The sequence below is a fragment of the Neodiprion fabricii genome, chromosome 1, assembly GCF_021155785.1.
Source record: "Neodiprion fabricii isolate iyNeoFabr1 chromosome 1, iyNeoFabr1.1, whole genome shotgun sequence".
NCBI lineage: Eukaryota > Metazoa > Arthropoda > Insecta > Hymenoptera > Diprionidae > Neodiprion > Neodiprion fabricii.
In genome coordinates, this window is record NC_060239.1 from 31494691 (window position 1) to 31779952 (window position 285262).

A 285262-nucleotide genomic window follows, 5' to 3' on the forward strand; every position below is an offset into this window, starting at 1 on the left:
CTCGGACGACGCGCGTCTGACGGATGCCCGGGCTGTCAATTTAAAAATAAAAGAAACAAAGAACGAAGAAGATGACGAAGGGGGATCGGGGGGATTTGGATGTAAAAAAATCACGAAGTAGACGGAGACAAAAGGATGGACAAAAAACTTGCCTGAGCCACCGTGGACATCCCGCTGCGTAAAATTGTCTTTTGCCTCCGCCAATCGCAAACGCTTTTATACTTCAGCACACAGAAGAAGTTTGCCTGTAACGCCGGCCGAGAGTCCGGGTCCGCGTGCAGTGATTATACTAGGGGAACCATCATTTATCTAGGCTGGGCCCAGTTTGGGTCAGCTCGGGTCAGGTTAGGTCCAGCCACTGCAATCATGTCGCGGGACCCCCTCATTTTTTTGCCTTGACAAAAATAATAATTAAATACACAAGCCCGGTGCTTATTTCGCGCCGCCCCCTCCGCCCCTCTGTCTTTTGTTCGGCCGATAGCTGAGCAGCCGAGCCGCACCCTGATCCTTGTCGTCGTCGTACGTACATTACGGTAGGTGTATACTTGTAATAGCCGAGACATCGACGTTGCGACATTTTTCGCGATTCGGGAGAGCGGCGTTCGGTTCGATCGCGTCGGTTCCTGGAGCAAGGAGCCGCGGTTAAACGAGGAGCGTCTTGTCTTGTCTCCAGTTTCGGGTGCTCCGCCCCTCGGAATCCTTCGGGCCCGTCGGCGGGGGGTCCCGATACGGGCAGCCCGGAGGGACCGCCGAACCACATTCTGTATCGAATTTGACGACCGTATACCTTGGTCGAATACCGGGACTAGGAAATTTGTGGTTTTCTACCGGGGTACTCGGCGCGCTACCCTACAAATTATTAATCGTCTCCTCCGAGGACGACGAGCGTCGGAGGCTGCGGAGCGGCGCTCCTCCTCAGGTAGCGCGCGATCCTTTGACCTCGGCTCGGTTTTCTCCCCCTTTCTCTCTCTCGCTCTCGGTTCGACCGTGATCCGCCTGTCCGCCCTACTGTCTCACCGAAAATTCCTGGGGCCGAAAATACCGGGGCCCGCGGTTCAGCCCCCGAGTTGCTATTCATTTCGGTATTTCGGTCGGGCATAACGCGGGCCGACCGAGAGCTTGGGGAATTAATAAGTGACAACTTGAAAAGGCATATGTTGCGCCCGGCATGGGTGCTCGTCGGAGGCGCAAGGTGTGTAAGCTTTGTCAAGAGCCGGCCGAAAGGGAACCGCGCGTGAACCCGGGGTTAGCCGCTGACCGTTTCGTCCGGCGGATACTTTTGTTGAGACTCCGAGATGGTGCGACCGGTGTAGACTACCGTTCTCGACGGCGAACAGCGCTTTGCGGTCGGTTCGTATTTTAAGGTCTTAACCCTTGACCGCGACGCCGCTCCGTCAACGAATCAACGACCGAGTTCAAGCTCTTCGATCTGGGTCAGTCGCGAGTCCGCCGCGTGCCTGCCGCGAGCTTGGTAGGTAAGAAAATTGTTGGAAAAGTGGTTGCAGGATCGACTCGCGATCGCTTACATGACACGCAAAATATCTCGTAGCCGAGATGAGGTATCGGGCGAGTGGTAGCGGGATAATCGGACGGTGGCCGTGCTGGTCGAAGGTGATTATCGTCCGAACGAATCAGGAGCGCGAAGCTCGGAGGGAGCGAAGCAACGCCGGAACGCGCGGGGCCTGTCAATTGATACGTACCCACCTTCGTCGATGGTGGTGTGGAAAAAGACGGAAGACGAAACAAGGGGGGGAATTAAAGGGAAGGGCGCGCATCGCCGGAATCGCTTCTTCATCGGCGGCATCCTGGGTGGCGGGGTTATAATTACTACAAGCCTGGAGCCGATGATTGGCCGGAGCGTCGCGGACTTCTGACGAGCAGCCACTCATGGCGTCTTCATTATAAATCATGAGAATCAGGCAAATTGATAACGGCGTCGAAGCGTGCTGCTGCGCGGAGCCGAGGATCCTCGGAGGGTCACGGTGGACCCGAATCAGGGTCCTGGAAGGGGTTCACCTCCACCCTCGGCCCAGCGGGGGTCGCGCCGAGTCGAGGGTGGAGGAGGAAAAAAGGATGGTTAAAAATCACAACTATAATAAGAAGCAAAAAAAAAAATAAAAAAACAAAAAAACGTAAACAAAAAATACCGAGAGAAAAAAGAGCCGCGGAGGCTTTTCGTACGAGGAGTGGCGCTCGGGGGCCGCCGCTGCAGCACGGTACCGGAGATTCATAAATTATTTCAGGAAAAAAGGAGGAAAAGTATTTCCAATTACAGTTTTTTGTGAAGAGCTGCCGCAGGCGACACAGCAGGGGGTCTGCTTAATGGCAACCCGTACCCGTCGCTCCTCTCCGCCGACGCCGACGCCGAGAGCCCTCTACGAACCCTTCGAGCCCCCGAAGCCCTCCGAAAACCTCTGAACTCCGATAAGCCCGACGCGTTGACCTCGGTAGCAGATCGCGATCCGTTGCAACGGTCATTTCGCGACTGGATCGGCGACACATGCCGTAAGATCGTCTCCGATCCCCCGTTGCGTGACGTTGCGTTGATTTCACAAAATCCGTGCCGTTTTAATGAGAAATTTCTGCAGAGGTACGAGTGCGGCGAACGAGTCGCGGAACGCCGGTTATCACGGCTTACGAACTGGCGAATTAGTAGCCAATATCCCGGAGGCGGGAGCGTAAGGAGCTCGATCGTTTCCCACCGTGTGTCAACCGCTGATTGCCCATTCTTCAATTTCCTCCCGGGGCCGTCTGTCAGGCAAGCTAAAGTATATATATATATGCCGAGGTGGTTATACGGAGGAGTCCTCCTTCGGCCCACCGCGAGATCGCGGCTCTAATACGTCTACCAATACACGTAACCCAATATCGGGCCGGTGATAAACTGCGGGAACTTATCCACATTAAATTTAATGTAAGCCTGTCCGTGGAGTTGAATTTACAAAGAATTAACAAGACACAAACGGACTTTTAAACGATAGACATTCGGTATAAAGCGGCGAGGAATTTGTCACGTTGGAATGATCAAATACGCGTTTCTTCCGCGAGAGATTCTTGCCCCCAGCAGTTTACACGGAACTACTTCCCACCTATAACGGGCATTCAAGCTCAATATCGCTGGATTCGTTCACCGTAGTGTAATTTTTCAAACCTTCAACAAGGAAGTCGATACTGTATCACACGCGGAAGTTTTGCAGGTTAAATCAAGCACTGCGGCGTAATACGGCTCGATTTGCGACAGTACGGATACTCGACTCTTTACTCTCTTACGACCGACTCGAGTACGAGGTCAGCTAATTGACGGACTGGGATTTGAAACAATTCATCTCGAGCATCATCGGTGTTGGCGAAAGCCTCGGTATCCTCGCGGTGCAAGCGATCGTGATTAAGGTAATAGTCGGACTGGTAACGATGGGTCAGCAATCCGCAGGTGACCGTGTCGAGATATTCGTTGGCCGGAGTCAAACGCGATCCGATATTCCGACAATGTGTCTTGTCGGGCATGTGGAAGTGGTCACGCGAAGCATTCAAACATCGCGTTGTGTATAAATATTATTAACCTTTTTGGGCAAGACCGGGCGTGTACCGCCGCGAGGAAGTTATACCCAAACATATTTCCAAGGTATTCCAACATATTCATAACTAATAGATCGGCGAGCGGTGGGTGACAGAGCAATACGTCCCGTGCCTCAATGTTCAAACGGTTCTCCGGACCGAGACCGTCATACATACCCGTGCATACTTACACCACGGCAGAAGGAGGATCCAAGGGGTCCGAGACCTCGTCGACCTGTCCAGCCGCTTAAGACCGTCTTATACGGCTCCGCACGAGTTACACCCCGCTTCCTGCACCCACGGTAAATATCCTACGTCCCCGTCGTCCCGAACGAGCCTCCATATCACGTACACAGGTATCCCCGAGCCCGGTAATCCGGGGCCTAATTATCGAGCGCGAGGTAAAACCGTGCGTCTTCTCGGCAGCGGGCACCTCGAAGTATAACTTTGGAGGAGGTAACGGCAGCTCGCGCATACCGTGACGGGGGCCACTTAACGAGAACTCGCCGGACGTATCGACGGAGCCATATTCCTGTGACTAATATTGCCATTTCGATAGATGCGTAGGGAACGTGCGCACTAATTAAGAAAACTAACCAACCAACCGACCAGCCAGCCAGCCGACTATACATATACATACGACCCGTGCGATGACCGGCCGTAATATCTCTCCCTCGATCTGTGATCCTCCCACGCGAGCTGATATTTCGTCGTCGGTTTATCTACACCGGACGGGATTAAAGAGGATGTAGGTACGAAGGAGTGGAAGCGAGAGACGCTGTTTGACCCGATGATTTGATCCCGTTAAATGACCGCTCGAGACAGGCTTTATACGGAGTAAGGAGAACAGTGCAGTCGCGCTCCGCGCCATCGGAGAGATGGGAACCCTGCGACACCGCAGCGGGTGTCCGCGCTGCACGGTTGACCTCCGACCCCGGGTCCTCCCGCGACAGGGTGCGGCCCTGTACCGCGTTTACGAAGGCGCTCCGTTTCCACCGGGGGGTTTGCAGGGGGAGAGGCGGGGGCCTAGCTCCACGACAATGGGCCCAGTCATACGATAATAATGATCAATTATCGATCTGTCATTCAACGGGCTCGCTCCAGGAATGCACGACGAATCGAACTCCTTCGTCTTCTCCTCCTTCGTCTTCCTCGGGTCTGCCTCCTGCAGTCCTACCTGCACAATCTTATCCTCACTCTCCTCCGTTCCTCGTGCGCATACCTAGGTACGTGTAATTTCGTTTTCGTCCAAGGATCACGGACTCGGTTTTGCAGCACGAAAAGTTGCTCCAATTTCCTACTGCCATTTCGACAGACGAGATTTTACGGCGGTTAAATTATTATAGGATACGCGCGTTTCTTCAAAACGAACGGCCCCTCGAGTGTGATATACGACCGAGATGTTTTCCCGTTCGGAATTAGCACCCACCCTACGGCGTCCGTTTCTCTGTTTTAATAAAACGAGCAAAAAACGGAAATGAAGAAAAAAGAACAGGAACAACCGAAAAATGCCGAAGATATTCAAATTGAGATTTGACGGTCAACAGTCGCTTCGTGAGCAGCCGGCGGTCCCTCGCGTTGGCGCAAGCTGATCGGAGTCCAAAGCAGCAACCATGCGACCGCGGCCAATGACAAGGCACATTCACCACCGGCGCTCTTACAGCGCACGACACGTGGGTCTGTAGGTTGCACCCGATATACCCGTGTAACGTACAACACATACGCCGGGCGTCACGTGTACCTGTAACAGGTATGCAAGTGCACGCAGGCGGTACCTCACACAGGTCAGGTTTGTCTCGTTAGCGCGGCGATGGTACGCGCAACAGCGTTATTACACGTCGAAAGGCCGGGTGGTATCAACGATAAACGATAGACGATAGATCGCAACGAATCTCACTTTCTCCATCACCTTATCGGCTGTTCATTCACTCGCGGCATTAAACCGGGACCGAAGCGTCCATCGACGAGACAACCGTGCAGCTATGCGTATCTGCATATCTATAACGTATACGTATAAAATGTACGTATATATATATGTGTGTGTGTGTGTGTGTGTGCGTAGTACACGTATAGTATACACCGATACGTACAAACTCTTGTGCCCCGTGAAATCCGTGACGGCAAAAGGTGCGACTCGAGGAGTTGCGGTACGACCGGCAATTGTTTTCTGACGATGAAGAAGAAGCGGAAGAAGTCATCGTCGAGGCAATTCGCCTTCTATACACAGGCGTACGATACGTACGTACGCGCGTATACAAGCAGCTCGGTGCCCGGGGCGAAAAACGTTATCCGCTGCATGCATAAACGCCTTGTACATACCGGAGCAAAGTGCGGAGTATTTCTGCAGCATTTCGCTCTCCCGGGTCGCTTCCAGGTTTCTCACAGCAGTAAAATCTGGGAATAACTACCGGCCGGGATGGTAATATAAAAACAAAAGCACGGCTGAAATTAATAGCAATAATAATGATAACAACAATGACAATGACATTAATGATACTGGTAATGATGATAATGACGACAACGACGAGGCATACAAGCGGGTCTCGAAGAGTAGACGTATAGAACGGTGGTAAGCGGTGTTGCTAACTGGAGCCACCCGGGGCCACGGCGTCATCGGGTACCGCGCCACGTTGCTGACGGTCGAACGAAGGGCCGGAGAGCCGGGAGTCGGGAGTCGGGCGAAAGAGGAGCTGCGAAGGAGGGTGGGAGGGAGAGAGAGAGAGCGAGCGAGGGAGCGAGGAGGGGGAGAAAAACACCCCCCGTCGCGACGCTGCCGCCTAATCATTCTTTAAACGCGCATAAACAAGGCTCCGGCCCACCGCCGGCATCACCGGGAGAACCAGAACCGACGGTGGTTGTGGAGCCGCCGGCACCATCACCGTCATCACCGTTGGCACCGCGGCGAGCCGCGGGGATACCGGAACGGTGAACCGGCATCAGCGAGCTGGGAATGCGATATGAATAATGTCATTCCTCGGCCCGTCCACCCCCGTCCCCGTCCCCGTCCCCTCGGAAAACGAGAAATTGAAGGAGCGCGAGGGGAGGAGACGCCCCGGACGCCCGAAGACGCCTTGAGACGGGGCCGCGGCAGCCGAAATCTAAAATGCAAATATACTCCACAAATCACTATCGGTGACAGGCGTCCTTACTTTAAAAAGAGGAAGGAGAACCCGGTGGGACCCCCCGCCAGGCTTCTGCCTCTTAAAGATCGGTTTATACTTCTTTTTGCCCCGTCCTCTCGGTTCGCCCGCTTGTGTTATATTCACGGCTTCCATTCCCTCCCCCCCCCCCCCCCTTTCCCCCACCGGCGATTGCTGCGGTGACACCTTCGCCGTCATCCGTTTCCGATCGCCTTCCAGCGATTTACGACCGTAAACACGGAAACCGCCACTGCGGCGCACCTCGCCACCCTGATCTTCTCGATAACGTCGCTTTCCCCGACGCCCGTCGTTAAGTACCGCGCCACCTTTATTTACTGCGGTTGGCCAAATTCGCTCGGGAGGATTTATTTATACCACCGTCGACGTCGCTTGAAATTTTTACTACCCCAACCGCCGAGAGCGTTGTTTTTTCGGCGAAGCAGCTGATTGGAAAATTTTTGCAATCAATCGCGGACTCGATAAAGGTATTTTTAATTTCCTGCTCTTTTTTTTTCGAAAAAATGGCTGTGCCTGTAACGAATTTTTTAACCGACGAACCAGAGCCGATTTGAAATTTCCAAAAATTGAGAACGTTACGAGCACTCGAGTGAAACAATTTACGACCTCTGGGTGTGTGCCTTGATAGATTTATTGGCTTCAAAGCTAGAAAGATCAGCCTGTAAGGAAGCTGCAAATGCTGCAAATCGCTGATCAACGTTTAGAAAGCTTCCCATTCCAGATAATACAGAAATTAGCGTGAAAATCAAGGTCGAAACTTGACTCGCATTATCACTAAATGCTTTTATCTCGACACCACATTTTTCAACATGGTTGACATAACATCTCGCGTTCTAACCAACCGATTGACTTGAAATTTGGTACGAATCTTCAGTATACATCCCTCTATAGCCCCTAACACGGGGATTGTGAAATTATTATTACGACTATTTAAAAAAATTGAAAAACATCGCAAAAAAAAATAGAAAAAAGAATTCATTTTTCCTTCAAAAAGTTGCTATTTTTTCGTATTTTCGTTTTTTTCTCTACTTGGTACGGGCTATAGTGACATTCTTAATAATGAAGGAAGTTCGTTGTTTTTCTGTTACGGATGAACGGGGGCAATGGAATCGTGTCAAGCACGTCAACCGGTTTTTTTTTTTTGCCATAGTCGTATTTAGAGGCAGGTAACTTTTTCAATTTCCATTTACATTTCAGAAAAATTTTACTGAAAGTTCTTTAAACGTTAATAAAAATTTTGTTAAGAAAAGGAATGATGAAAATGTTTTCATTTTTTTTTCTATCAAGCGTGAATAACGCCCGAAATCCAGACCTCTGGACCAGAACACTCCCTTTAATCTGACTAAATTGTGTATTTCATCGGTTGTATATTTTTCGACTTGTTTAAATAACAAAAAAAATTAAACTTAATTCGTTAATGTTTTATGGGCTCGAAACGCATCCGAACGGGATGTTCGTAGGCTGGTCTCGTTAAGATCAGCCAAATTACGTACTTGTTTCCAACAAACCTACGGCATAATTTGACAATTTCTTTCATGTTGTTAAACAAACATGTCAAAGCATTGCAGTTGCTAATATGCCTGCAGATCAAAAATAAAGTTATACGACCAAGAATACCGTGATTTGTGCAACGAATTGACATTGCCTCTAAAAACGGAATTTTTTATCGTCATTAGAACAGATCGTGACTAATCAGTTACAAGGCGGCAGGTTAATAGCAGGGACTCACGCGCCATTTATCAATGTCCAGAAGTCAGAATGGCTCTCTGGATTCTTCCAAGAATTATTTGCAATGTTACAGCATAGACCAATGTTCTCCTACGTACGCTGGTTTTAGCTGTCTAAAACGCCTCGGGAATAAACTAAAAGACGATACGTTAGGTGTGTTTCATTGTTGTAATTTTTCATTTTATTTTGTTTTTTTACATTCGCCCATCAAGACGGTATGCGAACCTTGAAGTGATATTGATTTTTTGTGGGAATACAAAAGATTTAGATTAATCTGTTTGCTTCCTGAAGGCGAGGCCCAAGGCGAGGATTCGGTATATATTATTTTTGACACGGTTTCCACGCGCACCATTATCATACAGCCTTGCAGCAGATTTTGTCCGAGCGTAATTAATTCTGAAACTGTAATTAATTACCCGTAAAGTAAATGATCAATTGCCTCTTTCCTCGCGCAGTTGTAACGCCGCAGCCGGGCTCTCTCCCATTTGTTACAGGCACTCGATAGTCAATTTTCCCGATAAACAATTCGCTGAATTTATCACTCGATCCTAGTAGACACCTTACGACCGGATCTTGGAAATTATCGGTTATCATTTCGGTGTTGATTATCCTTACTGGTTGTTGCGTATTCTGGCACATCGTTTTACGCTTATACCTACAGTTGAATATAGCTATGTACAAGTCTATACATATACTGCATATTATATGTATATATATATATATATATATCCGAACAAAAAATTCAACCGGAACATGACCTCAGGTTAGTTGTATTCTCCGAGTTGCCGTTATGCCTGCAGTTGAGCCAGGCAAAACAGCTCTGCGCTCCAAGTAAGACATCAGAATTTTTTCTCAGCAAATCTACCGAGTCGGCGAAGCTCCGCAATTATACTGCATTAGCAGAAAATAATGTGAAAGCTTGCAACGAATACGGAAACAAATTACCCCGTGTAACTGAAAATAATATCAATTGCCCTATAGGTATGTTGAAAGGATTCCTGCCGTGGGATTGAATTTGACAAGAATCAGGATCAGTCATAGACGTCGTTTGTGCAATACAAGATTTGGTTGCGGTGTGAATAATTGAGCAGCTTTTTGCGGTATCGGACCAAATGTAAACGAATCTTCACCCCGGTTTTGCAGCGATGACGCGGGAATCGTGAGTAATTGACTAATGGAATGACGCGTCGCCTCCCGGTGGAAGCAGATTTTTACCGAAAGGATGAACACCCAGCCGAGGATATCAGGGCTGGTCCACAACAGGACCGTCATCATCCCGGAGGACTCGCAAGAGGAGGGTCATGCATTATTAATATAAAGACCCCCGTTCCGTCCCAGTTTCACGGAGCTCCAAGCAGCAGTGCTGAAAGTATCACATTTATATTGTGCCTGCACGAGTTAGCCGTTAGACTATGACGATCGGAAAGGTCGCCCTAAAAACAGTGGGAATAGTGTCGGCTGAAAAAAAAGGGCCCATATTTTATCGAAGAATAAAAGTATACAAGGGTTCATCGTGCAGGCAGCGGGCCCGGGAGTTCGTCCACCCAAATTCACCGGCTCTCTTTGTCTTTTGAAACACTTTTTCTGGTCGGTAACATAAGGAGATAAACTAAGCGCAGGCGATGGAAGCTGAAAGGAAAAGGCGTCGTGAGTTATTTTGTCAGGGGTTAGGCACAGCGGTGTTAAAATAGTGCTGATTTTTCAGAAGAGAAGTGGAATTATTATTGTCTTTCAAACGACGGCAACTATTGATAAAACATTTTCGAAATACTTGTAACAGGCATTACAGGTTTAGTAGAGAAATTTTAACCCCCTGCTTCGACAATTTAAATCTGGAAATAGTGTAAGATTGAGATTTCCGAGAAGATTTAGGAATTGGGTATATGGGAAGAGTTACGCGCGAGGCGGTTTTTATCGATTGAAAATTACACTGCACAGACTATGTAAAAATTTCCGACGTCCAATATTACCGCAGATGCAGCATATCAATGAAGTGGACGGAAAGAGAAGGAGGTACGCTATTGATTTCAAATCTATGAGGATCGATTCGTGCCGGATGATCGGGGGTTATAAATGGTCGGAGGAATCGGGAATCGGGGTTGAAACAAATAATGGTGCAAAAATGGAGAAAAATATGGCGAAAAAGAATTCACGGGACTTGACGGGACATGGAAAAGAAATGGAGAAAAAAGAATTCACGGGACTTTATGGGGCTCGACGGGACGTATGTCCCTCACTCCCTCCGTCTCGCTCTCTCTCTCTCACATTCTCTCTCTGTCCTTTCGTCCCACCGTCCCGTCGTCCCTCCGACTTCTCCGTCCATCCCTTTCCCTCTCACTCTCTCTGTCTCTCTCTCTCCTTGTTTCTGAGTGTTATAACTAATAATACTTTGACTTGGTCTTAACAGGTGCTGAGTATCTCGCGGAGGGTGCATAATACACTTTGGCAGTTAAAATCTAATAAAGAACTTCTACCAACTCGCTTGCGCTCCTCGTTGGTAAACTCGCTAATTTTACATCTTTTCGACTATTGTGCATTAGTTTACCGCGATCTAACAGTTGGTCTGGAGCTCAAGCTAAAGCGTGGCCTCGATTCTTGCGTGAGATTCATATTAGATGTGCATAAATCCGAGCACATCATCCCACACTACCGTATGCTTGGATGGCTTGCTTTGGCTGATAGGCACAAATACATGTTGGGAACTTTTCTGTACAATACTTTGTGTTTCGGATCACCCAGCTATCTCTCTGATGAGTTGGCAAATGACTTGTCGGCAATACGTCACCGAGTCACTAGAGGTGACCCAAAGGGTCTATTTATTCCTCTACACCGATCCAGAGATCATTTCTTGTATCTGCTTGTATCCTCTGGAACTCTGCCTACCTCAATTCTGGAATCATCTTCCTTAAATATCTTTGAGATAAAACTTAGGAAATATTTGGCCAGCAGCACTGTCTATTTTTAACTTATACTTTAATAAGCATAGATTTAATTTAAATATTATATACATTTTTATGTTTTTTTCTTATCTTCTCTTTTCATCGAGAACTGCACACGGTCAGCACATTTTTGCTGTTCTTAGGGGGCACATTGCTCCAGAAAATTTCTGAATAAACGCTTTTCTCCCTCTCTCTCTCTCCCTCTCTGACCCGCCGTCCCTCCGTTCTTCTTCCTCTCACTCTCTCTCTCTCTCTCTCTTTCTCTCTCCCTCAGATGAAGCAGCAACAGCAGCGGCAGCAGCCGGGGGGAAGGGAGGGGGCGAAGAGGAGGCAATGTGAGAACCCGCGGGGGGCGATCGCTCGCCCTTTGCGGCTCCGGCGTCAGGCAAGCCTGGATCTCGTACACACCTAGCCTTCGTTCGTATAACGCGTTGTAATGGGATTAACCGGGCGCGCGTCATTTGTTATCGGGCTCGTTGTAATCTAACACGTCACTGAACACTCAGCGGTCGGCAGTCGTGTACCATAATATACGTTGTACGTATACACGGTGAAACGAAGTGCGAATACCTACACCAGCCATGGTACCACGCTTTGCCCTGTATTTCATGATTTTAGGGGCGGGGGGGATTTTATCATTTTTCAATATATCAGCTAGACGACGGTGACGAACGTTGCCTGAGTTCTGTTGCCGAGGTCGCCGTTTTGTAATTCCCTGCTTTTTATCATCAACGTGTAATTTGCGTCGTTTTAGGAAATGAAGATAGTGTTTGTATTGAAAAAACGCCGAAGGTTGTTAGGTATTATACAACTGTCGTTGTTCGGTTTTCAAACATACGAGTACAACGCAGGTGAAATCGGGGGAGCGCGTAAATTTTGACACATGCGTAAGTACATGTAGGCTCATACCTGGAGGAAGGCTCGAGATGATAGAAGCGACGATTGAATTACCTCTGAGATTGCTTAGTGTAATTGGACGAATCAATCTCGCTATCGCTGACCCCGGGGGTCCCAGTATTCGGCGGGTCTGATCATTCTTCTCTGGTTGTATTTATCACCCACACGTAAGTTCGTAGGTATAAAAAACCGTTCACCGCGTGTCTCGTAGATGCCTCGTAGATGCCTCGTAGATGCGCGGCCGACCGCCCTTGCGCTCGATTCAGAGGCGAGGACGCTTCTAGGCGGATGTTAGTAGCGACCTAATTATCTACGCGGCGTGACGTCCCCGTGCAGGGGTTCTTATTGTCTATAGCGGTAATCTACCACTCTCCGAAACCCACGCCTCATCCTCATCCAAGCAATCGCAATTTTTCCCGTCCAACTTCCAATGCTGTTTGTGAATATTCCGGTTTATCAAAATTTTTTGGATATAAGGTAACCGCGTAAAGTTAGCTTAAGCTTTACATAATTTAAAAAATTTTCTTATTGTGATAATTTTTGATCCTGTAATTACTTTGTCACTTCATTAACGTCGGAAATGTTCTCCAGTCATGCATGCAGTAGCCGAAACAATCCAGTCCCGATAACCAGCGCAGAGAAGAGTCGAGAGATTGTACAGATTTTTTTCGCTCGAATGAGGCAGTAAACAGTAGGATTGAATTATTTCCCTCACCACGCTCACGCCGGCTGCGTTAACGGGAGTAAGGTTCAAGGGCATCGGGTACGTTTCGAAAAAACGTGAAATCGCAAAGATAAGGTCAGCCTTTTACACCGATGATCGGTCTACGAATCGCCGAGTGTAATTACCGCGCGAGTGTAAGGATGAAACGAGTTTTGCAGCTTCTCGTAGAGAGTGAAAATCTTTCGCACACGCGCGTATTATACGTAATCTATATACCTGTTTATTCCGTAGGTATAAATTTAGCTTTCTCAGTTCCAGATCGGTAATTTCCTTCGTCCGCGCCTTGACCACGGGCCAAATTCACCGATTTATCTGTCGATAATAAAGACTTTAAACCGAATATCAAATAAGCCGCACGCCTTCCCTCAGACGGGATTAACACCGCAAAATCCTGACACGATTGCCTACGTCCACGCTAAACGCCAGTCCAAACGTCGTCTGGGTCGCGATGATCAGCGTCTTCTCCGGCGCTTCATATGCATTGGCGTACATCCCGCCGGAATAAATTTGTCCTCACAAATATATTGACTTCTTGACTTCACCCCGTTTCAGTTATAGACTTATTTTATCGTCTTATCCTTATCTGTCCTGCACACACAGTTGACAGGTGTACGGCTTTTTGGAACAGAGCGATAACCGCAGGTACGTATAACCAACATGCTTGCAGCTGAGATAAGAAAAATCGGTGCAAAAGTTTACCCGAAATGCGGAGAGCTGATTGAATACATTGTACCTACTCTAGAAATGGGTAGAAAAATTGATAACGTTTTACCGATGATCACATTGGAGATTTCATTTGGAAAATTGACCACTTGTCACTTTGTTTTTCTTGACATTTTTTATTTACAAATTTCACCGTTTAAAGTCTGCGTTACGATCGAACCTAATAAAAATTGCATTCTGCAAAAAAGAATAAAATCTGTCGGATTTACATGCGCGAAGGTATAAAAATATTATACGCGGACATAATTATTGTAACAGAACTTGAAAAGATTGCAATGAAAATTACCTATTCGTATGTCGATGTTCTTTGAACTTGTCAAATACCCCAATCAAAGTATAATTACCGTCACGCATGTAAGTCCGACAGATTCTGTTTCCGTGTGGCTAAAATTTCCGACAGATGTTTCACGAACTGTATTCCTACACGACGTGTCAATGAAAAGATTCAAGTATTAACCAATTGAGTCGTTCACCAATTCAGTAACCTTTCAGAGGCATTTAAATTTCAGAAATGTGGGAGATTATTTTCGATAGCCCAAGATTACTCTTCAGTAAGACTTCCACCACAACGATTTATCTGTGAAAGATTTCTCTGAAGAGTAAAAAAAGAAAAAATATATACATAGGAATGAAATTGTAATTTCGTCGAGATTAAGCCTGTCTTCGTGAGACGTGCGTCGTGTCAATGTAGATTGAAAACGACTTGAGGAGATGAAAAAGGAATAGTACCGCGTACGCATTATTATGTAGCACAAGATTGAGAAGAAGTAGGGAACGGGTACAGACTTGATACCTTATACCACGGACTACTCGAGTATACTTGTATCCATAAATTTGTAGGCGCGTAACAAGAGAATCCCTTGAAATAGTGAAAGTTGGTCGGCGCGACGCGCGTCCGTCTGTCTGACGGTGTTTTACCGATATCACAATATCGATGCAGAGATTAGGCTGGAGCCCGTCTCCCGATGTACAATGTCGATGGTACGCATACCTGTAACCGAGTAGAAGCGCGTATCCGGTGGACATGTTTACGGTAAACACATTCGGATTGCGACAGCTGAGCGTGCAGCGAGGAGGCCCAGCTGCCGGCACAAAGGTGGCTGCGGTTACGTAGGTACGTACGTAAGTACCCGCAACATATCCGCGTACGTACTCCGGGTTCCGAAGGACGGAGGGTCGGATAGACGGACGTAGGTTCGAAGCCGGCCGCCTGTCCCGGCATAAATCGTTCCCCCACACTCGCGGGGCCCCGGCAACCGGCCCCAGTCAGTGGGTGATTAAGCGCGCAGAAGAGGAACGAGAAGGAACCGTCCCCGGTGACGGTCAGCGAGCGCAAGCGTGACCCTTGACCCTCGGCGGTCTCGCTCGCACCCGCGGCTATCTCAAAGCGCGTCGCACTCAGCGACGGTGAGCGCCGTGCGCCGTGCGCCGTTCAGGCGGCGTGGGCGAGTCGCGGGAGGGACGCGCTTTGGCCCGCGGGCGTCTTGGACCGTGAGAACACCAACTATAATATTATTTAGTCTGACCGAGGCCTGGCCGGGCAGCGTTGCCGAAGAGGAGAGGAGTCGAGAGGAAAGAGAAAGAGGGAGAGAGAGAGAGAGAGAGAGAGAGGGGCCTCTCTCCCGTACCTGCGCATCGCGTTGCACCCTCATTCTCCGCGCTCTCTCTTTCTCCCTCGTCGGAGAAGCCGGGACGAGACGAAACCTTACCGTACAGAACGTAGGTACCAACCCGGTGTACTCTAGCGCATTAATTGCCGTCGTAAATTGTTGCGGCTTTGCGAAGGAGTTTAAGTTTAAAACCGCGAGGACTGGAGAACGCGCGGACGCGACCGAGCGAAGCGAGTCTTCATCCGCGACTCGAGGCTTCGGGGTAAATCCTGACCGTTCTCGTTTCATTCTCCGAGTTCTTGTTACTTCAAGGATCGGGGTGAAAGGGGGACGGAACGTCGTGTAGTTTGCGGTTTCTCCGATTCGCCCGCGGGGCGGAAAACGTTTCGCTTTCGGGTCGTAGGTACAAGGTATAGTAGTGGGTGCATCAGACAGAGCGAGAAGCTTCAATTACAGTGCCCCGTAAATCAGACGGCACCCGGACGATACCCGCAAGTGTATGCGCGAATAACGAACGGCGGTCCATCGATATATTCGTGGGGCCTTACCGCTGTGGCGGAGATCGGACGCGACGAGGAAGGAAGACCCCGTGCCTGTGCACCGGCGAAGACTGCACGCGCGTGCATCGAGGCTCGCGTGACAGCGACCGCTTATGAATACGCCGGTTGGGTCTCCCCCGCGCGGTGCGTAGGTACATGCGGCCTGCCTCGATGCGGTGCGCCCTGCGCATCCTTAGGATACACCACCGCCGCCGCCGCCACCACGAGAGAAGCGGAGAAGCAGGCGGGCGCGTGTTGCCAGGCCGTGAAACGGGAGAGGGCCCGGATCGCGCTCCGCAGCAGCTGTCGGGTCGCAGGGGGCCCCGACCGCGGGCATCCAGCCATCCAGCATCCCGATTAGGTCCCGGAGCGCATCGGCGGCGGCAATGGGCCCATGCGGCCCAAGACGAGGTAAGATACCTGCCACCAGGTGGCTCCACCAGCACCGCCCATGCGAGCGATGCCCGAGCAGTCGCCCGAGCGCCGCTGCCCGGCGAGCATCTCCGTTTGTTTGTATTCCGAGGACTTTCGTAAACCCGCGCCTTTTCAAATGTGTTGACAGTGTGTGTCACCCGGCTAGTGATAACGATAAACCCGCCGGAGAGAGATAACGCGGGGCTCCGTTTTCACCGTTCCGCGAGACCTCGAGATTTATGTGATCGCCCGCCTCTCCTCGCCTCGCCTCGCCTTCCTCTAATCCGACCGCACACGCGGCGTCGCGGGCCGATTTTTTTCACCGGCAGGATGCAGCAGCAGCAGCAACAACAGCAACATTCCGATCCCGAGAATATATCCTCGGCGGAAGTGCAGGAACTCACTCCCCTTCCGGATGTCGTTGACGACGAGATGTCCTCCAACGGGATCACCAATCTCACCCTCCAGAGCGTCGCCCTTGGCCTCCAGGGCGCCCTGCTCGCCGCTCTTCAACGCGCGGCTCTCCTGCCGCCGGGACACGCGGCGGCCGCAGCTCTCAATCTCCAGGCCCTCGAGACGTACCTGACTCTGCATCGTCTCCACGCGAGCAGCAACGCCTCGGCGAACGTCTCCTCGACGACGACCTCCGTCTCCACCTCCACCTCCACCTCCTCCTCCGCCAGCAGCAACAACAACAACAACAGCATCAACAACAACAACAACAATACCTCCGCGAGGAGTTCCTCGTTCCTCCAGAGCAACTGCACCTCCCCCGCCTCCTCAACCGCAACAAAGACTGATCATCGTCAACTCGGCGATGTTTTGCCCGGCTCTACCACCCTCGACGAGGACGACGTCTCGCATCTGGACTTCGTCACCGATCCCGAGGAGGACCTCGCCCTGCTCGAGGAGGAGGAAGTCCTCATGCGGGACAACAACTCGTCGGGAGGTTCCTCGACCCACAACCACGACGCTCTCCTCCAGAGAATAGCCGCTGACGAAACACCGGCCCCGGCGATAACTCCCGACGCTAACCTGCTCCAGGCCGCCTCTCTGCTCCCATCGACGACGGCGACCTCCACCTCCGTCGAGGCCGTCCTAGCCCGGCCCTGCAGAGCCTCGAGACCTAAGAAACAGTTCATCTGCAAGTTCTGCAACAGACAGTTCACCAAGAGCTACAACCTACTGATACACGAGAGGACTCACACCGACGAACGTCCCTACAGCTGTGATATTTGCGGGAAGGCGTTCAGGAGGCAGGATCACCTCCGAGATCACAGGTAAGAATTCCCGCCTATTCCTAACTTCGATAACTCGGAGACGTGTTACTTGAACGCCGGCTCGAGGACCGCGCGAACAGACACCGAAAGAATTTCTTCACTGACGCTTCGCTGTTTTTCTTCTCACATCCTCAGGTACATCCACAGCAAAGAAAAACCGTTCAAGTGCGCGGAGTGCGGCAAGGGCTTCTGCCAGAGTCGGACGTTGGCCGTTCACAAAATTCTCCACATGGAGGAATCGCCCCACAAATGCCCCGTATGCGCGCGTAGCTTCAACCAGCGGAGCAACCTCAAGACTCATCTTCTAACTCACACGGACATAAAGCCTTACCACTGCTCCTCGTGCGGCAAGGTATTCCGCAGGAACTGCGACCTCAGGAGGCACTCGCTCACCCACAATTTGGGGGTCGCCTCCTCGCCCCCGCCCCCCAGCCTTCCTGGACCCGGGACGAGCACCGCCGTGCTCCAGGAAACCTCCTAGCCCCTCTGTCGACTCGAACGGTGTAATAATTACGCGAGAATTAAGCTAAGCCCATGCTCATTAGATCTGTAATTATGTCTATAATACTGATTGTATGTACTGAAATTATAAATCTGACTATATAGAGTTTTCTCTAGTATTTTTTGCGGCATGTGTAAAATAAATTTTTATTATTATTTTTTACTAATCATTTGTCTGTTTCTTTCGTTCTTTTTTTCTTTCTGTCTTTCTTTCTATCCGCATTCCTTCCGTTTGCCCAGAATTACATCAGCTTAAGATATTTCTCCTGTTCACGGTAACTAGAAGCTTATTACAGTCCGAGTTCATAAATTCGTTTGCGATTACCGGGAAATAACAATCTTGAACCTAAGTTTCAATACCGTTTTTATATTCATATGATAATCTGATAAGATTCAGTCAAATTTCATTGCTAGTTTACACGATCTTCATTAGTGGTAATAATTTTTTTCCACTCGAAATTGGAGCAACGACTCGAGATTGGGTATTATAATTTTGCTACAAACTGAATGGAAACGTTAATTATCGACGCTGCAGGCCAGAGAAGCATTCTCTAGTGAAGTAACAAAGAAGTCATCCGTTAACCCGTGAGCGTTGAAATATTAACGATTTTGAAACTCCGAAGCTCCGTTGTACGTTCGTCCGTGCAATCGCTTGTGCAAAGGTTATTTCGTCACCGAGGCATTGAGAGTTGACTAACGATGATATTTGCGAACTCGAGACTCTCGAATACTTGTCGGCGAATCTCGACGGCAAGTTGCGTGAATTATTTACTCCTATTTTCTCGCTTTTGTTCGGCGACAGCGCGCCTCCTGCTTTCGCTTCGCGCCCAACTGTGGCATTCAAATTCACCTGCAGGGCAAACCTCTGGACTCTCTTTTACACATCGCGTCTGTAGGATAGTAATTTTTTCGGGGCGACACTAAGCGTTAAGAGTCACGGTCTAAAATAAAAAGCCTCGACAACTGCTCTCGAGGGAAACGCTGAAAAATATAAAAATAAGAAGGAGGAGCAAAGCATACTGAGAATAGAAATAAAAGTAAGGAAAAGAAAAAAGACAAAATTGAGGGGGGGGGGGAAGAGTGAAGAAAATTCAAAGGCGCTTATCGGAGGGACGAAACCTTCGGCCCGACACCCGTGAACAATAACGCAGGTAATCTTGCGGCTGGTTAATTAATTAGGCTCTCTTCTATCCGCGCTCTCGGTTATAAATAACCGAATAAAAAATCTGGATCGTGTTACAAAGACGCACCCGCCGGAGTTGCGCCAGGTGCGTGCGTGACATCACGTCTTGATACGTCTAGGGTTACTTGTCTTTCTCGGCTGCTCAAACACCCGACCAAACGCCGAATCACTGGAGCATCAGCTGAACCTTTCGCCTGGGCCGTTCCCGCAGGCTCGCATGCCCTGCAACACCTCGTCCCTTTGCCCTCGACGGGGTGCCGTCAGCGCGAGGAAAGTCGGAGCTTCCTTTTCTCAAAATTCCGCTTCACTTTCCGGTCCCGGAGTTCTGGGTGAAAAAGAGGAGAGAAACGGAGGCTCGTCGAAGGTGGAAGAATTGCTTGAAATATTCTGGTAATCCGGTGTAACATCACCTGCGTCGATTCACTTGGTCGCACACGTCGAAAGCTTGCGATTAACCGGTTGGTCCTCGGGAGATTTGATAGAAATGAATTTTTGCATCGCGTTGATACATAATGTATACATTTGTTGACGTGTTTAGAATTTAAAGTTTCAATTTTAACCTGTGCCGCGTGATACAGTCAAACCGGTGCTTAATCATACGTTTCGGTAAGGTGTGTATAAATTTACCTGGCGATACAAGTGTGGTAGATTTTTTTTCTACAACTGTATATAACTCAGATTATTATACCCGCAACGGGTCTTCTTGCCGATTCCGAGACATTTATTATCCCATGCCTCCGCATCTCGCGGGATATTAAGGCGATACTCGGGTATATTGCAATTTTACGAACTGTTGACTTTTATTGGCGGAAAAACGTTTGCGTTTATAATATGCATGCAGCAGTGAGGCAGCTATTTATGCGAGAACCGGCGTGTAGGGTTTCAGCTGTGAAAATGTAAACTCTACGATGTAATCTTGAAAGGAAGCGTTTGAAAAATGTGGCTTTACCGTTGGAAAAAAAATTGTTGCTCTCCAACTGAACGAAAATATTGTCCTGAATTTCGTATTCTTCTTAAAAAATTTTCATTTTTTTCCTCTCTCTCTCTCTCTCTCTCTCTCGCTCTCTTGGGCAGGTTTACCGCGATATTCGGATTAGCAGACGAGTACAAGATGCACGGAACCGGAACGAGTGAAATTCACACCGCAGTGTCAATCGAAAAAACAGATGAAAAGCGCGATGGAATAAGGCTAAAAAATGTGTGAAAAAAATAGGAAAAGGTAAGTTTAAGGCGAAGAAGCGGGATTCCAAGCGGCGCCCCGCGTCGCGAATCACGGACCGAGCGTTCCCATTACCAGGAATAGTTTTCGAGTTTCGGGTCTCCTTCGAGGCGCTGCGACGCACCGACATAAAAATACGCACGGTGTGTATGCCTAGCCGTATGTTAGTGGAATGCACGTGTGTAGCGTGGGGCGCACTAGGAGAGAGCGAAGCGTCGAAGGTGGCGGGTGGAACGATGGGACAGGAGGGCGGACAAAGAGGACACGGAGGACCACACGTACGTACCGCCCACAGATACGCTATCACTGCGGAGCCGGGTATGAGGACGACGTGATCTGCATGCGCACGTCCTGTTTCACTCCGACCGAATAAAACAATGACCGAACGAAAATAAGAGGGGAATAAAAATCCCTACGGATACGGATGTACGTCGGTGTGCGTCGCGGACGCCTGCAGCGGACTCCTTTACCTATACCTACGGTGTGTATACCGGAGGACAACCGGCGCTGATTTAGGGGGTTGATGGGTGGCTGTTGGCGCGTACGCGATACCGCCGCCGCTTTTATCCGCCTCTCTCTGATCCTCCAACCACCCGTGTTATACCGGCTCTACAGCGATATTCAGGACCCCGTTACTTCCGTGGTGGTTAACTGTTTCACGGGGAAATTGACCGAGTCGTTGTAGAGGATGCGTCTTGGAGTCGAAGCGTCCAGCGTGGTACAATTACGCGGATAGCGAACGTGTCGGACGGACGAAAGAGGAGAGGAACGGAAGAACATTCGTACAAAATCGGACCGATTCGTGGCACTCGATTAACTACCGAGGATGATTCGAGTTCGATACTAATTGCGTCGTGATCCTCCCGTTGCTTCTCACTCTGACGGACAGTCCTTTTCCTCCCGTCTGTCGAAAGCTCGAGTAGAATGAGCAAGCCAGCTTCGACGATTCCAGCATTTCGCCCCGGGTGCACCAATACGGCAACGGTCAGTCTCCGAGCCGATGGATGCCCCGGTAGGACTGTCAGTCGGACAGTTGGTGTATGATTGATACGTTCCCCGGCGGTAGACGTCGTAAAAACTCCAGGTACCTCCACGAAGTTGAGAAATACTCGGTCTGATCGGTACGCCTACTACTCGAATATAGGGAAGCACCCGAGTTGTAGGTATATATATGTACCTTCCGTTCGCGAAACAGTCCTTCTCCTTCGCCGTCGTCGTTCACTTTGGATTGATCGGGTGATGCGAGATTTCTGAAATTCATTTTCAGCGCGTGAGATGAAATTCGAGAAAGTCAACTTCCACCGGTTGGGTATAATGAGAATGAAATGTTTTAATCTAAAAACGAATAAAACTCGTGTTTGATCACGATAATTAAAGACGCGGTATATATTATAATTGAGGTGAGAAAGTATGAGGATTGACGGTATAATTTTACAGCCCCGCTTCCGAGCGTTGACGCAATATGCCGCAGCGGCAACGTCTTCATGCGCGGATTTAATCGGAGTCGTACGTTTATTGAGGCGTTTGGAATGTATCCTCGTCCTACGCCTAAAAGAAGAGAGATGAAGAAAAAAAGAAAGACCAAGAAGTAGAATAAGAAGAGAAAGAACCGCCTAGCGTATATGGAGAAATGATTCTACGAATTTATGATTATCAGGGCATCGGCGGGTTAACAGTCATATTTTTCCAGCCACTCATTTACATATCGATGTTATTAAATTCGATCGGACAGATTTTCGTGGGTCGACGGAAGCGCTGCCGGGCCATGTTATGGAGGGGTCGCCTAATCGCGGCGTTTGACGACTCCGCGGGCCGAGAAATGTATTTTGGAAAAGAAGTCAACGGCCTCGCGTACGTCCGTTCCCTCCTTCCCGACGAGACAACGACTTTCCATTTCGCCCGGGACGGGTCTTAAATCGTTCAACTGTACCTGATGGAATAAACGCCCGGGACTTAATTCGCTCTCGACCGCCCGTTACGTTCTCCGTAAAAAATGAACCCAATCCAGAGATGTCCGTGATCCGTTTGACCGCGCGTATTTATACATGCACGCCCTCCTTCGTTTTTCCTCGAGAAAGTGAATAATCCCAGGCTAACGTACAACGCGTACGGTGTTCTAGCCACCTTCTCGACTCCGGATATTTAGTCCATTCGAAATTTAACAACCAAATAATTTCAAGAGGAGACACCACGCGAGCGCCATATAATTGTACATTTCTCGATATGTTAATCACGCGAGTCCTTTTACGGCTTGTGGATTGCCGATGACATGTATAATACATTCGGTTCGTGCCATGTGCAGGTGCCATAAAAAATCTTGTAAAAACGTAACAACGCTTTTAATTTTACAGTTGCACAGAACATATCGCATCCGACGAACGATTTATCTTCGGAAAAACTTTCCATGCGTTAACCACAAAACACACATACACGCGCAGGTTTTTGCGTAATTTAGTTTCAAATATGTTATAAAAATATGATGCTAAATGCGTACAAATCTTGCGTCATTGTACGCGGAAGTTGAATATCTTGTACGACTAATGTTTTTTTTAATTTTCTTTCAGTTTTGTGCCAACGTCCCGATTGCGTTTGTATTTCGTTTCGAAGGTGAACGAAGAATGACTGAGAAACACGCGAAGATGAGGAGCTGAATACCGAAAAAAGAAGGAGAGGGCAAAGTGGCTCTACCCCCTTTAGAGAGGGTCGAACGGAGCTCTCGAGCCAGAGGGCGGCTCGACTCTCGTCCCGAGTCGCTGACTCCGTCGTCTTTGGTCCGGCGGGTCTCTCGCCTGGCGAGGCGCGTACGGTATGACTACGAAATAGGAACAGGCGGACAGGATGACGAACGGCAGGATGCCGCGGGCACCGAAGTGGTGACTCGTGCGACACGTACCTACACTCGCCCACGCAGGACTGGAGCGGACCCTCGGAGCGGGCGGCCGGGCCTCGGGGGCCCCAAGGCCCCCAACACGCTAAAATATCGGTGGGCCCTACCGCGAAAGAGGCAAATTTTATTTATAGGGTTGTCTCTTCACTTCTTGCGGCGGCCTGCCACAGACGATCCGTGGAAGGAAGGCGCGCTCTGTAAGCCAGAGCCGCTCATATATGCCTACCTATATCTCCGTATCGCCCCGAGGCGCATCGGGAAGAGGCTGCAACGAAAGCCGCAAGAGATACCCGCGCACATACGTTAAGAGCTGCGGTTTTCCCGAGCACCTCCCTGTTCGTTATATTACGTTTTCTTCGAGGCGTTCGAAAGTGGTCGAATAACGCTTTTGTACATCGTACTTTACTCTGAACTCTCTAGGAATTTTGCCGAGTCAAGATCGAGTTTCGACGCGTACGGTACCGTCACTCAGTGTCGAACATCTCACTGCGGTACGAAAACCGCTGTCCTTACCGATCCTCGCCATGACCGAAGCAAACCATTCGGGTATACTCGATACACTTGGAACGTGAATCCGCGACGCTCATACGCCGCTTCATAAGCTTCTGCTCTAACTCATTTGCAAAATAAGTTGGCCTCGTTTGACGGGGTGTAAACATTTTCTAACAATTTCACCAGCGCGTCAAACTTTCCGTTTCAGTAGGTTGACATTTTGCTGGTTTTAGTGCACTTGTCTCTAGTCTTCGGTGACCGTTCGACCAGTCGATATTTAGAGAATGCGTATAATGCCTGGGCATCGGCTCACATACCTGTATATAGATAATTATAGGTACGTGCGCGCATACCAATATTGGCCGCCATACCAAACGGGGCCTTTTACTTCCCCTTGGGGCTCGATTAATGGGGATTAGGAGGTCAAGGGTCGAATGCTGATCGCAACCCGGCCCTTGTGTAGCGGCTTGTTCGCGCATCCAGCGGACGTGCGGGGGAAATTATTCGGTCATAAATCCAGTGTGCATTGGGGAAAATTCTCTTCACACACCGCAGTGAGTTTCAAATATATAGCCTGACTCTGCTGAAGGAGGAATTGTCTAACGCTGCAGAGACTAGGCGCCCTATTTTCACATGATAATGATTTCTCGACGTCGACAAGTTAGTTAATAATTATTTCCTTAGTGCGAAGTACTCTCGATAATCTTCGACTTTCGTTACAACTTTTTTGAGATCGATTTAACGAGCGCAGGTGAATAGCCTGTTCTAGAATATTATCTAGAATATATTTCCGAGACACTTTCTACTTGGCTGATCATCATCCAAATGGCCAATGGACCATTCGGTTTGATACTGAAGAATCAATGAAACCTCACCTCCGAGTGAGCAATCTTTCCTCCGCCGTCTACTTACTCTGCCCGGAATATATCTCGTCGTAACTCTCCTCTTTCCCCATTTACACAGCTTTCTGCCCCTTGTAGTTATGTAAGAAATCTCCATACGGCTGCAGTGGAGAGATCTAAACGTTGCGGTGCGCGCATAGTTGGCCACAGGATGAAACGCGCTATAGTTGTTTTGTAAATAGTTGAAATCCTCGTTGACAGGTGGACTCTTTGAGGCACGCGAGGCATCCGGCGGGTTCTCCAAGTCGCGTCGACGGAAAACTCCCGAGGGACGAGAAATGGAGGGACCCGTGAACCGCGGAAGAGCGAACAACTATATTAATGCGGGAATGTGGGCATTCCTGAGCCAGGACGAGGGCCTCATCCATTTTATTGCGCTCGTGCCCTCTGCCCTTATAACGGGTGACTTTCGGTGGCTCCGAGCGGCTCGTGTCCGATTTCACGCGTCGTTGCGGACCGATTATACTGTCCAGGTGAATCCGGAGCGATTGTCTTCTTCCATGGCCAAAATTCTAAAATCAAGCCGATTCCTCAAACGCTGCGTCTCGGAGGTGTAAAATTCGTTCGTGGGATCCAATTGTCACGTATTTCAGGTTGATCACCCCGTACCGGTAACGGCGACGTCGCACGGGGCCCGAGGGTCCCAATCTGGGCCTGACTACCTCCTGCTTTACGAAGTGACCAGATAACGCAATCTAATGTATGAATGCTCAGAGAGCGTAGAAACGGAGACGTTACCTGCGCTCAATAAGGATGAGATAGTGGCCCCCCGATAATCTACGATGGTCAGGGTCCTCCGACCTACGGACAGGGTGATTCATGCCGTATCGTTCTGGAATTCCAAAATTAATTAAATGCGAGTAATATATGCTTCGTTTTAATTGCGTCATTGTCCGATTTCATGCCAGCCGCAACTGTCCTGCTGCACGTGCGCGACCGTGCGGCCGCTATATTTATTGCTCGGAAAAAAAAATTCCGGAACGACCCCGAAACGGTGCTCAAGAAGGCCCGGCCTGCGGGCAATACCCGACGTCTAAGTGACAGCTGACCATCCGGGAAGACGGTGTGCGAGCGGATGAAGCGCCGATGGAACAATCAGGGATAGTATGTATTTGAAGAGTAAGTCGTGGAAGAAAAAAATGTCGAAGCGCAAATCCGGATTGGGTATATAGAGACGTCGTCAATTATTGACGATCCCAACGGTGCGGCGAAACTCAGCGGGTGGAATACGACCCGTTGCACCCGCGAGGAGGACGGAGGACGGAGGGCTTAATATTCCATAAAGAAAACCGTGAACGAAAGAAGATGTCCCCACATGCCGCCCACTCGAGTTGGTAACAGCAAAATTTTATATTCACTTTGTGGTGGATTAGTGAAATTAATAAACGTAAACCTTTTAACCTAACGCTCGTAAGATGCAGATAAATTTCTATTTATACTGTAATCACCGTTGATCCTCCACTCGAGACGGACTCCGAGTGCAGGCGAGGGACCAACCGAGGGAATCTTACACAGGGCCACGAGCCACCTCGGTTAGGATAGGTGTTTCTCTCCGTCGTCACTTCGTAAACCTGTTGAATAAATTTTCCCACACATACATACGAGCCTTGCTCACTCCCCTGTAGCTAAGGCTACACTATCGTAGGTACGGTCCTCTCGTTATACCCGCAACACCGCGCGCGCCCGGTTTCGAAACTTGCTCGCAACGGGCGAAAGCGGGGTTAGTTTACCATCTCGAGCTTTCGATTCTTACCATTTTTCTGTATTCTTGTTTCATTTTTAGCGTGAACATTTTTCACTCTACCTGAGGAAATTAAGTCCTCAATATTTATCTCGGTATGATGGACGTTTAATAAATGGCGTATCACGTCTCAAGACATGGTAGTAGCTTTCGGTCGGTTCAATTGACAAATATTCCATTGGCCGAGAAAATTCATGATTCTAATACAGGCTGAGCACACATCGATCGTCATTTTGGAAGACCCCTGCAGAATTGACCAGATTACATCGGTTAGCCAAGGTGCCCCGTGTAACCGTTTCATAAAACAATTGTTATCACTTTCCGAACATCGTTAATAACATCATGGATCCACTCAACGACTTGTGTAATCTGCTTGCTCACTTTTATCCTTCGGCAAATCTAACAATAAATCAATGTAGGCCGGGACTAATGAAACTACCACTTATAAGATTACCATTGTTCATTCCGGAAAGCTGACAACTATTCGCGCGATGTACGATGTAAGTTTTCTTCCGAACGACGGATGGATTTCTCTAGATCACGAAGTTTGGCATTGCGCCAATAACGGTGCCTCCATCAATTTCCAAAAAGGGTTCGAGAGTCGAGGGCGCGGTAGGAGAATCAAACTAACGGACCTTGGTTTGGGGAATCGAGTCCAGTTCCCTGGGCCGAGAGTAGGTCCCCGGGATTCGTGTTGTGACGACGGAGCCCGCACCAATATGGTAATAATGTGACATGGTTGTCGGTGGCGCGTCGTCGGCTCTCACCAGGAGGCCTTATCTTATGGTGCAGCTTGCTCCGAGGCCCCCTGTGACGAGGCGAAGGGCCTCGGGTCTGGCACGCGGCACACCCCCAGTTCCATGCCTCGGACATACCCGCAAGATTCCTCCGGAGCCGAGAGATGACAAGTCACCAGTCATACCTCGAGTTCAAATAGATACGATCCTCGGTCGCAGAGTCCCCGCGTTCTCCCGGGACGTTTTCGGCCTCTATTCGGACCCGGGGCCCGTGCAGGCTGCGGGAGAACGAGCCGACGGCCAACCGCCATTAACAGCCGTTCGGGACATTTTTCATCCGCGCAATCATCGCGTTTTCGGTTTTCTTTCTGGTTCGTCGTAAAAACGAGTACTCGACATCCCCTGTCGCGGGTTAATTATGTTATTTAGAGTCGTCGAGTTCTGCGACTTCCGCGTTGGGAAGTGAAAAGTTTTTCAGATTCTCGAACTTGCAGGTGTGCAGTCCGGGAAGTATCGTATGAGAACGCAGGGTGCAGAGGGAGATAAGGAGAGAAAAAGTGGCCGCGGACCAAAGTTGTATAAAAACATGCGCAAGGCGGACATAACACAAGTGGGACTCGAAGCGACAGGTATAATACCTATAAGAGAAAAGTCGGGGGTGGAAAGAGGCGAGATAAGGAAACGGGAGAGAGCTGGAAGAGGAGATGCGGTGCGGTGGAAGCGACGCGGGCGGCCGGCGTGGCAATCACATCGATGATCTGTGACATTTAAACAAACCCCATAAGAGGGGACCTGTTCCAGATAAGGCCCGACACCTTCCTTAGGTATACAAGGTTATTTTAACCGTCAGCGTGCGAGGGTCCGATGCGCATGCACGGAGAGACGGAGACCCGGCAAGGTGGCCGATACCGTGCGGTATAGCATGCGGCAACCGCTGCCCTCGGCCGGGTAAGGACCGGCACGTAGATAGAGACACGGGGCCCCGAATGGCCCAATGCTGTACGCCGGAGACGAATCCATTAGCCGAGAGCGCGGATTGAGCAATAAACCAACTGGGAGGTAAGTTTCTCTCCCGATGCCCGCCGTTCCCGAAGAGGAGATTCTCCGCTGCAGGGTTATTCCTTTGGGTCTTATTCCTGTCGGGCCCGCATTCCCGTACAAGATGTCGCGCCGATAAAAACTCCACCTCGGCCTCCCCCCTCCGTTTCGGAACCCCCTCCCGAGCAATTCATTTAAACATTCCCAGAGGTGGTCGCGCGACAAATTACTCCCCAAACCCCCGGTGCCGGCCAAAAACTCTCGGCTTCGCCGGCTCCTAGAGGGCCCTGCATACTCTCACCCGCGCACACATACCTGCGTCCAGGCCCCGTCCGTATCTCCATTGAGAGATCTCCCGTCCCTGTGTCGGGGGCCTCCTCATAAGACCCGGTGACACTTCTCACCCTTCTTAAGAGGCCACTCGCTTCGATCTTTGCCAGGCTGCAGCCGAGGGCTAGGCGCGGACGATGTCGCTCCGCACAGCGAGAGCCGAAGGCCAGGAATCCCGGGCTCGAGGCGCACAGATCCGCCGATACACCGTCCGCGTGTGTGTGGGAGACAGACAGCTTCCGGAAGCATACCTAACTACCCCTCACAGATACCTAGGAGGAGATTATTGCACGAGGCGTCAACTGTTTTCGGTCGGGACTCGCCTTTATACCTAAGCCAGCCAGCTAAGAACCTGACACGCTTGACTGTATAGGGCCGGGCTTAAAATATTGCCCCAGTTCCGAACAAGGGACGGCGACACATTTCCCAACCCAATTAATTACTCTCAATACGATTTCAGGGTGAGCGTCTTCGGGTGGTCCGCGCAGCCTGCCGCCGAGGCTTTCTTCGCAAGCGGTGAAACGGAAATCATTCGAGATTCACTTTTACTCTCGCAGCGGAGTAGATAAGCAAGTATGCCGCATCTGGGTACAAAAAGTCCAAGATTGGAGTAAAGGAGGGGATTGAGGCTTGTTCAGAAGTAGGCTGCAGGTAAGAAGAATCGTTTCGCGTTCTCCATAAATCCTGCAGCTGTAGCCTTTCCTCCACCCTTATTCGTCCTCCGAGGTGCGGAGCGCAGGACGGATATATTCGTTTCTGAAAATATCCAACGTCGTCGGACATCTTATCGCGGCCGGGTCTAAGGGTTTCAAATTTCACGGTCAATTGACGCGGCTGCGGAGCGTTCAATTATTTGTCATTCGTTTCCCTTGAGAGAACCCCGCGCCACATCGGCCGTACGAACCGCGGTGTACGAAGTATAAGAAGAAAGGCTGGCCGGAGGCTGCGAACAACTTCCACAAGCCCTGATCCGGTAAAACTTTTTACACCCCACGCAACGCAATTGCAGAGATGCACCGATCGAGTCGATGGCGATTAAACGCGGTTCGCGAGCCATTAACTTGTAAAGCGGATTTGCAACGCGGAGAGAAAAAGAGAGAAAAAAAGGTCCGACCAATTCATCCTCGCCGATCGTCGTCTGCCCGTCTGTCTGTATCTGCAGCCGTTTAGAAAAGTGTCACCGACACGATCTCGCTTCGCATGCAATATTCCGCACATTTGGTTCGCCGACGTAGCGAATACAACGCAAGCTGCAAGGTAGGGGCACGCGGACTTTCCGACGGACGGATGGAGGTACGCGCCGCAATTAATTACAGGGGGACCGAGAGGGCGTCCCCCTCAGAAAGAGGAACTGCGGAGATCCGCCTCCCGCGGCACGAGTTTGTCGTCGTGTCGCGATGCCGGACCCCTCCACCTCGGCTTTATACGTATGACGTGCCCGTCCGACGCTCCCAGCCTCGGCTGTGTTACGTGCAGGGCGTCCACTTCTCAAGCGAGAAAAAAAAAAAAAGAAAAGTTGACGAGAGGGGTTACACCGCGTAAGTATTTGGACAATCACGCTGATTGTTGCCACTTTGATGAATTTTTCTTTTTTATTGTAGGTATTACCTGAACGGGACGGTGAAATGTGTTAGCTATGATCCGACTACTGAGTAAGGTAACGGTCGATTTTACGACAGTAGTTCAGTTGACAGTCAACAGTGAACTGCCGATCGGAGGGTCTCGCTGTATCCTGCAGATTTCGGTACTGATCGTTTAGCAACAAAGAAAGCTAACGGCGACAGCCGATCAGAAATCCGAGAAAACGAGAACTGCAGGAGGTTCGATTCGCTCGAACCTGTGCATGCAGATCAGAGGGGCGATCGACGAGACGTGATAGCCGGAGAGATTATTCCCTCGAGGAAGAAGAAGCAGAAGAAGAAGAACAAGAAAAGAAATAAGAATACGAAGAAGAGTGGAAGGAGGAGGAGGAAGAGAAGAGCAGCTCGCCCACGCACGCGTAGGATAATTGCACGCGCGATTCTTGCTCGTCCGCGTATGTTCGCAGTCTGGTATCTGCAACGGGCGTACAAGATAGGGGGGAGAGAGTGAGAGAGGGAGGTAGGGAGGTAGGGAGGTAGGGAGGGATAGGGAGAGCGAACGGAAGAGTGGGGCGGCGGGCGGCGGAGAGACGACGAGGTCAGAGGTCAGACGGGACGCCCACCGAGCGACACCCACGCAGCAGCGGCTCCGCGCGTCCGGAGGTTCGTTCTCCGTGCGGCCGCGGGTTTTTGCCTCGGCATCGAACGCCTCCTCCGCGGTTCGCGTGGGTCCAGGGGACGAGAGACACCGGCCGCACCCTCGAGGGGCTCGAGAGGACGATCTTCGTCGTCTTCGTCTTCGTCTTCGTCCTCGATAATGATTCCCTTGGACGCGCAGCGTGGGCGCTACGCCACGCGATCTATTACTATGATATTATCAGCGCGGACGGTGCTTTCTCGGGTTTTCGGCCCAGCTGCACGCCGTTCGTTGGCTGCTGCACGCATCTGGCTGCGGGCTTCTCGGATATAGGTAATCATTCTCGAATCATCGGATACTCCTTTACCGAGCCGCGCCGCTCGATCGCCTTTCGATCCGTTTATCTTTAACGGAACACGCGCAAAGTTCTCCTCTCGATTATGTAAGAGGGTAGCAGCGGCAGCTCGGATTCGTTGCGGGGCGTCCTTTGCCGTAAAACAGTCGAGCGGTCGGGGGCCTCGGGCCCAACCGAGGTTCAACCTCCGCCACGACGCGTGCTACGCACCAAACGCAATTATAACCATTAGGGGCAACAAAAAACGGGCCCTTACTTTTTTTCTACCCGTAGGTAACCAACCAGATACCCACACGCTGATTCAATATTTTTTACCAAAGTACTCTTGAGCAATTTACCCCAAACTCAGGTTACGGTATAGGAACTGCCGACATCGTTATGCCTGTCATCGCGAAAATCGTTGAGAGCTTGGGACAGTTTTCGGACAACTCAATGACTTTGCATTTCTGTTTCTTATCGACGTTTTCGTGACCTACTAATTCACGCTTCTTCAACCTTGACGTCTTTCGGAAAATTCATACAGATAAAATGACATGTTGAATTTGATGTTCGGTAACTTTTGTAACAACTAATTTGGTAAAAATAGCTATATATAACGACATAATGAGAGATTCGAACGCGTTTCCATTGCTTATCCGAAGCCTGAACTCCGAACAATTTACAGCTGGACATTCACGCGCTATTAAATTATACTGCGCGAAGAATATATCTCATTATAGGTATAATTTCAGATAAACAGATAAAAAAATATGAGATCTGAGAGATGGGAAGCCAAAAAAGCGACCGGTCGGCTGCCGCGTTTGGTATCCGACGGTACACCGCGTCAAGGAGCGGTTCGAACGGTCGCAACTTTGTCGCGAGGTATGACTATAACACAGCAGTTTGTAATTATACAACCTGTGCATGCGCGCATTATATTATACCTACCATTACTGCGTATATTGGGCAGAAGTGTGCGAGTATATACGACACGTGGATGGTCGGCGGCGAGCATTACTACACGTTTACAACGCGAGAGAAGTCGTAGGTACTGCTGCACCTACCCATACCTACCAGACGTAGAACGTAGAAGTGAGCGAAGGTGCTGCTGCGGGTTTATGAGCAGCATGACCCCGAGATCGCGTCACCGGGCGGCCATGCAACCGTCCGAGGATCAAGTTACCAAAATTCTAAAGACTTCGCCGCCGACGCGAGGCGAGGCGAGACGAGACGAGTCTCTCTCTCTCTCTCTGTCCGAGAGCGGAGAAAAGAAGAGAAGAGAAGCGAAGGAGAGTGAACTTAGGTACCGAACAACCAACCACTGGCATCTAGGCCTCCGGAGATCGGCGGGTCACCGATAGCAAAAGCTTGTCACCGCCGGGTCATCTTTCATTTAGTATCTTACATACGGTCTAATGGCACATTTACACATGAACTTTGTACTCGGGCGCCATCTTGGACCCTTCGTTTCACCGCGGTATGACTCAATTTCACTGTTGGAATTGAGATTAAGAGAAATCTTCATTTCAACAATCGTTTTGACGTTTGAAACATTCGTTTGCGCTTGTAATTCAACCGTAATTGTAGCTCATCAAGCTTCGACGAACAATCAGATGTCGGGAACAAATGGGTATCACCTTGAAACCTCACCTTTAAACGTGCAGTTGTACAAAATGTAAGGTCAAATTTGCAAATGGGTTATTTTTTTCGTTCCTACCCTTCTGCAAGTTGCACATCTAGGCCAGCGGCATGGAAAGTATGTTTCGACACGTGATCCAATACGAGACCGTTGATAACGCGTGAAAATTTCCATATGGTGAGCAATTTGTTTGCCTCCTATATCGGCGAACGTAATACACAAGGTAGTACACGGGGGTAACGGGAGATAATAAAGAGGCTCGGTCTCGTCATTGTGCGAACATTAGGTTAAGTGGCGCGCGTTAAGGGCGCGACAACGCATGACCGACGTGTGACAGGTCGGCGTTGCCCGCGACACGGCGCAACGTAATTACACGTTCGGAGGTGTGTAATATAATTCGTGTAAAGACTTCGTGCGTGTAACAAGGTGACTATAATCGTATATTTATAGAATGAGAACGAATTGAGAATCGGGAATTGAGAGAGAAAAAATGTAATATACATAATGCGAACAAGGTGGTTATACGGACACGTAGATGTGTACATATATATTATACACGAGGGCCACATTACGAGGGGATTACACCGGTAAGCCGGGGCTAACTGGCAGCGTGTGACGTCGTAATCTGGGGAAATATTCGGGTGTCCGTCTCCCCAGCGATTATAGATCGTAGCCAAAGTTAACGGAGCCGGACTTGTAGAGATCTGGGGGCGATTCTGGATGCTTGAGCAGATCCTCCGTGGCGATCACCAAGATTTTCGAATCGATCAATTAGCGCCGTGTGGGAACCCTCGCCCGTCCCCGTTGGGTATAAGGTCTGGTATAACACAACACAGCGATGGACGTCCGTCCGATCGTCGCGGAGCCGTTCGAGCGATGGGCCGCACCGACATCCGATCGGCCGCGCCGCGCCGCGGAGCCAAAAGAATCCCATACCGATCTTCTCTCCGCAAACCTGTAATCCTCACCGCACCGTCAACGTCTCCGTCTCCCTCGCACTCCTCGCATCGGTCCCCGTCGACTCCCGAAAGAGCGGGATATAGTCGGCTAACACGCGCGAGAAGAACGCCGCGATCAGAGCGAGGAATTCCCACCGAGTGTCAACCGCTCCCCGTTCCCTGTTCTCCGCTCCAGCAGCTGGACCAGTTCGTCAAATTTTCGAACCGATCAACCGAATTTTAATGAAACGTTAATGACGCATCGACAGAGGCATCGCGGTGGTCGCTACATGTTCGCCTCCTACCCTCCCCCCCTTCCACCTTGTAAAAAGGTACTAACATCTCGTGGGGCCCCCACGACTGAATACGCGCGCATAAGGCCCGAGACCGGCGGGGCATCACACGCTTGGCTGCGAGATATCGAGCCCCGACTCTTTCCGAGCGACGCTGTGTGGTCCGGCGTGCTGCAGGCCGACGTGAATCTAGCGCTTGTCACGGAGATACTCGAGTCGCCGCCGCCGCCGCCGTCGTCTCGTTCGCGGTTCCTTATCACCGATGTGTGAAGGTGACTGAAGAATTAAGTGGCTGTTCGCTCGCATACCCAAGCAATTCGAATAACACGGGAAAACCTGCTCTCGTCGAGACGAAAAAACTTCGCTACGGCGATTCTGTTATACAGGAAATTAGAATACTCTTATTACGATCGTAAAAGTGATGGAAAATTTACTGCGTTATCATTGATCTAATGATTTTATTCTACACGATCGTTGTTAAATTGTGTGCTTTCGTTCCAAGGGTCCAAAACATTGTTATACGTATACATCGGAGTGATGTTAAATATTTGGAAAACTGTCCGCAAGTCGAGAGAATATTTCTTCCAACAAACGTTAAGACTTCACTGTGTGAGGATAGATGACATTCAATGATGATTAACAATGATAAATTGTCTAGAGAAAAGTAAGTTAAAAATATGAGTAAAACTGATCCAGGTAAAAACGTATAATATTCATTCCCGAGGTGATAATTCCTGATTACCGAGAGTACCTACCTAAAGCCACATACGTTTTTTCCCTTACGTACGATGAGCATGGTTGTAGATCTCCGTTATACCCAAGCATTAGTAGAATAGACCGTAAAAGCATATATATTCAGCCACGATTAGTCAGAGTGAAAACGAACCTTAGATAATTGATTCAATTAACTTCCCAATTTCGTAGATCAACCCTTCGTGGGTCGCGTGTCAAATTGAGTGACGTACGCGGTTAAGGTGAGATGGGTTGGCGCATCCAAAGGCGTAGTGCAACGCGCACCACGCGGCAGGTATACATACATATGGATAAAGCCGAAGAACCGTAAAGCTCCGTCAATCGATGACGTAGCGAAGCGCAAGCAGAGAAGACCGTCCGGTACTACAATTGACCGATGAGAACTGGAATCGCGAGAGTTTTTGCCGCGGTTTAAGGGAACCGCGATGGTCCGGGTGGTCGCCCGTCAATCTCGTGCTCACGCCGCTTTCGGCGCAAATATCGCCGAGGAGGCGCGGTTGCCCGCTACGCTTCTTTGTGTTTCGTTTTCTCTTCTCTTTCCCCGGCGACGTGCGGAGAGGCTTGTTACTCTCTTTTGGCACTCGGCGCACGTAGCAGCCCGGGACTGCGAGAACGGGACGCGTTCCCGGCGCAGCTGAGAGATTGCACGGAACCCTGAATCCCGAGAGGGGTTGTCGCGGTGGCGCGAGGACGGCCGGGGGGAGGCATGGAAGCATGGAGGAAGGAAGGAGAGAAGACCTCGTAAACCAGGAGATTAGGATCTGAGTCGGCGGCCACCCACTCGGAAACCTCGGCAACCAGGTTCGGGGAGCCCGAGTCCCGGTGTCCCCGGCTTCGAGGCTCCCTGAGCCCTCGAGAGGCGACAATTAACCGCCACTCGTCGCTCCTCTGCTTTCAATCATTGCGGAATCTCCCGTGTGATTCGCTGCGTCAATTCTTGCGTTAAATCGCCAACCTCCGTCTCGGAACAATCTCTCAGCTCTTACAACAAAGCCAAGGATTCACCGTGGAAATAACGTACCCGTAACATCTGACCAGCCCTCATTTTGCTTCGTTCGAATAGTGAAACTAGGGATCAATAATCCTTTGCGGAAAATACGAAAATAATTTTTCAGTGTTTCTGAGAGTCGCGTTTATGAACTCGAACGACGAGCAAAGCGGTCGAATTTCTTATTGTCCTTTCAGTCGTTTCATGACTTGCAATCGCCGCTAGGACACGGATATCTGTAACTTTCACTGGTGGAAGACGAACATGCATTGAACACGCTCGGCAACACCTCCAACCCGAAAAATTCTATTCACCGCAGGCATGATTTAACAAGACGACAATGAAACGATAATTGTAAAAAGATACGGGGCGTTAAAAATCGAAGCAGGACTTCCATCGATGCTGTGATTCGGAATAGGGGAAAATGCTGCGGTGTACTCGGCGCATTTCAGAGTGTGGAAAATAACGGAGGTTGTTGCATTTGGCCGCTGGGAATATTATCGAACCATCGGTTCGCATCGCGAAGATGTCAGAGATGCGACCGAAAGATAAGCAAAATATTTTTGGATCCAATCGATCATGTAGTTTCGGCCTCGTCTCAATTAGCGGTGAGCCTCCTCGGTCCGCAGGCGAGGCTCTTTTGTAAAACGGCGACCGCGCCGAAGTCGGCTGCAGGAGGGACGTGCCAATCACACTCGAAGCAACGAAACGACCCCGGCGATCCAAGATGGCAGGACGGCGTGCGAAATCGAGCGGAGCGCCTCGAGCGGAAATATTGCAGCAGGGTCAGAAAGCGACGAGTCAGAGCCATGCGCGAAGTGCGGCCGCGAGCCGGCGACACAGCCGCAACATCCCTCCGAGACATGGTTAGTGGTTAGTGGTTAGTGGTCGGTGGTTAGTGCTTAATAAAGCATTATAAATATAGGCACGCAGGCACAACAAACGCTGGCAACACAAGGGACGCGTGCTTCGCATAGCTTCGTGCATTGTGGTCTCAGCACGAGTCCCCCCCCATGGCTTACAGTATCCGAAGTGCGGCCCTCCCCCGGGCGCACAACCTACGGGACAACAATCACATTCATCGAGATACTCACAATGCTAATCATAAAGACGCCGCCCGTTTCACGGGGACGGGAACGACGACGTGCAAGTTCTATCCAAGTTTCTCTTTCTGTCAACAGCCCCGTCACCCGAACGAACGTGAACGTCCCAGCGATCCTTCCATACGAGCGAGGAGACTTGCCGGTGCACACTTCGATTCACATCTCATCTAATCAATGGAGGGCGTGTTTCTTCTCGCATGCCTTTTCACCGCAGCAACAATAAGAATAGAGAAAAAAAAGAAGTACCCACCCAATACCAGAGGGGCAGATGAGGGGCGAAACCAGCAGGATTACACGACGAACGATATTCCCGTGTGCAAAAACTGATCCTTGCGATATTTTTTTACGGCCACGTAGTTGACTCGGCTTCCGAAATTTGACACGGGTCTTGGCTCTCGCCTGATGGCCTTGGTGCGTCTTTGTTTATCCCATTGGTCGAGCCTTTGTGGCGAGCCTTGTTCTGTCGTGAGTGTCCTTTGGAACCGAGAGACCCCCTGGGGCCTCGACCGCACGGTAGCCTCAGCGACTGTCTCCGCCCTGAGACCACCGTGACATTTCTCGGCAAGATTTATCCTTTTTAAAGGAGAAAAGATGAGGGAAAGAAAAGAAGGAAAAAATATATATTCCCGCAGCACACAAGAGTAAAGTAGTTGGCACTCGCGCATTGTCGGTTACATTGTCCCACGTGCTCAGGTAGGCGTTCGATTGTTGCGCGGAAGGCCGCAGACACCAATACCGTCCAAAGACACGGTGGCGCATTGTCGCCGCGCGAGCAGCGCTTCAAAAGGGGCAGCCCTGCCACGTGCAACAGGTTTCCCAAAGCTACACCCTGTGAAAAACAGACTTGTACCTGGGCTCATCGTTTTCAAGTGGTCCCATTGTCATTTCGACGTATCGAGTGTTCGCGTGGTCAACCGTTATTAACCGGTGCTTGAGCTCGCTGTGTCGAGGATATCCATAATGTAAGGTTATACCGAAGCATGATTCGGTCGGAAGATCGAGAATTTACTTGACTTTCTCAGCCGCGGCTATCCGATGTGATCGGTGAGAGCGGAAGCGAGGAATCTCGTCTCAGAATACTCCGTTAAACTGGCATCGCGTATAGTTTTAAATGTTCCCGGGGTGAGTTTGAGATGGATTTGTGGGAGAGATCAGAGCTGTCACTCACCTCAACGATGTCTAGCTACCCTCATATTAAGCCTCTTCTCTTTTTAATTGCTAAATTGAAGGCAATTTTGAACCTGGAATTCGACTATATCCCATGAACCATCAAGCAGGGATTATGTAGGATTTATAGACGTGTTATGTCCGATGCGTCCGAGTGGTTCGGGATAAAGAAAGAAAGAAAGAAAGAAAGAACGAAAATTCGACGAAAGAATTTAGAGAGAAATAATAATAATCCGTTGTAGGTAAGGGAATTCCTCGATCTTCGATCCATAGTACGGTCGATATCTCGTGAACGCTTCATTTCGTTCGGGCGCATATTTCTTACTCGTCTTATCTTTCGGCGGGTTCGAATTATTTTTTCCCCTTCCCCGCTGGTCCCTGGGCTCGAAAATCAGCCGCATCTCCCGCAAGCAGACCCAGCAGAGCTGATCCGGGAATAATATTTCACGAATGCCGTGAACACTGCTCACCGCCGAGGTTATCATTAAGGCCGAACTCTCGACAATGGGAGGATACCGTGGTCCATGAAGCGGTCAACTGTCGAGGTACGCCTTGGGACCAAAGAATATCGCTGAGATTCAGGGGGCCGGGTGGGATCCGGAGAACTCTTCGAGAGACTCGCAGCTTCTGCGGCAACCGAGGACCGATTCCGAAAATGACCCGGTCATAACTGGCGCCCTGGTCTTTACGACCCGACGGAAGCACACGCTTGAGAGGCAGGTATATGCCGCAACAATGACCATAACTATCGACCCAGCCAGCGTAAATACATTCAACTTTTCGGTATCCTCCCCTTTCCCTCCCCGCGATTCTCCCACGATGCACACGATTTTCGAGTACTGTATCGGGCCCCGAGTTACGGGCATCACTTCGCCGATTGTGATCCTATTCAGAGAAGAGAATGTCCCGCGAGTGAAAGAAAATCGTTATTCTCCAACGAGGTGTAAACAGTGAGACGGTTCGGCTTGTAAAGCTTGGCCATATATCACTTTGCAATGGGGGGGGGGGTGAACAAGGGGTGCTAAGAGATACGTTTCGGAGATTCTTGTTATACACTGCAGGTATCGATGCGGGGTGGATGAGGATTCGAATTTCGTACAAAGGGAGTTTGGGGTAGTTGCGTTGTTTCGGTGCTGTAAAATGTGACGTATAAAGAAGATAAAGGATGAAAAAAAATGCGTGGTCCGTCCAGCCTCTATCGATAAAGGTACTAGGCGGAATAGCGTCGGGGAGCAGACGAAACGCCTAAAAGATATATCCGTGAGAGTCGTAATTTGTGGACAAGCCTCCAGAGCACACGTAACGTAGAAACGGGCCTCGCGGAGCGGGTAATTGGACCTTCCCACTTTTAATTGGCTTGCGCCAACCCAAACTTTGCCTCGGTTGTTAGAAGTTATATTGCAACGTGTTGTAAACGCTTCAACTGGAAGTTCGAGTGAATCTAGCGAGTCTCGCTGCCGGTGGAACGTTTATGGCGAGAGGATTGGCCCGGCGTCAATTATACGCGTCAAAGGCCTGTGATTCCGAAAATTGGGCCCCGCGGCCCAGTTTTTGTGGGAGTTTTCCCGATTACGGGTCCCACCGGAGTTGGCCGGTCCCCCTCGCCGCGCCGGGTCGTAGGAGCGAAAGCCTACCATATAATTGTTATGTTATTAAATACCGCTTAAGCTTGGTTACAACCGACCCGCCGCCACCGCCGCCGCATCGAGAAGACGCGGGTCCGGGTTATATAGTCTCCTCGGGCCCGTTGGAAATTCTTGGTGGCACCGCCGCCAGCATGGCCCACTGTTTTCTGGGCCTTAATTACCGAATGGGATTACAAAGTCCTCGCTGGCAGGGAGCATTAACGAAATATTACTTGAAATTAACTCTTAAGGGGGTCTCGTCCCCATAACTTAGAAGGGCCGGGATTTTTCAACAACCGTTGTATCCGTAAACCATCATTTTTAGCACCGCAGTTTTACTACATCAGTCCGCTCGTGTTACAGTTTTTTTCCGGATATTATAAACAAGTCAACGTCAAGCATCTTATTTATTAAATTTTCGTTGAATCTCTGTCTTTCGTGATTTGTCAGTTGTAAAAATTGTTTGATACAAATACAATTATTCCACCATCGCCTTTTCACTCCTCCGAAATTCCCAAATTTTTTAAACAAGAATTCATTTGAAGCTTAAAAGAACTATGATACGTTATTACAAAATCGTGACCTATTCGTGATGGCGAATCACAGGATAGCTGTCGGTTAATGCGTTGAAGATTGATTAATTGCGGATGATTATAATTCATCGAGGCGCAACATTTTTCAAGAAAACGCCAATTTTAGCGACAGTCGCAGTGCAGTACATACGCGGCGAAAAATGATATGCAACTCCAGCGACGATTTTTGTGCAACGTTCATTTCTCACTCGACGATGCGTGTGGGCAAAAAACAGATATTTCTCGTATCTTCTTCGCCTGCAGCGAGAGGAAATTGAGAATCGATCGACGCGACGTCATCGTTCAACGGGTCCGTTTCGTAAATTATTTATAAATAATGAGTGATAGTTTCTCCTTTAACACAACGAAGGTCAGCCGTCCATTACGTTTCTCTGACACGTTTCTTCTACTCGGGTGTCCGTAACGGCGCGATTTTTATCCTGAAACAATGATTTTTCGACATGGCGAACAACGCCGCATAATATAATATGCGGGGGCCACGGCACTCGGCCATCGTCTGCGGCGGGAGCGCGCGTCTGTATAATCAGCATCTCAATCTCCGCAACAAAATGAAAATAAAATCCGTGTGCGAGATTGAAAAAAACAAAAAAAAAAAAATGTATCCGCTTTCGAGTTACACCACGACGAATTAATTCCGTCGGGTTGAGCCCGTATTTTCAATTACATTTTTTGTCCAACATTCCATACGTTGCGCTCACGGTGACACTGTATGGCTTTCTCGATTTTGCTTATTTCCGTGATACGCATTTCCCGAATATTCTCGATACATTGTCAGCGTATTGTTTATCGGATGCGAGTGTCAGCGGCTTCTTCGCGCAACTTGCGGCCCGTATCGTCCGAAAATTGAATACCGTAGAAGCCATGCGCGAAACGCATCTTTAAAAACACATAAATTAGCCGCAAACGGGCAAGCCGGCGAGCTCTGACTGGTAAATTATGGGCCGCTGACGCTGCTGCGCTCGTCTGTCCCTCTGCCTTCTCCCCTTTTTATCTCGGACTTGAAATGATTTTTTCGACCACCGTCACACCTCCCTCTTGTACCCTCTTAGACTCTGCTCGTCAGCACTCGCTGCAGCCTAATGCAGCTTTCGCTTTCTCCTCTCGCGATCCTTTTATTCGACTATTTAGGAGGACGACGGAAGAAAAAATCCCGATTCGGGAAGCTTTCAATTTTTTTTTCCACAAATAAAACAGACCTTCTTGACTATTATCATTAATCAAAATTAGATGGTAAAGGGTTTATTTCTTAACGAACCAGAAATTCTGACAACTGAAACGGTCAGTTTAAAACATAATTATGACAACCTGTAGCCGCTTTGGCGGAGAACGATAATTTGTTAATTTTGCATAAACATGTTGTCGGTTGCAGATGACGAATGATCTGAAAGGTGTTTCGGCAAGTATGAAACATGATCCGTATGCAGAATTATTTTACGATAGTTTGAAAAATAGTTCTTCTCGTGAATAATTACTGCAACATGACTGACGATGAGTGTGTATTTTTCCCGTTTGTCAGAGTTGATCGATAACGGTCAGGTACTTTAAAATCATAAAAGCAAAATTTTCGTTACGTGACACGCGATAATCGTCCTTACGCTATTAAACGTATACTATAATATAATTGCATACGATGAATATTGTTGACCAAAAATTTACAAAGGTATTACGGTGCGTGATCGGACATACATCTACATGGACACTATCAATTTAATCGGAGTCCGGAGAAAAGCTTATACTTCGGAAGATATATCTCTAATAGATGATAATTTCCGGTTTCAAACTGGGGGATAATCCATTCGTGGTAATTTATGCGCTGTTAAAAGTTTATTAGTATGTCCTTCTGCGTACAAGCACGAGAGGCTTGAATTAACCAGAAAACGATTGATCTTTCTCGACTGGGAGTCTAGTCGCCGGGAATAACGCGTATAACGCGCGTGTGTTATAGGCAGGTATCGGGGCTCCCCGGGTGCATGGGAGGCAATGAAACCCGTACTCGCAGACAGCTGGACGAACGCTTTTGATAAAACGTTGCCGAGGTCCGGCCCAGCTATCCTGAATGAATAAAGCATGAACAAAGTTGTGAATATTCAAGTGATTAGTCACACGATTCCCGCCCGGTGTCTCTCGGGATCGATATTATAGGCTACAGAAGTATATAGATATTAATAGATTCTGATGTAACCTCGAATAAAGGATCGTCCGGCGTTATACGCGACTTGTCTCAGCCAGTCCGGTCAAATCCTTTCGACTTTAAGTCACAGATTCAAGATTAACCGGCGATATATCCTACGCCGACTATTACTTTCGACACGATCGCGCGTATTATAAGTTTCCAGAGATTTATCTCTTTGCGACAGATAAACTGGCACATTAGCTTGAATATATAAAGCAAAACACGCATCGTTGGACAGTGATCAAACGATAATCAGCTCCCAACCGTAACCCTCTTCCGATGTTTATTGGTCACAAATTATTTATTACAGCAATACCCGCACTCGCGAACAGTGCGATAAAATTCGTTTCACCTTTTTATTTATTTACAACTCTGCGCGTGTTGCGAGAGAAAAAACAGTCGTCATCGGTCTGCGGCCTCTGAACCCGCGCTAAGAAGATGAAGATCTTGGAAGACGAGTTCTGGGCCGTAAATTGATTGAACGATTTACAGTTAGAGGTTCGATTCGAGTCTCCGGAGCCCGAGGCACCCACGTACCTACAAAATTTTAATATATTCATAGCTCATTGTCAGCGCCAATTGACTTACCATGTCCGTCGATGCAGATAGCGTATAATCTGAGATACCGGATTTTTCCAACGCACGGACCGACGGGAAAGTAATCAGCTGATCGTTCTAACAGTAAGCCGTCCCAAAACTTTTCCACCAGTCGACACGGTGTGAAAGCAGCTAATCTGAGAATTGAACGCAACGATTCTCTTCGACAAGTGTACACGCTTCAATCCCAACGTCATATCTCAATCAAACGTGTTCTCGTGAATTTAGAATTGCGCTGCCAGATGAGAATGATGCAAATAATGCGATTGCACTCGTAGGTTTAGCGGGAAGAGCCGGAGTCCCTCGCAAGCAGTTTTACAACTCCGCAGCCTGCCACGGCTACCAAGTGGCACAGGAATGAGACAAGACGCGAGCGACCACACGCGTCGACGAGCAGATAAACTGATTGAAATACGACCTGCATTTTCTACGTTGTCGCGCGAACCGGCCCCCGGTGACATACCGACCACGCTCCAGCTTTTGGCCTTACAATGAAACCCGGGCAGGCTGCACCGATTAACTTTCGGTTCCGCGCACGAGGTTTCACTTTTTAAAACCTTATAGCTGCAATTCGGGAGGTCGGTGACGCCGGTTCCGAAATCCAGTTCATCGCGGCAAGCCGAAAACTGTTTGGTACGGGTAATATCCGATGCGAGAAGGACAGCGGCGCGAGGACAAGTCGAAGACCTTGCGGTGAGAATTTCCCTCAGTTAGGTACAAGCTCGGTCGGAGAGCGTGGTAATAGGACGTGTCGTAGAGTCACGAAAGAAGCGTGGCTCGCGTACGGGATTTGATCGCAGTCCACCCTTGGCTGCCGCGATGGTTGCACATAAATTTGGTTCGGTATACGCTCGCTCGATGGACACGCGACCCGCATGCTTAAACTACGCAGCGTTCGCTGCATGCCACTTTGGTTAACAAAATAGAGCCGATTCGATCCGATTCGATCTGCGGTGCGGTGTACAAGTAAGTACGCCTTATAACCAGCGGTATCTTCATCGCGGCGCGGCAGCTCGATCCTTCGGTAGCCTTTAAATTACCCGTATTTTTCTCAAACCTTAGTAAACGCCGCTCATTCGAAGCTGTAGGTACCTACACACGTCGAGAATAACGCTAGAGGCTTATTATCAGCTGCATCATCGGATGGAGGGGGATTTCGTGAATTCAAACGAGCGAACGAAACGAACATCCCGAGCAATTCGTCATCGTGTGTGGAATTCCATGACTCCGTGTGCAACGTTTCGAGGATCGAAACTTCCTACTTTACCGTGCTCCGAACCGTTTCCAGGATTACGTCGACAGGGCCGATTCCTCGCCCTTGACAAGTCGATTTGCCTCGCTGTCGAAATTGTCGAAACTAACTCTGCAGATATTCCGGGGAGTTGAGACGATTTATAACCGAGGTTTCTTTCGAATTTGAATTTCAATTCCCACGATCTTCAGAATTCGCCGCGATTGTTCTGAAAATGAGAACACTGAGTATGATCGAAGGAGCAGTTCGACGTACACACGCAAGCGATCCGCAGGATTAATTTGTAAGTCGTAACGCGAAGCGATTACAAGTTTATAATCGAAATTGAAAATGACAAGGCGTTAGACCGATTCGTCGGTGACGAGGAGGGTCGTTTTGCTTGTTGGAAGCGAGTCCTCGGAGCGACGTCGAAGAACAATGAAAAGGTCCGCGGCTACAACGTTACAAGTGTCAGTCGATCCGTGAATGGAATGAATATAATTCCCGGGCCGCGATCACCGCGTCGTTCGCGACTTGGAAAGTCCATTGGAAGAAGGAACGACGCCGGCCGTTCTCATAACAGGATGTCCGGGGTCATGCCACCGCGAGCGCGAATCTGTAGATTCGGTGATTCAGACTCGCGGTGCTCGATCGCCCGAGTCGAGACGGACGTACAGGTCCTCAGACACCACGGGTCTTATACTCGAGCCTGGCCGATCCGCCCCCGTGGATGTTGCCCGATGTACATGGTAGGTACGCCAATTCGTCGTTGGCTGTCCGCCGAGCTTCTCAATCATCCCACACGCTCGCACCTTGTAATTCAGAGAGAAAACCACTCGGGGAACAAATTACGGCTGCCGCGGGGCAGGGCGGATCGCTCTTATTCCGTTCCCTTCAGCACCGCGACTCGGAGGTGTAGGTGTACCGGCGCGGTGATACCTAAAAATCCGCGTGTTATATACACCCCGCAAATGAGGCTCACGCCTCGCGTAAACAAGGGTGTATGACAGTTCGCCGTCTCCGCTTTTCTCGAGCCGTTCGCGAAAGGCTGGCAGGCGGGCAACGAAGCAGGTAAGCAGGCGTGGAACCGCAGAAGAGGCAGCGAGATAAAAGAAACGAAAAGGATGGGAATGAAAAGAAAATAAGGGAGTTATTTACGAGGCAGCGCCGCGCTATAACGAGCGTCCCGACTACTCCACCGGCCGACCGAACTTCTTTCGGAGGTTACCGAGCTTACCGGGCCTTATGCGGCCTTACCGTGGCCCGGAACGAAGGCACCGCGATCAGCTCTTTTCGAGGAGTCGTCAAATCCCCGAGCGAGCCTCGATACCGCGTGCGTTCGGTATCTCGAAGGTCCCGGATCAGTATCGAACAGAGTCCTGGAACGATCTTGCGGGCAGAGTTGATAATTTTTACAGAAGTGAGAACAAATACAAAAGGGGTTAAAGGCTGCGATACCCGTTTTTATTCAACGCTGAAAGCATCTTCACGCAGCCTTGATCGGCCGTCTCCAGCTGCGTTATGCGTAATGTATTCCTAATGGAAGGTTTCCTGTCCACCAGATATGCATATTATGTGATCCCGGGTCCTGCAGGTATAACTTAACAAGCTTACGTCAAAGGGAATGGTTTTCCTTAATCGGTTGACTCACTCGGGAGCCGATCTCGTAGTCCCGGGTTGTCGGTTCGGTGCGGGAGGCGGGTTAAAATTGTAGAACTTGGTTTTAACCCCGTGGCGAAGAGAGGAATATAATCGGGTAAATATTATCACTGGGAAACATGATATCCCCGTCTCACCGCTGCGCTGCGGAGCCCTCCAGATATACACTTTCGGTCGTAACTCGGTCTGGTAGCTCGTAAATTTAATCATTCCCGCGAAACGAACACAACACGCCGGCATCATCACACCTGAACATCTGCATAAAGAGAGTCTGTTACACGCGCAGTCCAACCTGCGCGACTTGCCTCCGGAGGAAATTGAAAATCCTTCCCACAACCGATCGCCCGGTGATCCGAAATCGCACGACTTTAATAGCCGCAATCGATATACCTACGAGTCGGCGAATTCCCAGACGCCGTGACACAGTGGTAATAATAGATTACACGGTGAGAAAGAACCGGCGCGAAAGAGGAGGTCGGACCCGATCAGGCCCGTAACGGATCGTAGGATGCATATCTAGGCTAGGAAGGAAACCTCTGGAAGGCATAATATCGGAGCCCCCGTCGACTTGCGGTTGTCTCTCGAGTGGTAGGTATTCGTCGGCGATGAATCATGAATTGGCGATCGGTACGCCATGCGATGCCATTTGAATAGGCCGGTTCCCGGACACCCCGCGATGCCCGTACGACCGACGACGCGACATAACAAATGGCTGTTTTACGTCGGGAGAAAATGAAGGGAGCATGACGCGTTCATTTCGGCCCTCGGGCCGTCGACTGCAGGGACACTCCTACGGGTGCTTCGGCCGACGGAGACGAAGACGAAAACGAAGACTCGGGGACGCGCGGAAGATCACCGGCAGGATAGGTGTTAGTTGTCAGTACCCGCGCCGCGAGACCGGTATTACTGCAGCTCGCTACGGGACCCGGAGCAGTGACAGCCATGGGCAGGAATTAGCATGGGATAATGGGACCTGGTGCCGAGTACCCCCGTCGGGCTCCTTAGCCCGAATCGGACCCGTGGCACAAATTATGCCCAGCTGAGTCATATATTTTCCTGAGCTATAGATCCCGGGTGCAGAACCATAACCGTCACGTTGTATTTCAGACATGGGATCAAAATTTCCCCATCGATATAGAGACCGGGCTGTCAAGAAGTTCCCGATTCCATAACCCGTACGGCAGGGATGGCCAACCGGTTGATCGTCGCTGTTGGGCCAGTCCGTCGCGACAAGGCAAAAAAAAAAAAAATCCACGACTGTGTCAAAAAATATTTCATTTAATTCTGTGGTGAAGACTTGAGATTGGCAGATCGCACAGAGTGTGGGCATTAAACGGTAGATCTTGGGACCACTCAAGTTTGCCATCCCTGCTACATATACAATGCTTGGACTCGGTACTTTAATTTCGAACTCCTTTGAACGTCGAAACGCATCTGGGCCCGATATATCAACGAGTCATTGGCTCGCGAAGGTTCTCTTATTCGTTTTGAATATTTTGTCGGTTTTCACATTCTCCGCCTCTGCACCTTCTTCGAAGCCTAATAATCATAAACATGTTTTTCATGACACAGCGATTACCGGAGTGACTAGCAGCCTGCTGCAACATTTCACAGCGCCTCGATGCCCGATCACCCTCTCCCGCAAGGGTCACACCGCCTTGGAGACGGGACGTGAACGGATTCGCATCGAGAATTATTCGCAATTTGATATTTCATCGGGACTCTGTTTTACGCCAGGTCTCCATTCTTCCCGTCGGGACATAAGACACACGGTATAACCGTGCGTGGACCATGACCGGACACTGCACAATACCTTGAGAGCTAGGGGACGGAGACGATCTGTGGTAATCATCACCAATCATAACCAATCACGACCAATCATCCCAGCCCTCGAGCTGCAGGAGGCGGAGGGCTGCGGGCTCGGGTTATGGCCGCGGCGATGATATCGCCTCGTGTCTTGGCCGACTGTGACGCGTGCTGTGACACTCAGTGACACCCAGTGACACCTGGCCGGCGACGCCCCTTGACACCTTAGCGAAGACCACTCGCGGGACGAACACTCCCATAACATTCCCGGATGACGGGGCCCAGATCGTTCCTTTCGATAAATGGCCTCAGCCTGCAGAGCTCCGCGCGCTGCGGGCTGTACGAGGTCTCTATAGGTAGGTACCTCGCACCAACGATAACACCCAGCAATCCTACGGCTGTGACATTTCGTCGAACGCTATCCGAACGATCACCTTTCTACGGATCTATACCCTCGCTCTTCAATGCCGATCAAAACTGACCCGGCCGCTTCAATCAGCCTCAGTCAACGAGCACCTTACGCTCTTCGATGCGCTGCGGTGTACGACCATCCGATGGAGAATGACAACGGAGAACGTGGCTGTATCATTGGATTGAAAGAAGTGGCCAACGTCTGTGTGAAATAACGCCTCGAATGAGTGACGTCGTAAGGTAACGGCACGGATAAGTAAACGTCGGGAGTATTTGAATTACAACTTGGCAAAAGCCTTCGTTATCGTACGATATGCAGAGTCTTTGACTACTTTGGTGAATACGGATCGATTTGGCTGTTCGGATCGAGATATCTCGGACGTAAACGATTTCCCTAAACGAGTGAAACGTTCAAGAGAATCCGGAGGTGATCGCAAGTCCGGCGATGAGTCTCGTGGCGAGAAGAGAGGGCAGTGCCCCGTTGAACCGAGGGGCCTGCGAGAGCTTCCGCGTACAATTTCTAGCAAGCGATGACGAGCCCGAAGCGCGTTCCTAAATAGACCGAGTAGTGTATACATAAGGAAGCATCTTCGGCCAAGCTCCCGAAATATAATAATATTTCACGGTGAGACGGGATTAAGCCTGCAGAGAATTACGGGCACGCGAACACGCGATCTCGAATACGTGTGTATCAGACCTATAACCCAAGTGTAGTATACCTAGGTATAATCGAAAAGAGAATACCCACGCGATATACGACCCAGTGTTGAATACACGGGGCATTCGGCTAATTTGTGCCGCACAGGGAGAGAGAGGTATCCGCATTCACGCTCGGCGATATATATCAAGCAGCTTCCGGGAGATTAAGAGATCTCCGTAGCTCGACGTGCAATTTGATTATATACGTGTGTGTAAGCGCGTTGACACGGTAATCGCGATTGAAATCTTGTCCGCTAATTACAAGATTAATTAACACGGCCCCCGTCCGTCGTCCTCGTCGTCCTCGTCGTTATTCGCCACGTACCGCGCGCGTAGCCATCTAGTGTATGTTAAAAGCGATGGCGCGGATAGGTAGTGTGCACATTAACGCTCGAAACAATCGTACCTATCCATCATCCGGTCCGGGGCTGTCCTGCCGCCATGCCGGCGTGTCAAACGGCCTATCGTACAATTTATACAGCCGCTCAGTCCGTGAAACTCCAGGGGCAATTATTACACGCATGCTTTAATCCCATCATGCAGCGGGATCGTTATAATTGATCGCGGTAAGGCGAAGGCGCGGAGACATTCGCACGCGCGATCGTCGACGTTGGCTTCCAACCGGGGACCGTTCCGCCGTCCTCGGATGAGCCATCCGCGGTTAAATGTCAGCGGCGATGATCTCCGCGGGCGCGTAAATAATTATACTCGCCGTTGGAGAGGAGTAGAGGTGAAGCCACCGGCATCGCGGCAGCGAGCCGAGAACCTCGCGGGTTCAGGTGAGTCAGAGAGTTTCGCGGAGGCGGAGACACCTCCGTTGATAATTTATAGATCGGTTCGCGAATCGCCGGCGAATATACCCTCGCGTCGTATAACGCGTTAAGGCTTATCTGCCCGCACCCAAGAACCTACACGAGGACTTGAGATAGGCGGCGATCACGCAGCCGGCCTCGTAGGCAACTCGCGCTTCATCATCGCGCGGTCGTATTACCGTTCGAAAGTTTCGGTCCGTACCGTACCTGCAGCTTCTTCATCATTATATATGGAATTATGAAACGGCGATGATATTGTACCAACGACGACGGGAAACTCGACACCGCGGGACAGCTCACGCGCCTGTAACCCGTCGACACCGGCGAGGTGCAGTTAACTGTGATAAGCATCGGCGTCGTCGCCGGACGAGGAGGCGTATCGATGATTAGAAATTGAGGAATATCCGTTAAAGTGGGCATGCGTTGGGTATATTGAGAAACTAACGATAAGGAATATTAGCCGACTTTGATGACGCAACTTGCAAGAGCGCGATGACGAACTTGCAGAAAGTCACGCAACGACGATCCTCCCGCTTAATCAAGTAACCCACTTTATACTCGTCGAGTCGATGGGGGGGGGGGGGGAGCGATGGGATACGTATCAAAAGGTCTTCAATTTGTTAAGCCTGCACAGTAGGTCGATACGTACGCGAGATAGAGCGAGACGATCGTAGAGGTAACCGAAGCCCGGGGTCCTGTAACAGAAGTTGATGGGAACCAAGAGGACTCGATCTTCACATATTGTGCCAACAATTAGGTGAAAGGCACCGAGTCCTACCTTCCTCCTCGAGCGTGGCATATACGCGGCCCGAGTCTGGATCATTTAGCTAACCGTGCCGCAGAGGCCGATCTGGGCATGATCACCGCGGCGTGGATGATGGCATGGTAGGCGTGCGTATTATGCGGTATGTATATACGTTTTTAGTTATACAGTTGCCTCATACGCGGCGTTGAATTGTGGGTGAGGACGCAGTCCAGTTGTTGGGCAAAAAACGGCCCGGTGGCCGTAGGGGATTCCCCCGCAATCCCGGGTACGCGGAGAACGACGCGAGTTGACGCGGATGATGATGGTACGGTAGTAACCTTTAACGAACCGCTTGGTAGTTCTTTGAATAAAATTATACGGCTGTCTATACTCGAGCGGCGCGGCTTGTGCCTACGCCGCGAGTAGCGATTTCGTCAATAAATAAAAGAAGTAAAAATAAAGAGAGGAAGAAACGAAAGAAACACACCGCGCGTTATACGACTTTACCTATAATTGCGTAACTTTATTGCCTCGAGATCTGTCAGATTCGATTTTTGTTTTTTTTTTTTTTTTTTTTTTTCTTTATTATTATTATCTTCTTTCCTCTTTTCATTATACAGCACACGGCGCGGTGTGGTCATAATATGCATGTTATCCATATGTATGGCAAATTGAATTTACATCTTCTCCTCTGCCGTGATCATCAGCCCACAGGGTACGAACGGAGGCCGCGCATTATTAAAGCATGATAAGCGCTGCTGCACAGCTACTTTACAGGCACGACACGCTCCCAGATTTTTTCCCGCTCATTCACCTACTTAGAGTTTTTACTTCCCTCCTCCTTGTATACCCCCCCCCCCTCCCTCCTGCTCCTCCTCCCTCCTCCTCACCCCCACCCCACCAAGCGACGCAGTGAAAGCCTTCGAGTAATTTACCGGGGCTATTAGTATCATTACCAGCAATTGGCGCTACTTTTCCGCGACCTTTGACCCCCGCGCGATCGCACCCACGTTAGAGTGCAGCCTGCAGGTTTTTAACCTATGCCTGCGTCGAGCCAAGCAAGCCTCCGAAGGAGAGAGTCTAGCTCGCGGTTTTATGACGTCCGTATTATACACGCAGCGTAGCGGTGATACCTGAGTATGCTCTGATCGAGAGATCATGGGAAGCCGGGACGCATCAGTCAACGTTTGCCTCGGGATTCCGCGCCGCTACCGCATGCAGCATGCAACACAGCCGCATCTAACGAGTCGTCGTAGAGGATTTTATAGAAAGCTATGAAGCTCGATACTTGTACGCGTCTCTCGAAGTTTGCCTTAGGTTTGACTTAGGTACGCGCGTGTGTGTTGATGGAAGCTATCAGCACTGCCAGGCCGCTTACGAAACCGTTCGATATATATTTGCCACGGTATGTACCCAAGCCTAAGTCGCGCAATGCAACACGATACCTCGGAAAAGGTCAGCCGCGTTTTTCACTCGAGTGGGCATATTTTAGTGGGTTTAGTGTATACTTGCAGGTATCGTACGCGGCGTAATGCCACCTTGGTTTAAATCACAAGATTAAATTTAACGCTCTCGTTGGTATAGTTATACAGGATGTATATAACTCGAAGCGAAGTGTTTCAGACGTATTTCCCAATTCGTGTCAAAGTTTGCCAAGATCAGCAACCAGAAAACGACGCCGCGTCGGCCAAGACGCAGATATTTTTAGTGAGACTTGTAGAATCGATTCAGCTAAAGCGGGTCAGTAAATACAGTAATAAAAGTTTTTGATAAAATTCACGTACAAAAAGTGTCATCAAGTTTTACGGTGCATCGTCGGTATCGTAAACTACCAGATTATTATTGTGAGATTCGCAAAAAATGTAGGAAATTAGCTTCTTTCGAAGTGATGAAACGTCTGAGATTAAATTCCACATACATCTTCATATTTAAGGTATTTAAACCAGCTTGAATTCAGAACAATCGCAATGTCGTTGAAAGTTTCTAAATTCCTCCTGCGAAATCGAACCGCATCGCTGAGGCAAAACAATATGAAAAAGTGAAAAAAAAAAAAATAACAAAAAAAAATATGGCAATGACAAGGCAACTTCCGACCACAGATCTCACGGCTATTCGACTTGTAACTTACGAGGCTTGTACAGTTTGTGGCTCAACTTTGCCCGAGCGATATAGGCAGGCCGCGTTATAACGTTCACGGGCAGTGGCAGCCCACTCACGACATTTGCCCCGGGAGGTGAGAGCAGCTTCTTCTTCTTCTTCTTCTTCTTCTTCTTCTTCTTCATCTTCTTCTCCTTCTTGTTTTTCGCTCTTCTTCGGAGAATGGTCGACGTTTCACGATACAGCGATACAGACTCGTTCGTCCATCCTCACGTACGCTGGCGCGGATGACTTTTACTTTCAGCGCGCGAAGTTCGCCCCATGCCGTGCATGCTTCAGGCTTCTCGTGACATGTTCCTTTTTCGCGTAGACGTAGTCACGGACACGCACGCGATACTGTAACGGGTTGTCGAGTGCACCGTGTCGCAGACTTTTCTACGTTGCTGCGGCACTACACTGTATGTAAGCTATAAGGCGCTTCGATTTTCGCGTCTGAATGGACGTAATTAATGGAAGTCTCAGACATACCGCGCCTGTACGTAAGCCACTCGATTAATTCGGCTGCGGATGGCTCATTCGATTGCCTTTGTCTAAGATTTCCATCTCTTTATTTCTTTTCGGTTTAAAATTAATTGCCATAGTAAGACGCAATAACGTTCGGAAAACGGAGACGTCGGTCAGTCTTGTTACTCACGGCGTCCTATAAGCAAGACGTATAATATGCGTATACATAGGACAATCCTGTCGTCGAATAAATAATTGTATTTATATACCTATCTATAAATATTTCGATTCATTTGTTATGTTCGCCACGGGCTGACTATAATATGTATATATGTCTGAACAAGTTGTTTTCTTTGAGAAAAAAGATAGAGAGAAGAGGAACGTACCTATACGAGAAAAAACACAAGCATGAAAAAAGAAAAATAACCAATTCACGGCAAAGACAACTTCCTATCGCGCAGTATATCTTTCGACATACAGATACATTGATGTGTATACATACACATATTAACGAGAATTATTTCTCAGGCGTGTTTTTCATCTCAACCTTGACCCTGCGTAATGAAACAATCACTGTAGTATGTGGAAGGTTTGTAGGTTGCGTATGGATGAAATTGAAGTGTTTGTATACATATTGCAGGCAACGAAATGCGATTCGAGCGTGGCCATAGAACGAGAGAATTGAAATTATTCATAAATTCATAACCCTCTTCCCCCCGACAGGTTGGACACTGTGCAGAGATGTTATAATATCTGTATTACAGATCAACGCCTTCCTACTCCCGACTCCAATTCACACTCTATCCGAGCTGCCGGAGGCTTTCTTTATGCCTCTAACGTAAGTCGGGCTTGTCCCGAGTTGTAAGACAGCGTGTACCACTTAGTATTTGCATTTGCATTCCCACTTGGCTGCGCGCATGCGTACGTAACATACGCGCGAGAAACACGCAATCACACAGTCGCACAAAGACGGGCGCTTCGTGAAACGAGTAGGTGTGGGTATGCGTAGAGGGTACGTACGTACCTTGGCTGTGGGACGAGGAGCATCCGCAGGCTGCGGAGAGGTTCGTCGTGTTCCGGCGTTGAGGCGGTCGCGCGGATTCTTCAACGTCGAACGTCTGTTGTAACGGCGACATCGATATTGCATAACACCTACAGCCACAACTTGTTTGAAACCGGTGCCGATCACCCCGCTCGTTGATAAACGCTCGGCGCGGCTGCCACGAGGAGACTGACCTTTTAAATACAATTATCGTTCGATTCGTCTCTTGAATAACGCGACGTACACAAACCGGCGCGCTGCCCTCCCTGTCCTACGGCTTCCAGGCTCGTCGGCCATGCCGTGCGTACATTATACCTGTGCCTGTCGGTGAAATGACCGATGGATGAATGCAGGCGTTTGCCCGTGACCGCTATCTTCGTCAACATACCTATGCGTATTTATTGTATACAATATAGCTGCGGCATGTGAAATTTATTCATTCCGAATTACAAGAGCCGAGCGTTTCTCCGCGAGTTGATTATCTGCGGTTCAACGGGTATGCGGGTAAACTATTTTTAACATTTTCGGAAAGGAATAAGATTATACCATGTGCGTATAGCGTGTGTGTGTATATATATATATATATATATATATATATATATATATATATATATCGATATTTCGTGTCTGCAGAGTGTGAGAAAAAAAGTTGTTGAGTAAATAAAAGGACCAAAGATGAGAGGGAAGTAAAAAAGATTGTGGAAAAAAAAAGAAAACAAAACAAACACTTAACACGAACGCTGAAGCAGAGATGCTCGCTGCAGGTAACAGGTGGAGATGGTATGGGGAGATTGTGCGAGAACCGAAAATGCAGGGTATTCGAAATAAAGAAGCAAGATGTTTGACAAGTTGGCGAATTTATTGGTATAGGCCGATAGTGGATTTCCCCACGGTACATTGCGATATCCCCCATTATTGCCAAGACACGCTATACACAAGGACATTATTTTCTTTTCTTATACTTTCTGTCCTTCTTTCGTTATCCTTTTGCTGTTGTTTCGTTGCTGCCCGGCCCGTGAAAATTAAACACGCATCGGGTCGGTAATGCCGTGCCGTAGCATTCATAGTCGTATCGTTATTGTCGTAACGAGGTGACAAAATAATCATCGGTGTCATCGTATCACTCGAATATAATATATAGTACTAGGTACAACTGGGTATGCCGCCGTAGGTATAATATATCGGGGCCTATAATCCGAGCTCTATATAGTGACTAAAATCTATATAATTCAATAATATTTATAAGATAATATAATCAGGATATCATCATATTATTTATATAATAATAATATTAAAAACACAGTATAATATTATATTAAGCTATTTACAAAGTGCACCTGCAGTCTCATATTGTTTTAGTTTTTTCTATTTACCTCAACTTTCGTTCGTTTAATTTCATTACTTTTTTTTTTTTTTCTTTCTACTTCTTCCTTGTTTGTTTCTAGAAATTTTTGGAGGTTAGAGAAATTTCTGTACAATATTTATTATAATTGGCAAACCGTGACAGTGGATAATAAAGATTTTTGTAAATCATCAAATGAAAACAAGAATAATAAAAACCAAAAATGTCATATACATTTACACGTTTGAAAAATTCACCTGGGTTTGTCGTTGCGTATTACAGGTAAGAGTGTTATATTATTACACGCTATTGTATCGTCGGGTCAGTGTAAAACGTTTTTAAAAGCTGGCGTAAAAGCTAGTCTCGAGTCGGTCGAGACGCTGTAGCTGCTTCGTTTACTAGGTTTTATACATAAACTCGACACCGAAATCCACGACTGCACGCCGTCCCGCGCATCCTGCCGATCCCCTGTTCGTCTCGTGCATGTTGTTGCAAAATCACCACCGTGCAGGATCCATCGTCGTTAGTCGCAGCACGGCGAAATCCAGAGGCTTCGACGCGCCGACTCTTCCCCAAGGAACGGAAGTAATCGAGAGCGCCGTCTGCCCGATTTGACGGACGGCTACCGCAGGTGTTTCCGCACAAGCCGCGTGCTCAGCCTCGAGGCGTTCCAGACTGATTTCGGGCTTGAGCCAAACGGTTGGTGGATATATGGTAGCCGTTCTGCTCCACAGACGGTTTGGTTCCCGATGTCGCCCGAGGGCTGGGCGTGGCCGACGGAAGCCGCGCTTTGAAATACCCCGTCGTCTCTCGGAGCCGCGGCTGCGGAAGACGAACGAACCGCCGGCTCTCGGCGTGCCGCGTCCAGGAAGGCCCGATTCGAGGTGGCCCCCGGTCTTCCGCGCATCCGCGACTGGGCCCTCCTCGAGTCTGGACCTCGTCCCTCTCGTCCCTCCTCTCTCGATCCGCGATCCCGTTTCGCGGAGGAATAATCCGTCGGGAAGACGTAGTGCCGGAATTGACGAGGAGGAATTTAGCGGGGAGGTATGACGAGTATGCAGAGGACGGAGGATCGAGGGTGGAGATGGTGCGACGCGGAAGGGGTGACTGAGGTGTGGTGTTTGCGTCAGCAACGCGCTAGGGAGGGCGGTGGCTTCTAATACCTAGAGTAGCCATTCGAATAGCCATTTGAGTAGCCGTTGGAGCCCTTGTGAGGGACGGAGTGAATGCTCCTGGAACAGAGACGGCAGAAATCGGACCATAAGGAGGGTTGGTTCTTCGATGTCGAATGGGATGACCGTGCGAGGGTTAGTAAACCGAATCGGGGGCACATGCCGCGGGTTTAATTCGTTTTCGGGATGATGCAGGTGCGGGCGAAGGTGAAGAAGAAGGTGTCTGGTAGTGAGGCCGCAGGCGGGCGAAAGGGCTGCGGAGAGCAGCCGGTGCACGCTGCGCGGGATGCGGGATAGAACGAATTACCATTGTCGGGATATTGCTGGGGACGGGTAGCGGTTAAGGGGGTGTTAAGAAGAGTAACGAGTACGAGAGAATACAAGTAACAAGATTCGATCGGACGTATAGAAGGAGCCGGTCGAGTGGAGGTCAGAGCGAGGCCGGAAGGGAAAGTGGAAAGTGGAAGTGGAAATAGTGCGTTTTTTTGTCAAGGCAGGAGACTCAGAGCTCCCGCTCACCGCCACCCACATCTACAACAGAAGAGAACAAGACCACCTCCGTTACACTGCAAAGGCATACCGGCTATCATACAACCTATATACAAGATATTATTATATGATACAGCCGGGGCGCTATTTAGGTTTGTAGGTATCAGTTATCCATTAGCATCACCACCGTCGAAGATTTATTTTATTGCCAATGCCCTGACGCTATGCGTATACCTGTATACTTGTATTATAGGTATTACATCTATACCTGTACACCTATATACCTGTATTGTACATTCTATGCCCGATGCAACACACACTGGTTATTCTCCTGATTTACGGGTTATGCGTCGCTTCCAACCGCTGTACATCAGGCTGCATGCTCGCTATACGTGCTACCCATCTTCTATATCCTACACAAATCTACGTACGGGTATACGTGTACGTACGATATACGCATGGGGAAAAATATCGAGAAATCAGAACCAGTTTTACTATGTAGGAACACACGCGGCTATTATAGCGATCCAAACGCCAACTCTACACTTATATAGCCGATGCTGCTGCTGCTTTTGCAGTTCGCTTATCATTTGCATTCGTTAAACGATTAACGTTTCACTGCCCCCCTCCCGTGTTATAACCTCTTCATACGATGCCTACGCATTAAGTCCGACCTATTTGACAATACAGTGTAATGACGTCACACCGACTTATACTCGTCATGTACTGCAATATTATTTTGGTAATGTGCAATCGTATAATAATTGATATTTTAGCTTTACTTGCAGGAGAATCGCGACTCTGATTTGAATTTTATACTACACGAGTAGCCGCTGGATTTGAATCTGACGTATCGAGTCATTTGAAGAGAAAAAATATCCACGAAGTTATGTTTTTCCGGTGCGATGAACTCTCTTACTTACGTTCATTCAATTTTTCAGTTTCTTCGCGACAAAATTAGACACACGACGGCGAATAAATTGTTTCACTGATAATGGACAATCTATGTACAAGTAATCGCATGCGGTAGGGTTTGGGTTCGATAAACGAACGATTAATTTTATGTATATGATACAAAATGCGTGTATATATTGCAGCGGAAAGAGAGAGGTGTGAAATTGAATTTTATTCGATAGGCTGACAGCTGAAAATTTTCATCCTCGCAACTGTATTCATTGATGCCGCGGTAAAGACCTGCCTATATAATGAAAAGTCTAATAAAATGTTAATGATATGCGGAATCAAATTATAGAGAAACACCGTTTAAAAATATCTATCCCGAACAAATTGCTGCGCGCCTCACGTGTACGTGTATGACACATCATCCACAATATATACGATATTCACGTTGAGACATCTACACATATAGTAGATGATTCAACGAATATACGTTTGATACAATTTAGTATACGTAACCTATGGTAATAACTGATTATATCGAAAGATATATTAAAGATACTGGGTTAAATTTCCATGCCAAAACATTCCAGAAGAATCGTTATTTTTGCACTAAAAGGATGCATAATCATTGTGCATTATAATATATGTATATCGTGCAGATGCAATTACGCGTTTTCGAGTGCGGGAGATGTATAATATTGTTAAAGGTTTATCGGTATATATACTATACAACCAGCACACAATCCGAATATCAATAAGTATAATAGTCTCTTCCTTACTTTCGATGTGATGAAAATCGATAAATATTATTGGAAACTTTCAAAGAAACAATCAAACAAAACTCGAAATTCAAAAAAGGTCAGTTTCGTTCGGCTATCCAAAAACCATCGAAGCGATTCAACCACTATAATATCTGTCACTTTTCCACTTGCCCGGCTGTCATTTCGCGGATCCCGAAACCCGCTTCTTACACAAATCAGATATAAGCTATACGCGTGCAAACCGGTGAATATAAATGTAAATTACTTTGGATATCGTGATTTCGAATATCGATGATTTGATACTTTTTCGGACACGAAAAGAATTTTCGTCAACGTACCGATAAAGTCTTTGACGTACGAATTATGCAAGAGCTATCTTGAAATTGAATGAACATACCGAAAACACGTATAACCGTACAATGCTACGTAACTCGAGAAAGGTGACGGAGAGAAACGCAAGAACAAAAAAAAAAAACAAAAAAAAAACAAAAAACAATGAAATATAAAACGATAGCAAGGGCTGGTAAAAGACAACAAAAAAAAATATAAAAAAAAAATCAAGAATACTCGCGAACGGCTCAACAGGTAGACGCTGTGTGGAACGGATCGATACGCGGTATACGTATAATTAATAATTTACCTGTGCTGCTTAAGGTTGTCCTGCCGTTTGAAGGACTTGCCGCATACCTCGCAGGTGAAGGTAACGTCGTCCTTGTGACTGCGTTCGTGAATCATTAGGTTGTAGGGTTTGGTGAAGCGACGCTGGCAGTACTTGCACACGAACTCGACGCTGCACTTGGCGCGCATCTTCTGTCGCCGCGCGAATTCCCTGCCGTGCCCCTCCGTTTCCATGGGCATTATCGCGAACATCCTTATAAATTCCCACCGCCGGGCTGGTTCGTGGCTACCACTCTATCTATCTCTATCGCCAAACGAGTATCGCCTCCCCACCTCGAGAGGACCTCAAAGTGTGCGCGCGTAGGTGCGTGCCGGTTTAGGCCTGTGTGCGAAGGAGGACTGCCCCGCTCTCGGTCTTCCCTCTTTGGACCCGGCGTCGTCCTTGTCTCCTTGTCTCCTTGTCTCCTTGTCTCCTTGTCTCCTCTTGTCGCCCCTGCACCGAGTGAGATCACTGCGCCTCGCCCTGGTGACGACGTCGTGGCCGGACGAAGCTTCTTCCTCGGCTTCTCTCTCCTTCGCTTCTTATATACTTCTCCTTCGTCCTCTTTTACCTGCGAACAAGCGAATAGCTACGTCTGGTCACGTGACGCCCCTGATGGTACACATTCGACGACATCACCCCCCCTCCCCCTCCCCGCTGACATGACAGATCTATCAAATCGCGACTCTACCGGTATCGTTGTCCAACGACTCCCTACCTCCCGACCTCCCTCTTGCCGCGAGAACGCATGCCATGGTTTGTTATCCCTGAGAAACGCGGAACACAGTCTACTCATGTCGAAAAAGGTGCGAGCGGTCTGGGCGTAGCCCTCGAGCTGGTTAAAGACGGCTTCAAAGGTGGCTGAAGGCGGTGAGCTCTAATTGGGCTACCGTGTTACGCGCCGCGCCGCGCCGTGCGCCTTTTTTCTTCCTCCTCCTCCTCCTCCTCCTCTTACTCCTACTCCTACTCGTTCTCCTTCTCCTCGCCCTCTCCGCCACCTCTCTCACCCCCTCCTCGATCGCTCATTCCTTCTCTCTCGCTCTCTCTCTCTCTCCTCTCGCAGCCCCCTCCACTCGCCCCCGTCTAAAGAGGACCTCGTCCACCCTCTTTCCGCGCCTCGCCGTCCCTTCCCCCACTTTGCCCACCTATCGTCTCCCACCCGCACTCTAGGCGAGCCGTTCTTATTATACACGAAGATCGTGAGACGTGTGTGTACACAATGACACCGTCAGCCGAGAAGATTATATTGCGGGGGGCAATGATAAATCTGCACTGGGCTGAAGAACCCAAATTCAAAGTCTCACCCGCAATCTCTTACAATTTCGCGAATTTCAGAAAATCAAGATATCAAAGCCCTTTTCGCAGCTCATCGGCGCTGCGACTTGTGCGACAATTCTTTCGTCGATGGATCGCGCGGGAACAAAGCGGAGACCGTCGTTTGACTCGAGACCGATACTCTCCATCGGCTGCGGAACCGTCAACGCCGATTCGGGACTGATTCCTCTCGTGAGGAGGTGAAGTTTAAACGCGGCGTCGAGTGTACACGAGCGGCGGCGGCGGTGCCGTTGAAACGCGGAGAGCGAGGAGCACGGAAGAGGAGAGCCAACCAAAGCTCTCCGTTTGGCTACCGTGCGCCGCCCTTCGCCCAGGACTTTGGCGGCTGGCTACCGGTTTTTAACCAGTAGCTCTTTAGACCCCGGGACCACACCCTCCGCAGGGAACCACGTGCGATCATCGCAACGCCACGAGACCAGTAGCCGGTGTCTGGATGGAGAGCCCTTCCATTTGATATCGAAAGAAAAATGGTGGCGGCGCGGGGCAATTTTCTTGCCGATTATGCGATCCCGGTGAAAAATTTATATCAAACGCGCGGTTCGAGTTTTCGTCGCTTTTCTACGGGGTCACCGATCGCGAAAGACAAGCTTTTATATCGTTTAGAACATCGATATCAATATACGGAGTCATATTTTGAACGAACGCTACGACGCGGTCTTTACACGATTTCACAATATGTATATAGGTTCGAGACAACGTGTACGAGCTGTGTAAACATCGTGTTGCCACACTGACAAAGGCCAGCAGCACGTGATTCACTACTCGACGACTTACGTGTAGGATTATAGGTATACTCGTTTACGGACATCGAGACACCGGTCATTTCATACGATCCCTGCAGACGGTATATAAACATTGCCGATGTCGATGGGTATTCGATTACATACGGCGGTGTTTATCCACCGTAATAATTGTCATGACCCTAGCGGTCGTCGTGAATCGAGAGTTGAAAACGGCAAGATGCGCAACCGTATATATATATATATATATATGTGCGATATAATCGTATACGCACATTCGGATAAAACTGTCGATTTTGAAATACGTTCGATATTTTAAAACGCGGATGAATGAAAAATTATACCCACAATTATACCGGTTCCTCTGCTTCTTGAAGGTTTCGAACTATTTACAAGACAATTTGTATGATTACGAGAATGGGCTCGAATTATAGGTGGTGAAGAAACAAACCGAATGTATACAAAGCAGATTGTTGCGATAACCATGGCAGTGGTAAAGGCGGCGTTCAGTTTCTATGAATGAAATCGCGTACTGTTTACATTCCTGTTCTCGTAGAACGATAACTATAACTCATTACGGCAGGATAGAATGTATTACGTTAAGTCGAGTTGAAGTGCGGGGAATAACAATTTGATAAATGAAATATGCACAAATAATTGAATATAAAAACGAATTATGCGTAACTTACCGACAACGGAAAGGAGAACGTTGATCTTGAGCTCTGCAGCGATATTCTGCGTACGAAAGAAGTTCCTTCGTATCTGGTTTACAGCGACGCGGCGAAAGAACCGCGGTCCAACGTTGGATCGACCGGCTTAAAAATCAGGATGATACAGGTACGACCTCTGAGTGTAACCTCTGAGTCGTCTCGGATCACTGTTCTTCGGATGCAGGCAATCACGTGGATCACATACGAGAAGACGGTCGTCGGTACATGTATCGAGAGACTCGAAGAGCGGGCCTCGCGCGCGATCCTTGCAGAAACTGGTAGGTGTGTACAGGTGCAGACGAAACGAATACGGTGGTAGAGTACTCCCGGTACAAGCGGCGTCGTATCGTACGACGAGGGTGATGCGTATAACGCTCGATACGTTCTGGATACACGAAGTTGGGGCTAAGCCGTGCAGAAAGACAGGTCTGAACCGTTTGGGTGCGCGGCGCGGACTGAACTGAACCGATGGTGCGTGGTCTGCCAACCGATAGTCCACCCGAGGTGGTACCTACTCCTGGTAGCTGGTAGCCCCAATAGTAGACCCGTAAGACGGTAGGTCTCGGTGGTGTAGTAAGGCAAGGGTCTCTCTCGGTGCTGGCTCTTCTTCTGGTTGGAGGACCCGTACCTCCCTACTGAACTAACCCGGTCCCCGCTCGTATAAGAGGATCGCGTATAAGCCGGGCTGCGGAAGCGGCGTGGTATGGTATAAGTGCGATGCTGCGGGAGGAACCGACGGCTGCAGTGGCGCGCGGTGAGGCAGTAGTGGAAGTGGGTAGTAAAGACGTGGTAGCACTTTTTATCCCTGCAGGTCCGTTCGGAAGGACGGGACTATAGCCCCGTCTCCCTTTCGCCGGTCGCCGAATAGCGGCTCGGTTGCTCACAAATCCTTCGGGTTCCCGGCTCCTTGCTGCTGCCGCTAGGGCCACGTCGCTTCCCCTAGGACCCCGTCAACCCTCTCGTCCATCCCTTCCCGGAGGCCGGAGCTAGGCCCGCCCCTGACTCCTCTCTCCCTCTCGCTCCCTCTTTCTCTCTCTCTCTCTCTCTCTCTCGCTCTCTCTCTCTCTCTCTCCCGCGTCGCAGCATCCCCCGCGTGCCGCGAGGAGGTCAGGTTAGGACGCCGGCCGTCTGCCCCCCGCGGACCCACCGCCCCCGCGGGGAGTCAAAGCGATTGCATCCTGCGCGGCTACGGAGGTAGCACTCGACGGACCCGCGCCCCCGGGTCCCTGGGAGCCGCGACCGTCGCCGGCGTCTCTTTCTCGGGCATCGCGGCGAACGAGCGAGAGGACACGGCTCGAGAGCGAGAGCGAGAGCGAGAAGGGGCGAGATTGCGGGGGCCGCCGGACCGCCGCAAGGGTTCCCAGGGCACGTGGGAAATGCACAGTAGTCGCTGTCAACCCCCCACCCGGTGAGCGCCGCCGGTCCATTCCGCCCCCACTACAGCATCCGCGAGCCATCGCCAGGAGTCGGGCCCCGCCTCCCCGGGATCCGGCCGTATCACCGCATTGGGCCGCTCGCCGCCTCCCCCGCCGCCTCCGACGCGCGGACCCTACGAATCGAGCGGGAGTCTCCGAACGACAACCGCGACATCCTCCTTCGCCACCGACGCTGCCGGACGATCGAACGCGCGATGCTCTTGATCCTAGTCGCGTTATAAGTAAAATACTGTAATAACAAGGGCCCGGACATCCAGCTCCTTCTTTACCGAAGAGCCGGTCCGCCGACCAAAATTACAAGAGGGCGAGCACCGAGGCCAAGAGGGTTCTCCTTGCGCAATGCGACCGCCATTGCTCCGCCGGGCGACTTGCCGCCCCCGCGGCCCCCGAGCCGACCGCGATATATCGCGTAATGAACCTTTCCTGGATACGATGAACGTTCTATGCACGTTGCGCTTTGCACGGCTGCATGGTGGGAATCACTCCGCAGGCCTCGCGAGATGCAACGGATAGGTATCTACTCGAATATGCTCCGCCGAGTAAAAGATTGCGAGTGAGACGTGGGAGTCCGACGTGTCCGTCAGCAACCCGACAGACATCGGCACGAGGGTCAAAGTGCTCATCCGCTTCTCCTGCCGTATCGCGTTCGCCTGACACGTACATATTGCACTGATTTTGACAAGAGCTGGGAATATTGACGACCATTATTTTATCTACAGGTAAAATAGCGCCACGATTCCTACTCTGCTTTAAAAATCTATACCATATATATGTATTGTCGTTGCGGGCATTGAAATCTCCGGCAAGCGAATCTACTCGCCTTCGGTGCACCCGACAGCTCATGCAGTCTTCGGGGCTGCAGCATTGACGATAAAATAAACTGCAACCTCTTTCGCCATTCGTGTCAATACGCGTATATATAAGTAAATTTTTCCATATTCTCAGTACCGACATTACGGGTTGTGAAAAGCTTCGATGCGTCTCGAAAATCCTGTCATCCTTGAAATATTTCAATACCAGCATGCATTTTTATTTGGATCATTCCGAACGGAATTGGGCGGAAATGGTTATTCGGTTTTATGGTTTTAGTCATTCGGTTGTCACATGTAGGTATACTTAAGCCGGCGCAGTTCGAGAAGCCCATCGGCTAAAAATCGGTATTGTCGTAATCTAGGGAAATAAACTCATTACAACCTCTTCGTAATTATAACGAACCCCAATTCGGCCTTAGGTTTTACTGTCCTTTTAATCTTAAAAATTTCATCTATCTCTTCATGCCAGCGCTGATTAAGCAGCGTATACCTAAATATACGTAAGACTCGTTCACCAATAATTCAGGTGGTATGCGTTAATTTTATCAGTAGGTGCTTTCGTCAGAGCAAAATCGAGCGTGCACGAGTATCCCATAGCGTGTATCGTTTTTTTTTTTTTTTTATTTATTTTTTTTATTGCTGTAGATCATCCGAATGAAAAATTCTCCGAATTGTTTAGTTTTCTGTGAGATATAAACTCGGAGGGTAAAGCGCAGATAGACTCATACACAAATATATATATATATATATATATACATATATATATGTATGTATACTTCATTCCTATGTGCATAAAAATTACCTCCTCCAAAGATCTAGGCGGGCTTTTGTTGCTCCGGACCGCGAACGTCCTGCATACACCACAGGTTATATACACTTGTCGGCGAAATACAGAGAAGATAAAAGGTGCTCAGTTTATGTAGTATCTCCGAGGTGTGATGTTAAAAATAAAAGAATTAGAAGTATGTATATACGAGAAATAAAACACTGACAAGTTAATATATGACGTGCCGGAGCTGGAGTAGAATGAACATTTCTTTTTTCTTTCATTCCTCTTTATTTTCTCTTTCGGTTTGTTTTCCTTCTTTTTTTCCCCCCAAAGCTTTAAGGGGTGTCAAGGCGATTCCTATTCAGCGTTACATAATGGATAAAGTCACGCATGTATAGTTGAGCTGTCGTTGAATGCAAGTTATTCAAACATCTATACCTACATATATATACATACTCGTGAAGTTATGCTTGTAATATTCCGAGCCCATTTAACCGTGCCCATAAGCGTTACTAACTCAGGACATTTCTTCTTAAGCTGCGATGACATCTGATACAGTTGATCCACTTTATACACCTTCGCATAATGCCTCACACATGTCGTCACCTTCATAGGCATCGAGACGCATCCATGCACTCATAACCCAGCTATTGATATTCAACGAACGGCGGGAGCTGCAGTTGAAAACAAACTCGATGTAAGTATTACGTGTCTACGTCTGTAGTGGTAGCGCGATCAGAACTCAACCAATACACCAGCTGCCGCGGACCAATAACAAACGGGTTAATTGTTGTAATTGATCGTTTTGCAACTAAGCTTTTATCGGGTACCGAAGGATCCGATTCATCGTTGCGCTGCGATGTTAATTATCGATGAAAACGGCTGATTCGGTAATTATGCATATAACGTGTACGATAGTGAATAAAATCGTAACAAAGGTCAAAGATCACACATTTCTCTGGGCACTGACGGGGAATAATCGAAATATACCGATGCGGCTGGTACCTACAACGACAACTATCATATTTTATTATAGATTCTGGATTTTGATTGCGATGAAGAAAATATTTCTGCTCAAACAGACAGGAGGTACCTCGAGCTCTTGGAAGAGAACCACATCCCAGGCAAACTATCATAGCTGTATGCACGAATACTGTGATGAAAGAATACCGCAAAGGTGGCGTATCGTTGGAATAGAAAATTACCGCTGTAATTCGAAGGATCGAGAGACACATTCCGAGATCGTCGGCTGTATGGAGATCTCCCTGCAGCCGTACGCGCGGATTCGGAGATCTGATCAGAGGTGCCGCCATGTTTGCCGGGCGGCGATAACACAGGAAACGGAAACTAGCGGAAACAAAGCCTCGACAAACAGGCTGTGGTACCTCCAAGGAATATTACAAGGGTAAACAGACTGTAGCTATCGCTGCGAGGCGTTCGCCTCGCGTCAAATATTGTCACATCCACCCGGGCAATAGTCTCGTGGAGTACGAACGGGCGAACGCTGCAGGCTAAGAGCCCTGACACAGGGACCGCACCCAGATAACGAACCCGATCGAGGGGGTGGCGAATTACCAGGTAGGACCGTCGGACGACAGCGCAGATTTCGAGATAACGCGACATGCCCGAGGAGGGAAAACAATACAAATAGGCTCCGGGGAGCACGGCACTGTATATCCGGCGAGCCCCATCAGGCCCCTTCATCTATAAGTCCCCGTTGCCCGCAGGCGTCACCTCGAAACCACCAAAATAGCTTTCCCTCGTTAAAGTCATTTCATTTTCTTTTCGCTCCAATGCCACGCCCAAAAACCTTGCACTGACAAAGTGGTCACGATCCTCGACTTCTAAGCCTATATCATACCTTGTACCTATATCTTATGGAAAGGTATATGCCGGTTAATTTACCGGTAATAAATACATTGTACAGCAATCGGTGAAATTACACGATTTACCCCCTAAGAATGAGGTGTCCTATTTACTGGTAGAACATAATGACTGCTATTGGACACTTTCTTAGTCATAAAAACCTGTCCCGTCGATATTATTTCAATAGTAAGGCGCCGTGCAGCTTAGGCACTGTTAATTGCTTTCCTGAAAACAATATTGCAACGTACGACTTTACCCTACTAAGAAGTTTCAGGTAAAGTAAGACGTGCCGCGTTTATAGATTTCATCCGTCGGAACGAGGTCACACTTTATAACCTACCCTTACTTTACAACCTGAAGACAAAAGTTTGGAACTTCGTCGCAGATATTGAATATGTGTATAACACACTCGACTCGATCAGCTTCGGTGTGAACCCTCGTCCTGAAATGCATATAGACATCAGGAACACCGTACCGAGTGGCATTTCGAACGAAAGCTTCTGTTAAGTCCGATGATGGACGTGACTAATTATCGAGTTCGACTCCCGGACTAAATACTGGGTAGGTATACCTGAGGATGAATGAATGGCGCACGGAAGGAAATTGAGACACGATATAACACAGGCGTAGCTTGAAGGTTATTAACGGCGATAGTATTTTTTTCATTAATTATTGTTAGTTATTAGTTCCTAAATTAACGAGCTTGAGTATTAGTTCCTAATTGAACGTGCCTGAGTATACACATTAGCCAACAATTTAAGACAGTAACTAATAACTTGAAGCCGTTGAACCTCACGCGGCATGGACAAACATACCATGGATTATTGGGTGCTTTCGTAAAAATCAAGGTAGGATTTTGAGGGCGATACTCATGATCTCCTGATACGAGTCATTGCGCATAATGGGAAGTGAGGACAAACTTTCTATCAATACATGTAACCCATAATAATAAGTATAATAGCGTTTTAATTTTATGTTACCAACGTTTACGTACATATTTTCTATGTCTGACGATTGGTGAAAAAATAGTAGACCAAAACAACAGATTTCGCGTATTCCAGGGATATAAATCTCACTATTATGCCTACAGAGCTCGCTCCAATCTTGTAACATGTCAAGGATTGGAGAGGCTTCGATCAATGGTAAACACACATACGAGGGCGCCAAACTCGTGTGGCTCCGACACTCGAAGAGGAGGATTCGGGTATCTTTCGGGCGCGGCCGCCATCGGGGATAGATTTGTCACCGGGTTCGCTTCTCGGTCCGCGGGTATCACGCGTGCAAACGAACGCGGGGACCGGCCTCGACGGGAGGGCCTCCGGGGCCGGAGGAGGGCCAAAGTAGGAGGACTGGAGGAAGGAGCTTGGTCTCTACGTATACGCTATACGATGATAATATCTGTCCCCCGCGACGGCGGCGACATCAAAGCGCGGTCCTATCCCCCCACCCCTTTAGCCAAGTCCTCCTCCCCCTCCCCTTCGAACCCCTCCTCCCTGCTTCTCGCCCTCTCCGTCAGCATGTGATGCTCACTGGAATAGCAGTCACGAGCCACGGGCATTGTGTTCACACATTTCTGTAATGGGTACACGTATGTAACATGGGCTCATTATGCGGCATAAACCGACACTTGGATGATGGTGTATACTGCGGTACAGTGCCTGGATGGATTCAAGAATCAAGGGACGTACCCAGTGGAAGGCCATGCGGCTCACGCAACGAAATCCAAATCTACAAAGACAACCAGCAATTAGGTAGTGCGAAAAGGTATAAAAGTATTCGGAAAAACCGATACGTTTCGATTGGAACCGATGCATGGATTTGACGATCAAGTTGAGAATATCTCCTTCAGTCGCGCTAAGGTTAAACGTAGTATTATTATACCTACTAGAATTATACTAGTATTAAGATTTGTCTACTAGCTGTGTTCACCCATTCGGTAGTCTCTTACGCCTATCTGCAGAGTGCGCATGAATATAGAAAGATACTTGCTGTGATTTTTAATCGCGGTCACAGTAAACACTTTAGAGTTTGGTTAGGAAAATACGGAATTTCGAGTAAGGAAAGTGAGGACGCTTTACTGCGGAGAATCCGAAGCGCGTGCCAACACATGCCTAATACTTTCACTTTAATTCTGCACTACAGAGTATAAAAAAATATTATTTGTAAATTGCGGCCGAATTGCCGACGTTATTTGTGTAATAACCTAATATGTACAGCTACTTTTAAGTTACACCTACGCCTGAAAAATTGAATAACTTTGTTGGCAGGTTGGTATAATGAATATACATATACGTAGTTTCACTTTTATGACCCTCTGATTGATTTTACGGATCATCCCAAATTTTTGCAATTTCACTCGAGATGTATCCTCAGTATTTCACCACCGTCTGCTGGCCTACAGGCGGTTCTACTAACAGCTATACCTTGTATGGTATGGCATAATATTGCACTGGACCGTATTATGGCACACCATAGTAGCCTGGTTTACCGCAGTCTACTCAAGATGATCACTTCGGAGAACTCGTTCCTCCTTTAGCTAGTACCTACGTAATAACTTCATCACGACGGGACTCCAGAGCGTACAAATTTGCAGCTGCAGAAGAAGAACTCTTTAGTCTGCAAAAGCAGTTGCCACATTGCCAGATTTGGAGTAACCAAACGATGAATTCAATCGATTTCGACTAAAACTACGGTTTATAATTTACGTAACGTAATTTATTTTTACAATTTTTAATTAGCGCACGATATAAAATCCCATCTGCGGCACCTCTAATCATCAGATCGCCAAGTAATTACGCCAAGTGCAAACAGTATATGGAAATACGATGGCTTAAAATGCGTCGCCTTTAATTGGCAGTGACGTAACTCATCATTCCGAGGCAGAGCAATAAAACGCGAAAATAAAACCCGTGATGATCCGCATCGGATTCCGCCAAATGAAAACTCATCAGAACAATATTACCCGCGCGTAATTTGTGTTAATCCTATTTTTATTGCGGTTCAGCAAGTACGTAATCAACATTTTATACACGTATACACCTACCCTCGATATTTTTTTATTACCCATCGCTAGGACGTCGTCGGCGCTCGTACTCTTTCGTCCTATCGCATCCTTGAACATTGCATTACCGAAATATTAAAATCCATAAATAATTTTAAACCACAGTCGTGAACAAAGCCTTAATAACGCAAGGCACGCCCGACTGACGATGAGTTTGTTCGCATTTATAAGTATAGGATATGAGGCGCGTTGAAGCCGCACCTTTGCCTTAATGTACCGTCCGATCCGCCCGCTCGGTACCCACACTGCAACTCTCAAATAAACGCACTCCTCGAGACTTTATAAAAGTGCAGCGCGTCTGACATGCCTGCAAAGAAAATTGGTAAAGAATCTCGAAAAGAGGACTCGATCCTCGAGCGTACTTGACTAGTAGACAATCAAGCCTTCCCCACCGAAAATAGTATATTGTGCAACAAGGAGGCAAACTCGGTCATTTCGCGATGAGCCTAAGTTTGCAACACGAATCGAAGGTGATCCAAAGACGAATATTGCAAATAGCGGAGGCGAAAAGACCGCTTTATATGAGTTAAGAGGAGTTAAAAGTTGTCTTTTCAGTATTCCGCGCACGCGCATTCGCAGACTCACTGTACCGTCGTAGAAACGAGTACTTTGCGTACGGAAACCACGCGTGTAAAAACGCGTAAAACATGCTCGCGTTACATAAACGTTGTCTTCTTTTCGCCTGCGGAGTAACGCGTGGGGTCGCCTTTCGACCCTGGTTTCAAGGTGCGTGCACAGAGAGCGGATGTGGCGCTGGGCTGGACAAAGTAAATATTTGACCCGGTTGACACCTCGGGTGTTTTTCTGGCCGCACTTCCCGAGGTGGAGCGCTTCCTTTGTCTTAGGACGACAGCATCTCGTCCGTATTGGCAAATAAAGAAACATCGCGCGTCCCTTATCTCGCTTCCAAATCCCGCGGCCGTTAGAGGGGGTAAATTTGCATACCGGTATTTCGGACGCGGTGCAGATATGTTGACTCGTGCGCAAATAACCTCGCAACCACCCGAAATCCGGTGCAGCCGTGGAGCTCGGTCAACCGGGTTTTGCCTTCACCTTTGGGGGAAAATAATTGCAGGTACGAAACTCGCCGGCTTCTCCGGCAGGTACTGTTTCAGCCTCCGTAAAACCGAGGATCCGGACTCTAGGCCGTAAGGGTACCCCTGCCTCCCTGCGGGCCTCCTCTAGACATTTTTCACTCTCTCTCTCTCTCTCTCGCTCTCTCTCTCGTCTGCGTTGCAGCGTCACTTAACGGATTCGCAGCCAACCTGCAGCCGAGGCGCGACGCAACGCTTCCCATTCATACAACCGACCACTTTTAACCTCCATTCAAAATTTGCTCAGCTGTCTAATTCCGGCCATTGAACACTGCGCGCCGCGAGGAGGGCTTTGGTCCGTGTTTCAGCTCGCGAAGTTATACAAATTGATTTTCCTCGCTCGGTCGGACGCCCCCAGAAACTTGGACTTTACGAGACGGAGAGTCTATGGCAGCCTTCTCTTCTTTTCCTAAATTGCCCATTTAACCTTACACAAAGCCTCATTCACTATCCGTATACCGAACGCTCAAATTTTCATCATTTCTTTCAGTCCAAACATATAACAGACTTGCGGGAGACTCGGGAAAAGCGGGTTACAGGTACCGACTCAGGGTACAGCCCCTTACTCGTGTTACAATTCTAACGGAAAATACCAATCAACCACAAAATATCCACTTGAGGATTTGAAGAAGCGAGAATATTTTCATATTATTTATACCTAATACAGCTATACGTGTACGCAACTTAAATATGATTGCTGCCGAGAAGAGAGAGAATACTTTTACGAAATAAAACCTAACATTTCCGAGTATCCATCTAAACATACGCCGTATAAAGTTCCGGTACATTTTACGATTGCCTCATTGATCCCGGAATATTTTTGCAGCTGATTCGGCAGTCAAATGCCGCCGGGCGTAATGACGTACAAAAAAAGTACACAACCATTCGTACCGCAATATAGATCTGCGTGGATGTCTCGTTGCACGATAACGTGGAACGAGACATCGACGCAAGTGACGCAATTTTAGGATAAAAATTGAAATAATGAATCACGCGGGCAGAGAGTCAAATTTCCATTCCTATTTCCCACATCTTCAAATAGACGCAACGCAACGCGAGTCGCACTCCGAGACCCGGAGGGTAGGAAATTCGTCGTTACAAGAAAAGTTCGAGGAGCAGGTGTACCCACTCACCATTCTCAGTGTTTACACACAACCTGTCCCTTCGCGCAATGTAAGAGGAAGGACGCGTACGCGCGGTGCGACCGCGGTAATAAAGAGGCGTTAAAGCTGTTAAGTTATTAGTTGTAGGTACCGCGAGACGTCGGAGCGTGGCTGCGATATGAGAGACGCACGACGATGCGTGCAGCAGAGGTAAAGACAGGTATACCGGGTCGTCTAAGCACCTTCGGTTCGGCGAATAGGTAGGTGAGCGAAGGACAAGGGGTAAGGGAATGAGGAACGTGTCATGCGGCTGGAACGCGGCCATGTTTGACTTGGCCTTTGAGTTACTTCGAATTTTTTTCGACGATGCCGAGCCGGCTCTTCGCAGCTCCGCAGTTATCGCCGTCCCGGCCGACGCTCCGCGCAACGCATCGCGTGTCATCCGTCCGACGGAGGAGAGGAATAAGGAGCCACAGAGCCGCACCGCCTCGGAACTTGGGATGTGTTTGACGATTTTCACTCGCTATTACCTTAACGGAGCAATAAAAATCGCCTGGTTGGCGCGGCTTATATTTGCGGAACCGCGGTGTAAGCTCCGCTTGTAAAACCCGAGGCCGACGCTAACAACCGACTATATTATTCGCCGTACCGAACGACTAATCCCCGATACCGTTTTACTTTCGACGATTCACGTTATTTATACACGCCGCAAGCCGTTCGACTTAAGTTGCACCGTGTAACACGGTGTGCCGCGTCGTTACCCATGTATTGTACGGGTAATATACGACTCGGTGTCTGTAATATTGCCTTACAGGCTGTTTGTGCAGCAGTGGCGAGGGGATTTTTTTACTTCTCAAATCTTGACAGTACGTAATTCGGGTTGGAATAGAATTTTAAGCGAAAGGCCTAGATATGGATTATATGCGATATCCTGCATCTTATTACAACAGGAACATCTTAACAGCTGAATAATGATCTTTGGTTAAAAATGTAATTCGTCAAATTCGTGATGGTAGAGGAGGAATTAGTCCACCTTTTGCTTGATTATAATCGGAAAATAAGCTTCTTATCGATTAGTCTTCGTTCTCGCAGGTATGAGGTCTGAATCGCGTTGAAATCCGTTACTGCAGGGTAAGAATATCACGTCTTATGCGTGCTGAATTTAAAAATTACAAACCCGACGTGCAGTGCCATTTACTTTTGTAATATGTGTCACTATACGGAACACGCGGATAGTAAAATAACAGTCACGTATTTTATATGCTGCGTACGTTTCAGAGTCGAAAAGGTGAAGCAGGTACCGTCAACCCACTTTCTTATATCCTTGCAGACCATACTTCAAACAATTATGCGTCTTGTACACGGAACTTACTTTCGTCTGTATACAGTAATAATGCTAAACCTGCACCAAAAACATGGAATCTTGAACAATTTTTTGCCTCACTCTCTCGGGTGTTCTAACTAGATCTGTTTCAGCATAAAAAAACAATATTTTCTTACGAATATTTAAACTGAGAAATTTGTTCCAGTCAATCGCGTGTCGATAGTATGCGAAGAATATTTGGTCTCAAAATTTTTATGCGTCAAATTTCTCGTAATTATGCAGGACGAAACATATTTCCATATAAATTTCACGACACGAGACAAAGTAGGCGAATCTGCCGACCTGTATAACGCGTTGATTGAATCCGGCCGTACGTATATAACGTTACAGGTATACTACGGCTTCGGGAGAATTTATCATTTAGTAGAAAGAAATGTTTTCCTCGATTAAACAGCCTCGCCTCCGTCGTCGTAAAACTTGTCTAGTTAAGAGTTTGATTGGTGATCAAGCGAAACGAACAGTTCTTGTAATTTCGTTGTAATTAGCAGCACGTCGCGCGTGTCCGTGTTTCCTTTTTCGCGCTGAACCACGTGTCGATGGTTTTTATATTTATTCATTGATATATTGATCGCCCATCAATGAAGGAAATATAAGCAGAGGTGATGATCACGCGGCCTGCACTATGTGAGATAAATCTCGCTGGTATACGTATACATTATAGTAGGTACATCAAACCACCTGCACGAGAATGATAGATGAGGCGGACGAAATCGAGTCCTATCATTTAGTACCTATGATTCGACGGCATATCGTGGTCGTGATCGGCGTTTTTCCTCTACATCATTTCCTCGGACTTATCTCGTCGTACGCATTACTATACCTACGAGATTAGTTTGCGTAATCGATTTGTAACAGAAAAGAAGAGACTGGTTGTTTCACATATTTGTATAATTAAAGTCAAAGGCAATGCGAGCTGCTTCCTGCAGATACAAGTCGACGTCCCGTAAGTGAAACACGTGTATAGAAGCCGATAAAAAAAGGCTAACCAGGCAGCCAGCTCGGTTATACTAATCGTTTGTAATAGAATTTTGACAATCTCAGAGGAACGCCGAGTGATGGCTTGTACTATGCTACAGGTACGTATAGAGGTCGATCGTATGCAAAGTGAGAGATAAATTCCTGTCGCCTACGTGTGTAAATTTTTATATATATGTATATATATATATGTATATATATAAAAATTTACACACGTATATATATATATATACATATGTACCCGCGTACAGGTATTGTGAGAGAGACGGATTTACCTGTAACAGGAAAAACAAAATGTCTCAATAAAATGGTGGGTTTTTGGAAAACGGGTCTTGTACCTCCGGTGCGACGGTTGCGGCCGAGTTGTACGGATATCGGGCGGCTAAATAACGACTCGAGACTCGATCGGACATCGCGAGGGCAACGCGAGGATATGTTGGAGCCGTGGAAGAGGACCTCCGGGGACGAGCTACGTGGAGGATTAGCATACGAACACCGTCTTCGAGGAGGTGGTGCACTCGGCGTGAGTGATCGCCCACGCACCAAGGGAGATACCCGCGCTTATGCGTAAATCGAAGGGACGTCGTCGTGTCTATAAACTGCATACGTGCCTCGCGGTTAACCCTGGCCCAGCGCACATATAGGTGTATCGTATTATACCTGTACGAACACGCGGCGATACATGCGTTTCGGGCAGACCTCCGCGCGCGATAATATTCTACAATCTGCGGTACAGAACACGCGTGTAGACCATGCACATCGCACCAATCACCGCTGATCCGGCATCCTTGGGTACTCTACGGCCGTTCGGATGGGTCCGTGCAAAACGTTGGGCAACATCTGTGCATGCGGAGCTACAGGCATGCTGTTTTTCTCACTCTCGGCGTAGTCCATTTACACTGCTCGTAGGTAGGTGTATCTTATACGGGGTGTTCGGTCGGTGTGAGTAAATTGTACGAAATGCTTTAACGCGGGCCGATCTAGGAATATTGCAAAACCTGATCATATGGGAAAAGTCGGACGATTTCGCTCGTCCTTCTCCTTCTCATTCGCACGAGAACGCAATTCAAATATAAGATAATACGATTATCTTCTCATTTTTTCAGCTCGTTATTGTAACGGCGAATTTTACAAGTATGTGGGACGGCCCAAAAAATGAAAAACTTGAAATTTTGGCGGATTATAACGTATTACTTGATATCGGAGAAAGGAACGCAATGAAATAATGAACAGGTTTTTATATGTTTTATGTGTTAGCTATATGAAACGCGTGTAATATTGTTGTACAAATATTTACCTTGAGCAGTGGTCACCCAGTATTTGGAGTAAGAAAAACGGTGCGACTTAAAAGCATAATACCGCCGCCGCGCCGCCGCGGTTGGACTTCGATAAAACCTTTATATCTTTGCTCGGCTCGTAAAAATCTCTTTACCGCGCGGGTGTAAAACTTGGTATAGGCAACGTCGAGGACATCTTGACTCAAAAGCCAGTATTTATGTATCAGAGCTGTAAAGTTTTACCTATATTGTTCATGCATTGCGTGATAATCCCTAATCTTTAGTGCCGATGATCTACTTTTGCAGTATTTTCAGCGCAGCGCTGGAACTCTGTTAAACGACGTGATCGAAATTTGATACTCAATTTTGATCACAAAAATTAAACTCTACAAAAAATGATTTGTGGCGTCGTATAAAGAGCCTAGTGCTGCTACACCATTGCTTATGTAGATATAAATTTATGGAGAAAATTGTATGCATTCGTGCTTCATTTGCGAGATGCTTCAAGGTGGTCGCGTTATGTAAATGGCAAAAAAAACTGGTACAGAAAGCATTGAGTACAAATTGGTAAAAGATCGCCGTGTAGAAAAACATTTATACAACTGTAAGCGTCCCTGAGCACGAATATGACTCAGATTGTCAATCTTAGCTACGAATAAATTCATGGAAGTCTTCCATGCAAAATGTAAATGCTACAACACCTAGGCAGGCACTGGTTGTCAAATTTTCCTGAAGATGGTCGGCGAGGCCCGGCCGAAACGTCGTAAATCATTAAACAGTATCCCACTTTGACCAGCATCGACGAATTATCTCCCTATCTATTTCCCTGGTCACGAATTCATCACAAAAACCTTCAGCTATCAAAATTTCATTTCAAAAACCGATTTAAACATCGTGACCTTGTTCATAAACCCATAAACTCCATAAACCTTGTTCAGGCAAATCATCGTACCGATAAATCCTATATATTTTGTGAAACGTATTAGCTCGATCCTACTTCACAAGTAACTCAGGTCGTGGTCAGATGGTAATTGAGTGACGACCGTCACGCGCAAGCACCTTTACTATCGACAGCGGTCGGTAAAAAAGTATTCGCGATCAAGCAATCACTACCACTGGTATTTGTATGTTTGAAAAATAAATTACCTGGTGAGCAAATACTGCAATACGGAATTACTGCTGCACTTGCTATTTTCCTTGTTTTCTGTTCATAAAATACAACGTGCTTCTTACGTGAGCGGAAATATAGAACTAATAACCGGACCCTCTCGTCTAATCGCAAAAATTTGAGGTTTCTCTCTGCACGAAATAGATTTTCCATACGAAATTTCGACATATCCAGGACGGTAAATACAGGTCTGTTACCGACTCGTAGTCTACCGTACTGAGCATCACAAAAGCACTAGATAATACGAGTGGACAATAAACAACATGAATAGATAATTTGCAAACTATATGTATATGCTCCAAATTCCCAGTCCCAGGGAAATAAGCGTAACCCAAACTCATGCGAACTCACCGACATTGTCGAATAATGGAGGAATTACTTGGATATCTCTGCTCAATTCTGGGGAAAAACAATGAAACTCAAATTAATTTTAAAAATTCAGTTTTAAATGTACTGTATTGAATTATTGAATAATTATTAAAATATGGATTCTTACCTCCTCCAGGCTACTTCATACTTGGATTGCAGCAGTCCTCGTTGCACTGTCCAGATCAAATGAAATCACGCACTTCTAAACTATAATCAGAAAATGACAACATATTACTCATGCTGTATATACGGGTTGGACGTCATATCACTAAAGACTGTCTGTTTAAGAAAAAAAAAATTAATACCCCGCAATATACCAATTCATTTGCAATTGCATTTATGTCGCTGAAACTAACGGCCGGACGTGACGGCTGCGCGCGGCCACCCGTCAAGCAGTAAACGCTAGCACAGAAATTCAAAACACACCAACCTATGCATTTTTTCTTCATGTACGCCTCTATATTGATAATCGTTGTCTGAGATATTATGATAATAGTTGACACATTTTTTTTCGATTGCAAAACGGGTACGGTTAAGGTCGACGCTTATTTTCGTATAGTCCTATGAAACTCGTGACGGCATGCGACTTGGAAGTTGAAAATTTTACAGAATATTCTTCAGACTTACAGAAACTCAAATCAAGTCGAGTTTGCCTGGGGACGGCGTTTTTTGAGTTTAAAAAAGTTGTAATCTATCATCCGCGTAGTCAAAATTTAACGATTTAAAAATAGACTCATATGCTAATTTAAGAAATAAAAGATTGAGGATACGCGACGTCCGGCTGCCAGTTTCAGCGACATATTTCATTTTGCGAACGTGTATCCCTACGAAAGACGCGATTCGAAATCTTCAATTTAAACACGGTCTAAATCATCTAAATTCCAGACCGTCGGCGAGCGTGGTTTAGCCTCAAATTTCGTTCCAATTGCTTGAAGCAATCGACGCCGCGCGGTGTGCGGAAGGAAGTCTTGATTGGTTGGAAGAGCCAGGCGAGCTGGGCGCAGCGTAATCAAATAACCTTTAAATTGCCGAAACACGCAGCGTCAGGCGTAAATTTGAATTTTCTGACGATTTTCAGCCGAACATAATATACGTAATACGTAATATGAAAATCTTGTATTAATTTAGGTTTAAGTTGGAAAATATATTAATAATTGACAAAAAGTTGTCGCAACCAAAGTTGTAGAGAATCAAATTTCCTGCAAGTTTGGTTATCACTATTTGTACTAAAAAGATGAAAATATATGAGTCGCTTGACAAAAACATATTCTATCTTACATTCAAGATGGCGGCCGAAGTTCCTGTACAATCTGGTTGAAACTGTGGAGTTAGACTCCCAATATCCCCCGCCGCCAATTATTGGAGAAATAAAATTGACTGTTTAATGAACGCAGTTTCAATATTACGGGTGATCTAACGCGAAACCAAGGCGTCCACAAGGGATGTTCGAACCGTTCGGCAAGAGGGTTAATACCGATATTTTGTTCTGCCAATTAAAACATACACTCGAAACTGTTGCCATGGTAACGTTCACACAGCACGTTTGAGTTAATCTGCGACCCTTTTAAGTTCCGAACAAATAATAATTGTGATCACTAGCTTTATGCAATTTCTGGGTGATCTGCCTCCCTCCCATACCGCTATGCGCTATCAGAGATAATCCTTATTAATGAAACTTACACATGCCTCCCTTCGCATTCTCACAAAAAATTGGCCTCGAAAAAATAGTCACTGAATAATGTCTCCCAGCTCTCTTGCTATGGCTACGTGAAAACATAATTGAACATGGAGTGGGAAATCGTGCAATGTATGTACAATACATACCTTATACCTGCATAGTTCATTGCAGCGTTCGAATAATCACTTCTCATCCTCGAAACAATCGCGACAAAACAAAAATGGAACATTCTACAGCGAACGGCGTACACAACACATGATTTTTCTACAAATATACAGAAAATATTTAAGAATTTAGTTTCTCGTGAAAAGTACGTAACGGTCGAAGTGCGGTCGTCTTTTGTTAAACTTTGAAAAAATCATTCGCAGCCATACCACGTAAAACGAAGCTCTGGGTAGCTTTAAACTGTTTATTTGAGGATTACTGAGTAAGGGCAGCTACCAGAGACCGGGTTAGCAATAAAACACCGTTAAACTAAACAAAAGTACGTGCAAATTCGGGACGCAGACTCGAGTTATGTTCATACTCGTCGGCATCCCAGAATTCCGTGAGTACCCTGAAGGTAGCGCAGGAGCAGCAACACTACGCGGCAAAATTTGAAAATGTGGTGAGCTACGTACAAGCGTTGACTGAAGATATACATAAGTACATGATAGATCATTTTTTGTCAAACGTTTTCCAGCAAATTTTGAACTTACAAAATTTTTTCACAACGTAATTTCTACTTTGACTTATAAATGACTATAATGAAAAGCGTTGTGAAAAGCTTCCTACTTGATTATTATTTTTCATTTTAAATTTACCATTTTGCTCACTGAACACACTCAAAGGTACGATTCAGGTCCGGCAGGGGGCGCAGCGGTCACTTTATGTGACTTAATACCGGTTTGAAGTTTCTGCTAATTACACGTGTAGATACCGTGAATACTGAGCTGGACAGTAAAGAGGTTAGTTGAGCTTGGTTTCCTTATTTCACATTTAAAAAATATCCCACCGGTATTTCGTCAGAAAATTATTCAAATGCCTTTCACATACGTTTGCTTATCATATTCGTGAGCGTAATTTAACGTTCATGCCGTCGCAACTGTAATATAATATGGTTAACGTTTCACATATTGTACGTTAGATTGTACGGCTTATTACAGTTTTCTAGTCAGGTGGGTAACACACACCTTTATTATGCTACACATACATTTGTGTGTATATTGCATCAGATCCGCACTATTTGACAGCTGTGCACGTGCAGTTCGCGCACGCGCGAGTAATTGATAAATTTCTAGGAAGAAACGATGAATTTGGATTTTCCCATAGAATTCCCCCTCGTTAAGCTTTGCTCATTATATTAATCACTGCACGACAGTAGTCAGAAGGTATCTAACCCTGATACAGACTCCATATGGGTTTTAGAGGCTGGCTATTTTATTCTTACTGTCAAAAAAAAAAGAAAGTTGCATAATAGATTTTTCTGTCCTACCTTAGGAATAAACTTGTAACACTGTTGCAATCATTAATTTTATATTCAATAATAGTCGCGATACCTCAATTTTATCCCTACGTATCCCATTTGGAAGTACTTGTAAGTATTTAAGATATAATTGTATCCTACCAGGCATTCCATATACTGAAAATTAAATACTTGTGCTTTCGTCTAGTTAACCAGTAACAAATACCTCTGTTTCAGAACTAGTTATTACCACTTCTTTGAAATGAGTGGATTGACGTGGGAAAAAAAGCATCACCTGATCACCAGGAATTTATCCGAATGGTTGGGTGATGAGAAGCTAAAAACAATCTTAAAGCAAAGAGACCTTAAGGTATACTGGGGCACTGCAACTACCGGCAGACCACATGTTGGATATTTTACACCCATGTCAAAGATTGCTGACTTTCTACGTGCTGGAGTTGAAGTTACAATATTATTTGCCGATCTGCATGCTTATCTCGACAACATGAAAGCTCCTTGGGATCTCCTAGCTTTGAGAGTTCAGTATTACGAAGCTGTGATCAAAGCCATGCTGAAATCCATCGGGGTTCCACTCGACAAGCTAAAGTTCGTCAAGGGATCTGATTATCAATTATCTAAGTAAGATATTTTTTATTTTATGACATAGACACGACACTGAAAATGGAAATTGATGTGTAATCTTATTTTTGAAAGTGAATTCTATTGCAATTCTTTTCAACTGATGATATGTTGTTCTTAGTTACGTTTTCTCGTTATCACTCAAATACTCCAGTATCGGAAAAATAGTCATATGACATGATAATGAATGATGCATGCATGCATATTTGCAGAGAGTACACCTTGGATGTATATCGATTAAGCTCTCTGGTAACTGAGCATGATGCAAAGAAAGCTGGAGCTGAAGTTGTAAAGCAAGTTGCAAATGCATTGCTTTCTGGTTTGCTCTATCCTGGTTTGCAGGCATTAGATGAAGAGTACCTTAAGGTTGATGCACAATTTGGAGGTGTAGATCAACGCAAGATTTTTACTTTCTCTGAGAAATATCTTCCCATGCTCGGCTATGAAAAACGCGTACATCTGATGAATCCTATGAGTAAGGCCTTGTGTAGTGTTTGTGTTTCTGAACTTCTTTTGTTTGGTAATTGAATATCCATATAGTTCGGATTCTGTGTTTGCAGTTCCAGGATTGACTGGAGCTAAAATGTCATCATCCGAGGAAGATACAAAGATTGACCTCCTAGATAGTGCTGCAGCTGTAAAAAAGAAGCTCAAGAAAGCATTTTGTGAGCCTGGTAATATTACTGAGAATGGAATCCTTGCATTTTCAAAGCATGTTGTATTTCCACTGATGAAAGGTGGTGAAAAATATGTTGTTAAACGTAGTGAAGAATTTGGTAAGTAATTATTAGCTTCAAATTTATACTCCGTTTCAATTGCATGTCTGTAGAATATTTTATACTAAGCATTATTGAAATGACTGTTAAATTTCCAGGAGGTGATATTGAATTTGACAAATATGAAGATCTCGAAACAGCATTTGCTGAACAAGTGATTCATCCTGGTGATTTGAAGGGCGCAGTTGAAATTTATGTCAATAGGCTTTTGGACCCAATTCGTAAAGAATTTGAGCAAGACCCTAAGCTAAAAGGGCTCAACAGTAAAGCATATCCTCCCCCACAGAAAGAGAGTAAGTAATTTGTGCTCGCTCATCTTACCAATCGCTTACTGTTAGAGTATTGGTTTTCATAACTATAAAGAGCAAAGAATTATTTTACAGAGCAAATCGAGGAAATTATACCATCTCGGCTTGATATCAGAGTGGGCAAGGTTGTTGAAGTGCAAAAGCACCCTGATGCTGATGCTTTGTATGTTGAGAAAATTGATTTGGGAGATTCGAGTGGTCCTCGTACCATTGTAAGCGGATTGGCAAATTATGTGCCCCTCAAAGAAATGCAGGACAGATTGGTCGTAGTCTTGGCTAATCTGAAGCCTGCAAATCTTAGAGGAATTCAGTCTCATGGAATGGTCTTATGCGCTTCTGTGTAAGTTCAAAAAATTCGAATACAATCAAGTAAGCAATTGGGATCAATGATTTGTCAAAAATTCAATCTTTATCACGTTGTTGAAAACAGGGAGGAGCCTACGAAAAAAGTAGAGCCCCTACAACCACCATCTGACAGTGCTGCTGGAGATAAAGTTCTGGTGGAGGGTTATGAAAATGGGTCACCTGATGAAGTTTTAAACCCAAAGAAGAAAGTCTGGGACAAACTTCAGGTAATTATTTGTATCATTTTCATTTTACTGTACATCAAATTCCCATTCGATCTTTGCAATAATGGAATTATCTTTTAGGCTGATCTTGCTGTAAACGGTAGTGGAGAAGCTGCATGGAGTGGCAATCTGCTGTTGACAAAGAACGGGGGCAAGATTACGTCTAGTACCTTGAAAAATGTCCCCATCAAATAACGTATTCAGATGTAGCTTAGATTTTATGACCAGCATTCATCAATGAATTACCTCATGCGATAATCGGGCTCCGTTTTATTTTATACATATACTGCAACTGTACTCCATGGATTTCAGTATTACTCCATTTTGGCTGTATACTGTTCTAAAATGTAGATTTTTTTCTTGTCTGAATTGTTTCGTCACCAGCCGTGCTTTATTGTAAACAGTTTTTTTTTTTATATACATCCATTTACATTTTAAAGAAATAATATATTTTTATTTCAAAATACAGTTCCTGAAACGCTATAATGACAGTCACCAATTATTAATGTGTGTTGGGAATACTCTTGATTGTAGATTTTAAGACAGGGAGGATAGAATAACTGAAGTGGTTGTAAATGAATTATTACGTTATTTTTCAACATTTTTATAAGAAAAGCGGTATAATATAAATGATTAACTTAAGAAATGTGAATTTCATCTAGAGTTGAACAGAAATTAAAAATGTGTTTTAATGATCTATTATAATAAGTTCATCGATGCCCCAGTCTTCATAACTATTGTCAGGTAAGTAGCGGCGGATAACTATTGGAATTTTTCGCTGTTTCAATTCTTTCATGGCTATTTGGAGTGGGTCAGTTTCTCCCTCAAGTTCGACCATTACAGGGGCGCACATTGCTATTTGCAACGCTCGTGTTCCTAATACTCTTGCTCTTTCGTACCTGTTGAAAGAAAGTCCAGTTTTAAAAATAAACTTCCGACAAAGTTTAAACAGTACTAAATATTGCAAGTATGAGTAATATATTAATTACTTTGTCATATATCTGGTTGTGATTCTTTTTGACTTTTGAACACTGCCTTGAGTATCGCCTGCCGCTAAGAGTTCTATATTTTCACCATCTTCCTCTTGCTGCTCCAATTCGATGTTGTCGTCATCGTCTACATCATCAAAGTCGTCTACCACTCTGTAACAAGTCAATAAATTGAGAAATAACTATAAAAATTTTCAGAAACAAAGGGCTCTGGGATTCCAAGTAACTCTGAGCAATTATATTCTTGTCGAGTTAACGACGGGCGCGATGTTTGTGATACACGTGAAAACGTTCTGCAGCGAACATAACCTTTTGACATGTGCTTATTGATCTTGGGGAAAATCCATAAACACAAAGAGGCATAGTAATTCAAAAAGCATATTTACTCGTCTCCGTCGAACTCGTCGTCGGCCATCCTGACTACGAAAAACGCTGTGTAAGAAAGAAACAAACGACACTCGATATTTAATTCCAAGCACGCACGACAGCGGATGTGATGGGATATTGGGGGCGTGACGTTTCGATGTTGGTAGCAATCAAAGGCGACACCACACGACCAAATTGGTTGGTATATCTGATTTCAGCGTTCGCGTCACTAGTTTGTACTTGGTTTGCGCTGTTGTCAGCAGACAGATCGAGAAGGAGACGGACTTACGGACGCACTTCTAAGCATATTACGGACGTATTCGCTTTGTTTATAATATTTTAGGTGACCGGTAAGATAAAAAAAAACCGCTCAAAATGTGTGCGAAAATGGCTTTTCAACACCAGGCGGGGACGGCGATGGAGTGCCTGAGCGTGAGTATCGAGTCTTCCAACTTGCCTGTCGTATAATCAGGATGTTTTTTGCACATTCAAAACTCTTCCTGTTTCAAAAAAATATTCATACGACCGCGAGTCCGTTTTACTTATTCTGCTAAATTTCGAACGCGCCCAATGCTGTCTCTATTCGAAATTAAAGTAAAGTAAATATCGGATTGTTCATGATTTTGGGCTCTAAGGCACTTTGAGGTGTGTCTAGAACTGACCGGTCGAGTTCTGTTGACAGCTCATCGCCCACAGTTAATTGCTTCTAAGGACAAGCATGTAGCCTATCGGTTATCACCAAACGGAATTTTTTTAATGCTATGCACTTAGCTTCTCAGTACTTGATAACTGCTGATATCAGTAGCTGAAATTACCGGCATTATAAACACTTGTACATTTCTGCTGTTCACTTTACACCAGAGAATAACATTCTATACCTTTTTTCGTAACAAGAATAAACTCCTCCAACCAACTTGTACGTATCGAATAAATATTCCATTCTCCATTCCAGATCCCTATCACGCTTCACAAAGAAGCAGAAATTGATGCCAACGGAGAAGAGGTGATGAAATGTGGATTGAAAATAGGTGGAGGTATCGATCAGGATTTTAGAAAAAGTCCACAAGGCTACACGGACAATGTATGATAATTTACCCACCTTATCTACCTTAGTCTATTGTATTATAAATTACAACTCGGCATATTTTAAACATGACAATCTTTTATCGTGATGTATGTGCAGTCATCGATTGAATTTTAATCTCTGGTGTCAGAACAAAATGCAAATGCAGTTCATTGTTATCCTTCAGCTAATTATCAGTCTGACTACTTGGACCTGATTATCTGAGTTTTCATACGCCCTTAGTTTTCTGAGTTTCTGAATTATCTGGAATTTGAACGTATTTGTTATACTTATTCTTCATTTATTTCACTATCGAATAAATTTTTACCAGGGGATCTATGTAACGGAAGTCCACGAAGGTTCGCCAGCAGCAAAGTCAGGATTAAGAATGCATGATAAAATCCTCCAGTGTAACGGTTACGATTTTACAATGGTAACCCATAAAAAGGCTGTTGGATACATTAGAAAGCATCCTGTACTAAATTTACTTGTGGCACGAAAAGGGGTCACCAGCACCTAAAGTGTGCTAGCGTAATGATTATTGATTAAAATTAACTACCTGTTCAAGAGATTGATATTTTATTTTGTTCAATAAGGTGTTAGCAATGCCAATTTGCATCGAGGATGTAGCGTTGAGAGGAAGAATTATCTCGAACAGAATTAAAGACTTTACAGCTCAGTATTCACACTCTACAGACAATCTAAACATTCGGCAATCAATGATCGTAATCTGAGTAGCTATTAGATTTTAAACATGGTCATAATGGTTTATTATTTCTATTAAGCGAGGACTCAAGTGCGTAAGATGACTCGTCCCAGTTAAAGTATTCTCGAGCGTCTTTTTATTCAGAGCAATTTTTTAAAATTCATCGAAAGATTATTGTCCATCGAATCGCGGTTGATACAAAGCTGTACCTGCTGGCAAGGTCAATTTGAATAACTTTGTGAATTAGACGAGATTTTGTTTCTACTTAAGTTTTAAGATTTTATCATTAAATGAATATCGGATAGAATTAAAGCAAATACTTGGTATTGCTAACTTAAAACGTAAAGGATATACATATACACTAATTTTGAAGCAGGTGGCAAATGATACATAAACATCCTACCTCCCTTCGTGTCATACACATAACACCCAATTAGATACTAAGTAGGATAAGCAGGTTCGACGGGACCTTTGATTTAAATACATGTAGTTATCATACGTACCTGCTTGTAAAAATATTAGGATATATTATATGATTACTAGATTTTCGTTATTTATTATTGACATAACGACAATGCTATTGAAGTTAAAATACAGAGACAAAATTCATTGATATTGATTGATAAAATACCATTTGAGTCGCCCTGAAAGAAAATTTGAATGCATTACTACTGCAGTTGTTAGGAAAAAGTTTATATCTATTGTTTTGTAGTAGGATTTGCGGAAATTCCAGTTGCATGTGTTATGTTCACAACAACTTGGTTCGAAATCAATGTTAGGTTGAAATTGGGTACATACCACATTTAAATTTGTATATTGTATAATAAGAATTATGATTCTGGTTACTCAGTTCAGATATGATGTTTGTTTTACATCATATTACCAAAGAAACTTACCTGCTATAATTTTTATAAAAAACAATTTTCGTTCGACATCAAGTTGAAGGAAACAAAGTATTTTGAAACAGATACAAAACATTGAATATTGTGTATAATAATTCCAGTGTGGTACTTTAAATGAAGTTTTATGATTTTAACACATTATTAACAACGTTTTTGGTATTTCGTTTTTGTAATTATAATTTTTTGAAACAGGTTGGAAAAGATACGAATTCCTAGTTCGACTTGATTTAACGATAAGAAATAAATTTTGTATTAAGTTTCACTGAACAGCTCATGTCGAGAGTGAATGGTATAAAATTTAATTTTTCTGAAATCCCAAGCAAGTCATCTATTTTCAGATATAATCGAAGAACACATCTTAATTTTGCATATAAACAGGGCCTCTGCCGTTTACAAGGTCCAATAAAATTCAATCTACCGACCATTTTTCAATGATTGTTGAACCGATAATATTGTCAGCAATGATTTACCAAACGCTATAAATGAAAATATATTTGCGTCTAGTATATAAAATTTCATAAATTATGTAAGAGACAACAAAATATCATCTCTTCTATAATTCTTATGTAAATTTCAATTTAAATGATTAGCATTTGTGATAAGCATTTATTGATTTCGCACAATCTTTGGTATTTACAAGGTTTATATATAAAATAAATATATGTGATAAATATAATTAACTGATAAATTACTTTATACTCATAAATAATTTTGTTTCAGTTTGTCAATCCACGTCAAAGAGAAAAAAGTATGTGCAGGTACATTAATAATACCCGAATAATTTAAAGATCGTAATACAAACATGTGTTTTTTTTTTTTTTTTTTGCAATACGCTTTGTCGGAGAAAGTTCCTTGATCAATGTAGAAGAAAAAATTCACTTTCGGAATGATAGGATTTTATTGCATTTTTTCATGTTGTATAGAGAGTACTGTACTGAAATAGCACAAAAGTAACGAAACCATTAATTAATTCGATACTAGCACCATACGCTCAAACTGTAAGATGTAAACGCACAAAGCATGGTATTTTTATTTCAGTTTCAGAAATATAAGTACCGACTTTACTGCCTGTACCTATGTTCAGATTTACACAGTCAGATGAAGCCGTGAGATTAATGAGTTGTTAGGTACAGAGAGTAATATCAGTATTACGTAAAAAATATATAGTTTCAATAACTTATAATACAAACTTATTAAAATAATGTTTTGCAAAAAAAGCTGTATTAAGCAAGAAATGAATATGAATCTTTATTGCCTTAAAGACATCATATTTATACCAATTCTCTAGTTAATTTTTCTATTTTCAATGGTAAAAGATTAACAAAGTCTTTGCAGACACTCAATTCCACGCTCATCAATTCTGCAGCTTTTTCATCCTTCTCACAGTAGCCAATCAGCGCTTTGTAGGCATTCAAACTATTTCGAAGATTTTCTAGCTGTGCATGTTTGTCAGGTGTTATGATTTTATAATACAATCTTCCCAAAAAAAAGTAAGCAAATAAGGCGGGTCTAACTAAATCTTCGGAAAATTTGTCTGGGAAATTGTGAGTGGCTGGATCCACCAGAGAATCTAAAAAATTCTGAAAGTTTCCAATCGCACTCCTGGCAAGGTTATTGATTTTAGTTAGTGCCTGGGCGGTCGGTCTTTCGTTTGACGCTTGCAGACGTTCAAGCTTAATGTCTAAAATATCGCAGTAAACTTCGCCCAGTTCAATCCATAGTTGCCTGCACACAGTTTGGTAATACTGTGGATTTAACTCTGTAACAATCTTTTCTAAGGCGTCGACCCGCCGCTTGTGCATTTTAGATTGGCGATCCTCATCCTCTTCAAAGAATGACAAGAATTTAAAGAGCTGCGAAACGTCTTGTATCACTTGCACGTGATCCGACGCATGACTCTCCAATGTGTAATACTTTTTTGCCTCATCAAGCCATTGTTGGGAGTTCAGAAATATCGTCCTGGCATCGTTGAAGTCCAAAGCATATTTGTCTGTCAGTTGATTTGCAATAGTTTCAATTTCTTTCTCTATCTTTGTGAATCTTAAATTCTCGATACATTCTTCAGTGACCCCCGAGTTCTCATCCAACTGCATCCTACTTATCTCCGAGCACATTTCGCTCGTTTCATCATCGGCATGATGCATCAGCCTTTCTTTGGATGTACTCAACAGCAGGATCCCATATTTTGCCCAGCACCTGGCGACGTCTGCGCTTCTATGTCTGAACGTTTCCCATTTTGCTGCCACCACTTCCTCCGTATCGTCCAAACTTCTCAACTCATCCTCGTACTTTTGCAGAATATATGAAGCTGCAGCCAAGTGATGTTTGGCCTGCCTAAACCCTCCCTTTTCCATAAAATATTGGGACAAAGTCGCAGCATTCAAGGCCCAGTCTACACAATCCAGATCTTCGTGGTTCAACTGACGTTTCAGAGTCATGTGGCAGTAGACTGCGGATTTGAGGTGATCCTTTAAGGTTCCATAGATTTGCGCCAAGTAGTAGAGAGTCAGAGTGTGGAGTCGTTCGACTATTTCCTCAGCGTCTGTGTCATCGTCATCATCCTTCAGATTGAACAATGCGGCCATAAGTACGGGTTTGGTACTATCGCTTTTTTCAATCGCAGTAAAATCCTTGTATATTTTTTCAGCTTTTTCTAAATATTTCTGGGATGTTTTTGGATTGTCTCGCTGGGCCCAGAGTATTCCCAGCTGATTCAGAGCACTAAGTATAACTAATATTGCCTCTGGTCTCAGTTCTCGGTCAATCAAAAGGTCCACGCAGTTGGTCAGTTGCTCTTCACCGGCTGCCAATTCCTCCGTGTCGACCGAAATTATCCCCATATTGAGCCAGATAACAGCAAGCATTGCTGTCACAATATTTCTGTCGTGTTCTGTTATATTGTCGTCTAATATTTTCACAAGTTTAATCTGCATTTCCTTGAGTATATCGGCTGCCGCATATTTACTTTTGTACGGCTCACTCTCCGGGTCCAATTTACTGTGCTCGTCCAGCAGCTTTCGAACCTTGACGTATTTCTCCTCGAGGTCCACTAGAATCTCCTTATTCACACTATCGAGCTCCATTTCAACGACACTTTCGGACAATATACTGAAGTGATTGAAATTCAAGCTGCAACGACGACTGATTTATTTGATCCGCGTTTGAGGTTAAGTACCGGTTTTCCTGTTTTCTTTTCGTCGTCTACGCGGTGCGCAGACCGTTTTGCGTTTTTCGTCTCAAGCAGACGCTGTGAGCAGACGATATAGTGCGATCCGTAGTCTCAATTAATCCTGAAAACTTGTGCAAAGTACCGAGGAATTCAGAATTTGCGTAAAATATGGCTGGGCTTTTGAAAAAGGTAAATGTCTAACATAGTTGAATTGTTGGTATTTCTTAGAAATGGGCTTGCAAATTTTTCTTTATGGCGAATAACGTCAGGTGTTACACAACATAACCTGTATATCATATTAATCACTTCTCGAATACGCGTTGAGAAACGGTATTTTTCAAGAATTGGAGCATTTTAAACGTATTTTTTTATTGCTGCGCCAGTAACTATAAAGGTCATCGATCCTTTCGAGACTCACTTATGCAAAATTCACTACCAGTTAGACATTGTGTCTGGTGGATGGATGTAGTCAAAGAAAGGTAACTGCTCGTGGCTGCTTATATTTGATTGTGAGATATAATAAAATCGCTAACTGCTCAAGTTGTATTACCATGCTTCTGTTTTTTTAAATTGATAACTAAAGTACTTTGCAGAATATCACAGAAGTCCTCCCATTGTTTGATGGAAGGATTCTTTACGACTAATTAACAACTATAAGATTCATGACTGAGACATTTGATTCGTATGTTTATATTCCAAAAGAGCTGTGACTTTTTAAAGCCTTTTTAAGTATATTCAATGCTTTTTAAATGTTCAATATCAAGTATTCTCTTTTTTAGTCAACAAATTTAGCCAGGGTGCCCGTTGCCCCGAATCCACATCATACTTTGGGAGTGTTGTACAGTAAAATTCTTAGAGCCGTCGATAAAATGCCCAAGGATTATCCCTACAGAATCAATACGGAGAAAATTGTTAAGGAACGAGCTGCTCATGTGAAAAATGTAACTATTATTACACAATTTATTTATTAATAGTTATTCTTGGAAGATTATTAAATTATAAACTGATCAAGAATGATGTCGCGTAAAGTCGAAAATCGTGATTTTCATTAAGGTTTATTGAAAAGATATGCTTGTTACCTTGGTAAGAAAAAAGATATTGACAAATTGTAGGATTTAAATCGTTTCAGAATCTAAAAGTGCCAGACCTTGAAAAAGCCATAAACTGTGGCCAAGCTGAAGAATTAATCCTACAAGCTGAAAACGAATTACACTTGGCGAGAAAGTTCTTAGGTTGGAAGCCATGGGAACCGTTGATCCAAGAAGCACCTGCTAACCAATGGACTTGGCCACCGCACAAATAATATGTGAATCGATTACGCATATTTAAAATGTTTATAATCATTGCATACGCAAAGTAGACAATATTAATTGTATATACGTCTGTCTCCGATTATAAAATAGCAGTTTTGGAAGAAATTACTTGTTCCTGAAAATAGATATCATTAAAGAAATGAAAATATGCATGGACTAATCAAATGAAACTATGTCATCTTAATTAACGTGCTTCTGCATTGAAAAACAGGTCAAGATTTTTATTTAAAATATTCAAGAGCAATATTTCTTCGTTTTTCTGACCAAATCACGTAATGACCTTCATATGTGCCAGAAAGGAAGATGTAATTAGTAACGGTCTAATTACGTCTCAAGTTAAGTTAGCATTAATGAAAAATTAAAAATCTGCAGATCTACCAAGACTTTGCAGCCAAAATCCCTGTGACGAATTTATTCACAAGCTTACATTTACACTTTAAATATTGAAATTTTATTATAGATAAAAAATAGTCTAAATAAACCGACGAGTTGGAGATTAACAGATTTGTAGTATTTCCGGATTTCCGGACCACAAAAAATTATAATAGCGACACCAGAAAGATATGTATAACATACTCTCTTTGTACTAATTTGAAACTCAAGCCATAGTTAAAGATCTGCTCTACGCTATACAATATCATCCATTAGTGCAACTAATATTTCTTACGAAGTATTTGATATCCCATCTGGATGTTGTTTATCAAAATTTCCTGACTGTCCCTATTTGGATTCTGATTGCGTAACCACATTTCTATGTTTGCATACTTCCCTAAATGTTAGACCAAAAATTGCCATAACAAACTAAGTTTCGATGCAACATTTATTTATTTACATACTTTAGAATTGCTCGCTCTGTTATTGTTATTCCAAGTCATTGTATTCTCTTCACTGATTTTTGAGCTGGAGGGCTCAGAAGTCTCTGTAAAAGATATTGATGATTAGAAATTACTTGAATATGTTCGTCATGGATTTTTTTACCCGTACAAAGCATTATTCGAGCTTAAACATCTGCATTACAAAGACTGCTTCTGGTAGAAGGAGTAAGGAACAGATAAACCAGTCCCAACAAATTACGGTATATAATTTACCTGGAATTGATTTCTCCTCGATGCTCCCAATAGTGACACAAAATTCTGCCCGACTTTTGTGTAATGTTGTCGGTGACGCTAAATCGTCATCATTGAATTGAATTGTTTGCGGCTTGGATGTAAGCAAATAGTTCTGATCAGAACTTGCATGCCGGTCTGAAGTTGCATGAATCACCTATAAATCATTGAAGTTCAATTTCAGACAATGTTTGACTAAACTATGCATATTCATGTCCCCGCGTGTAAAGGCATGTTGAAAACTAACTGTCAATTGGTTAAAATCTGCTGGTGGGATATTGCAGTTCAACAAATCATTACGAACATCTCGATTTTCAGCATGATTTTTCAAGTAAGTTTCAATGTTCTTGAGTGTGTGATTGACGGCCCAACTTAGCTTAGACAATTCTGGACGGTGGACATTCCAGAATGAATTTCTGTGCCTAATATTGGCCTCTTCTTGCGTATCTTCTGCGTTTTGTTCCTTCACGGAAATGGCAGCCAGTCCAGCATTCATCAGTTCCAAATCCACATGCAACTCTTCCCCGTCAAAGCAGGGCATTACGAAAGGGATTTTGTTGGATTCATTTAGCTAGTAAGAGGAGAGTTTAATGTTGTGGCTAAGTTTACAAAAACTATGTAAAATTCATTGCAATATTTGAATGCATTCACAAATGAACCGGATACGATGTAAACTGAATTTTGAAATGAGAAAAGTACCGAAAATATACCAATAGTAGTTTGATAAGCCTTTTTTACGGAAGTGCGCAAAAGAAAAAAAAAATTAATAATAATAACGATGAAAATAATTTCTGCTTTGAGAAACTGGGAAGAGCCGCAGAAATTTATTTTGGTAATTAAAACGAAATTATTTGAGGCTAGCGATATATTTTGACCTGAAAACATGTAAAATCGTGATCTTCACGAAATTATACTTACTGTCATGGAGAGCGGCATAATGTGAAAGCATAATTTATAACATTATCGTAAATATTTTCTGTTGCACGAAGCGGTAGCAGCCATATTTCCAAAATTCGTTTTTTTTTTCAATCCGGATTCAAAAACCGTACCCAACGAATTGAAATGCCTGTTATTCACCGCACGCTTGTTAGATCCACTCGATTCTTGAACCCTCGAATACTATGTCCTTTTTTTTTGATAATCAATAACCAGATCGGCTTGAAGTGTGTTATACGATTTCCCGATTAGATCTATTGTTTCCAACACAAAATGCTTGGAAAGTGAGATTTTCGAAGCCTGTGGAGCGTGCATAAAATACCTCATACCTGAACAGTGCGGTAAAACAACGCTGGCGCAGGTGCTCAACTGAAATTCTCAATTTTACACACTAGGGCATTCTCGGGGCATGCCCACTTTTCAATAGCTTAACTTTACACACGGACACTAACTGAAGTTTGCATTGCCTTTGATCCACTTATTTCAAATTATTATATTACATTCGTTCGCTTCTCGAATTAACCTTTCCTTCACAGGTGTTTGAAACAGTAGCGCGTGTCACACGTGGGGATCGGCGATATCTGACTCTTGTGACTACAACACTGATCGGAAATCGCCCACTTTCCGCACTCGTAACACAACGAGCTATTTTTCTTACTCATATACATCCGTATTTCAATGAGATATCTGCTCCAATCCAATATGGCAAATATCGTAATTGTTATATAAATTGCTTTTTTCGTTTTCTCAATTTCGCACGTCTAATTTAATTCGCCTTTCTCATTACTTTTTTCGCGTTACCGTTACAGCATATGTACAATGTACATACATACATACAATCGTTTGATCGAAGTGTTTTGTATACATATAATAAGCACGGCGTGTTATTAAGGAACCGAAGCCGCGGCACAAACAGCCGAGGAATCGGCGAAAGCTAGAGCAATTAATCGCGCTAGGTTTACTGCCTCCGTTCCTCGTCGTGATTCTTCTTCTTTCGCCCGTCCATTAAAATGCCTCCTGATAAGGCGTCCAGAGTGGGTAGAATAAAAAAATCTCTCGGAATTTACCGTAGAAGCCATAAGGATCGACGCTCGCGCGGACCTTTCCCCGGCATATTTTGATCCTCGTCGGTTGCCGCCTCGCTGCTGCTGCTGCTGCTGCTTACCGGGGGAAAAGGAGTTGTTGACTGCCGTCTTACGTCTAGGGCCGCACTTGCCGCTCAGGCTTTGAGCGTCACACACGTGTCGTCGCGCGTGCTTTATTTTCCTTCGTCGTCGAATGTAAACACAGATTCACGCGGCATTACACGCCCCTCGAGATAAACCCACGCTACGCGTTACCTCTGCGTAATATTACGCGAGGTGGTTTTTTTTTTAATCACGATCCGGTTGTACTAGTCCGGGAGGTAATTACCGGGCGGTAAATTGCAACGACTGTTAATTGTGACCGGCGTGTCTGTGCGTCGAAACGCCCGTAGATCGACCTTTGAGTAAACGCGTCTGTTCTCAGACGGATGATTGCGTTGATATTGCATATTTAGTACGCGGAAAAGTGTCGAAATTATTGAGGTGCGTCGAGTGGATCCTACAGGTGTGTTAAATCGTGGTGATTTGTATTGGATTGAACACAAGTCGCGTCGTCGCGGGATATATACATAAGTGTCTGCAATATAGCTGGTGAGCATTATGAGGTTAAATGAAAACTGTTCCATCCTTCTTTTCATTTCGCATGCTTGATATTTACCTTTTTTCATCATCATCGTCGTCGTCGTCGTCGTCAACTATGCTACATGTTTAATGTTGTACGAGGTAAACCTCGTAACTCCCTGTTCCAATGCCAGTAAATTGTGGAAATTTATAGGCGATTAAGTATATGGTATATTATTATTTTTATTTACTTATTTCTTCTCTTCTACTTCTTTTTATTCTCTCCACCTTGAACTCCGGCGCGTTTTGAGGTGAAGTAGCGGTTAATTAATTTACTGAACGACGAGAAAACGATTTACGGCACATCTACATATGCGATACCTTAAATATCCGTAATAAACTAGCACACGCCGGTTTTTCGAGGCAAATGATTATGACGAAACCGGCGGCCGCAGGTGTCCGACTATTAATTACTCGCATATCCATCCATCCGTATTATACCTGCACGCCTCTGAATAGGCTTTGTGACTACGGCATCGTTAACAAGGTCTCACTCTCGTAGTTTTCGTTATTTCTTCAGATTTGGCATTGAGACGTTCGTTCAGCCCTCGTTGATCAGGTCGACCTGGTAGTACCTACAATACCAGATCACGTTTCCTCCAACATAATAGCTCTTCCACAAACCGACCCTGAGAATTTTGCAACAATTGAAAAGTTTCCCCGCTGGTTAGGATTTTATCGTAAAAACCTCCGCCTATAATCCGCATCATCGATTCGCTACGTTTATAAATCGCACACAGGCGGGTACACGGAACGCGGTTCAATCGAGGATTTCGTCTAACCTTTCGACCTGCGTTGAACAAAATTTAACACACGATCTCGAACAAGAGGAATCTTGATTACCTCTCTCCCTCTCTCTCTCTCTCTCTCTCTGTTTCCGGTTCCTTCTTCGCCACGCGTCTCCGTTATCTTTGATTAATCGTTCCGTCTCGCCGAATTGCGATTTCTCGACATTTCCGACACGATGTCAACTCCTTCAAGAATTTCTCTCGACTTTGAAATCGGTGCGCGTAAGGCCTGCAGCTACTCAACCGCGTTGCTCTCGCGTCTTATCCACGTATGGGATCGACTCGATTTCTCGACATCTTTTTGCGCCTTTTAGAGAAACCTCCGACGGTCGGTCTCCGTTCATTCGTGATCCATTCCGTTTGCTCGCCCGCGATCTCCGAGTATCTCCGAGCATCGGCCAAGTCGCTCCGTCTACGTTATTATAGAAGTTTCTTCCCTAGGCCCGAGGACCAGTTTTTGACCGGTAAACCGTGCGATTCTAAACACTGATTTTAAAAACGCCGCGCGTGTCAAGTTGGGTGTAGAATTTCGCTTTTAGGACGAGAGTGAACAGGTGCGTTCGCAGTGCGGTTGACGATTCGTTTATTTTACAAAAATGAACACCGTCTGGAATTATCAACGGTCCTATACGAACTTTGTGTACATACGCACAAATCTCGAGAGAAAAAGCTTGCACAGATGTATTCGAGTTTTATCTGTACACACGGCTATAGTTTTCTTCTTATTCTACCCGCAAAACTAAATAACGCCGAGTAAAGGTTGAATAGTAAATCTATGGGGCAACGTTAATTTCGTCCTTTCCGTCTCTGCTGCAGCTCTCAGTCATTATACACGCATGCTCGTACGGTGTACCTATACGCACGCGTATCGGCCTGTATAATGCATATAGACGAAAGTCTGAACGTTTTTTCTACACAACTTCTCAAACAAGCCAAGAGATCCCGCGAGTTGTGTACACTCGGTTACGTCATACAATCGCTATAAGAAGAAGGAGTGTTTCGTGTTCCGGAATTTCTATTGTACCGCTTGTGTATTACAATACGTGTAACAGACTGCGACGAGAAGAAATTAGAATACAGCCTATTCGATCATGCATCATCGATCGGAATTTCAAACGACGCGTCGGAAAATTTGTGTAATAATTAGGACGGTTCGTTAACGATGTAACAACAGCGGAGAATCCTTTATTCACCGTTTTCATGGCTGCCACACGTATCAACCTAAGACCTGTAATACGCAGGTATCTCCTTATTTTACTTGGAAAAATTTGTAGAAAAATATTCGGATTTGGAACTCAAAAATTTTTTTTATTACGTTCCAATTCATACAACAGATTTAGCGAACGAACATTTTGTGTAATAAGTATAATGTAATTTTTAACGATTGACGTATGAATAAAAGACCAAAAAACAAGTATCCGCATGACAGAAAAATAACGTAACGTGGAGAAATGTGGAAATTATCGGTAACCCTGATCAGTTTTAACTTTGTCACTCGACTGTAAATTTCCTTATTCCTGACAATAAGCGAGCGGTTCCCGCGCGTTTCTGTTCGCGGCGGAATGTCCGATATTCCGTGAGCTACGCGCATCGACCATGTAATACAGGTCCGTAATAATCAACACCTGTACTCGGCAGCTGTAAATAAAAGATCGAGTCTCCCGGCGTGTAAGAGAGGGTCTTCTTAGAGGTATGGTAACGCGCCATGACGCAGCCCCGTTAGGCACTTGTGGCATCTCGAATCGTGGATAGAGTTTTGTTTACTCGGCGCCTCGACGCCGAAAGAAGTACAAGGGCCCCCGATTATAACGTTGGTGGGCGAAAATTTCTCACCGTCCCGCCGCTCTTGACGATCCTCGTGCCTCTAACGGCTTTGTTTCACGGTCCTTCCTTCCCCATTCATGGCTAAAAGATCCGTTGGCTGAGAGAGCGAATGCCGCACGTCCAGAGTTTACAACCGATCTGTATCAGCGCGCGTAGGTACGATACGTGACATAAGTATATTAACGCAGCTTTACCTCCACCGGGTGAAAAATCTTACACGCTTCTCACGACCGATCGATATTCTTTAATTTTTTAGGCGGTACTGTTGAATCGTTTGTTAGAAACGCATCGGGCAAAACTGCGTTACAGAGAAGCTGCAAATCCGCTCGTGAAGCAACGTAACAGCTGCTTACCTCATCAACATTTCTGGACATAATTGTTGACGCGTGATGTTTTTCATTCTCTTCCTTTTTATTCATGTAAAACCTGTACGCCTAGATGTAATAATTGTCAGTCGCTTTGGCATTGGAGTTGAATTAACGCGCTTTAAAAGATCCGGCGATGATCTATCCTGATGTGGAATTCGGCAGAAAATATTCAATATTTATGAGTTCGAGAAGCGTGAGTAGGCGTATTTTAAGTAAGAGGATCGACGTCGTCGCGAAGATTAAGTAAATCAACAGATGGTTCTTCGTCGTCTTCGGGATCAAGAGATTCTCCGGTTTTTTTCGCGTGCTCGTTGTTGTTGCTGCTACGACCCGAACCTTGAAAATTTACCGTGCTGCTCATTGTCAGTAGCTATAGCTGATATTAATATAGTCCTCCCTCGAAGCCTGACAAATTACTGCAGCAGGAGGGCCCGAGACGATCTTGAATTACATATTATATCCAAGGTGTCCTGCGTGCAATACTCTGCAGGCTTCTTCTTCTTCTGATTATCATTATCATTATTATTATTATTATTGTTAAAGGCTCGAACGTCTCACGTTCTCTCCTAAAAATATTAAAACACCCGGCGGCCGTTGTCTCCTATTATTAATTATACCGAATAAATAATTTTCAGTGTCTAATTGTAAATTCATTCTTCGGGTTGAAATAAAAATTTTTTTGTCACAGATATTTCGGATCGTGCGTTCAGTGCTAGAAACGAGGCTGTGAGTTCGGTAGGAAATATTGTTATACGTACGATAGCTCCAGTTTATGGTCAAAAAAATCCCAGCTGTTATAAGAGGCTGTTGACGCGCATTGCATGCGAGCGAGAGAAAAAAAATGAGAAATAATAAACGACACGCACATACAGATTGCGTCTGCCTGTGTAGCTGGTACATACAGGCAATGTAACACATACACCTATGCCTCCGAGTACATGATGGATCTTTGCATACTCGGAGTATCGGAGGCATAACTCGCGGTATGTTAAACCATACCTACGCATAATCCTATAACTATTTAATATACGCGCGCGTTGGCACAAACAGTTTTCCAGCTGCAAATTCCTCATAAATTACGCATATACGAGTATACGTTATTACACACGCGAGATGCACGAACACGTTTGCACTACCGGTCAACTGGACGTCTGCAGCGGACTCTCCTTGGAGTGCAAATTGCAGAGAAAATTTACATGCATAAAGGTGCGGCACGGTATGCGTAACTACTATCGGAGGCACGATATACATGCGCATACACACGCACGGTACTCCATCGATAATGATCGGTAGTTGAAATAGTTTCGATCACATAATAATAAATTTCAGACATTTTAAAACCGTGTGTATGCAGAATACGCGGCTAATGTAGAGTACACTGTACATACCTGTAATACGATATTCGTCATGCCTTTGCCTGTGCGTAGGTGCGATATGAAAATTCAATCGGTACGATAATTTTCGATTTGAATACTTGTACAATTCTCGTCTCCGTAATACAAATATCTTCCCATGTTTATCGTAAGAAGGAGTAGCAAAAAAAAAAGGGTAATAAAAATGCAACAGACAAATTCTCCGCCAAGTATTATTATTTATACATATACAGACATACATCGTCTAAACTACATTCCGCGGGTGATGATGATGCGGCATTGAAAGGAAATCGCGGCACGCGTCTCGGGGGTCGCTTACCAGATATCTACGAATTTGCATGTTCACACAGGGAGACATCAATTCGCCTTCATTTTCATTATATCCTCGACGTTTTCCACCGATACGACCTTGTCCTCCTCAATTACTGTACTATTTGAGTCTCGTAATGAAAATTCTCCCCCAGTACAGAAAAACCCTGTTTTTGGCTGTATTCTTTTTTCGATTTTATACATGGGTTTTAAAATCATATTATAATATTACGCGAGGGGCCATGTTTGTTGCTAATATAAAAACGATTGCGATGATTGTCAAATATTTTCAGAGGTTCATGTTTACAGGCACTCCTTCTCCTTGGAATGGAGGGCTCCGGTTTGGCTCATAATATTTTTCTATTTAGTTGGAAGCAAATTAGGGGGCGAATGAAGAAAAAAGTTGTGTCACGAGGCAAAATGGGAAGTACTGCAGGCACAGGCGCCGTTGCTGTGACAGAACTCGTCTCCATATACATAGGTGCATATTGTACCTGCGTACTTTTGTATAGAAGGTATGTGCGATGTTCGGGCGTGTGTGGAGGCGCGAATATGTGTCAGGGAAAGTAAAAACTAACCGCTGAGATTTGTATTAAGTATGTACCTGCCTCTATATTCAAGTCACATGCGGCGTGCAATATGCGTGGACTTTGAGTTTGTCTTAGCTTTGACGAGTCCGTGGGATATGCATAAGGCAGACGTATAAGTTACTGCCTTTATGTATTATACATACAGGCATATAGGCTGTATGTGCATTCATCGTATGGATGTAGAGAATGGTGTAATATGTCTCCACGCCTACCGCGCATCTTCAATTTTTAACGGAAGTGTATAATGCGCCTTTCCCTACATATTTTAAACGTATTTTGCTGTTAATTTTCTGTTTTATTCTTTTCTCATTCAGGCTATGTAAATAGAAAATTGGCCGGTAAAACGTAGAGTATTTCCTTCCTTCCTTCCTTCCTTCCTTCCTTCCTTCCTTATAACCTACTTTTCCTCTTTTTAAACGTACTTGAGTGCGTGAATGTGTAAATAAATTATCTCGATGACTACGGTGTATAACAAGTTTATGGTGATACGTGATATTTTCATAAATTATACAAGTATAACTGAACGAAATATATAGAAAAAGAATTCGGTATATATAAATCTCGCGTATGATATTACTGAAATTTCATATCATCTGATACAAAAATGGGAATATATCTGCTTATACATGTATAAAGTATACGTAGTAATTCTATATCCACAATGGATGGGCATATAATTACGATGCAGTACAAGTTTCTTTTTTGTTTATACGTATACATACGTGCATGTACCTGCCACGGTTTTGTTCGATTACTGTGGACCGAGTTATGAGATTCGTTTCTCTGCGCGCGATTTCAAATACATAGTAATAATAGTTGGGTATAACATTAGTTCGAGCGTAACCGCCTAGTTCCATTAATTTTCAATTCATTCCAGACACTGCGGATTGCAGTCGGACCTTTTCGAGAATCTAGATTGAGGCTGTATTCGATCATGCGTGTTGCCTTCGTCCAGAAGGAGAATTTCCAATTTCTATACATGCATTATATACGTATGTATAACGCGTATACAGGTGTACACGTTTTATACAGCGATTCGTCGACGCAGCCGACGGAGAGAGATCTGTGTGGTCTTTTCAACTGTTGCAAATCGTTGAAACGTGCCGAGTCGTCGTTTTTTCGACGCGTCGTTGACACCGGAGTTGACTTTATAAATTTACTAGTGAAAAAATGAGTTAACGAACTCTGTCGTACTCTTATAACGTACAATAATTCGTCCCGACGATCCCCGGCTCTCTGTATAGCATCGTTTCCTCCATTACGCTCACACAAATATACGCATACCACGTATCTGTATACGTATGTAAAATTAATGTATAAACTCGTCTTCGAAAGATCATCCGCGATGGGTAATTTGCGCTCTCGGTTCTGTTAGCGCAGGATGGGATGTATAAGAAGTGGTTTTTTCACACTCCGGGCTTGAATCTGATAGATGATTGCACGCGATTAACGTCAAGATCAGCGTCAAATCTGTGCACGGGTGTAAGATACTTTACACACGCACGCGCACAAACACACCTAAAAATAAAAATATAATCAGTGACGCAGTGCGTATAACAGGATATACGTGTGATTTATATTATCTTCGACGATTGATGTTACACTGCGAATACTTCCGACAAATCGTATCCAGGATCGTCCGTACGTACCTAACACGTGTCTGCACCGTGACCGGTATAATATACCTAGGTACATATTAATGCGGTGCTTCAGATTTCAGGATACGGCAGGCGGAATGGGATCTAGTCATTGTCCGTTTCGTTGCTCCAGCTTCTACGCTGTGATTATCCAAAGCAGGACTGGTCAAGGTACAGGGTCGTTTCTATAGAGTTCCGACGGTCTAAGCGATCCTAATGATCGCTGCACCGGAGGGTCATAAAATCTCTACGATTCCTCCTCAGCTAGGATTCCGTCGTTGCTCCGCACTGCGGTTTAATGACGCGTAATAACTTGACCGCCCCTCGGATGATATCCATGACGCGGATTTTGTGCTACAGGTATGCATACGTATATAATACGAGAATTTCGCCGATCCTGTATACACCCGTGGAACGCGGTATATATCTGATATATTTTGCGCGCTGCGCTGCAGTTGCAATCCATGCGTGGATCGGGTCCTAATTTTTAACACGCCTTTTTTTTTTCTTCTGTATTTCACATACGCGTGTAGCATAATCAACCGGATGTTGAAAACTCTTCGACCCGATTTTGCAACGTTAAATAAACGAGACTGCGAGGACTCCTCGTATAAACGGTGTGACATCGCCTTCGTAATTGCATTGCGTTATTGTACACATGCGTTGTACGTATATTATATACGTATGCATACGTACATGGAATTTATGCGCTCTTCGGTTCAACACGCGCAAACCTTTCGTCGGCCCTCTCGGCAGGTTGTGTTGTGTATTTATACATCGTACATACGTCCGTATGTACACACCTAGGCACAGAGGTTCGACTTTCATTCATTCGTTTCATTCAGCCAACGCGCTGTTCTCCAAGCTTTCTTATTGCGTATTTGTAACGTTGCACGTGCTGTTATTATTTTATGACCGATGCATCGCTATTGTATTATTACATATGTCATACATATGTAACTTGAGAAGTTGACGTTGACGAACGATGATTTATATTTCAGTTTCGCTAAAACTCAAACTCGAAATAGATATTGTTTTTAATGTTAAACAACGTAACTTTCGCTTTCACATCAGTTATTAATACACCTTATGTTTGATACAACGACTCGCTTACTTCATGATTTTTAACCAGCTTTATTCGCGATAAAATCGCTATTGATTATTTTAACGACGTAAAAGTTATTTTCGAACATCGTGCCAGAAAATTTACAATTTTACACTACGGAGGGAAGGAAGTGAACCGATTTTAATCAAAAGTGCAAGGAAAAAGAGGGACACATCAAGGTTCGTGGTAAGAAAATACCCATGTCACAATGTTTTTTACCAAATGATTTGCACTGTTTCTAGAATAAATTCTGCATTTTACCAAGTATACTTTACCGGAAAAAAAAAAAACTCTACGTGTCTCTCATTTCCTGCAGTTTTGATTAAAATCTGCTCTTTTATTCCCTCCGTGTATCGCCTGAATTACAGACATATTATAATCTGGTAATTATTCAATTATCGCACACCCACATATGCACATGAACTATGCAGAGAGGTCAGGAAAAACATGTGAATTTTGTCGAAATTTTTATTTTTTTTTTACACTTCACTAACTCATAAAACTCGTGGCCTTTGAAATCTCTGCGGGGTTTCTTTGAGTGTCTGACAGTCTTCCGCTGGTTATATTATAAGAAGGAGGCAGGACGGACGGATCTTTTTACGAGAGCGATTCTCTCCGCATATACAGCTCTTTGAGATCTTTAATCGGCATTGTGTACAGGCGGATACAATAGGCGAAAACAAACGTAGGATATTATGCCTTTAAACAGCGGGCGAATTCAGATATCCGTGTACATACACACGTATATGTATAATATAAAGAGTAAATCGAAAGTGAATTGAATTAAATCGTGGGACCTACGTCCTTGGCCCAATCGCTCATTTACATTCTAATACAATACAATATAATATACATCCTGCAGGCACTGCCGTTGATCTGCTGCTGTGGTACTCTCTCAGCATCTCGCAGAAACTGTATAATCTACCTTGCGAACGTCTAAAGAAATCATGGGAACCGAACTGCCTCGCGTATAATAGTTTAGAAAAAGGAACCGCGATGTGTATTATACAGAGATATACACTCATTGTGGAAGAGTCTTGTTACTCCATAATTATTATGTGTGTCTGTTACGAGGGTGCAGTAAGTGGAAGAGCATGCGTTTAGCTGGAATAAAAATAAATTATACACGGCTCTTCGATGACTTCTCTGCGATGATACAATGTTATTCGTTGTGTGTACAAATTTTTATAATTAACGTCGCGCATTGATCCCGTTGTGATTTTACTTCTTTTTCTTTCTCATTCCAAGTCTACTGCGAGGAAACAGAGTAAAACGTGACCAGCAGATAATACTCGGTTAAATCTTCCGTGAATATTACGTACGTAGAATATAAAACCAACTCGCTTTTCATGATTTATATTATACCCGCTATTGCCGTTTTGTACATGCTTATGTGAAAAAAGCGCTCGAATTAACGCTTGAAATTTTATTATCGTACAGAATCGTGTTTAATCAACTGGCTTCAGTGCCTGTATTTTCACAGTCACGCGCGTGTATGTATGCGTACGTTATGCCAAGATGGGATATTATTGGGTAAAATTGCAAACAGCAAGACTCGGCGGTGTGAACGTACGCGGACACATTTCTTTGTAATAACTGCTTTTATACGTATACGCCTGATCGACACCTGCGCAAGTACAGCTAAAAGAGAATTTCGTTCCTTGCAAATTTCGAGCTGTTATATTCGTCTTTCCAACCGTACCGCAAGGATTAATCAAAGCTGAAGCAAATTACGAGCATGCCTTACGCTGCTGAGGCTTCACGATTTGATGTCGAAAGCGAGATGAGCTTTTGCGCATAATAGGAGACAGAGAGAGAGAGAGAGAGAGAGAGGGGGGAATACGAATAGATAGAAAGAAATTAAAAAAAAAAAAAAAACAAGTTGAAAGAAGACGAAGTTGAAAAAGAAAAAGAAATAAAGGGTGAAAAAAAATTGGAATAGTGCAACGGAATAGAGATGATTTAAGATAGAACGATCGCCAAGTGGCCTGAGTTTTTGCCATTAGATCGCGTCCCTTTGTCGGCGCCGAGGCGTAGTCGTAAAAAGTACGGAACGTCGTGGGAACGAAGCAATAAACGGTCTTCAAAGCCTGTATTATACAATCGGATGATATGGGTGGATGGTATTGCGGCTGATGTATTCGCAGGGACGGAAACCCTTATGCATTCTTTGCTTCCGGACAAACAAACATTATCCACCGCGTGCATCTTTCTTCGTTCGATTATCGACTCGATACTGTATGCTTTTTACAAAGGTTCGTCCAGAGAAAGTCTCCTCTCACGGTAAATTGTAGATTTATATATGTGTCACAATTGGCGTTGATTATAATTTCAAGTGTTGCGAAGGTTTTGGAAATTTTTTAATCGAACCAAGTATCAAGTAATTGGTAAATTATGAGCGAGAATCGAGATAATTTGTATTGAAAAATTCCAACTTAACAATAATTCGATAGAGTCAGAGTCTGCGTTTGGTTTTATTTTCCTGTACAACTCGCAGCTTTAAAATAGTATAATAATCACACTGGAGTTGCTCTTCGAACAATAGGCATTACAGCTACGGGGTATATTATAAGTCTGAGTTATGATCACGCCGGGATATATTTCAACTGCTTGATGAACAAGAAATAAAGCCATTGAATGCACGTATAACTGTTTTAAATTTATTTTAAAAGGAAATATTCAGCAAAGCATGCTTTATAGACTTGTTTTTTTTTTTTTTTTTCTCCTTCAGTATTGTACCCAATGATTATCTGCACGAAGAATGAGCAAAATTATGATTTCAAGCGAGTCGCGGGGAAACTTGTAGCAGGCCGCGGTCCATTTTTCAAAGCTTCAAAGTGGGAGAAATGATTGTATGTCTAAAATTCTCATACGGCCTGTTCGAATTCCAAGGCAGGTAAACCGGCTCCTCGTCGTCGTCCGCGTGTCATCTGGCCGATCTAGCTGGAGGGGTTGATTAGCCCAGGTCAGGTCGGGTTCGGTTAGGCTCTTGTACTATGACACACGAACGAACGCAGGGAAGTTTATTCGCGCGCCTTCTCTCGACGCACCGGAGACTAATTTCCTTGTCGACGTTCTCAGGGAAGTTAGCGGGCTGCTTCTCGTGGGACTTTGGCTCGTTAATTAGAACTTGAAACCGAGTGATAACGCCGATTCCGCATCTCATTTTTACCCGAAGTGACTCGGCGCGTTGATCCATGAAACGACGCTTCGTGCAGATCGTTTCGTCCTCGACATTTGTACACAAGAAGACGCGGAAGATTTGATAATTTTCGAAACTGGATCATCCGTAGTGATCTTAAATTATAGTACAAGATCGTGGTGCGCGGTTTTTTTTGCCAGTGACGGCCGTTTCGAACGGTGTATTGTGTGAGCTGGTTTTCGCAAAATCTACTCGTTTCTTCATCGTATATTCGGAAATTGTAACTTGAGAGAGAAAATGTGAATGTGACGGATTCTTCTGCACGGAGTACCTCGTTCTACATCGATTCCCATGCATTCAAGTATACCTATAAAGATCCACGAACTGTGACTATCGGACAAAAACCGCTTAATCGACCTCGTCAACTTGCATATTGCAGCAGCATCTGCTTCTTCGATCGTGATTTGTAGCTCCTGGAGATAAGACTGGGACACGAGTTAAAGTAGGTATGTAGGTACGTAATCCGCAACCGTGAACAAGCGTTTCTCCTTAATATATCACGTTGTAGGTATGAATAGTAATAATAATATATAAAAACTAATAAATAAATTAGAAGCGCATGCTTGTATCGTTTCTTTGCAGAGTGGTAATTGCAGTTGCGGCAGTAGTTAGTTTAACCCCTGCACCGCACGCCGGGGTCAAAATAACCCCACTATTAGAAACTAATTCCGCATGAAAAAAAAATAAAAAATAAAAAATAAAAATAATCCGATTCTATCCACGCTAAATAACGAAATATCGTAAAAATCGTTAATTCATTCTTTATCTACAAACTCAATTACGCTCACTCAAATAAATACCTTTCTTTCATCGCGCTGTATCTCTATATTTTTTCTTTGAAATATCTGTGTCTTGAGAATTAATCAGTCAATTTTCAGTTAGAAACATTAAAATAAATGAGTTATGATTTTTTGAGTAGAAGGATCTATTTTTGATGCCCTTTGTCGTTTTGTGATATTTTTTCTTTTTCGTCACATTCGAAATTTCGTTTTTCTAAAGATGACTAATTTGCCTCGAAGTATCATATACAGTTAAAGAGTATTCCGGTATTTTTTCAACTCGTTCGAATCGATATCTCCGTTTCTGCGCGATAATTCTTGACGCGTGGGGTCTCCATGAAAGATGAAACACGGAATTCCCATACGGCTAGACGACTACTTTTACAAACACAAGCGGGAACCGCGTGCAGTGCAGGCAAGGACGCCCAGGAACAGCCTTGACTTTTACACTCTCTCGTTCCTCGTCAAGTTTGCTTCCTCTGTTTTACGGTGATATCAAGTTTTCCATCGCAATACGTATCGGCCGTTGTGATCGATCCTTGTAAATTTTTGCCCCCGTTACACATTTTCACGCTGATGAACGTTTGTCGCGCCATTAGCTTTGACGATTATTACTAATTTGCTGCAAAAACTTGTTTCGAAAACTGTACAGCGTTACGAGCAGTCGAAGATTATACACCTACTGTTTAAACAGCGAAATTAATTATACAGTTGATTTTTCTACAGCGTTTTCACGAGTTATTTTTTTTTTCCTACGCTTTCTAACCTTGCTCTTGGTATTTTTTTCTTTCAATTCAATTGTTTTATCCTTATTTTTTTTCCGCTGCTACTTTCCCAATGTTCCCAATTTACATTTCCGCATGCCGAAGTGTCGAGATGCGTTACGGGAATAATGTTTTTTCGAAATCGGTCGTTCGTCGATCCCTTTGCGATAATACGTACAAGTTCGCAATGCGGTTCCGATCGGTATCTCAGCCGTATAACTAGGAGGGAAATGCCGCGATAGAAACGGGATGGGTGAAGGAGGCACTCGAGGACGAACGTAAAAACGGATCGCAGATGCTGGAAGGCTGTCGCCAAGGTTACTTCCGGTAATGCGGGGCATGCACGTGTAAGAGTTATACGAGGACTCTCATGAATATCAATTCGCGCGTAAAATATGGATTCTAATTTCTGCTGGAATAGCAATCGTCGGAGGCTGCACGGCTCCGTAAGAACTAGTTTGAACACCCGTCGCACAACAGGTGCATCCCAACGAAGTCGTTAAAATTGTTTTTATGTATGCCTACCTGCTCCTCGCCGCCTCCGGGTAGAAACCATGTATAACAAGAACCTATAGTGGGTATTATCGAGTGCTTCGCGTCTAACTATCCTCGAATTTCTTTTCTTGAGAATATGCGGAATGCGTTTAAACTTTGACTTTCGTGCAGCCTCGTAAATAAATAATAATGACAGTGATGATCTTTTGAAAATTGGTACTTTTCTTCTTTTTCCTCTTTTTCTATTTTTTTTTTTTTTCACATATTCCCTCACCACGAACTTTTTGCGTTTACACATTTGTAAATGGTTTTCTGACGGACTAATAGTTAGTTATACCGGTACGGGTGTCTAATTGGCATGCTGAGATTTTGCTAGCTTAGAATATGAATACACGCCGTTAAAGTGCGGGAAATGAACTATAATTCATTGTATTCTGTCGAGGCCTTTAGAATAGATGAATTATTCATACTTTTTTAAAAATTTTTTTCTCATTCAGATTTTGTATTTCCTCATTTGTCCTTGTATTATGTGTATTATATTATTATATACTACAAGTGCAAGAGATAGAAAAATAACCTAAGGATTTCGGTATAATTAAGGAGTTAGTAAAAATGTTAAACCAACCATGACGATGCGGTGGTGCTAATTTATTTGAGTTTAATTCAAGTACCGTATTTCGAGACGCGAGCAAGCCGAATCCCATTTAACTTCACCCGAGGAATAATCGTGCGACTCTGGTTCCGTTCTTTACCCACTCCACTCGTATACATATCTTTCCTTGGTTGCAATTAACGCAGCAACGACTCTCCATTCGCTGGGATATAAAGCGAAAGTTTCTATCATCTTTTATTATCAAATTGTCTTTTTACTATTTCGCGTTACACGATTTTATATTATTGCAGAGAAGAGAAAGAGACGTTCGATTAATGCCTGGCGACGTTGAGAAAAAACGGTCTCTCCGCCTCTGCGTGTGTGTGTTTTATCCCACTTTCGAATGTCTTATCTTCTAATTGCAACCGCGGCGAGTTTGACGAGTGACTCGAGACCTCGGGTGTATTTTGACTCGTACGTCACGTACACTTGTGGGTGTATGTATATGTATAAATCGTACATAGGTATACAGACGTAGAAGGATCGCCGATAGAGATGATCAGATCCGATGAGACAGGCGCGTGAATTTACACGATGACGCATTTGTACGCAGCTACGTGCACAGATATTTCTTTCTCTTCTTCCATCGCCGTACTATTATTTTTTACATCTCTCTCACTCCCTTCATATACATACACGTGTATCTTTTCATTCTCTACTCTTTCATCCTCCTCTCCGATCCCTCAACATCGAAGCATCCGAGACTTGCCGCGGATCTTTCTTCTCTCTGGCGAACGATCGCCCGAAGGCAGCATCGCAAGGATCTGGGTCACAATTAAAGAAGAAAGCTGGTTGTTCAGGCAAACTGTTCGAGGAATGTTCTTGCAATATCCTCACGTACCTATTGGAATAATTTGATTTTTCTATCCGAAACAAGATAATAATTGCCTGTGCTCTGTAAAGAATCGAGCTGTAACAACGTTCACAACGCTTCGAATTCCTTGACGAATTATTAGAGCGAAGTCCGCCAGTCGTGCCGCGATCGTCGTCGCTTCTCACTCTCGAAGCCTGCCGTATTAATCCTTCGGATCAATTCGAACCATTCCGGTATACCGTAGCTACTTATTGCAATTCCTCGGAGAACGATCTCTCTCTTTTTATCCCCCCCACTATTTGCACGCTATTTAAGTACCGAGGGGAAATCAAACACGCCGAGTACGTTTCTTTGATCGACGTTTAATTCTCTCACCCGACACTATGCCATCATTCATTATACGCGGCGACTTTCCTGCCGCAGTTACGAGAACCGACTCGAGTCTTATACCCCGCATATCCGCTTGTCCGCACGTTTGTCGTCTTTAATTATTGTACCACACGTACCCGATACGAGTGAAACCTTTTTCATTTTATTTTTTTTTGATATACCGTATACGCGCACAGCTATAATTCTCCCGTACTTACACCGCAACGTCTGTGCAAATGCCTGCAAACAGTTGCGAAAATAAGAGTCTGCGCATGTAAAGATCCGTACAACGTAGGCACGTTGTGAGGTTTTGTTCATGTATTACAGGTACGTACCTACGTACGTGTAATGCTGACTGCTATTTAACTCGTTTGAAAATACCCGAACGATTCGATCTCTTCCGTGCTCGGGAAAAGGCGCATTCCCGATAAATCGGATTCCAGGGTATATCGCCGAGGCAAGAAGATGCGGCGTTATCCTACGGGCTTCTACTATAGAGAAGATTAACATTAGATGCGCTTAGAGAGGAGTCGGCACTCTTCTCCGGCGCGGATCGGAATTCCGTCCGAACACGCGACTTGGCGTGTCACGAACGTCCATAAGGCGGATTTTAAGATTCCCTCACACATCGCCAACCCTGCACACTGCGCAGATCAAATCATTATCCCATTATGCATTTCAATATTTAAATATATGTGTACAACGGCTAGGCGCGTACGTGGCCGAGCGACAAAGTAGGCGACGAATTTCGAGGCAACGGGAATTGTAATGCGACGATTGACTTTGACGGGGTTCTCGATACGGGTATACGAGATTCGTTTAACTTGGATCGAACTTCGTTACAGCGAAGGGGCGAAGGTTGTCTTTACGTTTGTTTTATGCCCCTCCGTGGGATCGTAGCGAGAAATTAATCGAGAATGAACGTCGTCCCGACGTTGTTACAACTTTTTCCCAGATGCTTGAACATTCAAGTAAAACAAACAGAGCGGCGGCACGGTATAAAAGGTACATCGGCCTGCATGGATAATATAATTAGCGGCGTGTTTGCAGGAGGTGAAGTTAAAAAACGGTTGAAATAATCAGTCCGACTTTCGACTGTGTGAAACTCCTCAGCTGTTCAACCTGATTAGTTACCGTTGATACCTTATACCGCATACTTACCTCGAACGACAAAGAAAACTAATTTACTTCATCTCTTTCAACTCTACAGCATCGTCTTCCACAATCCCACTACAGTCTTATTCCGAGATCTTTATACTTCGGTGCCATCGTTTTCTTCCTTTTATTTTTCTCCTTACTTCCTCTTCAACTATCCGCAAGTTCGGAACCAACAGCGAAACTCGTTTCCCACTCGGAGTTACACTTTTTTTTCCGAGTTTTATCGTCAAAGCAGGTATGTCTAGTCTAACCTTTGCCACGAACAGCTATACACCTATACCTGTACCTATATAATAGCTCAAATGTCCTGCGAAATAACAACTTGCAGTTCCGCTAGGTTGAACTTCAACATTTCTGACTGCGTTATAAATTCGAATTAGACTCGAGTTTAAGGTATATAATATGCAGGTACTCGTACCTACGCGCGCGATCCGATACCTCGGATCTGCCTGTTGTTTTTTTTTCTTCCCGTTTTGTTTTTATGGAATACTCGATAAACCCGTAACACGTATAACGCCTAACGCACGCTTCTCGCGGTGTGTATAATCGAAACCCACGGGAATTGCACAGCTACACAGCCATAACCGCGCCTTTAACGCGGCTCGTATAAAACGCGTACTCACACCAAACGGCACCTCTTATCGCTGTGCGCCATGGCTAATAACGAATTATTCACACACACACACACACATATGTACGTGTGTTACGCATTACGCGTATCGGCACCTCGGATCGAGGTACAGAAGGTACGTTGGTAGACGTGCGATCCTCTTACACGCACGCTGGGCGATGCGGACACCCGAGTTACTCTCCTCGATCTCTTGAGGTGGTCGTGACGGTTCGATACCGATTTACTGCCCACCCGGATCATTTCACGGCTCCGAATGCCCCTCGATCCTTTGGTCCCAGACGGCATTCCTACGGGCATCCCGTTGATTGCTATCCCCCGATTTTTGACGCCTTCCGGGAAGCCTGGAAATCACTTTTTACTTTCTTTCCATCTTTCTTTCTTCTTTTGCCTTTCGCGCGTGCGTGCGTGCGTGCGTGCGTGAAGGTGTTGGTCCTCCGGAGGAATGTAGGACCGCTGCAGGACTCACCTTCTTCGAATCAATTTATCGTGTATACTATATGGTATGTATAACCAGGTATAACACGTATAGCGAAAAAGAAGGGAGAAAATTTCCCTTAATTTTTTCCAATCCATAACGATGCCTCTAGTTTTGCATCAATTATCATGCAGATATAATATCAGACTCGATGCGTGTATGTGTATATCACGTGTCCAGCACAGCGGTGTGCGTGCAAGTAAAACGCGTGCGCGTCGAGATCCTGTCTCCGGTTTCACCTACATTCACTTTCGCAAATCTTTTCTCTCTCACATCTCATTTGCCATCTTTATATCTACGTACCTACACATCTATAGACAGGACGCACAGATTTGTATTAAAGGTATGCATGTAGCCATGTTTGCCGCAGCGGTGTGCTTTATACCGTAACGCCGGTGCCTTGTCGTGAATAAATTGAGAATGAGGAGGTGGAGGAGGAGGAGGAGGAGGAGGAGGAGGGTGACCAAACACTTTCGATATACGTACGTGTGTATGTACGTATAATAACGACCTGTGAAACGCCTACCTCGCGATTCACGATCAGCGTCTCACTTTTCGACGTTTTACCATACCCCCCATATGTAATACGAACGTTTCATCCATATGTATAACACCATCCTATAGATATACGATACACGATGTCAGATTTGCTTCGTCACGTCACAGGCGTACTTCGTGGGCATGTTATACATATTTCAGATATTTATACGCTTCACCCTGATGTCTCTTATTCGGTTTTTGAAACATCCGACCGTCGTTTCGCCAAGGAACCTTAACGATTTTTAGATCGAAAATATAAGATCGATATTGTTGTACCTGTATTGAGATGATTAGTCTTGGTTTTGATGATATTTAATTTTCTGTTCATCAGCTATTTCTAATTAATCAGCCGTTATAATTAATTATTTGCAAAGCTCGAGAGAACCGATGTCATAAATATGTCTCCGCAAGCTTGTCAACTAGAGATACATACCTATATAGCATTGGAGTACGGTGTAATTAGTGCTGCAGACGACCAATTAAAGCGTGAAATTTTCCGGATTAACCTGAAGCAGAAGCGTGTGCTGATCCCACGATGCTTTGGCTAGGCTTGGCTAGGCTTGGCTAGGATTATCTAGGCTATTCTAGGCTCACCCAACGTCAAGAGTAAGATTCAATATCGTAAGGTGGAACTCCAACTCGGCGGTTAAATTTTGGTCCAAAATGAAGGCTAAGCCAGGCCAGGCTAGGCTAAGCTAGGTTAGCTAGGCTAGGCTATACATACAGATATATATACATATACCCTGAAAAAGTGAAAGAGAGAGACAGAGAGAGAGAGAGAGAAGAAGAATTTTCACTGCGGTCAACTGCCGTTCAATTTCGACGTTTTGTGTATATCGTTATACGGACAAATACATGAGATATGGGATATATTTTATCGACTCTTTCTTTAAGAAAGTCAATAATATAATACTCTATATAATCTACTCTTACGTACGAGCGCAGATTGCGATAGGTGTACAGGTATAATACCTCCTTCATCGCATTGGTACTGTCATTAAAATCGGTATAACGCGAATACCGTTTCGACGAAGAGTAATTCACGTATAATGTACCTACATAAGATAACGACCTGGGTCTCGCTTACTTATACGTGTACACACACACACACACACACACTTTATAACCTGTAGGCCTATACCAAAGATAATTGTCACTGCCGCCTTGTATGGACAATCTGTTACGCTCTGCAACGTGCGCGTATGTGTCACGTTTACGCGTTTATAATGTCAATACATAGGTATGAGTACGTGTGCAAGTGCACGTCTATGCCTCCGCATCGATGGGTGTAGAAGACACGTGGGGATATCCACACGCGCTCAAAGCTAGCGGCATAATATATCTCGTAAGAGGTAAGAGGTACGTACAAAGCGGAGAACCAGGAAAAGTGACTACGTATACGTGGATAGATCCGGCGGTATGCGCTGCACGATATGTGCTGAAAATTGTGCACGACGTACGCGGTGGTTTGAGTAATAAATAACGCCTCGGCCAGCCGCAATTATGCCTTAGATTAATATCTCCTGTGCGAGGTGCATGCGCATTTGCGGGGAACCTCCGGATTGGCAATAAACGCGAAAACCAATAGCTGCCCGGTAGGTCGACAGGCGAAGCGAAGGGAGAGAATTGTGCGCGAGCTGCAGCTCGAACAACGTTTTAGCCGAACCGCATGACGTGGATTCGATATTCCCGCATCGGGTCTGCGAGAAAGGTTCCCCCGATCTGTGGAATTTACGTTTTATACGCTCGCTGCGCAATCGCAACGCGACGCCTGCGAAACGTGCGAAACGTGCCGCAATTTTCACCGTTCGTTTGACAAGGGTTTTAACTTATTTACCGTCGTGGAGGATACGGGTATGGGTATGGGAAAAAAGTGACGCGACAAGTTATTGCATATGTAGTGCGAGTCTTGAACAATTACACTATCATTGTACGGTGTGGAATTGTAACGATGAGAACAATTCGACAATCAGATTATTACGGTTTTTCCCAAAATATTCAACGACTTTTCAAAGATTCGTTCCGTTGTGACAAATGATCGATATAAATCGTTATAACATGGTGGATTCGAAGCGAACTATATTCAGAACCCTGATAACAACGAGGCTTGATTTTTTTAATTCTTTTTCATCCCGCGCGATCGTCGTTCGCTTCACGTGCAAACACGTGGGTCATGAGATAGAAAGAGGCGAGGAGAGACCGCGGCGTACGACGTCCGAGCACGAGGAATATGTAATTTGGTGTACGAGATTGATTTTAGCGTACCGGCGTCGTCGTGCAATCGGTATAATAACACTCGATGCCAAGGCTAATCGCGTCGACTCGCAAAGCGCATACACGTCCAAGTTATGCGTGTTTAATATCCCGGTCACGACCGGAGAGAGCAAGGAAATCATGGGAAATCATAGGAAATCCACAGAGTTGCCGAGGTTAACATCGGAGCGATACCTGCGTCGAATTCGTCGCGATGATTGTTCAAACTTTGACGAAACTCGTGCGCTAACTTGACTCGTAGACTGAACCATAAACCGAACTGAGTCCCTACCGGTTAATTTGGAACACTGTAGAGCTGAAGCGAGTTGTTACCGTGGAACAGGGCTTGGGTACACGAACCGTGTGTTAAATTGCAAATAATGAAAGCTGGAAGCAAGACCCGTGAATCCTAGAGAAAAAGAGAAATACCTTATGTACCTATAATAGTTACTCGCTCCTCGCAACGTGCACTGAACTCGAATGCCCCATTATACACACAAACTTACCTCGTGGAAAAAGAAACTTGCGAGAGAAGCTTGCGCACCGTCGAGGGATATAAATCTGAGAGATGAGGAGAGAATCCTGGAAACGTTCCGCATTTTATATTCAATATATGTATGCATGCATGCATTATAATAGTAATTCCATCCTGTTACGTGATCGTAAATTCTGCACGTGTATCCTCCATTTGTGCACCCTCTCAGGTACAACGACGCGTATTCATCATCCATATTGATTGTGCGAGTCGGTGATTTTGCTTTGCAATTAGGTATATACATATTCCATCGATTAGCCCAAGTTTTTTCGCTGCATGTACGGTATTACGATGACGCAACGCTCCTCGATTATAATTCAATTGAATATTACTGTCGTAGAACGGCAAATTATCGCTAAAATTTTTATTTGGATGTTGTCAACGATGAAAACCAAAGGAAAAAACACACAATCTGGGATTCTTGCAAATTATTTGCACAGACTCTTCGAACAACGAGATATACCTAACGCACAGAAAATTTTCTTCCGATCGAACGGATTCTATTTGCAGAAATACAAAAAAAAGTAAAAACTTCAACTGGCCGTTGTTCACTTCACTACACTGTGCAGTTACGTAAGACACTGCTGGCCGCGGACGTGAAGTTTCTATACGCATTGTCAATAAACCATAGGATTCGCAATGTATGATTTAGCAAGAAAATAAAAATTCTCAGACTACCGTTAATGGCAGCTGTACAAGTTTTGCTCGGAGTTGACTCGTTGCACAAAACTGGCTTTCTGCATTGGTCTTGTTGAACGCATACCGCACTCGCCTGCATATCCGCACCTATAATACCTGAACGATATCCAAGCCAAGTCCGCGTACAAGGAATGTATCCCATTTTTGTTTAATTGAGATAATTACATTTTTCACTGGTCGTTGCGAGAAAACTTTTCCAGTTTGATTGGTTTAAATCGCTCCTTGACATGCCTTACTTTGAAGGGTGGTTTCACTCCCTTAAACTGTTTAATGGCGGATAAAAAAATACGAGTCACTTAGTTTCTAGTCTACTACAACGTATTAGGAAATAAATGAAATCAGAGAGATCGATTTGGGATACCTTCCTTGTTAGCCTCGCGTCTTATAAATCCGCCCACGGATCATCAAAGACCACGTCTTTTCAGGTTTTCATTCACGCGCCCGCGTCTCTTGTACTATACAAGTACCATAAGAAAGACGACACACTCCCTTGACTTACCTGTCATGATTATAAGGTCGAAAGATTCTTCGGTCGCAGCTTTCTTCGCGCGCAGCCAATTTACGTTTTAACAAAGTGCGCGGGGGAAATAACTGCTGTAACATAAGTAGCAGCCCGTGATGATGAGAAGTGTCTCGTTAGAAGGAGCACCGAGTGTGCAGTTTGCTTACGTTAGGTTTCACTCGATTTCAATGGGGGTTTGGAGAAACCTTTTCTTACGTCGGAAAACACCTTCCTCCTGCAACAATGCTCACAGCTGTATATATCTGCCTTCGTTTCTCACGCGTTTCAAAAGTTGGGAGAAGATTCCGAGTCGCATGGACCATGTGTATCGTATATACGTATAATACGTACCTGTATAACAGAAAATACACACAGCCGTACGCAAGTGCGTTTGTACATGTGTTTTACTGTTTTACTGCTGTTCCTGCGTACACATATTATCGGCCGAACATACGCGTTTATGTGCGTACTTAGACTGAAATGGGCGGGACGCTCTCACAGCGGTTAAACGAGCTTTCAAAACCTAGTCAGGTTCAACTCTCGATTACGCCCAAAGACGTGTGGGATACCTTCTTATACCCGATGTTTGTCTGTACCTACTTCGAAAAGAAAAAGCGAATCTCCTTTGCCGTCCAGAGAAGCGAGAGAGAGAGAGAGAGAGAGATAGAGATGATTTTTATCTCCTCTGCACGGAAAGCGTGTACCTACCATACCTACCCACAGTACATACTTGACATTATTATATATTCATTATTATCATTAGCGACTCAAGTCTCGAGGCTTCTGCGACTGCCCGGGTGGTTTCAAAATAGGTAGGTACATACGGAGATGAACTCGCTGTATAATATACACGCTAAAACAACATCTTCTTTTTACTCGGTAAACATCGCTGCGAAGAGTACGAGCACGATGCAGGTACATACGTGTAAGTTAACATTGAGACACAGTCTCGCTTCTCCTTAACATATAACATCCCGGAGAGTGTAGATATACGTTTACTCAACTTATGACAACTACGTAATATCTTGCATACACGAATATTATGATTCTAAACACCGCACCGTTCAATGTCAGTCCGTTTCATTCTGCGTGGTAAAAGAGTCCCGGTTGCGGTGTGTTTGCAAGTTTTTGTCAAAATATACGACGGTAATAAAGCGACGCATCTTTTTATCGCGTTGTTGAATATTAATTTTAATTTTTTTGATATTTTTGATAACAGCTCTATTGCGAAAAATATGTTAACAGTAAATCTTTAACTTCACTCCGGGTATAAGGTCGAATATATCTTGTATGTGCACATGTTTTATGCGTCGGGTGCACACAGGTATAATATATTTTATAATAATTCTGTATAGTATGCATTTATAGCGATAATTAAACGCTGAGAATTTCACTGCGACCCGCTATTCCCGGTATCTGTTACACTTTCTTACAATTAATTCTGCTTTCTTATTATACCGAGTTTATCACGGTACAACACAGTATGGAAATCGCGAAACCCGTCATTGGAACCTTGAGAAATAACGGACCGTCCGTTATCTGTTTGGTGTATATAATTACCCTCGTCTTATCTATAGATTTACGAGATAAAAATTTTATCCTCCAGAGAGGCGGGGAGAAAAACTGATGCACCTTACAACGAGAGCGAAGAGAGATACGGTCTTTGCAAAGAAACGTAAACTTGAAGTCGCAACTGCGAGCTGTGAGTTTCTTTTTTTCTCCCAAAAAAATCGAAAAATTTTCCTCACAAGGTTCGAAGCGGTTCGTAAGAATGAACGAACGAACGGAGGAGAGCTCGTCGCATTCCTCGGCGGGGAATAAGACACTTGAAAACCGAGCCACGAACGGTTGGCTGGGTCATTATCATTTCGTAAGACAACGTAACCGGTGTATATAGGCATGTATGTGTAATATCTATCCGGCATAGATGAAATCACAAAAGACTTTTGTCAGCATAAGCGGCACGGCATGTTTGCGACATATCAATTTTTCACCCGTCCCCCTCACTCCGGTATTTATAACTCTTTTTACGATGTTTTCTTTTTTACATACGACGCACGGTCAAATGCATCCAGTCTGACCGCTGTGAGTCGGGGATCGAATATTAAACCGATTCTTTCGATTGATTAATTCGTGTCCCTCGTGCGCGGGTTTCTATATCGTCGAATCGACACACGCCCGGCTCAGGCACAATCATCTCTAACCTTTTCGAATTTCGTTCCTGCGTCGCTGCGGCGTAACAGGCGTGAATTTCATCTCGGCGAAAGGAAACGAGAGGAAAGGAACGGAAAAATTTTTACAAGTCTCGAATATTCGCGTTCGCGTGTAAAATGCGCGGACTTTGAATACTTTCGTAATAAATAATCATTGAAATACGACCCGATATCTGCAGACGCGTTGTAAAATCGTGACGAAAGAGTCGAGGAAACGGGGTTCGGAGGCAAACCTGCGGCAAAAGCCTCCGCAAAGACTGCACGCCGCGATTTCCACGGCTGATGAGTACCTTCCAGTCCTCCGTCTCCAGTGTGTTATACAATTACAACAAAAGGCTTTCACATAGGCGGGAATAGGATGCACGTTCCTATTCTCGTTATTTTCTCGTCAAGTGTCGCAAGCTCTCCTCCTCCTCCTCCTCCTCCTACTTCTTCGCACAAACGATTATCAGACCATTGTACTTTTATACTGCGAAATCTTGCGAATCGAATGACCACCGCAGTCTCTTCGACCCTGCCAGCCAGCCAGCCAGCCAGATCATATAAGGATCTTGCCGACACCGCGACGATGACGAGGCTTTGTCGAGACGCCTCGCGTGTAGGCGTCTCGTATAAACGGGCATCCATAACGCAGCAGCCGGTGTATCGACGACCGTCTTTTCACCTATCCGTACGACGTTACGTCCCAATGCACATATGTAACACACGTCGTACCTACGCCAACGCTTCACCTACTCGTATTTACACCGGGTCGTCTAATTATAGTTGCAGAGAGTATCGAATTATGACACAGGTATGTAATATTCGTTATTGTACCGGTGGACGGTGTCTAGTTCCTTCGAAACGAACTTGAGACCTTGACACGCCGAGCGTAGGTGCATATTCATAGTCTGGTGTACGTTGTACGCGTCAACCACGTGAACGTACACACGTGTAATTATTACGCCTACCTATGCGTTTGTTATAATATTTGATATTTGTTCTATATACATTGTACGTGTATCGCGTAACGCAATAGAGTGACGCGTGGCGCGGGTTTAATCAATTTATGAGGAAAGTATCGTGCGTATATTTGGATACCTATTCTCTTTAGTGCACGCCAGATTGGCATAGGTGTGTCGCAGTACACGTGTACCACCCGGTATACCCAGAAGCGAAAGCTGACAAGTTCTCACGGTAGAAAATAATGTTGCGAACGTATAATGTAACGCCTGATGCCATGTCGTATTCTTTTATGTTGTATTATCGTACAGCCGCTACCTTGGGCAAAACTAATTGAACTCTTGACGGAAGAAAAGTAAAAGATAGAACAGTTGCCCGAATTAACGCGCGAGCAATTCGCTGGAATACCTCGGATTATTCTCAACGTGCCAAATCGCTTTCTTCGTTTCTTCGATACACCGACGGATGTTGATGAATAAAAAGTTGAAAAATATACGGAGAATCTTACGGAAGAGGTACAATGTCGGTACGAGATAAACGTTCGAGTATTGCGCGACAGCGGGACAGCCGGATCCAAGGTGTGTTAATTACCGTGGAATCGACGTGATTCGTGTGAAATTCTACATTTACCGTACGCATTTTTTTTGTGTCGAAGAAGAAAATAAAAACAAGCTGTAACTGCATTGTACAGATATTTCTCAACAATGCAGCTGAAATTTATAATGCCGTTCGTAAATTATAGCTCTAGTAATTAACGACTGTTTACGATTATTACATTATATTTAAAATAGTATTCATTAGCATACGCAATAATATTAGTTATCTCGAAACAGAGAATCATAGGTACGATTGAATAATAATTGATCGCGCGGAACTTACTTTTCTGTACAGATCTACTTCTATAATCGTTATTTTAATGAGAAAGAAGCTTATACCGTCTTAGGTAATATAACACAACGCAAGCAATGGATGTAATTCAATGATCGAATCGCATGATGATTTCTGTGCAGCAATTACGTACCTGTACATACCGATCCTCGGTCGTATAGTTCCGTAATTATTGCGTTAAAAGAGCGTGTTTCCTTTTCGCTTTACGAGCTAGATGTACAGTTGGAGGTATAATTCCGTAAGAAAATTTACGTAGTCGGCAAAAGTGAGATGTGTTTATGCTGCACTTGTACCCGTATATTTTACCGGCGCTCCTTGCAGAAATTGGCATATCTGCCTGTGTGTATGCAGGTGTATACAGGTATGCGTGTAACTTAGAGGTATAGGTCTAATACACTTTCGTAGCCATAAAGAACGCGCATCCGCGCGATCGTCCGCGCGTTTCACGGACACGAGAGCAAAGTGGTTTACAGATTCCATAAATGAGTAGGTATATACCGTCCCGGATTACCTGCAACTATAACGCCCCGTTCCGAGCCTTTCCTTCCGCATTCTGAAATTCCTCAGACGCAGAGGGAGTCAATGATTTCTAACAGCGGTCCGCAAGACGGCCCGCAATGCTTGCTATACCTGCCCCTTTCCAGATCCCGAGGATCCTCGGCTCTCCGGGAGGACGTTGCATCGGTGATCTTATGAAATAATCGCTCCGTCTCATCTCCGGCCCGCGGTGTACAAGGAAGACGGTTCCAGGTGACGAGATTGCTTTGAAAACCGCGCTCGTGTGACACAGATATCTCACGATTCAAACTTATCGGATGTTCCTTTGGACTTGAGTACGCTCGTCGTTGGCGGTGCTCGAAGGAAGGAGAAAATGGGAGAAAGGCATCCGTCCTCGATATCCTTGGACTCGATGCATCGCTCGAGACTTGTATTATACGCGTGATTATCTTCGTTGCCGAGGTATCAATACCGATCGTCATCGTTGTACGTTGAATCGTAATATATCAACGTCGGATAATTAAATATCGCTTGCATAGAATGTTCGTTAGCTCAGGATGTTGAATTTCGATTCTCATCGTTCGTCTTCCGATTACTATAATCTTATACAAGAAATTAGCTCGATGCCGAACGTGCAGCCTGCAGGCAAACGTGTGCAACGTGATGCGCACAATCTCTTACGATTTTCAATCCATGATTCGTTCCGTTGATAGTCTTGATAAATTCAAATTCGGATAGTCAGAACTAAGACGACTCCTGTCCATGCCATGGTTAGGTATAGTCGTAGAATACAAGACACCCGCTTTACTCCGATATACCTCCTCGATAGCTCGATGTTTTTCAAATTGTATGATCGAGGGGTGCGGAGTTGAACGTACCTATCTAGGTCTTGGCAAAACGACCCGATGACTTTGATAAATTTTCTACGGACATGCCCGGATGTACGCATCTCTGCGCGCGTGTATGCGGCATGCAAGGCGAAAGAACACGGTTAAGCGAAATGCACGGGTCAAGCACGGACAGCTACAAGCAGTCGACTGCGAATGTCGCATATCCGCGAATCTTCGTGTCCTCGGTGCTGCATACGCGGATACCTGCAATAGTAGATACGGTATGTGTACCCGATTAACAAGGTATACCCTCCACATGCCAGCTATCCACGTTGGAACGGTCCAAGCTATACCCTGCCACGCGTTGTTTATGTCACGTAGAAAGTCCGCTGCACCTAGGACACAGGAGTGTGTGTGTTTCTACGTGCGTGGGTTACGCGGACGCATAGTTTGTCCGTGGAAAAATTATGGCATACTTCAATACGGTTTTTATCATATCGTCGCGGCGATGCGGAGAGTCTGCGAGTTACATACTTACATACTTCGAATGTTAGAAGCCGCCGCGAAACGGCTCTGAATCTATGCCGTGCCGCATGCGGGAGCGTGAGTGGTGACGGTTGAGGAACACGGTCTGAGACAAATTGGTAGTAACGAGCGGTTCAAGTTCCGAAAGTGCCTGATTCCGAATTATTTGGTGGCGAAACTTGAAGCGAACATATCAAATTTTTGCGAAACGGCAAAATTTCGAATGAAACTTGCTAAATGTGAAATTTCGAAAATTTAAGTTATGATAGAGTAAAAGTTCCGAAAAGTAAAGTATCGACAGAGTAAAATCCCGATAATTAAAATTTACTCACACGACGTAGTTCACTCGACGAGTGAGTGTAAAAAATCAGAAAAATATCGAAAATCCGAGACAAAGGAAGAGCAGAGTCGTGAAATTTCACCAAGCCACTGAAAATTTTCTATCATTCGGAATTTCGATGCTTCAGATTTTTTAATTTTCTCATTTTCGCTCTTTCGGCACTTTGACGTGTCGGAACTTTGAGCGTCGGCTATCGGACTATTCGAAACTTTGATGTTTCGTCAAAGTTTCATTTCTTCACTTTAAGTTTCGCCACGAAAAAATTCGAAACTTGGCGCTTTCGGAACTTCAATCCCACCTCAACCCCTCGACTGGGATCGACTCGGTAATCGTAATTAGGAATCCCGGACGTTCGTCCGTTACGATACACCTACCCATCCCCAAGCACTGGAGGAGGAAATGCTGCTCGAGTAGGATTCTTCGTCTCCCGCTTCTTTTTACACCCACAGCTTAAGAGCTTCACCTTGTGAATGTCTTACTCGCTACCGCGCCCGGTTGTAAGTGTGAACAGGAAGTTATTAAAATATAGATCACATGCTGCGGAATAGCGTATTAAATAGTCGGTTATACAAGAGCCGAAGTGGTTGGTTTTCTCCGCGGAGTAAGAATGACGGGGGGGGGGAGGGGGGATGATTTCTTTTTTGACATTTATTATTTACTCTGCCTAGGGGATTAGGATACGCATACCTGTAATCTACTTACGCGATATATATGTATGGCTTTCGCTTCTGCGGCGAGGGCAACGACTCGGCTGAAACCGCACGTGATGAAGAAGACGCCCGGCGAATGAAACTGGCGCGGCGTTTGCCGCAAGACGGCTTCGTTGGCACCGTATACGCGTACTTACTTTTTTCCTTGTAATTAGGCTCTTATCTTACGAGCTCATCTCGCGAGGATCCTCCGAGTGTGTCGTTCTTTACTATTGTTCCCCACCTGGTTGGTTCCATCGTCGCTTCTACGTACTCTTTGTGGATGTAGGATCATTTATACGTATACCGATTTCCGTTGCTCCGATTGTTGTTGGCAATTTTAAAACTAGGCCAAACGCCTCGACGCTTCGGTATTTGAGAATATTCATGATCCAAGGAAAATAAAATTGTAATTTCAATCCGCGGCTCATCAGCATGTAATGTACGTAAGGATATTCCTAATGTCTGTAGAGAAAAGAAAAAAAAAAAAAAACAATTTTCCCGTTTACGATAATTAGGTGTTTCAATTTACGTCGAAGCGTCGGAAATTATATTCATCCGCATTTGCAAATCGCCGGCTCATTTCGTTCGTATATATGTATTAACGTGTTTATTAATCGCGCGCTGTACGACGTGCTTGAATAATAATTACTCACTGTCGAGACGCATAATGAGCATGATTTCGGGATTTGGTATACTTTTTATATAAGGAAATCGTTTTTGCTTGTGCCGATTATCGTTGCAGAACGGATAAGGAACTGTGTCCTGTGAATTTTAATCACTAGCGAACGTCAAGCCGTGATCGTGCAGCTGCGCGTGTCTTAGACCTGAATTAATTAATGGATATCGAATCGTAAAAATTTCCGCTCCAAATGTCCGTCTCAAAGTTTGGTGAGGTCATCGTCGCTCAACACTGACGACAAGTGTGTACATACTACAAATACCACTGTCCGGACGCTCGAACCGATCTTCGTTCACGTTTCGCGATCAAATCTCTAACGTGTCCAAATGTGATAGTCCAACAAATTCCAATAAAACCTGTCAAAGTTAGCTAAGGAATTGGACCTGGTTCACTTCCATGTTCACACCATGGTGTTTTATAGAACAGGTGATGAACGGTGCAGCGGACCGAGGCATTTGGGACTCAAGAACCATCGCAGATGAAGGCCCAGGTCCTACACCACATAGAGAGAGTCATGGCTTTTACTACGTGCGATAAGTGTGAAACGGAAACGGTGCGGCCGTCGAGATGGACTGGGTGTTGGAATTAGGTTGCGGGACACGACGATGAGATAAGATTAGGTGCGAAGCTATGGCGTCGTTATTCGGAGGAACGATTTTCACGAGACAATTGCCTTTTCTTGACGTATGGATTTACCGGCAATGCATCGACTGCGGACTTCTCCTTGTTCCCTTACAATTGGTCAAAACGTATCAGTGGATTGGCATTACCCGCGAACCAATTCAAGGCGCATGTGACACATTTGCGTGCACTTTATCGATGCCACGGTACCTGTGCAAGAAATGTGCGACATTTACTGTAAATAGAAGCGAATTTCTGAAGATCGTGCGGTTACTTGAAATACCGTAATAGTCGGGCATTTTATGACCGGAGAACGGCTCTCTCGAAGGAAGGAAGGCAGGAAGGAAGGCAGCGCGCCAGCCCGAGGAAATAAGGAAGTTGGCGAAACAGCGCCGTAGAGTAGGCATTAATTTCTTGCGTTATACGTGCATTATGTACGGGGATGTGTACAGCATACCCAGGAATATAAGGTACATACGCTTGGTAGTACAAAGCTTGCGCATATCCAACCGTATGGTAGGTACATAATTATGCTCGGTTAAACGCGAGCCCCGCAAATAACCTGCGCATATATAAGGTTATACGTATCGGAGGATGTATTGACGAAGGTTTGCACATACGTAGGCGTGCAGTGAGTGTTGCCTATACCTATACGTATAACTACGTCGGTCTTATCTAGGTATCCGTACGCGCAAATCCAGGCATATCGCTGGCGTAGGTAACTATCGGCAGATCCACGTGCACGCACGCATATCCATGCAGGTTATAAGTCGGCACGGCTTAATGCCGAAGAGGGACGTCGTCGACCCTCCTTGCTTCGTGGGCACGCGAAACTATCCTAGGTATACCTGCGATACGCCAGGCGACTCGAACTCGCGGAAGGAGTCCGTTAGGATGATTACCATGCGTTAGACTCGGCGAGGTACACACGGCTCTTACCCTGCCTCGGACATGATCGCAAAACCGTAATTTCTACAGCTGATTTTCCACGTGCACCTACAACGTGGTTTAACGGTGTCGGTTAATGCTGTCCTCGCACGCGTTAATTAACTCTGACACGAGTAACCGATTACGCGTACGAGTCAATCCTCGTTGTATCTATACCTGGTTATTTAATTTCTATTCGATAACTCGAGGCTCGATGCGCGCGTCAAAATATTGTAATTAACTTTCGCAAGTTTTGGCCTGTCGAGAGAAGAGTGAAATATTGCATTTTACAGCTTTAATATGATCTTTCGTCATTATTCATCGTGCGTTAGAGCCGTTAGAAACGGCGATATTTCGTCTTACGAATTCATACGATGTGACTGATTGTTGAAAAAAAAATTTTGTATGCAACTACGAGTTCATCTCTCTCACGGTGCTTTACGCTTATTCTATGATCTTATCCTCCGATATAATAACGGGTCTGATCATCATCCTTGTAAAAATGACTTTCACGAAATTCTGAAGCTCCGGCACAAAGGTGTTGGTACGAAATGGACGAACTGCTAGGCTTGAACAAAACTCACGCATTTTTCAATGCCTTATCGTTTTTCTTGGATCTTTTCCCGCGACGCGTTTATATCGCGATGCTTCTTGTTCACGCCTGTCGCTAGGTTTGTGGATCGTGTTAGCGTCAATTAGACCTTTATTTTTTCCCCGATGGTTATAAAGAAGGTGATAATTTTAAAGCCAAACGGTAAAGTCGGATGTCACGCAGCCGTACGACGCCTAGCCTCACGACAAGGTGAAATTCTCTGTATTTTTATCCTATCTTTCTATTCTATTCCGTACTCGGTGTGTTGTTAAAAAATATCGCTCGAGAACTACGGCACGCTGCAATTCAACATGTTCCCGATTTCTTACGTAGCAGCGAATTTGATAGCGTTGCCAATCCTCCGTGCAGTTAACCATGCGGCTGATCGTGATGCAACGGAGTCTGTACGTCTGTTATACGTCTGTCAGTTCTCTTTAACGGTCGTAATTCTGAACCGGTTTTCGCTGCAAGATTTACGGTATCAGAATTAAAGAAGAATAGGTGAAATAAGAAAACAAAACCGCTTCTTCTTGCAGCAGCAGCGAGTAACGAATCTACTTACGTAGCTGCAACGAGCGCGTTTTGTCGAGTTCGAATACCATTTCATTCGTCGAAATTCCGGCAACGCGTAGCTATACCTGCACTAACGCTGGAGAAAACCGTGTTCGTTGCTGTTGCTGTTGCTGTTGTAGGTATACAGATTTGCATCAACTCTCCTTGCAGCATTGTCTTTTTGCACGATCGTATAATATGTACAACACCTAGCTCGCGTATTTGTATAACCTGTGTACCTACTACACTCTGGTATACGCGAGTATATCGCACACTCGGCCGTGCGGTTTCTTCGACATGATACAAAACTCTCTCACGACCTTGGAGACGGTGCGAATAACGTACGTACCCTCCACCAGGACTCTTGTTAGTTCACGATCGGTTATGTACCCACATTCCTGTGCCGAATGCCCCGAACATTGCAAGCCGACATTGAAGAGACCATTTTTTCTTCCCATGCATTCAACTTTCACATCAAAATCATACCCGGAACAATTGCACTTTGTGCAAAAATTGAGAGAATGTTTTTTTTTTTTTTTTATTTTTATATATACCGACGCGAGTTTCTAAGATGATTCAAGCTTCGAACCTGCCGTTATGCCTACTTTGAAAGAACCGCTTTTACTTCTACCGCCCCCGGCAATGAAAGGCGAGTCAACTTTTACACTGATTACCCTAGAAAAAAGTATCATGTGACAAACGGTCGGGATGAGACAAAACTCCCCTTCGAACAGATTATTCGCGACATTGCGATAGGTGTCCATTAAGAAATCTAAATTCAGCTTCGTAGATTATTTCTTCCTGCGATGTGTCACCGTCGGTGCGAATGACAGCCCGTGAGACGTACGTCTGTTGCAAAATTAACCGCAGGGGTTGAAGACACACCGAATGGTCAACCACGCCCTGCGGTACACGGTGAGGAGTGCGTGGATTGAATTCGCGATGAAAAGATCCGTCAAAGGCTTGGACAGGTTTTATCCTTGTCTGCAGATGCGAGACGCATAGATGCGTGCAATGAAATGTTGCGAATCTGCATCCTTACAGCGAAACTTTTGATGCCGCGATACGTCGGTTATAATTCTACGCGTGAATGTAGTAAGAGAAGGGGAAAAAACGTCATCTTACCTTTTCGTCGTCGTTGTCCGTTAATTAATTATTATTTATTATTTATTATTCTTATCATCGCAGAGTATGATATGAAAGTAATATCGCACATTCGGCGTGTGTAATCGAGCGGGAGAAAGGGGAGGAGATGGAACGCACGCGTTTTATACTCGTCGTATACGCTTGTTTGCAGTTCAGTGTCGGTATGTATTAAATTCGTGCGACGACGTTGTAACGTCGAGAAATAAAGACGCACGCGCGTCTCCGAAGATGTGGAACAACTCTCTCCCGTCGCACCCTGGGGCCATGAAGCAACGTCGAGCTCGACGAAGCCCGAATACCCTTCTTCGTACTGGAAATAGGCAACGATCGCCTACGCCGACGATCTTCGAGTCCTCCCGCGTTGTCAGAGCGGGCTTCGATCAAACGAAACGATCGCGTGACTGTTATTTATTTGCGATTTTATATTGAATAACCGATTGCACCTTTCAATGCAATAAACGGGTTATGAATTCCAATTAACCAGCTGTGATGTTTCGAAGGATTTTTTTTTAACGCATCGTCCGCAGTCGAATGTTGATTAATTCGTCTCTGACGGAGGAGGTTCACGGACATTCACGATGTTTCTTTCGCTTCTAGTTCTATTCGACTTTTTGTTGCTCTTTGAGAACTCCGATGTCGAAAAGATTCTTGTTTCTTTTTTTTTATTTCTTTTTTCCTTGTTCTTTTTTCTCATCGTCATTCTAGTAAAGAGGAATTGGCTATTAAAACTGTTTACCTAATTATCGATTTACTTATAGTCGCCACGGCAGTTTTATGTGTTTATTCCATGTGCATACGTCGTTGCCAAAGAAGCTGCTACGATGTAGACGAAGTGAACTCTCCTCGGTTTATTTTTGTGTAATAACTAGTCATATTTTATCATTCAATACGCTACGACGAAACGAATCTTTGAAAAACCGGCTGCAGGTTAAGAAAGATGATAATAATATCCTCTATAATAATTTAATTTAATGAAATTCCTACGCGCCTGTATCGTATAATTGGAATTACAATGAGGTTCGTTTGCTTACGCATATTACGTCTGTGTAACGTACATCATGTACGTACATATGTACCTGCGTACGTAGGAAACACAAAAAAGTGGTTTAACTTTGTACTACCGACGACTTTCTCATCCCTCGGGCAAACATACGGATGTTTGTTAACCAATACGACACGCCTCTGACCTACAACCTAGAACCTTACGTACCTACGTACGTATAGACGAGAGAGGATGGTTAAGCGAGGCTTGACGTGGACCGAGGATGTCGATATGCCTGCATAATAGACCCGACGCATCGACGATAGGTACATAAATATACATTATGTACGACCGGAGTCGACTCGTCGAGTTCTCCACCGCTGCAGCAGGTTCTTGATTAAAATTATGTAATAGGAACACAATTAGTCGAGTGCCAGGAAGGAAAACTAGTATATCGTACGGAAAGGTCGATACAGGAATGAATATAAATTACCCATCCTGATAGTAATTGAGCTTTCGTATTACGATTCTATCCTCGGGGCTGACACGTGCAGCTTTCGGTGCAGGGGCTGAGGGGAAAACGATCCTGGATCTTGCAGCTTACGCATACTTACGGATAACTATTACAGCTGAGAAGAAGGTGATCTGTTGGAGAGAGAGAGAGAGGAATTAATAAGAAATATATAAGCAATCTCCGGACAAATGGCGGGATTTTTGTTCTTTTTCTTTATCTTTATCTTTTTCATGCCTCTTTCCTTATACGGTTTCATCTGTTATTGTGTCTGGAAGCGTTTGCAGGTGCGAAATAACAGCCTTGCCGCGTATTATACGAATGCAAATCCCTGGGAGGAGGGGAGGAGGACGCTTTGTCGACACTTTTTTAAAATGTGTTGTTGCAGGCTCATGCATATATGTATCGGTTACAGTCGGCTATTAGAAAACGCCGCTTCGTGTCGCGAGTGCGTAACGATAAGGTGTAGAAAGGAATACGCGACGATTTCTAATCTCTCGATCTGCGGGATGTATGTATATATTGTATATACATATACATGCATACATTTACAAGTATCGTACGTCGCTTATAGCCATACATTTTTCTCAGTCATTAATGTCATTATACACCCCCGTCGGAAAGTTACACCCATTCGGTTCCTCGTCAATGATTCAAAAATGCATAATTTTACAGGCTATGCACGCGGCATATGCACACACGTATATCTATACACGTGAAATAATATGCGGCAGTTAATTACGCAACGGTTTATTAGCCTCTGTAGGTTCTCACAGAATGATTATAATACGCTGTGGGCAGGATTGCTCAAAATAACTTGATCGTTCCCGCTACTTTTAAAATCCACCCAAACTACCGGGTCAATCGACGTAACACTTTTCACGTATTCAATCGTGCAAGGAATGTGGTCGAGGAGCGATCGTTTCGACCTTAAACATCTATGCGTTCTTTGATTTTTTTTTATTTATCGCTTGGAATCCATCGCCACGTGTGCTGGAACGAATTCCGCGATTGTGAAATAGGCACGTCATAATCCTCGCGGCCTCTAACGACGCAGTTTAAATACGAACTTAACCCCGATTGCACGAAATCGCGTTGCCGTAATAAATAGGTAGGTGGGCAATTTGATGCTGGAATGGGAGTCTTCGTGGTAGCACCGACGGTGGGAATCGCGAGGTCAGTGCCATCGAAATCACGGAGTAGGTATGTATCGAAATATTTGAGAAGGTCGAGAAGTGAGGCGAGATATGGAGAGAGGCATTGACCCATATCGGAAACAGGGACGGGGCCGCGGCGCCTTTACGTTTATCGAAGAAACGTGTGTATAATACGTATGTGTAAAGATGCGATGGTATACGAAAATTCCGAGAAGACGAGACACGGTGCCTTGAATGTGGAGCGCTTGTTCTCTTCTCTCTTCGCCGCAGTGCGGACTGCTCTGCACCGGTGAGCAAAAAAGATACTTAGTCATTCGCATTGAAGAAAGTAGATGTGTCACGCGGATGACTTTGACGCAGGTATACAAAGCACAGACATCGCTCAGCGTGTAACCTTGCGCTTCCGATGCATGCGCCGATTTCGCGACGTGTCTCGGATCCGAGGAATTTATACTGTCTGCAAATTGAAGCATACTTTTAGCGTTCTTCTGATTTAAACCCAGGGACCGGGGCTTGGATAAACTACGTACACGAATGTATACTCGCCCATAGTTTATACGGTCAATCGGTATCAACGCGTTTCGCCTGAATCGATTTATGGCAGCGCAGTCATCGCTTTGATGGACTTTCTTTTGCCCCGGGTTTCGTACCGAGATATGTATTATATACAGATCGTCGCGTCGATATAATTGCGGTATAAGGTAATTGACCTGAAAAATTGAAAAGCCTCGTAACTCACACAAGGCGATAACCGTGCCCGTATTGATTATACACCGTTTACGGGTGTAGACGTGTACCTTCGCGGCTTTCTATTTCGTCAAAAAGTTGCCAAACCAGCCCCCGGAAGACCTTCCGAGTCCGTACTAAGCGCACGCCGTGTGTTGTACGCGGATCGCAACCTACGCTGGGAAAGTATCTCGTCGATAGGATGGGAAGAAACAGATTCTAGGCTGCCCGAGGGTCATGATTAAATACCGATCTACCGATCAAGCATGAGCCGCGAGATGAATTTCGGTTATCCCTCGGGCCACTTCGTTCCACTCTCTCCGATCTTAGGGATCTCTGGTGGATGACTTTCTTCCGAGAGTAACGCCGCGACCTCATTCTCAAATCCGGAACTTGCAACGACGTTCGGAACCACTTGACCACTCGACAGGTACTCTTCTCTTACCCGCCTCCCTAAAGCCACGCCTTAAATTCCTTCGCAATTATCCTTCTTCTTCGTCTTCTTCTTTTTTCCCCTCCCTTTCTCTTGAAATTCTTCATCTTTTCATCAAAACTCCGCAGGTATTATATGTACGTATGACGCGTTTATTACAGGTATTATATTCGTACGACTTACAGGAATCACTCGCAAGGTCTCGCGCATGCCAATTAGACGGGCTTCTGGAACCGAATGCATACCGCCGTAATATGCATTATGGATGAATGCGGCATGTGAACGCGAATCGGGCTGCGATGATTTTTATTTACGTTATTTAAAAATTTTTAATCATCTCTCCTTCTCTTTTTCTCTTAATAATTTATATCACTTTTTCTTCACCTCGCTTCTCCGCGTGACAGATCGTACGTGAAGATTTCTTCTGCCGTACAACGGTATTATACATATAGGTAGGTATAAATAAGCTGCAGATTTTCTCAGGCGATTTGGCACGCTTCAAGATTCTGAAGAACTTGAGAGGAACCCAAATGCTGTCCAGAGATTCTCAAGGATTTATATTTATTCGGCGTAGGTATTATACGCAGCCAGAAGTTCCGTTCGGTATAAATGCGAATGGTTCCGTGTGTATAATTACACGCCGGCTTTGTATCACCCGAAAGATTTACAGGGTTTCCAACCTTCCGGTTGCTCCGAAATATTCTTTTTTTTTCTTCGCACCAAGCATTTCACGTAACGTGCAAATTGGCTTTGGAACCGTACACCTGTTACCTGTGTCGACAATGATTTCGCAAAGAGTCTTTGCAAGCTTTACGGTAACCTGGCTGGGAAAACCTTTTAAGAACAAAAACAATAATTACCGCTATTAACCAGAAGTCTACGGGAGACTTTTACGGGGCAAGAGAAGGGATGGATCAGTGACCATTATCGTGCGGATGAATCGATTTATGTAGTTCAACGAAGGAATTTTGCTAAAGATCCGAACCGATTGCAACTAATTTCGAGCTGAGACTCACCCGCAGCTTCACCTTAACGGGAATTTAATTCGCTCTCTGAATTCCGTAGTGGTGCACGGGTAGGTGGGTATAAGTTACAAGTATGTACGCATGTACACGGTGAAACGATACGGATCGGAGCAGCGGCAAAGCGTTATTCGCTCCGTCGTAAAGTATGAATTTCTCAGAAAGACATCAGTTTGCTCCGGGCCAGGTGAACCTGACCGAATGGCATCCAACCTTGAAAAAGCCAACGGACTCTGCTCTCGCTTCTTCTTCTTCTGCCTCTTCCGCGTCGACTGTTATAACTTACCTCGGGATGAACAAGAGTAGCAATCAGCGGTGTGCAGGTACAGCGGAGGAGAGGCCGCTTTTAAAGGACGTGCAAAGGGAAAATATGCATGCACGCGGGCAAAAGTTGCCGATGTCTTTCCTCCTTCTGCGTGTCTTCTTTATGCTTCGGGGAACGCAGCCTCAACTTCCAGGATATCGATGCGGGAGCTCGTGTAACCTGAGCACATCGGTTCGATGCCCGGCTCTACCGATTTATAAGCCAGAGCGTGAACAACGTTCGGTGGTAGTCCTCGATTCTCATGGCGTCAATTAAACGAGAGTTGCTACCCGGCCGCAGATCTATGAGCGAGCGATCTGCATTCGTTGGATTCCTAGCCGCTCGGTCCCGAGTTTTGTCTTCAGCTGCGGCATGAGACCGGGAAAAGTTTGTACCTGAGCCTCGGCTCGTCTCCCTGCCTGAACGATCAGCTTCCGGCTTCCATATTTCGTCCTTTACCTGCCCGCAGCTGCTTGTACCGTCCTGAGGGTGATAAAGTTAAAGCTGTATTATAGCTTCTTATTCCGGATCAGAAAATACGTTGGCATGATCGTGGATTCTTGCAATCTTTATTTTACTTGTACCGATTCACTTGTCCGTGTCCGAGTCGTGACCGTCGATATAAAATACGGTGAAATTTTTACTACCACTTCCGGTGTTCGATGCTTTACAATAACGATCTGCTGGCCGGGTCTATTCAATTATACGCACGTATTACTACCTCAAGAGTCTTTTTACGTCAACTTTTAACTTGACCGCTTTGCGTACTATTTATCTATTCATTCTGTATTGCTGTAACGAAAGTTCGTGAGGATCCGAAAGTTTTACGCTTCGGCAAATTTGAACGAGACTCCAGAGCCATCCGCCACGGTGTTACGACCTTCCTAAAGAAAGGATTACGATGATTACGGCGCTGGCAGCCGAGGCGACCTCTCGATACACACTTTCGCCGCAGATCAATTTTTCGCTGATCATAATTTTATTGTCGTACTCGGTGCGCTGCGGCGAAAAAGGCAAGGAAGAAAAGACCGACTCGCGACATCACAGCTGAGTGCGTCCTTCCTTAAGCCGGGTCAAGTTACCTTCCTGGTTTCATTCACTCCGCTCTCTTATTCGCCTCACTCCTCGTTCCTCGTCTTCGTCTTCGTCTTCGTCTGGCGTCAACTCGGGTCAAGACGTGTCTGACGAGATGTGACCCGGCGAACGGTGCTTCGCCTAAACCCATTACCGAATAGAGAATCTAAGGTTCTTAACTGGTACGATGCGAAAACGATCGCACACCTCGTTGACGGCTCAAGACTCGAGTTGGACATTTTTACCGTAAAGGCGGGTCAAACGATTCTCGTTCTGGCGACTAAATTTTCCACTGCCAAGTTTACCCACTGTGCAGTTATCTCGCATACAACGGCTCTATAAGCCGTGAGACGTTGAATTTTTGCTACGCGAAAGGCTCTGACCTGCAGACGCGGTTCGCGAGGTGGGCGAATCCGATGATGCAGATAAGATAGCGTTGCCTGGCTTACACCACGTCTTGTGGTACACACACACACACACGCCATTGTTTGTACAATTCTCTGCTTGTACGAAGCGGTGCAACAATGCCGGGAGAAGGACCTTGTCCGTTGCATGTAGCTGTTTCGACAGATGCATTCATGCCTCGGCACAGCCTCCAATTATCCGTCGAATCGACGCCCACGGACGAGATTTCACCGCTGGAGCGTCTTCGCTCTACGGACGCGAGAGAGGGATTTAAACGTAGTAATTCTTGCTAAACGGTATTTATTTCAACAGCTCGCCCAGCTCCCCCGAGTATTGACCCACGTTCTATACACCATTGTCGGATTAACCCGTATGAATACGGTAGTGGTACGTCTTTCTTCGTTCCTGCCAACTTACGAGGCCGTAGAACGCCGTTTCAGGCAAATTCGTTCTACACATGGATTGTATTCATACAGACGCGTGAACTGGCGCCTCGTGGATGCGTCGTTTTTAGTGCTGAGCCTCACCAAAGGAGAACTTACACGCGAGTCCAAGCAGGTATAATAATGGATCTTCAGCTGCACGTTATCCTTAGACGGGACACAGCCTTATCCTTACACTTCCACTTGCGGTAAATACCTTACTGCGGTGCATTGTAGAATGCACTGATTAGCTGACGGGAAAATCTAAAGTTTCGATGCCTTTTTTCCTCAAATTTCTTTCACGCCACGGGCAAGTAGACGAGTCGGAATTTCTCATGTTCATTTGATATAGTATGGGGTTTTTTTCGGAACAATTAGAAACGAACGGATCGATCTAAAACCTACGCCATGGTTGATCTGATTCTCTTATATCTGACAACTGCTTTTACCTCAACTGTGTCTAATTGTGAACGGTGGCGTCTCAGTGACACCGAGTTTTACGTGACTGTACTTCGGAAGATTAGTAAATTGCCTTTTACGCATTACCATATTACAAACGTAGCCCATCGAGGTGGTAACAATTCTGGAATTAGTTTTGTGCTTCGGTGTTATAATGTGAAATAAACTCTCTAAAGCAACGACGATTGTAAATTTAATACTTCGGAGCGCGTATACAGGCACTTCTGTTTATGGTCTATTACGCCCGTTGTGTATATCCAACGCAAATATTCATTGGAAAAGTGGACTCGGTTGTGGCGCCACGAGATCTTTATTTTCTTCTGGTTTTGTTGAACTCGCTGGCAGCTCCGATCGTCCAGGTTCGATGACTCAAGATCGTCACAGGCTGGGATATCATAACCACCCGCGTCACGCATGAGTTGCCGCTTTGTAACGTGGTACCTACCGGTCACTCCGGCTATCTTAGGATAGGTACAAAACCGGGGAAGCCGAGAATTCCGGAGGTCCGAGTTCCTGCATCATTAATTTCTACATCTTATCGTTAGATGTTATATAGAGAATCGTGCGGTATGTGGCAATTCTACTGTCCGATCACAAATCATCGTTTCGGCAGGCGTGGCTATATCCTTCACGCTCCGTGATAAAATCTCTGTAATTCGGTGATCGGCCGGAGGATACTTAGATCCTTTGGCACACGAGATCAATTGCGATATCGCTAATATCTATCATAGCCGCGTTCAATTACGTATATATATATATATATATATACATATATATATATATTATATATGTATGTATACATCTGTATATGTATATACCACGGCGTCGAGAAACGCCCCTGGCTATGATGCCTTTTCCTCGATGATCGCACGGTGACCGTGGGTAACTGTGTTAACTGTATTTTACGCTTAAGTGATAAAAAACCGCGCAAAACAGGTGCTCGTTATTCGATTTAGCATTTATTTCTTTGTGTTCTTCGGTCACTGCTACAGTAACTTCGACACTACCAAATATTGAGACATTTTACTAACGGGATGACCGCGGCATTCTGTCTCGGAACAGAATTTCGGCGATTGAGTGGGAAAGAGAAGAAGAAGTAGAAGAACAACAACGACAAAAAAAAAAAAAAAAAGAAAAAACGAAAAAGAAAAACAACCAGTCATCAATACCCGGCACAAAAACTCTTCTGCACATAATCCTCAAATAATCGGCAAAAACGTTGGATCAATTTTTAACCCAATGCAACTTTATGGGTACACCTGCCGATTTCGTTGGCCCCAAAGAATACTCGATGATCGCAGTTGGTGGTCGTTAGCTGTTATGTCACTTATGCTTACGGTTAACGATACTCAAAGTCTAAGTCGATCCAAACTGCGGCAAGTTGTAAGGCAGAGCACCTGCTCTTCAGGCCAGCACAGGTGAATGGGTTGGGACTCGAGAAAAGACACACATCTCGATGACGGTCTGGATGCGAGGACAGCGTGAGGTTAAACGGTGTCTAACTGTAAGCGAACTGGTCTAGCTTGTTCGAGCATCGCCGACCATAGCTTGTCGTTTCTTGAGGTATCGACGTTTGCTCGTACAACGCCAAGTCGAAGCATCTGCAACATTTATGGCGGTTGGTTCGTTGGTTCGTTGGGTACTCCTGCTCTTTCTCGTGTGTACGGTATACCTGTAACGTATGAAACTACGCTGACCCTAACTGGGATGCAGACCGTTGCATGGTTCGAAAATACCTGAAGAATGTTACCTTATTGTCTGCGAATCGCGAAACCGATCGGAGATATCGTGAGGCGAGCTTCTGCCGACGTACACCCGCACTGCGACTGGTGTCGGGGTCACGGTCTCGAGTAATTTATGCAAATAGTTGTATTTTTTTAGGTAACCAACATCCGTTAGGTATGAGAAAAATTAATATAATAATAAACGATGAGGAGGAGAAAAAACAAAATAAAAACTAGTGAAATAACCAGGAGATATAAAGATCGAGATACGTGGATAGCATTAATTTGCATTAATAATCGGTGACCTTTAACAATTTGTGCCACACCAACATATATATATATATATATGTTACTTACAATACATGTGTATATATATATATACATGTATTGTAAGTATCGGGCCAAACATTCACGTAACGGAGATATCCAAGCTATTCGTAATGGCGGAGTAGAGAGTTGCTTCTAGACTATTACGTCGCGTCGTGGCATTACGCTGGTTCTTCATCGATTCAAAGTTCTGTTTGATGCGTTTAAGACTCTTTAATGATTGGTAACATTTGATACGAAGTCAGGTACGACAAGCGCGAGACGTCGATCGTGTTGTACCGGTCTTCGAGTTTCATGTCTATATTTTATCTTCCATTTCGTGACACGATCTTATTCGTCCGCGAAATAAGCGTGCGATAAATCATTTAATTATGAAATTTATGATGCCCGCTGTGAAGCAACGAGTACACGAAGGTGATTCATGGGTACGTCGGTGAAAAAAATGGAAAGCTAGTTCGATCGTCCCATCTGTCCGCTGCGTACTCACCTACCATAGAGTCGAGCAGGCATTGCGTGTCCCATAGCTCCTAATTGAACCACTTTTCGAGATATCGTGCCTTGAGAAAATATTTATCTGCCGTATGCGCCCAGGTTACACGGTTGTGTTACTTCCAATTAAAGCGTAGCTCTCCAATTTACATAAACTCTGGAGTTCATCCTTGAGTAATTACCTATACGCAGTTTCCGTTATCCATCATTCGTTAGAGTATGCAAGTCCATTACCCATACCCGTGCATATCGTTATATCGTTCCCCTGATCGCACACTAAACTGTATAACGAGGTAATTACTTGCCGAATGTCTTCATCCAGAAATTACACTAACCGTTCATTTCTCTCCTGGCCATTGCAGGGTCGGCATGTTCCTTGACCCCTAGAAGCTCGCCCGATCGAAGATGGGGAATAACAGCAGCTCCCATCACCACCATGCGCAGGGTGGAGTGGCTCGTGAAATGGGACCGGGATGGACCCACTCATTCCCGCGGGAGATGCATCGACAACATCTGCAACCCTCGGGTCACAAGGTTCTCCCTGAACCCCCGAATCAAAGGTTACGAGCTACGAACAATGGAAGCATCATCCACAACGGTGGGACCATCAGCGGACGGAGGCCTTCCGCGCTGACGTTGCCACACGATCTTAACAAGGTAGCTAACAAAATTAATGCGCAGTTCTCTTAAGACTGGAGAATAATTTGCCTCGTAAGTATTTTCAAAGAAAGAGATTATCGCGTTCTCGAGATCTATTCGGGTTATCCGATTCACCGAGTTGATTTTCTTGCCTCACCTCACGTATGAAAATCTCTACTGTTATCTGGTCTGATCAACTTTCCCAGAGATCGTTCTGGCCGATTCTTGCATTTATTATTTTGCTTTCGGAATTTCTAATACTCGGACTGTTAAAATCGTCAGTTCTTATGCTTCATTGTCATGGTTGGGCGGAAAAATGCACTCACATAGCATCCGATTACCGCGGCCGTGACTTTATTCATGTATTCGAAAAGGCGCCAAATGTCAAGTACTTCCTATGCAACCAAGTCTCGTACCGTTCAGCGCGTTTCTCTCAGCTTTGTGCCATTTTTCGAATACTTGCATACTCACTGCCGGTCTTAGGCACTTTTCAAGGCTCTTTCAACTGTACCACATAAATGCATGCAGTTTCGTTTTCTTTTCTCACAGGCAATCCGGATCATCTTGCATACGATTATTTCTGTAATTTATTCCAATATAACGAGTCCTCTTTCTGTGATCTCGAAGCAAAGACTAACGAAATTCTGCGAACACCGTAATTTCTGTTTCAGCAAGCCGCCTATCGTACCAGAAGTGCGTCAGCATCAAATTTTGGGCAACCGCGAGCACAGAACGGTGATCTTCAATACCAGCACGGGGATCCGAGAGACAGGGAATTCCAGGAATTCAAAAGGTTTGGAAGCGAACCCGACCTGAGATACTCGCCCACTGAACAGGGGAGATACGAACGTCATCAGGGGTATCCGGAAAGAGACGCTAAGGAACGGGACAGCAGGTACAACAAGGGTAAGAAGAAGTACAAGGCACCGCCTCCGCCGAATGGAGACGGCTCATCGCCGGACTCCTACAACTGGTCACCTGGTAATGACAGAGAATCGATGAGGCCTGGAGAGGAAATACGACCACCGCCTAGGAAATCGAGACTCTTCAAGACTCGCGCCGAGACGAAGAGGGCACAGGCGAATTGGACGTCGCTTCAGGAACGGGAAGTTGAGAGCAAGAGGTGGAACGACGAGCAATCCGGCAAGGAGAATCTTGGCTGGAAGCAGCAGCAAGAACGTTGGGACAAAGAGGAAAGAAGGCCCAAAGTTTTCGATGGAAAAAATACGCTCCAGCGGAGTTTGAGCAGCCCAGAGTTTCAGGCCGAGCTGATGTTAGCAGCGAGAAAAGTTAGGAGTAAAATGAATTATCAGCGAGAGGGTCCGGTGGGAGAAGCCAGGCCTACGAGTCACAGAGAATATTTGACGAAAAATCAGAAAGAATTCATTGATGAGAGACGCATCGAAGGGAAGAGCGCAAGACAACAGGAGGAACGGTTCATCGACGAACGGAGAGCCGAGAAAAAGAATTCGAGAAACCAGGATGTTTCCTACGATCATAGAAGAACTGAACAGCAACACGACGGAGGGTTTCAGAGGGGGGGTTTAAACGATCGTCAAAACGAACGAAATTCATGGCGAAATAAAATCTCGAAAAAGTCTGCGACTTACGATGATGAGATTGCTGCGTCACAACGTATAATTGCCGAGAAGAAGTTGTTTATGGACAGAATTGAGAAGCGTGGGCAATCTTTGGATGATCGACTTTCCGATAAGCAGAAAATGGAGAATTTCGAAGAAAGGAGAGGTGATCAACATCGGCACAAAGCATTCGACGATTTCGTGGAGATGGAGAAACGAGGCGAAACACAGACGAGAGCTGAGAGTCCTATGCGACAGTATAGGGACAAAAGTAACGATCACAGAAGTCAGGGTTCAGGCAGAGAAAGTACGCCTGAGCCTTCAAAAAGTAAGGATCTTGCTAATTTTGATCTGCGTAACAACGTTAAAACGGATTTCCGAAGCAGTGGTTATAAAAATGAGGAGAACAGACGCTCGGAGCCTATTTTGAAAACGGACAATCAGGAATTGAATTCAAAAGAAAAGCTGTCGAGGAAACCGGATGTCAGGAGTCCGCCGGTGAAAAATTGGGAGATGTAAGATTTTACGAATTCATATCAATTCTAATGGGAATTAAACTTCTTTTCTTTTACACAAACAGTGATTCTTATTTTCAATTCTCAGACTACCACCAGCTGGGAAATCGCCTCCAAAGACATTCTACTTTGGCATGGATATCACAGCAACTTCGAAGGAATCGCGAGATCTAATGGAACGTCAGATGGAACAGATTCAAGCAAGGCTTAATCACAACAGAGAACTTAGTAGCTCACCTGAGACCTCACCTGGTGAGATGGATGATGTAAGTACTTTATGTTCACAAACGCAAAATTTTAGCAGAGCCTTGGTAACTCCGGTATATCCCATATACCTATTAATTTTGTATAGATGGAAATACAGACACAATTTCATGAGGGCTAAATGTAGAATTTTCAGGATAAGATCCTACATACTGGCGAGGACATTGCTTTAAAGTTACGGCCTACACTACCGAAGAAGCAATTGGAAATTCCTCGGTTTTCACCATCAGCTGCTTGGAGATTGCTATCTGCATTAGATGCTCCATATCCAACTATGAGCACAGCAAGTGAAGAAGGACCGGTAGGTTCCTTAGAATGAAAATAATTCGAATTTAAGTCTCACCAAAATTATTGCCTAATCAACTAATCTTTATTGTGATGCACTGCTTTGTAGTAGAGAATTTTCTAATGCTTTTGTTCGCATTTCAGGTACTGTTCGAAGAACGCATAGAACGTTTATCGAGACCACCGCCACCTCTGGTAGCTCTTGGTCCACGAAGTTCGCATGACAAATCTGGAGACTCTGGAATTTCGGGTGATGCTGGAGCTCTCAACGACGACCCGTTGGATATAATCACAAACCGAGCAAAGGCTTCGATTAGACCGGCTTGGACGCCTCAACAAGATCTGGGCGAGGAATCTAGTAGCGATGCAGGTGTTGATTCTCCTCCACCTATGGCTACGCCGGTCAAGTTTCCCCCAAGACCTCATGTTTTTTCTCTATCCTTACCCAGAGATGACAATAGAATGTCGTTGTACAATCCTGAATTCAAGAACAAAGAGTCGTCCTCTTTTAATTCCTTGCAGAAATTGAAAAGATCTGTCTCTGGAGCTCTCGGATTAGGAGCCATAGATGTTGACAGGAAACAAGATAACGATGTTTTAGATGGGAATTGGCTTTTATCTACGAGTGCTCCAAATTCTTTGCAACATACTCCACCGAACGTTGAAGGAACTAATACACCATCTCCTGGGTGGGAAACCAATTTTCCGGAAAATGAAGATGACGAAAAGCCTGAATTTCCGATTATTATGAAACCACCATCATTTTCTTATCTAGCCTCCGGTGGACACGTTATGTATCTACCCGAATCCAATGCTACCGAATATCAAACGCAAAGTCTCAATTACCGTAACAATAGTACCGAGGAAAAGAATTCAAATAACTCTAATATAAAGTATAAAAAGAGTACAAACGAATCGAAAAAAGTATTCAGATATCCCAGTGCAGACATTCAAAAATATTCCAAAGAATCCAAAGAGTTTGGGCTCTTCAGAGAAAGACGATTTACCGATGGTGGATTAACGTCGAGAAAGTATTCAAACTTTTCAAAATCATGCGAGAACATTTCGGAAATGAAACAAAGAGAACGTTCACCGTCACCTGGACCGGAAAACTTACAAGATGTCAAGGATAGTTTATCTGATCTAAAGGCTTCTGCAAAACGTAACTCTAAAAGCAAACGGTTTACATTCCAGTCAACTGTACGACAAATCGAGAGACGCAGACTAGCAGAAAAGTTGTCTCGAGAAGCAGAAGCTAAGGAACAGCAAAGAAAAGGAGAGCTAGAAGCAATGAGGAAAGTCGAAGAAGAGTTTCAGAAAAAACGTGCAAGAGAAAAGGCCAATATTAGGCAACAGCTTAGACTGTTCAACATGGATGAAACTACCGGGTACTCATATTTCAAATATTCATGATTTTCTTTCCATTTAATACGTACCGTTTAGAGCTGTTGTTATTAGAACACACATCAAGATTTTGTCAAATACATCCGAATCGTTGAAATGCAGTTTCAATGATTTATGACTTTTAACAAATACATTTTGTATACAGAAGCCTACCAGTTGTCTGGGACAATACGCAGTTATCTCGTGCGGACCCTGACGGTGCACCTTCGTCGTCAGCTTCATCCCCTATCTCGGCGCCGCCTAGTAAACTATCAGCGGCGAGAAAAAACAGTGCTAGTAGTGACGAATACAATCGAAAAGCTAATCTTAGTTTACACCATATGCATTCTGAATATCGACAACATCAACAACAAAGAGAGTATAAAGACTACAGGTCAAGGTATTACGACTGTGGTCCTGAAAGTGCACCACACATTGAATTCAAGCAAACTACAATTCATCCGAAAGTCGTGTACGATATTCCCAAGAGCGCTCCTGTCTTTGTTGACGCAAAAATTCATCCAAACAAACCAGTAAATCTTAATTCTACTCCTAGGTCAGACAACTATAGGTGAGTTTCAGTTATTATTGATTTGACTAATGTATCTACTTTTTGACTCCATCATACCTTTTCCTTGTAACTGTGTATAGGAAAGATTTTGCACACGGTGCCGTAGCAGCAAGATCGTCGCTGGCAAGCAGCGATAGCGAGTTATCTCAGCCAAATACCAGACCACATTCACGGCAAACGCCAACTAAAGTCAGAATTCATCGATCTAGGTAAGTATCATCCAATATTAGTTTAAAAATCCTATAATATGCTTCGGTTGATCCCTTATATTAAGTTTGAATTGGATAACAAATCAATAACGCTACAGCATGTTGCATGACCGGACGATTTATACCGACTTACTTTATACTGTGACGGTAGATGCATATTCAGAATATTTCGCTTTTCCCTAAATGATGCGATCAAATTAAATGTAAGTCTCTAGCATATCAATGTTGACCAAGTGGAATATGTCAAATTTTCCCAATATTTATAACACATATTATAATCTGCTGCGTCTCTCCTTTTAATATGTATTCCACTATCAAATAACTTGATTCTCTTACTGTTTCACACAGGGAGCTTAAAACTGGAATTATATCCGTGAACACAACGAAACTAGCCATTTCAGCCCTGTATCTTTGTACTTATACTATAAGTATTTACAAGAAAATTGTTAATGTTTGGCGTTCAATTTTTATTCCATGCAGGTTTTAAGGTGGGCATAAAGTAAGTAGTCTTAACACCTCTAGTCACCTAACAACGCTTCATTAAAACAAACGCAATCAACCGCTTCTAACTACGCCTTGGGTTGGGTGTAGTTCACAACAGTATAACGCATAGGTGGGTGCTCAAGATATATAACTGTTTGAGTCAAATATTTGAAAAAGTATTAATTTATTATATAAAAATGATAGCGAGCGAAGTTATGCTCAGCGTGATAACATTCATAGTCCAATGAATAGAATGGTAATTGTAGTTGATATTGCAATGCAAAATGTAATTTCAGGTCTGTAGTACAATAGATTAATTATATGGGATCTTGCATTAAATTTTTCTATTAGTTTAATATAATCGTCATTCAGAAAATGATAGATTATAATTCGGTAAGCTGAGGAACCATTTACCAAAACTGCGCAATGCATCATACTAATTTATACTAATACGAATCGGTTGCATACCAAGATGTTAAAAAACGAAGTATATTTCGATTAGGTCGGCAAGCCCTGCCAGGAGCCATGAGGATGCCAGCTCGGAAGAGGAATCCCCCGTCGAACCAATCACACGTGAAAGAGTGCCGTCAAATAATTTGATGCTAAACGCAATCCAACCATTTGTCAGGGAAAAAAGTTATCGACCGATATCTTATAACCCTCAGTCTCCTCCACCCATTGCTAGTTAATTCCTTCTGAAAAATTGCGACTTTAATCTGTTAATAATAAATAATAAATGATAATAATATATTAAATATAGTTTTATTAATATTTTATATACAAGATCATGTAATATATCATTGTTTTCTGTTCTATGAATTATATATGTACATATAAAAATCCTTCCAAAGAGAATTTTTCTGCAAACGCAATGCCCTAAAGTATAAAGAACTAAGTAAGTTAATTTAGAAATTAGCAATATCCCATACCGTAAACTGAAAGTTCTGCAATTAATTTTTATTATTACGTACGTACATCGATAGAATACACTCGTTGATATTGTTCAATCGAAACTAATTTATTATTTTAATAGTATGTCTATAATTCACAACATCATCTCAAAACATATGTTAGACAAAAAAAAAAAAGTGTGTCATAATGAAATTCACACGGAAATCAAGAGAAGTATTTAAGCAGAATATTATTAAGTTTCGGAGGAATGATTCAATTTTTAATGCATTAAATCGCATTCATGCATGTACAAAATTTGTACCGTTATATTACTCTAATAAAAAATATGATTTCAAATCCTTTGAAATTTTAAGCACGCATTCAACTTATACAAATTATGAATGTGTATTACTTACAGTAATTTTACCAAATGTGTTCTCTGCTTCTTCTTTAATGAAAAAAATCTATCATACATGTATTTTTTAATGTACGCAAGTATTAACAAAAAAATCTAATCAAAGATATAGGTACTTATATGTGTGTATAGTTAATGGGCAACATTATTTGTATCGATAGTATTAGTTTTTTGAAAAATATATTTTAATATACACGGGCTTAGGGAATATATATACATCATTGTAATTATGTACAGGGAATTTACAAACAACGAAATTTGCTCATGTAATGTAATCAAATAAAAATCGTATTTTTATTGAATTAATTAGTCTCCTGATCGATTGTACGAGAATAAGGTGTATACGTTTTAAACGTCTCTTCCATCATTTCTCGTTGTGTTCTTTTCACTGCTGCAACTCGAAATGATGAGAACTTTTTTACTAGTTCTGAAATCAGTTTTCACTTTCGAAAACTTCGAAGATGGCATTCAAATGTTTTTTTAGGTTTGATGGATAAGTGGTTCAGATTCCAGCAACTTCAATTGTTTTGTAAGTCATCTGCACCCATCTCTGTAAGTTAGTTTCAAGTTTATTCAATATTAGCATATTTATTGAGTAAAATTAAATCTTTGCACATGTAATTCTAGGTGCCAACTGACAACAATTAACAGTACATATTATTAGCGCAAAATGGCAAGTGGAAAAGAAGAAAAACCAGAATCATCAGAATCTGAAAAGTAGGAATTATATTTAAATTAATGAAATCAATACCTAATCGTATACATATGAATTCGAAATAAATGTGTCCATTTGGTTATGCGATACGGTTTGAAAGTGTACTGAGGCAGTGCCCTAGTCGATTTAAACATCGACGTACAGATCTCCAAATATCAAAGTCTACGTATCTCAAACGCGCAAAAGGGCTTGACAGCCCCATTCTATACGCAATTGTGAACAAAAATAGTCGAATCCATTTTCCTTAGACGCAGAAATAAAGAAACGGCATTGATTACATGAAATATAATAGTAAATTTGTAGAATTCATTCAAAATGTGTTGGAGTGTTTTTGTTCGGAATTGCGTATAGAATGGGGTGGTTTTGAATTTGAGATACGCGGATATTTGGAGATATATACGACCCGTTGAAATCAACTAGGGAATCCCCTTAATCCACTTACTATACATTTATAGGCGATATCCATTTGAGTCACTTTGTGACGAAAGTTCAGATGAGGAGCCAGGTCCAAGTTCAATTACAAATAATCAAGGATCAGCAAAAACGAGCGATGAAAAAAGTCGATCAACGGAAACTGAAATGTAAAAATTATGATCAGCTTGAAAACGTATTGTAGATTGATAAAATACTATTATATTTATTCTACTTTACATTTAACACCGCTCAATATCAACCAATGATATACTGTTGCATAATTTATTGGCATATCTTTGAGCTCATATCTTTTATAATATTAAATTTCTCTTATGTAAATATCAACCATCGATATGCTTATCCAGTCGTTATCAAGTCGGGTCTGCAATGTCCAGCAGTAGCTTGGACCAAGGGGTGTGCATTGGCATAGGTTTGACGGAGAGTAGCTCCTCTGCCACAGTTACTAAAAAGAAGAATCCTACTCCTGTAAACCAGTCATTGGATGGACTCAGTTCTGACGTTGATACGGAAGAGGCTAGTAAACCATAGAATTTTAACTTTTCAACCAGAGACGGCTTCAGTATATATATATATATATATATATATATATATATATATATATGGGCTATAAAATTTTCTATATTTATGATATACGTATCACCAACTTAATCGATAATTTTGTTTCAGATTGTCTTGTCAATTATTTATCAAAATGGCCAGCTGGGCGCTGCGTATTACAACACTATAATGTCTGAGCTATACATACTGGAAGATATAGCTGAAAGCAATTTGAATTTTGACATGACAAATGTAATATACAGGCAATCACGGCCGAGTTTTATTATTACAACTTCAGGCATGGCTGAACCATTTTTGACGCTCTTGAAGAAATTCATTCTTAAAGAAAATGAAAATTTTCCAGTCGAAACACCGAGTTCCAATAACCGTTTCACACGACTAAAATTTAAAATAATGTCCAAAAAGGAATATGGTTTTTCTTCGTGCAATACACGAGTTCAACATTTGAAGCTAGAATTCGAACCTAATGATTTAACTGACGAAGATAGAATTTTGTTTCTCAGTTCAATAATTAACTTCAATTGTTCTATCATGATTCATGCCCTGGGATTACTTTTGAAATACCTCGACAAACATTGGAACGCAATGGCTTTGGATGCGATTGGTCAAGCAAAATTTGTGCAACTGCACAAGCTTAACTTGTAAGTAGAAGAAATAGTTGCTGAGGAATTGTATGAGCTTGATTTGTTCAGTGATTCATATTGCAACGTCTGTTTTGCTTCAGGAAAGATATCGTCATGGTAGATAACGAAACGTATAAGGGTTTGCAAATTGTCAATCCACGCCATCATCCCAGCTTATTCAAATTTGGCACCTCAAGCTCACGTAAAGAAGGACTCAGCCTTTACAGTATTCTGAATCGTTGTCAGTCTCGCCCGGGTCTTCAATACCTGTGGAAAGTATTGCTCTAATATGTAATTATGAATTTTGAGGTAATATCGTTTTGCAATAAGTGTACTTCAGTCCCCCTTTCATAATACTAATTCCTCTCCTATAGGTCAATGTTTCAACATCCTACATGTGATGAAAAAGAAATAAATGAGAGATTAGATGTTATCGAATTTTGCTTGGATCCCACAAATCAAAATATTGTCCAGAATATGCTGCCATGCTTATCCAAAATCCACCAAATAACCAAAGTAATGAACCGGCTTTCAGCTCCCCAAGCAAAATCTTCAGAATGGCAAAGATTACATAAGGTGAACTGTTAAATTAATTTTCCTTACATCGCACTGCTAAAAGCTATGTGACGTTTAATAATTTGATATTGCATATTGAAAAAATTACAATTTAATTATTTTTGCAAAATAGACACTTTGCAACATAATCCATATAGTGGATATTTGTGAGACCTGCAAAAATGTCTTGCCATTATTTACGAAAATTGTCGATAGTGCTACGGATGAAATGCATCGACTAAGATATTTTATAGAATACATTGTTGACTTTGAATCATCCAAGCGGCAAAATAAATTTGTCGCTCATGCAGGGGTCGATCCACAATTGGATCAGTGTGAGTATCATATTACACGGTACATAGTAGGAGAAAAACCAATCATTCACATGCCAATCGTTACATCAATTTATTAAACAATCCACACTACTCACAGTGAATCATGAAAATCAGACGTTGCCTGAAGTCCTGAGTCTGATGGCTGAACGAGATCTGCAAGAGTTACCGGAGTTTGTAAAAGCCTGTAGTATGGTGTACCTTCCAGACATCGGCTACCTGCTAGCTGTAACACATTGGGAAAGTTCGCCTCCTGAAGACTATGAACTACCGGGCTTGGAATTTAAATTCGTGGCCAATAACATTTGTCATTATAAGAGTCCAGGTGCAGTAGGTATGCAGTATTATACTCTGACCATCTAGGTCTATGCCCTAACTGTTCACTTCCATATTTGAGTAAAAGTCAATGTATAAACAACTCTTGTTTAGCCGTTGTGTAATATCGTTCCAGAATTACAGAATACAGTTGGTGACATTCTCGAGAAGATTACCAAAAGACAGAGCCAGATAATGATGCAACTGGTCCAGTACATCACTAAACACATCAAACCAGTTATTGAGATAATAAAATACATTGCTAAATTAGATGCGTACGTATATCCACTGCACTCAATCATGTTCGCTTAAAAGCATGAGAAATATGTAAGAACTACGATTCAAACTTGATACGTCTACGATACCCATTTATTCTTTATGAAAATTACAGGTTGATTTCTTTGTCGATAGTCGCACGTGATTTGAACTATGTGAGACCAAAAATATCAAAGTCTAAAATAATAGATATCAAGCAAGGCCGTCATCCATTACTGGAAATAATTAACTCCAGTTTCATAACAAACGACACACTTTCCTCGCAGGACAACAGTTTGATTAAAATCATAACTGGTCCCAATGCTTGTGGCAAGAGCATTTACCTCAAGCAAGTTGCACTTATCGTTTTTATGGCACATATTGGTAGTTACGTACCCGCTGAATCTGCAACTATTGGTGTTATCAAGCATATTCTGACACGCATACACTTTGCCGATACCATGGCTTTCAACGCAAGTTCGTTTATGGCTGATCTCAGACAGGTATATAATAACTTTACATTTATTTAAATTATGTAAATATTATCTTCGATGAAATTTGTTGAACCTAAGCTATAGAGGAAACTCGAGTTGGAGCATTTTCATTGCAGAAATAAGCATATATTACTTTTAATGCTGTACTTAAATTTCAATAGATGAATAGAGCTGTATCTGATGCAACTTCCAATTCTTTAGTGATAATTGACGAGTTTGGAAAAGGTACTTCATACATAGATGCACTTTCATTGCTCGCAGCTTACCTGACGGATTTCATCAATAGAGGAGCGGAATGTCCACACATGTTTGTATCAACACACCTCCATAGTGTTGTTGACTTAATACCACAGACATCGTTGGTTGAAAAACAAGTAAATAATAAGTATTCACACATACCTGCAATATTGGGTTATCATAATTTTTTTAAATTACATTTGAAGCATCGGGTAATTATGTATCGAAAGCAGCTCAATTTCAAGTGTTTTTTTAGACTTTAAATTTCCTGATCAATCAAGATGGCACAGTGGTTTTTCTCCACAAGATTACCAATGGCAATTCTGGGATGAGTTTTGCACACTCAGTTGCCGCTGCTGCTGGTCTTGAATCAAAAATTGTCGAACGTGCTCTATCAGTAACTATTATCATATTTTTTAAACTTAATTCACGTTTCTTGTCACATAATAATCATTGAGTAAACATAAACTCAACTCTTCTAGATATATGAAAACAGGAAAAAGAAGAAACCGATTCATAAACTTCAGACGCTCAGAGTTTACCAACAAGAAAAACTGTAAGATTTTGTTTTATGGATAAAATGTGAAAGTCGTTTCAATTTTTACAAATAATCTTTCATTATCTATAAGGGCTGAGAAAATCTGTAAACATCTGGTGACAGAGAAGGAGAGTGTCGATATGGATGGACTGAAATCTTGCATAACGCAAATGTGGTCCAAAAATTTTGGAAATCAATCATCAAAGGACGATACGACATAATAAAATAAATTGTATAATATCATAACACAGATTATGTTCTGCTGATTATTTTCAACATGCGAGTGTGTACACTTGACAGTGATTCTCGTCACAAGGATATATTGATACGACGATGGAACAATGACATGTTTTCATATTTATATCATTAAAATAAAACAATAACTGTGATATTCTGTGATTGAAAAACATTCTCATAACAAAATTCAACAATCGCAAATTTATTTTATTTTCTTTCTAATTGCAATTACAAAACATGTACTTCGTGTATGGAATAAAAACAAGCAAAAGTTTTCAATAATTTCATGTAATGTCTTGATGAGGAATTCGCATGGATACACTCTTTCACGCCAGCGCGCATAAGTTTAACGATGAAATTGCATAATTTCACTCCCGATTTAACTCTTACTCCGATTTCAAATGACGACGTTCTTCTCGAACAACAGTGACAGGTGCTGCCATCGTTCAGTAGATGACGAAATTCGAGAAATACAGACAGATGGTGCCAGTGGCGAGTCTCGCCGAAACCTGGCGCTCGGTGCCTTTTCGTTGTCAATAACGGACACTGGCACTTGGCAGTATCCCGGCTTAAAACCAAACATTTTCCCGTGAAATCCGCCTGTTTTCGATGTAATTCTCAAGCCAGGTAGTGACCTTGAGAGCGTTAAATTGTATCCGAAGTGTGTGTGATTATTTTCGACCGATTACATTGCCGGGTCGAATCGTGTTGTCGTCGCTATAGCACGGGCGGCCCTCTAGAATTTTGAATGCAAACGCTTTTGTAACTGTCAACCGAATAAAAGCCTCCTATGCCGGAGTCAGCTGCCGAGCCGTGATCATTTCTGACCACTGTCTCACGTTTCGCGGTGTTTTCCCTCGTTATTAAACATTTCATGGTGTATCGTGCGCGTTATTAAATGACAATGGATCACGACATGTGCAACATCGAGGCTGGTACCAGCATAAATATTAAGAGGACAGATGGTGAGTATCCTTTGACCATTTTTTCTCCTCGTGTCTTTATTTCAACCGTGCGTGGGTTTTCGGTACCTTGGCTGGCTTTAACCGGTTAATTTTGCGACCTCGTATTTCCATATTTAGAAAATCTGTTTGTTCGATCCAAATTACGATCGATCCACCCTATTTTCTACCAATTTTCCCTCAACCAGAAGCATCAAAATCCTGTTATATCTCACGTGCCGCGTGCACCTCTGGCTTTCCTTGTTTCTAGGTGTGCTTATTTTGCAAATACATGCCTAACCGCCTTTGATGCCAAAATCCTGGCTATCATCTATTCAGATTAATCTTTATTCGGTCGGAATATTATTTATCAGAGTATAACGAGAGTCGAGTTTCGAAAGTCTTTTATTCTGGAGTAAAGTAATTAATAAGTAGGCAATAGACACAGTGACGAACAATTACCTTATTATATTCATCGCAGTGATTATTCAATAGTACGCGGTTAATACACAGGTTACATATTGAAAGATTATTCAGTAACGTATCCCAATCAAATCCGGCCCCTTAAAACATGAACTAATCGTTTATGAACATTGTTTATAATTACAATTGATATACGACGGTTGCATTCCCGCCACCGATGATCATTTTCTCCGTTCTTTTTTCTTCTCATCTCACGCATAGTGTTGTAATTGATTCTCTACCAACCTAATTTCACGGTGTTCAATATTACAGAGGATTACGCGTCAAAATTTACGACCAACGTAACAGAAATATAATTACAAGTATTTGAAATATTTGGCTCTCGGCCATGAGTAAGAGTTTATTAACCACCACGCGATTTTGATGAAAGGCTGGGCAAAATTGTTTGTTACGCTTTTTTTTCGCCAGGTAAACTTAATCTCGCAATTACATCTTTTATTCACTAGAATGTCATTTTAATCTACTCGGTAATCATCGTCATTCCTTATCTACGGTGTAGTTTTTCAATCGAATCAAGTTTTCGCTTCCGTCACGCCTAAACCGCCGATTACCGACGGATAATTAGTTTCTCCGTCGGAGGAGGTTAACAACTTTGCAATTGAATATCTGTCTTATCAACACTGATGATGTAATCCTAAAACGCGATGAAGATAAATTTGACATGGAAAGTTGAACGAGTTCAATGCTCATATTGTTTCCCAACCATTTCTTTGTAAAAAAATGTTGCGACCACAGTCGTTGACTAATCATTCATGCGTCATATACGCGAATGTTCCGAATCCTCTTCAATTCTCGTTATATTGTCGATTGTAAATTGTGATGAATCTGTGTATTCTTGCCGAATTACTCACGTCCTTTATAAGGCACAAAGCAGTAGGATTATGCGATGATAGATTGCGCGTTGTCTAGTGCGGCGCCTCTTGAATGCACCTTCGTCACGTGCTGTAACATCACATAGGTACACACTCACTCCGGCAATGATTCTTTGCAACTAATTATACATTGCTCGCAGTTCTCGTATAGCTAGCGATGGGATAATAATTGTTCCAGGTGTAACAAAATGCTTCTGCGGTGAAGTAGCATTTTCCTCATTCGTCTCCCGGAGGTGTAAATATTACAAGCAAGAGCCAATCAACATTCATATTACACTGTAAGCTGTCTTATTGGACTCTAATTTTCTATCAGATCTTCATGTTCTACAGAGTAGATATCATTACCCGAAACCCGAAACTCTCCGTACCTAGTCAAGCTACCGCAGTCGGGATTGTAACGCAAAAGACACAGTCTGGAACAGCAAATTGAACGAATTACGTAGCTTATGTTTGTGAGGGGGGAAAAAAACGAATCAATGGAAACAATTACATGTAAATTTCTTCTAATCCTACAATACAACTAACTATACACCCGGCCCCGACTCTGGTGCAATACCTGATTCAGTCTAGGATTATCCGAGGTTTCAATGCGGCGCGGAACATCAATACTACATCGTAAATGGACGTAAATCAATGATCGTAATGCAACCGTGCGTCATTTAAGCAGCATGTCATAGGTCTCCATCACCTACGAGGGTTGGGCAGGAGTTGTTTGATGCATTTGTGGAAAATTACTCTTCGGCAAGGTGTGAACGTGCCGGCCATCAACAAAACTATACGCGTACGGGCATTCCGTAAGATCGTCATAATTTTGGTTGGCCGCGTTGTGCGGAACACGCTCTCGCAAAATCGTTTAAATAGCGCTCATAGCGCGAGAGTTTATCCGTTTACTTTACTTGTGCTGCTCCGTCCGCCGCACGTTGTCGAATGACTCACTCGAAGAGTAGTCGCCAAGAAAGGAGAGGGTTTGCTAATAACCTTTGCGTATGGGTGTTACGAGTTACATGTGTGCTCACACGTAGCTCTCTGTACCTGAACGAATACATCGCTGGGCCAGAGTCTGGTCCCCGATACGTGTGCATGGGCGAAGTTGCGTGTGGCCCTCGATGTATATACGTGCACGTGCACAACTATCCAAAGGCTACCGGGTGATGCGAACGAGAGAGACCGCTGGCAAAGATCTAGAGATTGTTCGTGCAAAATGTGTCGCTTTGTTTGCAGAATTCGATAAAGAAAAACGGGACGGTTTGATCAATGCTTGCGACACGGCGTTGATTCGTCTTTCGTATTATTATTATTTTTTTCTCTTCGCTCGCGTTCCATTTGTGTCACGCATTTCCGACTGTTACCATTCAAATATTTTACTATATATATCCGTATTCTAGGCATATCACGCATTCGCAATTCCGGTTAACTATTATACGAGTTCGAAGAACCGATTCATATCTGCAGGGAAAATAAGGAGCTGTGAAAACAGTCGGGTTAGACAATTCATGCTTATCTCCCCGTAATCTTTCTTCGTGCTAATTAATAAGTGGATTATTTTTGGCGTAGAGGATAGTACTTGAAATTAATTGGTAAATCGACGACATGCCTACAACCTTTCCTTCGCTCTGTTATTATTAAATTCCTACCACATTGTATTATTCCTTCGACAAACGATAACTCCAGTCGTTAGCTAGTGGATATTTTGGTATATACATCGATTATCCTTGAGATAAATATGATTTAGGCGGCTGTTCATTATTGGATGAATGTCAAGAGCGAGCCGTGCTTAATCGCTTGATAGTCGTACACACGTAGTACAAGAGATTTGAAATAATGTTTCCAAGGTAGTCCCTTTATTTCTACCACTTTTCAAGTTCGTGCATAACTTCGATTGACAAGTTGACAATACGCACGTTCCAACTTCACTTCTTAAGTTGCTACACCGTAAAGGTAAATGGATGTTTTGGTGAGCCTTACAAAAGTCGGTGATGGTTATTTGAAAACTCGGACATTTCTTGCTTAATTCAATTTTATTTACTTTTTACGGAATACAGGTAAAGTTCAACGTGACACCGAAGAACTGTATACGGGAGTTCTTGAATTTCGCCTTTGATAAATCCTGGCAGTCTTCACTTTTTGACAATGCCCGCATTAGGCCTGGACATAAGTATCGACTTTCACTCAAAACACCCACGAGCCACGCGTTGACTGGCGGGCTTCTCAGCTGACCACCAATTGAGTCGAAATTACAAACTTATTTTCTTGAGCATGCGGTCGGCGGTATGACGGCTACGTATTGTCAAACATATATCTTATATGTATGCGTGGGTATATTTTTATTAATTCGTTCATTCCTAAATATTGCGCGCGCCTTGTTTATACGCAATAAAATATATGACGATGAAGTTGGTAACGTTATTGTAACGATTCACGTTTCTGAAGAAATCGTTATTTCGCAATTTTAGGAACGTCTGACGGTGCGGTAAATTATAACAAGGAAAAATGTATTCATATTTTGAAAACTCAATTACCTCGGTTACTATAAAATTACGAAACAGTGGTTTCTACCCCCACGATTCGTTACGTTAGCGTTACTGACTTCAGCCTCTTTTAAATACATATCTCGTTATACGGAAAAATTTATCTTATCACACTCTACGCCAGTTGACTAATATGCACGTAGTTACATCCTTGAATATTAATCATTATGTGAAACTCTGATTTTTTATCGTTAATATAATCTGCACTGATTCACGACGATATCAAACACCGAAATGTATTTTACTCTAGTTGAATAAATTCGATGAGTTGCTCATCGGATTTAGGTTTTTTTTCTTGGTATTTCTATAAAGAGAAAGAATTAACTTATCTATTAACGAATAAGTCGTTTGCAATGACACGCTTATGCTTTAGGAATACCAGGTAGTTTTTTTTTTTGCTTTACTTCTTTCTCGAGAACGTTTTGCCAATACCCACGATGAAACAGTTTCGATAAATCGTTACCGTGGAACCTGGTGAATCGTGCGGCGTGCTTTTAAATTTATATAGGCGAGGCCGTAAACGTTGAGTTTACTTCCGGCGTTGGCGTTACGGATGCGGTTAAACTTCGATTGATCCCGTTTGTGAAAAAAAAATGTAGATATCTATATTCGGTTCGAAACATCGCGCACTCCGCAACATGCCAAGATCGATAGAACGCGAGAAGCTTGAATTATAAAACCAGCTTGAATTATAACTTCACTATTATTAACGTTCACACTGGTGGGAAAAAACATTTCCATTCAAAATGTCAGTGGGACAATGTTGCGCGATTCGTTGTGAACTACACTGTAGGCCCAAGCACTGATTAATCGTTATTAATATCAACTCGTCGTCTTGTTATCTGGCTCTCGAGTCTAATCGATCGAAGTAATCTCATTCCAACCTTTTATTATCCACGCAGTAACATTTCATCTCGGTTTTTTTTAACAGCCCTTATTTTGGTATCCCCGCAGTAATTTCTCAAGCGGGGAAGTGGTGAAATTTCTTTTAATTCTCAAGAGCAGGGAATTATTTGAAACTGTTTTAACCGGCGTTCTATTTTAAATGTAGCATATAGAGCATGAAAGACATAGGCCGGATAGTTGAGTACCAGGAAAGTACTAAAAATAGATGGAACACTGTGCACATGCGTTCGCGGTGGACAACAAGTGGAATACGTGCGATCGTATTAAGGTCTCTCCTTAATTACTCGTTTAAACATGTTCTTGGGGCTTGCCTTATATATCTGTAGCTACACCTGCAGCTGATAAATCGGCGTTGTTCTCAAATTACAATTAATTTTCATCGTGCATACTTACCGCTAGTTTTTTCTCTCTCCCCTATTCAATTTTCCAGGAGTGTAAACGTAACACGCAGCTCGTCAAACGTCGGCTAATTAGCTCCGGTATACGTATAGTACATACGCTATAAGCATAGCTGAAGTTACCCAGGGAGGAAGAGACACGTGTAGGTGTTGCCGGCCTGCCCTTTTTTTCTTATCTTACAAATATTCCTAATTCTATACGTATATGTTTGCGCTTCCTGGTCCAACGCGTCGGGAATAAATCGTATTTATTGCAAAGACTGTGCCTGTACAACGGTATTCAGTAATTTATTAGAACTGTTACAGCGAAAAGAGAAGAAAAAATAAATATCTCACTGTGACAATATCAACAAAATCCATTTATCATTCACGATTTCGTAATATGTGAAAGCTGAAACTATAATGAAGATAAGCCTATAGAAATTTTGTGAGATCGATGTTATACTCGTCAAATAAGGATGCAACGGTATTTTGCAAATCGTCGTGGGTATTTCTGAAAAATGTATAATGCTTGTTAACGAAAAAATTATAATGGATGAAAGAAATGTTACGTATAGGAATGATCTCGGCATCATGGCTCTGTCCTTGCTATACTCGGAGTAAGCGATTGCCTCGTCAACACGTGGGCGATGTCACCTTATAAGGTCGGGTATCCTTACGGCGGCACCGAACGACCTAGACAACTTTGTCCGAGTTTATATATCAGGCCTCGATGATTGCATATCTGGTTTAAAACAATTGTCGAAAATCAGGCAAACCATCCTCATTCTCCGAACAGCGTCGTAGCCGTCACCGTACTTGAACGACTAATTTACACTACTATAATGTATTTTGACGATTATACCGTTGAGAAAAATTTTATCAAAAAGTAATAAATATTTATCACTACCCAATAAATATCGCGTCACTAATTGAGACAGGTGTATACTTATAGCAGCTTATAATTGCAAGCAATAACCAATCTATAGGTATAATTCAATGTTGTAATTAAATCAGGATCAAACCGGACGAAAGATAATCTACGACACCGAAAAACGATGATTGAAAATTAAAAACTATTATTATATGCACTAATACCGTCGTTGTGTTCGTTTAGAAATCGTACAGCGATGTTGATGAATTTGGTCTGATTACAGTGATCAGTTCAGTTAGTGGGTACTGGTTCAAGTTTATCCTGCAAAATGTATTTTCATGTTTTTTAAGCAAAGCGGCAAAGCGAAGCTTTGAAACAAGAAATTGGAAGAAAAGAAAAACTGCCTGAGAATTTCGAGCGATCTACTTCATCCGTAAACTAGGTCTGTCGTACGAGAGGATTCTGTATAACGCGAACAGCTTGCTTTCAAAGTCGCTTATTGGCTCGGTGCCAACTTTTAATCCAATAACTTTATGTCACATCTTACACAAATGTGCACACATACACCGATGAGCTTATAACCATACGTGCGTACGCTTAGCGTGCGAAGTGACACATCGCACACCAACAATACCATTCCAGTTGAAAATCAACCCACCGCAAAAAAAAAAAACTCGCGAGGCTTTTGCCGTTGACCCGCGAATAACAGAAAAAGTGGGAAGAAGAAAATTCCGTAGATATGGAGTGGAAACGAAACCCTCTGTACGAGATATTGAACACATTCGAGATGTAAGAATACGTCATTAATCATTGGTAAGTTGCGATACCGACCGTGGATTGTGTTTGCATAACACGTGGAAGAAAGTTGATTATCAAATCAATGAGACCCTCCGGGTTCATCGTAGGACGTCTACTTATTCTCTTTCCGCCAAGAAAGATCGTAAAATTGTTCAGATACGAAGAGATGATTTTTATGTATAGTCGAGGGGGAAAGATAAGCTTGCGAATTCAACGTTCGCACGATAATGTTGCAGATGACCGTCGATAGAAGGTTAAACTCTACAAAACAGTCTTCGAATATTAGCCAATTGAATTTGTAACCAAGGGCAATGGATGTTTATAAATTGCGCGAATTAAAGCTTATACATTGCAACTTTACCGAGAGATCATCTCATATGTAGTCAGAGAATTATCTCATAGAGAGTTGGAGCAAGGTCCTTCGCCTGGATTTTTCTCATCATCTCTCCTCTCTCTTAATTACGTCATTGGCAAACAGATCATACGGCGCAAGAACGCAAGCAGGAGTAAACTCATTAGCAAACCTAGAGACCAGCCCACATGAATTACATGTTGCTGACACGTGTTGTTCCTTCCTCCTCTTCGATCTACACCAACACTGCCATGCTGATGGATTTTCGTCGTTGAATATTAAGCAAGAAACGCGCTTCTTTATCGGTCAGATCGGTCGGTCTGTAAATCTTTGTGGATCCCCTCATTACCGACTGAGTAAAAGAAAATGATAAACGAAACTGAATGAGGTGGAGAAAGACAAAAATTAAGTCAAGAGGTAAGACGATACATCTAGCAACTAGCGACTCGCTCGGTACGACTGGCGAACTTATTCGTTCCGTAGAACGGATCAAGATTCCCAATTTTTTTTTTTTTCCAGCCATTAACCCCTTGTAGCCCCTTTTGAAATTTCTGTAACAAACTAAATAAGATCCTAGAAATTCCATACAGAAGGTGTTAATGACAAGTCCTTAAATGCTATTTATTTAAAAATTTACGATTTTGTGCTACAAGGGGTTAAATCATTTGAATTTTTGTTACTATGTAACATTGAGAGAACGCCACGTTTTTAGTTCAAGTTCAATTAGAGACCCCATTTAAAACGGTCTAATTACCGTGACTGATCTCAAATTGCGAGGGTAATTGCTTGCAATTATTGGCCAAATTAACGAATCTCCCTTACATACCTTATACCTTAACACGGCGTGATTAATTTTATCGGAACATTCGTTTGCGCTGCAATCTCTGGCAAACTATAGCAATCAATTAGATATCTCCTCGTCTTCGTCGTCTCACCGCATCGATCACGCATGAGTTAAATTAGCAGAGCTTATATTTCGCCACTATTTTTCACTCTTTCCTATACATGTCCCTAAGCAATATCGGCCTAGGTAATCCTTATACATTCATTCTGATCCGTGCATCATGCCAAATAGCGCATCTGTTCATCTCTGCGTTCGCCATCAATCCATACGTGTACTTGATCGTTACAAACGTACTGCTGAATTTTTTTTCGAATTCCTCTAGAGTACCGTAGTAGTGCATATGTGTGACGCTCGTTGCTGCAATGGTATAACTGCAATTCCTACACTTCGATGTGTTATTCGTTACTCGAACATGAAATATTTAATAAATATAACCCAGCGGCGTGATATTCACGTTAACTAACGTACCGTCAGCCCAAACGGTGGTGACGAAGTAGAATTTCGTCGACTGGGAGCTCGGCTTAGCTCAGCTCAGCTCTCGTGCGGAGGAATCGAGCGAATGATGAATATAAATGTCAAGGATCGAACGCAAGTCCTAAATATGGCCGTCGTTTCGTGCGTCCGTAAAAGGCAGTACCGGTGAATATTTCAAGGAGAATTCAGGCACGATTCTCCTCGACGCGTTTACGCAGACTTTAGTCCGCCGTTTATATTTTGATTCGTAAAACGGGCTTAGATCTCTTATACCACAGTTCGCAGAGCATCGCAGATTCCCATGGATTTACAGTTGTGGTTTTCGTAGAGTGAATTTTAATTACGTATACGTTATGTACCGTGAGCCTTCCACGTTCGAATTTTGAGGCGTGTGTGTGTTCGTGTGCGTGTATGTTCTACGCGTTGCGAACGGTTCGTCGCGCATCGTCGACTGGGAATTTTCTAGTCCTTTTTTATATGTTCTTTCTGGGTTTTATTTTATTTTTTTATTTTTTTTTTCTGTTCCTTTTTTCTCTTTCTTTTAGGTGCAGTCGACGAAAACGTTTGTGTGTTTGTTGTGCCTTTGCACCGCTTGATAGATCACGGACAGGATGCTACTGGTTAAATTTAATGCATCATAAAGCGACTGCGGTCCCTCCAAACAATCCAATTGTCAATTGTAAATAGATTATGCACGGTAATTCACCATTGGAATTGAATTTTTTTCAAATATTTTATCCATCTATAACAGACCTCGGTGTCGAATCCATTTCTCACGTCAATTTCACATCACCTTAATTTATGTATTGAAAATGACAATGAGTACAGTATTCTTCCGCGATTCTTCGTCTCACGGTTCAAAAATTGGATTCATCCAGCGAGAAAGACAGGATTTCGAATATCCATTGTTTATAGTTTTATATCTCAAGGAATGATCCATTTATTACGTAACGCACCTGAATGAGACTGTAATTTTACTGTAACAAACCTACGGAATCACAGTGTCCCGAAATATTGGTTCAATCGCGATGTACAAGTTATTCATTAACACAGTTATTCGTTTTCATTTATTTTTTTACTCGTACTCTGCGTTCAGGTTTATCCATGTCATTGTACAGTGTCGATAGATTAGATTGTAGAACGTAAAATCAAAACGAAGGGTTCGGCTCTTTCTCTCTTTTCATTATTACACACTTGACATGGTTTTCCTCCTTTGGTTACTCATAATCTCGCTCTTAGATCGCATAATAAAAGAAATAGTTATGTAAGAACGTGTAACGAATATACCGAGATAGGGCGAGAGCTCTTAGAGATGATGCTCTTGAAGCTTAACCAAGTGTTTCTTACAAGTGTTCTTGCTTGTAGGTACTATCATTTTTTCCCCTTACAATACCTACCGTATTATATAGATGAGTAACTGTATTATTATTGAATAATATCTAACGTCCCAGCTGTGGAAATGTTTTCCAGGCGAAAGTTAACTACTCCGAATTTAGGCGTCGTCTGGATTTAGTTTCCCGTACGAAAATAACCCGTCGAATGAGAGAAAAATAATTCTTTCTCTCGTTCTCGAATGGAGCGGAATCGCACAGGCTCCTGGCGGTCACGTGAACAACGTGAATTCTAAAATACAGGAATAGAAGTAATTGCAAAAGACGAGAGGGGAAGTGCAGGAAAAGTGGTAGAATGAAGAAAAAAATATCTTCACACCATTCTTGAGGTCTCAATTGTACTTTGAACTTCTCAGATCAGTGAGTTGATTCTTCGCGGTCAAGGCGGACAGATCGTTGCGTCTGTCAAGACTCTTCTAAACGTTTTCTGCCGTATATCTATACACACGCGAAGCTGCTTGTTGAGTGTAGCAGGGGTGACTTATAGCTTGGCTAGGGTGACCCGCCCGTTGCCAAGGGGGTGAAGGTCGAGGCTGACGTCAATTTTACGGCTTCCTCTGCTGGGATCATAATTTTTTTTGTACCTATACTACAATAATTGTGTCTATCAATCCGAATCCGAAAGTTGTAATTTTTCAAAGATGAAGTCATTGGTCACCCGTTAGTCGTGGTTTGTCTGAGAAGCCGCAAGACCTTTTTTTCTAAAAACGCAAGATATTTTACTTCAGCAGTGGTATCGTGGCTTTGAATTCTGATCTTGACGATGACCTTGTGGTCAAAGGTCTCTCCTCGAAGCTGAATTCCGTGATGTCGTGAAGAGCACTGATAAGTTACACCTTACACAGCAGATAACCTCGATGAAATCAATAAACCGTTGCGATCGACGCACCGTAGTTTGCAACATTTAGCCTTGAATCCTAAATTTTGCATTTTTGTTGTTGTTTTTTTATCATTGGCAATATTCGAAACTCTGCAGACGTCCGATAATTAAACACGAATTAATTGCGAGGTAGACAAAAAGGAAAAAATATAGACACTCCGAAGTAGGAAGGGGGGAAAAAATACCATCATCGATTATTTATACGGTTGAACCTATTTTATGTTCTCGAATACCGAGTGAGCTCTTCTCTTCTTACCCGGTTCCAGCCGATAGAACAATGCCTGTCAATCTATCTCACTTCTCTTTTCGTGCGCCACCCACGCGCGTTTCAATACCGGCCAATTGATCGCTGCGTGTATTCTTTCGTACGCTATCCCAACACACGTACCATACACACTGCACCTATACACGTACGTTAAGTACCAGGGGATAAACGTAATACGCGGACTGCAGCATCGTGTGCAACGCTCTTACACGTCTGGACATTTTTATGTATTTTATTCTTAGCTTTAACTAGAAATTAACGGTGAATTAGTTGCCGCTAATGTGTGTCATTATCGACGTCTCGCTAATCAATGGGAGGGCATGTTCGTTGGGTTGAAATCGAGGCTTGACTGAGTAACTCAGTCTCAAGATTAGTCACGGATTCAACGGACATCACGGACGCTGGGTCCAGTCAATCCTTCGTTTTCTTCATATTGAAATTCAATATCCGAGGTTTTATGTTTCTCCATACCCGCGATGTGGCTCTCGTACAGTGGAATTGAAAAGTTCTTCACAGCAGCTCGCGTCGAGATCCTTGAGTAATTCTCGCCTCTGCTATTATAATACCCATAGGATGTTTTCTCAGGCTTCTTCTCGAGCGTATTCTCCTGAGAGGCGAGAGCTTGAATAATAAACTTAATTGCAGATTCTATAAATTACAGTGATTCGTGCGTATAAGTAATTGAAAGAAGAAAAATTGTCATTGCAGAACTTTCGATATTATTCCGCAACTCGGCGAGAAATTACGAACCCGACTGTATTGTCCGAAATTTTTTCACCACGAAATCGAGAAGGATATATCTTTCAGTATCGTAAAACTCTTCGGCCATGCACGAAAGATGATTGCGTAATGCGGATAAACACTGTGCACACACGGACGACACAGGCTTGAAAATACAGGGACGGGTCTTGCGCGCCAAGCGTAAAGGAAGCTCTGAATAATAAATACGTTTATGAATCAGTTGGTATAGAGGATGCTGTCAGTTGATTGCTCGCTCCTGAGCTGATACGAAGCAATTGACGGAGCGCAAAGTGGTTCATCGGTTATTTTTTTACTCCTAATTTTTATCCCTTTTCTACGTCAATCGGTGACAAGTTGTGACGTTTTTTGCGTATCGGTACAAGGAATGCGAGTTGTGCCGTCAAAGGCCTGACGTTGGCAGCGTGCGAATATCCAGAATTGTGTTCACCGGTTGTAACGAACTTCAGTCGTCTTTCAGGCGATACATGTGAAAATGTCACGGAAAGAACTTGACCAGCGATGTCAGCTACCGTAAGATTAATCGCACACAGTAGCTGACGCAGCGAACACAGACAATAATGCCGATCATCATGAAGACTGTGAAGTGAAAATCCTGTTGCCAAGAAAAAAATTATCAGCTTTAAGGACATCCCGGCACCCCCGGCATGGGTTGGTTGACACAATGCGTTTGTGGTGCTCGGAGCGCCGGCTCGGAACCGGATGTGAGGCAGAAAAGCGCGCGAAAACGTGGGAAAAAGAGAAAAAACAAGAAAGGGGAACAGAAAAATTCCGCTGGGTCGCCAAATGTCAATCGAAACGCCATCGCGATCGAACCGGTGGTCCAGAGTACAGAGCTAAATTCTTCAAACCGGGATGAAGCTGTCCTGAAGGATGCGGGCCATGTGTCGAATAATCGACACGTGGATGTCGAGGCCGGTATCAAAAATTCTGAAAAGTTGTCAACGCCGGATAAAAAGTGTGAAATAGTTCATGAAAACAGTGAATTTGCCGCGGAATCTTCGTGCAGTAATTTCTCATCGTCGATCGTCGACCATGAAAAATATATCACCGACGATCCTTCTTTCGAACAGATTTCATTGAACTTCGATCATGATCCTGGAGCGGTAAGACCGAAACGCTGGAGTATTCACGGCACAGACACGAACAACGGAAACGTAGGAAACCTTGGCTTGAGGTATTTTAAAAAGACGCCCCAATCCACCGAGAAAAATACCGTGTCTGCAGTTAAAAAATCATCCACCAATGCCTCCAATGAGAACAAATTTAGCACGACAAGTACGAAGGGGGATCATCGCTTCGGTTTTCGCACCGTCAAAGATATCGACCTGCAGGACTCGCGCCAGGCGACGGAGGGCGTTTCTACTGCATTAGGAAGTGTTGACAGAAAATTAGGACTTTCTTACGTTGTACTGAAACAGACGGAGGAATCGTCGAGGAACGGTGATAGTACGGGAATGGTACCATTCTCGGGTGACTCTGACGTGGGAAATTTTGAACGAGCCTACGTCGTTCTGCCTGAAATTGAACGCGACAAGTCAGCGGAATCTAATGATCCGAATCAGAAGCAGCGACGTACTCTACAAAACCCGCATCGCGCAACTATGCCGATATCGAGGCTGCCCCGGTCGAAACCAAACGTCGTTAAGAAATCGTCGGACTTTCCGGAAATCCAAACGAACAAGTATGGATTTCGGCAACCTGCTGGAAGTCCAGTCACTACGCCGGTCACGGAGATCAACCGAAGTAGGAACTCGTGCAGCTTCGAAATTCCCTGGTTCGATGATAAAACCGTCACCAAGAAACCTCGTCAAAGTAAAATCTTGAAACCTCAAGAGATACCAAAGATCGCAACGAAAATTAAGGAATCTAATGAAACGGCTCTCGCTAACGAACGATTGAAGGAACACGGAAATGGTAAATTAGAATTGCGACCGACATTGATAAGCGGTTTAGAGGCGTAAGAAACCCGGTCATAAGTTGTAACATAATTAGGTGCTCTTTTGCAGATGCTTGTAGCTACGTGCATTAAACCAAAGTTTATAATAGTAAATAATATTTGAAAACTTCGTTTTTACATTGATTTGCTAACGTTACATCATTGTACCAGAGCAACGTATACGGAAATTGAGTATTATTTGTTTTACCACCAAAAATTCAAACGTTTTTTAATCAAATTTTTATAATTTCAACCGAGTTGCCGTTCCGTATTTGCCAAGCACGCAGTAAATGCAAGAATATTCTATTTATATGATCACTTTCATACCGTGGAAATTTTCAATGACTGGCACAACTTAGAGGATTACCACTTAGGTTATACTGGCCAATTTTGGACTCGCATCCCAATGGCGAACTAGACAAAATTAGATCTTATAACCATTGTGAGTGACAGGGCAGAAAATAAAGAGTTCACACCCACGCGATGGCTGACTTATTGGCTCAATCGTACATTAAACTGAATTGAAATTGATTCAGGAAATTGTTGCTCGTTCATTTCTTATGCACTGTTAGAAACAATTTTTAGTTACATACGCGAGTTATACTACTAATGTCTTTATGCTTTTTTCTTAAATTTTCAGGACGCGTTCACTCTGCTATCGTGTCTGGGGTCAACTGGGAGCAACGGAGTGTCACTGTCGAATGGTTTGAGAGAGGAGAGACCAAAGGGAAGGAGGTTCGTCATTGAATAAATATTAATTATAATTTTTGTTTGCTTAAATGATCGTTGAGAATTTTTCATCTCCGTTCGGTAATCAAAGCAAAGAACGCTATTTTAAAATTGTACGATTGAATATTCTCCAACAATAAGTAAAAAAAAAAAACCTTCGAGATGTGTCAAAGTAAGATCTACACTATACGATACTGTTAACAATTTGAGGTCGTGATGATAGAGCAAGTTAAAAAAGCACCTTTATACAATCTCGTGCGAGGAACCTAAATCGTTTTTAAAGCAAGAAGTCGCTAACAATTTCCCAATGGGCAAACTCCTCCGTCTACTTGTAAAGTTACAGCACACTTTGCAGAATGTACAAATCGATACCTCGAGTCGCACGGTGAGTATCAACGTGTTAAACCTTTGCCCGTAATCCGAAGAAAAATTCCATTCAGTCTGGTGAGCATTTCTGCAGCAGGTAGCTTCCACGGTTCATGAATTGCGATACGATGTAAAACGAACGATAACTCTCATTGAAATTTCCACTAAACGTATAACTATCCCGGCTCTGTAAAGCGACGTAGGCGAATCGTACAATTCGCTAGAAAGGTAAGCTCGGTCATTAGCATCTTCGCTTGAGAATAGCCCGAATGCTTAAAGTTTAACAGAAGTGACCCAGATTAGCGCGGTTGTGAGACCTTTGACACACCGCAACGACGTAACACCTCGTCGAACATACTTATTGTTAGACCCTGCCGGTTGAATCGAGGTGTTCCCTGCATTTGCTACAGTTACTTAACTCCCCGACGCAATTACGTTGATTAACGATCAGTTTAACACCGAGTATACCTTATAGCTACCACGTTTGTGGATTCGGAAGCATTCCGTCGGTGATCATTCTCCAGGCGGCAACGCAGTGTTGTGAATTAGGTATTCGAACTAGTTTTTCAACTTTATAAAAACGGAAATACCTTCGTCAAAACGGTTATCGTTTTCTTTTTTGCATTTTCCTTTTAGCCTAACGCGTAAAATCGATTAACTAATTTCTCTGCTTCTCGACGGATTTCTTGGAAAATCTTCCTAGGTCAGGTCATGGTTCTCGAGCTATTTTCTACCCTAATCTCATTATGCAATGACGAAATGGCGAGAGCGACCTGTATTGCGATTGGGAACACTGCGGTCTATTTTCGACAGGCGTCGAGCGTTTGAGTTGGTTCCGAGGCCGTAACCCGTCAACATCTCGGATTCCCATCAATTCGCAGTCATTATTCAAATCGGTTTGAATTACTTTTCCATCGGTTGCGAATAACTTTTAATCGTTTATTCGGTGTCGCGATACAGGAGAGGACGAGAATCAAGAAAAATAAAAATAAAAAATCCGGCTTAACAACCGACCTTATCGTTTATATATTGACATGTAATTTGAGAACGCAAACATTTCGGGAGTGCATACATTTCGGTCGAGAGTGCGTTACTTCGAGATTTAAAACATGTTTAAAATGTCTCCCCAGAGCATGATACCGCGTAGAAAGGTGGGGATTGTGTTATTTAAACTATAAGCTTCGGTCGTGTTTAATTTTAAACAATCGGAGATACGTCTTTCGGTATTGGGTCGTTGCCCTTTCGAGTCCGTAAAACAGCACGTGCTTTTGTTTAATCTTGTTCTTTTTTCACAGATCTCTCAGTATCGGCAAATCAGATTTGACGGTTCTTTGCAGCGAATTACATTTTTCTACAACGCGTTCCTTGCATGCCTTTTTATCTCGAAGCATTTTTATTATTCCAGGTGGAAATCGATGCGATTTTGGCTTTAAATCCAGAGTTGGTACCGAAAACGATGGGCCCACCTCCGCCAGTGAATAATCACATGATGCCTTCTCGTAATAAGGTGAGGTTTTATCTTTCGCCTTTTTACGCCTCTAAAGTATTATAGCATAAATGAAAAATGATCAACAATGAGAATCGCTGCTTCGTTACGACTAACGAAAAAAAGCACCAACTATCGTTTATTACGTCAAAATAAATGGTCCGAAAAATTTGCAGCAACTTGACATTTCGATGAGGATTTCCGTACCGGAGACCGTAATATACTATTATACTCGTAGCGTCGCTGGTTTATTATTGACTCGCCGATAAATTTTGTTGACGTGTTGCCATAGCGATAGGGCTAACCTCCTCGGCTCACATGAAAGAATTTACATTCGTGCTTCGATATTTCGCCTCATGTTCCAGTATTTATTCGTCTTTCAGGTAGAAACTTCCTTTTTAAACCTTGTATTAATTACCGTTATCTGTCGTTTAACACGTAAACTCTCGTGTATATTTTTACAAAATGCCAATCGCACCGTCTATTGTTATTTTGTAATTTGATACGACAGTGACTGTGTTCGACGCGTCGTACAATATTTCGTATTAGCTCGATTCAGCAGTGCAGTTTCACAGTAAATTTTAATCGTTCGAATTCTGAAAATTCTTGTGTAATCTTCGACCCCAACATTCATTCACTTCCCATCTTAATCACGCGTTTTAAGTTTGTTCAAAGTGTTTCTTGCGCGTGCTTTTCGTCTGGACCAACGCGTCCAAAAGCAAAGGCCATTAAACTCCAAGTCTCTGCACTCTCAATTACGCGTACTTTGCTGCAGTTACACACTGTCAACCGTTTAAACTCGCATTCAGATCAATCATATAATACATGATGTGCCTCTTTCAAAGGTGACAATTTTTTCATTCATTTCGTTACCAGAGGGAGAGCAAATGCTTGACGACACGGCGAAATCGTTGCGCAGAATGAACTATTTATTCTCTTGGGTACGTGATGAAACTCACAACTTTCAAATATCGTCTAAAATATTCCCATGATTATTCTACGCAGCCAATCGAATGCCGGTCTTAGATTTGCTCACGCTATTTCAGGCTTCGAGCTGCATGGTGTCAATAAGTAGAGTTCCGTTGACTACGTTCGATATAACATGCGAGAGTATGTGGAAATATGTATACAAATATGTGTGTATATGCGTTATGTAGAATATTGGCAATGTCGCACATGTGAATTACGGCTAGACGACGAAACGCATTTGTCAAAGGAGGTTCTATTAAAATTTCTTCGACGTTGTTTTATTTTTTTTTTTTTTTTTTAAACATTCCGCAATATACTCCTTGAATTGCGGAATCTACTCGTATACTTGCGAAATTGACATATTTCCTTGGTTACTGTATGCGATATCATTTTCCAAGGTTACGCAGGTCGTAATGTACGCGCCTATACATGGCACAACGTGTTATTTATGTTATATTGATTCTACAGGTGTGTGACTACATAATAATTTAAGTTGATCGAGGAATATTCAATTCGGTGATATAGCATTGTCGCTTTCTGTTAATCAGATATTATTCGACCCCTGACTTCGAATCCAATTACTAACAAAATAATTTTTCTTTCTTGCCTATCATACGTGGACGCTGGACTCAACTTGGTCATCGGCAATGGATCATGTCCTGCTGGAAATCGGAAAAAAAACCCACCTCGACAACCCCGTTACATTGTTTTACCACGAAATATTAATTTACTATTCTTTGTACTCTCCATCCGTATCTCCTCCGATCCTCCGCCCTCGTGATCGTAATTTTATTTTCGTAATTTTTCATCCATCTTTTGATCGATTCGTATTTGATTTACTTTTTTTCATATATATATATATATATATATATAACTCTGTGCTTGAAAAACTGTTTGCACATTCAATATTCATATATTTCATTTAATGTTATTTCGTGAAATCTTATCGTCCAATGTTCTTTCACTTTGTTTGCGTCAACTATTCGTTTAAACTTGGATTATTCTTCTTTGCGACCGACTTTAATATCACGATTTTTTCTTACCCTAATCGATGCGCCGGAAATTGAACGAAAAAAATAAATAAATAACACCAGGACTCTTCCGGTGAGGAGGACGACGGCGTTGACGAGTACGAAAACCAGGATGAAGGCTCGCTCGGACGTTCCGGTGCTCAACAAACCACGAGAAATGGTCTTAGCTCGGCAACCCTGCCTGTACGAGTTACATCTCGGCTTTCGGTAACGCGCACCCCAAAACACCATCAACTCCTTCTCTCGCCCTCACCTACGACCCTGACATTGTTCCCAACCTTGTTCTCCTCCATTCTACCTCCGCTTTATCTCTCTCTCACTCTCACATGTAACGCCGTATTTGCTCAATCTTCCGTTGTACTGCAGGTTTGTTAGGCAAGGACGCCGATTGGCCTATGTGCCAAAACTGAAGCTGTAAAATTCTGCGCCGGATTCGAACTTGACATTGAACGGACTCGATATTGAGAATTTTTTCTACAATGTCAGCGGTTTTTTTTTCCTTCTGAGAAATTAATACTTAATTTGTCGCTAATTGAGGAATATCGTTTGATGCGTTGAATTGTACCGCTTCAATAAATGTAGGTTATGCCGCAGATCATTTCACCTGTGTGTCAGTTTTTTTTTAGCTTTACGAGTCGAACTTCTTGCCTTTTTTGTTCGGTCTCGGGATTATCGAGTACACGATTTACGCTGACACCTGTCGATATACCCGAACTTTTGCCTCGAAATCCGAATTGGTTTATGGAATTCGCATTCTTGAAACGTTATATTTGTACGTTTAAAATTTCGCGGCTAACTTCGAATGGTGAAGGTATAATTAATTCGTGTCAAGTTTGTCTTAGAATTAGCGCAACTGCACTATTCGCATTAAACGAATTGAGTATTGTGTCTTAGGACGGGTGAAAAAAAATCATGAAGAAAAATGTGAATTATTTTTACGACCAGCCCCAGCATTGCAATTGAAATTCATGTGATAAAAAAACGTACTTTCACATTCTCGACCATCAGAGTTGTTACTAAACCAGATTAGTCATCGATGATAGATTCGCGCTGTATAAATTTCTCAAAGTCATTCGTAATATCGTATTACCTTACTTTATGTTGCTTATTTTGATACGAACAGACATGTAATAAATATATATCTTGCACGGAATGTGATGTTGAAGTTTCATGTTACGTTATTAAGGTAGTGGGAAAAGAAAATTGTGACAGTTTGTATAAATATCTACGATGCAACGTAATTAATTGACAAAATAATCGTAGAAAAACATCAGCTATCCGAATTGCTCGAAGTGAAAATCACCTCTCGTAATTTTGTATCTTATATGTATAAATAAGTAAATCAAGTCCCACGCATTTTGCTTCTGAAGATTGCAAATGTCAATCCTATTCACAAGTAGAACAACTTGTTTATTTTAGTGAAATATATTGAAAGATGACGCAAGTTTGAATTATGCGAGGTGAAATTTCTACCATTGCAAAAGATACAGGCGAACCAAATTTTTTGCCAGTTTCACATGTATGTAGGTAATCAATTGTTGTCATGTATCATACACGTTGCTTTCAAAACGTTTACTCATGTATTTTCAGCACTGGTTTCACTTACTGTTTTCCCCATACCTTTGCTTGATCGCACTGTGGTAAATCAAAAACTTATGTACGCAGTTTATTAATCAAAATATTACTTTCACTCGGTTGCAGAATACTACGAGAGCGTCTATTCCAGTCAAAGGTAAGTGTATGTATTACCGTGTATAGTTAATTCTTTTTTAGGATTAGTTATCTCCGTTGTATCCGCATAGCCGTCACGGAAAAAAGCCTCCAACTCACAGATAATGCTGAATTCCCATAAGAACAAAAGATGTGGGGACGAAATCACTCCCCCGTTGAGGATTTTTAGATTTTTGTTTCCGTAAGGGAGAAAAAAGCGGCTTGTTCTGCTCACCGCTAGATCTTCCATAATTCAACATTTAAAAAAGAAAAAAAACTTTTCTCATATGGTTGCGTTATTTAGCCGTTGACGTAATTTAATTCTTTTTTTTTCGCCTTTGACAAAATTGATTTGTAGCGATTGAGGCGGCGAGACTATCGTGATTCGTTGACTTTTACGAAGTTCCAATGTGTCTCACGTGTGTTCACATGGAAATATCGATATTCGGGCTCTATATCTAACGTACAAGGGCAAGGACCTCGAGCAGTATAACGCGAACAACCTCACGGAGCGTTTTGGCATTTTTACGCGTCCGTGAAACTCCTCAATTTTTGCATATCACGCGAATTTAATCTGATAGCTTACCCCGAAATGAGGTTCGATCCAATCACGTACTGCTTTAAGAAACAGAATAAAATCTTTGAAGATAAACGACAGAACGCTATTCAAGCTTTGACGCAAGACGATACTTGCAGTGATGGTAAACCCTTTATTCTTTTTATTCTGTATCGCATATTACTTACGCATTTTTGTTCAGATATTTCGAATTTTAAACCACGTATATGTATATCATTTTTCAACGTAACAGAATGTACATAGAAAATTTACTGTAACGATTAATCACCTCGCTCTTATAACTACATATACATTTCATCGACACAAATTTATGTTGCTTGTACCACGTTCTTTAAATTGTAAATAAAATCAAACGTTACTTAAAATTAACAACTGTTGAATTAAATGATATGCATATGCATTCATTACTCTTTGGATAAATTTATTGTTTACAAAAAATTTATTGTCCACTTGCGCCATTCATTGTATTAGCAGTTTTGCGTTTATCTTTGCATCTAGTAAAACTTGCAACATGTATTGGTACAATCGGTTATCGGTTATGAATGAATACACAGACTCTTTTTTTTTTTGTCGAGTCTTCGATCCAAGTATACAGATGATAGAAAATTATACACACAAAACTAGACATGCTCAGTGTACTAAATATTTCTTAACGATTTTCAGCCGTTCCAAATAGACAAATCACTCGAGCGGGGCGGCCGACAAATATAATTCCACCCATTACATCTGTGAACGGACATGGTGATTCCATCTCAGGTCTTACTCGACGGGAATTGGAGAATATCCCACCAACTCCGGTAACACCAGCACCATCAAGTGCTTCCACTGTGGCAATGAGCAAGCAGAAACAATTGCAGATACAACAGGCTCAACAGCAGCAATTGCAAATTCAACAACAACAACAACAACTACAACAACAACAACAAGCTGCCCAAATCGAAAATGGAAGAGGTAGACGGTCGAACGTTGTCAAGGAGGTGGAAAGGCTAAAAAAGAACAGAGAAGAGAGGAGGCAGCGACAAGCAGAGCTGAAGGAGGAAAAAGAAGCATTAATGAACTTGGATCCTGGAAATCCAAATTGGGAATTCCTTGCTATGATTAGGTAACTATTTTTCATCGTTCTTTTCAAAGGCGTTATTAAAATAGTAATTACCGTATTTTTGATTCTGATAAAGTTTCACACTGCGAAGCTGCGAGAAGAAAATAAATGAAATGTATACGAAAAGTAAATGATTGCTAACAGGTTCGTTATTTTTCTTCAGGGAGTATCAAAACACCATAGACTTTAGACCACTGCGAGACACAGACGCCGTAGAAGACCATCAAATAACCGTTTGTGTTCGAAAACGTCCGTTAAATCGTAAGGAGGTGAATCGTAAAGAAGTGGACGTTATAAGTGTTCCCAGTAAAGATCAGATGGTCGTTCACGAACCAAAAGCAAAGGTTGATTTAACCAAATATTTGGAAAATCAACTGTTCAGATTTGATTACGCTTTTGATGAAACTTGTACCAATGAAATAGTCTACAAATATACAGCCAAGCCATTAGTACAAACTATCTTTGAGGGTGGAATGGCTACTTGTTTTGCTTATGGTCAAACCGGAAGCGGTAAGACTCACACGATGGGTGGAGACTTCAATGGAAAAACTCAGGACTGCAAGAAAGGAATATATGCTATGGTCGCTAAAGACGTTTTCAAGTATTTAAAGTCCACTAAATATCGTCCACTGAATTTGATAATCTCTGCAAGTTTTTTTGAGATTTACTCAGGCAAAGTTTTTGACCTGCTCGCTGAAAAAGAAAAGCTCCGAGTACTGGAGGACGGGAAACAACAGGTTAGTAATACTTTTTTCAGAAATAATACTAAACTTCAGTCGTTATGACACACTATCTAGCATTTATTTCGTATTTGAAAAATATTTATGTTGGAATAAAATTGTAATAATTTTTTTATCACAGGTCCAGATAGTTGGACTGACTGAAAAGGTTGTGGAATCTTGTGATGAAGTACTGAAATTAATTCAACATGGAAACAGTGCCAGAACTAGCGGGCAAACTAGCGCCAATGCTAACTCTTCGAGGTCGCATGCTGTCTTTCAAATAATTGCGCGGACACCAGGAACCCACAAAGTTCATGGAAAGTTTTCTCTGATCGATCTTGCCGGTAATGAAAGGGGAGCTGATACATCGTCAGCTAACAGACAAACCAGTGAGTTTTGGTTATGAACAATCTTAATTATCTTGAGAATAAAAGCATGCATAAATGAAATATATTCATTCAATTTTTCACTAATCAGGAATGGAAGGTGCTGAAATCAACAAATCACTGCTGGCGCTCAAAGAATGTATCCGTGCACTGGGACGTAAGGGTACACATTTGCCATTCAGAGCTAGTAAGCTAACTCAGGTTCTGCGAGATAGTTTTATCGGAGAAAAATCAAAAACTTGTATGGTATGCACTTTTTAGACGTATTACATTTATAAGTTTGTTTCCAATTGAAAGTATTCATTATTTAATTGCAATTTATTGGATATCATAGATCGCTATGATCAGCCCAGGAATGAGCTCCTGCGAACATTCTCTTAATACATTACGGTACGCAGACAGAGTTAAGGAACTAGCTGCAACAGATCCAACAGAAGTAAAGGCACCATCGACAGATGACGATGAACGAGGTTTAAAGATAGAAGACCATTCGAACAACAGCGTTCTATCGGACAGTGATTTAGCACAGCTGAGATCACTTAATGTAAGTAAAAAATTTGTTTTAAGATACTCCATTAAAGTCTACATATCATATTAGCATGAGTTTCTTTGTAATGCAATTTGTTGATTCAATTACTTTGTATGAGAAAAATTGTTATTATTTTCGTTAGGAGGGAGAGTTATCGCAGGACTTATATACTTTCCATGAAGCAGTATCTGCGCTACAGTTATTAGAGGAAGAAGTTTTGGACACGCATAAGCTTGTGGTTGACAATACAACTCGGTTTTTAAACGATGCGCACAGCGTTTTCAGTGCGACACACGAGGTGGACTATGATCAGGAAGGTATGTCGATCCTTTATCACATTTGCTATATGCTGTGTATAAAATACACGCTCGTATTTGTACATGGATAATGAATTTCTAATGAATCTAGGTATCCACCAACAGCTTAATATTTTAGACACAGGGTAAATGTGTCCTAAAGTGACAGACTTACTGCTGATGCAATTTCGTAATTGTCTAAATTTTTATGGAACATGTTTGTATGGCATAATTTTATGCTTCCGTACTGAATATCAACAATTGCTCCTTTAATACGTGTCATAGTAACACGTACACACAAACTTCCAGTTTTTGTATAACAAACATTTGTACAATTATTTCCATTCAACAAATTGGGGTTACTGATTTTCCTGTCACATTCTTGCGTAATAATTCAGTAGAACAGTCTCAATGATAAAGATAGACCTACCGTATTGAAAAACAGTTTTCCAAACTTTCAGTACAAACATGAAATTGACTACGTGCATTCTGATATGTAAATGGGTAGTTTTTTTTTTTCTCGATAGTTTAACTTAGTAAGTATTGTGCATAACTTGGTAACAATATCACTGCCCATCGGGTTTTGCAACAGATACTCACGCAATGACAAAGGCTAATTCAATCTTCACATTAAGCCACAACTGGAGAGGCAGCAATGCAACATTAAACACGACGCTCAGTATAAATGATAAATTGAATAACAATCCAGATTACGATAGTCATTCTAATTTGAATTCGTCGACACAAATTTCTGGTAAGAACTCCTATAATTCTCCTTGGAAAGATGAATTAAATTTTGGAAATTCAGAAAATTCTGACAGTGATCAAGATAAGCTTGAAGTTGAATCTGAAAAGAAATATAGCGAAACTCTTAGCACTGTATCCATCAACACCATGCATAACAAGACGTTTTCCGATAGAACTACTCCGCCATACAAAAAATGCGAAACCAGAAGGTCAACCATTTCTGGCATAAAAAAATATTCCAAATATAATTGGGCTGGTACTTTTGATAATAAAGCTAAAAAAAAGATTTCGTTCATGGAAAGTTCACTATCAAAATCAATCACAGCTGAAGGTAATGTTGAAAGTCGTGAAATGTCAGATAAGAATGAATGTAGAACAACTGAAAAGAAAACTATGAATTTTACAATTAACCCTACATCAGAGTGTAACAGTTGTGATTCATATGAAGATGACTCTTTGAAAGTAAATGACAAATTTAGTGACGAGCTAAAATATACTAAGTTTTCAAATATTGACAGAACGTCGGATTCAAAATTGAATAATATGATCGAAAGTGATTTGATCTTTCCACCTGTAACTGATAATTCTTATTTCATAAAAAATGATGCTTCCCCTGCTAGGATCAATATATTTACTGATTGCTCTGATAAAAATCTTGAAATGCCATCCATTTTAAAAAGTACGGCTAATACAGCGTCTTCGATTTTAAAAGTAAACCAACAGATGAAAAATCGATATCATATTAAACTAGACACATTACAACCAAATTTTAACACATCTGTGCCAGAAAAGGGTCCAATAGATTCTGGGTTCGAACGCACTTCAACATTAGTAAAAAAGTGTGTCTCGAAAAAATCAGTAGACTCCAATATAGCTGAAATCTCAGTTGTTGAATCACAAATTGAAGACCCGAAATTAACGAAAAAAAGCTTGTGCAGAAAATTATTTCAATTTGCGTCAAACTTAATAATTAATGTGATTCTATTTACATTGTTACCTGCAGTTTATATCGCGTTTTTTGCGTATTTACATAGTGTAAATGAATAAATGGAGCTTAAAGAAGAAAGCTTTAATAATTTTAATAGCGACTCTCGAAATAGTTAAATTCATTTAAATTTTTAATTGCTAACTTATAAACTAGTAATTTTATCATCTTTGGTATTTACTTCGAACTTGTCAATCTGTCTATAGCTACATTGGAGTTTAGGTGTATCTTATCGTTTATGTAAATAAGTTTTAAGTATATTTTCTGTAACATTGCATTTATATAAGTTAGATATGCTGTGATTTTTATGCTAAAGTTTTATATTCTTGCTGTTGTAGCATGGCTAGCATGTGCGTGGCTATTTTAAAACTGCGTGTGCTCTCTATATAATATTCTCTAGAAATATAATATTTTTCACTCAACGTAAAGTTTCAACGCAACAATCAAGGAAATTCCTTGGCACAAATAATCAACAAGTCACTGAAAATTTCTATAAAACCAGTATTAATGAACCATATTAGAGAAATATAGCGCGTGATTTGAGTAACTTCTAATTGCCATTTCTAGCTAAGAAAACAAATATAGATATATTATTTTTTCACTTTGGAAGTGTATGCCAATACCATAATTTAACTTCGAGTATAAATTATTGAATTTTCTGTTAGCACTGCAGATTCGTTTGTTGACATTTGATTTACAATATTTAATTATATAGTTGTATGTTATAAAAACTTAATGTATAGCAGGAACCCTTACAGATTTGAGACGGAAAAGAACAAAGTTTGAGTCACCCTACCTGAGGCGGTTCACAATACATAGGCGTCTCATAGAGAGAAAACAATTTTCTGATGGTACGACAATGTTCGAAACAATAAAAAGCATATAAGCAATAAACGCTCATTTTAATATGTACTAAGTACTAATTGTCATTTGTGGCTTCAAAAAATCTTAAAAGACATTATTACTTGCATCCCCAAAAATAATATTCATTGACAATTCAAAACGAAATGAAAAAAAAAGTGGTTGAATATTCTGGATATAATAACTTCAACGTTTGTATTATGATTTTCAAATTTTTTACTTTTATCGATCTTTTAGGTTCATAGTTTCGTGTGGAGATACTTACTAATTATTGAAAATGTTCTGTTTCAAAATTATAAATTACTTTTGTAAGTGATAATATCAAATTTACATTCTATCATATGGAATCATGACTTGAAAATAGCTGTAAGATTTGACAATTTCTCGTCAATATTTGAGCAATCCATGCTTGAATCGGATACTTCAAGATTTCTAATCGGTCATTGAACTTTTGTGAATTTAAGAGGAGCTTCCATTATTCCATTTCATTAAACTCTGGAAGGCTATGCTCAACTTTATTCTTTTCAATGGGTATCCGTATACCATCATTTCGTCTGCACAGCATCTTCGATTTACTGTACATGAATTTAGAGATAAAAGTATAGTACTATCTTGACAACGTTACCTTGCACATCCTCATGTATGTACATCAACCAGTTTGTTAATAAATGTTATTTTTGTGGATTCCCATCATAATGGTTTTATATTTTTAAACATTAATTATCAGTATAGCTGTGTGTTAAATGCACTTACTAATCATTGCGGTAAAGATGTATTGTATCTTCTCTGGGTTACGTCTTGAATTGAAAATAATCTAACTTATTATTACTAACTTATCTATTACCATATTATCGTATCAATATAGAACATTTGTAGATCACGTGTATTATCTTCAGGCGTAAGATCAGGGGCGGTTTGTGCTTTGTGCATTTTATGTTCTATCTTTTGAAACTGCTGTTAAATTTCAATTTATGAAATGGAGCGAAATGCTTATGATACTGTCCGAAATTTCATGCTACAACTTAGTGGATGAACATTTATTAAATTTAGTGCTCAGTCAGGATCACGGAAGCTGAATAAAAATTGTTTAATTCTCGCAGCTTGCTTTTTTTGTATTTTGGTATAATTCTGTATTAAGTATGATTAGTCTAAGGTCTCCGCTATTTACTGAATCTGAGAGAATTTCACCTTATTAGAAAGTCATCTGATCATCGTGACTAAGCATTGTAATACCATATAACCAGCTGACTGCTTGCTACATAATCACGCCTTGATGTTGACGGGATTAAATCTTGTTTGTTGCAGCGTACGCCCAAAAGTGGGAAGAACTGTTGACACAGCAGCGTGATACATTGAACGCAGCACTGGACCAAGTCAGCCAATTCAGAGGCCAACTTCTCCAAGAAGAGCAGATCAGTCAAAAGATGACGCGCACACGCAACACACGATACAATTAAACCTACATGTCACACTCCCGTATACATAATAATATAATATGTGGGATGTAAACGTCACACTCCCATATACTAATAATATATGGGTTGCATCACCTGAGGGTGAGTTTACACTATATTAATCACATTCTTAGTTAAATCTATGTATTCCTAACGAATTCTATTAGTCGTTATGTACTTTTGAATCTAATCAAATAATACTCTAATAGTGATGTACGATATATCTATATTTTTTACCGATGTTAGTGTAAAAAGTGTTACGAGTTCCTTAGTGTCACCTTTTTGCCTCATGATAAACAGTTATTGACTACTACAATATTCTTGGCTTGTTAATTAAGTGATAAAATTTTAGAGGATGCTCTTTGAAAAAATTGTGATTAGCAAAATCATATAGTGTAAACTCACCAGAAATCATTCAGCGGGTTCCAAATGAGGTGAAACACCCTGACTCTATCTTCAAATATGTGATGCATTTTCGAATTAATCTTCTGTTATAATATACTTGAGATAATGTCAACAGTTTAATTTTTTTGGTTTTATTTAATAACGCTGAATAATTTTATATATATTTAAAAAATGATACATTTTGTCCAACATGAAAGCCAACTAAGTTTTTTACAATCGCTAACTTATTGGAAGCGCATCTTTATGAATATCTCTCTACATAATTTTAAAAATTGTTTAGCTTACTAAACAAATCAGCATCTATAGACCTTGCTTACTCTGCTTATTGTTTCATTTCAGAACTGTAAAATTGGATCAAAAGTTCAAGTTAAAATTATGGACTATAATTAAAATTTCCGTCAGCTACAAATTCAGAGACTTAGTATTGAATAGTGGTTGATTAACTCAGAAATGCATTGCTGATAAAAGTTAACTTCATTACTGCAAATTTTAACATAAAGAAATTATCATGTATTTAACTACTGTACTAAGCAAATAAAAACCATAAATATATTTTGTTCTCTGATATAAGGCGCCGGTCGTTTACTGACAAAAGTTGCTTACATGATGAATTATGAAGCATTTCTCCACCAGTAGCTTCTAGATACATTAAAAAAAAGTTATTCAAAAAAGTATATACAGCAAAAAAAAAAGTTTACTTGTAGCTGACATTCAGACAAGCAGTCCCTTAATCAAACCAAAACCCATTTACGACCCAACATTCAAAGAATCATAATTATTATACATGTATGGCACTTTCTCATTGTTACGGTGTGCCCGGTTCTGAGTTTTTCAGCGGTTTTTAAGCTTTTGAAGTACTAAATGTACAATAAACGTTTCTCGAGTGCGACAAGAGTGCTTTTGACTTATGCTTAAGCTGTGAATTTAATTTTTTGATGTATAAGATCATGTAATATTAAATTAAGATATTGATTAGACATTAGAAATATCGTGAAAAGGGACCCAGTGTACCGCCAGACAGTGAAAACAGCCTTAGAATACCGGTTTATGGAAACATATTACAAGTAGATCACCAACCCTGTTGCTCGATTAATGTATTTGAATTTCTGGTTTCTTCATAACATGATATCATCATATACTCAAGGTCTCAACCATTCGTATTATTTGGCTATTATACGACATCTAGAACATAATACAACAATTCGTTCGTTGGAAACTTGTATAAATTCAAGGTACAAAAGCTTTGCCAGTCTACAATCTCGATTGTATCAAATTAATCTTTTTATATCCACGTATCTTAAGTCAAAAGTTGTACATAGTGCTCTTTTGATTTTGCATACACTGTATATATTTTTATTTGAACATTGTATTTTCACTCTTGCCTCTAGATCAAAAAAATTTTATAAACTGAATTGATATTATTAATGAGGTTAAATTTTCAAAATATCATTTTATTACATCATGTAGGCTTCATGGTCTTTGATTAATATCTGTTACAGTGCGCGTAAATTGTTGGAAAATTTGTAATACCTGGATATGATGAATTTTGTAATATTTTTTTACATTAAGAAACGGTGGTGTATTCTATAGGCTGCTTAAAAGTAAGGGTCTCGTTTCTTTGACTGCAGAGTTGGATAATCTATTTAGATCTTATTCTATAGCCGGTTACTTAAATTTAGTAAACGAAACTCGTATTAAACCAAATAACGACTGATTTCAGAAGTAACTCTTAGCTGTAAGACACTTATATATGTTTCAATGTGGCTCAACAACGGCCTAAGTATTGAGTTGTGTATTAATAATATTATAATTTGATCCAGATCACTTTCTTTTATGTAACTGCGGAATCATCTAATTAATAACTCATAGGACTTTAAGGAAATATGTGTTTTTCTAAGTCGCTTCATTGATAATGTCATGCATTTCAGAAGAACTGAGTTGTGCAGTTGTTGGAAGAACACTGGTGTGACATGAATGATTCCGGTAGATAACTAAATACTAATTCAAACAAATACAATTTCGTCAAAATATATCTGTATTGTTATTAGAATATTAAGTCCAATGAATAATCTGTTGCTCTTACAATTAAAAAATCGTAATATTAATACTCAATTCTTCAGCGTGAGCTAATTATCACGGGGGTATTTTTAATTTTCAATGTTTCGATTAATTAAATGAAGATTTTGAGTGTTGCAATTATAGATCTTGGCCAGCTGTCCTCAATTGAATAATAACTGTTGTATTTTCTCTACAATCTGCTTCGTTATAATAGTGCCAAATCAACGCATTATATTTATGTTTAAAAATTGTGCATTCGAAGTTTTTGTGACCCCGTTAAATTAAAATATTTGCACAGGTTTACTTTCAAACAGACGATAGAAAAATTTCGATCCCTTGGAAGTTTTAGGAAGTAAACATGCTGAGTGGATCTCAGCTATTTTAAATTCGAAAAACGTATTGTTAAGTAATATTATTGATTGTTAAAACTAAGAATATCTTGCATAGTTATCAGCTTGAAAATATTTCGATGCCTCAATATTCCATGTGGTTATTATAGTAGAAAAAATGTCACAAAGTTTTTTATGAGTAAATTTTGCCCCTGTGAAGCTGTATTGGAATATTTTATTGCTAACTACAATTTAAGATTTTAATTTTTCATACCTTTTTAGTCAAACCAATAGAACAAAGCATGATAATTCACACGCATTAGTCGATTAACACTTCCCTAACTGACTTTAACATAAATAAACATGAATGTTCTTTTCACATAGATCGCAATATTGATGAAGCTAATGTTTACTATTTAACAATAATTATAGAATTTATCCAGCATGTGATACATTTGTCTAAGTTGTGTTTAATAAATTCATATGATCACAGACTTGAAGGCAAGTAGAACAAGTTAATGTAATATATATCGAGCAAATTAAAATGTTGATATATATATCCCCGTTCTATGGTCACAGAATATTACAAAATGGTAATAAACTGTGATGGAAGATTGCTCGTTGAATGAAGATTTTAAATATACTTATAATTTTTTATATGCTATGATAATAATTTATAAAGTTGGAAAAAAATAATTTAACACAGTCGAAGACACTATTACTGATAAGACCATAAGTACTGTAATAGTGTATTACATTACTCATGATATCACAAATCTCGACTATCTGCCTCACCTTCACTAGATCTTTTTTTCTTCATTCTGATTGATATGCACAGAAAATTGTTCTGGGTACATACATGTATTATAATGACACCATGTTGTTGCTTGATGAATAAAAAACAGAACCAAAACCTAACTATATTGTCTTCTGATCATCTGATGATTCATGTTTCGAATTCATTTTACTATTTACAATGAGCTTCTTGTTGTATGTATGTAAAAAGTTTCGACTTTTTTGTTCAGCTTACCATTTGAAAATGGTATTACATCGTATAGGTTTCTTCATTTTTCACAATTGGATAAATAAAAAAAAATTAATAAACAAGAAAGCACTATAATAATTGGGTTTATTCTTTTTTCTTAAAAATTTACTCTAAATAATGTCTGAATGATCACGTATTGTAACATTTTTGATAATTTCAAACATCTTGACCTGCAAGTGTTTGCCGCACTGATCTCATTACATTACAACTCGTTTACTCATGATTAAACAAACATTACATCTGTACAATAATTTGTGCCTCTCTTATACTTCATTGATTAACATTAGGTAAATAATTTTACATCACAGTCTTAATCAACTTAATATTAAAAAATACTTTATAAAATTACCTATTAGATCTATGTACAGAAGTATTTGAACTAGTACTTATTTTCAACAATATGACAAATTTAGATTGTCCCAATTCGTGACATGAGTCTCGATTCAATAATTTTTAAATTGTATTAATAGCAAAGATGACTTGACTTATGTACAATAAGATTAATGTGCACCTATGCAGGCTACTTTGGCTGGCATACGATTATGCTTTGATGGTATGCTTACAACCGAACATGGACTCAAAATTAAATAGAAAATAGCCATAACAATTATTTCGTAATGGAAGTGGCATATTTGATTTGTACAAACCACCGGTATGTATGTACGATTCACGGAATAATCACAATAATATTCATCACACTCTTGACACGCATGCGAATTTAAAATTGGGCATACATTTATCAATTTTGTATTTAAGTTATATATGATTATAAAAATTTGAATCTTTTTAATCGTTTTCATAGTCGCCACTTCCATCGTCGCTGAGCAAAATCGTGTTTTGGTTTTCGGATAGTAGAGAATCTTGCCCTAATGCCGGGACTTGCCTAGAAAATTCGCTAGTAGCCCACAAAAACAAATCTAACGTTTGTTCTGTACATTCTCCAATGAATCTGACAAAAGGTCGTACATCTCCTGTGTTTGCCAGTTGCAAATATTCATAATATTTATGTCGATGCTGTTTGTGAACTATAACTGGCGGATAGCCAGCCTGCATTAGAATCATATTCATTAAAAGTCTAGATGTTCTACCATTTCCATCAGAGAATGGATGAATATGAACCAGCTTGTAATGGGCCAAAGCAGCGTATCTGAAATAGTTTAGTTAGAAATATCTACTCTGTAAAAAAACGCATATAACGTTACAGTTAGTGCTCCTAATATGCTTGCACATTACCTCACAGGATGCATTCGAACAGCTTGTTCACTGTTCAACCACAAAGAAAATTGTTCCATCAACATATGTATGTCTCCTGGACCTGGTGGTACATGCCCTCCAACGTACACTTGTGTCCGCCTGAATTGCCCACTTTCTACAGGATCTACGTGCCCCAGCACACGTTTATGAATTTCTAGTATATCTTTGATGGAAATGGAGCCAACCCTGTAATATGCAATCAGTGTTGCAGGTGTCTACAGATTTAACAAGTAAGCACCACGTGGGTGCATCAGTGTATTGAACAATTATTCGTTATTTACCTAATTGCCCAATTTCCCACAATAGCATAGTACTAGTTTATGAATGATTCAAACTACTTCTGCTCAGCACGGGACTTCCACATAAAAACAAATAGGGTGATTAAGCCAATGATGAAACGTCTAAGCAGACAATAAAACTCCGATGAGAGAACAAAACTTAACATATAAATTATATTGAATAGTTTATTCATCGGTCATTTTCATTTATTGACGCAATGACCCTATCGGTAGTTTTCTGCCTTAGAATACACATAGCAATATCATGCAAAAATGAGTTGAAAAAATACTTGAAGTACTGGGTCCCATTCATGCAAATGCTGTTTTATAACAAAACAAACGAAATAGATGCCAATACTATGCCAAAACATCTCACGTACAAATGGAATAAAAATAAAAGTCACAGACAACAATTTATAGTGTGTAAAATGTGTGCAAAAGATAATACAACATCAAACATTTTATTCATGGCTGTTCCCCACAATATTCACATTTTTGAGATTGTTGACAATCAAGACAAGATACTGGTAATATATTTCCAAAAATTCTGAATCCGTTATTATAGGGAACAGTCGTAAGTAACTCATTTTTTTAAATTGCTCACGTTTTGAAGGGCCGTTCACTGTCAGACCCGCAGCAAGCTGTACTATAAGCATTCCAGTCAGGAGCATTTAATCTATGCAAAAGCATCATGGCGTCAAGTAGAAATTAAAATGTTTGTTAATACTATAAACATACATACATAGAATTTATTAGGAAATAGAAATTTAATATGAATAATGAATCCTACACCCATAACTATACTAATATAGGCAATGTATTAAAGTCTCAATAATTTTGCAACGCATACCCTTGGCAACTAGTATTGTGAAAATATCTGTAGGAAAATTCAGAAAATCACTCAAATGACGTTAATTTAATATTTCTGTAGGCAGTTGATCTAAATGGTGAAAGATATTTACAAAAAATTTACTAAAATGGCGATTTTGTGTATAAGGTAACAAACAACATGAAAAATTTCTTGCTCAGTCCTTGTTACCATTACGTATTTTTGATTCAATTATCAGGTGACTGGTGCCATGATGCGATTTGCGCTTCACTATCAATTGTGAGAAATGAATCTCTGCTAAAGTGGTGATAAAAGTAGTCCTATATTGAAAATATTAGTCAATTTACATGCTGCAAACTGATCGGTCTTAAAAGTTTTATTAATTCACCTTTGGAATAGTTTGCCTTACCTATTTACAAGGGTCGCATTGATATACTTCATTGCAGCATCCAAGCCCAAGATTTCATTATGTTCATCAATACTTTTACCAGCCACTGCAGTTCTTGTTTCAACTATGGCTCTAGTTTGAGCCAAGTTCATTGTATTACCCTCAATACCAACAGTGTGATAAATGTGTTGGAAATATGCTTCTTTTTTAGCACGACGGAGTGCGGCATTGCTATCAGGTATTGCCGATAACGCATCTCTCTTCTCATCTATTCTCCTAAGCATCCGTTGGTCCAGTTCATCAACAACTCGAGCTGTTCTTTGCCTGTTAGCCAAAGCTCCCTCGTGATTTGGTTGATATGTCAAAGCTCTGACATAAAACTCATCAGCCTTGATCACATCTTTCTGTGTATGTTCCAAAAATTCTCCATAGTGGTTCAAAACATCCGGGTGCTTAGGAGCTAAGGCAACAGCGTGTTGAAACAACTTTACAGCTTTGCTTTGCTTACCGGATAGTTTCATTTCTAACGCCAAGTGTAAGGAGCTTATGGCCTCTGATACAGACGCTGCATCAGTGACTGGTTTTATTTTACTAACTTCTGAATTTCGAAGTGAGAGACTTAATGTTCCTTCATCATGTAAGTTCAAAAAATTTTCTGACGGGAGTGGCGCAAATATACGCCGGTTATCGTCACCTGTAATTTGAAAAGTTGCTGTTTCAGGTAAAAGGTAAGGTCGAGGACTTTAACGTAGAGATAGAAACAGTTTGCATTCAAATTCCTGTTTATCAACTGGTTCATGTAATCGTTGTTATTTTGGTATTTCAGAAGTCAACGTAACCATGAAATTTTATTATATACGGGTAGAGAGATTTTCATGCATTCTTACCTACATAACTCAGTGAGAATTGTTGAAAGTAGTTTGAAAGTAGTGTACCGATGACAGCGAAGCTCATCCCAGAGATGAAAATTAAAAATAAGCTCACCCGATTAAGTTCCATATTTTTAACCGGGTACTTTTTAATTTCTTCATTTATTGATGCTGATGGTGTTTGACAGCACTGGCTAAGGCAAGGTGGAGACATTTTTATAAACAGAAATAAAATAAAATAAATATTTATCGAAAACGAACATTGCTCCGTCTACAAGCCATCATTCGTCTGCACTGGTCTGCACCCTCGAGTAACCATCAATACTACCATTGAGTAATGTGCAGATTAGAAGAGATGACTAACCCTGGGTACGGTTTAGTAGCGGGACATAGAGCAGTTTACCAAACAACATGTGGTCATCGCCGATTGGTTGGTAGCACGTGCGCATGCTGGATTGCCTTTGCTTACCGTCTCAGGCGTAAGTACGATACTTCCACGGCTTCATACCACACTTATTGTCATTATCAATCGCAAATTCAATAAATATAGGAATCGTGTGCTGACTATATCTCAGAGTTTCCTATCGGTTATCAATGCTTGTGCGTCAACCGTTAATTGAAAATGAAAATATAAATTTACCTAGAACATTTCTGTTATATTAGTTCCTCAGAAACTTTTATTAACAAGATTTTTGTTATGATCGTCTGGATTTTCACGGGCAGTAAAATGCTGCCGCAGTGAAAATCAAGCCTCTGTCAGGCTAGAGTTGTCTTTCCCAGAATCTTCGATAAATCTCGATACGCGAAAATTAAATTAACGGCTGATGCTACGATACAACGGCAGTTTGATAAGCAATACCCCGCTGTGCGCATCTCGGTCCGATCAGTCGGTTGGGAAACGCGGCGAGTGAGCATCGTGCGGCGTCATTCGCCATCAGTTGTTGCCGATCAGTGTTTACGTGCGGTCGTGTTCGGCGGGTCTAAAGAGAATCACATGTTTCAGTGATTTGGGACATGGATGGTTAAAAAAAAAAATGCTTCACTGTTCTGTAATCCATATCACAGTATTGAAGCTGCATCACGTAGTTTGATCAGTGTACTATTATCAAACTTACATTCAGTAATTATTCCACAAAGTGCAAAACTGTGATCCAAAGAAAAAGTGAGTGATTGAAATTAAAAGAGTCAGCAAATACTGAAGGTAAGTTTTATTCGCCGTCTTTACAATCGTAAGTGTGATTGATTTGGTGAATACCTCTCTCTCCGTGGGATATCGTGCTTTGTTTTATTTAATGACGCGTTATTTATATTAAAAATTGGCGACCATAGTCACAGTTTTCTACAGCTCACCGTTAATTCTCATTGTCAAACTATACATACACCCTAAATTGCTGACGTTATTTTAAAATACAAACGAATTTAAATCGTCTAGTCTCGTTGAATTTAAAAAATGGTATTAAATCTTGCGTGCATTGATTTTTAAGTAATATTCCTAAATGAAAATTGTGATATCTTACCTGATCTTAGAAATAAATTGCAACAATGATATTAATTGGTTCTAATGATTGGAATACCAATAAAATGATATATCCTACCTTATTACAGGGGTAGATGAAATTGCAGCATCATTGACGCAATAATCTGAACAAAGTAACCCGATCAATTAATCACTAAGAACGTAAATCAATCAATACAGTGAATAAAAACGAAAGATACGCAATTAATATGATTTTGAATCACTATCCCGCTTTTAATCTTTAATGATTTTTGCATTCATATTTGACTGATATTAAATTCTGTCGCAATTATTTGATTCATTTATTCGGTATTTGTGCTTATTTGATCAACCTTATATTATTGATTCTAAGATTCATTCATTGGCGCATCACAAATCACTATAATGTTATAGAAAAAATTTTGATCAGATCCAGACAGTCTGTAGTGAAATGTAGTCTGATCCAAGTAATATAATGTAATATTCTGTTATATTCTTATTGCAGTGTAAAAGGTGCCTCGCTTTGCCGTTCAACGTGGACATAATGGGAGAACTACTATCTACATTTACACTCTGGAGCAACCCAGGAAGAGGTAAGAATAAGTACTTATTGTAAGTTTAATAATTGTTTGATAAGATGAGGTTGAAAATTTGATCAGAATTTTGTCCTTGCCTAATATGCGGTGAATGAAAATGGAAATAGAGAACAGTAACAAATAATTCAAGAACCAGAAATCTCTAAATCCGCAGCATACCATTGGCACCGTTTGCTCAATTAATTCAAGTTTCCTTTTTGTGTTTTTCACAGAGTTAACCTGAGACATCCGAGTAACTTCTCCATTACTGGGCAACGTTGGTGAGTTCGCATGAGTTTAAGTTACGGGTTATTTCCCTGGAAGTCCTCTGTCACGTGGCGTGGCGGTAACAATTGTCACACAAATTTTAGATTTCTTAACTGCATGGATAAGCTCATTAGCGGTTGCAGCGATGCTTGACTTTCAATCGAATCATTCATTTGCAATTTATTTTACTTTAGCTTATCGTTAATTAAAGCTAGAAATTTCGCACGTTGCTGGAAACGGAATGAGCATCGTAACAGGTAACCATCACTTACTCGACATTCGCGAGAACGAATTTTGTTTAGCTGTACTGATGATGATAATCCACATTTCAATTTACCATGATGTCGTTTAAGTGGAGTATTCATCTGAGGTTTAAACATATTCCGACGAATGTTTAACTAGATTCACAGGATTATTTAATCAATGAAACTTCAATGTTTGCCATAATGTAATACAATCAAATTGCATGTTATATTTTGGGTGATTGTCAATTTTTCAACAGTCAGCAAGTATCGATAAACTGCACCGTTGATTCGCTTAGAAAAATGTTGATAGGCATACAGTTTCTAATTCATTTTACAAAAGGTCTATGTATCGATAGTCCGCCAGCAATGACGAAGATAAGACATACAGTCACAGGGTTGACAGAATATCACTGCGATATTCTGCATCGTAAAGATCAAATACTGATCGTTTCTCTGCCTTTGAACCCCTTCACCCACTAGGCCGCAGAATCCGTGTCCTCTTACCGATCGGGCGTACGATGCAAATACAGTAAACTCGCTAAGCTAAGGTAGATATGGGGGCTAGTTTGAGAGCGTGTCGGGGGATAAACTTGACAACAGCTCTCGTAATGTTCATACACTTGATAATCATTTTACTGAAATCCAGATCTAACGTTACTTCTACTTAAATCGGTTTTTATCATTTTCTAATTTTCGTCTGTCTTTAGTATCACTGTATAAGGGCTGGCTCACTATGATACAAAGACATTTTACTCCCTCCAGGTATAAATCAATGAAAAAGTAAGTCAGTGACCACGGCGCAAATGAAGAAGAATGATGTGTGTTGGAACGAATGGAGATTAGTTTTGATCGAATATAGGTAACCGGGTAGGTAGGTGCTCGTTTCGGAATTCGTTGCGGGGTTGACGTACCGCGATGTTACTAACTTTCGCAATCCACAGCGTCAAACGATCACAGAGATGTTCCTCCTGAAACACAAACGACTCGATATAAAAGTGTTTGGACCATTTGCAAACTTATTTAATTTTAACGAGTTCAATCTCCCATTTTACATCACTCTGCAACTATTTGTAATATATCTCTGTCATCGTCTGAATGGGCAAAACGCATCTCTGGATCATCTATCGCGTCCGTGGTACGCTAGATGGGGAGAGATACTGCGCCCGAAGACTTCGCGTCGAAGAGGACCGCCGACCGTCACGCCACACAATAATGCATGCCTCCTAATCGCCATCCCAAATTTGATTTGCAACTAAGAACAACAATCTGCATCGCAATGTGTCGAATTCGTAAAGACGCAGATACGGATTGTATTTCATCAGAACTTCCTGACGAATCCTAGTGCTTTAAGGTTTTTAACAGATTAATTGGTTGCACTTTTTTGTGAATAATTAATCACACGAAGTGGACGCGTCTTCTTGCACGATGAGTGATAATATGAATTGATAGCACCTCTGCCCGTAAGTTTCGCAAACTGTACATGTGTTGAGCTTTTATATTTCCAGTCAATTTTATCACCAACAATGAAGTCTAAGTTTAATCGCGCCTTTTGCGCGTTGGTTTAATCCTTTTTGATTCTGAGAGAAAGCGCGACGCATAAAAGCCGCCGGTTTACTACGCGCAGCGTTGATTGAGGAATATCTACTACTCCGTGAGAATATCCTCAGCCAACGCACGCAGTGACAAAAATCGTGGAGTGTCTAGTCAGTGAAGAATCTTATCGTAAGTATTTGTAAAATATTTATGAAATATACAAACATACTTGTTTTACGGATCGTGTTATTTTCTGTATCAATAAACCAATGTTTTCACAGTATTTATACGTGTGATTATGATGCCTTTGTTTCAAGTTGCAAATAAGCCACCGAGTAACAAGGATATCCAACAGAGGGCGGTACGGTTCACGGTTCGCTGTGGTGATGCGAAATAATCCATAGAGTTGTCAGCTCAACAATCTTAAGTAATTTTTAGTCCATGGTCAGTCCATGTCTTCATTGGTCGACGTATTTTCTGACAACACAAGTGAACACGTGCTTTAAATTGCAATAAACTGTTCTATCTTTTGGACTGATCTTGTTACGAACAAAGAGGATATTGGTTAAGATCAGGAATTCCTCAGTATCAATAAAGGGCATGTTTATGCATATTACCTAAATTATTGTCATCAATTTTCGTAGTGCTCCAAATGCAGTACGTAAATTTAAACATGTATTTTTTTTACAGATTTTGTTTACCGAACAAACTTGTAACGATGGGTATATTTGGTGACTCCAAGGGGAAAAAAAGTAGCAAAAAACAAAGAAAACCTAAGCTAGTTGTGAAAACACGCAAGGAATTACGTAAGGAAAAGAGGCAGCGGAAAAAGCATAACAGGGCTGAATATTACGCAAAGAAGAATCAGTTACCTGGAAAATCAATTTTGAATCCTAATCACGACAAACCATCAGTAAAGTCTACGTTACCTCAAAGCACGAATCAAAATGCTACTCTTGATGTTGCGAAGAAAAAACAGGAACAAGAAAAAAAACAACAGCTGCGACTAGAAAAAGAAATGAAACGAAACAGAAAAATTCATCTGAAAGAAGCTAACATTGCGGAAGATAGGATTATCAAGCAGTTAGAAAAAAATTTGAAACTAAACAAACGGAAGAGCAAATCAGTACCAAAGTCTTTTGCAGCTGATGGTCTTAGTTGTATCCTTTGAAACTGTATGATATCATATGAGCACCTTAAAATATGGTGTCTAAAATTACGATTCACGATACAGTAAACACTAAATCATACTTTCATGACACATATTGTGTAATTGAAATTGCAACACAAAAGCCTATGCACTTGAAGGTTTAATCGATAAAGCTTGATTGAAAAGACTTCCAATGGCAAACGAAATTGTTCATCAATGCAATAAGCCATAATTTCACCGTTTCTTACACACAAATAGCTAATTAGGTTTCACTCACTAACCGAGATGGAGAGAAATCTAACATTGAAGTTCAGAAATGAAAATTTGATTTTTCAATCAAGTTTATTCGATCAGAACAATAACATTTGTTGGCCAAAAATCACCACTGAAATTTCCTCAATAATAATATAGATCTTCTAGAAATGTGTGATGATGAGAACAGAAAACTTGCCGTCGAAACCGAAAAGCAATTGCTAGCTGCAGAGTCAGGTTCAGAATTAGAAGACGATTTCATCATGATCACAGATTCCGCGAACAAAAAACAACAGGAATTGTCTAAGAGTAATGAATCTGACAATGACGAGAGTAATAGCTCAGGTAATTCCGAAGTTGATGAGAATAGTAGTGGTGAAGGGGAATCGTCTTGTGCAAAGAATATGACTGAACAGCAGACGACTGGCAACAATAAACGAAAAGCTGATTCTGAAAATGCAGTTACATTTATGCCACGCAAAAAAATGTTAGCCAAAATTAACTCTTCCAATAGTGACACAGAGCCCTCTACGGGTGACAGTGATCCTGACGAGGACGAAATACTGGCTGATGTGGAATATGAAACGGATTCTGAAAATCCCAATGAAGGTAAATTTGTTAGAGTTGTTTTTTTAATATGTTAATAGCGACGACGGTCTCTGGGGGCTGAAAATGAACTTTTCGTTTCGGTGGCGTCGGTCCATGAGACTGGCAGTATTAAGGGCTAGTACGCCGCCTGAATAGAAAGCACAGCAATATCAGTTCAGCTCTTAACATATTAAAAATTGATAGGGTTTTGTTTAAAAATAGTATGCTTAGACCGAATAATATTAGTTTGTCTAAAAGACGTGTCATTTATTGGAATTCAGGTGCTAATGAAGAATCCAATCAGCTTTGGGAAGATATATATGGTAGAACGAGAGATAAGCTAGGAAATATCGTATCAAATACTACTGGTAAATATGTCCCACCTGCGGTAAGGGATAGACTGAAAAATTCCGATTCCTTAAAGGACGAAAAATTGATAAGACTCAAAAAACAAATAAAAGGCTTATTGAATAGATTGGCTGAACACAACATGCATAGTATTGTCTCACAGGTATGCAAACATACTTATAAAACACAAAATCATAACTATTTCAAAGTAAAATATTTCGTCCTATACTACTGTTATTATGACAATCGTACAAATAATTTTGAATAAACATTTAATGCACATTTAAAGCTATTGGAAACACTAATTCATGTACTTCTTAGACACGTATTGTCTGTTGTGAAATATACTACAGCATTCTTATTTTCAGTTGGATGAACTATACATGTCCCACAGTCGTAACAACATGAACGAAATGTTGTTTACTCTGATGAAAGAATCTATCGTTGCTCCAGTGCTGACACCAGATCGCCTTATTACAGAACACATGATGCTCATAGCTATCCTTCATGCAAATATTGGAACGGAAGTTGGTGCGCATTTTCTGTTATCTTTAATCAAAGAGTTTGACGAAATGTTAAAAAGCTCACCTGAAGTTGAAAATAAAGAGCTGGATAATATCATACTCATGATTTCACACCTGTATAATTTTAAGGTATTACAGTTTACATGTTATAATATGTATGTAATACATACGTAATAATCTAACTACTTTCGTAATGCGTAATATCAATGTTCATCCCAAATCATTTGTATTTGATAGCTAACATTTTATCTTTCAACAAATAGGTGTACGACTCTCAACTGTTGTTTCAAGTACTTACAAGACTATCGGAAAAGTTCATGGAAAAGGAAGTTGAATTAATTTTGCATGTTCTGAAAACTGTGGGTTTTGTTATGAGGAAAGATAACCCAACTATGCTGAAGGAGTTTATATTCAAGTTGCAACAAAAAGCTGCAGACACGACTGAGAATAGGTAGATAGCTGAAACTCGTGCAAGTATTATTACGGTCTGAAAGATAAAGATTAATAAAATTACATTCCAGATGTGGTCCCAGGAAATAATTACCAAATGCCACATACAATACCTTAAGGGGGTGCCAAAGTACGAGCAGTAGAAAATTATAGTTACAGCACAAAGTTTTTCAAATAATCTCAAAAATTGACTCCTGTACATCCGTCTGAAATTCGAAAACCAAGAGTTCTAAACGTCAGTATATCCTCTAAGCTTCCACTGTATGGATCTGTTATAAACTGAAATTTGGCTTACTTGAGTTTTTTTTGGTGTTTCTTTGACACTTTCGACTTTTTTATCACGTAATCTGATAAAAAAAATCGCAACTAAGCCAAATTTCAGTTTGTGAAAAATCCGTTCCCTGCGAGCTTAAAGGATATATTAACGATTATAAAAAGTCTTGATTTTTATATTTCAGACACTGCGTTCGTCTACGAACGTGGCCACCCTTTTGCAAATCTGTTTCTGCAGAGCTGTACTTGAACGGACCTGCTGGAGTCAATTTTTGAAACGATTTAGAAAATTTTTCTGTGTTTTGAAGCGAAAATCTACAGCTTTCAAATGCGTGTTGAATCACTCTATTCTGTCCATGAGTCTAGTCACAATAGAACATTAAGTAAAATGATTATTCTACACTGCTCTTATATTGGCACGCCCCAAATTAAAACCAAATTTATATTAGTTTAATCCAAGATTTTTGTTTCCAACATTTTCCACTTCTTATTTTAACCAAGAATTCCATTAATTATTTCTTGAATGATCACTATTGCAGCTCCAGGGTTCAGTTTATGTTGGACATTTTGCTAGCGATTAAAAACAATAATATGTCAAAAATCCCGCAGTACGATCCAACGCATGGTGAACACTTGAAAAAGCTTATGAAGAGTTTAGTAAGGAAAGGAAACTATGTGACCCAACTAAACATATCACTAGATGATTTATTGAAAGGTATTTTCTTTTGTTTACACTTTTATAGTACAAAATTGCAGCTACAATTATTTACACATTCACAGCTGACCAAAGGGGTAAATGGTGGATAGTCGGATCAGCATGGTCAGGAAACACAGATATTGGAAAACCTATTCAAAAGACTGACACTAACTTAACAACGTTTAGTCAAAAAATATTGGACTTAGCTCGCAAGCAGCGGATGAACACAGACATTAGAAGAAATATTTTCTGTGTTCTAATGACTGCAGAAGATTTCCTTGATGCTTTTGAAAAGCTGCATCATCTAGGATTAAAGAACCAACAAGACAGAGAAGTCATTTATGTAATTCTAGATTGTTGTCTCCAAGAGAAAAAATTCAATCCCTATTATGCTGTGCTGGCACAAAAATTTTGTGACTACGACCGGAAATACCAGGTAAGTTATTCGAAGAAACTATTTGTCACGTTAATCTTTACTTATGCAGTTGACATATTATGATGATTCAGTTTTTCATTATCATCTGTGTGTCACTGAAATATAATTAATATTCTTAGATGACGATACAATACACTTTATGGGACAAATTGAAGACTTTGGATAATTATACAAACCATCAACTGACAAATCTTGCCAGATTTTTAACTCATTTATTCATTGAAAAAGGGCTTGCTCTCTCTGCCTTGAAGGTAACAATTGTTCTTGAACTATTGTTTGTTACTAGAAGGATATATTGACGAATTTATATTATATGATGTGAGATAATGCAGTATTGTCTAGCTAAATTATATTCACAGGTAATTCAATTTGGGGAGCTGGACAAACCTACCTTAAAACTCGTCAGACAAATCATGCTAGGAATTCTTCTCCACGAAAATACAGATGCCTGTACACAAGTTTTTGAAAGAATATCACTGTCACCGCAGCTACAGAATTTCCGAGAAGGTCTCAGATTATTTATACGCCATTTTCTTTTAAAAAATATAAAGGTTGGAATAATACCAGAGGCCGAAATGGTTAAATTAAAAGAAAGAGCTGAAATTGCTGAAAATACGCTCACAAAACATGGAGTGAAGACAGTATTTTAGAACCTCATTGAGAAGTATATCATTTAATGTACGAAGGAATTTGGTTTACTGCAGCATGCACGGAGGACAGTTACCTGAGTGTATTGGGTCTGGATCTATTCAATGCATGTTCTTTTCCAGCAAGAGTGAGTAAAAAAAAAAAAAAACACTAGTGCCTGCCCAGCAAATTCTTGAACGCAGTAATTTCTGTTAAGTAGGCACTAGGGGGAAATCATACTAAGTGCTGTTCAACGAATTCGCTGTAACGCTCAACCTCAGAAAAAACGAACGCGCGTTGAAATGTGTAAATAAAAAATAAGATGGAAAATAATATAAAATATTTATATGTTCGTTATATCGTTGTTTTGAATTCTCACCCAACCTCACACGAATTCTTGGACATATAATAGGTTGCTAGATGGTTAACACAATAAGAAGCATCGTCGGGGTTAAACTTGGGTAAAAAAAAATTAATTATTCAACGGAAATGAAATCGAATTATCTTGAACTACGACCATCATAAGTATAGCATAAAGATTTACGTATTCATGGAAAAAATAAATCATTTCTTGAATTAACGAAATTATTTTTATGGTTCGTTTATTAAATGTTCGTTAATGATGAATAAATTGTGGATTATGATGTCTTCGCTGTTTACAAATGTGCGATAGTTATACTGTTATAATATCTATCCATAAGTACGGAGACATGAGTTGAAAGCATTTTCGTACTTAGTATCCAGGCCTCCGTGACAACCGTATGCGCCTAAGCGATGAATGCGGGCGAAATCCTTGCAGTCAATCACTGCATCTCCATTGCAATCCTATGATTGAAAAAGAAATCAATAGTTACTTTGAGTCATAGTGGAAATACGAATCCCAGCGTCTATACTAAAAATAAAACAACCATTATTTACTTTGAATAACATACCTGTGCGAATTTTTGCATGTAGCCTTGAATAATAGCACCTGCGCAGAATGCGTCGTTGGCACATCGGGGATAAGCTAGAATGAATAAAAAAATATTTATACTTTAACCGTTACGAGCTCTCACACTTTTTCAATAAAATTGATTTGTAAGATCAGTTGCTTCTGTAAAAAGGAGGCATTGCTCATCGGGTAAATTATTGTACAATGAACCCACCTCCAGCATTAGTGCTGGGTTCTCCGTTGAGAGTCGGTTTGCCGGCGTCTGACCAAAATGCCCAGGTGATACGGAACGGTCCGCAGACGTCGCCGTCGCATGCCAAAGTTTGATTACATCCGGAGGAGGCCTCGCAGATGCAGCCTAAGCATATATTGTCGAGTTGGATCGGCGCCTGTTGACCTGAGTTACAAAAAAAGCCAAGGTCATCGAAGAGCCACGATTAATTACGGTTTAGCTCGTACAATGAGCTGTCGGTGGTTCTGAGTTTCATCCATTGTCAGTGTGCAAATTATAATATTGAATCCTGTAATTAAAATATTTTTATTGATCAGGCGTTGAAAGTAAAGCGACTCTTATTATTTATCGAATCGATTCGACACTAAATACAAGATAGATATCACGGGTGTTTCACTGATCTGCGAAACTTGATTTCATTGAACTTGAGTTCTTTCAACATCTGCTGACCTCGGAGCGACGCGCCGTTTCTTGGAAATAAATATGAATATATGTATGTATCTTCTCACAAACCGGATTCACCTCATATCAAGCACTCCGGTCAATGAATAACGAAAGTTCTGCACAGGTAACGTGTATAGTATCGTATCTGGGAAGTTGCAGGATATCTATAGCCTATTTGTATATAGGAATAGATATTCACGTATCTTTCTGCAATACGTACGTATACCTATGTACTGCAATAGTAAGGGTCTACGAATGCTAGTGAACTAGGAATAAGTTGCAGTAAGGGAATTAGTCTGCGACCGTGTATATGTATAAATACCATAATGCAAATGGGTGTAATTATTTTCTTGAATTTATTGACATAACGTTAAACGGGACTGCATTCACGATGCGACGTATGAATAATTCCGCGATTGTGGAAGAACATAAATCTGTTGTGAAATCTGGTTGAAAAAAATAAGCCACTTAATCTGACACTGTCGAAGGTGGACAGGAAAATAAGATTACATCTTGGCTGCTCCGGAGAACGTTGCGGCTACATTGCATCGATCAAATACTTTTAGTGTACATGATGATAATACAGAAAATTATTCGACGCGATGAAAACAGTCACGAACACTATGATACAAGCTTCGAGTTTCAATGTCGAAATATTTTTACCTCCAATGACATTTGTAACTTATTTATTGTGAAGTGACCACGGACGATGCGACGGTACGAAAACAGCTTCGACGTGTCTCCTTATAAGAAATCGTCGCGTCGAAAAATCTTGTGCGACAGACGTGAACGAATACGATACCCAATTTCAAAAAACTCTTGATGATTACTACAGTTATCCTTATTTTCGATTCTTCTTCATTAACTACTTGATGACATTCCTGAATTCAAAAAATACACTAAAAAGGACACCTCAGAATACCAGCAATAGTTCAATTTTAGTTTTGAATGCGTGATTTTGAAAACGTAGGTACGTTTATACATGAGTGAGTTCTCGAACGCCGTGCCGTGAATACAAATCTTAGTCGCTTAGGCTGCCCGGAATACAAAAGGACCTATCGTGATCTAATGCAACGTTACTTTTTTTTTTTTATGTGCATCCGTTTGTCAGAGTCGCATGTATGCAAAACGGCAAGGATTGAAACAAGACGTGCAATTATACTTGTAATAATGATACTTGGTACGTACGTTAATCTTCACCATTATCTTGAATCAATTTGCATTCAAACAACCAAGAGGCTAGAGTAGTGCATCTGCATTAGTATAAAATACAGTTTACAAATTATCGTCCATAGGTATATTATTATGAATGAATTGATGGCCGATAATTATGAAACGCTAATGTTCTGAACACGTATATCTCGAGAACGTGAGCATCGAGTCCGAATCAGACAACGGTAGACTTGAATAATAAGGTCTTTTCGTGTATTTTTTTATTTCAGGAAACATGCTCCTAGCTTTGTTGTACACGGACCTCTCATATATCGCCCTGATTTGCTTTACCATATATGCGACGATTGAATGAGGTGTTGAAGGTTATAACGATCATTATTATGAATCAATTTTATAATACAATATATCCATGACATCATCCGTGCGACAAAGTGTTTTACGTATGCTACTCGTACTACAAATTCGCTGATTAATAGTCTGTGTCTCGGTATCGCAATTGATTATTCATTAACTAAGGCTCTTGCAATTTTTCTCAATGGTGACCTACTGCATTTGTACACAAGCCTGTGATTTTACACGCAAAGTTCATTCGTCCGCCTTTCTTGTCATGTGACTAATGGGGTCCAGCTTCGACTACTCTGCAACTATATCAATTGGCGGTACAACTTTGTGTGCGGATATTGTTAGAACGATTTACAAGCTCGTATCAACCTCTCAATCGGATTTCGTTATGTTACAGTTATTTCTTTAACGCGCAGAAAGCTTTTCAATATACATCAGGTACACAAGTAGAGTGTCGTCGAGTCTTTCGTAACAAAGAGGAATTAGATAGGTCTTGATGTTTGTCTTCGAACTTAATTCTCATCGGGCTGAATTTTGGGAACTGATAAATTTAATTGCTGGGAATTCCTGAACTGCTCTCTCACATTTGGAATTCAAAATGAGATGGATCAAAGTATAATCCATATCCGTCTAGCAGGTTGCACAAAAGTAATCAACGTGCAATAATACTTGTAGGCATAAATTAATGATAAGATCATTGAAACGTGTTGGCAGGATCCGATTCATTTACATATAATAGCGGGGTTATTCCTGAAACATCCGTTTGGTTTTCATCTCTGAATCATTCGTAACGGATTCATGGATCCGGAAAGATCGCAACGTTGGATGGCGCGATACCCTTGGGGACCAGGATGTTTCGTGACGAGCCTCAATTCGCATGTGGGCGCACGCATAGAACCGCATTTGGCGGATCGTTCACATATACTCAATGACAAGTTAACGTGCCTTAACATACATACGTGTGTTGAAGTGTGGGCGGCCTTTGTAAAGATATTTGATGGTCGTGAGATCGAATAAAAACTTTATGGAGAACCGGTAAGATACTGGACGACTCGACTATGAATGGGACTCCGGAATCTTCTCGTAATTTCGACGTAATTATAAAATAGAGATAGAAAATGCCAAGATTTAGAAGAAGGATTTACGAGTTTACTTCGCCACTATTAGACTGAAAATATTTGAGATACTTGTAATTTTTCCGCGCGAACATTGCAAAACCAAATATCCCAAAATTAGATAAATTCACCCAATAATCGTCATGAAAAAGAATTTGTTCATAATCTGAGCGGAAAAACTGAATTCACATAAAGACATGCTAAGAAATTCAAAATGCTTTCATCAACAATTGGGTATGGCTGATGTATTGAAAACAAATCTACATCATTGAAAGGAGATACTTTATGTGCCTTTTGAAACCCAGCCTATATTTACTTTAGGGTAATTCCTACGATATTTGGAGAAACCGTCATTAGCTAAATTTCTTTAGTGTCAAGTAGTAACAACTTTTGAAGGTTCAGAGAAAATGTGAGCGAATAGTTCAGAGGAATTCTGAGCCAGATTTGCAGCAGAAAAATAATGATAATTTTATTATGATATATTTTGGAAATCAATGTTTCCCTACAGCGATTTAAAGAGGTTCCCAATGAATACTTTTCATTGACCAATTCTTTCATCTCTGAATGGCAGATTTTTCAGTTACACTTATTATAAAATCTAAGTTTTACCTACGGCAACACATGTGAATTATACTATAAAACAAAGTACATGGAGCTAAGTTTGGTTTATGTATAAAGATGATGATCGTAGGGTGAAGAACTCACGGAAAATTTATTTCTTTATCAGATAAGTATAAGCAGTAAACAGATAAATTGTATACTGAATATTTTTCTGATAATTCGACCAATCCGGTCGTATAATATTAAAATCACGCCTTTATCCTTTTTTTCGAAAGTGTAGTGTAGGCCACGACTTTACGGTTTCATGGAAATATTTTTGCCAGCATGCGTAACACCGGAGTTATAGAGAAGTTACATACTATCGTGTGAATATATAAAAGGTGTAATTTTGGATAAAGACGCATGAACATTGAACGAAATGAATAATACACGTGATCGGGATAATAACGCTAAACATTATGCATAATGCGTACAATGGACTTGATAAACAAAACGACAAACTCACCGTATACAAATGTAAGGAGCATGCAAGATGCTGCGGTAGCCAGAAACACGAAATTCACGGCCATCATCTTATTATATTATTACTAATAAATTATAGTAATAATAACGATCGATTATCACAGATTTATCCGCTCACGGACTCGTCGAACACTGTGCACAGGCTGAAGGTACTTCGGCTTTTATACCTATATGTGTCAATGTCACGGCGTCGTTGGAGGTGGGGAAACCAAAGAACACGCATACTCAATATGTTGCTCACACTGACTTCGGAATTTAGTTTATAAGTATTGAAATTTTACGCGTTTACGAACTTTTATACGAGGTTCAACGAATTTCACGAATTTCACGAATTTCACAGGTATGACAGGTAGATAAGCTTGCGTGATTGCAATCAGCAATTTAAAATTCGTAATAAACTGAATAATTATATTTTTCGATTCCGATGATCATAATGATTATTTATCCGAGTATTTGTTACCACTGCAATTTCCGCGTAAATGTACATAATGCACATCCGTGTCAGATTGATTTTTATTCTAATCTAATACAAATGCAAGTAAATTATCATACGATCCGTTTACTGCCCGTGATAATGCCAAACGGGACTACGGTAATTACAGGTAACTCGTGAAATCTCGGTACTTAATCTAAAACTATAAGAATTGGAAATCTTAGAAAAACCTAGAATGATCGGAAACGTGAGTTGTCAGGTAAATACTAATAATGTGATCAAATCTTTGCACTATTCATGTTGTACGCGCTTAGGATTATAATTAGAAGCAAATGAAATTTTACATTAACAAAGGAATCATTCATACAAGTTCACTGATTATATTTGACGACGGCGTCAAAATACCTGTATTACAAAAGAAAAATACTCTCTTATGTGTAGTCGAGGACAGGACGATAAACAGGCAACATTATATATCGGCAAATTTTTGGTTAATAATATATTATACAAAAGTTCCTAAGCACACAACAAATGAAAGGTGAATCAATATATATATATTATATACATCTATCCATCTATCTATATGATCTAAGCCGTATACGCATATAATATAAATATTAAGAAGCCAATTTAAAAATATGTCAATGTCTGAGATGTGTTAGGAAAAGGTACAATCTTCTGTCACACGAATCCTCGATTTCTTGTTGCGTGACTCAGTGAGTCAACGCAAAAACATGCTTACAGAATTAATACTGCATCGGAACTATAGATGGAAAAATATTCGATCGTGAACGGGACATCCAAGCAATGATAGACGTGTGTACTAAAAACTGCCTTTCGAAATATTCTACGAAATTAAGAGATCGTTCATTCGCAAATAAAATTAAGTACCCTATTACGCCGTGTTGCGGTCGCGCTTTAACTCGAAAAAATAAATAACTAATGCTACAGTGCTATAAATTTGATTTCACAAAATATAGACCGTAAAAATACCGTTCTGTGAAAACATGCTATTTCATTTTTTTTCGCTAACAATAACTATAATTGATTATACTGCCGTGATCAGTAGTTTTTATTTAAGTACATTATAATTTGTATTAAACGTAATATTTAACTACAAAATTATAATTTATTATATCGCAAAATCAGGCTTGCCTTCATAAGTACATCCAGATCTCTGTATAATTTGCGATGCTGCCCATATTCCACATTTGATAGAAGTTTCTAAACTGCGGCCCTGGATGAACTGTGCCAAAAATCCTAAACAACAAGTGTAAATTCATATTTCTGTAATTACAATAACAGGCGTTGGAGTGTTTTGCAAGTAATTCTAATTTCAGTCACATGTGCAATAATTTATAGATATTACAAAAATTGCAAACGATCTTCTGTAAAAAGATATTCATAAATTTCGTGAATATTTCCATTGCGAAGGGTAAATTTAATTTAAATCTCGTTGTAAAACTTGATTTTGACTCAACTTTTGCAGTATAATATAGTGACCATAAATTTATTCTTATATTATACGAGGAATTCCGCACGAGAACACGCCTTCTATGGAATGTAGGAATGTTTTTTAACAAATAATGTAAACTACAAGTAATAAAAAAAATTGAACACAAGTCGGAACGTCTCACAGAAAGCACATGCTAAACTGAGAGAACGAAGAAGTCAGAAACATGTAAAATATTGAGTCTGAGAAATGACATTACACAATTTATGGATGGCTTTTAAGAGGCGATTTTTACCTCCAACAAAGGCGTCTCCAGCTCCATTAGTATCCACAACCTTTTCTTCAGGTATTTGGTCAACAGAGAACTCCGTTATTGTATTGTCCTTGGCTAAAATAACAGGGCCATGGCCTTGTGTAAAGATAACGATGCGTTTTTTCTTGTTGTTAACTTTTTCCATCTTCGAAATTTCCAATGCGATTTCTTTTATATCCTTTGTTCCTAATTCGTTCACAGTAGCAAAAGTTTCTGCTTCAGTTTCATTGCCAAACAATATATCTACATACGGTAAAGCAGCTCTCATGGGTGTTTTAAAAAACTCGCACAAAAACGGTGCGCTCAAATTCATAAGGAAAGTTTTGCCCTTATCAAGAGCATGACGAGCAACCTCTTGTATAGTTTCTGGACTAACGGTCAAAAAGAACCCCTGGAATAAATAAACATACAGAAGTCACATGCTATTCTATAGAAACAACAATAACTATGTGTTACTACCAATAACACAGGTCTGCAACTAAAAAACCGCGCAAGTTTTTTATGCTGTTTCTTATAGATTTTCACTCACTGAAACCGGGGAAAAATACTCAAAAAGTTCCATCACCTCAGATTTTTTCTTGCACTCGTGTTTGTAGGTTCATTTAAAGTAAAACTCCCGTTTACTTCGAGGTCTGGTGTCCTATTCTTGATTCTAAAAATCTTATGCAAAACTCATTTCTTGCTTCCATTTAATATGTATTAGAGTGAAACTCAAGAATAAATACAAACAGAAAATGGAAAGTGAAAACGTGTCTGAAGGTGTATCAAAGAAAAAGTTTCATTAGTAAAAAGAATGAATACGGGATATTAAATACATTTCATAAAGAAATTGTTTCTTTAATTTTATAAAAGATATTGTTTAGTTTATTGTAATGAAATGGAGGTCTTTTCATTATTGTGATGTTTTTTTTATGCAAACAACTAATAGTTTGCAAGAATACACATGATAGAGGGAAATGAAACTTATTTTTAGATTCAGCAAACATGAAAACATAATATTTATGAAAGATATCCCACGTAGCTGAAAAGTTTTTTTGCAGACCTGTGTAATTGAGAATCAAATCGAATTTTATTGAAATTTCCAAAACTAACTCACCGAAATATAAATAAAAGCTGCCTTTTCTAATAATTCTCTATTTTCAGGTACTTGAATATGTGATACAGAGAAACAATTTGCTGCAGCTAAATTTGCACATAAAGATCGCTCCTTGCCGGTGATGAGTACTGCGCATGTACCTGTTGGCTCTTCGTCTGTATATTGATAATGTACATTAATCCCATCCGAGCGTGCTTTATCTTTTAAAATTTGTGCGTACTTGTCATTGCCAACGCATCCCATAAATGTCGCGATATTTGGTCTCTCAAGAAACCACTATTTCAAATATACATTACAAAAATTAGTAGATTTATCTGTAAGTAACATGTCTATACTAGATCAATTTTTAAATTATTCGTCGGTTTGGAAAGAGATAAAGTTGATCAAGTTTCACTTTCAAACCGTGCCTTGTAGTATTTGAAAAATTAACAGTACCCAGGGAAATGGTGATTTGAATTTTGTTCAGTTCATTGGAAGTTAATAGATACTAATCTGTTTAAGCATTCATTTACAAATTTTTGGATACACATCTATCGAGAATCAATCGATTGAAAAAATTTGATAACTATGATGCGCGAATCTAATACATGTATAAATCTAACTTTTTAAATTGTACAAAATATCTACTACAATTCCTTATATAAATTTAATAAGAATAATTACTTGAGCTACTCGCATAGAGTTTTGTGTTGAGCCTCCAGCTATAAAGTCGGCTTTATACTGCTCTATTAACTCATCATACAAAGTTTTGTGTTTTTTTTCAGCCAGGATGGCATCATTTGCCTTTAGCTCGTACTTTTTTAAAAAGTCTTCATCTACGGTGGCAGATATGTCGAGGAGGGGGTTGCCCATGCCCAGTAGAAGACCCTCACTGAATCAAATACATATATATAAATTAATACATTGGTTTACACGATACTCGCGTTCATTTACTTTAAAACTCGTAAAACCTAACCTATAAAACCGAGAATGCAAATTTACACATTAGGTATTTTCGATGCGATTACATGTTTCGAAATACATTCAGAAATTTATACGTAATTACTAATAAGATGAAACCACCCGTACTTTAGTTCTTCCGCCATTTGAACCAAATTTTAACGATATTATTCTTCCAAAAGGGCAGAGTACTTTCTGCAGGCAATGTGGACCGTGGTAACGTAATTACGTTGAATCTACGAGATTGCACGCGTACTGCGGAAGCGAGAATTCGACACAACGTTTCACTCATTAGTTGGCAACGCAAAGATAGTTCGTCAGAATTGATATTTCGCGACTTGTGCGACCTCGTAACTCCTGTTTTATCGCAAAGTTCATAGTTTTACATTTTCCCCTACAAATATAGTCTGCGGTAAACGTAACGAAATGTGAAGACATACTTTTGTTGACTCTGAACCCAACTAAAATACGTAAAGTATTCGCTAATCGTACACAATTCATGTATGTACATGTACGACTTTACGTAAGAGCTGATAAGCACTGTGAAAGTATCACTTTGACGTAAATGTGCAGCGTGAATATGTTCGCACTAATTTTTTTTTTCTCCTTACAGATTATGTAAAATTATATAGCAATACACTAATATTGGTTGCTGAGCGTGTTTACTCACAGTTGTAAAATATATCATTATTCGCTACTGTCTGCTGTGTCAGCATTCAACATCCAAAAAATACTATTATGGTACATTTGGTGGACTTACCTTGGATGGATGTGATCTATGCACATATTTTTTGCCACTTGAACTTACAGGATTTGTTTCGCTTGCGATGCGTTTCAAAAGAACTTTGCCTTCTTGTTGACAAATATTTCATTCCGTGGCAATCGTTGGACCTTTCTGACTATGTTTGTATTGGACCTGCTGCTTTTGGAGTACGCTTTTACACATAGTATTTCTTCTTTCGACAATTGATCATTCAAACACATAGAATATTAATGATTAATCATCTATAGAACACGTTGGTTCAACCATGGATGGACTAGGTTCTCTTTCTAGTCATGTCATAAAAGAGAGGCGCTGGACTACTTAGTTTGATCATTGATCAACATACTAAAAAAATACATATGTGGACTCATCTGATCTATTTGTTGCATTGCTTCCAAATATACAATTCAACCATTGATCTGTTTCTGGAGACCTGTTATCCACTGAAAACAATTTTTGGCGAGTTATTCTGGCAGTTTCTCATGTATAATTTTTTTTCTTTTTCACACAAGGTATTGGTGCAATCTTGTAACAACTTGAAATACGTTAATCTAAAAAAGAAGAACTGGCTTGACAGTATTCAACTCATGTTATTGTTACACAAGCATCATAACTTGGCAGTGTTAGATCTGAGCAGTTGTAACAATGACTGGTTGCATCACGGTTCCATTGATATTTCAAAGTGTGAGAATCTCACTTCAATAAAACTACAGAATTGCACATGGGTTACTGAACGGTTCTTATTGAACTTAGCACAATGCACTAAATTGCAAAAGGTGATATTGGCAGACTGTTATCAAGTATCAGATCAAGCAGTAATTTCTCTTTGCCAAAACTCTGGAAGGTGAGAAATCAACAAACATTGGTTTTTTTATATTCGCAATAGTATTTGTAATCAAACTTTAAAAATAGTTTTCAAAATGAATATATTCTCAGAGCTTCAATTACTATGAATAATTTAATCCCCTAAATGATTTTTCAATCTGAAACCGAAATTTCAGAAATCCAAAGTAACTGTTGAGGCAGATTGGAGTCTCTTGTTTCACAAGTTGAAGTGTCGTAAAAAAAAACACATTTCGTGTACGAAAATAGTAAAAATTTATTGCAATAATTTCCAGCATTCTTAAAAATAATGCTACTTACAAACGTAATTAGACCTACTTATGCATATGAAATCTGACCTTTCTTAATACCATACTGCGTTACATTTAAAGTTCAACATTTATGAAATATTTGAACTTTTAATACTGTTGACAGAACCATAACACATGTGTCTAATATCGTTGAAACTTTACTGATTCAATACATTGTAACAATTAAAACAAATATCAATGTCTCGACGACGTGTTACGATGCTATTAAAAAATATTACAATTTTATTCATTCAGCATATTAATAAATCACATAAGTATATATTTGAAACATACAGAAAATAATTGAAAGCTTTTAGTACCGACCTACTCACTTGAATTTTGTAAGTAGCACCCTTAGGTGCTGCTAATATGCACAAGAAGCAAGGACGTGTTTTTCGAAGAAAAGGACTTGCACGAATTTACAACTTTAACAAAAAAAAATTGATTTCAGCATTTGATTGAGTAAATATACATCATTGCAAGTAGATATAATGTTCAATAATAAAAAAATTCATTGGAAAGATTTGAAATAACATCATCGAGTCAGAATTTTTTTTATAACTTGGAAATTTCACAGGTAGTATGAGCCTGCGTGAATGTGTCACATATATGTACATACACAGGCACTCATACATAGAGGCATTACCAATTTTAGTCCATGTCGAGGTTTAAAAATGACTGATATAATTGTGTGAAAAACTGCCAGCCTAAAATAACATAGAAATTTTTGAAAGGCTACTGCTCATACTTTCACATTTCAATACAGATTGTCACATATTTCGTTGGAGAACTTGACCATCTCGGACCAAACACTTTATGCAGCAGCACTGTACTGCAAAACCATACAAGAATTTTGTCTGAGGAGATGCTTAAGGATCACCGATGCAGGGTTACTATCACTGAGATCGCTGCCATTTCTTACGAAACTTGAAGTGATCGGTTGTGTTCGTGTGACGGAACGTGGTTTGGCACCCATGCGAGGCAAAGTGGAGATAGATCTACCACCTAAACCCATTTGCCAGCCGCAACCTTTGAGCCTTCAAGTTTAGACTCTGGAATCCATATTAAGTAAAGTTAATTTTAATATTTTCAAGGAACCATTTCTAGATTTAGTCTGACCAAAGTATTTCGTATGGAAATTTTCGTAAATGGGTCAAACTTCCCAATTACTATGAATAATATTATTTGGTTGATTTATCCATGCAAATGCCTGAAATAACTAAGGCAATTCATGTCAATTATAAACCGTTTAAAGTTTCTATTAGAAATTCATTGCATGTGAATATAATTGAACACTATTATTTGAAAACAAGTCAAGCAGATTACTTGTTTGACTATGCTTGTAAAAAAAAAAAAAAGAAATGTACTAATAAAATTATGAATCATTCCTGTGTCGAAGAATGTTTACGCGCATTGTAAATATCCACAAGTCAGAAAATACAAGAATTAAACAAGTGACCTGTGTAGACAGTTGAATAGAATATATTCAATAAATTTTTATAAAAAAGTTTTTTCACGAAACACTCTAATCAGATGGTAACCATTTGATTGCACCTCCACCATCTTAAATGTCAATTGTTATTCAAGAATTCATTTTGAAACTTCATATAACTATCTCTTATATTGTCACAGGCCATGATATGTAATTCATCTGTGAGTTTCCATTGATTAATAACCAGTCGATAAACAGTTCGTCTAATTTAGCTACATTATAGATTTTTCATACAATGATTCTGGATGACTGCGAATTTCTCAAAACTAGTCAGTTTTTTAGTCCATGCTAAATAAACGAGCAGCAGAAATAATTTTTACCTATTAGGAAAGTGAAAGAATTGAGTAAAGCTGATAAGAAAAAAGTTGAGCCTTTGAGCGATATTACAAATAGCACGACTTGCGTTCGGGAATTAAAGAAATGCCATTCGTGATTCTCCGATCTCTGAACAAACTGAAGGTACCATGTGGATTTTTATAAGAATAATTTGCAATTGTGTCACGGTTGTAATTAAAAAATGAAATGAGCATCAAGCTCGTATGTCTTTAGATTAGGTAAAAACTAAAATGATGCTTGCCTTGGTCGTAACTTAGTTCTGGAAGTGCAACCATGTTTCTGAAATAATAATACGTAAATTTACATGTGAAAAGGTTTCAAACAAACCACTTTTGTTTTATAGGTAAAAGCTCCTTTATTTGATCATCTAAGACAAGATATATTCACACTGAAGAGAGGATTTGTACAGTATTACAATATTAGAACACGAACACATCTATTAGGGCGTAATTTACATGGAACTTCATTGGCTATATCAAATATCGTCCTGCAGAGAAGGATATGTATTTTACACATTCCTGATTAGTCAAACATGTGCTCTGTGCCGGTCAAATATTCAAACATGTGGACTGGTGTTGAGATTTAGAATGTGCTTAGAAACAAGAGTCAAGAGTGCAAAATCAGTGATGATTGGCCCATTGAAAATATTTTAAGTAGTATAAACTCATTGGTGTATACCTAATATATGTGTTTCTGTCCTACGTTCATTTTCGGATAGGCTTTAATTTCACACACAAAAAAAAAAAAAAAAAAAACCAAGCACGACAACAGAACGTAACGCTTGGATCTTATTGTGTGACTGTAGATAAGAAAATGGATATTGGATTAGGAATGTTGTGTGATTGGAGGCTGAAATAGAAAAGTAGACGGGAATCGCGCTGCGCGGATCGCGAACGAGCGCGGTACAACGCGAGCGACGCAGGAAGCCAGCGGAGCGCGGCCGGTTTACTATTAACATGCTTGTAGTTGAAACTCACAGGGTTCGAGATATGGAAGATAAAAAAAATTAAATAAGACACGCTGCGTTATTTTGAACTCCACAAATACAGTGTATTATATTATTTTCAGCAATTATTATTATTATTATTATTATAATTATTCAAAACACGAATATTACCAAGAGAAACTTACAACCAACGGGTATGCTTCAAGTGATAGAGATACAAACTAAACGAGTGGATCTGTTATTCTTAACTCGGGTAATTTTAAGTCAATATATCCTAGCTTAATAAAATGTTTTACGTTACTATGCTATAGTATTTAAACGGTCAGCTGATTCAGTGTTTAACTATACAGAAATATTGTATGTTGTACCTATAGAACTAGGTGATTGAATTTTATATTATTCTTCCTCATCCTTAAGATACAGGGTGATTAAAAAAATCCGGGACTACGGAGCGAGGAAGATTTACTAGTTGATTTCAAGTCAATGGAGGTTAATTCAATTTGTCCGGGTTCCGTTAAACCTTTACAAAATAGTCAAGAAATTATGATAAATAAATAGTGATTAATTGCCCTGAGTAGAACTTAATTTCATGGACCCGACGGATTGACATGATTGTGGAAAAGTTGCTTTAAACTTGCTCCTAAATTAAACATGCTTATCGCAATCGGATAGAACTATGCATTGCATTGCATTGATAATATCTTACCAATTTTGTACACTGAAAATGCTTAGATTACACCAAAACGAAACTCTGCGTAATTGCGGTAAGAGTATCTACACATTTTAGAGGACAAAACAAAACTAAAAATCAGCAGAAACATTTACTGGGGTCCGGACTTTGAATCACTCTTCAATACAGTGACTACAAATAATAGCTAGGAATCGGCAAAGTAGATATTCAGTATTTGTTCAGCAATTTACTGGTATGACGGGGAAAAGGAGAAAATTATCAAACTCAGGGATTCTTTTAAGTGTACTGCGAGCAGCACAAGCACAGACAGAGCGGGCGGTAGATCTTCGCGCGTGCAGACTGACGGCCAAGAGTTTCTCGGTCCCGGGGCTTCCTGCTAGCGACAGACCGACAGACAGACCGACCGTTCCGATCCGATCCCGACACGACGCTTTAGTATGGTGCGAACCGGCGCGACGGCGATGGTCCTCGTATTCCCGGTCTGGTAACCAAAATTTCATCGTCAGTTGGAACGTCCGGTTGTTGCGATACGATAATAGAATGTTCGAGTTTTGATAGGTTGTTTTCATTAAAGAGATCTCTATACGACGGCGAACGTGTCTTGCAAAAGGGAAAAGTGGTAATTCCGCATTACCTACTCATCTTAACATTGGAAATCCTGAATCGAAATTCATGTAGGTTCATCGATTAAGTATATTACGCTGGATACAACCCAAAATCACGAGAAAATCTCTATAATATTAGAAATATGCAAATAGATAGAAAATGATAGTGTTGACACAAGTCAACATGGTGCTGAATAAATTATGCTGATATTGTAAATATCGTTTAAAAGCAAATCGCCAAAATTAGCACATCAAGTCTCATAAATTTTGTGAATACTTGTGACAAAAACAGAGAAGTGATACAATAGCAATAGTTATATGTTCAGTTTCATATTTTGGTATTTTTCAATTATTTCTATTGGTGAGAAATCAGTAGTGTTGCTTATTACCAAATACAATTTACGTTTATGCTAATAGAAATTTCAACTGGCAAGTAAAATTGTTGTAATGATGATTCATTTAAGAAAATAATTTGACGCTTGTTCTGTAATCATGTCTCACATCCAAATTCGCGTAACACATCCGGAATTATGACATTTATATAATTAATATAATTGAAAATAGTGTATTAGAAAAACATAATTGGAACTAAAGGAAAATATATTCCAATTTTTGAAACAGGTCAGACCGATGGTAATTCTAACTGTTTACAATCGCTGAACAAATTAAAGGGAATGATTGACTAGTTAGATTAATTTTTACAATACCGGAAGTTCCAAAAAACTACCCTGTGGACGTCATTTCTAAACCTAGGTAGATACATGTTCTGTGAATAAAAATGCTTCTAACCGAATCATTCATACGGTTGGGAAAAAAGCAAATAGAAATAACTATGTACTCGTGTGAAAAAAAAAGAGAAAAAATTCAATTCTCAACTAAAGTACGGCACATGTTATCAATTCCCTCATCAAGAACCGATTTTATGCAACCTTCAAATTTTCTATTCGAAAAACTGATGTATGTTCAATAATCGTTTGTCTGAGAGTAAAAACGAAGGTGAAATTAATTAGTGACTCGTCTTCGAAATTTGATCGCACAGACTTTTCGATTTATAATACATGTCCTATTAAAAATACGTTATGTTCATTTGACCGGTGGAAAACGTATTCCTTGAAATCACGATTCAGAATAATCAATATACAGAAAAGGATAACAAGGAATTGATGTTTGTTACAAAGGATTAGGCTGGTGGGCCCCAGTGGTACGTTTACTTACCTACGATCGTCAAATGAATCTCGGCTGAAGTCCTCGTATATGCCTCTACTACAACAGCGATATAACAAATCATGGACTCTGCTGTCGCTCAGATATTACTAGTTTCTCCCCTGTCCAGATCTTAACTTTGTGAATAATTTCGTGTATTTTGATATATACACGACAGCTTTAATTTTAATTAACTTGTGTAACTTCACCAAAATATTAATTGTACCTAAATATTGGTTACAAGAACATATTACTATATTAGAAAAATTAATGAATATTTCACCACAGATTAGTGTATTATCATTTATTTTTGAAAGATCATAAAGAAAATCTTATAGCTGAATACTGCAAGGTTTAAGCTAAAATGAAACTGTACTTTAAATCTTGATGCCTGGTAAACTTTTTGCATCCGTAACGCAGCCTACCGTGCCATATTTTGTGACTCGAGATTTATGTATATCTTTTTGATTTTGAAGATCACCTCATATTCCGTTACATTCAAGAAACACAAAGTTTACTTGTTTCCATGCTTCAATAAAACGTGTATTGGACTGAGCTATTTATTTGTAAGCACATATGATATTGATTTACTAGGGAAAAAAAATAAATAAAATCATAAAATATTCTGCAACAATGTTTGATAGAAATACATACTTTATACAATGGCTATTATTTTGCAATGTACTGTATAAGCTACGCATCGCCTAAAATGTCAAAATATAATACTTCAAACTAAGTAAATCGCGATTGTCAGTTTTCAGTGAGTCAAGATTAAATTACAAGTATTATACAATAGCTACAGTAATAGATGATACTATATCTAAGACTACAGAAACCAAATGCAACTTATGCAAAATTCCGTCAGTTTATTGAAATATAAAATACAGTCATTATTATGAGTGCAATTTAACAAAAGCATTGAATACTGTTGCAGAGGTAAAAAAAATCTATTTGTAATAAGATATACAGAATTGAGCCACTCACATATAGTAGGCAGCGTTGGGCTGGATTTACAGCCCGTAGGATTGCAAATTGCAGTTCACAGCTGAACCAGAGTATTATTGCCCACTGTTATATACAGCCCATGCGTTTTGCAAATCAACAGTAATATTAAACATTGTTAAATAGTCTCGTTTCAGAGTAGTTTGATCTATTAAGATTAACAGGATGAAATATTTCAAAATGTTAATAGTCCGAAGTTTAAATGGTTTGCAACTTAACACTACACAAGATAATCCTACTAACATAAGACACATTAAGTCCGAGTTAAAAATGAAGTCATTGCATCAGCAATAACAAAACTCATATTACACTGTACATCAAGTACAGATCAGTCTTAAACTGAAATCTGCCTTGTAATACTCATGATGTAAGACAAATCTAAACAGATGAAAGATTGTTCCAATTGGCAATTCACATGAGTTGTAAATCCAGTCTTGAACGTTCACAATGTTAAGTTGGACGGGATGACATGTGGCGGGCAGGCTCTACTCACCTGAACCGGCCGTTGTTCCCACTTGGTGGAGGTGATCGTCGGCTGAACATGCCATAGTCATTGCCACGAGAGAATCCGCTGTCTCGCATAGACGCCATACCTATGGGAGGCATTGGTGGCATAGGGTCTCGTCTAGGAGGAAGTGGGGGCATCGGAAAATCGCGCCCACGCATCGAGCTACCCATTTCACGAGGGCCTCCCATGCCTGAAAATCTCCTCTCATAGAGATCTCTTGAGTCATCAAATCCACGCCTGTCGTAGTAACTTTCATAGTCCTATTAAGTAAAAGAATCAAAAAATAATATTAAGAAAAATTAATTTTTTGATTTTTGCTTACATCATGAATCGGAATTGAGGTAGCCACAAGACATTTGAAATCAGCAGGTCCTCAGAAACAAAAATTGCCTTTTTAAGACAATTTTGAGTATGTTGAAAGTACAAGTAGTTAAAAAAGTACCTTCATTGAAAACCCTGTATAATAATTTGTTCAAATATTTGTCATTTCCACAAAAACTAAACAACCAATCTACTTACACCAAAGCGGCCGCCTCCCATAAGTCTGTCACGGAGGAAGGGTGGTGGAGGAGGTGGTGGGTAAGGATCACGGCCAAACATTCGGTCTCTAAAGCCGTTTCTATCCGGTCCACCTCCCATACCACCTTTAGGACATTCTTTGGACCAATGGCCTCCACGTCCACAGCGATAGCACTGCTCAGGGTCACCCATACCCGGCCTTTGCCGTACTCTGCTAGTAGAAATCTGAACCTTCATGGGCTGGCCATCTACCATTTGTCCATTAAGCTCCTTAATAGCGTCATTAATATCACCAGTTGCTTCCAAATGAACGAATCCATAGTTTCGCACAATGTCACATTCAACAACCGTTCCAAACTTGGCAAACAACTCGCGTACTTGAGGTGCTTTTGTATTATCCGTGAGGTTGCCAACAAAGATCTTTGTTGTTGGAGTGTTTGGCCCTTTTCGGCTCTTGGCAGCCTCACATTTTATCGGCTGGCCATGTACAATATGTCCGTTTAAATTCTGAATTGCATTTCTACCAGCTTCTTCATTTTCCATGTGCTAAAAAATTTCCATAACAAATGAGGCCCATTCACCAGTTTAAAACTATTACATGGTCTCTTTGCAACATGTTCACCCAAGGTATTTTTGATACACTGGGACTCAAATATCAACATACGATAATCTCATCTCCACTACTATACTTAATTAGTTATATGTTCATATTAGTTATTAACAAGAAATAGTTTAATTAGGTTGAGCTGCAAAACTCGATTTAAAAAAAAAAAAAAATTCCCTGAATACAAGTAATCTAGTATCTCAGTACAAGCTTAATCTTGACTCAAGCAACCAAATCAACATGGTATATAAACTGGAACAGCATACAGACAAAAAAAATGCGATATTTATACGACGCTGAATTTAGTAATGTTAACATGACGAAAAATCATTGAAAAAATCGTATTAATTAAAGAGTTCGCGTTGCAAAATGTAGGTATATTTTATTTATCATGGTTTACTAAATTTTAGACATTCTTACAGGTGCAAAGTAACGATTTTTCTGAACATGCATTATTACAGTAACGTTACCACCTTCGTCCTCATGTATTTCGAAATATAGTGAGGAAATTTAAAAGAAAAAGCAGCAGTCACAAGATGATGACAGTTTTTATAAGGTCGACGAATTTGGGAAACGTTTTATACCGTACTATCTGACTAAACAATTCTAAAATTGGCAACTAGCTATGACGGAATTTAAAACTATATTTCCAGCAGCTTATTAAGGGAAATAATTTCAGAGCCCATGTTACATGTAAAGCGGAAATTTCGATAGACAGAATGAACACTGAAAATGAGACGCCATAAGATTGCACCAGTTCAGATCATTCCTAGTACCCAGAAATTGAATTATTGATTGAAGACGCCAAGCGGCATACTCACGACGAATCCATAGTTCTTGACAACATCGCACTCCACGACCTTGCCGTACTTTTCGAAGAGAGGCTTGATGTCGCCGTTTGCTGTTTTGTCGGCTAAATTACCGATGAAGATTTTGAACGTGCCCACACTACTAAAACCCGGCATTTTGGCCCCTTTGAGAACCTACGAAATGTAGAAGATCTTGGTATCGAAAGATTGCGCGATGCGGAGCGTACCTACACAATGGCGTGGTCAGAACGGAGAATACTACCAGTATCCCTGTTTCTTCAAGAAACCACTGTTTCCGTTATAAATTTACGTACAAGTTAAGCGGCAATCTGTAGCTTTGTGACTAAGGAATATTGCTGTGGAACTATTCTACTCACCAAGTCAGTATTTCCGTAAAATAACGCGATACTAAACGACACGAAATCCACGCGCTACCCGGAGTAAAAAATGGCGGCCCGAAACGAGCCGGGAAAGTTGGAATAGAGCGGCGTCCCTCCCCGGCACTTCCTGCGCCTACCCAGAATCCACTACAGCCGGCGCCTTGTCCCGCACATTTGTGCAAACAGAAACAAATCCGAGTCAGATTTACAAATCAGTTGAAAAATATTGGATTTATCTTTTTGTTGTTTCAGAATATACCATACAGTGGATATTAACTGATATAAAGTAATATATTACTCAAAACAGGATGAGACTATTTATCGATCCGCTTTTCTAAAGCTCTTAGGTATTGGTCGACCGGTGCCACGTGACCACACGACGCGCCACGGTTTCTTTTGCCGAATGAATCACTTCCGAATCACCAATGAACGATATCAGAATACGCTTTTCAAATACGTTATTATATCAAAATCTATAGTACAAAATTCAAATTAGAAACTCGTACACGGCGCACGCCTCACTTACAAAGGCGTAATCAGAAACAGTACGAATTCCTTACGCAAAACGCTTATGCGACAAATTCGAACGGACTGACTTGTCACCCAATGCGGGTTATGTCAATACGATTGTTTATCACATCTTTAATGTAATGACAATAGTAATGAAACTCTATTCGATATTATTTTACATACGCTGGGACACGCGAACTGAAAACAACGTACGAAATACCAATTTGAAACTTTTTCTCGCGCATACACATATTTAAGTACTATAACCCCAGAAATTTCCCGGACAACATTCTATCCGAGTAAACGAAAACGATCTCTAGTTGGTTAAAAGTAGTAAAATGATTCCCATGTCCAGGTTAGAAATAAATGTTAGAAGACTTTTAACACGTTGTGAATTTATGGCTAAAGATGATCAGCAAACCGACTGGAGACTTGAAAAGGTATCTGGAACAGGTGTCTACCTATTTTTCGCCATTTTTCGACATTCTGTTTAATTAACACAGGTTTGTTTGTTTCAGTTCATACTGGCACTCGATGATTTAGTAAATGAACTGCAAACAATGCCAAAGTAATTATCCAACTTACTATCAACAAAATTAGAAACTGAATAACTCAGTAAATGAAAGTGCTTACATAAATGTTTCTAAAAAGCAATTATTACATATAATGAAAATATGATGCAATGGTGTTTTAAAGCATACCATTATTACCTTTACAGCAAGCCATCTAAAGACACTATTACTGAATATAATAGGCGAGTTGAATTTTTGAAAGGTGTTGTTGGTACTGCAAAATTATCAAACCCCGTGGAAAGGGTAGCCGCAGTTCAAATGTTGTCCAAGACTCCGGTATCTAGTATAGATACAGTGCGGCCCAATATTGCAACACAAATACATCAAAAAACAACTGCTAAATATACCAAGCAACTACGAGATGAGTTGTTTAATAATGATAAAGGTACGAAACTACCTTTTTCCATTCATTTTGTCAAATGGAAACAATTTGAGGAATGTGTATATCTGCTTCTAAGGACATAATCATTTTCATGTTGGTCCTTCATTTTTCTAGGGTTGTCTGATGATGGTCTGAGGCAAAGGTTCTCCAACACCAATGCTCACGATGAGAACTTAGATGCAATTTTAAAGTACAACCGCAACATACAAGAGAAAATAGCTGAGAATATGCTTTCAATGATTGGTAACATGAAAGAGCATGCTCTCACTGCCAGGACTGTAATCAAAAACGATATCGCCTCTTTAGACAAATCGGAGAAATTGACAGACATCAACACAGATAAGTTGAAAAAGGAATCTGTTAAATTAGAAGAACATACAAAATCGAATTGGAGGTGCTGGGTATGGGTAATGGTTGCGTTTGTACTTGTCGTATTTTTCAGTAAGTACACGATAATGGTCCGTGCTTCTGATAAATATGTAGTACTTCTGTTTCTGATACCTACTTATTGTTGTTTCCAGATATGGTGCTTTTTATGAAAATTTCAAAGAAGAAATAATACACATTCTGAACGTTATTTATTCCCAATATTATCAGGTCGTTAATGGTCCATGAGAACTTGCAGTGATACCCTGCTTGTATTCAGAGATGTTGAATTTCTTGCGTACCTATATTTATATTTGTAAATAAATAAAAAATATTAATGGATTTATTAAAATGGGTTTGTGCTTTGTCTTCTCTGGAGTCAACTATGTTTGGTGGATTGAGTTGGGTGTGGTAGTTGTCTGACCGCGAACCCCGCGAAACCTGATTAAAAATATTGTTATAATTATTACGATTGATGAGTGTAAAACAATGGCCACCAAAGTGAGTTCGCCTGTTAAACCACCTTTTCCACCTAAACCTGCTCCAAAACCGGGTAAATTACATTTCAATTACGTAACTATGTACGCAAATAGAAGTAAACTAGTCGCTTTTCCAAAATATAGCAAGAATAGTTTAAAAATCGCGTCTTTTCGCTGTTTCTAACCTTAAAATCGCATGGGACATTACTGTCATCCGGTTGATGTGTCATATACATAATCCTTTGAGTCTAAAAATTTTCAAAAATTTGAGTACACAACCCGAATAATAATTACTAACTAAATAATATAAGAGTTTCGATATTTTTATTTTCTTTGTAGATATTCATGGTCATTTATTTGTTACAATTAATCTCTTCCCTCTTTTAAGGCAAGGTGAAAGTCGTCAGAGCACTGTACAAGTATACTGCGCTACGTGTAAGTAGTAATAACCTAAATTTGTTACTATTTTTTTTACCTTTACAACTTGGTAAGTTTTTCCTTACTTTGCAGCCAGATGAGCTGTCATTTGAAGAAGATGAGGTACTCTATGTCTACGACCAAGACACGGATCCAAATTGGTGGAAGGCCAAGTGTAATAATCGCGAAGGGCTAATACCAGCCAATTATGGTTTGTATAGTGTTTTGATTATGTTGAACAATATAAGACTTTGTCATTGTATGATATATTAAATTTGTATTTAATTACTCCCAGTTGAAGAACAAACACAAGAAGTCGAGTTACCACTCCATGAAGCTGCAAGACGTGGCAATATATCATTCTTAAGAGAATGCTTAAAAGGTGGAGTCTCAGGTACTGGCTTAGACTCTGCCGGAAATGTTCCATTATATTGGGCCTCTAGAGCAGGCCATATCGATTGTGTTAAAGAGCTCTTGAGTCTGCCTAATCCTGCAGTCGATGCACAGGTATAAGACTTAGAATAATGAAAATATGTATTAAAAGATTATAGAAATAAATAGTGAATTGGTCTATTCCAGAATAAAATGGGAGATACACCATTACATGCAGCAGCAAACCATGGACATTTAGAAGTTGTAGAGATGTTGCTGGAAGCTGGAGCTGATGCTAGTCTTAAGAACAGTGATAATTTAATACCAGAAGAACTGGCTAGCAACGCAGCAGTTATAAATACTATACAAATGAGTTACAGGGAATATTCTGCTAATCACTGTTACGATGATAATGACTACGAAGATGAGAGTGATTAATGAAGAAAGGAGCACTCATAAAGGAGTGCTAATAAGTAACCTTTCCTGATGTACGTTAATTCTCTTATGAGCTGTCTCTTCATTGAACATATTACAGGAAAAAAAAAGGAATTCTGTGTTCATTGTAAGACAAAAGTGATACAATGTAAGTTTAACTGTGAAAAGTTCAGCCTGCATAATAACACACATACCATTCCGAATGTGAGCTCGAAAATACTATTATTATTGTAGCTTCAAGTACGTATTTTACATCGAGGATCTCAACAGAGTACTTCTACCAGGGTATTAATGAATTCTTTAGTATAGTGTATTTTGAAATTTTACAATGTTAAAATTAGAAATGAGTCATTACGTTGAAAATTTTATCAAGAAATAACGTTTTTATTAAATTATAGTTTAGATATAATACATCTGTTTTCGAATTTCATCCGTAAGCTGTGAAAGTATTGCCGATATGTATTTAATTTTGGAGAGTTTAATAAATACTGATGTAATAGGTAAATTCATTCTCATAACTAACAATGAAGTAAATAAGTGATTAGGAAAGGACTGGGTATTATTCAAGATATATTCAACAATATGTTAGAGAATCAAGCATTGCTTACCCACTAATAATACCGTAATCGTACTTACTCTAATTAATGTCATGCCATTTGCTTACAAAACAAAATAAGATTCACTTCATGTTTCTGTACCATGCAAAATAATTTACAATACAACTTGCAGCTGAGTTCAGTAATTTCACACTTGAGTAACTCGACGTACTCGAAATTATTACTATGCATACTTTGCTATTAGTAAATACCTGTGCAGAGCAAATCGTGATAACTCAAAACAATTAACCAACTTGCCTTGTGCATTATATAAAAAAATTTTGGTCATCATTTCTGTTCAATATGAACAAGTTTGCTGAAACTATTCAAGATTTTCCACTGAACCATCTATTGAAATCAAGTCGCAGTAATAGCTGTGCCAAATGTGTCCCTGCTGGTTGCGCCCGTACTTTGTTCAAAGTTTTTGTTAGCCAATCCATAAGACTATTTAAAGTGTCGGCTAATGCTTTGAGTTCTTCTTTTTCAGTCACTAGTAAATTACCCAATTCCCACATGGGTGCTTGCAGTATGAAATCGTCGCACAGCCGTAACAATATTTTTATCAACTTGTTGACCTAAAAAATTTAAATGTTTGTACAAGAGTATAAATATATCTGATCCTAGTTTAACTAATGCTGATTAGTTGCAAACATATGTGCTACATTGAAATGTACTGTGATATTTAAACTATGTAACTCAAAAAGAAGTGAATAATTTCTGACTTTAAGTAGAAAAATGTAGAATTAAAAACATAAAGTCGTAAAGCATTTTGGAAAGAAACTTACTGGGTTGACTTTATCACTGGAACCTTGGAACAGAAAAGTTTGTGACATAATGTTGGCTAGAAATACAGAATGTCCTTTTTGAATCTCCTCAAAGTTGCGCGTATTTTTCATAGTATTTTCCATAATTGTGTACTGACTTTCTAGTACATCTACTTGTAAATAATACTGTAAGTTGTTGATAACAAACATCAAGTTGTTTCTCAACTGCATCACTCCAATATCACTGTTTGGAAATACATTAAAAGTTAGTTACGTATTTACAAGAGATTCGAAATTCCTACTTTTGAAGTAATGCCAATATGTGTTTAATTTTTTCGCGACATGAAGTAAATACTGGTGTGGTCGGTCAATTCATTCTCACTACTAACAATAAATAAATGAACTTACACATTTTTCGTTCGCATATGTTCGGACCATAGATTTTGTAAATTAATTTGTGTTTTTTTTACTCTCAACAAAAATCGAAATAATGTATTGTAATCGCACAACGCCATTGGACTGAACAACAAATGTAATGGCCAGACTACTTTGTACTGAAGCTGAATCAGTCCCCAGCCTCTTGTGTCTGCAATTAAAAATTTCATGGTCAATTCATGCAAAATGTTGACATTAGTCATGATTCAGCAATATTAATGGGAATGGTTTATTTACCAATGGGGTCTTCGCGTTCTCTTCTTGAAAATTCACCATCTTCTGGATCTTCACCAACTTCATTTTCAATCTCTGGGACAGGAACAAGAAAGTCAAAACTTTCCGTTGTGCTCTCATCATGTAGGAGCATTTTCCGTGCAGCTATTTGGAATGATAAATTTATATCCCTGGTGGTATGACTAGTCGGTTTTTTATTTAATATGTGACCTGCTAATCTAATAAATTCAAGGAACAATTCACCACGACCGAGTAAAAAAAAGTCTTTTATCAGTTTAATTTGATGCATAAGCTGTGCTTCTTCAACCGCAACTCTCCATAAGTGTTCAGTGACACACTGTTTGAGTTCATCAACAGTTCTTTCAAATTCAATTATATCAAAAGTTCTTTTATTTTTCAAATTTTGTAACTCGTGAAAATGCTCGTACTCTTTTGCACCCCATATTGAGTTTTCAGCCTTTGTGAATATACTCAGATCTGGAAATTAAAGTGTTAATTCGTTTTAGAAAAAATTTCTCTATTTCATCTATTTCGAAAATTTAAAAAACTCCAAATATTTTTATTGAAATTGTATGTAAAAACAAATCAGTTTAATACACATCTGTTGCAGTAGGTGATAGGTTTAGTGATTCAAGCACAATAACACTAAAAGTATACCTTTCTTTTGTCTGGGATCATTTCCAAACATGATAATAGTTTGACCAATGGTCAATATTTTAAGCGCTAATGATGGCCTTATATAAGATGGCAGTACATGGATTTTTATTTCGTAATCCCACATGTCTGCACATAAATTTTTTGATGATTTTTCATCTGCTATACCAGAACTGTCTTTACTCTTAGCTAGAACCAAACTATCCTGTGGTTCAGATGCTCTTTGAATAAAAAATTCGTTGTGAACATCTTCCAGAATTCCGTATAAGAGCCAACTGGATAGTTGTTTATAAAACACGACATGACAGCAATACATCATCCTGAAAGTATATCAAATTGATCGATAATATGAGTGTCATTTTTAATTTTATAAAAATAGAAGAATCTTTGAGCTCACATACTTTTCTAAAGCCTGCCGCACTTCAGGTACCCCAGTGTGCATGTGTTGATGCAAGTATTGTAACACTTTACAGCCATGAACTTTTTGGGTTCGAATCTAAAACAGTACATGTATCACACATAATGTTTCTTTACTTTGACCTTTCATCTATATTCCTGATTGATAACAAGTGATTTTAAAGTATATGATTCCGACCAATTTTTGTTTTAACTAAAACAAAACGCAAACATGAGTCAACAATTCAAAGATATGTGTACCTCACTTATTATGGAATTCAGAACTGAGAATAAACAGAGATATTTTTGTATTCGTGATAGTATGAAGGTCAATGGCGTGTACGCGTCATTCAGCACGATTTTTTCCAATTCGATAACATCTTCGCGAAACGGCTGTATTGCTTGTTCCATACCGTCACATAAGGCCTGCAGATAAAGGCCCCATTTCAAATTTCCTGTGTAAGCAAAATAGCATCATGTCAATCGCATTGCAATCAGACAGTTATAAAGCATTAACCTTGATGTAGTCTGAGATGTTTTAAATTTGTCAATTGTGGGTTGGTGAAAATTCTTGAAGAAATGTTGATAGTGTGTAATTCAGATATTTTGCATGAACAAATCTTGTTAGTTTACTTTTAATGTGAATGTTATTTGGTAATATATTGTACCAGTTGCGTCATTCGGAGCACCAATAACAGACATATGGGCATTTATAAAATTTCTCACTGCATTACATTCCTCCGCAATGCCTAGAATTTTTTTAATCAAAGCTTGCTCTCCAGGGTGTAGAAGCTTTTCGGTTTCTAAAAACTGTAAACATAGTTTGTCAGATTTTGGAGGTTATATCTTGACAACTGTCAACTCCATAAACGATGCAGTTCTTACATCAGTGTCTATAATTTGTACGACATTAGTCGTGCAACCCCAAAGAGATAATAAAACTTCGTGCAGCATTTCTTTCGCTTCAAAAACACATTTAACAATAAGATCCGTCTACCCAGTCCACGTTGTTTGGAGCTGTTCGAGCATTGAAGTCTGATTAAATTTGATTTGAGAACACGTCTGAATCATTGGTGTAAACGCATCCACTTCCGAGTTCAAGTGCATCGTCAATTGCACGACCGTGTTTGCATGCGTGTATCGCCATTTAAGGGAAGAAACTTCTCGAGAAATTAGTTAAAATCAGCGGGAGGTAGATATTTATTGAATTTTTTGATTTTCTCTCAAATTTCTCATTAACCTTTGGTGTATCTGTGGAAATCAAAGCACACTTGTTTGCTACAGTTTGCAATGCAAACCGCAATTCGAAAATTGCTATGCCATAGACAATTCCAATTAATCTGCCAATGCAAAAACAATATTTGTAAACATTATAACATCTTCTCGGTAACAATTTGTGAAACGATGGACACTGTTGAAGACTGCCAGCTAGCCCTGCGTTATTTTTGATAGTAATTTGCCAGCTCTACTGGGCAGGTTTGGGTGTAATTCTACTACCCTGCACTTAACAACTGACTCGTCTCATCCCAATCCGCGGGATCCTAATGCAAGATCAAGTCGACGTAGCAGAATATTGTAACGTTCCCCCTCGCCCTTCAGCAGTCCATAAGGCTAACAGTTTTAAATATCTTTAGTCAAAAATTGAAGGAACGAAATTGAATGTTCCAAAATACCAGGAATCTTCAAGTTTGTAAAACTTCCGGTTTAGTCGTAGGCATGTCGTAGGTAAGATTTTAATGTTCTTGACTATTACATGATTGTTCCGTTCTAACTAGTTATAGCAACGTTCAGAATGCGCGTGAATTATTGCCCTACAATAAGAATAATCCTCTACCGTTGACAGATATTCTACAGTTATCAAATTGATTTTTTTGTGTGCATATATTTAAGTTATAAGCGTGACTCTTATAACTTAAAAGGGTTGCGGAAATAATAATTCCTGAGTCTCAACGACTTGGGTTGATGTAGAAACGATACTAAAACATTATATTAACACCAATTACAAATAATTACATAAATAATAAATAAAATAATTATAACACTTATAGTCACCTAAATCAACAACAATGTCGGTTTTGACGATCGGGATTATAGGCTTAGTTGACAATGAAAAGAATAAGTTTACAATATAATTTACAATATATTTTACTGAGTATCCACTATAACACTAGTGGATGTCTCGAGCGCCTGTCAATCACTCCCCTCTCTCCCGAGGCGATGATTCCGCGATGGTCACTCTTGCTTATCCTTTCCGTAACCCGTTCAGCGTGTTTGTTGTTTTTCAGAGATAAGTTTGGGTAAACAGGCCGCAAACTTACATATATAATATAATATACATATTTATATCAGAGAGAAACCTTTTATATAATATTTTACAGCCGTTCTCATAGCCCTGTTGCATGAAAATTACACAGATGGCGCACGTGGACATTGGCTAGCGGTCTATGGCTACCCATATAGAAGGGTGTGTTCCGAAATGAGCTGCGACCGTTGATAATTCACTAACTAGAAACAGAACTGGTGGTCAAACTTGAAATACAACAAAGATAAAAGATTGCTGACATTACTGTCAACTAATTTTGGAGCATAGCCTTGGAAAAAGATAAATTTTCGGAGTAAACGCAGCCAGTACGCAGTCTATTCCGAACAATTTCAAATAATTGTTTAAATTTCACTTCTAAGTCTTAACTTGAAGGAAACTTGAATAATTCCATGAACCCAGACGTATTCTGATCGTCAAAGGCTAGTAAAGGCTTTTGCAAAATAAAATAACAATTAAGATAAGGAGTGATCAGTCTTCTGTGACGCTGGACATAAAAGTGCTCAGCATATTACAGCGAAAATAAAAATTTCGGCGTACAACGCGGGAAACGATCGGGAATTTTCTTCAAGTGGTGGGAAGTACAGCAGACAAGACGGCTTCGCAAAAAAAATCGTCGAGGAAGATGGCGGATACGGAAGAACTGAAGGTAGGACGAGAATAAAATAGATCTTATTATCTTGACTTAAACGAGCCACATGTTAAATGCCTTCCAGAAACTTGAGTCATTGATTTTTCCGTGTCTTATTTTTCACCAATTATCGAACATTCACATATCCAAACTATTCCAATGTCTTGCCAACGCCAGCAAGGCTGCGTTTGATCATACTAAGCGACATTTATTTTCACACGCGGCTTTTCGCTTTTCTTCACATTCGTCCAATTTCCAACTTCCATATTTTCGTAAACGTATCTTCATTCAATTCGGAAACTTCTCGTGTATCTCAAGCATAACACAGGAATGCGGATACGAGACGGCAAGTAGGAGCAACTGATAACTACAATGGGTAACCTCTATCTCTAGCTTATGCATCACGCTATTCAAATAATCAACATATTTTACTCTACAAAATTTTTTGGAATTGCCTCCCCATCTATCTACTTTGGGCACAAGAGTTTACTTTTGTGCACTTCGTATATGGCAGGTTGGGAAAAATTGTCATATTTGATTTTATATTTTTCCGACTAGTACTATAGAGTGTAATAACATTTGAGAATATAGCTAGACAGAAACGGTACGATTTTCTAGCAGGAAGAATTTGTCGTTATTGCCTAATGTTGTTATCATTAAAGACATTTTCTCATTCTGTGAAAGCTCAGTTTGTCTATAATTATCTTGGGCCATTACGGCTATAAAAATGTCAATTGTCTATTTCAGAGTATGGTATTAAGTTTTCGAGTATCTGAACTTCAGATGCTTTTGGGTTTTGCTGGGCGAAACAAATCAGGTCGAAAAAACGAACTTCAAACACGAGCTTTGGAACTATTACGCCTTCGATCCCATCCTGTGCAGCTAAAAATTCGCGACCTTTATAGAACCATACAGTAAGCCAATATTTATACCAATTTTCATTCCCTTTGGCTAGTTATCTGTCAGAAAAATAATACTTAAGGATTACATCAAACGTGTAACAGCTGTCACAGTTCATAATTAAACAGCCATGTTCTAATAAAATGAATGGAACCAGTTTGAAACGGTGATACTTTGCTGATTTATTAATAACTACACATAATTCTTTCTGTCACTCATATTGTCAGTACAATAAAAATCTGTGTCACAGGCAAGATCAACTTGCCGCACATCAGCTGTATGGTCAAGGTGGCGACAACGGTGAGCCTCAAATCGATCAAAACATGCATTCCCGTAACTATTATACAAGGTAAGTCAGAGTTACATTAACTATGTCACTTCTAAGATATCCATTGACTCTGTAAGGAATAGGAACATGTTTATTTGTTTGTTCCTGAATCTTAATCCAATTGTTTTAGGCAAGGCCATGCTCAGGCAATGAGTCAACAACAGCAGGCCCAATCATCTATTTCAAGTGGGAAGGATTTGCCCCCGGCGCATCAGGCATCGATGCCTCAATCCCAAGTGGCACCGAGAACATCATCTGTTTACCAACCAACTGGATACACCAGTGTTACACCGCAGGTAAATTTGGTTTTCATTTGAAGATAATTGAAGTACTTATTTTGTAAAGTGCTAAACTATCTGTTAATTTCAGCAACGCTCGTCTAGTGCTGTTTATAATCCTTATCCCTATCCAACAAAAGTACTACCACCTCCCCTGCAATTACAACAACCAAACCAGTATCCAGTTCACCCTGATGTCAGGCTTAAAAAGCTACCATTCTTTGACCTGCTTGGAGAGCTGTTGAAGCCTTCGAGTCTTATGCCACAAGGATCTATGAGAGTTCAAGAAGGCACTTTCACATTTCACTTAACGCCACAACAGTCTACAGACATTGCTAGCTCACGAGACTGCCGTGCTGGGAGTAAAATGGACTATACTGTACAGGTGATGTGCTCTAATATTTTACGGTCAATAGCTAGAAGGCAATAGCATTTTTTCGAACATCACAGTTATTGCTATTGTTTATCTTTTGTATATATTTAGAAACATGTTTGAAGTATAATTTTTTGTGTGTAACAAAAATCTTCCTGAGGTTTTACAATCTAAATGTTTGTTGTACTCATTTTACAGGTTCAGATGCGATTTTGCTTGCAAGAAACTTCTTGCGAACAGGAGGACTACTTTCCACCTAGTATCATAGTTAAAGTCAATGGAAAACTATGCCCATTACCGGTATTATATATATATATTCAAGTTTTTTAAAGTCACCCGATTCTTATTTATCTTTATAGTTGATGTATCACAATTATACCATCCAAAACATTTTTTATTATAACTTCAGAATCCCATACCAACTAACAAGCCTGGTGTCGAACCTAAGCGACCACCTAGACCAGTGAATATAAGTCCATTAGTGAAATTATCACCAACAGTAGGAAATCAAATACATGTCTCATGGTCTGCAGATTATGGTAGACGATATGCTATTGCTGTTTATCTTGTTAGAAAGTTGACAAGCTCAGAATTGTTGGCTAGATTGAAAAGCAGAGGTGTCAGACATTCCGACTATACTCGCGGACTAAGTAAGTTGAATTTAATCAAGTACTTCTACTCCGATAGTTTCGATACCTTTAATCTATTTAACACTCATTACTGTGATTCAGCATTTTGTTTCAAAGTGTTGAAATTTAATCAATGATAACGCCTTCAAATTTTATCAGCTGAATTTCCTGAGACTCAGGCTGCTTTTTTGACTGAATCATGATTCTGTTCTTTTTTTTTTTTGCTCTCAGTAAAAGAAAAACTGAATGAAGATGCAGATAGTGAAATAGCGACAACTTCATTGAGAGTTTCACTGGCTTGCCCATTGGGAAAAATGAGGATGAGTACTCCTTGCAGAGCTTCGACTTGTTTGCATCTACAATGTTTTGACGCTTCTTTATTTCTGCAAATGAATGAACGAAAGCCCACATGGAATTGTCCTGTTTGTGACAAACCTGCACTTTATGACAACTTGGTTATTGATGGTTATTTCCAAGAAGTATTGAATTCAAATAAGTTACTGCCTGATGGAAATGAGATACAGTTATTACAAGATGGCTCCTGGGAAAATTTGGTTATGAAAAAAGATAAAGACAAAGACAAAGATAAAAATCAAGTTAATGCTGAGGTTAAATCATTACAGAAAGTGGAAACGCTAGATCTTGGTAAGTTGGTAAATCCCTCCATTATTTTCGTAGAAGTTTTAGGAATTTCACTTTGAAAATTGAAAAAAAAATTTTATTATTGAAAGTAATGCTGATTAATTTTGAGCAAAGTTACGCCCAGGTAGAGTCGATTCTGACCCCCCTTATTTTAACGGGACAAAAATCAGGTTGCCAGCACTAGCGTCTACCCTACGCCTATTAAAAAATACACATATCTGCTCCATGCACTACTACGTTTTGCTACAAGCTACCGGAGTTAACCTTATTGCTGACCTGTTTAAATGAGAGGCGATTGGAATCGAATTTACTTGTAAAGGTGTACCTTAATCTTCTGATGTTCGTACAACACGTTTTATTTTCAGATGAGTCCACCAACCCATCACCACTGTCGCCAAATGAGAAGAAACGTGCTGTTGTCATCGATCTAATATCAGACAGTGATGATGATTCAAACCCATCACAAAGTTCGAATAAAAAACCTAATACTGGGACGTTGTCGCCACAAAAAACCCAGTCCGGTGCTCATAGTGCAATAAGTAGTACTAGAGAGTCTCCAGAATTAATGATAATTGATTTGGAGTAAGAAGTGTTCCTGTATATTGATGACTAACTGTTTGAGGCTGTGAGAACCCGGAATAGAATCCAGGTTTAGTATCGAACATAATGAATAAAAAACAGTACAAAGATAATGCACTCATTGTCAGTCTAAGCACTGTGTGAACGGCGCTGTATGGCGGTAGAAATTGGATGTCATGACATGTAACACGGATTCGTATCTCATGTATTTATTTACTGATTATTTAGGATTTGAATATCGTCAACAACTCCTAATCAGCTGGATAGTATTTAAAGGTACACACGGTAGACATATAACTGTATAAAAACTCATCAATTTTTTTTTTTCGTTGTAAGGAAACAGCTTACCAGATTTAAGGACATCTATTCATGTTTTAAAATATTGTGGAGAGAACATCCATAACATGTAGCAAGAACATAATATGTGGAAAATAATTGTCGCTTTGTTGAGGACAATTTCAAATTCTGCAGATAATTGAATCATTTTCATGATATTTTATTCTTTTTACAATTTTAGTTTCCCCACCAAGTTTGGTGCTTGGCTTTGAATTGTATTCTTTTGATTGAAATTTTACGATTTGAATATCATAATCGAAGATGCGGTACACGTATACAACGTACAGTTATTGATATTCTTTTTCTTTCGTTTACTTTTATTCTAAACTAGCTATCAAAAATATGTTTAATGCTAAGAAATAGCTTGTACGTAACTTGCGATAAAATGAAATAGGCACTGAGTACAGTCGTGTAACGTTACCATATTATGTACTTGATTATTTCGTATTTTTGTATAAGAAATGACATAAAATAAAAAAAAACTTCCTACTCGGTTACGTGTCTTCTGCATATTTGTAAATGTGCATGCGAATATCTAACACCAAATTTGATACCTTGCCTCACTTCCATGTGACTGTACGTAATTTTCCTTGTTGCTAGCAAAACTGAATATTGCGAAAGAGTATTGCACTCTATACTTAAACCCTAACATTTCGCGTGTTGCTGATTACGTGATAAGCTGCCGAATGCATGAAAAGACACGATTGCGTCGTTGTCACTAACACAAAATCCAAGCTGTGCAATGATTTCATGCATGGAATTGAAAATGTTCGCTTTATTTGCTCGTCTTCCTTTACTTGGCATAATATATTGAGAAAATTAATCGATACTTTGATTTGTATCAGCAATATTATTTATGTTCACCTTGTAACTGATGGAAGAAAACGTTTTGTTTCCCGTAATCTGCGTACGATAATCGAGTGATAAAAAAAAATTTCTTTCAAAGCTTAAACCAATGTTCATTTAGAGCAATGATGCGTTCAAATTGGATGTTCAGGTACCGCGATGCGTGTCCGAGAAGAGGAAGTAAGTAGAATGTACAGTATAATGGGTTGTAGGCTGCTGATAAACGGGCAGTCAGCAGAATACAACTGTGTAATATCTTGGTTCTGTATTTGTCGGTAACTGTCGAGTAAAATTCGAAACAAAGCTGGTAGATGGGAAGATAAACTCTCTACTTTCAGGATAGTCGTAAAATCCGAGTATTCCTTAGCAAGACCGGCGTTAGGTGGATTTTACCGTTTTGCCGGAAATAGTTAATTCAATAGAGAGGCTTGCTGCTCGTCGAATACAGCGTTGAAAAAACGAATGGAGTCACACCAAACTCGCTTTGGGTAATTCAATTTGAATACCTGACGGGGTACAGAGGCGTATGGACGTCAAACAAGGAGCGTCCGTGACAGCGGGTATACGGGGCTAATGAATTTGGCTGAATAGGTTTCAACTAATGTCCACCTCACAAAATATGAATACTCATCGTCAATAACGTGGCCTTTCGGCTCCACGAAACACGAGTAGCTTTTTTCACTCATTTTATAGTTCGCTGCTGCATTATTGCCTGATGGCACGAAACATCAAGCAACTAACAAATTAATCGCTTTACCCTAGCAGATTGAGTTTCGTTGTTTACATTCAATTCCATCCGAGCGTAATTTTGTTTTGATTTTTTGCTTTATAACTATAGAACAACGAGTTATTTAATGAGAATTAATTAAGAAGCGAAACATTGCAGAGGTGGAAGGGCTTTTTGACTGTGAGGACGACGTCGATCGATATCGGGAAAACAGCTTTACCGTCAGATCACTTCTCGCATACCTAATACAAAATCGTCTGTCGTATGTTTTTCTTTTAGCCGCCATCTTGTAGCCAAGATGATACGTTCAATTTATTCTACGAACGTGTAGGTATAGGTATCAGTATTTACGTATACGGCGATCAAGTAACTCGGAAGATGTGCTGAAGGGAAAATCAACGATACACGAATCGACCAATATAGCAAGAAACACCGGTGCTTACGGTAACGCAAGATAATTATATGATTGCAATCTAACTGTAACAAAAGGTTGAGGCTGCAGTTAGTACGCACATACTAACTGCATATCAACGAATGTGAATCCGTACTGCGACATACATTACAGAAATGTCTGGCTCGCACAGCTGAAACATTGCGCTTGACAAACAGCTATAATTTCAATTGTCGCAACAAGGCCGCAGAAATCGGTGTTCAAATATCCGGGACAATACCTTCTGTAATCCTTATTATTCGAAGGGATTCTTGTCGTCAGTTTTGGAGTCCTAAGTCGTACGATCTACGGGTTATTCGGTTTTGCCAAGGGTAGCTAATAAGGGTCTTGGAACGATGCGGGGGATTCTTGATGGGGCTACAAGGAGAGGGCCGGGTAAGGCAGGGGAATTTACGACTTATATACCGATGGAATTGCTCAACCAGCCCGGAGTTTGTCCACTTTATTAGGCGGCAGTGCTAATAACAATTGACGCGTAAGCCTAACCTGCGGTATAATGTTTCCTTTAGCGTATAACTGACGCGTATTGTTTACGACAAGTCTTGCTTTTTATTTATTTCTCTCTTTAACAGAAACACTTGTACATTGAAAACGGAATTTTCGAAATTAGTTTCATTTAACTTTCATTCAATTAACTGGAACGATTTTTTGTATCAGGCAAATCATTATCTTTTCAATCCCTTACAATTATTGGAGAACCCTATTCCTAATGAAGTAGAATGGTAAAATACAAATCCGTCGATTGACAATGTTTAGATTAGCTTGAAATACATGAAAAAACAAATGAGAGATCCGTGCTAAAAATGGGTGGAATTGGTAAAGATTGAGATCAGTAGAATTCACTTCGTTTTTCATCAACGGCTGCGATTGGCAAAAATATCGGTATGAAATATGAGATATGAGTGTCTTTTATTGATTTGTAGAATCTTCCAGTTGGCAGGGTATGCAAAAGTTCACAAGTCCTCACGGGCACATTATGTACTCTTTACGTGCGGAGGGAGAATGGATTACCGGAAGCGATGAATGTTTAAGAATTTGCAAACGAGAGAAGAGGCAAAGTCAATAACGCGGAATGAGATTCGAATTGGCTCAAGCCGGCGCTCGTTTATATCCCTCGCTAGTGGCTACAATCTACAACCCTGAGCCCACAATAATACCCGGACCGTATTACTTCCATCTCTCTTTCGCAGCTCCGGCATCTCGCTCTCTCTCACACCAAGGACTGGTTGCTCGGGCGGGTTATGCTATATTCTGTGGCTTGTAGCCTCATATCGTATTATTGTCATGTTTCACCAACACGAAGGGGAGGCCGTGTCCCATTTGTTTTATACCTTCCTCTACGGCTACGCGGCATTTCCTCACCCTCGGATATACGCGTACTATGTACGTACGTCGTACACTACACACCACCGGTGTGTGTACGAAACGAAGGTATAAAAAGGATCGAAATTCCATTGGATAAACGATCATGCCTTCGTTCGTCGTCACCGACGCGAAACCCTACAATATCAGCTCATCTCGATTTCTCTTTTCTTTCCTGATCTATCTATACTGCACTCAACCATCGCGTTATACCTACCTACCGTCTTCTTGAGTCTCGTCCGAAATTCGATAACTTCAACGAACCGGCTTCATTCGAATCTCGAGAACGCCTTGCATCAGGGATTGGTACCCGCCCTCTCTTCGTTCGTGTACGTATCTGCATTGTCTTCGTGTTACACGTGCGAACGTATTTACTAGAGGCCGCATTGAGTTGAACGGATTTCTCACAATTGTGTATAATGCAAGCTGCAACGGTGCCGTTCGTACTTCGTAAGACCATAATCGCGAGTCGTTGTTTCGTAGTCGAGGAGTCAGTAATTAAATTAGGATTATTAATATTTCTTCGTCGACGGTGAGTGCGGTAACATTGGTAATCTGAGATTAACGGAAGTTTTTCACCACCACCATTCCAAAGTTCTTTTTTTTTTTCTTTTGCGGTGAAGCGATCCCATGAACAAAATAACGCGCGGGCATATTCATCGCTCGTTTTTACCGGCGTGGAACGTCTCGATTTCACACTCTTAGAGGTTCGAATCATCCGAGAAGCTCTTTTACACTTCCAGACACACGTTAAATACCATTTTACTACGATGTAAAAGAGATCCGTTTGGTGTTTGACGCCTCTCGCGAGAAGCATTAGGCTGAAGATGAGGCTTGATTTTGATCTAACGAAAAAAAGAGGATAACAAAGAAAAACTTGGCTCGTTTCTCAATTTGATATTACCATCGTGCGCTCAAACACGAAATCTTTCGATTATACGCGAGATATATCGAGGCCCGGATCCTGGACTGGGTTTGCGTGCAGTAAATCAGGAATATTTATCTTCTAATTCGGTGGAAAGCATGCCGGGGTGAATTTGTCTCCTGCGTCGGGGGAGACCGAGAAGCCCGCAGAGCTGCTCGAGGGGTGGCAAACTTATTTCCATTAGCCGGCAGGGCGCGAGTATTCCAAAGCGTTCGTACCCTCACCCTTGCCCATCTGCGATTATTCCTCGTTTGCCCTTTCTCTCTCCGACTCCCCCCGTTGCCGTTCTCTCCGTCGCCCTCTTCCTCTCGCTCTTGCCCCAACGCTCTACTTGACTCGTTTGTTTTCAACGTCAGGCCAAGACTTTATGACGAGATTATTGCTTTAAAATCGAACGACGAGATTTCCTCCGTCTAAATCACGCCTTGAATTTCCGCTGCCTGTAATATCGATGAAATTTTACGACACTGCAGGAGAACGAGGCTTATACTATACCTGATGTAATAAAAGTTTTAGCCTCATGTCGGAAGCCGTTTCGCACTCTAGCCAATCCCTTCCGCAAATGGAAAACTCGTACTCCGATAATAAGTACGAACTGCGTGCGTTTTACTTAGCAGGTTGAAAATCAGGTACGTGCATATCGCGTCTGTACGGTATAGGTAGCTTAAAAGTAGCTTGAATCTTATTGTGAAAAAATCTTACTCAATTTTCACCGTTAATACAGAAATGTAGAAACGACGCCTTGTACTTCGACTACAGTCACCAGCAAAGCTGGATATCACCGTGTATACGGCGGAGAGTGCGGCTCTTTTGCCTCTTCGTTTTTCTCACCCGAGAAAGCAAGAGGCGAGAGCGAGAGAAGCGGAGAGCGAAGAAAGAGAGAGAACGAACGAAATAGGAAGGGTCTTTGTTGGGAAGGGCGGCTGCTACCTGACAAGTCCTTTGTCCCTCGCCTCGTACTCCGTCTTTTCTTATCACTTCGCCTTTCCTCCCGCTCTCCCCCCTCCTCTCCTTCTCTCCTTCTCTCTCTCTCCTCCTCTTCCACGGCTCGACTCGCGGCGCGTTGACGGTCCGCGTTTACCCCCCTCATCGCCCTCGCTCTCTCGCACTTCCGCGCCTACGGTTGGCATCGGCATCGTCCGTCCTCGTCCTCGTCCGAGGCCTCCAGACACTCGCCGAGGCCCACCCAGCGTGTTATACCTACTTCGAGATGAGGCCTACGGCAAATGATACAAAAAAGGCCGCGCTCCGCGAAGGACCAGCTCTCAACTAGGAACAAGCCTTAAATAGGAAGACAACCAGTTTCGCGAACCCAACTAAGCCGAGGGCGCAAGTATTATACGTTGTACATACCTACGTGCGGGCCACGGAGCACTTAACTCTAGACTGCCGCGGTGATTCGCGCGAGCCTTTGAACCTTTTATCCAATTGCCCGGGGTTGATTGCTTCATGGATACACGGCATTACAAGTTTCGATTCCTCCACGGCCCCTGCTGAGTCGACTCAACGACGTGTCTAACAAGTTGCAGTTGCCGCTCCTTCATCTTCCGCTCCACGGAGTTATAACGACGTGTTACCCACGGGACAAACCGGAAATACGGTTAGCAGTAGCGGCGGCGGCGGCCGCGGTGTTCTTTTTGTGGCGAAATTAAAGACGAAACGGGATCAGCCAGTTGGAACAACAGAAACGAGACAGGCATTTCAGTCAGTTGGAGGAAAATAAATAAAATAGGTACGTGGAAAGCGGTGAGAAAAAAGGACGGGTTGATCGACTGGTGTCACGTATCGGCGATCCTGTTTGCCCAGGCGAGCTGCCGCGCCTCGTACACTCGATTAAAATAAAAATAAAAATAAAAATAAATACGATGATAAAATAAAAGGAACGAGAAGCAGGGGGAGAGAGAGAGAGAGAGAGAAAGACAAGGGGACCTAAAGATACAAAACAAACAAAAGATGCGGGCGCCTGTTAGGGGGAACTACTGGATTTGCCAGTCGGCATTTCGTGTCGGATGACAACTCGCGCACTCTGCTGTGGGCTGGCATCAGAGGGCGTCGATATAATCCAATCAAAAGTTGACTCGGTACCAAACGCCTGTGCTTCTTCGTCACTCTGGTTCATTCGAACGTCTGTCCTCTCCTACCAGCTGCCGCTGCTGCTAGGAAGAAGAGAGTTCGATACACAGACACGCTTTTCCCTCCGTATTGGTAAGTCGCACGTGTATCGTCCGTGTATCGTCGGAATCATCTTCATCGACGCCAACACATCTAACGTTCGTGGAGTACGGGGCGCGGCGAGAAGGCACGCACAGCTTTGCCTTCCTCATGGCTTGATTGTTTATTATCAAGTAGGTATCTACGATGCCTACCGCGTAGCTCGGACGTGTTCGAACCTTCGACGCCAACGCCTGGTCGAGTACTTATCGTTAGCCGCGTTGAATAAACCCTCAGAGTCGTGTAAATCTCATTGAGATAGCCGAGCTCATCCGCGCTGGCAGGCTCTCCTTCCGAGTCTTACACGTAGGTATAATATACCGGAGGAATTTTAAGTCCGACTTAAACGCTGCCGTTCTGGACGTTACCCACATCCAGAAGAAAAGTACTTAGTGCCGCGTTCAAAGTTCTTTTTCGGTGACACCTGAAAGATTCTGTCTACCTGCGGTCAGAGTCAACGATACAACAAATCCGATAAATTCCCACTCCTATTTTTTGTCTTCAACGAGCTTTCCTGTACCGTCGTCGCATCGATCGAATACAAGAGCACGGCAACACTCTACCCGATACGTATGTATTCCGGACGAGAAAGATGAGATCATCTCTACCCTCTAAGCCGCAGCTTCCGCAGTCGAGCACAGTTGAAATAGGTACTGGCGATGTACGTTGGCGTGGAAGAATCCGGCTGTACAAAGCTAACAAGTCAATATGACAACGAAAACCGATAACTCAGATACCGGTTACCTCTCTCTTTCTCGAAGCTTTCAACCTTCGATAATCTCCATGACACTGCCTACCAGACTTTCTTCTCCAATAGTTTCGGATAAGATCGGCTCTCCGACCCGTTGATTGGGGTGGGGATGGGGGGGATGGGGGGGTTACAGACGACGTTAGATCTTTTTAGAGGAGTGACGTTCATATCGGTCACCCGTCACATTACCGGAACAAATATCCACTTCGAGGATCGCTGGCATCTACTAAACAACTCGTAGATGCCAAATCCCCTGCCTCCCACCCCTCGCCCCGTCCAAGCATCTCCTTCGGGCTTCCACTGTATTCTTCGCGGTGATCCCATATACGATATACCCACATAACATCCACCGCACCACATACTGTACCGTCCCACGTACTGTAGAGTATAACTCTACAGGCCTTGGTGTATGCGTGTAGCTGTATAACAAACCCACACAGAGACGCGAACGAGTGTTCGAAGATTGAAGAGGAAGCTAGTCCCCGTCTTCCTCCCACTCGTAGGACCGTCTTTGTCGGACGTCAGGGGTTGCGAAGGGTGTATCCTAGCAACACTCGAAACCGCTGGGTTCCCAATGGCGTACAAGCTCCGTCGTAATGTCGTTTCGGAACGGAATTGCTAATAAAAACGGAATGTACCCTGCTCGGGCGACCCGATAGCGGTAGTAATCTCAACGTTGAAAAATCGTCAAGTTGGAACGTGCTCAGGTACCGCCGTGCTTGTAAAACTTTTTTAATCCTCCGTATTCCAGCCTCCCGCAGTAATTATACGACAATTAAAAATTCTTCCGCAATAACACGATAACGTGCCACGTCTGCGCGAGACTTTGATTTCCCTGCCGGTGGTGATGTCAAATTTCCTCGCGGGTAAAAAGCTCGGCAACGCTACGCCACTGCATCCTCTCCTCGAGGTGGGGGACGAGGGGGGAGGCACTCACTCGCTCGTTCGCTCGCACTCCTCGCCCTCGGTAGTTTCAGCCCCAGTTTCAACCCCGGCAACTCCACTCGCCCCCTGCCCCCCCCCCCCCCCCCCCGGCACCGGGCTGCAGACCATGCTCGCGTATAGCGAGATGACGTCGGATGGGTAGATATGTAATATGTACGTAACACCTACACGTCCAAACACACGTACCGTACGTACGTATCGGATTCGGTGAGCGTACCCGCGCCTGTATATCTATATTTTAGTACGCCGCTCTTCCTCCCAGCGCTAATCGTAGTAATTAAGTCTAAGCAGAGAAACTGCCGCTGTACGCCCCCGTCCCCTCTGGCACGATCAAATATACGCCAAAGATGAAGTGATTTACATCGAAATCACTTTGCCGCTTTGGCTCGTACGCGGGCAGCTGTTGAATTCATTATCGGACCAAAATCGGTTTATCCCTAGGTCGTCTAGGCTCGCGGCCCTGCGGGATGCGTTGCTTCACCGTACGCTCGATCATCCGCGCATCACTGACGCAGGGGTTCATCGGCTATATTACGTGTCAGCTGTTCTCTTTATCGCAGCCGACGTGTAGAGGAATGTCCGGTAGGTACTTATCGAGCGCGCAAGACGTGGTTAGGAAAAGTAATTGATCCGTACACGTTGGCTGATGGCTTGATGGCTGTTTAATATCCTGGACGAATTCGTTGATACTGAAATGTTGTACGTACAACGCGCATGCGACAAATGCGGTCTTCCGCATGGGGTAAATAAGAGTGACGGGAGAGTTAATTGGGCGATTACCGAGCTCGTTCTATTCTCTCAGAGACGAAGTACCTCGGCAACGATTGCAGCCGTCCTGCAGAAACGCTTTTTTAAAATATTTTATAGGTTTAATTTCCCTGCAGCGTGTAAGAGTTCGAACGTTAAAGATCGTTTCGACCCACCTTGCATAAAATTGAGCGTAAAATCCAAATTCCATACCTTTGGAAGTCAAACGAACGGGAGTTATCTGCGCGAGATGTAAATATCTCATGCGCTGCGGAAATAAACCGCGCCGCGTAAAGATTTTTTGATAGCTTACTTTACGTCGGAGACACGGATTATAAAAGCGACGTATTAATCCCCCCTGACCGGAACTTTCCTGCAATGAAGCGGTTCGTTGACGCTGACACGAGGGAATTGTGGTCAAAGAACTTTCGACGACAATTCACCGAATTGCAGGCTTGTCTCTTTACGGTTTTTGTCCGGATTATGCTCCGGCGACGGCAAAGAGGGCTACGTGTTTTTTAGCTCAGGCTTTCGGAAAGGGGCGTCGCGTCGCGCACGTGAAGAGACCCATCTTGGAAGGATGGGTTCCTTTGTGCGCCGTACGGACTAAATGGCCGGGCAGGTAAACAGGAACGTCGCGCGTACCTGCATCGTACATACAACTTGTGTTCACGTGAACATAGGAATATAGGAAGGCTCGCAACAGCATGGCCGTTGGCTTACCTGCGGCGAGTATGCGGTCACAGTAGCGTCAAGAGCCAAGAGGGAAGGCCAAGCGAACCAACATCGGTAAGACTCGGCGAGGTGGGTCGTTAGATAACAGACGAAGATAACCATTAGCCCGGCGTTAATTCTGCAGCAACGGCGTAATTAATATCAATTAGTTGGGAGCCGTACTAATTAAGACTTTATCACAGTCCATGGGCTCTGTTATGGATATACAAGCACGCCATCAGGCTCGTCGATTACTGTTGTGAAATGTCAATTTCAAATCGACGGGTCGCCCTTGGCTGATTGTTAATCCACGGTTACGGTTCGTCGTTATTCACGCCGCCTTGGTATTTCACGACGTGATATTATGTTATACATACGTACATGCACGTGAGTTATATCAGGTAGATTGCATAACGATTCGTCACGTCCGAAGACGCGAACGACGCGTTTCGGTAAATAAGAGAAATATGGCAAACGATAAGATTATTGTCGCAGTAACCGGGGGGTAAGTGTGACAATGAGATCGACGGGCAGGAAACGAACGTGCGAATGAACAATGCGGCTTATAATACGCTTGCCTGAAAAGGCAACCCGACCGGCGCAGCGCCCGGTGCGGCTTCTTCATCCGCGCGGTTAATCGGTGGTTCAAGGGAACAAAATGAAATATAAAAACACAGTTACTCACGACGAAGAGGGGCCCTGGAAGGATGGGGCCGCGGTACAAGAGAGACCAGGGAAATGTAGACAGAGTGCCCACCTTTGCAACGTTCCACTCCTCTCCTCTCTCTCTCTCTCTTTCTCTCTTTAGCCTTTGGCATCTTTTGTTACGCCAGAGTCTTGTACCTTCTTTTGTATTTTTACGTTTATTTGCGCACAGCGGTGCAGCCATCCTTTTTTCTCACATTGTTTTCCTACAATACCGTACTCGGTCCCGGATCCACCTTCTCTCTCTTTCTTTCTCTCTCTCTCTCCCCCTCTTACTCCTTCTCTCTTCCGCCTTCGCTTCTTTACCCTGTTCCTTTTACCCTGACCATGTTTTTGCTTCATCCTTTCTCGTATCGTTACACCCCAATCCCCCTCCAACCCATTCCATCACCGCTCTTCTCCCTTGCTTACAAATCTACCACTGTTTGGTTTGGTCTGCTTCAGTTTGGTTAGGTCAACTATGCCAAGTCAGGTTTGAATCCCTTCGGGCTTTGACTACCGCAGTCGACAGATATATCCTTTGAAGTTATTTTACAAACCATTTCCTCGACCCCGCCATCGCCGTCTCACACATCCCGCAGGCCCACTGCAAACCGTATTATGCGTAATCGGGATAAACCAAAGGCGTTGTTTACTCAAGACAGTCGGCTTTTCGGTTCAGTAGGTTTGGAGTGGCGGTGCATGCAAATATGCCGTTATGATACATGTTAGGGGATCGAGTGAATGAATTATCGATTATGTACCCACAGGTATAATAGTAACGACGAAACCATTTTACGCAAACAAGAATAGTGACGTGAAGGCTCGAAGTAAAAAGCCTTTGAACATAGTGACAAGTTGGGCATAAAAACGACTAGTCACCTAAATATTTGAATTGTATGGTTAAAATCGGTTATACCGTTCTTCTTTATTCGTACGTATACCTATACTTTCATACATGTATGCGTATGATACAGAGAAATCGTTGCTGCCGAAATTCCAGCGAATTCCATGCATGTAAAGGGGCCGAAAGTGTACGAATTGAACCCGCAGTTTAATCTCGGGTGAACTTCTTCTCGTACTCCAGCGTTTTTGCCTCATTGATCTCCAGTCGCCTGCCCATCAGGAGTCGTTGAGCGTCATCGAGTACCTCTCGGTGATTTTTTTCCCCCTTTCCTTTTTTTTCAAAAGACCCTTCAGCCTCGATCCCCTCCTAGGTAAGCGTCGGTCCCGAAAGCTCCCGCTGGATATCTCGAGATCTCGTTTCGGCCTCCCTCCGCAGGGGTCTTCTTTGGTGGGAAGTCGAGGTGCCGAGGCCACTTCGACCCACTTCCCAGATTTCCCGTATCAAGGCGAGCCAAGCCGTGAAAACTCGTGAAATTTCACGCGATTCGAAGCGTTTTCTCTGTACCGTAGGGCCTCCCTTTTCAACCACCGCGCATGATCCCGTTCGACCCCTCTCTCTCTCGCACTCACCACCACATCCCCCCTCTCTCTCTTTCTCCCGGCGTGGTGGCCATCTGTCAGCCAACTAATCCATTATCTGGTAATTTTTCAACCCTCCACGCCCCAGCTTCTCGCTCTTCCATTGCCAGGGTTTCAAAAACAACCGAGGAATCTCCGTTTCACCAACGGAAATAGATAGACTTTATACCCACTTTCCGGGGGAGAGGGTTATTTCCGCAAAATCGCAATGCGATTTATAGACGCTTCGTTCGCGACTGCCGCATAACGATGTTTAAGTTACCGTTTCACCACCGCTGCGTCGAAAAACACCGAGGACGGCTGAAAATAAACAGATCTTGCTTTCGAGGTGTTTTATGCACGATACACGTGTAGACCATATTGTGCAAGCTGCAGATTGCAGGCGAAAGAGACGGCGCGCGTTTTCAATCGCACGCCGTTCACCTGTTACTGCTAAATAATATACAACCACCGTAAAGTTGGACAGTTGCACTTCTTGCTCGGCGGCACCAATTGCTCATTGTATATACCCAACGCCGTAACCAGGTAGTTCGACACCCGGGGCGAACCAGAAATATAGCTATATTGCACCCTCTTGACAATCGTCCCTGACGTCTGATGCGACGTACCATTTACTTACTACATACAATACCGTCCGTCGCTAAATGACCAGAAAAAAAAGTACCGTCAGCTTAAACGTACGAATATGAAAAACACACGGTGGTCATAGGATGAAAGTGTCCGACCGGTAAGCCTTTCCATTTCTGACAAAAGAAAATTCTACCATCGTGGAAAACTTAGACAGCAACCCTCGTGTAGGTCGAAGCGATTTATCAAGAGGTCTAAACGGTATTTTCCAGCTCTAGGTTACCCAGAGGTAACAATTTGGAACGTCTTTCTTCGAAAATGACGATAACAGGAAGGACAGGAAGAGAATTTATTCACATTGTTGCATTGTTGGTTAGATATTGTTTTATTTATCATTCATCTACATCGGTCAACACTGCATGGTGGAGATCGTTGTAAAATGGATATCCTCGTTTCTCATGTTGAAAACTTTCACCCTGGATAATGTTGCCCCCGGGGCATATCGGGTACCATTTTCCCCCCACCCCTCCTATTCGCGGCGCTGAATATACTGCAAAGGTGGCGTCGTTTGACGAGGGATAAATAAGGTTCCGGTGATTCGCCTTGGGCTCCACGCGTCGTCATGCAACTGGCCGAGCGCAGTCGACGAGTCTGACCCTCTCACCAGCTAACTGCCCTTCTCCTCGCGACGATGAGGAAAAATTTATATCCGCAAATAAACAAAATAAAAAATAAAGAAGGTAAAAAAAAAAAAAAAAACCATCCCAGCAGAAAAAGAAACGTTGAATTAACGACCGACAGTCTCGTCATCGGCGTGGAAACAAAAGGACTACATGTATGTGTACCGCGCGTTGTGACAAGCTAATTTTACGTTTGCCAGCTGCACGGCTCGGCATGATTCATTGTCGCGGTTCGCCGCGAATCAATGAAGAGCACGAAAGAGGCAGAGAGACCAACAACGACAGAGCGAAAAAGGGTCGCCCCTTGAAACGAAAATTCTCCGCCGATGATAATTCCGGCACATACCGTACAATCCGGAAAATTGCGAAGATTGGCGCGGCCGGCGAATTACCAATTATTTTATCCGAATCGAAATTGGTTCGGGTGCGCTGCCCGCCTTTTTTGTTCCCACATCATCTGCACAGCGCCAATCAGCCGATGTGTATTCATCGCGTATATACCACTCTTCGCATGCGAACCGTTTCTCCTCCCGACCGTCTTCCAACCTCGATCATGCCTGAAACGAAAGAAACGCTCAAGTCTCAAAGTCTCGGCACACGGTCATCGATGTATCTACACATGCACATACACGCGTCAAATAAAACCGAGTAATCCCACTCATGCGGACCAACATGCACACAGCACGTGCTAAAAAAACCTTAAACACATTTCAGAGCGTTTGTATAGTGCAATTAGTATTTATAACTAGGGTAAAGTTAAGCGGGGGTTGGTTCGGGGTTTCGAGGAGCCAACGACCGCCCCCCCCCACCCCCACACCCCTCGTCCTATTCCCTTTCGTCGCCACTTCCCCGTGGCTTCTCTCCGTCGACCGAGGGGTGGGTGCGACCACATGCCGTGAGCACCCTTGGTGGCGTCAGAACGTGACGTGCTTGGAGAATGACCTCCATCCCCCTTCACTCTACCCGGCGAAGCTCGCTCTCACGCACGTACCCTTGTGTAGGTTTTTGGCCGAGGTTGGCGTCGAGTGTCGGGCGTCATGCAGGCCAAGAAAGAAGCGAGAAAAATTAGTATCTGTAGGTACAGGCCTAGGCATGTGTATTTAAATTATACGAGGTGTAAAGTTACGGCTAAATTGACGATAGAATTCTGAAGGGAAAAATCAAAGTCTTGTACGTAGCTGGTAGTCGAGACGTGGCAAGGGAATCTGCGTAGATAGAGCTTACAGTATACGCGTCGTTGAAATCAAGAGCTTGGCTGACTAAAGGACGTCACCGTATCTCCTAGGTGGGAAAAATATCCCACGAGTTTGCAAAATTGTGTAAAGTAGATTTAATAGAAGGCTATGGCTGGTCGTACGTAACAACCTACTCTAATTATCCGTTTCGCAAGCAATTTTACCGAATGGTGTAGTAAGACTCGGGTGGAGAAGTGAAACTGCGTTGTAAGAAAAATAATTCACGAGAGTAGACATTTTATACTCTTTATGTTTATAGTTTCTCACTTTTTACCTTACTCTCCAATTACTTGGGCTGTACGTCAAACGGGCGATCCATATCATCGGGTCTCGATTATAGCCTCGGAGCACGGTCCTAAATGAGGGGTATGTACGGAGTTCGCAGACTCACTGACATTTACTGCAAAAAGATAAAGGATAGCCGACACGATATCAACTCGCAGCGATTAGGAATCGGTGTGATATTAGTGCAGGGAGAAACTAAAGTATCTCGGGTACTTCCAAGCCCAGGCGGTGTTTCTGGGAAATGAGAAAAATTGGAAGCAAAACGGAAGCTCGGTACAACAATGCCGGGGCGTTTTTTTTCCGTCGTCTGTTAGACCCGTTCCCCGGTTTAGTAGCTCGTTTGTTCACCTAAATATACGTAATCTTTTCCCGTCGCATTTCACGGGCGGCGAGGTTATTAAATTACAATTTGGATGTCCTGGCTGCGGGGTCCAGCGATGAGAAGGAACCAGCGGACCGAATAAGCATACACGCGGTACAGCCGTATAGGTGTATAATTGGCTACATTGTACCTATGAATTGATATGACATTAATATTGATTATTCGTACGGTATACATACGCGCTCCTGCGGCTGACAAAGAGAAAACGCGGCGCTCCCCGCTGGGGAAGACGAGGAGGAATTATTACTCCGGGTGTGCGAGGAGGACGGAGAGAACGAGGCTTTCGTGTTGGCAGTTGGCCTGTGGAACCGTGGAACGGGCAAATGGCGTTCACGTTAGCGGCGTTACGGCTTTTCGGCTTTATTATCTCCATTGTACGAATGCCCGCGTGTACTAATTCCTCCGACACGCGGCCGTTTAGTTTTTCCATTTAATTTATCCCCGGGTCTATACGTACGGAACCACCTCGGCCACGTGATTAACGGCCGATTGCAGAGGCTGCGGCTTACGCGTCTTACAAGCCTTAGTCGCGGCGGAGTCAAGGATCACGAAGTTGAGAGCCCGCAGGAGTTGGGTGACGCGGCCAACGCCGCACTAACAACGGAGATGAGAGACCAGGGACCCCCTCGGGATGGACCGAGAGAGAGATCTCTGTATCGAGTTATCGCGTCTATATACTCTGCGGCCCCGGCAACTTGGACGCCTCTCCACTCTGAAAGGCGGAAGAAGCTTATCCCGCGTCGTCCGCAAAAACTACGCCGATAACGTCGTTCCGCACGATCCGTAAAGGGAGTAATATAAGTTGTTCGCAACAACGGCTGATAGCCCGATTGATCGATACTCCGGATAACGTTTTTCGATCTCCTAATTAAATCCTCAACTGCAGGCTCGTGCCCGGCTATACATTTACGGGGATTGTCGCTGGTGGCCCTGCGTGCGTGTTGGATGGTTCGGACTCTTTATTCACGCGATCGCACACCGTGGACGAGATTGGGAAAGGAGAGAAAAAGAAGAAAAGGAACGGTGCCATGGGTACCTACTTTTTGCTCGACGGATGCAGAGACTCGCGTACGCACAGACGTTGGGAAACAATACAACGTACGAGAGCGAAACAGAAGATTTTTTGGTAGTCTAGTCACCGACTGTCCCAATTGAATTAGGTATGGGTTCCATGTCGGCATTTAGCGTGAAGATAAAATAAGGTTTGTCACGGGAACGAGATTTGATTACCGCCTAGAACAGCTTGGCAGTAAATTACGTGCAGGCCATAGAGCTACAGGGGTCGACGAGCTGCCGCTCCGAGGGGTTCTTTCTACCCCTTTTCCTTCTCTCCTATTTACAAAAATCTAACCACCGCGTCGCTTCGCGATATGAGAAGCTCGACAACTCGCTCGTGATTATCTTCCCGATAAGAATAGCTTGGGGTGAAAATAAAATATCGTTGGATCGGTGGAGGCCGAAAAGTATCGAGTGGTAGCCGAAGGCCGTAAAACAACGAAACCTGTGCGACCAATATTTACGGGAATGAATGAACGCGGCTCGGAATTTATATTCCATTGACACGATGGAAATTGACGTGAACGTTGTACTCATTCACGGCTTGTCGTGTATAATCCGTGGTCGACGGTTGCGCAATCAGTACACAGTCCGTATAATACCGTCTCTTATAAGGCAGCTGCATGGAGTTGGCGAAAGATTTACCTGAAATATTATTTACCTGTACGGAGGAGCGATCAGAGTGACAGATCAGCGATCGCCTAGTTGGGTAAATACTAGGCACTCGGGCCGCTTATACCTGTAACGATACGAACTCGACGACGTGAAAAACTGCGGACTATGTTAGAGGAAAGTTTCTGGCATATCTTAAAGCTACCATATGTACGTACAATCGAGCGATGTGTCTATTTGAGAGTTGAACCGAAGGAAACAGTCGAACCGTGAGTTATAAGAAGATGAAAAGACGATAGCCGTGCACGACCGCAGCAGTGTTTATCAACTGCGCGGTTGCGTCTGCGGCGATCCCCTTTCGGGGTGAGAGCTGGATATTTGTTTGCGCGTCGGAGCCCGGAGCAAGGACCTCGAGGCCTGGGGAGGTCGCACAAATTTTGGCAACGCAATAAAAAGCCCTCCTGGTATTTTTCATTTGGAATTCAGGTTTCGCTATCCGTCGACGACGCGTCGTACAATTCAATTTCAACAAAACAAAATGGTCGTCGGACACGACGAGCCCTCCGATTCCGCGAGGAGCTCCGGTCTCAATTTCCTCTTGGAGCTGCTGCTGCTGCTTCTGCTGCTGCAGGTTAGTCCCGAATGTGCATCCTTACGCGTGAACGAATACACAAATATGACTATAAATCCTTTCCGCGTATACACACGTGCCTGCGGGATATCTGCAGCACGGTGCTGAGGTCGGAGGCAAAGGAGCCCTCCAGGTAAGTGAATCGGATGGGGACGCCCGACGGAATATTTCTATAAGAGCTGTCTTTCGGTGATGTTAGCCGCTAGGCGGCCCCGGGAACGCCAGAGAGGGTAAGAGAAACTCGGATGTGGCTCAGCTGCGAGCGATAAAGAGAGAGGAGGTAATCGGACCGAGACCAGGGCGAGACGAGGATGGGAGAAGCGTAATTTTTCAACGGCGTGGCGCTCAGAATTTTAATGGCCCTACCGGAGGTCGGGGCGAGAGGGGTGGAGCGAGGCCTCTTTCGGAGGCAAAATACGCGCGAGCGAGCGAGATAATGCTAGTCGTGAGCAAAGGGCAGACCCCGGAGAGAAATAAAGCTGCATATAAACATGAGGCTGCGCTGAAATCTTTTATTATTGATACGCTGGCCACTCGCTCTCTGCGGAGTATTTTCATAAAATATATAGCCTCGACATTCGTATACGCGTATAACGAGTGACGTAATACAAATGTACGTACGCGTTGACGTTGACACGGGCACTCTTACTTCGTGTCACTCAGTCAGCGACTCGCGTTGCGCGTACGTATGGGTACCAACGGAGGAACGGAATTTATAGACAATGAGGTTCATTTCGCATTGATCCCATTGTCTATAAATTCCTTTACCGAAGCACACGCCACTCGAGCGTTCGTGCAATCAGTTAGACGATTATTATCCGATTGTAAGGTATCGGTTCGAGGCCCGAAACCAACCATTTCCAAAACGGATCACCAATTACTGACAACTGTCGAGCTGGTAAATTGCCGCCTGTGATACACGTTCGCCATTAGTCTTGCTGCGGTGCTTGCCGTAGGTCTGAGAATGAAGCAGTGGCTGCTGTCAAATATGTCGGACAAAAGGCACCGTTAAGAAGACGGTAAGCCGTAGATCTCGTTGTTCGAGGGGGCCATCACGCATGCTTATATTATATTGACTCTGTCGAACAATCTCCGAGGAGCCGCTCCTCCTCGGGTCCGCTTTGATTCTTCGTTGCGTCGTGATGCTGGCACACGAATTTAACATTCACCCGCGGCTTCCTTCCGCTGTCGATCGCAAATTAGGGAGGGAAAATGATTCAGGGTACATGAATTAGTCACGTAGGTGGGTATTGAAATACGTCGTTGTTACGCGGTGTGTTCGTTATCATTTTTCAAAGAAATTCGAGTTTTCACAAAAAATAGAATATTCTACATAAATGGTATTGTCTCACTTATCCTGACTTTCATGAGCTGAACATGCACGCTTCAACGGACCGGTAAACTGCCGTAATAAAAGCAGGTTGTCAAAAGCTTCGTTTCAGTAGTCAGGTTTTCAGTCCCCCTGAAGTTATTACCGCCCCTCGAGTCGTACGCCCTCTTAAATTTAAAAAGATGAGCTCGTGTTACTCGAGTCAGGATAGTTATGTCCGTCGGGTAGGCGACTTCACACGCTCTCTCGTCCACTCTGTAAATGTTAAAATGCGGTTAAGGGTTAGGAGCGTGCGTTGGCACGAGTTGTATACGTTATACCCATCCCGCACCGTTGGACGTATAGTAGAAACGTTAACTGCCCCGCGTCGCACTAATTCCGGCAGGTGTCGTCGTCCATGCTTCGTCTCACATATAACGTTACAGTTCGTGAAGCTTGCGCAATCTTCGACGACGTGACTGTTCGCTGAAAGCATATCGAAACCGCGAATATACAAAGCGAGGAGGAATCATGCAGAAACTGCAACAAAAAAATATCTCGGATCGTCCGACTTAAGCCTGCAGATGCGATCCGCGGGCGGGAAAATAAAAAGGAAGCCAATAGGGCGATAATAAAAAGGCTTAGGCCGTCAGGAAACTAAGGTATAGCGTATACCTGTAATGCTTGTGTACCGCAGGAAGTGATGTCCAGTTGTGCGCGTGTCTTTTACCCACGTATCCGCGTGCACGTGCACGGTCTGTAAAATACACTATACGGAGGCCGTAGTGAGTGGAGGAGGACGGCTCGACTCGGGTATATATATAGAGAAAGAGAGAGAGAGAGAGAGAGAGAAGGAGCGGGAGAGGGAGAGGGACGGCAGGAAAAAGGGGGAAAGGAGCGACGGAGAGAGACGGCGAGGTCCTCGGAGGGAGAAAGAGCGACGGAGTTAGGGGCGAGGGGTGCGCGCCAGGGGATGGAAGAGGAACCCGGGTGGTTCCATTGAGGGGTGCTTGATATCGACCCGCGCTTAGCCCCGCCTCGCGAACTCGGCCACGACCGCCGGTTCGCCTCACCCCGTGCGATTTCACAGGAGTTTCATTTCGTTCCGAAACACAAATAATGATTGCGGACGTGTATGCGGGAAGAGCTGAGGTAGAAAATCACGCGCACGATAACAATTACAACGTTATAGGTGTACATCGGCAAGTACCGCCGTGCCGTCGTCAATTTTTCGACAATTTTTCCCACCGGCGATGACGATTCCGCTGTTACACCCACGTTAACGCCAGTGCGTCGTGTAATATGCGTCCTGACGTCGCGCCTCCCGGAATCCCGAACACGTATGTGCGTTTAAGGTGCCGCCGGGAAAGATATTTCGCCGAGATATAAGCGCACGTCACAGTCGTTCGCATCACGGGTGGGGATGATCCGATCATCTGGTGAAACGAATGATACTGGATCGTAACGTCATCGATCTCTCCGCGTTAATCCGCTTGGAAATGAAATTTCGAGCGAACGGTTATAGGTAGGTACGTATGTACGCGCGCACGCACGCCGGGTGATTAAAGTAGGAAAAATGGTAGAGTAGAAGTTGTTTAGTATGCATGAGAGGAGATTTTCGTTTCGAGTGTACTGCAGCGGAACGTATCAGTGTGCAATATGCAAAGCGGATTATTTTATTTTTGAGAGGGAATTTGATCCGACCGCCAATAACGAGGACCACGTATAATCGGGTTCGGCGCTCACCTGCGCAGCTGAACTCGTCGCCATATCGCGTTACCCCAGCCGGATGTTTTCTCATTTAACGATGTCGGACTCGGCCGGATTGTCACCGTCTTCGCGAGGCCGCGGGAACTTCTGTTCGCGGTAATAATAAAATTCGCGATCCGGCGCAGAGATACGTGGTTGGCATATCTCTGACCAAATTTCAACTCGTCAGCGCGATTAGAGGCAAAACGAAGACTCGGGGGAACGTTGCGACACGGAACTGCGTCGTAGCGACACGTTTTCACGAGAAACACTCCGGTTATTCAAAGGTTGTATCAGGTAGGTATAGCTTACTCCGCTTTAAGGTTCAACTATGCCCCTTGAATATAGATATACGTATGTGTACCGTACACATACTCAATTTCCAGCCGGCACGTAGCCGGCATATAGATTTACTATTTATCTCCGTAAAACCTGACGCCGGTAAGCGAGGCGAGCGGTGGATATGGTATACAATCTACACCGCTGGTTCCGCCGTGGTGTGAATTGAGGGGGAAAGACGAAGCTGGCACTTGTTGTAAAGGAGTAAAGTTTCGGATAGCTGGTAAGATGGCACCTGCAGGAAAAATCTGGTCGAAAGTTTTCACAACGCTCGGCGAGGGAGAAAAGTCGACGAGATCCGGTAAGTGCTCGAACTTGCGGGGCTTTTTCACTGCGCAAGGATGACCCGGTAAATCCAACGCTTACACTCCGTTTAATACTAATTGTGCCCAACTGTCCGAGCTGGAGCGTCGGTGAGAAAGAGAGCGTGAGGGGAAAAGAGACGGAAAAAGAGAACGGAATCCTTCGTCCATATGGACGACTAGACCATCCGTTCTCCTACTAAGCACGAAAAATGGTCGCGCACTATCCTTCTCAGCACTCCGTGTGCCTCGAAACTTCAGATATACACCCCGTCAGGAAAGTCGCGAGAAAATAGAGGCGCGGTACGGTACATCCAGCTGTTTCGCATTGTTTTACGATAGTGAAGATCGATCAGGTGTACGGGGAGCTACTGTTATACGAGACCTTTCGAATCGAATGTGCATCCAAGCTAATATATCGCAGCGCTTGTTGTTTCAGGCAATCTGCGCCCACGACATTGTGCGGTGAGAAGCGACCGGCACATGGATGGTGAACAACGGTTTTTATTACCAGGTGCACGAGGATCAACTCTGCAGCGCGCGAACAACCCGCAGCATCGGTCCAAGCAATGCGAGTTACTATTTTATGAGTTTGATCAAATTTTCTGAATCAATTGGAACGCCGGTTTTTTTTTCATACGTACGGTTGAGCATGAAAGGCTAATTTCGACAACCCGTGATTCTGTGCGAAATATACCAAGCGTGATCAACGTACTAATTTTCCAACACCGGTACACGTGACGTTCAATGGACCCGCTTAGCAAAATAATTCAATAATCATTGCGTGACGAATACTTAATTCGTCGTTATTACGCCACTTCTTCGTAGACACGGTATCGCGGAATTTTTCGCCACGTAGGTAACAGCGTAGTCCGCACGTTGAAACGTCAAATTTTCTTTTTCTTCCATTAATTTTTAAACCCGTGTTTGTTATCCGCGATAAAAATGTGTAAACATTACCGAAATCAAATGCCAACAATAATTACGTAACCCAATCGCCGCGTGTACAGATTCATAAATTTCATACCTGTGACATTGCGTGCATAATGCATAACTGTTGTACAGGTTTACCGACATTTTATCACAGTATTATAATAATTCATTAATAATAACGTAGAAAGACGACGATGACGATGTTTACACGATGATAAAAATAATACGTAGGTACCCCGACGGGAACTGCAAACAGACAAAAGGATAGATACCCATTTAATTAAAAATGTATTTGTTTGTTTGTTTTCAGCTCGGTGTCGGCAACGTACAGTCTACACCCGTTCCTCACGAGCACAGCCGGACTTCTGTCAGCCTGATATATGTATTACAGATATTCACGATACACACCGACGCGTCTGCCTGCACGAGCGTACATGTACAATCGTATATCCGCACATCCCGCACGTATACATATACACGTGACAGATATTGGAACACAGCTTAGTTGGGCGTTCTAGGGCGGAGATAGCGGAGGGGATACACGGCAGGTACAACACGATCGGATATACGTAGGTATATAACCACGGTTGATTGGATTTGTCAATTATATAATTGAAACGGTTGAAAAAATGCCAGAAATTCTTTTCACCCGTCGCCCGTCAAAATCATTGTAAGCTGCATCACGTACCTATGCGTAGATATTAGGCATACGCCTATTTCCGATTGAATTCCGGCCGCGTTGAACGTGATCGATTTCAAAACACTCACAGGCAGATCTGTGTCATCCTGCAATCATTGTTTTTTTTTTTGCTCACAGGTTGCAGTAATTTCAGTCTCTCCCGGAGTCCTCACCGAGCATCTCTGCAACCCTCGACACCTCATCGCGCAAGTTCAGTTACCGTATTTTCAGCGCTTCCCTCGACACCCAGCACCTTGTAGGCCGTCAGGCAGGGTGAAAATTGGGGCGTCGTCCCCCTGCTCCACCCTTTTCCAGCGTGTGTGTTGTAGGTACGCGTACATATTCAAATTCGTTAGCAACTTTCTAATCTTACGATGAATTGCTCGCTACCGTATTTGAGCTAGGCTGAGCTCTTGCCGCTGCTTAGCATTGGCTCGAACATCAAAGGAACACGCACGCCCGCGTACAAGCGGTTCACGCTAACCTTGTGTGCGACAAACCATGGATAACGCACGCGTGTGCCATGCGTTAGTAGCGAGGGGTTTGAATCGCTCGCGAATACGACGTCACGCAATTTGTCCGTAACTCGTTCACAGAGATTTTTTGCCGTCTTCTTTTCTTGCGTATCATACCCTGGAGCTAATACAGGCAAGCTAGACGTCCAAAAAGGTATCGCTGGAACAACGGGCTGATCCAGGTAAACGGCCTGTCTTACGTAAGAAATTAGGAGGGTTAGACGTACACCTTCCAGTTTCAGTATTCTCCTTAAAAAATGACACCACGTGTCAACGATCATGAGAGAATTATGCAGCGCGCTCAATCGCACAACTCTTGCATATCAATTACATATCGAGTGGATGGTAAAATCCTCACAACTGAATTCTATCATCCGTCTAATTGTAAATGTATGCGTATCGGTCTTGTTTGAGAGGTGCAGCGATGCAGCGTTATATTTCGCTCATATCCTTTGCTGAACGCCCGAGCGCGCTGCGAGTATCAAGTATGGTACAATATCTACTTACAAGTATACCTATAGGCATGCACGCATACGTACGTATGCGCTGTCGTAGAAATAGTATCTCAGGTACAAACGTCTATAGCTCAACTAGTTCCTATATTCGAGACCCTAACTGGCCAGTAGACAGAGAAGCGGATCGGCTTAAGTGCCCCCGGTAGAGGTATACCTCTAACGTAGACTTGACACAAAATATGAAATATGCGATAATGCCTTGGCTAGTTAGGTCGGCTCAGCAATTGCCGCTATGCAAAGTCAATTCTATTCTTTCTAAACGTTGGCCATACCCGGGCTGCTTACGATTAGCGCCAGGGTCTGCCAGCCGGGACTCTGATGACATACGCAATAATCCATGAAAAGCACGGCTTTGTACCCAACTGTGTTCCACGAACGAAAACATGGCAACGCTTTGAAGTAAAGCCTGCCGGGTCGGGTTGCGGGATGAAAAATATCGTACATCTTTGAATCAGTGTTTTTTCAAAACTTCTTTTTGCTTGTTACTATTATTATTATTATTATTATTATTAACACGTTTTCTTTACACTCCGTTTTTCCGGCGTCGATAGCTTTTTATGGAACAATGTTTACCTTCGTATTAACGTATCTATTTTTTAGAACGAGGGTAATCACGCGCACGTCGGATTATTGTTAACTGCGATAAAATATATAAGTCACGGCAGCTCACTCGATTAGTCTGAAAATATTACAGCTGCGGTTCAATGCGTTTACGGTGTCGTCCGTTGGAATTATTCCGGTACCCGCGTTGAGGCTACATGGTTTTGTAATATTTTAAATTTGTACCTCGTTGTAATTTATACCGGGCCGTGTTTTGAATCCGGTCTTTGTATTCGAGGCTAGGCTTCGGAAACTCCAACTCCGACAATTATTGTTATACAGAGGTGCAATGAATATGTATAGCTTATATCTCGTGATTTCAACGCTCTCGGGGAATCCTTAACAAACACCGCAGGCAATTATCTTGCTTTTCCGTCGCTGGGCACAAGGCACCAAGCCTGTGATAATAACATGTAATATGTCGAGGCGTGAAAAGAGCATTTTAATCGTTACGAAATAGCCTGATTCATTTGCGATACCTTATACCGTATACGGAATTTCACATCGAAACGATACCGTGTGCGTATAAACTCAACCTTGCACTCGACGCGATACGATGCACGCTAGGAAGTTTTATTATATTTATTATACCTAACGCATGTGTCACGGGCAAGTTGTACACGTGATCCGGATCAAGTGACAAGTTTAACGATCTATTTAAAACAAAGAGTCTTTTCCGTTTTCTCTAATTCAATACATACTACGTTCCGAGATAGGTACATACATACGTCAATACATATGCATGTAACGAACGAGGTGCAAGTCACCGTTCGAGTTGCCTTCTAAACACCGCTATTCCTACGTGAGCAGCGGACCAGCTAGCAGAATAATCTAAGTCTATCGCTGCTCGCCCGATTTAAACGATGTTATAGCTTCGATAAAATTCAGACCATCACATTCAGGCTCACCGCCTTTGTTATACTATCGCTGCCAATCTGCTATTCCTCCTCCTCCCTCTCTTTTTCTCTCTCTCTCTCTCTCTCTTTCATCTCGTCCACTCTTGCTCGCTGAAATCGGGTCCTGGATATCCAACCCACCCGCAGGAACGTGCAGCTTGCGGGAACGTAGCCCGAGCGTAACTCGACCTCTGGTACCCGAGGAGGGAAGAGATTAAAAGAGCGACATTTTCTGGCTCGCTGAAATATTTCTCCGAAAATAATAAGCCACTGTTTCTATGAGAAAAGGATAAATCCATTTTGATTCCATTTTCACAGGATGATCAAATCTATACTTTATTAACGAAATTTTCCACTCCCTCACCCGCGCGGCATTCTCGAATCCCAGGGCGAGAAATTATCGGCTCGTTATTGGCTGTTAATTAAACAGATGCGTCCCCGGAACAAACACGACTAGGTGTATGATATATTGTAGCGGCACGTGTTCCAGCTTTGGTATAACAAGATACGGTGGATGAGACGAATTTTTCGAACGAACGACAGTGCGACGTTCCTCTACATATGTAGGTATGCATGTATCGCACAAAGCCGTGTGTGTGCAGCGAGTCGTGAGAAGCGATAAAAAGAAGGAAAGAAGGTAAGAGAAAAAGAAAGAAAACTGCCACCTTTGCAGGAAGAATAAATATGGATGGAACAACACCTTTCTATCGGTCCCTTTTTCCCCAAAGCCGAACGCTAAGCTCGAAACGATTATTGGCCGCGTGTGTTTATCCGTTTTTCAAATTCAAACACGTAGGTGGTACGCACCCGATGCTACGCAGTGCCGCAGTCCACCTCCGAACAATACGGTAGAGTGTTTTATTTTTAATCACGAATATATCAATCTACGCATCATCGGGTTACAACAGGTACGAGAGATCGAAGCGCTGCTTCGTATAGTTGCCTCGGAATAACGGCGGCTTGTTGTGTGCGTACGGGAAATAAAAGGCAACCGGTTCGGTACAGAGTTTGTAGACGGCGTGGTGCGCAGAGCCCTCGCTGTGCGGCTGGATGGTTATAATGAGAAAAGGAGAGTCGGTACGAGGCGGGATTACAATCGAAAATCATAATTACTTGATCAATCTCGCGAGGGACCTTTTACAAAAATCCTCTCTCTCTCTCTCTCCCTCTCTCTCTGCTTGTCGGGAACAACCGAGTTAATTCTACGAAAGTTTTCGATACCGACAATGATAAACGCGATAAACCAAGGTACGTACATTATATCCATATACACAGAGGGTCGTATAACTATACAGGTGAAGCCCATTAGGCTGTATAAGTATGACATCAAGCTCCGCTAACTCGCTCAATACCTGCAATCAATTCTTACCACCGGGTTGGGCAATACTGCATGATTTATGAAAGATTGAATCACCCGGCCCGAAGCGGCATCGGGGTATAAATTCCGTCGTTTTCTTACCCGCCTTTCGTACCGTGCAGGCACACGAAAAATCTCTCTCTCTCTCACTCTCTCTCTATCTCTCTTTCTCTTTCAGCCGCAGCAGCAGAATTCGAGCGGCACCCGGCAGACTAATTTCAGTTTTGACGTTCATCTGTTAAAGAAACAAGGCCCTCCTCCGAAGCTGTTATTAAAAGGGTGTGCAAGCTCCGTGCCTGCAGGGATGTAACGCTGCAGAGGCAAAGCACCCGAGCACTTGTGATACGAAGAGGCAAAGCAGAAGCAGAAGCGAAAGGTGACGCAACGCACGGCGGAGGACGATGAAGGGGACGGGGGGAAGGAAGAGCCGGCACGCATGCTGCTCGTACATGAGCCTCTTAGCGCAGTTCATCACGGGGTTTCTGACAAGAGTCGTGCGAGAGAGAGAGACGACGCGACACGACAGGAAACCAGCCCCGAACAGCGTCCCTGAAATTCCCCGATAGAAATCCCTCTACCTGAGCAGGAAATTATTTTCCCGGTTAGATTCGTCGCATACCTACGACGGACAATTGATTTTAATGAAAACGGCGCACCGCGCGTTTTCCGCAGTCGTGTCTGAGGATAAAATTTGTCTCATTGTGCATTGTTCTCCGTTACTTTTAATTATCACCGTTCCCTCTCGGGGACAGAGTCACCGAGCCATGTCTCTGGAACCCAAACTGGACCGTAATACAGGTTCAAGATTTCCCAAGAAGAACCTGACGAGTATATATCGGCAAGATGGCGGGCCGGGGTATACCTGTAATTTCATCTCGAATTTTAGGACGTTAAAATTACCGGTAGTTACAAACGGTTACACGCAGAGATACCAAGTGCCGTCGGATTCCTGGCAAGCAATTAGGAGTGTGTTATATCGCGTTACGGGCGCGGATCATCGATCCTGCGGGCGTAAAAGCGTGATTATCGACGATTACCGCGTCATGATTATACCGTCGGACGCGAGCGTGAAATTAAAAACAAATTCGATTTCCGATTCCCTTGTTATACGTATACGCAGGTATAGAGGTGTAAGTATAGGCAGAGGGATAGGTGTGGGCCGTACTCGTTGGCTTCCCTTCGGTAGATTTGTCACTCAAAGGAGCCTCTCTTGCTTTTCGAGAGAGACGGCGATATAATAATACCGAGCCCTTCCCCCTCCCCCCGAGCCCAGAAGCGCCTTTGTCCGCCGTCGAGGCTGACGGGTATAAGGGCTCAACTTGAGTTTCTCTCCTAGCTAGCCGCCCGGCGAACGACGCCTCTGCGAAGCTCTAACGGTTTGCCAGGTCCGACACGGTTGCGTTCAGGACCCCCAATTAGGTACCCGATGAACGGGGTCAAACAAGCCGTCGAAATTTTCATTTTTATTTTCACCGGCCGACCGATGATCGTGGTTTACACTTTTTAGAGGTAAACTTAACGACTATACGTAATATGCGTACGTTATATGGAAACCGGGTGCGGTTTTATACCGTCTCTGGTTATAAGTTCGTCTTCATTCTAATTTAGACCGCTGTCGTACCCCTCCGGCGAGAATCAATATTTTGCTTGGCAAAACAGGTATGTACCTCGATTCGTCTGAACAGGTGTTTAACTAAGTGTAACTTAATTACTTACTTTGATACGTCACGAGGACGAATACCATGCGTAACAAGGCCTCGCTTCGTATCCCGCAGGTATATCAATAAAGCCGGCAAATAGTCTCGTGGCCGGTTATTACGCAACCTAGTTTAAACGGGCGGATTACCCGCTGACAAGAGCACGATTTAAATAATTGATTTATACGTTTCGCCAGGATGTTTGCTATTTTGAGACGTGGATACGCGCAAGTTTCCCCCCGTCGCAGCTAAGCTTTTCGAAACCAAAATACGATTCCAATCAGCGATTGTACCGAAAGCAATTCGAGAGTTGTTTACAGAAGATTTATCCAGGATTCGAGTCGCGAAACTGTATCGCGGATAAATTGGGCAGGACGAGGGAGCTCGACCGGCTTTCAGCGAAGAATATCGATATTCTTTGTTGCGATTAAACGCGGCCCACGCGTCATCTCAGCGCCGTAACTAATCTCGCGAAGTGGATCAGAGGAAAGTCGACCCGCGGCTCTCAATGATACATCGTTCGCACGGAATTCGTCGAATTGATGACGATGATGATATATTGTAACCAATTTTGTGTGTGTGTGTGTGTGTGTGTGTGTGTGTGTGTGTGTGTGTGTGTATGTGTGTGTACGACGTCGGGACAACCTCCACCTCACGTCGAGGGAAGCAGCACCTGCAAAACATATTGACAATCAGCCTGAAAAGAGTACCATTCTACCTACACTCGAATCTCGTCGAGTGTTCGTTCAACGAGGTGTTGCTGAAAAAGGAATGAAAAACGGTGAAATGCGACAAGTCGCGAGACGACACGCGTTACAGCGGCGGTGGTACAAAGTCGAAATGACGATAAACGTCCGCCGAAGCGAGTGTCGCCGGTGGGTTACGGTTTAGAGGCGATGATTTTAGCGGGGGTTTCGTTCCTTCGGACGTCGGTTCGGTCCTGAGCGAACGGGGCCGAGTCGAGCCGAGAAAAGCCGAGGCCGCACGATCTCGGCGGAGGCCTGCAGCCATGTGTTGTGGTCTGCTGTGAGTGCTTTGTGACAAGAGAGGTGCAGTGCCGCGTTTTCGGTCTCGCATTGGTGAGGTGTTCGAAGGCGAATAATCGTGGAAACAAAGGTACTCGCGGCGTAATTAAACGCCCCGTAACATCGGCGAAGCCGTGAAGTGGAATCGGAGTTGGCGCAGGGTGTGTCTCGGCGCGAAACGCCCGCTGCCAAAGTGTGTTCGTTCGTCGGTTCGTTGGTATCGGGAATCCGACGAGGAGAGGCCGAGAGCTCCGGGGTTCTCGCTCGCTGTGCGTGTACCAGTATACGTACGTAGCTGCCTGGCCGTGTGTCTGAAAGTGTGCAAGAGAGAGATAGCCGACAGCGAGAAACACGCGACGAACGGAGGGAACGAACGGACCGAACCGTACGTTCGTCGGTTGTTCGGCTCGACACGGAGGCTCGTTCCGACGACGGCTGGTGGGATTTGTGTGTTCGTTCCTCGAATATAGTAATATTATTGCGGGAAATACGTGTCGGTGATCTCGTTAAAAAAACACCCAGTCAGTGCATCCGTTGTCGTGTTGATTACGTGCTAATTGTAACAAGTATGTGAGGAGAAAAGGAAAGAAAGCATTGGGGAGAAAAACGACTAGTCAAGTGCTTAGGTTCAAGTTTTTATTATTTACAAGGTAGTAGTTGAATTGAAAATAGGTAAATCGACTAGTTCGAGATAGTAAACGAATTTAAAAAAAAATGTAAACTGTGCGGTGCTTCTATACGAAATGGCCATTTTAACGCCGGCCAGTGCCCAAAGGAACTACCACCACCACCACCGCTATCGCACCACCAACACAACTGGCTAGGTGTGCCCGCTTGGTTTTCTGGATACAACGAGGGATCGCCTGCACGCACACGATCTCACGGAGGCAATGGTAGGTCTTTATGTATATCTCATCCGTCGGATTCGAGCGAGCGAGTGTCTGTCTCTCCTCTTCTTCGGTGTGCGTCGTCGTTTATACCTACGTGTCCTCCTCGTCTCATCACCACCACCACCACCATCAACCGTAAACCTCGTCGAATGTGTGCGCCTGCCTGCCTGCCTGCCTTCCCCAGCGTAAATTCTCTCCTCGCGCCACACAGAGGCAGAAGAGCCGAGTATCTCTCTCTCTCTCTCTCTCTCTCTCTCTCTCTCTCTCTCTCTCGCTCTCTCTGCCTTCACCGCACACATAAGGGGACGTTGAACGCAGACGGAGAAGAGCGAGCGAAAGAAAGATTGAGACAGATAGATAGAAAGAAAACGAGAGAAAGAGAGAGAGAGAGAAATACGCGCTGCTCACTAGTCGCGAGCGATGTACGGACGGTGCGACACCGACACAAACACGTATTACCAACACTTTCATAGATGCGCCACGTAATATATCATTCGCCGAATGAAGCTGGTGTGCGTGCAGCTCGGCTGCTGCCTGCAGCGCACCGCGTCTGTGTAAGTTCCCAGCCCCCCCCCCCCCCCCTCCCCCCTCACCTCACTCACCCACACAAGCGAGGCATTTTCTCCACGCGTCCCGCATCGACGCAGTACACAGACACGACTCTCCGTTTACGTGTTTCGTATTTTAGAGCGAGAATGGGCCTCCCTGCCTTGCGTGAATACGTATGCACGCACAGACGCATATGCATATAGTAATAATAATAATAAGAATAAGAATGAGAATAATAATAAGGTACGTGTGGATAAACACGATGTGTTAGACACACACGTACATGCGAAGCAACGAAAGAGAGGAAAAGGGGGGAGGAGGATTCTTGAGCGATTCCGAAACTTCGACCGGAAGTAATCGTCGCTATTGAATCGTACATACACGCCGCGTTAGTTACAATATATTTAAGCCTTTGCGCCGTCATCGTATTGCGAAATTCACACCTGTACATTTTTTTCTCTCCTCCTCATCCATGGACAGGATGAATTTCTTTTGTCCGACCTGCAGCGGCTGTAATAAATACTTGTAATACGATCGGTGTGTTCGGAAAATTATATTACATGCAAAGGCGGATATTGAGTTATAAATGTCCGATTCCTGCCTATCGGCGTCAAATTTTTCGTCTATGTTGCCGGTCCGTCGGTCCCGCGGGGGGAACGGGGTAGTGAGGAGGTATTGATTGCGTGAAACTCTGCGGTTTCAAACACTGCAGGCAGACCTCTTCTCTTCTCTCTCGCTCGCTCTCTTTCTCCCTCGCACTTCATACGCGTGGCGTTCGTACGTACACGTTGGTGCGTATCGTTATTTTTATCATTATCATTATACACGCACGTTAACACACGCATTCGACAACCCCACCCTTTCTCCTCACCGGAACGTCGACGTCGTCGCTGTTTGTAGGGAACTCGTACCCGCAATCAGAAGCTTCGTAAGGCGCGGGCGAGCGTTTCTTCTAATAACAATCTTACCTAAATATGCACGCGTGGAGGATATACCTCTACGGCTTGATTTTGTGTCTTGTTGTTGCGACAGTTTGGAGAAGGGTTACCCTCCACCCTTCCTTCCTTCGCTTTTTTTTACCCGTTCTAAATAAACATCATAAATCACCGAGAAATTTTTCGTCGGTATACGTAATATAAGCGTTGGGTTCTTTCTCTCTCTCTCTCTCTCTTCTCTCTCTCTCTCTCTCTCTCTCTCGTAGCGAGGTTTTTATACCTTATACATATACCCGAGTTACCGTGTTTACGCGTATGATTCAGCTGGCGCGTTTAATGAAAGCGGGAAAAACGGCAGGAGCATTATCCTACGAGATAGAGTGACGAGCTTTTTGCAATACGGCGTCGAGTTTCGTAGAATTTGTATTATGAAGAAAGAAAGAAAAGTAAAAACTAACACTGCAGACAAATGAGGTGTCTGAGAAGAAGTCGTATATATTTCGGACCATTCGTAATGCAGGCGGTACGCACACGCAGGATGTATTCACGTAGCCAGGGATCTCGTCGATTGCCTATATTTGCCAATTAGCACGTTCCGAGTATCTTGTTCGGCTATCCATATATTTATACGACAGTGAAACTAATGGAAAACTGTGCGCCACTGCACTGGCGACGTATTAATTTTATTGGATGCTGTTGAATAATTAATTAATTGATTTATTATTATTATTAAACACTAAACTCAACATCCGACAGTTCGCTTTGTTCTCTCAATCGTATTCCGCTGTACACCGTGTCGCAAATTTTTCGCCCCCCTCCGCCGCTCTTTTAAGTTTCTGCAACGCACGTAATAATACGTGTCGGTATAATGATGATACGATAAATTAAGTTGAATACGTGCATGCGTAAGAGCTGCTGGACATTTTCACCGAAACTACGTGACTGGTGTTCTGCTTTTTTCTTTTTCATATCTTTTGTTGGTTTGCGTTTTTTTTTACGCCTTTTTGCGTCTTCTTTTCTCTCGTAAGATTAATTTCACCGTTTTTGCTTTACGTGTAATGTGTTTGCGTGTGGGTGAGTCTGTGCGTAATAAAAATGCCCGGTGTAGGTGTAGGATGGCGGAAGATAATTGTCTGAGAATTGCCCGGGAAGGAGAAGAAGAGACGACGACGCGACTTGTATATAATAATAAACACTTGCGCTTCTTTGCAGGAAAAATTATCCCTGTGTTTACCAGGATTATTATTTATCTTTGTCTTATTGTTAGGTAAGGCGGATTGCTCGTTTCATCGTCCGGCGACGACGTTGAAAGTGCAAAATATGAATTTAATTAAGTCGCTGAATTAAATGACAAATTTTCTTTACTATTTATTTATTCACTAATTTGTTCCCATTTTTTCGTTTTTATCTTACACTCTCTCTCTCTCGCTCTCGCTCTCCCACTCTCGCTTTCATATATACATATATAACTTACTCATTTCGTTGAATAATTAATGCCGGTAATTTATCGCTCGCTACTAATTTCAGCCGCTGTTGTGTGCTGTTCACGCATAATCATTACGGTAGATCGATTTTTTCTCCCGTTCGTTTTTTTCAGTTCTTTTGCTTCTCCATCCGCCTAACGTATACTTACGATTAGTCAAATATAACGCGTCGCCGTGCGTATTATATTACAGGAATGGAGTGGAAACTGACGAGATGACTGTAATGTATTCATGTTTCGAAATCAAAAACTGCAGGCAGAATGTGATTTTTCAATTATATTTCGTTGTGTAATATTAAACATTATTAATCTTCAATTTCTCCCTACGCCACGTTCTATAGTAATAATAACAATCTTCCTGTGTAAGATGAAAAAAAATAACACGCAGAAAAATTAGAAAATTTTTCAAACATCAGTGAATCCGTTCCCTCGGCACGCTCTATAATGTACTCGTATAAACTCATATAAAGGAGGGGGATCTTCTTTCATCTTTCCAAAGTGTTTCGAGGAATACGAATACGAATATACGAAGACGAGTAAGAGGGAGGAACGACGAGAGTCGCGGTGTAGGAGCACAGTTGGAATACGTTCAACTCCCCGCTCGGGTCGTGTTCTATTCATAATTTATTCCAACCGTGGCAGTTCCGAACAGCACTGGTGGTGGTACGAAGGCACTTACATAATCACGCCGCGGTTCGAACGCTGCAGTTGTATATATATAACCTGTACAAAGGGCCCACCCTACGCGATTAACGAAACCTTGGGGCTTAAAACGCGGCGAGATGCACCGAGATGAAATCTTTCGACGATTTGACGCTCGTTTGCTTGGTTTAACGATTCTCTTCGAGGCGGCGAGAATTCTAAACACGTTTAAATCCACAGCCTTTATCACCTACCTACCTTCTCGTACCTGCTGCCGCCTGCAGTGCCTATCGGTGGACGGAGATCGATACACGGAAATCGGTATAAAATAATCGTGTACAGCGGCCTGTCATGGAATTGAATAATTACAAGCGTTGTTAGCATCGCCTGTGCGTTATGTCGTCGAAAGACACGCGATGTGATGTACCGCACTGCTCGTTTATACCTACGTATGTATACGTACTGTACAACTGTAATGAAATCGCAGTGGTCATCGGTTGCTTGCTTGCAGACGTGATTTAAGGATCGTAAGAATGACAATAATAACAACAATAACAATAATAATCGTTTCGTTGAATGGGATGAGAAGGAAGGGAAGAAAATAAATGAGAAGAAGACCGAGTAAATAAAAATTGAAATGATAGTAATTAAAATGAAAGACAGGATCAACGCTTCGTAACGTGATTAAACCGGTAATTAAGCGTAAGATCCTCTGGCAGCAATCTCCCGCCGTGACGTTACCAGTTGGCGGTCCCCTTTGAAACGATGTAGTTAGCCGTAATTGCAACACTAATCGCGAACCTGTTCATAACCTATGTTAATTAATAAAATCACACGAATTTTGCCAGGGCGATGAAAAATTGTCGTCGTATACTTTGGATCTTATTCATGTAACGCAATCGTTATTTGATCAATGAATTGAGACGTTGAATCAACAAATTTTTGTGCCTTTGTATTCCGATTCTATACCTATTGACTTTAAGAATTTCAGCTTTGGCGTCTTTGATGTATAAAATGTTGACCGTCGAATTATCCGCGCGCGGATTAGTTGACTCGTTCTTTCATGAACGTTGTCCATGCGATGATTTGGACGCTCGCTCTGACAAACAGTGGGGGAAGAATGCCGCAGCGAAATTAATTCTGCGTACCTTGATTATTATAGGCACATGTCGGCAAATAATACGTGACTTCAATTATAATTGTATGATTTATTGTTATTTTTTTAATCCTCGTAAGTTCCAATGCGAAAACGTAACGACGCGTTCCCGTTGTTTATTCAAATTTACAGCTCGATGACGCGACCTAATTACATACGGTAAAGCAATCGCGGGTCTGCTAGTTTTTTGGCAATAAAATATCTTGAAAATCTCGGTAGTTCTGTTGCGTAGAAAATGAAGAGGCTAAAGTTGGGAACGTTAACGTAATGAAACGCGGGGGAGGGGGGGGGGGGGTATACTGTTTTGTAATTTTATAGTAGCTGAGGCAGTTGAGTATTCAAAATGTGAATGTATTTTTCCTTATTACAATTTACCGCGCCGTCAAACATTCCTGAAATTGCGAAATAACGATTTCTTCCTCAACGTGAATCGTTAGAGTAACGTTACCAACTTGATCTTCGCAGAAAATAAGAGATTGAAGTATACGATGAAAAGATACAAGATTAAAGGAAACTGCGGTCAAAACGGCAGAGAAAATACGTATTATACGTATATACTTATATATTACAGTGCGTAGCCGAAGAAAATTATCACGATAATGCTTACCCGGTGATTCTCACGGTTATTTATTTATTTATTAATAAAAGTGGAATGTCTGGCGCGTAGCTTGCGTACATCACTGAGATTTGCGCCTGGGTAGTCAGCCTTACGTCATCACAGATATAATCGACTCGAAGTCGTAGTAAAAATTTGAAAATTTGTTTATCACGAATTCTACATTGTCACGAAGGTTGAATAATTATACGGCGTAAAGTTTCAGAGACATTCATCGATTATTAATTGCGCAATTGTTTGAAATTTAAGCTACGTATTTAACGCAACGTTACCGTACGTGTATATAGGTATGTATTGTACATTGTACATTGTACATGTATAATAATAATTCTCGTTACGTATTTGCATATTTACGGAACGCGAATCTGATGAAAATCGAACAATGGTGCAATTGTTTTACTCGGACTTTAAGAGCCAAACGACCGCGAGAGAGGAGATGATTTACACAACAACGTTTATACGAATTATTACAACCGCGAGGCGAACGAGTTTGAAGTAAGCGGGGATGAGACGGGGATTTTTATTTCGACATTCTTCAAAACATCTAATAAGCATATCGTTGTTATACCTACATACAAAAGCTATCTCCGCAGCAGCAGCTCACACGAGCCCGGCTCATGATCCATGATCCAACATGGAGGCTTCGATTTAATAGCCGTATAGAATTATTTTCGAACCGATTACGTCACTAGTCCATTAACATTTCTAAACAAACGAATCGTTCTTCCTCTGCATTTTATTTATTTATGTTTATTCTTTTCTTTTCTTTGCTTTTCTTTTCTTGTTTAACAACAAACACGCTCGCGCCATTAGTTGTGCTCATTGATTCCGTTTTCCAATTTTCGCATTAAATTTTTCGCCGAATGAACGCGGTAACTGCAACACTTTATTCAGAATCTGTTGAACGTGGTCTGCAATCGTGAAAAAAATTGTCTAAAAATAAAAATAAAAAATAAAAAAAAAATGATAACAAGCATGACAATGAAATTGTTATTATCGCGCGGCGAGTCTGTCGCCGCTGTGTCTATTATCGCATTCTCGCGTATGCCAGCACCCGCTATACATACGTACGCAAGTACGTGTTATAGATACTCGTGTCCGCAAATACGAACACACCCAAAAGAGAGAAAGAGCGAGAGAGGTAGAGAGGGAGGGGGTTTGAAATCGACGCGTCTAAGCCGTTTTCAATGGACGACTTCATAAGCGTTTTCCATTTAGTTTTTTCGGCCCTTTTTCTTCCTTCGACCCTTGGCACGGAGTTTTGAAATGGGTGATGGGTGATGGGAGCATTGGGAGGGGGGGATGACGAATCTTCCGTAGTAAATTTCGTGCAACAGCAGCGAGAAGTGGGGGCAAAGTATCCCGCGGATATACAGTTTGGGTATCGCTCACGATACCACTACTACTCCCTTCAAACAATAATTACTGCAGCTTATCGCCGTCGCTTCTTTCGAACACGAAATTCAAGATGGCTGACCAAGGGCTCGTTCATTTGTACTGTGTAATAAAGTGAAGGATTAAGATGCGCAACCTTTTATTTTTTCTTCCTTTTATTTCTCACGTTCAATTTTGCTTTGCTGCTGAGATTTGTACGAGTTTTGGTGAATTTTCGTTTCTTTCGGTGCGTAACCTGCTTTTCGAATTATTAATCGACATCGGTACGCTCCGTCTTTATTATGTCTCGCTCTGCACCGCGTTCAAATTCTTTAGAGCCGCGTGTAGGTGAACTCATGTCGACGGATAGATGGATGGATAAATAGATAGATAGATAGATGGAAAGATAGCGCAAATGGTGTTGGATATAATAACATAGAAATTGTAAGTACACACACATATGTGTGAGGCGCGCGGTCTTGGCTTTGCCACCGTTGCTGAGCGAAGAGGAAAATAAGGAAGAAAGGTTAAGTCGTGCAGGTGATCCGCGGGTTACAACACGAGCTGATTGTGAGAAGCGACTCGTTCTCCGTTTCCACCTATCTTTCTCTCTTCGTCCCCCTTTAATTTCATTCGAAAGATACTTGGCGAGTGTTCAAAAGCCTCGAGTATCTCGGCCTATAATTAGTGGTGGGTATAGTACAAGTCTCACGAAATGTGTTCGCCCGTGCTGCAGCAACGGCAGGCCGAGGGTGTACGCGTTATAATTCTTTGCGGACTGTACCCGCGATGTACCTACTCGTCTATTTTACTACCGGTAGAGAAGAGGAGCTTCGGGGATCGCCGAAGCGTCAAATCAATTTTCCATCTCTCGCCGTAAGGCGCATATCTATATACTTGGAAAGAAAAGTAAAGATGGAAGGCGACGCCGATGCGACGACGTTTCTGTCCTGTAGAATCATCCGTGTATTATAATGCATACCTGCGCGATCGTGTCTGTCGTACGAGGATGAGATTCGAACTTGCGCGTAAAATTTCACCTCTCGTGAGAATACTCGAATCGAACGACGATTCACGCGGCATGTGCGGTGCACGGTATGCGTACGTACGTGTCGCGCGTTTATGTGTGCGTTTACAGTGTATAAAGATATACGTTTATACATACACGTGTGTATGCGCGTGTAAAGAGATATCTACGTGACGAGAGCGCGTCGCGGCCCAGCGGTGATTTATTCGCGGTAAAATTCGACTCGACGATTCGGCCGCAAACCGCGGCGGTGGATAGACACGCTCTTGCTTATTCACTTATTTATCTATTTTTCTTTTTGCCTTATCTTTATTTTTATTTTTTTACCCTCACGACGTCATCTTCTCTTTTCTTTCTTTCTTTCTTTCTTATTCCAAGCTGCAGGGACGCGATGCGAAACGGGCAAAATATAGCCCCGCGTTATAAAGCCTCATCCAGACGGAGGCTACAGGCTACACAAAATGGCTGCCGACGGCTTAACGGGCAATCGACCGTACGCGCAACTCGGAGAGAGAGAGAGACAGAGAGAAAGAAGAGAGACGGAAAAGAGGCTCCTGCTGCCACTGCTGCCTTCTCTCTCTCTCTCTCTCTCTCTTCTCTTTGCTCCTTCTTCCTCTGGTGTCTTCTCACTTCATCTTATCCTCCGGATCCCTTTAACGTGCACAAATACGAAGAGAAGTTTGTTGGCGAGATAAAGAAGCAGAAGAAGAAGAAGAAGAAGAAAACCCGCATGCATAGCAGAGCCAACGCGTTGCATCAACGCGGTTCAAATATAGGCGTCGGCGGTGGTCCCCCAAGCTTCAAGACCATCTTTACATGTATGCCCATAGTTCATAGGAACGTGCGTTCAGAGACACATTCATATGCGTGTAGGTATGCACGCGTGTGTCTGTATACCGATACACACACCCTTTAGCCTACGTGATGTTTAGATTATATACATATAATACATACGTGTATAATTATGTTGGCACAGTGTAACGCTCGGTATTTCACGCCTTTTAATATTTCGTCCAAGTTTTACTCGTCTCTGGTCGTAGATGATTCGACGAAAATAAATGTTCTTACTCTCTATGTATTTACTGATTATTTTTTGAATTACGAAGAGACGGGAGTAAATCTGCCGCATGATTCGTTGATCCTCGTATATATATCACGGATTCGTTCGACGTGTTTTTTGTAATAAGTTTGTATAGAAATTTTTTATTCCGTTATTGTTTTGCTTTACGTTGAATTCCGTCGATAGAAAGAAAAACATCACTTTTTGGCTACCGGTCAAGGCGACGTGAAATTTTCCCACACCCAATTATCCGTTCGTACAAAGTACATTGCGAAGTATACAATGTAAGTCCAATGTACACAGAATGATATATGCAAAGGAAATGGCTTGCGGGGGTCGAGTGGACGATACGTTCGTAAAGACAAGGCGCCGCGATGTTTGTACGCTAATTATATGCGTGGTGGGCTTGTTAAACGTTGTTGTACACGTGTCATTTTATGCTTGTCCAAAGTTACGCAATCGTACATAAAACCTGAGGTTTTCCTGTCCGCTATACACTTTATACCTTTTCTCGAATTTTTCGATTTTCCGAACTTTTTAACAGACGTTGCGGATTCCGACGAAAGTCGAAACTGCTTCAGTCTGGTCATACACCTGGAAAATCTGGAAAACCTGGAAATGGGGAATTTTTTCCCCAAAAATTTTCGACCACTTTGTTCTCCGACTACGTCGTTGAACGGACTTCTAGCTTGCGGTCCGTGTAATATTTAGTACATTAATGTTCGTTAATGGATTCCCGGTGGTTCGCTATATTTTTTTATTTATTTTTTTGTCTTGCATAAAAAATGGAACAAGCTTTCTTTCAATGGGAATTTCACGTGTTTGTGATGAACGTATCGTTTGTTTCTCTTATCACTTGCGTGGCTAATCTTTGGCACGTAAAATTTTCTTAGAAATGAAACACGTTACAGTTATGATTAGGAAAAAAAAGATTTAGAAAAAAATGACGAGCCACTGAGAACCAATTAATGAACATTGCTGTATATCGTCACTTTGTCGGAGCCGTTCAGCGACATGGATTATTATTATAACACCTGCAATTTCCTCCGCCAATGCACGGCCATGTATGCATGTACGCGTGTATGTATGGATACATGCAATGGGCAACCAAGCAAATGGTAGCTTGGAAATAAATTTTCCTGCTGCGTCTCGGGGAACGGAAAATAAAGAGAGAGAGAAAGAGAGAGAGAGAGATATTGACGGGTAGTGAATATAGATCGTATGATAGAGTAAATACGAAAGCTCGTAATGTCATCCTTGTTTCCTGTCGACGACGTCGCGTAACAGCTTTGACTGTGTCTATCCTGTCTACCTACCTACGGCCTACGGTACCTATTACAATAACTGGAGGCACCTGATTAACCTGAGCACGGTATTACGACACAACTCGCGGTGCTGTTTCTCTATTTCTCTCTCTCTGTGTATACTGAACAACAACGAGAACGATGAATAACCAACAATTATTATTATCATCATCAGCAGCAGCAGCATTAACGAGACTTGGTCAATAAATCATCGGCCTATCTACATATGTCAGTGTACCAAACACCTATCCTATTCGGTTTGTCATATACTATATACATACATGGACACACACAGACACACATATGTATATGTATAACGTGTACCGTATACGTATCAACAGTTATCGAATTTTTACAATCACCGTCGCGTATAATCTAAGATCGCGCACATTGTATTACACATGATAATAATATTGTAGTAACTGGGACTCGAGTGTATTGGATTTAATTTATTTTTTCACGACGAGTAAGGTCGCTGAGGTTTCTTTTTTTCCACTTCTCTTTCTTTTTCCTCCTTTTCTTCCCCGGTCTGCATGAAAAGGCGCTGTTTAGAAGAATAATAAAAAACATTTTAAAAACCAATTTATTTATACACAGACGCGCACACACTTGGCCGTTCTCGCGTACACCACGTAAATCAGGTATCAATCCACCTACCTTATATTACACCTATCCTACCACGAAATCGGTGACGAGCCACGGAGCTATGCGGACCCGAAAAAGAGAGAGGGAAAGAGATGGAGAAGGAGAAGGAGAAGGAGAAGGAGGACGACGAGGAGCCCATTAGCGCCGAATAAAGAGATCTCTGGCGTTCCACAACGCTGCCTGGCGTGCAGGAAGCTTTGTATAATTCCCGACCAACAAGCTGTCCGTTTGTTCCCGATTGTCCGGTCGACTGTCGTAGCAGTCCGCGGTGCTTCGACACCGACGACGAATTTGGCACAATGCGCGAAATGCCTTATACTCTGGCCGGCAATGAACTTAAAAAACAAGTATGAACAAACGTAAAGGGAATCTGTCGTTAACGTATATCTTAATGTTTGTAGAAAATCAGCGTATCATTTTCAATTAGAATTCATTCCAGTTTACTTTTTTTTGTGTGTATTTTAATTGCATTAAAGATCAAAGACTCTTCCTCTCACGTTTTGCCTTGACCCTTGTATTATATCGTCGTAGCTCGTGTATTATAGACACACCTCTGGGATTATCGGACCTGTTACAGTTTCACACTTGTCAGCTGGAAAATTCAGTGATACGTAAATAATGAGACCGTTCTATAGCTGTGCAGCCATTGTGTATACTCTATCCTACCTACCGCCGCCGCGTACAGAGTCGCGAATTGTCTGTGCAAATTTAACGCGTAATCTATATGGTCGGACATCGTCTGGCATCGTTGTGGCTTTGGCACTCGACTAGTACGTACGTATTGAATAGTACGCATTTGCACCCAAGTGTAATATCTATAATTTTGGTCCGCCTTCTTTCTCGCTTCACTTTTAACGGTGTATTTTGTCAACCGTTTATTATTAATTGTATCTTCGTTATGATCTAATTTTGTCCGCTGCTACTCAGAGCAATTAGCTCTAACGATCTTTCTCCGTTACACTACGCAGCGGTATAATTATAATCTGCATATCCGAAATTTATCGCCCAGGAGTTACGAAAAATAAAAATTATACATATTCCGGTAATACGTTGTACGTTACATACGGTGGCAAGGAACGGAGAAACCCTCCGTGCGAAATCGTGCAGGAATAATAATCTATCATCGTCACTGTCGTCATCGCGCAGCGTGGAATTTCTAATTAGCGGTAAAGTAAGAGAGGGGGGGGGGCGACAACGACGACGAGTAACGTACAATGATTGCGGTTAATCTGTGTGAACTCGTGCGATAAGTATATTAAGTATTTAACAAGTTTGACGAACATGTGCCGGATCGCGGTGTAATAGATGGCATAATTCGATTAATTCCAATCTTTCGTCCGCGGCTTGAAAATATTTTTCCTTTCGTGTGTATAACATCAGCGGAGTTGAAAAAAAAGATTAATATTTTGAAAGCAAGAGCGTAAAAGAATAGATAATTTACTTGTGTGGTAATTATTATTATCATTATTATAATATATATATATATATATATTTCTTTTTCTTTTTTGTTGTTGCAAAATGACCGCGTTAGGCTCAAAATATGATATACAAAGAACCAAAGACTCGAGTCTAACGATAAAGCACGAATAAGATTAATGGATTTTGTTTAATCGATTACTGCACGCTGTAATAAACGACGAGTATACAAGACACGAAGAAAAGAAAGAAAAATACGAAGGAGCAAAGAAAAACGTACGAGAAAAGTAAAACCCCGCTGCCGTACTCGAGGCTCTCTGCTCGTAACGTGTGCAGTGGGTAGATAATGCGGATGGATTGAAATAAAGTGTTGCCAAACGCGCCCTGGGAACGAGTTGATAGATTTCGTCTCCGAGCAGTCGGAGCGGAACGCTAAACGACAATCACAAGAAGCAAAGTAAGTGCGCCGAGGGGGGGAAAAAACGACGCATCAAACTGCCTGCAGGATTACTAGACTGATCGTGAACTGTGTAGGTATTCGGTCGAGAGGAGAGCGAGAGAGAAGGGAGCTCAGAATCAGACTCTGCTGCCTCCTTCGACGAATTCCTTATCCTTTTACCGATTTTGTTTCTTGCCTCCTTTTCCTTCACGGCGCGGACGGAGGTATTATTTATTTGTTATTAGCTGGCGTCGAGTTCCAAAGGATGGCTCTCTATCTCTCTCTCTCTCTCTCTCTATCTATCTTTATCTCTCTCGACCTCCCTCTCTTTTCCTTTTCTCCTTCCATATTCTTCTTGCAGTGACGTCAGACGAAGACCCATCGGCTATAGCACCCACTTCATTATACATATTCGAATATACAGAGTTTGCACGCGACGACGTTTTACTTGTAAAATATAATAAATAATAATAATTCATGCTCTGTAAAAAAGTAGCAAGACAGAATTTTCCTAGCTTTAACCGATTAAGAGATATATTTAAGATGACTCAATGTTTATAGACGAATACCTCTTGATCGGTCGGGAAAATTCTATCTCAGTATATACGTATGAAGAAATTTCTCGATTCCGTTGTTAGTCTCGGGGTGCTGTTCCGACGATCTTATAGAATTTTGACTCGAAAGTTTTCTCAAATAAACGATGCCAATGTAGAATCAGTTGGGTTAGGCTGAACGTACGGTGCAGTTTACATGCGAATATGTCGCTGTATTTACGATAAACCGCTGTGCTGGCAACGACGAAAGAGTCCTCAATTCCGTTTCCCCCCTTTTGCATCCATGCTTACAAGTGGAATCCTTGTTACGTGACAGGCGTATGCGTGATGAATTTCGTTGCGCACATATCGCACCGTATTACAGCTACGTGAGAGCAATTAGCGGTGGATTGCAATCCGTCCGACCGAAACTACTCTCTCTTAATTTCAATTACATTTGCACATTTTCGATTGTTTAGCGGTGTGCGATCGCTGTAAGGTGCTTTTAACAGGGTACCGCATCAGCCTGTGTGCTTGTTGTGTTCTATACGTACGATATACGTGGAAATGTATGCGTCTTTCCTATCCGTCCATTGCCGTTGCTATGAATCGGAACCATCGCGGATGATGTATCGACTCAGCGATGCTAAGAGGCGTATCTTTTTTTGCCCAGATTTTATTATACGCATCGGAACGACGGTTTCTTTGTATTTTTTTTTTCTTCTTTTTTTCTTCAGCATTTTGTTCCTTTTTATTTTTCATTTTTGTTTGCCAATTTTTCTTCTTTCAATTTAACTATATTACCCGCCGTGCGAGGAAAGAAATCCGCAACGTGGAATGATAAACTGGTTTAAGACCGAAGTTCTTGCCCGATTTTTTGTTCTTTCGCTTTCCATCTCTTTCTCACTCTTTCGTTTCGTCGGTGTCTCTTCTTCTTTGTTTCAAATAAAGTCGTAGAGATTTTTATGAGTCTACCTGCTTTTAACACTTGCCTCATCCTAGTTACATTGCCAAAGCCTGTGTTATAATTCTTACGGTTATTTGTTTTCCGGTTTTCTTCGTCTCTCTATCTCTCTGTCTTTCTTTCTTTTTTTCTTTTTCCTCTCTTTTTCCTTATGTCTTCCGATTACGTCACGCGGCTGCATATATACACGTATATTGGGTACGTGGTTTTATTCGTTCTCCACTCTCTCTTTATCTTTTTTTCGCGAGTTAAGAAGAAAGACGCGCTGCTCGTCTACTTTAAGAAATGAAAAAATGGCATCTCAACGTGTACACGACAAATATTTTACGAGTCGTGCGACGTTTCCCAATACACTCATCGTGATGTACGTATGAATCATTCGTGTATATACATATATATATATACAATGTTTGCTAAGTATTCGAAAAAGCATACATCCTTTACTCATCGGTATTATTATATACCTATCTATAACATTTGGAAATCCACTTTCGATAAAAGAAAAAGTTGAAAAAAAACTTGCGTGTAACAAATTAGTAGATCGAATGTTAGATACGTCCGAATACGTTATTCGGGTTGAAGATTAATCTTGTTCATAAATTTTATAATCTGATTAAGTAAGTCTAAACCGGTAAATAAAAGAGAACAAGACTGATGAACATCTCTGTACACATCGTACAGAAAGTCTGTAAAAACAAGATAAAATATTTCGAACACCTTGTATATCGGGGTTATACATATTCGCATATATATATATATATATACACATACATACACATATATACAGGGTATATAGAAACGCTCCGCAGGCTTTTGCTGCCTTATTTTAAAATTCAAATCTTCCATACAGCTCGATGATATACTTTTATGCTACACTCGAAGATACGGAGTCGGTATGAGAAACAGAGGCGGGCGAAAAAAGAAATGTTACAAAAATGCACAGGGGGTAAGGAACCGGGAATATGTATTAAGGAGGGGCCTCGACACTTGATAACAACATACGGAGATCTAGATATGGGTACAAGATTATACCTACGCACACGCGCACGTACTCTCTGTCGGTATGTATCATGCATTCATGTATATGTATATGTATATCTATTATATATATATATATATAGACATATATGTATATTATGTATGTATGTACACCTAATTTACTCCGTCGTCATCAATGGTACACAGATATTGCATTCATTATTGGGTCAATTCATTCACGCCAGCCTGCACCGGCGACGCGTACATCACTTGCATGTAAATATGTGTGTGTGTGTGTGTGTGTGTGTGTATATATATATGTTTGCTTAATCGTCACACAAAGTGCGCAGAGGCGGCTCCAGAGTTATCACAGATGTGTAAGTGGCTACCTGGTCGGTCCGTCTGCTGCCTCGACCACACGCTCGTATGCGTAGGTACCTTCTTACCTACCTTCTTCCTCCTCGATAATCCTTATACATGCGTATGCAGGCGTATACGTATAAGGCGATACCTGGACCGACGTGCACGGTTTTCTATTTTGTCGGACGGGAGGATCCTTGCCTCGCTCGCTCTGTAATAAATGCAGCATAGTCGAAGCGTGAGTCTTTCGCCAGTTTCAGGCGAGGGATGGAGGGAGGCTGTGCATCCTCTTTTTTCGTTGCTCTATCGTAAAAAGAATCCCTTCCTTTATGTTCCGCACCGTTCAATTCGTACGTATCACTCGATTCGGGGATCGTTTCAGGCCTTTTTTCTCCGTCATTTTTTCGAATCTCCAGTCAAGGTTGCAGAAAAAAATGTCCGTGTCACATCATGTACGATAATATAAAGTGGATATAATTTTTTTTAAACATTATTCAATCACAGCTATTCAATTGAAAACGACACTTTACAGTGCGGTAACTTTTTATTGTGGTATACCTCGGTATAAAGGTACTGTGGGGGGGGGGAGTGACGCACACGTAATTTAAAATGAAATTTTTTTCTTCGTGTTTTTAACCCTCCGTTTCGTGGCAATCAGCATTTTTAATCGCGAGTACGTAATTTAACAGGAACAGCTTTTAAGCCCTTTGATATAATACTGCATACAAATGACAATGAATAAATTGGTAATTCTTGCTAAATCCACGCTTGTACATGAATAATCTCAGCTTTATAATACGTACTCTGCGACGTATGTGATTATTTATTCTAGTTTAAATACATCCTGAGTAACATTCTTTGTGTCAGAAGTAATATACCTGAAACACAATTTTCGTATACCTAATTAATTAATAACTCTCTTTTCCCGGAAAGACACGAAGAAGAAACCGTTTGATTATTTCTGCCCATATGTTATATTTATATATTATATATTATGTATAATGTCATTCCCAATGAGTGGATATTTAGTAATTGCACGTAGAATTTAACGTTTGGAAAATTTCCACCTCAATTACCGTTTCAAGATTCGTGTTGTCTGGAGACAACCATCGATTGCGTTTCCTCCTTGAGCTCATTATAACACGGTGTACAGTTATTCCGTCTACCTGTCGGCACGGTTCGTCTTAGAGTCGGGGTCAATTTTTCACTGTAATTAGGAACAACCGTGTCGTTTGTCGTATAACTGCAAGTTCTCAACGAAGCCGGTATCTGCAGTACGTATATACCTACATTTATTATACCCATAGAATTCCGCTCATTACTACAAAATTGTTGACAATTATCCTCGTTTAGCCTGCACATCGGGCCGAACATTATTACTGGGGATGGCAATTAAACTCAGGCACCTTGGACAGTTGAACGGTTCTTATTCGGCGTGTTTATACGGGAATACCTCGTTCTAATGCTTCAGATCGCACTTTTATACCTTCCTTGTCAAAACACGCATAATGCATGCGACTGCGTATGTGTACGCGTACATTTTTACCCCTCGAAAGATTTATTGTGTACGACGAACCCGAGTACAGTCTACCTATACTGTATATTCACAAATTACTCGTCAACCAATATCGGAAGTGTCGGAGGGAAAGTTAGAGAATTTCGTTATACTTTATTTAACCTTACGGAATTCGAACTGCACTACTTTTCAATCCATTAATCAAGCTCGTCGGACTCGAGTTATCATTCAGGTTCTAATTGAACAGATAATTTGTTTACACATCACATGTTAGTATACATCGCGAATGAGAATAACGAATGGGGAAAATTGTTGAACACGTGGTAATTTTTATCGCGGTAATTAAATGTCGCGACAAAACGTCGAGAGTGCGAGATAGAATATTATCAGGAAAGGAAGGCGGCAGTAAATCGTTGATGTACGGTACGCAATGTATACTTACGTACGTCCTGCAACGATCGGTGATACGTTCGAGTACATAGTTCGAATGTTTACTTCGCAGCGTGGCTCTAATTGGCGGTTGACAGCTGTGCCGTGGTTAACTTCGATACATTATTCATGCTGTGATTTCAGTCCGTGGCCTCCAACATGATAGAGCAACTGTGCCACGTACTAACTCCTTGGACCTTTTGCTCTTTGGATGCTACAACACTCCTAAAAATAAATATATATATATGTATGTATATATATGTATATATATATACGAGCTTTTGCCTTAACAATCAATAGGTATACAATATATCTACGTGGTATATATGTGTGGCAAAGCTGCGCCGTCGTTCGGTATGCCAAAAGGTATTTTTTTATACAGTCTGGCACAGCACTCCATTTTCTACCCATTTCGATATTTCAAGACGCTGATAGGCTTTGATTAAACGTCTCTGATTACCCGCCACTGCGGGTGAAATTATTGGCAAAATAACCTTTTGCACGAATTCGCCTTCATCCACGCGCGGGAATTTCATAAATTCAAGTTTTTATTCCCAAATTCCAGGGTCGAAAACGTAACGAGGTAATTGAGTAATTATACGGTGGAGAGAAAAAGAGAGGCTTGTGAAAGAAAATTTGCAGTCGGTGTAGGTCGTTGAAAAATCGTAAAATTTGATTTATTACCACGCTAAGCCGAGAGTAATATAGATTTATTTTTAAAATTCTTCAAATTTCCTGCCATAATTTTCAGATATTTAATCGCCTGCATGAATTACGATCGATCGCTGTAATCAATGTTTTTAAATTATCACAATATAACGTATCGAAAACCGAATCCACGTGTAGCGTTCGCTCGCATATACCTTGTATTAAAGAAAATTGGATGAAATCAGGGAAAGAAAAAAAAAAAAAAAACTAGACTAGTGTTTGTTTCAATTGATTCCCGCGCTGTGCTCAACCTGCCACTCAAGTTAATTATCATTAATCGCAACGTCTCGTCGTATAAGAGAGTTCGGTTCGCCGTATGTGCGTATTTCGGTGCCTCGGTAATGAAATAACCGGATGAAACGTTTAACCGCGCCGCGGGAAAGCGTGATCAAATCGTGTACGATATAAAACGCGTTGAAACGAAACGAAACCGAAACAAGTTTGCGACACAGAGTTATTTATAATATCTTTCTCGCTCGTATTATATTGCATGTGTGTGTGAGTGTGTGTGTGTGTCTATATATATATATATGTATATAAACTTTAAACTGTTATGCGTAGGCATACACAACGTATTTTATTCTACGCGTTACGCACACGTCGTTATAACAGTCTCCTCGCCCCATATCGTTTATCAAATGTTTATTATTTCCTCGTTACGTCGCGATGTTTTTGTTTTTCTTATTTTTTTTTTTTTATCGTTTTCCTTTTTACGAGATCGTTTAAGTATGTCTCGCACGCTTAACTTGTACACGCGCGCTCTCTCTTCAACCGTTACTGCAATAATAATTTTATTCCGCCATATATACAACGTATACGAATCAATTTCGGTAACATATAAATAAGTTTTTACAAGCCGCTACTATACGTATAATATCCTATACCTATGTACATTCAATAAATCCACACGTGAATAATATAACAAGCAGCGTCAACATGCAGGCAGCGCGCCTCTCATATAGCTAATCTACTTATTCACCGTGTTTAACACCTATGGTATAACGATAACACTTATTGCGAGCAGATTTATAACTTGTCTGTATGCACGTGTGTCGTAGCCTCTACTTATCGCCGATCACAGCCGGTAGAAGCCAACGAACCGATATTGATTCCCTCACTCGAGCGCTAATTAAAAATACAAAAAGCCTAATTGCTTCCTCTCAAACGGATCTCTGTGTATGGGATATGGAATAAAAAATTATAATCACCGAAAGTTACGCGAACCCGCGACCACACAGCGAGTGGAAGTAACCGGAGAACTTGTAATAACGAGGCATGTTCTTGTTGTACGTACACATTATGCGTATACTGTATGTACAAAAATTTAGATCGTTAGCCGGTTCCGTATCTCATAGATTATCCATGATACACGCTTTATTTAGATATAATAATGATGAGTATCGTAGTATGCGTTAAAATTATAGTCTGCTGCCACCGAATGGATCGACTTGTTCACTTGGTCTCTGGTAAAAATAATCGATGCATCGATTAATCGAGTCCAAAAAATAATTGAACATGACTCGATTAAATCGGTAAAAATTTATCGATTGATCGATTAATTTTTTTTTTTTTTAATTTATTTTTTTTTTCATGAAACGGCGCATTTGAAAACAAAATTTCGTAAATGTCAGTGTGTATTATGTGTGTATTAATTGATCTCTCGCTTGGTATATCAAACAGGTACTTGGTGAACTTTGATTGCGAGGAAGAATAATCGAGCTTGAAAAGTAATCGATTGTACTCGATTAATCGTGAAAAAATTACCAATTTCATCGAAAATGGATTATTTTTGGTCACTCTTATCGTTAGTTGGCTCGGTTCGCGCTGCCGCACGCCGCTATCTGTCGTAATGTGGGAACGAAAGCAGCGCTGGTATTCATTGCGTACGTAGGTACGTACAAGACGTAGAGGTACGTTTGTGTAAGACGGGTTTCATCGCGGTTAGTTAGTTGAGTTAGTTGGCTTGGTATTCGTGGCGCGTTGGCTGGTCGGTCGGCAAGCGCATTTGTCATTCCCTGACACTTCGTGCCCGCCGAGCTTTTGCCGCCTTTCTAGTATAATAATATCAAAGGCAGTAATTGATACCCGCTTTGCTTGACAATACTGTAAGTCCATCGAGTGATTGATAAATTCGCCAGTCGACGCCGACGCTTTACTTGCAGCCACCGTATAGCAAGCGCCGCTAGCATCAGCCTCTCTTTCTACCTCTCTCTCTATTTATACGTGTGTTAAACTCTCGAGGCTTCGCAGCTTCGACCTCGGTTTAGTTTTCGTCTCTAGTTCGATCGGGATTCATTATTATTATTATTGTTGTTGTTGTTGTTGTTGTTGTTGTTGTTGTAGGGGGAAATTGAGAAACTAGTATGATACGAGGGTTTAATTATATAATACAAGATACATTGATTTGATGAATTTTATTAAGCGATTTTATAATCGAACCTAAATTACTTAACCTTCATGTAATTTTCTAAGGCGTGACGAGGCTCTAACTTTTATTCGTCACTTTAACAGTTTTGTTTGAAGAGCGAGAGGACAATTCTTTTTGTAACTTTGCGATCGCCAAACGTCATTTACAGCTTGTTTTTTTTCTGCGCCTTCTATTTCTTGGTTTTTTTTTATTCTTATTTATTTATTTTAGTTTGTTCATAGTTGTACTTGAGATCACCTCTTGTTGGTTGTTTCTTCGATTCGATTCGATTCGATTTCTTTGACTTTTATTGTTTTCTAACGATGATTATCGAAGCGCGAAGCTCGATGAATCAACAATTTTTCCCACAAATCTGGACAAACCATGATGGAAAAATCTATCCTGTAAATCATCATCTTATTTCTCGTGTACGATATTGTAACAAAGGGCAACATCTAAGAATCGCGTTTTGAAGGAACGAATAGCCGGGCTCGGACGTCGAGCCAAAGAAATCTCAGAGCAAAAAATAATGTGTGAAAAATCGGATATATTTTGAAACGAAGTGCTCCTGTTCAAGTCCGGATTATGTGTCGTACGTACATACGGGCTCTAATCATTGAAGATAGAGATAACCTGGAATGAGTGGAGAGACACGCACGCAAATACCTACAAGTAGTCACGAGCAGGTTATTATAACGACGCGGCGGATACTTGTTGATTTCCGTTCCAACGTATTTAACTCGTCTTATTTGCGCGTTAATCAAATCGTCTTACTTATTGCACATATCTGAACTCGGTCGTTAATAAAACGTCCCGCGTATTATGTACCTATTTATACGTATTTATCTTACACGTGTGTACGTATGTATGTTTTTACGTATGTATAAGCATACGCGTATGATACACGCAGGCAATTGCTGGCGCTTCCTAGTTTTCACGCGAGACGGCCGTCGTACGTATGCGTAATATATAACGTATATATTCACCGCGGTATTACTAATTCACCAACGCCTCCGGGACCCTGCGAGAAACGAATATATGTACGCAGCAGGTACGATACATACCCAGACCTCGGTGCAGCCGTAGTTATGTGCACGCGTGTAACACAATCGCACGTATCCTCGGATACCCGTTTTACGGCAGACCGACTAATGCACGCTAATAACGAAACGAGCCTGTCGTTCGTTTTACATCTTCGTTCAATCCTGTGATACTGTATGAATTTCACAGTCGTACTTTGGTTTGCACCGATGGCAGAGATGAAAGAGAGGAACTTGTATGTATGGAAAGAGAGAGAGAGAGTAGAACTTGTTCCGATATATTTAATTTATTACGTTAGTATTGATATGTTATAAGCTCGAGTATAATAACGCAGCAGGCGGTGTTCGCGTCGATAAGCAAAGTTAATCACTCCGTAGGGGAAAATATTTAATCTAATCAACTTCGGTAAGTGATTTATCTTCTTTGTGTATCCGTATATAATACGTAAATATAATATATCCGTACGAAGTATACACAAGGATAAGGAAATGAGAGAATTATTCGTTCGATGTGAAGCTCATCAGTTATAAAAGTATTGTCATATCTTATCTATATATCATATTATCTGGACAAAGTTGTTCCGTTCTCTAACTGTAAAGCAATTTGTATAACAAATGGGGGGGGGGGGGGGGGGGGGGGGGGGGTGTGTCTCGTTTGCATGCTAGACACGTATAAATATCTAGACGAAATAAACATTACATCGAATACCACTTGAAACAAAGAAAGGAAGGTACGTTACGCGTATGTAACATACCTAGATAAGCTCAAGGGTCAATAAGACGCGCGGTAGCTGCCCGATACATTTTCCCGTATAAATTTGAGCCGATATCTTCTTTTTTACTCTCGACCCTGTCTTGTTCTTTTTCCTTTTTCTTCCCCCCCCCCCTCCCCAAGCTTCTCGTCTCGTCTCGTCTTCTTTTCTCTTCTCTTCTCTTCTTTTTTTTTTACTCTTCCCTCCCTTCGAGCAAGTTTCCGTTTCTCCGCACGATATTCCTGTGATCTAATTTTCCTTTGGGTCTTCCCCGCGTCTATATGCCGAGAGGTGGTGGTTTAGGGTGGCACAGGGTCTGGAACCGAGGGGCTGAGGAACGAGGGTTCAACGCCGAGGGTTCAGTCCTTTTTCTCTCACTCTCACTCTCACTCTCGCTCTCTTTCTCTTTCTCTTTCTCTCTTGATGCCTGAAACCCCCGTGGTGGCGGAGCGAGGAGGGCAGAGCGGAGCGAAGAGAGAGAGAGAGAGAGAAAGAGAGAGGGAGACAGATAGATAGCGAGCGGCGAGGGGTGGGGGACGAACAGAGACGGAGATAACCGACTGCACCAAGAGCCGGCGTCGTCGGTGGGAATGGGCGGTAGGGGGCAACGATGCCTCAGTAAATGCCAAGCGCTTGGCCTGGCGGAGTAAACTTTTACGAACTCTCGGTGAAAACGGTATTGCTCGCTTATCGGTCAACGATAAACGACGATAAACGCGTCTTATTATTAACCCCGGCGTAGCACAAATCGTACCTAACTCAACGATTTTTTTTTCTTTCCCCCCACCCCCGTTAAATCGTCGCCTCAGTACGAAAGTATAAAAAAAAAAAAAAAGAAAAACGCGCAAAGTGTGAATTATTACAATGTAAGCCAGTGCGCGATTCTCACACCCAGCGTGTATCGCGCTACATACGCGTGTGTATTTTTTTGTTTTAAACGTCCATTACCACCGTTAGTTTATTCTTTTGTTTTTCCGCTGCCTGGAAACCTTTTGCCCCACCTTCTATCCCACTTACCGGACACCAAAATTACCGATCCTGGCTACCATGTAGCACCGATCGCGTTCCTCGTCTATTCACTCGGCTCGCCTAGGTTATACCTAGCATGGCTTTATTAATATTCAGTCCTCTTTGTAGACGATTTTATAACAATATCTCCTACCGCTGCTGCTACTCCAGCTGCTTTCACGGACAGACTTCGGTCACGAATAATATTACTCGCGAGTGCGACGTATATAATAACGGAAACACGTTGTGCTCGAATTCGTCGTGCGATTATCGTTGCTGCAGTTGTTATTATTATCATTCGAATCATCGCCGCCACGGATCCTCGTGTTTGTGTGAAAAAGTTAGTGCCGCCAATGGATTGTGATTACGATTGTTATTAGTATTGCAATTGATATTATTATAATAATTGTTGTTGTTGCTGTTGTTGTTATTATTGTTGTTATCGTTGTTGGTAAAATTATGTGGTGTCCCTTATACGAAACTGTGAATGTGCCACGATCGAGTGAATTCAACATCTGTTTTGAGTTGTAGTTTGGGGTTTTTTTTTTTTATATTTTATTTCTCTTGATTTCTCTTTCTCCATTCCGATGACGTGAAATTGTTGGTTGTTGTGCATCACCTTTGCTGGTTAACATTCTTGGATTACTTATCGCACACTTCTTACTCGAGGAGAGGCAACGACGCCACGTTTGGAGGATATACCTACGCATTAGCTGCGTACCGGAATTCGAACCTACACGATCCGTGTTCCATAACAATATTGGATTATTTAATCTGCAGCTGTGAGGAAAAGGTACCGAATCACTCACTTTATCGTATATCATACATACTATTACACAATTATACTTACACGTTTCTATCAAACTTGTCGTATCTCGTTTTATCCTATTTTATGTACGCACATCGTTGGATCAATACACTTCGATCGTTGTACGAATTGTTACTACAAGTTGCGAGAAAATTGTTGGGTAAACATAATAGGCGAAGAATAAAAACAAAAGAAACAAACAAAAATGATAAGTGTACAAACGGTGGTGGAATATTTTTTATATCCGCTTTATTCTTGGAGCATGCAATCGATCGTCCAACGGTAGGCACAGTTTTAATAAACGGTAT

The 285262-nt window shown here is 42.4% G+C and overlaps 23 protein-coding genes and 2 long non-coding RNA genes across 64 annotated transcripts in view; 15 read left to right on the forward strand and 10 right to left on the reverse strand.

Annotated features, from left to right (window-relative positions):
• Nucleotides 1-16358: 16358 nt before the first annotated feature.
• Nucleotides 16359-18190, forward strand: LOC124181248 (protein sister of odd and bowel-like). Its single transcript, XM_046567656.1, has 2 exons — nt 16359-17567; nt 17703-18190. The coding sequence occupies exons 1-2, from the start codon at nt 16618-16620 to the stop codon at nt 18046-18048; spliced, it is 1296 nt and encodes a 431-aa protein (XP_046423612.1). The 5' UTR covers nt 16359-16617; the 3' UTR covers nt 18049-18190.
• Nucleotides 18191-54863: 36673 nt separating this feature from the next.
• On the reverse strand, nt 54864-62855 carry LOC124180092 (protein drumstick). 3 transcript variants are annotated; one of them, XM_046565181.1, is made up of 3 exons: nt 62110-62855; nt 59328-59916; nt 54864-56597 (listed from the first exon to the last, which is right to left on the reverse strand). In XM_046565181.1, exons 2-3 carry the CDS (start codon nt 59555-59557, stop codon nt 56522-56524), a joined length of 306 nt encoding a protein of 101 aa, XP_046421137.1. In that variant the 5' UTR covers nt 59558-59916; nt 62110-62855; the 3' UTR covers nt 54864-56521. The 3 variants fall into 3 exon arrangements, with proteins under 3 accessions (XP_046421137.1, XP_046421128.1, XP_046421142.1); XM_046565172.1 differs by having other exon boundaries at nt 59328-59934; XM_046565186.1 differs by having other exon boundaries at nt 54864-57068; nt 59328-59934; nt 62110-62844.
• Nucleotides 62856-79981: 17126 nt separating this feature from the next.
• On the forward strand, nt 79982-83116 carry LOC124186229 (tyrosine--tRNA ligase, cytoplasmic). 3 transcript variants are annotated; one of them, XM_046577754.1, is made up of 8 exons: nt 79982-80069; nt 80804-81205; nt 81418-81680; nt 81766-81981; nt 82080-82274; nt 82365-82629; nt 82720-82861; nt 82940-83116. In XM_046577754.1, exons 2-8 carry the CDS (start codon nt 80829-80831, stop codon nt 83051-83053), a joined length of 1572 nt encoding a protein of 523 aa, XP_046433710.1. In that variant the 5' UTR covers nt 79982-80069; nt 80804-80828; the 3' UTR covers nt 83054-83116. The 3 variants fall into 3 exon arrangements, with proteins under 3 accessions (XP_046433710.1, XP_046433701.1, XP_046433720.1); XM_046577745.1 differs by lacking the exon at nt 79982-80069 and adding an exon at nt 80091-80279; XM_046577764.1 differs by lacking the exon at nt 79982-80069 and adding an exon at nt 80417-80698.
• Nucleotides 83117-83446: 330 nt separating this feature from the next.
• Nucleotides 83447-84385, reverse strand: LOC124186254 (DNA-directed RNA polymerases I, II, and III subunit RPABC2). The gene is made up of 3 exons (XM_046577806.1): nt 84234-84385; nt 83848-84000; nt 83447-83757 (listed from the first exon to the last, which is right to left on the reverse strand). The coding sequence occupies exons 1-3, from the start codon at nt 84260-84262 to the stop codon at nt 83547-83549; spliced, it is 393 nt and encodes a 130-aa protein (XP_046433762.1). The 5' UTR covers nt 84263-84385; the 3' UTR covers nt 83447-83546.
• A 56-nt stretch (nt 84386-84441) lies between these two features.
• On the forward strand, nt 84442-87560 carry LOC124186265 (tax1-binding protein 3 homolog). Its single transcript, XM_046577813.1, has 3 exons — nt 84442-84645; nt 85166-85294; nt 85608-87560. Exons 1-3 carry the CDS (start codon nt 84589-84591, stop codon nt 85794-85796), a joined length of 375 nt encoding a protein of 124 aa, XP_046433769.1. The 5' UTR covers nt 84442-84588; the 3' UTR covers nt 85797-87560.
• LOC124186218 (KIF-binding protein-like) lies at nt 87078-90097 on the reverse strand. The gene has a single exon (XM_046577733.1). The coding sequence runs from the start codon at nt 89965-89967 to the stop codon at nt 88156-88158; it is 1812 nt and encodes a 603-aa protein (XP_046433689.1). The 5' UTR covers nt 89968-90097; the 3' UTR covers nt 87078-88155.
• Nucleotides 90087-91471, forward strand: LOC124186273 (NADH dehydrogenase [ubiquinone] 1 alpha subcomplex subunit 5). The gene is made up of 3 exons (XM_046577825.1): nt 90087-90242; nt 90833-90994; nt 91183-91471. The coding sequence occupies exons 1-3, from the start codon at nt 90222-90224 to the stop codon at nt 91354-91356; spliced, it is 357 nt and encodes a 118-aa protein (XP_046433781.1). The 5' UTR covers nt 90087-90221; the 3' UTR covers nt 91357-91471.
• Nucleotides 91472-91631: 160 nt separating this feature from the next.
• LOC124186288 lies at nt 91632-94636 on the reverse strand. Its single transcript, XM_046577850.1, has 4 exons — nt 94476-94636; nt 92720-93043; nt 92455-92629; nt 91632-92285 (listed from the first exon to the last, which is right to left on the reverse strand). The coding sequence occupies exons 1-4, from the start codon at nt 94485-94487 to the stop codon at nt 92191-92193; spliced, it is 606 nt and encodes a 201-aa protein (XP_046433806.1). The 5' UTR covers nt 94488-94636; the 3' UTR covers nt 91632-92190.
• Nucleotides 94615-145538, forward strand: LOC124186207. Of its 3 annotated transcripts, XR_006871596.1 has the most exons (10): nt 94615-95084; nt 138819-139113; nt 139767-141190; nt 141279-141456; nt 141582-141755; nt 141884-143127; nt 143289-143693; nt 143774-143902; nt 144383-144515; nt 144888-145028. XR_006871596.1 is itself a non-coding variant. In XM_046577710.1 (9 exons), exons 2-9 carry the CDS (start codon nt 138862-138864, stop codon nt 145072-145074), a joined length of 3993 nt encoding a protein of 1330 aa, XP_046433666.1. In that variant the 5' UTR covers nt 94615-95084; nt 138819-138861; the 3' UTR covers nt 145075-145538. The 3 variants fall into 3 exon arrangements, 2 of the variants coding, with proteins under 2 accessions (XP_046433666.1, XP_046433676.1); XM_046577710.1 differs by lacking the exon at nt 144383-144515 and having other exon boundaries at nt 144888-145538; XM_046577720.1 differs by lacking the exon at nt 144383-144515 and having other exon boundaries at nt 94616-95084; nt 141591-141755; nt 144888-145538.
• A 230-nt stretch (nt 145539-145768) lies between these two features.
• On the reverse strand, nt 145769-147283 carry LOC124186302. The gene is made up of 3 exons (XR_006871621.1): nt 147167-147283; nt 146849-146980; nt 145769-146241 (listed from the first exon to the last, which is right to left on the reverse strand). It is a non-coding gene; the product is annotated as an uncharacterized LOC124186302 (long non-coding RNA).
• On the forward strand, nt 146261-147369 carry LOC124186282. The gene is made up of 3 exons (XM_046577837.1): nt 146261-146408; nt 146862-146987; nt 147186-147369. The coding sequence occupies exons 1-3, from the start codon at nt 146362-146364 to the stop codon at nt 147367-147369; spliced, it is 357 nt and encodes a 118-aa protein (XP_046433793.1). The 5' UTR covers nt 146261-146361.
• A 132-nt stretch (nt 147370-147501) lies between these two features.
• On the forward strand, nt 147502-151242 carry LOC124187890 (mutS protein homolog 5-like; the record flags this gene model as incomplete). The annotated part of the gene is made up of 11 exons (XM_046580074.1): nt 147502-148040; nt 148124-148294; nt 148397-148598; nt 148711-148912; nt 149010-149243; nt 149361-149499; nt 149616-149982; nt 150135-150347; nt 150467-150607; nt 150693-150766; nt 150840-151242. Coding segments are annotated over 11 exons (2412 nt in total), but the record flags the coding sequence as incomplete, so codon positions are not given.
• A 245-nt stretch (nt 151243-151487) lies between these two features.
• LOC124186139 (kinesin-like protein KIF2A) lies at nt 151488-183325 on the forward strand. 16 transcript variants are annotated; one of them, XM_046577621.1, is made up of 13 exons: nt 163706-165646; nt 166309-166403; nt 168169-168270; nt 170313-170456; nt 171951-171987; nt 173200-173638; nt 173799-174372; nt 174497-174746; nt 174835-174989; nt 175078-175287; nt 175415-175589; nt 178047-178151; nt 179467-183325. In XM_046577621.1, the coding sequence occupies exons 1-13, from the start codon at nt 164377-164379 to the stop codon at nt 179616-179618; spliced, it is 3708 nt and encodes a 1235-aa protein (XP_046433577.1). In that variant the 5' UTR covers nt 163706-164376; the 3' UTR covers nt 179619-183325. The 16 variants fall into 16 exon arrangements, with proteins under 16 accessions (XP_046433603.1, XP_046433613.1, XP_046433653.1 ...); XM_046577630.1 differs by having other exon boundaries at nt 178059-178151; XM_046577647.1 differs by lacking the exons at nt 163706-165646; nt 178047-178151; nt 179467-183325 and adding exons at nt 151488-151950; nt 176161-178039.
• Nucleotides 160573-162339, forward strand: LOC124186295. The gene is made up of 3 exons (XR_006871620.1): nt 160573-161113; nt 161531-161594; nt 161674-162339. It is a non-coding gene; the product is annotated as an uncharacterized LOC124186295 (long non-coding RNA).
• LOC124186243 (protein adenylyltransferase Fic) lies at nt 179911-187437 on the reverse strand. 3 transcript variants are annotated; one of them, XM_046577776.1, is made up of 5 exons: nt 187089-187432; nt 186223-186895; nt 185589-185660; nt 184686-184892; nt 179911-184599 (listed from the first exon to the last, which is right to left on the reverse strand). In XM_046577776.1, exons 1-5 carry the CDS (start codon nt 187282-187284, stop codon nt 184239-184241), a joined length of 1509 nt encoding a protein of 502 aa, XP_046433732.1. In that variant the 5' UTR covers nt 187285-187432; the 3' UTR covers nt 179911-184238. The 3 variants fall into 3 exon arrangements, with proteins under 3 accessions (XP_046433732.1, XP_046433744.1, XP_046433753.1); XM_046577788.1 differs by lacking the exon at nt 185589-185660 and having other exon boundaries at nt 187089-187430; XM_046577797.1 differs by lacking the exon at nt 179911-184599 and having other exon boundaries at nt 184667-184892; nt 187089-187437.
• Nucleotides 187438-191595: 4158 nt separating this feature from the next.
• On the forward strand, nt 191596-197075 carry LOC124178235 (nucleolar MIF4G domain-containing protein 1). 3 transcript variants are annotated; one of them, XR_006869770.1, is made up of 11 exons: nt 191596-191783; nt 191876-192345; nt 192747-193196; nt 193457-193686; nt 193892-194176; nt 194311-194498; nt 195310-195485; nt 195551-195903; nt 196023-196154; nt 196263-196678; nt 196751-197075. XR_006869770.1 is itself a non-coding variant. In XM_046561473.1 (10 exons), exons 2-10 carry the CDS (start codon nt 191904-191906, stop codon nt 196551-196553), a joined length of 2547 nt encoding a protein of 848 aa, XP_046417429.1. In that variant the 5' UTR covers nt 191596-191783; nt 191876-191903; the 3' UTR covers nt 196554-197075. The 3 variants fall into 3 exon arrangements, 2 of the variants coding, with proteins under 2 accessions (XP_046417429.1, XP_046417436.1); XM_046561473.1 differs by having other exon boundaries at nt 196263-197075; XM_046561480.1 differs by lacking the exon at nt 191596-191783 and having other exon boundaries at nt 192226-192345; nt 192756-193196; nt 196263-197075.
• Nucleotides 197076-197115: 40 nt separating this feature from the next.
• Nucleotides 197116-201994, reverse strand: LOC124178247 (invertebrate-type lysozyme 3-like). Its single transcript, XM_046561485.1, has 4 exons — nt 201834-201994; nt 197676-197858; nt 197463-197536; nt 197116-197355 (listed from the first exon to the last, which is right to left on the reverse strand). Exons 1-4 carry the CDS (start codon nt 201898-201900, stop codon nt 197221-197223), a joined length of 459 nt encoding a protein of 152 aa, XP_046417441.1. The 5' UTR covers nt 201901-201994; the 3' UTR covers nt 197116-197220.
• Nucleotides 201995-203331: 1337 nt separating this feature from the next.
• Nucleotides 203332-206950, reverse strand: LOC124174321 (adenosine kinase 2-like). Of its 4 annotated transcripts, none has more exons than XM_046553344.1 (5): nt 206845-206950; nt 205809-206016; nt 205146-205421; nt 204032-204440; nt 203332-203543 (listed from the first exon to the last, which is right to left on the reverse strand). In XM_046553344.1, the coding sequence occupies exons 1-5, from the start codon at nt 206868-206870 to the stop codon at nt 203416-203418; spliced, it is 1047 nt and encodes a 348-aa protein (XP_046409300.1). In that variant the 5' UTR covers nt 206871-206950; the 3' UTR covers nt 203332-203415. The 4 variants fall into 4 exon arrangements, with proteins under 4 accessions (XP_046409300.1, XP_046409299.1, XP_046409301.1 ...); XM_046553343.1 differs by lacking the exon at nt 206845-206950 and adding an exon at nt 206525-206610; XM_046553345.1 differs by lacking the exon at nt 206845-206950 and adding an exon at nt 206214-206355.
• Nucleotides 206467-209029, forward strand: LOC124174323 (F-box/LRR-repeat protein 15). Of its 2 annotated transcripts, none has more exons than XR_006868910.1 (4): nt 206467-206585; nt 206698-207014; nt 207096-207691; nt 208747-208882. XR_006868910.1 is itself a non-coding variant. In XM_046553349.1 (4 exons), the coding sequence occupies exons 2-4, from the start codon at nt 206823-206825 to the stop codon at nt 209027-209029; spliced, it is 807 nt and encodes a 268-aa protein (XP_046409305.1). In that variant the 5' UTR covers nt 206467-206585; nt 206698-206822. The 2 variants fall into 2 exon arrangements, 1 of the variants encoding a protein (XP_046409305.1); XM_046553349.1 differs by having other exon boundaries at nt 207360-207691; nt 208747-209029.
• LOC124188205 (RNA-binding protein lark) lies at nt 207927-217228 on the reverse strand. Of its 3 annotated transcripts, XM_046553340.1 has the most exons (7): nt 217073-217228; nt 216708-216869; nt 215283-215828; nt 214749-215023; nt 213266-213313; nt 210050-210087; nt 207927-209032 (listed from the first exon to the last, which is right to left on the reverse strand). In XM_046553340.1, exons 2-7 carry the CDS (start codon nt 216849-216851, stop codon nt 208986-208988), a joined length of 1098 nt encoding a protein of 365 aa, XP_046409296.1. In that variant the 5' UTR covers nt 216852-216869; nt 217073-217228; the 3' UTR covers nt 207927-208985. The 3 variants fall into 3 exon arrangements, with proteins under 3 accessions (XP_046409296.1, XP_046409298.1, XP_046409297.1); XM_046553342.1 differs by lacking the exon at nt 210050-210087; XM_046553341.1 differs by lacking the exons at nt 207927-209032; nt 210050-210087 and adding an exon at nt 210834-211926.
• Nucleotides 217229-217460: 232 nt separating this feature from the next.
• On the forward strand, nt 217461-219245 carry LOC124174322 (vesicle transport protein USE1). Of its 2 annotated transcripts, XM_046553348.1 has the most exons (5): nt 217464-218025; nt 218104-218153; nt 218304-218542; nt 218654-218980; nt 219061-219245. In XM_046553348.1, exons 1-5 carry the CDS (start codon nt 217924-217926, stop codon nt 219096-219098), a joined length of 756 nt encoding a protein of 251 aa, XP_046409304.1. In that variant the 5' UTR covers nt 217464-217923; the 3' UTR covers nt 219099-219245. The 2 variants fall into 2 exon arrangements, with proteins under 2 accessions (XP_046409303.1, XP_046409304.1); XM_046553347.1 differs by having other exon boundaries at nt 217461-218025; nt 218654-219245.
• Nucleotides 219246-219272: 27 nt separating this feature from the next.
• On the forward strand, nt 219273-220797 carry LOC124174324 (osteoclast-stimulating factor 1-like). Its single transcript, XM_046553350.1, has 5 exons — nt 219273-219458; nt 219773-219819; nt 219895-220012; nt 220097-220308; nt 220381-220797. Exons 1-5 carry the CDS (start codon nt 219395-219397, stop codon nt 220609-220611), a joined length of 672 nt encoding a protein of 223 aa, XP_046409306.1. The 5' UTR covers nt 219273-219394; the 3' UTR covers nt 220612-220797.
• A 138-nt stretch (nt 220798-220935) lies between these two features.
• LOC124188204 (gamma-tubulin complex component 4) lies at nt 220936-225378 on the reverse strand. Of its 2 annotated transcripts, none has more exons than XM_046580780.1 (9): nt 224573-225348; nt 224356-224497; nt 223949-224142; nt 223693-223787; nt 223295-223611; nt 222641-223114; nt 222377-222554; nt 221990-222212; nt 220936-221779 (listed from the first exon to the last, which is right to left on the reverse strand). In XM_046580780.1, exons 1-9 carry the CDS (start codon nt 224639-224641, stop codon nt 221531-221533), a joined length of 1941 nt encoding a protein of 646 aa, XP_046436736.1. In that variant the 5' UTR covers nt 224642-225348; the 3' UTR covers nt 220936-221530. The 2 variants fall into 2 exon arrangements, with proteins under 2 accessions (XP_046436736.1, XP_046436737.1); XM_046580781.1 differs by having other exon boundaries at nt 221699-221918; nt 221973-222212; nt 224573-225378.
• Nucleotides 225379-226181: 803 nt separating this feature from the next.
• LOC124188202 (E3 SUMO-protein ligase PIAS1-like) lies at nt 226182-231196 on the forward strand. 3 transcript variants are annotated; one of them, XM_046580778.1, is made up of 9 exons: nt 226182-226656; nt 227386-227552; nt 227789-227887; nt 227997-228162; nt 228236-228529; nt 228716-228817; nt 228927-229167; nt 229378-229791; nt 230154-231196. In XM_046580778.1, exons 1-9 carry the CDS (start codon nt 226633-226635, stop codon nt 230372-230374), a joined length of 1728 nt encoding a protein of 575 aa, XP_046436734.1. In that variant the 5' UTR covers nt 226182-226632; the 3' UTR covers nt 230375-231196. The 3 variants fall into 3 exon arrangements, with proteins under 3 accessions (XP_046436734.1, XP_046436733.1, XP_046436735.1); XM_046580777.1 differs by lacking the exon at nt 226182-226656 and adding an exon at nt 226691-226984; XM_046580779.1 differs by lacking the exon at nt 226182-226656 and adding an exon at nt 226885-227014.
• Nucleotides 231197-259891: 28695 nt separating this feature from the next.
• The window catches only part of LOC124174361 (zinc finger protein 608-like), a 95542-nt gene continuing 70171 nt past the window's right edge, over nt 259892-285262 (forward strand). For 3 of the 5 annotated variants that reach the window (XM_046553425.1, XM_046553419.1, XM_046553424.1), the window contains exon 1: nt 259892-260808. The gene's annotated coding sequence lies outside the window, so the exon portion shown is untranslated. Of the gene's footprint in view, nt 260809-264554; nt 264736-284705; nt 284940-285262 lie in introns of those variants that run through there. The other 2 variants (XM_046553422.1, XM_046553420.1) reach the window with 2 other exon arrangements.

Bases quoted from the DNA above. Each gene is read 5' to 3' on its own strand.
- LOC124181248 (XM_046567656.1), top strand. From the start codon at position 16,618: ATGCAGCAGCAGCAGCAACAACAGCAACATTCCGATCCCGAGAATATA. The intron at 17,568-17,702 runs GTAAGAATTCCC...TCACATCCTCAG, and splicing joins GATCACCTCCGAGATCACAG to GTACATCCACAGCAAAGAAA.
- LOC124180092 (XM_046565181.1), bottom strand. From the start codon at position 59,557: ATGTTCGCGATAATGCCCATGGAAACGGAGGGGCACGGCAGGGAATTC. The intron at 56,598-59,327 runs GTAAATTATTAA...TCTCTGTTCCAG, and splicing joins GACAACCTTAAGCAGCACAG to GAGCATTCACTCCGTCCCTC.
- LOC124186229 (XM_046577754.1), top strand. From the start codon at position 80,829: ATGAGTGGATTGACGTGGGAAAAAAAGCATCACCTGATCACCAGGAAT. The intron at 81,681-81,765 runs GTAAGGCCTTGT...CTGTGTTTGCAG, and splicing joins ACATCTGATGAATCCTATGA to TTCCAGGATTGACTGGAGCT. The intron at 82,630-82,719 runs GTAAGTTCAAAA...TGTTGAAAACAG, and splicing joins ATGGTCTTATGCGCTTCTGT to GGAGGAGCCTACGAAAAAAG.
- LOC124186254 (XM_046577806.1), bottom strand. From the start codon at position 84,262: ATGGCCGACGACGAGTTCGACGGAGACGA. The intron at 84,001-84,233 runs GTAAATATGCTT...GACTTGTTACAG, and splicing joins GACGAGTTCGACGGAGACGA to AGTGGTAGACGACTTTGATG. The intron at 83,758-83,847 runs GTAATTAATATA...TTCTTTCAACAG, and splicing joins ACAACCAGATATATGACAAA to GTACGAAAGAGCAAGAGTAT.
- LOC124186265 (XM_046577813.1), top strand. From the start codon at position 84,589: ATGTGTGCGAAAATGGCTTTTCAACACCAGGCGGGGACGGCGATGGAG. The intron at 84,646-85,165 runs GTGAGTATCGAG...TCTCCATTCCAG, and splicing joins CGGCGATGGAGTGCCTGAGC to ATCCCTATCACGCTTCACAA. The intron at 85,295-85,607 runs GTATGATAATTT...AATTTTTACCAG, and splicing joins CACAAGGCTACACGGACAAT to GGGATCTATGTAACGGAAGT.
- LOC124186218 (XM_046577733.1), bottom strand. From the start codon at position 89,967: ATGGAGCTCGATAGTGTGAATAAGGAGATTCTAGTGGACCTCGAGGAG.
- LOC124186273 (XM_046577825.1), top strand. From the start codon at position 90,222: ATGGCTGGGCTTTTGAAAAAG. The intron at 90,243-90,832 runs GTAAATGTCTAA...TCTCTTTTTTAG, and splicing joins TGGCTGGGCTTTTGAAAAAG to TCAACAAATTTAGCCAGGGT. The intron at 90,995-91,182 runs GTAACTATTATT...AAATCGTTTCAG, and splicing joins GAGCTGCTCATGTGAAAAAT to AATCTAAAAGTGCCAGACCT.
- LOC124186288 (XM_046577850.1), bottom strand. The intron at 92,630-92,719 runs GTTAGTTTTCAA...AATGATTTATAG, and splicing joins CAGATTTTAACCAATTGACA to GTGATTCATGCAACTTCAGA. The intron at 92,286-92,454 runs GTAAATTATATA...TATCTTTTACAG, and splicing joins CGAGGAGAAATCAATTCCAG to AGACTTCTGAGCCCTCCAGC.
- LOC124186207 (XM_046577710.1), top strand. From the start codon at position 138,862: ATGGGGAATAACAGCAGCTCCCATCACCACCATGCGCAGGGTGGAGTG. The intron at 139,114-139,766 runs GTAGCTAACAAA...TTTCTGTTTCAG, and splicing joins TGCCACACGATCTTAACAAG to CAAGCCGCCTATCGTACCAG. The intron at 141,191-141,278 runs GTAAGATTTTAC...TTCAATTCTCAG, and splicing joins CCGGTGAAAAATTGGGAGAT to ACTACCACCAGCTGGGAAAT.
- LOC124186282 (XM_046577837.1), top strand. From the start codon at position 146,362: ATGGCAAGTGGAAAAGAAGAAAAACCAGAATCATCAGAATCTGAAAA. The intron at 146,409-146,861 runs GTAGGAATTATA...ATACATTTATAG, and splicing joins GAATCATCAGAATCTGAAAA to GCGATATCCATTTGAGTCAC. The intron at 146,988-147,185 runs GTAAAAATTATG...ATGCTTATCCAG, and splicing joins CGATCAACGGAAACTGAAAT to TCGTTATCAAGTCGGGTCTG.
- LOC124186139 (XM_046577577.1), top strand. From the start codon at position 164,377: ATGGGTTGGTTGACACAATGCGTTTGTGGTGCTCGGAGCGCCGGCTCG. The intron at 166,404-168,168 runs GTTCGTCATTGA...TTATTATTCCAG, and splicing joins GAGAGACCAAAGGGAAGGAG to GTGGAAATCGATGCGATTTT. The intron at 174,747-174,834 runs GTGAGTTTTGGT...TTCACTAATCAG, and splicing joins GTCAGCTAACAGACAAACCA to GAATGGAAGGTGCTGAAATC.
- LOC124186243 (XM_046577776.1), bottom strand. From the start codon at position 187,284: ATGTCTCCACCTTGCCTTAGCCAGTGCTGTCAAACACCATCAGCATCA. The intron at 185,661-186,222 runs GTAAGGCAAACT...GCTTTTGCATAG, and splicing joins AATGCGACCCTTGTAAATAG to ATTAAATGCTCCTGACTGGA. The intron at 184,893-185,588 runs GTGAGCAATTTA...TGCATATTACAG, and splicing joins AGTGAACGGCCCTTCAAAAC to GGTTGGCTCCATTTCCATCA.
- LOC124178235 (XM_046561473.1), top strand. From the start codon at position 191,904: ATGGGTATATTTGGTGACTCCAAGGGGAAAAAAAGTAGCAAAAAACAA. The intron at 194,499-195,309 runs GTAGATAGCTGA...TCACTATTGCAG, and splicing joins GCAGACACGACTGAGAATAG to CTCCAGGGTTCAGTTTATGT. The intron at 196,155-196,262 runs GTAACAATTGTT...TTATATTCACAG, and splicing joins TTGCTCTCTCTGCCTTGAAG to GTAATTCAATTTGGGGAGCT.
- LOC124178247 (XM_046561485.1), bottom strand. From the start codon at position 201,900: ATGATGGCCGTGAATTTCGTGTTTCTGGCTACCGCAGCATCTTGCATG. The intron at 197,859-201,833 runs GTGAGTTTGTCG...TTTGTAACTCAG, and splicing joins GCTCCTTACATTTGTATACG to GTCAACAGGCGCCGATCCAA. The intron at 197,537-197,675 runs GTGGGTTCATTG...TATTCATTCTAG, and splicing joins ACCCAGCACTAATGCTGGAG to CTTATCCCCGATGTGCCAAC.
- LOC124174321 (XM_046553343.1), bottom strand. From the start codon at position 206,595: ATGTACATACATGAATTGTGTACGATTAGCGAATACTTTACGTATTTT. The intron at 205,422-205,808 runs GTAATTATTCTT...TATTTGAAATAG, and splicing joins ACTCTATGCGAGTAGCTCAA to TGGTTTCTTGAGAGACCAAA. The intron at 203,544-204,031 runs GTAAAAATCGCC...CTTGTTGTTTAG, and splicing joins TGGAGACGCCTTTGTTGGAG to GATTTTTGGCACAGTTCATC.
- LOC124174323 (XM_046553349.1), top strand. From the start codon at position 206,823: ATGGTACATTTGGTGGACTTACCTTGGATGGATGTGATCTATGCACAT. The intron at 207,015-207,359 runs GTACGCTTTTAC...TTTTCACACAAG, and splicing joins TTGGACCTGCTGCTTTTGGA to GTATTGGTGCAATCTTGTAA. The intron at 207,692-208,746 runs GTGAGAAATCAA...ATTTCAATACAG, and splicing joins CTTTGCCAAAACTCTGGAAG to ATTGTCACATATTTCGTTGG.
- LOC124188205 (XM_046553340.1), bottom strand. From the start codon at position 216,851: ATGCCGGGTTTTAGTAGTGTGGGCACGTTCAAAATCTTCATCGGTAAT. The intron at 213,314-214,748 runs GTGAGTAGAGCC...TCGCTGTTGTAG, and splicing joins GGGAACAACGGCCGGTTCAG to TAGAGGCATATACGAGGACT. The intron at 210,088-213,265 runs GTAAGTAAACGT...TTATTATTTCAG, and splicing joins GATTCATTTGACGATCGTAG to AAACATGGTTGCACTTCCAG.
- LOC124174322 (XM_046553347.1), top strand. From the start codon at position 217,924: ATGATTCCCATGTCCAGGTTAGAAATAAATGTTAGAAGACTTTTAACA. The intron at 218,154-218,303 runs GTAATTATCCAA...TTACCTTTACAG, and splicing joins GAACTGCAAACAATGCCAAA to CAAGCCATCTAAAGACACTA. The intron at 218,543-218,653 runs GTACGAAACTAC...TCATTTTTCTAG, and splicing joins GTTGTTTAATAATGATAAAG to GGTTGTCTGATGATGGTCTG.
- LOC124174324 (XM_046553350.1), top strand. From the start codon at position 219,395: ATGGCCACCAAAGTGAGTTCGCCTGTTAAACCACCTTTTCCACCTAAA. The intron at 219,459-219,772 runs GTAAATTACATT...CCCTCTTTTAAG, and splicing joins TAAACCTGCTCCAAAACCGG to GCAAGGTGAAAGTCGTCAGA. The intron at 220,309-220,380 runs GTATAAGACTTA...GGTCTATTCCAG, and splicing joins ATCCTGCAGTCGATGCACAG to AATAAAATGGGAGATACACC.
- LOC124188204 (XM_046580780.1), bottom strand. From the start codon at position 224,641: ATGCTGCACGAAGTTTTATTATCTCTTTGGGGTTGCACGACTAATGTC. The intron at 224,498-224,572 runs GTAAGAACTGCA...CTATGTTTACAG, and splicing joins TACAAATTATAGACACTGAT to TTTTTAGAAACCGAAAAGCT. The intron at 223,788-223,948 runs GTACACATATCT...GTACTGTTTTAG, and splicing joins TGAATTCCATAATAAGTGAG to ATTCGAACCCAAAAAGTTCA.
- LOC124188202 (XM_046580777.1), top strand. From the start codon at position 226,706: ATGTTAAATGCCTTCCAGAAACTTGAGTCATTGATTTTTCCGTGTCTT. The intron at 226,985-227,385 runs GCAAGTAGGAGC...TGTCTATTTCAG, and splicing joins AGGAATGCGGATACGAGACG to AGTATGGTATTAAGTTTTCG. The intron at 227,888-227,996 runs GTAAGTCAGAGT...CAATTGTTTTAG, and splicing joins TCCCGTAACTATTATACAAG to GCAAGGCCATGCTCAGGCAA.